This window comes from Equus caballus, chromosome 21 (assembly GCF_041296265.1).
Source record: "Equus caballus isolate H_3958 breed thoroughbred chromosome 21, TB-T2T, whole genome shotgun sequence".
In the NCBI taxonomy this organism is placed as follows: domain Eukaryota; kingdom Metazoa; phylum Chordata; class Mammalia; order Perissodactyla; family Equidae; genus Equus; species Equus caballus.
The window spans coordinates 7,853,349-8,126,299 of record NC_091704.1 but is presented as its reverse complement, the minus strand read 5'-3'; positions in this window follow the sequence as shown (position 1 = coordinate 8,126,299).

The following is a 272,951-nucleotide window of genomic DNA, read 5'->3' as shown; positions in this document are numbered from 1 at the left end:
CTGGCACGTCTGAGATTTGGTTCCGGCATGCCCGACAGGTGATTCCGGAGTGTCCACCAAGTGGTTCTTGTATACCTGGCAGGTGATTTTGGCGTGTCAGGAAGTTGGTTCCGGCTAGTTGAGCAGGTGGATCAGGCGTGCTCGCCAGTGGGTTCAGGCGGGTCTGGCAGGTGGTTTCGTTCTGTTCGGGGTGTGGTTCCGGCATCTCAGGCTCATGGTTCTGGCACGTCTGAGAGGTGGTTCCGGCCGGCCCGACAGGTGTTTCCATGGTGTCCGCCAAGTGGTTCTGGCATAGCTGGCAGGTGATGTTGGCGTGACCAGCAGGTGGTTCCAGCAAGCCCGGCAGGTGATTCCGAAGAGTTCACCAAATGGTTGTGGCGTAGCCGGCAGGTGATTTTGGCATGTCCAGCAGGTGGTTTTGGCGAGTCGAGCAGGTGGTTCTGGCGTGCTCGGCAGGTGCTTCCTGTGTCATTGGCATGTGGTTCCGGCATGTCTGAGAGGTGGTTCCGCCATGCCCGGCAGGTGATTCCGGAGTGTTCCCCAAGTGGTTCTGGCATAGCCGGCAGGTGATTTTGCATGTCCGGCAATGGTTCCGGCGAGTCGAGCCGGTGGTTCCGGCATGACCGGCAGGTGGTTCCTGCATGCCCGGCAGGTGATTCCGAAGAGTTCACCAAATGGTTGTGGCGTAGCCGGCAGGTGATTTTGGCGTGTCCAGCAGGTGGTTTTGGCGAGTCGAGCAGGTGGTTCTGGCGTCCTTGGCAGGTGCTTCCGGTGTCATTGGCATGTGGTACCGGCATGTCTGAGAGGTGGTTCCGGCATGCCCGGCCGGTGGTTCCGGAGTGTCTCCCGAGTGGTTCTGGCGTAGTCGGCAGGTGATTCTGGCGTGTCCAGCAGGTGGTTCTGGGGAGTGGATCAGGTGGTTCCGGCATACTCGGCAGGTGGTACCGGCGTGTCCGGAACTTGGTTCTGGCAACTCTGAGATGCGGTTCCGGCATGCCCCACAGGTGATTCCGGAGTGTTCGCCAAGTGGTTCTGGCGTAGCCGGCAGGTCATTTTGCATGTCCGGCTGTGGTTCCGGCGAGTCAAGCCGGTGGTTCCGGCGTGTCCGGCAGGTGCTTCTGGCGTGACCGGCACGTCTGAGAGTTGGTTCCGGCATGCCCGACAGGTGATTCTGGAGTGTCCGGCATGTGGTTCTGGCACCTCTGAGAGTTGGTTGCGGCATGCCCGGCAGGTGGTTCCGGAGTGTCTGCCGAGTGGTTCTGGCGTAGCCGGCAGGTGATTCTGGCGTGTCCAGCAGGTGGTTCTGGGCAGTGGATCAGGTGGTTCCGGCATACTCGGCAGGTGGTACCGGCGTGTCCGGAACATGGTTCTGGCAAGTCTGAGAGGTGGTTCTGGCATGCCCGACAGGTGATTCCGGAGTGTTCGCCAAGTTGTTCTGGCGTAGCTGGCAGGTCATTTTGCATGTCCGGCGGTGGTTCCGGCGAGTCGTCCCGGTGGTTCCGGCGTGTCCAGCAGGTGTTTCCGGTCTGTCCGGCAGGTGGTTCTGGCGTGTCCGGCACGAGGTTCTGGCACGTCTGAGAGTTGGTTCCGGCATGCCCGAAAGGTGATTCCGGAGTGTCCGCCACGTGGTTCTGGCGTACCCGGCAGGTGATTTTGGCATGTCTGGCAGGTGTTTCTGGCAAGTCGAGCATTTGGCTCAGGCACGATCAGCAGGTGCTTCCGGCGTGTCTGGCACGTGGTTCTGGTGTGTCTGAGAGCTGGTTCTGGCATGTCCGGCAGATGATTCCGGAGTGTCCACCAAGTGGTTGTGGCATACCCGGCAGGTGATTTTAGCGTGTCAGGTAGGTGGTTCCGGCGAGTCGAGTAGGTGGTTCCGGCGTGCTCGGCAGGTGGTTCTGGCGTGCTCGGCAGGTGCTTCCGGAGTCATTGGCATGTGTTTCCGGCATGTCTGAGAGGTGGTTCCGCCATGCCCGGCAGGTGATTCCGGAGTGTTCGCCAAGTGATTCTGGCGTAGCCGGCAGGTGATTTTGCATGTCCGGCAATGGTTCCGGCGAGTCGAGCCGGTGGTTCCGGCATGTCCGGCATGTGGTTCCGGCACGCCCGACAAGTGATTCCGGAGCGTCCGCCAAGTGTTTCTGGCGTACGCGGCAGGTGATTTTCGCCTGTCCGACAGGTGTATCTTGCGAGTCGAGCAGGTGGCTGAGGCATGCTCAGCTGGTGCTTCCGGCGTCTCTGGCACGTGGTTCTGGTGTGTCTGAGAGCTGGTTCTGGCATCTCCGGCACATGATTCCGGAATGTCCACCAAGTGGTTCTTGTATACCTGGCAGGTGATTTTGGCGTGTCAGGAAGTTGGTTCCGGCTAGTTGAGCAGGTGGATCAGGCGTGCTCGCCAGGGGGTTCAGGCGGGTCTGGCAGGTGGTTTCGTTCTGTTCGGGGAGTGGTTCCGGGATCTCAGGCTCATGGTTCTGGCACGTCTGAGAGGTGGTTCCGGCCGGCCCGACAGGTGTTTCCATGGTGTCCGCCAAGTGGTTCTGGCATAGCTGGCAGGTGATGTTGGCGTGACCGGCAGGTGGTTCCAGCAAGCCCGGCAGGTGATTCCGAAGAGTTCACCAAATGGTTGTGGCGTAGCCGGCAGGTGATTTTGGCGTGTCCAGCAGGTGGTTTTGGCGAGTCGAGCAGGTGGTTCTGGCGTGCTCTGCAGGTGCTTCCTGTGTCATTGGCATGTGGTTCCGGCATGTCTGAGAGGTGGTTCCGCCATGCCCGGTAGGTGATTCCGGAGTGTTCCCCAAGTGGTTCTGGCATAGCCGGCAGGTGATTTTGCATGTCCGGCAATGGTTCCGGCGAGTCGAGCCGGTGGTTCCGGCATGGCCGGCAGGTGGTTCCGGCATGCCCGGCAGGTGATTCTGGAGTGTCCGGCATGTGGTTCTGGCACCTCTGAGAGGTGGTTCCGGCATGCCCGGCAGGTGATACCGGAGTGTTCGCCAAGTGGTTCTGGCGTAGCCGGCAGGTGATTTTGCATGTCCGGCAATGGTTCCGGCGAGTCGAACCGGTGGTTCCGGAATGTCCGGCAGGTGGTTCCGGCTTGTCCGGCAGGTGGTTCCGGCATGTCCAGCACGTGGTTCCCGCATGCCCGGCAGGTGATTCCGGAGTGTCCGGCATGTGGTTGTGGCACCTCTGAGAGGTGGTTCCGGCATGCCCGGCAGGTGATACCGGAGTGCCCGGCATTTGGTTCCGGCACCTCTGAGAGGTGGTTCCGGAATGACTGGCATGTGATTACGGAGTGTCTGCCGAGTGCTTCTGGCGTAGCCGGCAGTTGATTTTGGCGTGTCCACTAGGTGGTTCTGGGGAGTGGATCAGCTGGTTCCAGCATACTCGGCAGGTGGTACCGGCGTGTCCAGAACATGGTTCTGGCAAGTCTGAGAGGTGGTTCCGCCATGCCTGGCAGGTGATTCCGGAATGTCCGGCATGTGGTTCTGGCAGCTCTGAGAGGTGGTTCCGGAATGCCTGGCCTGTGATTCCGGAGTGTCTGCCGAGTGGTTCTGGCGTAGCCGGCAGTTGATTTTGGCGTGTCCACTAGGTGGTTCTGGGGAGTGGATCAGCTGGTTCCGGCATACTCGGCAGGTGGTAACGGCGTGTCCAGAACATGGTTCTGGCAAGTCTGAGAGGAGGTTCCGGCACGCCCGACAGGTGATTCCGGAGCGTCCGCCAAGTGTTTCTGGCGTACCCGGCAGGTGATTTTGGCATGTCCGACAGGTGTATCTTGCGAGTCGAGTACGTGGCTCAGGCATCCTCAGCTGGTGCTTCCGGCGTCTCTGGCACGTGGTTCTGGTGTTTCTGAGAGCTGGTTCTGGCATGTCCGGCAGATGATTCCGGAGTGCCCACCAAGTGGTTCTGGTATACCGGGCAGGTGATTTTGGCGTGTCAGGAAGTTGGTTCTGGCTAGGTGAGCAGGTGGATCAGGCGTGCTCGCCAGGGGGTTCAGGCGGGTCTGGCAGGTGGTTTCGGTCTGTTCGGGGTGTGGTTCCGGCATCTCAGGCACATGGTTCTGGCACGTCTGATAGGTGGTTCCGGCCGGCCCGACAGGTGTTTCCATGGTGTCCGCCAAATGGTTCTGGCATAGCTGGCAGGTGATGTTGGCGTGACCGGCAGGTGGTTCCAGCCAGCCCAGCAGGTGATTCCGAAGTGTTCACCAAATGGTTGTGGCGTAGCCGGAAGGTGATTTAGGCGTGTCCATCAGGTGGTTTTGGCGAGTCGAGCAGGTGGTTCTGGCGTGCGCGGCAGGTGCTTCCGGTGTCATTGGCATTTGGTTCCGGCATGTCTGAGAGGTGGTTCCGCCATGCCCGGCAGGTGATTCCGGAGTGTTCCCGAAGTGGTTCTGGCATAGCCGGCAGGTGATTTTGCATGTCCTGCATTGGTTCCGGCGAGTCGAGCCGGTGGTTCCGGCATGTCCAGCAGGTGGTTCCGGCATGCCCGGCAGGTGATTCCGGAGTGTCCGGCATGTGGTTCTGGCACCTCTGAGAGGTGGTTCCGGCATGCCCGGCAGGTGATACCGGAGTGTTCACCAAGTGGTTCTGGCGTAGCCGGCAGGTGATTTTGCATGTCCGGCAATGGTTCCGGCGAGTCGAGCCGGTGGTTCCGGCATGTCTGGCAGGTGGTTCCGGCATGTCCAGCAGGTGGTTCCGGCATGTCCAGCACGTGGTTCCAGCATGCCCGGCTGGTGATTCCGGAGTGTCTGGCATGTGGTTCTGGCACCTCTGAGAGGTGGTTCCGGCATGCCCGGCAGGTGATACTGGAGTGTCCGGCATTTGGTTCTGGCACCTCTGAGAGGTCGTTCCGGAATGCCTGGCCTGTGATTCCGGAGTGTCTGCCGAGTGGTTCTGGTGTAGCCGGCAGTTGATTTTGGCGTGTCCACTAGGTGGTTCTGGGGAGTGGATCAGCTGGTTCCGGCATACTCGGCAGGTGGTACCGGCGTGTCCAGAACATGGTTCTGGCAAGTCTGAGAGGAGGTTCCGGCACGCCCGACAGGTGATTCCGGAGCGTCCGCCAAGTGTTTCTGGCGTACCCGACAGGTGATTTTGGCATGTCCGACAGGTGCATCTTGCGAGTCGAGCAGGTGGCTCAGGCATGCTCAGCTGGTGCTTCCGGCGTCTCTGGCACGTGGTTCTGGTGTGTCTGAGAGCTGGTTCTGGCATGTCCGGCAGATGATTCCGGAGTGTCCACCAAGTGGTTCTGGTATACCTGGCAGGTGATTTTGGCGTGTCAGGAAGTTGGTTCTGGCTAGTTGAGCAGGTGGATCAGGCGTGCTCGCCAGTGGGTTCAGGCGGGTCTGGCAGGCGGTTTCGGTCTGTTCGGGGAGTGGCTCCGGCATCTCAGGCACATGGTTCTGGCACGTCTGAGAGGTGGTTCCGGCCGGCCCCACAGGTGTTTCCATGGTGTCCGCCAAGTGTTTCTGGCATAGCTGGCAGGTGATGTTGGCGTGACCGGCAGGTGGTTCCATCAAGCCCGGCAGGTGATACCGAAGAGTTCACCAACTGGTTGTGGCGTAGCCGGCAGGTGATTTTGGCGTGTCCAGCAGGTGGTTTTGGCGAGTCGAGCAGGTGGTTCTGGCGTGCTCGGCAGGTGCTTCCGGTGTCATTGGCATGTGGTTCCGGCATGTCTGAGAGGTGGTTCCGGCATGCCCGGCAGGTGGTTCCGGAGTGTCTGCCGAGTGGTTCTGGAGCCAGCCCGGCAGGTGATTCCGAAGAGTTCACCAAATGGTTGTGGCGTAGCCGGAAGGTGATTTTGGCGTGTACAGCAGGTGGTTTTGGCGAGTCGAGCAGGTGGTTCTGGCGTGCGCGGCAGGTGCTTCCGGTGTCATTGGCATGTGGTTCCGGCATGTCTGAGAGGTGGTTCCGCCATGCCCGGCAGGTGATTCCGGAGTGTTCCCGAAGTGGTTCTGGCATAGCCGGCAGGTGATTTTGCATGTCCCGCAATGGTTCCGGCGAGTCGAGCCGGTGGTTCCGGCATGTCCGGCAGGTGGTTCCGGCATGCCCAACAGGTGATTCCGGAGTGTCCGGCATGTGGTTCTGGCACCTCTGAGAGGTGGTCCCGGCATGCCCGGCAGGTGATACCGGAGTGTTCGCCAAGTGGTTCTGGCGTAGCCGGCAGGTGATTTTGCATGTCCGGCAATGGTTCCGGCGAGTCGAGCCGGTGGTTCCGGAATGTCCGGCAGGTGGTTCCGGCATGTCCGGCAGGTGGTTCCGGCATGTCCAGCACGTGGTTCCAGCATGCACGGCAGGTGATTCCGCAGTGTCCGGCATGTGGTTCTGGCAGCTCTGAGAGGTGGTTCCGGCATGCCCGGCAGGTGATACTGGAGTGTCCGGCATTTGGTTCTGGCACCTCTGAGAGGTCGTTCCGGAATGCCTGGCCTGTGATTCCGGAGTGTCTGCCGAGTGGTTCTGGCGTAGCCGGCAGTTGATTTTGGCGTGTCCACTAGGTGGTTCTGGGGAGTGGATCAGCTGGTTCCGGCATACTCGGCAGGTGGTACCGGCGTGTCCAGAACATGGTTCTGGCAAGTCTGAGAGGAGGTTCCGGCACGCCCGACAGGTGATTCCGGAGCGTCCGCCAAGTGTTTCTGGCGTACCCGACAGGTGATTTTGGCATGTCTGACAGGTGTATCTTGCGAGTCGAGCAGGTGGCTCAGGCATGCTCAGCTGGTGCTTCCGGCGTCTCTGGCACGTGGTTCTGGTGTGTCTGAGAGCTGGTTCTGGCATGTCCGGCAGATGATTCCGGAGTGTCCACCAAGTGTTTCTGGTATACCTGGCAGGTGATTTTGGCGTGTCAGGAAGTTCGTTCTGGCTAGTTGAGCAGGTGGATCAGGCGTGCTCGCCAGGGGGTTCAGGCGGGTCTGGCAGGTGGTTTCAGTCTGTTAGGGGAGTGGTTCCAGCATCTCAGGCACATGGTTCTGGCACGTCTGAGAGGTGGTTCCGGCCGGCCCGACAGGTGTTTCCATGGTGTCCGCCAAGTGTTTCTGGCATAGCTGGCAGTTGATGTTGGCGTGACCGGCAGGTGGTTCCATCAAGACCGGCAGGTGATTCCGAAGAGTTCACCAAATGGTTGTGGCGTAGCCGGCAGGTGATTTTGGCGTGTCCAGCAGGTGGTTTTGGCGAGTCGAGCAGGTGGTTCTGGCGTGCTCGGCAGGTGCTTCCGGTGTCATTGGCATGTGGTTCCGGCATGTCTGAGAGGTGGTTCCGGCATGCCCGGCAGGTGGTTCCGGAGTGTCTGCCGAGTGGTTCTGGAGCAAGCCCGGCAGGTGATTCCGAAGAGTTCACCAAATGGTTGTGGCGTAGCCGGCAGGTGATTTTGGCGTGTACAGCAGGTGGTTTTGGGGAGTCGAGCAGGTGGTTCTGGCGTGCTCGGCAGGTGCTTCCGGTGTCATTGGCATGTGGTTCCGGCATGTCTGAGAGGTGGTTCCAGCCAGCACGGCAGGTGATTCCGAAGAGTTCACCAAATGGTTGTGGTGTAGCCGGCAGGTGATTTTGGCGTGTACAGCAGGTGGTTTTGGCGAGTCGAGCAGGTGGTTCTGGCGTGCTCGGCAGGTGCTTCCGGTGTCATTGGCATGTGGTTCCGGCATGTCTGAGAGGTGGTTCCGGCATGCCCGGCAGGTGGTTCCGGAGTGTCTGCCGAGTGGTTCTGGAGCCAGCCCGGCAGGTGATTCCGAAGAGTTCACCAAATGTTTGTGGCGTAGCCGGCAGGTGATTTTGGCTTGTCAGGAAGGGGGTTCCATCTAGTTGAGCAGGTGGATCAGGCGTGCTCGCCAGGGGATTCAGGCGGGTCTGTCAGGTGGTTTCGGTCTGTTAGGGGAGTGGTTCCAGCATCTCAGGCACATGGTTCTGGCACGTCTGAGAGGTGGTTCCAGCCGGCCGGAGAGGTGTTTCGGGAGTGTCCGCCAAGTGGTTCTGGCGTAGCTGAAAGGCGATGTTGGCGTGACTGTCAGGTGGTTCCAGCCAGCCCGGCAGGTGATTCCGGAGTGTCTGCCGTGTGCTTCTGGCGTAGCTGGCAGGTGATTTTGGCGTGTCCTGCAAGTGGTTCCGGCGAGCTCGGCAGGTGGTAGCAGCGTGTCCGGAACATGGTTCTGGCACGTCTGAGAGATGGTTCCGGCATGCCCGGCAGGTGATTCCGGAGTGTCCGGCATGTGGTTCTGGCACCTCTGAGAGGTGGTTCCGGCATGCCCGGCAGGTGATACCGGAGTGTCCGGCATTTGGTTCTGGCACCTCTGAGAGGTCGTTCCGGAATGCCTGGCATGTGATTACGGAGTGTCTGCCGAGTGCTTCTGGCGTAGCCGGCAGTTGATTTTGGCGTGTCCACTAGGTGGTTCTGGGGAGTGGATCAGCTGGTTCCGGCATACTCGGCAGGTGGTACCGGCGTGTCCAGAACATGGTTCTGGCAAGTCTGAGAGGAGGTTCCGGCACGCCCGACAGGTGATTCCGGAGCGTCCGCCAAGTGTTTCTGGCGTACCCGACAGGTGATTTTGGCATGTCCGACAGGTGTATCTTGCGAGTCGAGCAGGTGGCTCAGGCATGCTCAGCTGGTGCTTCCGGCGTCTCTGGCACGTGGTTCTGGTGTGTCTGAGAGCTGGTTCTGGCATGTCCGGCAGATGATTCCGGAGTGTCCACCAAGTGGTTGTGGCATACCCGGCAGGTGATTTTAGCGTGTCAGGTAGGTGGTTCCAGCGAGTCGAGTAGGTGGTTCCGGCGTGCTCGGCAGGTGGTTCAGGCGGGTCTGGCAGGGGGTTTCGGTCTGATCGGGGTGTGGTTCCGGCATCTCAGGCACATGGTTCTGGCACGTCTGATAGGTGGTTCCGGCCGGCCCGACAGGTGTTTACATGGTGTCCGCCAAGTGGTTCTGGCATAGCTGGCAGGTGATGTTGGCGTAACCGGCAGATGGTTCCAGCCAGCCCGGCAGGTGATTCCGAAGTGTTCACCAAATGGTTGTGGCCTAGCCGGCAAGAGATTTCGGCGTGTCCAGCAGGTGGTTTTGGCGAGTCGAGCAGGTGGTTCTGGCGTGCTCGGCAGGTGCTTCCGGTGTCATTGGCATGTGGTTCCGGCATGTCTGAGAGGTGGTTCCGCCATGCCCGGCAGGTGATTCCGGAGTGTCCGGCATGTGGTTCTGGCACCTCTGAGAGGTGGTTCCGGCATGCCCGGCAGGTGATACCGGAGTGTCCGGCATTTGGTTCTGGCACCTGTGAGAGGTGGTTCCGGAATGCCTGGCATGTGATTCCGGAGTGTCTGCCGAGTGGTTCTGGCGTAGCCGGCAGTTGATTTTGGCGTGTCCACTACGTGGTTCAGGGGAGTGGATCAGCTGGTTCCGGCATACTCGGCAGGTGGTACCGGCGTGTCCAGAACATGGTTCTGGCAAGTCGGAGAGGTGGTTCCGGCATGCCCGACAGGTGATTCCGGAGCGTCCGCCAAGTGTTTCTAGCGTACCCGGCAGGTGATTTTCGCCTGTCCGACAGGTGTATCTTGCGAGTCGAGCAGGTGTCTGAGGCATGCTCAGCTGGTGCTTCCAGCGTCTCTGGCACGTGGTTCTGGTGTGTCTGAGAGCTGGTTCTGGCGTCTCCGGCAGATGATTCCGGAGTGTCCACCAAGTGGTTCTTGTATACCTGGCAGGTGATTTTGGCGTGTCAGGAAGTTGGTTCCGGCTAGTTGAGCAGGTGGATCAGGCGTGCTAGCCAGGGGGTTCAGGCGGGTCTGGCAGGTGGTTTTGTTCTGTTCGGGGTGTGGTTCCGGCATCTCAGGCACATGGTTCTGGCACGTCTGAGAGGTGGTTCCGGCCGGCCCGACAGGTGTTTCCATGGTGTCCGCCAAGTGGTTCTGGCATAGCTGGCAGGTGATGTTGGCGTGACCAGCAGGTGGTTCCAGCAAGCCCGGCAGGTGATTCTGAAGAGTTCACCAAATGGTTGTGGCGTAGCCGGCAGGTGATTTTGGCATGTCCAGCAGGTGGTTTTGGCGAGTCGAGCAGGTGGTTCTGGCGTGCTCGGCAGGTGCTTCCTGTGTCATTGGCATGTGGTTCCGGCATGTCTGAGAGGTGGTTCCACCATGCCCGGCAGGTGATTCCGGAGTGTTCTCCAAGTGGTTCTGGCATAGCCGGCAGGTGATTTTGCATGTCCGGCAATGGTTCCGGCGAGTCGAGCCGGTGGTTCCGGCATGACCGGCAGGTGGTTCCTGCATGCCCGGCAGGTGATTCCGAAGAGATCACCAAATGGTTGTGGCGTAGCCGGCAGATGATTTTGGCGTGTCCAGAAGGTGGTTTTGGCGAGTCGAGCAGGTGGTTCTGGCGTCCTTGGCAGGTGCTTCCGGTGTCATTGGCATGTGGTACCGGCATGTCTGAGAGGTGGTTCCGGCATGCCCGGCCGGTGGTTCCGGAGTGTCTCCCGAGTGGTTCTGCCGTAGTCGGCAGGTGATTCTGGCGTGTCCAGCAGGTGGTTCTGGGGAGTGGATCAGGTGGTTCCGGCATACTCGGCAGGTGGTACCGGCGTGTCCGGAACATGGTTCTGGCAAGTCTGAGATGCGGTTCCGGCATGCCCGACAGGTGATTCCGGAGTGTTCGCCAAGTGGTTCTGGCGTAGCCGGCAGGTCATTTTGCATGTCCGGCGGTGGTTCCGGCGAGTCGAGCCGGTGGTTCCGGCGTGTCCGGCAGGTGCTTCTGGTGTGACCGGCACGTCTGAGAGTTGGTTCCGGCATGCCCGACAGGTGATTGTGGAGTGTCCGGCATGTGGTTCTGGCACCTCTGAGAGGTGGTTGCGGCATGCCCGGCAGGTGGTTCCGGAGTGTCTGCCGAGTTGTTCTGGCGTAGCCGGCAGGTGATTCTGGCGTGTCCAGCAGGTGGTTCTGGGGAGTGGATCATGTGGTTCCGGCATACTCGGCAGGTGGTACCGGCGTGTCCGGAACATGGTTCTGGCAAGTCTGAGAGGTGGTTCTGGCATGCCCGACAGGTGATTCCGGAGTGTTCGCCAAGTGGTTCTGGCGTAGCCGGCAGGTCATTTTGCATGTCCGGCGGTGGTTCCGGCGAGTCGAGCCGGTGGTTCCGGCGTGTCCGGCAGGTGCTTCTGGCGTGACCGGCACGTCTGAGAGTTGGTTCCGGCATGCCCGACAGGTGATTCTGGAGTGTCCGGCATGTGGTTCTGGCACCTCTGAGATGTGGTTGCGGCATGCCCGGCAGGTGGTTCCGGAGTGTCTGCCGAGTGGTTCTGGAGCCAGCCCGGCAGGTGATTCCAAAGAGTTCACCAAATGGTTGTGGCGTAGCCGGCAGGTGATTTTGGCGTGTACAGCAGGTGGTTTTGGCGAGTCGAGCAGGTGGTTCTGGCGTGCTCGGCAGGTGCTTCCCGTGTCATTGGCATGTGGTTCCGGCATGTCTGAGAGGTGGTTCCGGCATGCCCGGCAGGTGGTTCCGGAGAGTCTGCCGAGTCGTTCTGGAGCCAGCCCGGCAGGTGATTCCGAAGAATTCACCAAATGTTTGCGGCGTAGCCGGCAGGTGATTTTGGCTTGTCAGGAAGGTGGTTCCGGCTAGTTGAGCAGGTGGATCAGGCGTGCTCGCCAGGGGGTTCAGGCGGGTCTGGCAGGTGGTTTCGGTCTGTTCGGGGAGTGGTTCCGGCATCTCAGGCACATGGTTCTGGCACGTCTGAGATGTGGTTCCTGCCGGCCGGAGAGGTGTTTCGGGAGTGTCCGCCAAGTGGTTCTGTCGTAGCTGAAAGGTGATGTTGGTGTGACTGGCAGGTGGTTCCAGCCAGCCCGGCAGGTGATTCCGGAGTGTCTGCCGTGTGGTTCTGGCGTAGCTGGCAGGTGATTTTGGCGTGTCCTGCAGGTGGTTCCGGCGAGCTCGGCAGGTGGTAGCAGCGTGTCCGGAACATGGTTCTGGCACGTCTGAGAGATGGTTCCGGCATGCCCGGCAGGTGATTCCGGAGTGTCCGGCATGTGGTTCTGGCACCTCTGAGAGGTGGTTCCGGCATGCCCGGCAGGTGGTTCCTGAGTGTCTGCCGAGTGGTTCTGGCGTAGCTGGAAGGTGATTCTGGCGTGTCCAGCAGGTGGTTCTGGGGAGTGGATCATGTGGTTCCGGCATACTCGGCAGGTGGTACCGGCGTGTCCGGAACATGGTTCTGGCAAGTCTGAGAGGTGGTTCTGGCATGCCCGACAGGTGATTCCGGAGTGTTCGCCAAGTGGTTCTGGCGTAGCTGGCAGGTCATTTTGCATGTCCGGCGGTGGTTCCGGCGAGTCGAGCCGGTGGTTCCGGCGTGTCCAGCAGGTGTTTCCGGTCTGTCCGGCAGGTGGTTCTGGCGTGTCCGGCACGAGGTTCTGGCACGTCTGAGAGTTGGTTCCGGCATTCCCGAAAGGTGATTCCGGAGTGTCCGCCACGTGGTTCTGGCGTAGCCGGCAGGTGATTTTGGCGTGTCTGGCAGGTGTTTCTGGCAAGTCGAGCATTTGGCTCAGGCACGATCAGCAGGTGCTTCCGGCGTGTCTGGCACGTGGTTCTGGTGTGTCTGAGAGCTGGTTCTGGCATGTCCGGAAGATGATTCCGGAGTGTCCACCAAGTGGTTGTGGCATACCCGGCAGGTGATTTTAGCGTGTCAGGTAGGTGGTTCCGGCGAGTCGAGTAGATGGTTCCGGCGTGCTCGGCAGGTGGTTCTGGCGTGCTTGGCAGGTGCTTCCGGAGTCATTGGCATGTGTTTCCGGCATGTCTGAGAGGTGGTTCCGCCATGCCCGGCAGGTGATTCCGGAGTGTTCGCCAAGTGATTCTGGCGTAGCCGGCAGGTGATTTTGCATGTCCGGCAATGGTTCCGGCGAGTCGAGCCGGTGGTTCCGGCATGTCCGGCATGTGGTTCCGGCACGCCCGACAAGTGATTCCGGAGCGTCCGCCAAGTGTTTCTGGCGTACGCGGCAGGTGATTTTCGCCTGTCCGACAGGTGTATCTTGCGAGTCGAGCAGGTGGCTGAGGCATGCTCAGCTGGTGCTTCTGGCGTCTCTGGCACGTGGTTCTGGTGTGTCTGAGAGCTGGTTCTGGCATCTCCGGCACATGATTCCGGAATGTCCACCAAGTGGTTCTTGTATACCTGGCAGGTGATTTTGGCGTGTCAGGAAGTTGGTTCCGGCTAGTTGAGCAGGCGGATCAGGCGTGCTCGCCAGGGTGTTCAGGCGGGTCTGGCAGGTGGTTTCGTTCTGTTCGGGGAGTGGTTCCGGCATCTCAGGCTCATGGTTCTGGCACGTCTGAGAGGTGGTTCAGGCCGGCCCGACAGGTGTTTCCATGGTGTCCGGCAAGTGGTTCTGTCATAGCTGGCAGTTGATGTTGGCATGACCGGCAGGTGGTTCCAGCAAGCCCGGCAGGTGATTCCGAAGAGTTCACCAAATGGTTGTGGCGTAGCCGGCAGGTGATTTTGGCGTGTCCAGCAGGTGGTTTTGGCGAGTCGAGCAGGTGGTTCTGGCGTGCTCGGCAGGTGCTTCCTGTGTCATTGGCATGTGGTTCCGGCATGTCTGAGAGGTGGTTCCGCCATGCCCGGTAGGTGATTCCGGAGTGTTCCCCAAGTGGTTCTGGCATAGCCGGCAGGTGATTTTGCATGTCCCGCAATGGTTCCGGCGAGTCGAGCCGGTGGTTCCGGCATGGCCGGCAGGTGGTTCCGGCATGCCCGGCAGGTGATTCTGGAGTGTCCGGCATGTGGTTCTGGCACCTCTGAGAGGTGGTTCCGGCATGCCCGGCAGGTGATACCAGAGTGTTCGCCAAGTGGTTCTGGCGTAGCCGGCAGGTGATTTTGCATGTCCGGCAATGGTTCCGGCGAGTCGAACCGGTGGTTCCGGAATGTCCGGCAGGTGGTTCCGGCATGTCCGGCAGGTGGTTCCAGCATGCCCGGCAGGTGATTCCGGAGTGACCGGCATGTGGTTGTGGCACCTCTGAGAGGTGGTTCCGGCATGCCCGGCAGGTGATACCGGAGTGTCCGGCATTTGGTTCTGGCACCTCTGAGAGGTGGTTCCGGAATGCCTGGCATGTGATTACGGAGTGTCTGCCGAGTGCTTCTGGCGTAGCCGGCAGTTGATTTTGGCGTGTCCACTAGGTGGTTCTGGGGAGTGGATCAGCTGGTTCCGGCATACTCGGCAGGTGGTACCGGCGTGTCCAGAACATGGTTCTGGCAAGTCTGAGAGGTGGTTCCGCCATGCCTGGCAGGTGATTCCGGAGTGCTCGCCAAGTGGTTCTGGCGTAGCCGGCAGGTGACTTTGCATGTCCGGCAATGCTTCCGGCGAGTCGAGCCGGTGGTTCCGGCATGTCCGGCAGGTGGTTCCGGCATGCCCGACAGGTGATTCCGGAGTGTCCGGCATGTGGTTCTGGCACCTCTGAGAGGTGGTCCCGGCATGCCCGGCAGGTAATACCGGAGTGTTCGCCAAGTGGTTCTGGCGTAGCCGGCAGGTGATTTTGCATGTCCGGCAATGGTTCCGGCGAGTCGAGCCGGTGGTTCCTGAATGTCCGGCAGGTGGTTCCGGCATGTCCGGCAGGTGGTTCCGGCATGTCCAGCACGTGGTTCCAGCATGCCCGGCAGGTGATTCCGGAGTGTCCGGCATGTGGTTCTGGCAGCTCTGAGAGGTGGTTCCGGCATGCCTGGCCTGTGATTCCGGAGTGTCTGCCGAGTGGTTCTGGCGTAGCCGGCAGTTGATTTTGGCGTGTCCACTAGGTGGTTCTGGGTAGTTGATCAGCTGGTTCCGGCATACTCGGCAGGTGGTACCGGCGTGTCCAGAACATGGTTCTGGCAAGTCTGAGAGGAGGTTCCGGCACGCCCGACAGGTGATTCCGGAGCGTCCGCCAAGTGTTTCTGGCGTACCCGGCAGGTGATTTTGGCATGTCCGACAGGTGTATCTTGCGAGTCGAGTACGTGGCTCAGGCATCCTCAGCTGGTGCTTCCGGCGTCTCTGGCACGTGGTTCTGGTGTGTCTGAGAGCTGGTTCTGGCATGTCCGGCAGATGATTCCGGAGTGCCCACCAAGTGGTTCTGGTATACCGGGCAGGTGATTTTGGCGTGTCAGGAAGTTGGTTCTGGCTAGGTGAGCAGGTGGATCAGGCGTGCTCGCCAGGGGGTTCAGGCGGGTCTGGCAGGTGGTTTCGGTCTGTTCGGGGTGTGGTTCCGGCATCTCAGGCACATGGTTCTGGCACGTCTGATAGGTGGTTCCGGCCGGCCCGACAGGTGTTTCCATGGTGTCCGCCAAATGGTTCTGGCATAGCTGGCAGGTGATGTTGGCGTGACCGGCAGGTGGTTCCAGCCAGCCCAGCAGGTGATTCCGAAGTGTTCACCAAATGGTTGTGGCGTAGCCGGAAGGTGATTTAGGCGTGTCCATCAGGTGGTTTTGGCGAGTCGAGCAGGTGGTTCTGGCGTGCGCGGCAGGTGCTTCCGGTGTCATTGGCATGTGGTTCCGGCATGTCTGAGAGGTGGTTCCGCCATGCCCGGCAGGTGATTCCAGAGTGTTCCCGAAGTGGTTCTGGCATAGCCGGCAGGTGATTTTGCATGTCCCGCAATGGTTCCGGCGAGTCGAGCCGGTGGTTCCGGCATGTCCAGCAGGTGGTTCCGGCATGCCCGGCAGGTGATTCCGGAGTGTCCGGCATGTGGTTCTGGCACCTCTGAGAGGTGGTTCCGGCATGCCCGGCAGGTGATACCGGAGTGTTCGCCAAGTGGTTCTGGCGTAGCCGGCAGGTGATTTTGCATGTCCGGCAATGGTTCCGGCGAGTCGAGCCGGTGGTTCCGGCATGTCCGGCAGGTGGTTCCGGCATGTCCAGCAAGTGGTTCCGGCATGTCCAGCACGTGGTTCCAGCATGCCCGGCAGGTGATTCCGGAGTGTCTGGCATGTGGTTCTGGCAAGTCTGAGAGGAGGTTCCGGCACGCCCGACAGGTGATTCCGGAGTTTCCGGCATGTGGTTCTGGCACCTCTGAGAGGTGGTTCCGGCATGCCCGGCGGGTGATTCCGCAGTGTCCGGCATGTGGTTCTGGCACCTATGAGAGGTGGTTCCGGCATGCCCGGCCGGTGGTTCCGGAGTGTCTGCCGAGTGGTTCTGGCGTAGTCGGCAGGTGATTCTGGCGTGTCCAGCAGGTGGTTCTGGGGAGTGGATCAGGTGGTTCCGGCATTCTCGGCAGGTGGTACCGGCGTGTCCGGAACATGGTTCTGGCAAGTCTGAGATGCGGTTCCGGCATGCCCGACAGGTGATTCCGGAGTGTTCGCCAAGTGGTTCTGGCGTAGCCGGCAGGTCATTTTGCATGTCCGGCGGTGGTTCCGGCGAGTCGAGCCGGTGGTTCCGGCGTGTCCGGCAGGTGCTTCTGGCGTGACCGGCACATCTGTGAGTTGGTTCCGGCATGCCCGACAGGTGATTCTGGAGTGTCCGGCATGTGGTTCTGGCACCTCTGAGAGTTGGTTGCGGCATGCCCGGCAGGTGGTTCCGGAGTGTCTGCCGAGTGGTTCTGGCGTAGTCGGCAGGTGATTCTGGCGTGTCCAGCAGGTGGTTCTGGGGAGTGGATCATGTGGTTCCGGCATACTCGGCAGGTGGTACCGGCGTGTCCGGAACATGGTTCTGGCAGGTCTGAGAGGTGGTTCTGGCATGCCCGACAGGTGATTCCGGAGTGTTCGCCAAGTGGTTCTGGCGTAGCCGGCAGGTCATTTTGCATGTCCGGCGGTGGTTCCGGCGAGTCGAGCCGGTGGTTCCGGCGTGTCCAGCAGGTGTTTCCGGTCTGTCCGGCAGGTGGTTCTGGCGTGTCCAGCACGAGGTTCTGGCACGTCTGAGAGTTGGTTCCGGCATGCCCGAAAGGTGATTCCGGAGTGTCCGCCACGTGGTTCTGGCGTACCCGGCAGGTGATTTTGGCGTGTCTGGCAGGTGTTTCTGGCAAGTCGAGCATTTGGCTCAGGCACGATCAGCAGGTGCTTCCGGCGTGTCTGGCACGTGGTTCTGGTGTGTCTGAGAGCTGGTTCTGGCATGTCCGGCAGATGATTCCGGAGTGTCCACCAAGTGGTTGTGGCATACCCGGCAGGTGATTTTAGCGTGTCAGGTAGGTGGTTCCGGCGAGTCGAGTAGGTGGTTCCGGCGTGCTCGGCAGGTGGTTCTGGCGTGCTCGGCAGGTGCTTCCGGAGTCATTGGCATGTGTTTCCGTCATGTCTGAGAGGTGGTTCCGCCATGCCCGGCAGGTGATTCCGGAGTGTTCGCCAAGTGATTCTGGCGTAGCCGGCAGGTGATTTTGCATGTCCGGCAATGGTTCCGGCGAGTCGAGCCGGTGGTTCCGGCATGTCCGGCATGTGGTTCCGGCACGCCCGACAAGTGATTCCGGAGCGTCCGCCAAGTGTTTCTGGCGTACGCGGCAGGTGATTTTCGCCTGTCCGACAGGTGTATCTTGCGAGTCGAGCAGGTGGCTGAGGCATGCTCAGCTGGTGCTTCCGGCGTCTCTGGCACGTGGTTCTGGTGTGTCTGAGAGCTGGTTCTGGCATCTCCGGCAGATGATTCCGGAGTGTCCACCAAGTGGTTCTTGTATACCTGGCAGGTGATTTTGGCGTGTCAGGAAGTTGGTTCCGGCTAGTTGAGCAGGTGGATCAGGCGTGCTCGCCAGGGGGTCCAGGCGGGTCTGGCAGGTGGTTTCGTTCTGTTCGGGGAGTGGTTCCGGCATCTCAGGCTCATGGTTCTGGCACGTCTGAGAGGTGGTTCCGGCCGGCCCGACAGGTGTTTCCATGGTGTCCGCCAAGTGGTTCTGGCATAGCTGGCAGGTGATGTTGGCGTGACCGGCAGGTGGTTCCAGCAAGCCCGGCAGGTGATTCCGAAGAGTTCACCAAATGGTTGTGGCGTAGCCGGCAGGTGATTTTGGCGTGTCCAGCAGGTGGTTTTGGCGAGTCGAGCAGGTGGTTCTGGCGTGCGCGGCAGGTGCTTCTGGTGTCATTGGCATGTGGTTCCGGCATGTCTGAGAGGTGGTTCCGGCATGCCCGGCAGGTGGTTCCGGAGTGTCTGCCAAGTGGTTCTGGAGCCAGCCCGGCAGGTGATTCCGAAGAGTTCACCAAATGTTTGTGGCGTAGCCGGCAGGTGATTTTGGCTTGTCAGGAAGGGGGTTCCATCTAGTTGAGCAGGTGGATCAGGCGTGCTCGCCAGGTGGTTCAGGCGGGTCTGGCAGGTGGTTTCGGTCTGTTCGGGGAGTGGTTCCGGCATCTCAGGCACATGGTTCTGGCACGTCTGAGATGTGGTTCCTGCCGGCCGGAGAGGTGTTTCGGGAGTGTCCGCCAAGTGGTTCTGTCGTAGCTGAAAGGTGATGTTGGTGTGACTGGCAGGTGGTTCCAGCCAGCCCGGCAGGTGATTCCGGAGTGTCTGCCGTGTGGTTCTGGCGTAGCTGGCAGGTGATTTTGGCGTGTCCTGCAGGTGGTTCCGGCGAGCTCGGCAGGTGGTAGCAGCGTGTCCGGAACATGGTTCTGGCACGTCTGAGAGATGGTTCCGGCATGCCCGGCAGGTGATTCCGGAGTGTCCGGCATGTGGTTCTGGCACCTCTGAGAGGTGGTTCCGGCATGCCCGGCGGGTGATTCCGGAGTGTCCGGCATGTGGTTCTGGCACCTCTGAGAGGTGGTTCCGGCATGCCCGGCAGGTGGTTCCGGAGTGTCTGCCGAGTGGTTCTGGCGTAGCTGGAAGGTGATTCTGGCGTGTCCAGCAGGTGGTTCTGGGGAGTGGATCATGTGGTTCCGGCATACTCGGCAGGTGGTACCGGCGTGTCCGGAACATGGTTCTGGCAAGTCTGAGAGGTGGTTCTGGCATGCCCGACAGGTGATTCTGGAGTGTTCGCCAAGTGGTTCTGGCGTAGCCGGCAGGTCATTTTGCATGTCCGGTGGTGGTTCCGGCGAGTCGAGCCGGTGGTTCCGGCGTGTCCGGCAGGTGGTTCTGGCGTGACCGGCATGAGGTTCTGGCACGTCTGAGAGTTGGTTCCGGCATGCCCGACAGGTGATTCCGGAGTGTCCACCAAGTGGTTCTTGTATACCTGGCAGGTGATTTTGGCGTGTCAGGAAGTTGGTTCCGGCTAGTTGAGCAGGTGGATCAGGCGTGCTCGCCAGTGGGTTCAGGCGGGTCTGGCAGGTGGTTTCGTTCTGTTCGGGGTGTGGTTCCGGCATCTCATGCTCATGGTTCTGGCACGTCTGAGAGGTGGTTCCGGCCGGCCCGACAGGTGTTTCCATGGTGTCCGCCAAGTGGTTCTGGCATAGCTGGCAGGTGATGTTGGCGTGACCAGCAGGTGGTTCCAGCAAGCCCGGCAGGTGATTCCGAAGAGTTCACCAAATGGTTGTGGCGTAGCCGGCAGGTGATTTTGGCATGTCCAGCAGGTGGTTTTGGCGAGTCGAGCAGGTGGTTCTGGCGTGCTCGGCAGGTGCTTCCTGTGTCATTGGCATGTGGTTCCGGCATGTCTGAGAGGTGGTTCCGCCATGCCCGGCAGGTGATTCCGGAGTGTTCCCCAAGTGGTTCTGGCATAGCCGGCAGGTGATTTTGCATGTCCGGCAATGGTTCCGGCGAGTCGAGCCGGTGGTTCCGGCATGACCGGCAGGTGGTTCCTGCATGCCCGGCAGTTGATTCCGAAGAGTTCACCAAATGGTTGTGGCGTAGCCGGCAGGTGATTTTGGCGTGTCCAGCAGGTGGTTTTGGCGAGTCGAGCAGGTGGTTCTGGCGTCCTTGGCAGGTGCTTCCGGTGTCATTGGCATGTGGTACCGGCATGTCTGAGAGGTGGTTCCGGCATGCCCGGCCGGTGGTTCCGGAGTGTCTCCCGAGTGGTTCTGGCGTAGTCGGCAGGTGATTCTGGCGTGTCCAGCAGGTGGTTCTGGGGAGTGGATCAGGTGGTTCCGGCATACTCGGCAGGTGGTACCGGCGTGTCCGGAACATGGTTCTGGCAAGTTTGAGATGCGGTTCCGGCATGCCCGACAGGTGATTCCGGAGTGTTCGCCAAGTGGTTCTGGCGTAGCCGGCAGGTCATTTTGCATGTCCGGCTGTGGTTCCGGCGAGTCGAGCCGGTGGTTCCGGCGTGTCCGGCAGGTGCTTCTGGCGTGACCGGCACGTCTGAGAGTTGGTTCCGGCATGCCCGACAGGTGATTCTGGAGTGTCCGGCATGTGGTTCTGGCACCTCTGAGAGTTGGTTGCGGCATGCCCGGCGGGTGGTTCCGGAGTGTCTGCCGAGTGGTTCTGGCGTAGCCGGCAGGTGATTCTGGCGTGTCCAGCAGGTGGTTCTGGGGAGTGGATCATGTGGTTCCGGCATACTCGGCATGTGGTACCGGCGTGTCCGGAACATGGTTCTGGCAAGTCTGAGAGGTGGTTCTGGCATGCCCGGCAGGTGATACCGGAGTGTTCACCAAGTGGTTCTGGCGTAGCCGGCAGGTGATTTTGCATGTCCGGCAATGGTTCCGGCGAGTCGAGCCGGTGGTTCCGGCATGTCCGGCAGGTGGTTCCGGCATGTCCAGCAGGTGGTTCCGGCATGTCCAGCACGTGGTTCCAGCATGCCCGGCTGGTGATTCCGGAGTGTCTGGCATGTGGTTCTGGCACCTCTGAGAGGTGGTTCCGGCATGCCCGGCAGGTGATACTGGAGTGTCCGGCATTTGGTTCTGGCACCTCTGAGAGGTCGTTCCGGAATGCCTGGCCTGTGATTCCGGAGTGTCTGCCGAGTGGTTCTGGCGTAGCCGGCAGTTGATTTTGGCGTGTCCACTAGGTGGTTCTGGGGAGTGGATCCGCTGGTTCCGGCATACTCGGCAGGTGGTACCGGCGTGTCCAGAACATGGTTCTGGCAAGTCTGAGAGGAGGTTCTGGCACGCCCGACAGGTGATTCCGGAGTTTCCGGCATGTGGTTCTGGCACCTCTGAGAGGTGGTTCCGGCATGCCCGGCGGGTGATTCCGGAGTGTCCGGCATGTGGTTCTGGCACCTATGAGAGGTGGTTCCGGCATGCCCGGCCGGTGGTTCCGGAGTGTCTGCCGAGTGGTTCTGGCGTAGTCGGCAGGTGATTCTGGCGTGTCCAGCAGGTGGTTCTGGGGAGTGGATCAGGTGGTTCCGGCATACTCGGCAGGTGGTACCGGCGTGTCCGGAACATGGTTCTGGCAAGTCTGAGATGCGGTTCCGGCATGCCCGACAGGTGATTCCGGAGTGTTCGCCAAGTGGTTCTGGCGTAGCCGGCAGGTCATTTTGCATGTCCGGTGGTGGTTCCGGCGAGTCGAGCCGGTGGTTCCGGCGTGTCCGGCAGGTGCTTCTGGCGTGACCGGCACATCTGAGAGTTGGTTCCGGCATGCCCGACAGGTGATTCTGGAGTGTCCGGCATGTGGTTCTGGCACCTCTGAGAGTTGGTTGCGGCATGCCCGGCAGGTGGTTCCGGAGTGTCTGCCGAGTGGTTCTGGCGTAGCCGGCAGGTGATTCTGGCGTGTCCAGCAGGTGGTTCTGGGGAGTGGATCATGTGGTTCCGGCATACTCGGCAGGTGGTACCGGCGTGTCCGGAACATGGTTCTGGCAGGTCTGAGAGGTGGTTCTGGCATGCCCGACAGGTGATTCCGGAGTGTTCGCCAAGTGGTTCTGGCGTAGCCGGCAGGTCATTTTGCATGTCCGGCGGTGGTTCCGGCGAGTCGAGCCGGTGGTTCCGGCGTGTCCAGCAGGTGTTTCCGGTCTGTCCGGCAGGTGGTTCTGGCGTGTCCGGCACGAGGTTCTGGCACGTCTGAGAGTTGGTTCCGGCATGCCCGAAAGGTGATTCCGGAGTGTCCGCCACGTGGTTCTGGCGTACCCGGCAGGTGATTTTGGCGTGTCTGGCAGGTGTTTCTGGCAAGTCGAGCATTTGGCTCAGGCACGATCAGCAGGTGCTTCCGGCGTGTCTGGCACGTGGTTCTGGTGTGTCTGAGAGCTGGTTCTGGCATGTCCGGCAGATGATTCCGGAGTGTCCTCCAAGTGGTTGTGGCATACCCGGCAGGTGATTTTAGCGTGTCAGGTAGGTGGTTCCGGCGAGTCGAGTAGGTGGTTCCGGCGTGCTCGGCAGGTGGTTCTGGCGTGCTCGGCAGGTGCTTCCGGAGTCATTGGCATGTGTTTCCGTCATGTCTGAGAGGTGGTTCCGCCATGCCCGGCAGGTGATTCCGGAGTGTTCGCCAAGTGATTCTGGCGTAGCCGGCAGGTGATTTTGCATGTCCGGCAATGGTTCCGGCGAGTCGAGCCGGTGGTTCCGGCATGTCCGGCATGTGGTTCCGGCACGCCCGACAAGTGATTCCGGAGCGTCCGCCAAGTGTTTCTGGCGTACGCGGCAGGTGATTTTCGCCTGTCCGACAGGTGTATCTTGCGAGTCGAGCAGGTGGCTGAGGCATGCTCAGCTGGTGCTTCCGGCGTCTCTGGCACATGGTTCTGATGTGTCTGAGAGCTGGTTCTGGCATCTCCGGCAGATGATTCCGGAGTGTCCACCAAGTGGTTCTTGTATACCTGGCAGGTGATTTTGGCGTGTCAGGAAGTTGGTTCCGGCTAGTTGAGCAGGTGGATCAGGCGTGCTCGCCAGGGGGTCCAGGCGGGTCTGGCAGGTGGTTTCGTTCTGTTCGGGGAGTGGTTCCGGCATCTCAGGCTCATGGTTCTGGCACGTCTGAGAGGTGGTTCCGGCCGGCCCGACAGGTGTTTCCATGGTGTCCGCCAAGTGGTTCTGGCATAGCTGGCAGGTGATGTTGGCGTGACCGGCAGGTCGTTCCAGCAAGCCCGGCAGGTGATACCGAAGAGTTCACCAAATGGTTGTGGCGTAGCCGGCAGGTGATTTTGGCGTGTCCAGCAGGTGGTTTTGGCGAGTCGAGCAGGTGGTTCTGGCGTGCTCGGCAGGTGCTTCCGGTGTCATTGGCATGTGGTTCCGGCATGTCTGAGAGGTGGTTCCGGCATGCCCGGCAGGTGGTTCCGGAGTGTCTGCCGAGTGGTTCTGGAGCCAGCCCGGCAGGTGATTCCGAAGAGTTCACCAAATGGTTGTGGCGTAGCCGGAAGGTGATTTTGGCGTGTACAGCAGGTGGTTTTGGCGAGTCGAGCAGGTGGTTCTGGCGTGCGCGGCAGGTGCTTCCGGTGTCATTGGCATGTGGTTCCGGCATGTCTGAGAGGTGGTTCCGCCATGCCCGGCAGGTGATTCCGGAGTGTTCCCGAAGTGGTTCTGGCATAGCCGGCAGGTGATTTTGCATGTCCCGCAATGGTTCCGGCGAGTCGAGCCGGTGGTTCCGGCATGTCCAGCAGGTGGTTCCGGCATGCCCGGCAGGTGATTCCGGAGTGTCCGGCATGTGGTTCTGGCACCTCTGAGAGGTGGTTCCGGCATGCCCGGCAGGTGATACCGGAGTGTTCGCCAAGTGGTTCTGGCGTAGCCGGCAGGTGATTTTGCATGTCCGGCAATGGTTCCGGCGATTCGAGCCGGTGGTTCCGGCATGTCCGGCAGGTGATTCCGACCTGTCCGGCAGGTGGTTCCGGCATGTCCAGCACGTGGTTCCAGCATGCCCGGCAGGTGATTCCGGAGTGTCCGGCATGTGGTTCTGGCACCTCTGAGAGGTGGTTCCGGCATGCCCGGCAGGTGATACCGGAGTGTCCGGCATTTGGTTCTGGCACCTCTGAGAGGTCGTTCCGGAATGCCTGGCCTGTGATTCCGGAGTGTCTGCCGAGTGGTTCTGGCGTAGCCGGCAGTTGATTTTGGCGTGTCCACTAGGTGGTTCTGGGGAGTGGATCAGCTGGTTCCGGCATACTCGGCAGGTGGTACCGGCGTGTCCAGAACATGGTTCTGGCAAGTCTGAGAGGAGGTTCCGGCACGCCCGACAGGTGATTCCGGAGCGTCCGCCAAGTGTTTCTGGCGTACCCGACAGGTGATTTTGGCATGTCCGACAGGTGTATCTTGCGAGTCGAGCAGGTGGCTCAGGCATGCTCAGCTGGTGCTTCCGGCGTCTCTGGCAGGTGGTTCTGGTGTGTCTGAGAGCTGGTTCTGGCATGTCCGGCAGATGATTCCGGAGTGGCCACCAAGTGGTTCTTGTATACCTGGCAGGTGATTTTGGCGTGTCAGGAAGTTGGTTCTGGCTAGTTGAGCAGGTGGATCAGGCGTGCTCGCCAGGGGGTTCAGGCGGGTCTGGCAGGAGGTTTCGGTCTGTTCGGGGAGTGGCTCCGGCATCTCAGGCACATGGTTCTGGCACGTCTGAGAGGTGGTTCCGGCCGGCCCGTCAGGTGTTTCCATGGTGTCCGCCAAGTGTTTCTGGCATTGCTGGCAGGTGATGTTGGCATGACCGGCAGGTGGTTCCATCAAGCCCGGCAGGTGATACCGAAGAGTTCACCAAATGGTTGTGGCGTAGCCGGCAGGTGATTTTGGCGTGTCCAGCAGGTGGTTTTGGCGAGTCGAGCAGGTGGTTCTGGCGTGCTCGGCAGGTGCTTCCTGTGTCATTGGCATGTGGTTCCGGCATGTCTGAGAGGTGGTTCCGCCATGCCCGGCAGGTGATTCCGGAGTGTTCCCCAAGTGGTTCTGGCATAGCCGGCAGGTGATTTTGCATGTCCGGCAATGGTTCCGGCGAGTCGAGCCGGTGGTTCCGGCATGACCGGCAGGTGGTTCATGCATGCCCGGCAGGTGATTCCGAAGAGTTCACCAAATGGTTGTGGCGTAGCCGGCAGGTGATTTTGGCGTGTCCAGCAGGTGGTTTTGGCGAGTCGAGCAGGTGGTTCTGGCGTCCTTGGCAGGTGCTTCCGGTGTCATTGGCATGTGGTACCGGCATGTCTGAGAGGTGGTTCCGGCAGGCCTGGCCGGTGGTTCCGGAGTGTCTCCCGAGTGGTTCTGGCGTAGTCGGCAGGTGATTCTGGCGTGTCCAGCAGGTGGTTCTGGGGAGTGGATCAGGTGGTTCCGGCATACTCGGCAGGTGGTACCAGCGTGTCCGGAACATGGTTCTGGCAAGTCTGAGATGCGGTTCCGGCATGCCCGACAGGTGATTCCGGAGTGTTCGCCAAGTGGTTCTGGTGTAGCCGGCACGTCATTTTGCATGTCCGGTGGTGGTTCCGGCGAGTCGAGCCGGTGGTTCCGGCGTGTCCGGCAGGTGCTTCTGGCGTGACCGGCACGTCTGAGAGTTGGTTCCGGCATGCCCGACAGGTCATTGTGGAGTGTCGGGCATGTGGTTCTGGCACCTCTGAGAGGTGGTTGTGGCATGCCCGGCAGGTGGTTCCGGAGTGTCTGCCGAGTTGTTCTGGCGTAGCCAGCAAGTGATTCTGGCGTGTCCAGCAGGTGGTTCTGGGGAGTGGATCATGTGGTTCCGGCATACTCGGCAGGTGGTACCGGCGTGTCCGGAACATGGTTCTGGCAAGTCTGAGAGGTGGTTCTGCCATGCCCGACAGGTGATTCCGGAGTGTTCGCCAAGTTGTTCTGGCGTAGCCGGCAGGTCGTTTTGCACGTCCGGCGGTGGTTCCGGCGAGTCAAGCCGGTGCTTCCGGCGTGTCCAGCAGGTGTTTCCGGTCTGTCCGGCAGGTGGTTCAGGCGTGTCCGGCACGAGGTTCTGGCACGTCTGAGAGTTGGTTCCGGCATGCCCGAAAGGTGATTCCGGAGTGTCCGCCACGTGGTTCTGGCGTACCCGGCAGGTGATTTTGGCGTGTCTGGCAGGTGTTTCTTGCAAGTCGAGCATTTGGCTCAGGCACGATCAGCAGGTGCTTCCGGCGTGTCTGGCACGTGGTTCTGGTGTGTCTGAGAGCTGGTTCTGGCATGTCCGGAAGATGATTCCGGAGTGTCCACCAAGTGGTTGTGGCTTACCCGGCAGGTGATTTTAGCGTGTCAGGTAGGTGGTTCTGGCGAGTCGAGTAGGTGGTTCCGGCGTGCTCGGCAGGTGGTTCTGGCGTGCTCGGCAGGTACTTCCGGAGTCATTGGCATGTGTTTCCGGCATGTCTGAGAGGTGGTTCCGCCATGCCCGGCAGGTGATTCCGGAGTGTTCGCCAAGTGATTCTGGCGTAGCCGGCAGGTGATTTCGCATGTCCGGCAATGGTTCCGGCGAGTCGAGCCGGTGGTTCCGGCATGTCCGGCATGTGGTTCCGGCACGCCCGACAAGTGATTCCGGAGCGTCCGCCAAGTGTTTCTGGCGTACGCGGCAGGTGATTTTCGCCTGTCCGACAGGTGTATCTTGCGAGTCGAGCAGGTGGCTGAGGCATGCTCAGCTGGTGCTTCCGGCGTCTCTGGCACGTGGTTCTGGTGTGTCTGAGAGCTGGTTCTGGCATCTCCGGCAGATGATTCCGGAGTGTCCACCAAGTGGTTCTTGTATACCTGGCAGGTGATTTTGGCGTGTCAGGAAGTTGGTTCCGGCTAGTTGAGCAGGTGGATCAGGCATGCTCGCCAGGGGGTCCAGGCGGGTCTGGCAGGTGGTTTCGTTCTGTTCGGGGAGTGGTTCCGGCATCTCAGGCTCATGGTTCTGGCACGTATGAGAGGTGGTTCCGGCCGGCCCGACAGGTGTTTCCATGGTGTCCGCCAAGTGGTTCTGGCATAGCTGGCAGGTGATGTTGGCGTGACCGGCAGGTGGTTCCAGCAAGCCCGGCAGGTGATTCCGAAGAGTTCACCAAATGGTTGTGGCGTAGCCGGCAGGTGATTTTGGCGTGTCCAGCAGGTGGTTTTGGCGAGTCGAGCAGGTGGTTCTGGCGTGCGCGGCAGGTGCTTCCGGTGTCATTGGCATGTGGTTCCGGCATGTCTGATAGGTGGTTCCGCCATGTCCGGCAGATGATTCCGGAGTGTTCCCGAAGTGGTTCTGGCATAGCCGGCAGGTGATTTTGCATGTCCGGCAATGGTTCCGGCGAGTCGAGCCGGTGCTTCCGGCATGTCAAGCAGGTGGTTCCGGCATGCCCGGCAGGTGATTCCGGAGTGTCCGGCATGTGGTTCTGGCACCTCTGAGAGGTGGTTCCGGCATGCCCGGCAGGTGATACCGGAGTGTTCGCCAAGTGGTTCTGGCGTAGCCGGCAGGTGATTTTGCATGTCCGGCAATGGTTCCGGCGAGTCAAGCCGGTGGTTCCGGCATGTAAGGCAGGTGGTTCCGGCATGTCCAGAACGTGGTTCCAGCATGCACGGCAGGTGATTCCGCAGTGTCCGGCATGTGGTTGTGGCAGCTCTGAGAGGTGGTTCCGGCATGCCCGGCAGGTGATACTGGAGTGTCCGGCATTTGGTTCTGGCACCTCTGAGAGGTCGTTCCGGAATGCCTGGCCTGTGATTCTGGAGTGTCTGCCGAGTGGTTCTGGCGTAGCCGGCAGTTGATTTTGGCGTGTCCACTAGGTGGTTCTGGGGAGTGGATCAGCTGGTTCCGGCATACTCGGCAGGTGGTACCGGCGTGTCCAGAACATGGTTCTGGCAAGTCTGAGAGGAGGTTCCGGCACGCCCGACAGGTGATTCCGGAGCGTCCGCCAAGTGTTTCTGGCGTACCCGACAGGTGATTTTGGCATGTCTGACAGGTGTATCTTGCGAGTCGAGCAGGTGGCTCAGGCATGCTCAGCTGGTGCTTCCGGCGTCTCTGGCACGTGGTTCTGGTGTGTCTGAGAGCTGGTTCTGGCATGTCCGGCAGATGATTCCGGAGTGTCCACCAAGTGTTTCTGGTATACCTGGCAGGTGATTTTGGCGTGTCAGGAAGTTCGTTCTGGCTAGTTGAGCAGGTGGATCAGGCGTGCTCGCCAGGGGGTTCAGGCGGGTCTGGCAGGCGGTTTCGGTCTGTTCGGGGAGTGGCTCCGGCATCTCAGGCACATGGTTCTGGCACGTCTGAGAGGTGGTTCCGGCCGGCCCGACAGGTGTTTCCATGGTGTCCGCCAAGTGTTTCTGGCATAGCTGGCAGGTGATGTTGGCGTGACCGGCAGGTGGTTCCATCAAGACCGGCAGGTGATTCCGAAGAGTTCACCAAATGGTTGTGGCGTAGCCGGCAGGTGATTTTGGCGTGTACAGCAGGTGGTTTTGGCGAGTCGAGCAGGTGGTTCTGGCGTGCTCGGCAGGTGCTTCCGGTGTCATTGGCATGTGGTTCCGGCATGTCTGAGAGGTGGTTCCAGCCAGCACGGCAGGTGATTCCGAAGAGTTCACCAAATGGTTGTGGTGTAGCCGGCAGGTGATTTTGGCGTGTACAGCAGGTGGTTTTGGCGAGTCGAGCAGGTGGTTCTGGCGTGCTCGGCAGGTGCTTCCGGTGTCATTGGCATGTGGTTCTGGCATGTCTGAGAGGTGGTTCCGGCATGCCCGGCAGGTGGTTCCGGAGTGTCTGCCGAGTGGTTCTGGAGCCAGCCCGGCAGGTGATTCCGAAGAGTTCACCAAATGTTTGTGGCGTAGCCGGCAGGTGATTTTGGCTTGTCAGGAAGGGGGTTCCATCTAGTTGAGCAGGTGGATCAGGCGTGCTCGCCAGGGGATTCAGGCGGGTCTGTCAGGTGGTTTCGGTCTGTTAGGGGAGTGATTCCAGCATCTCAGGCACATGGTTCTGGCACGTCTGAGAGGTGGTTCCAGCCGGCCGGAGAGGTGTTTCGGGAGTGTCCGCCAAGTGGTTCTGGCGTAGCTGAAAGGCGATGTTGGCGTGACTGTCAGGTGGTTCCAGCCAGCCCGGCAGGTGATTCCGGAGTGTCTGCCGTGTGGTTCTGGCGTAGCTGGCAGGTGATTTTGGCGTGTCCTGCAAGTGGTTCCGGCGAGCTCGGCAGGTGGTAGCAGCGTGTCCGGAACATGGTTCTGGCACGTCTGAGAGATGGTTCCGGCATGCCCGGCAGGTGATTCCGGAGTGTCCGGCATGTGGTTCTGGCACCTCTGAGAGGTGGTTCCGGCATGCCCGGCAGGTGATACCGGAGTGTCCGGCATTTGGTTCTGGCACCTCTGAGAGGTCGTTCCGGAATGCCTGGCATGTGATTACGGAGTGTCTGCCGAGTGCTTCTGGCGTAGCCGGCAGTTGATTTTGGCATGTCCACTAGGTGGTTCTGGGGAGTGGATCAGCTGGTTCCGGCATACTCGGCAGGTGGTACCGGCGTGTCCAGAACATGGTTCTGGCAAGTCTGAGAGGAGGTTCCGGCACGCCCGACAGGTGATTCCGGAGCGTCCGCCAAGTGTTTCTGGCGTACCCGACAGGTGATTTTGGCATGTCCGACAGGTGTATCTTGCGAGTCGAGCAGGTGGCTCAGGCATGCTCAGCTGGTGCTTCCGGCGTCTCTGGCAGGTGGTTCTGGTGTGTCTGAGAGCTGGTTCTGGCATGTCCGGCAGATGATTCCGGAGTGTCCACCAAGTGGTTCTTGTATACCTGGCAGGTGATTTTGGCGTGTCAGGAAGTTGGTTCTGGCTAGTTGAGCAGGTGGATCAGGCGTGCTCGCCAGGGGGTTCAGGCGGGTCTGGCAGGAGGTTTCGGTCTGTTCGGGGAGTGGCTCCGGCATCTCAGGCACATGGTTCTGGCACGTCTGAGAGGTGGTTCCGGCCGGCCCGTCAGGTGTTTCCATGGTGTCCGCCAAATGTTTCTGGCATTGCTGGCAGGTGATGTTGGCATGACCGGCAGGTGGTTCCATCAAGCCCGGCAGGTGATACCGAAGAGTTCACCAAATGGTTGTGGCGTAGCCGGCAGGTGATTTTGGCGTGTCCAGCAGGTGGTTTTGGCGAGTCGAGCAGGTGGTTCTGGGGTGCTCGGCAGGTGCTTCCTGTGTCATTGGCATGTGGTTCCGGCATGTCTGAGAGGTGGTTCCGGCATGCCCGGCAGGTGGTTCCGGAGTGTCTGCCGAGTGGTTCTGGAGCCAGCCCGGCAGGTGATTCCGAAGAGTTCACCAAATGGTTGTGGCGTAGCCGGCAGGTGATTTTGGCGTGTACAGCAGGTGGTTTTGGCGAGTCGAGCAGGTGGTTCTGGCGTGCGCGGCAGGTGCTTCCGGTGTCATTGGCATGTGGTTCTGGCATGTCTGAGAGGTGGTTCCGGCATGCCCGGCAGGTGGTTCCGGAGTGTCTGCCGAGTGGTTCTGGCGTAGTCGGCAGGTGATTCTGGCATGTCCAGCAGGTGGTTCTGGGGAGTGGATCAGGTGGTTCCGGCATACTCGGCAGGTGGTACCGGCGTGTCCGGAACATGGTTCTGGCAAGTCTGAGAGGCGGTTCCGGCATGCCCGACAGGTGATTCCGGAGTGTTCGCCAAGTGGTTCTGGCGTAGCCGGCAGGTCATTTTGCATGTCCGGCGGTGGTTCCGGCGAGTCGAGCCGGTGGTTCCGGCGTGTCCGGCAGGTGGTTCTGACGTGACCGGCACGAGGTTCTGGCACGTCTGAGAGTTGGTTCCGGCATGCCCGAAAGGTGATTCCGGAGTGTCCGCCACGTGGTTCTGGCGTACCCGGCAGGTGATTTTGGCGTGTCTGGCAGGTGTTTCTTGCAAGTCGAGCATTTGGCTCAGGAATGCTCAGCAGGTGCTCCGGCGTGTCTGGCACGTGGTTCTGGTGTGTCTGAGAGCTGGTTCTGGCATGTCCGGCAGATGATTCCGCACTGTCCCCCAAGTGGTTGTGGCATACCCGTAGGTGATTTTAGCGTGTCAGGTAGGTGGTTCCAGCGAGTCGAGTTGGTGGTTCCGGCGTGCTCAGCAGGTGGTTCAGGCGGGTCTGGCAGGTGGTTTCGGTCTTTTCGGGGTGTGGTTCCGGCATCTCAGGCACATGGTTCTGGCACGTCTGATAGGTGGTTCCGGCCGGCCCGACAGGTGTTTCCATGGTGTCCGCCAAGTGGTTCTGGCATAGCTGGCAGGTGATGTTGGCGTGACCGGCAGGTGGTTCCAGCCAGCCCGGCAGGTGATTCCGAAGTGTTCACCAAATGGTTGTGGCGTAGCCGGAAGGTGATTTAGGCGTGTCCATCAGGTGGTTTTGGCGAGTCGAGCAGGTGGTTCTGGCGTGCGCGGCAGGTGCTTCCGGTGTCATTGGCATGTGGTTCCGGCATGCCTGAGAGGTGGTTCCGCCATGCCCGGCAGGTGATTCCGGAGTGTTCCCGAAGTGGTTCTGGCATAGCCGGCAGGTGATTTTGCATGTCCGGCAATGGTTCCGGCGAGTCGAGCCGGTGGTTCCGGCATGTCCAGCAGGTGGTTCCGGCATGCCCGGCAGGTGATTCCGGAGTGTCCGGCATGTGGTTCTGGCACCTCTGAGAGGTGGTTCCGGCATGCCCGGCAGGTGATACCGGAGTGTTCGCCAAGTGGTTCTGGCGTAGCCGGCAGGTGATTTTGCATGTCCGGCAATGGTTCCGGCGAGTCGAGCCGGTGGTTCCGGCATGTCCGGCAGGTGGTTCCGGCATGTCCAGCAGGTGGTTCCGGCATGCCAGGCAGGTGATTCCGGAGTGTCTGCCGAGTGGTTCTGGCGTACCCGGCAGGTGATTTTGGCGTGTCCAGCAGGTGGTTCCGGCGAGCTCGGCAGGTGGTACCGGCGTGTCCGGAACATGGTTCTGGCACGTCTGAGAGATGGTTCCGGCATGCCCGGCAGGTGATTCCGGAGTATCCACCAAGTGGTTCTGGTACACCCGACAGGTGATTTTGGCGTGTCAGGAAGGTGGTTCCGGCTAGTTGAGCAGGTGGATCAGGTGTGCTCGCCAGGGGGTTCAGGCGGGTCTGGCAGGTGGTTTCGGTCTGTTCGGGGAGTGGTTCCGGCATCTCAGGCACATGGTTCTTGCACGTTTGAGAGGTGGTTCCGGCCGGCCCGACAGGTGTTTCCGGAGTGTCCGCCAAGTGGTTCTGGCGTAGCTGAAAGGTGATGTTGGCGTGACCGGCAGGTGGTTCCAGCCAGCCCTGCAGGTGATTCCGGAGTGTCTGCCGAGTGGTTCTGGCGTAGCCGGCAGGTGATTTTGGCGTGTCCAGAAGTTGGTTCCGGCGAGCACGGCAGGTGGTACCGGCGTGTCCGGAACATGGTTCTGGCACGTCTGAGAGATGGTTCCGGCATGCCCGGCAGGTGATTCCGGAGTGTCTGGCATGTGGTTCTGGCACCTCTGAGAGGTGGTTCAGGCATGCCCGGCAGGTGGTTCCGGAGTGTCTGACGAGTGGTTCTGGCGTTGTCGGCAGGTGATTCTGGCGTGTCCAGCAGGTGGTTCTGGGCAGTGGATCAGGTGGTTCCGGCATACTCTGCAGGTGGTACCGGCGTGTCCGGAACATGGTTCTGGCAAGTCTGAGAGGGGGTTCCGGCATGCCCGACAGGTGATTCCGGAGTGTTCGCCAAGTGGTTCTGGCGTAGCCGGCAGGTCATTTTGCATGTCCGGCGGTGGTTCCGGCGAGTCGAGCCGGTGGTTCCGGCGTGTCCGGCAGGTGGTTCTGGCGTGACCGGCACGAGGTTCTGGCACGTCTGAGAGTTGGTTCCGGCATGCCCGACAGGTCATTCCGGAGTGTCCGCCACGTGGTTCTGGCGTACCCGGCAGGTGATTTTGGCGTGTCTGACCGGTGTTTCTTGCAAGTCGAGCATTTGACTCAGGCATGCTCAGCAGGTGCTTCCGGCGTGTCTGGCACGTGGTTCTGGTGTGTCTGAGAGCTGGTTCTGGCATGTCTGGCAGATGATTCCGGAGTGTCCACCAAGTGGTTGTGGCATACCCGGCAGGTGATTGTGGCGTGTCAGGTAGGTGGTTCCAGCGAGTCGAGTAGGTGGTTCCGGCATGCTCGGCAGGTGGTTCATGCGGGTCTGGCAGGTGGTTTCGGTCTGTTCGGGTGTGGTTCCGGCATCTCAGGCACATGGTTCTGGCACGTCTGATAGGTGGTTCCGGCCGGCCCGACAGGTGTTTCCATGGTGTCCGCCAAGTGTTTCTGGCATAGCTGGCAGGTGATGTTGGCGTGACCGGCAGTTGATTCCAGCCAGCCCGGCAGGTGATTCTGAAGTGTTCACCATATGGTTGTGGCGTAGCCTGAAGGTGATTTTGGCGTGTCCAGCAGGTGGTTTTGGCGAGTCGAGCAGGTGGTTCTGGCGTGCTCGGCAGGTGCTCCGGTGTCATTGGCATGTGGTTCCGGCATGTCTGAGAGGTGGTTCCGCCATGCCCGGCAGGTGATTCTGGATTGTGCGCCAAGTGGTTCTGGCGTAGCCGGCAGGTGATTTTGCATGTCCGGCACTGGTTCCGGCGAGTCGAGCCGGTGGTTCCGGCATGACCGGCAGGTGGTTCCTGCATGCCCGGCAGGTGATTCCGAAGAGTTCACCAAATGGTTGTGGCGTAGCCGGCAGGTGATTTTGGCGTGTACAGCAGGTGGTTTTGGCGAGTCGAGCAGGTGGTTCTGGCGTCCTTGGCAGGTGCTTCCGGTGTCATTGGCATGTGGTACCGGCATGTCTGAGAGGTGGTTCCGGCATGCCCGGCCGGTGGTTCCGGAGTGTCTCCCGAGTGGTTCTGGCGTAGTCGGCAGGTGATTCTGGCGTGTCCAGCAGGTGGTTCTGGGGAGTGGATCAGGTGGTTCCGGCATACTCGGCAGGTGGTACCAGCGTGTCCGGAACATGGTTCTGGCAAGTCTGAGATGCGGTTCCGTCATGCCCGACAGGTGATTCCGGAGTGTTCGCCAAGTGGTTCTGGCGTAGCCGGCAGGTCATTTTGCATGTCCGGCGGTGGTTCCGGCGAGTCGAGCCGGTGGTTCCGGCGTGTCCGGCAGGTGCTTCTGGCGTGACCGGCACGTCTGAGAGTTGGTTCCGGCATGCCCGACAGGTGATTGTGGAGTGTCCGGCATGTGGTTCTGGCACCTCTGAGAGGTGGTTGCGGCATGCCCGGCAGGTGGTTCCGGAGTGTCTGCCGAGTTGTTCTGGCGTAGCCGGCAGGTGATTCTGGCGTGTCCAGCAGGTGGTTCTGGGGAGTGGATCATGTGGTTCCGGCATACTCGGCAGGTGGTACCGGCGTGTCCGGAACATGGTTCTGGCAAGTCTGAGAGGTGGTTCTGGCATGCCCGACAGGTGATTCCGGAGTGTTCGCCAAGTTGTTCTGGCGTAGCCGGGAGGTCGTTTTTCATGTCCGGCGGTGGTTCCGGCGAGTCGAGCCGGTGGTTCCGGCGTGTCCAGCAGGTGTTTCCGGTCTGTCCGGCAGGTGGTTCTGGCGTGTCCGGCACGAGGTTCTGGCACGTCTGAGAGTTGGTTCCGGCATGCCCGAAAGGTGATTCCGGAGTGTCCGCCACGTGGTTCTGGCGTACCCGGCAGGTGATTTTGGCGTGTCTTGCAGGTGTTTCTGGCAAGTCGAGCATTTGTCTCAGGCACGATCAGCAGGTGCTTCCGGCGTGTCTGGCACGTGGTTCTGGTGTGTCTGAGAGCTGGTTCTGGCATGTCCGGAAGATGATTCCGGAGTGTCCACCAAGTGGTTGTGGCTTACCCGGCAGGTGATTTTAGCGTGTCAGGTAGGTGGTTCCGGCGAGTCGAGTAGGTGGTTCCGGCGTGCTCGGCAGGTGGTTCTGGCGTGCTCGGCAGGTGCTTCCGGAGTCATTGGCATGTGTTTCCGGCATGTCTGAGAGGTGGTTCCGCCATGCCCGGCAGGTGATTCCGGAGTGTTCGCCAAGTGATTCTGGCATAGCCGGCAGGTGATTTCGCATGTCCGGCAATGGTTCCGGCGAGTCGAGCCGGTGGTTCCGGCATGTCCGGCATGTGGTTCCGGCACGCCCGACAAGTGATTCCGGAGCGTCCGCCAAGTGTTTCTGGCGTACGCGGCAGGTGATTTTCGCCTGTCCGACAGGTGTATCTTGCGAGTCGAGCAGGTGGCTGAGGCATGCTCAGCTGGTGCTGCCGGCGTCTCTGGCACGTGGTTCTGGTGTGTCTGAGAGCTGGTTCTGGCATCTCCGGAACATGATTCCGGAGTGTCCACCAAGTGGTTCTTGTATACCTGGCAGGTGATTTTGGCGTGTCAGGAAGTTGGTTCCGGCTAGTTGAGCAGGTGGATCAGGCATGCTCGCCAGGGGTTCCAGGCGGGTCTGGCAGGTGGTTTCGTTCTGTTCGGGGAGTGGTTCCGGCATCTCAGGCTCATGGTTCTGCCACGTCTGAGAGGTGGTTCCGGCCGGCCCGACAGGTGTTTCCATGGTGTCCGCCAAGTGGTTCTGGCATAGCTGGCAGGTGATGTTGGCGTGACCGGCAGGTGGTTCCAGCAAGCCCGGCAGGTGATTCCGAAGAGTTCACCAAATGGTTGTGGTGTAGCCGGCAGGTGATTTTGGCGTGTCCAGCAGGTGGTTTTGGCGAGTCGAGCAGGTGGTTCTGGCGTGCTCGGCAGGTGCTTCCTGTGTCATTGGCATGTGGTCCCGGCATGTCTGAGAGGTGGTTCCGCCATGCCGGTAGTTGATTCCGGAGTGTTCCCCAAGTGGTTCTGACATAGCCGGCAGGTGATTTTGCATGTCCGGCAATGGTTCCGGCGAGTCGAGCCGGTGGTTCCGGCATGGCCGGCAGGTGGTTCCGGCATGTCCAGCACGTGGTTCCAGCATGCCCGGCAGGTGATTCCGGAGTGTCCGGCATGTGGTTCTGGCACCTCTGAGAGGTGGTTCCGGCATGCCGGGCAGGTGATACCGGAGTGTCCGGCATTTGGTTCTGGCACCTCTGAGAGGTCGTTCCGGAATGCCTGGCATGTGATTCCGGAGTGTCTGCCGAGTGCTTCTGGCGTAGCCGGCAGTTGATTTTGGCGTGTCCACTAGGTGGTTCTGGGGAGTGGATCAGCTGGTTCCGGCATACTCGGCAGGTGGTACCGGCGTGTCCAGAACATGGTTCTGGCAAGTCTGAGAGGTGGTTCCGCCATGCCCGGCAGGTGATTCCGGAGTGTTCCCGAAGTGGTTCTGGCATAGCCGGCAGGTGATTTTGCATGTCCCGCAATGGTTCCGGCGAGTCGAGCCGGTGGTTCCGGCATGTCCAGCAGGTGGTTCCGGCATGCCCGGCAGGTGATACCGAAGAGTTCACCAAATGGTTGTGGCGTAGCCGGCAGGTGATTTTGGCCTGTCCAGCAGGTGGTTTTGGCGAGTCGAGCAGGTGGTTCTGGCGTGCTCGGCAGGTGCTTCCGGTGTCATTGGCATGTGGTTCCGGCATGTCTGAGAGGTGGTTCCGGCATGCCCGGCAGGTGGTTCCGGAGTGTCTGCCGAGTGGTTCTGGAGCCAGCCCGGCAGGTGATTCCGAAGAGTTCACCAAATGGTTGTGGCGTAGCTGGCAGGTGATTTTGGCGTGTACAGCAGGTGGTTTTGGCGAGTCGAGCAGGTGGTTCTGGCGTGCGCGTCAGGTGCTTCAGGTGTCATTGGCATGTGGTTCCGGCATGCCTGAGAGGTGGTTCCGCCATGCCCGGCAGGTGATTCCGGAGTGTTCCCGAAGTGGTTCTGGCATAGCCGGCAGGTGATTTTGCATGTCCCGCAATGGTTCCGGCGAGTCGAGCCGGTGGTTCCGGCATGTCCAGCAGGTGGTTCCGGCATGCCCGGCAGGTGATTCCGGAGTGTCCGGCATGTGGTTCTGGCACCTCTGAGAGGTGGTTCCGGCATGCCCGGCAGGTGATACCGGAGTGTTCGCCAAGTGGTTCTAGCGTAGCCGGCAGGTGATTTTGCATGTCCGGCAATGGTTCCGCCGAGTCGAGCCGGTGGTTCCGGAATGTCCGGCAGGTGGTTCCGGCATGTCCGGCAGGTGGTTCCGGCATGTCCAGCACGTGGTTCCAGCATGCCCGGCAGGTGATTCCGGAGTGACCGGCATGTGGTTCTGGCACCTCTGAGAGGTGGTTCTGGCATGCCCGGCAGGTGATACCGGAGTGTCCGGCATTTGGTTCTGGCACCTCTGAGAGGTGGTTCCGGAATGCCTGGCCTGTGATTCCGGAGTGTCTGCCGAGTGGTTCTGGCGTAGCCGGCAGTTGATTTTGGCGTGTCCACTAGGTGGTTCTGGGGAGTGGATCAGCTGGTTCCGGCATACTCGGCAGGTGGTACCGGCGTGTCCAGAACATGGTTCTGGCAAGTCTGAGAGGAGGTTCCGGCACGCCCGACAGGTGATTCCGGAGCGTCCGCCAAGTGTTTCTGGCGTACCCGACAGGTGATTTTGGCATGTCCGACAGGTGTATCTTGCGAGTCGAGCAGGTGGCTCAGGCATGCTCAGCTGGTGCTTCCGGCGTCTCTGGCACGTGGTTCTGGTGTGTCTGAGAGCTGGTTCTGGCATGTCCGGCAGATGATTCCGGAGTGTCCACCAAGTGGTTCTGGTATACCTGGCAGGTGATTTTGGCGTGTCAGGAAGTTGGTTCTGGCTAGTTGAGCAGGTGGATCAGGCGTGCTCGCCAGGGGGTTCAGGCGGGTCTGGCAGGTGGTTTCGGTCTGTTCGGGGAGTGGCTCCGGCATCTCAGGCACATGGTTCTGGCACGTCTGAGAGGTGGTTCCGGCCGGCCCGACAGGTGTTTCCATGGTGTCCGCCAAGTGTTTCTGGCATAGCTGGCAGGTGATGTTGGCGTGACCGGCAGGTGGTTCCATCAAGCCCGGCAGGTGATACCGAAGAGTTCACCAAATGGTTGTGGCGTAGCCGGCAGGTGATTTTGGCGTGTCCAGCAGGTGGTTTTGGCGAGTCGAGCAGGTGGTTCTGGCGTGCTCGGCAGGTGCTTCCGGTGTCATTGGCATGTGGTTCCGGCATGTCTGAGAGGTGGTTCCGGCATGCCCGGCAGGTGGTTCCGGAGTGTCTGCCGAGTGGTTCTGGAGCCAGCCCGGCAGGTGATTCCGAAGAGTTCACCAAATGGTTGTGGCGTAGCCGGCAGGTGATTTTGGCGTGTACAGCAGGTGGTTTTGGCGAGTCGAGCAGGTGGTTCTGGCGTGCGCGGCAGGTGCTTCCGGTGTCATTGGCATGTGGTTCCGGCATGTCTGAGAGGTGGTTCCGCCATGCCCGGCAGGTGATTCCGGAGTGTTCCCGAAGTGGTTCTGGCATAGCCGGCAGGTGATTTTGCATGTCCCGCAATGGTTCCGGCGAGTCGAGCCGGTGGTTCCGGCATGTCCAGCAGGTGGTTCCGGCATGCCCGGCAGGTGATTCCGGAGTGTCCGGCATGTGGTTCTGGCACCTCTGAGAGGTGGTTCCGGCATGCCCGGCAGGTGATACCGGAGTGTTCGCCAAGTGGTTCTGGCGTAGCCGGCAGGTGATTTTGCATGTCCGGCAATGGTTCCGGCGATTCGAGCCGGTGGTTCCGGCATGTCCGGCAGGTGATTCCGACCTGTCCGGCAGGTGGTTCCGGCATGTCCAGCACGTGGTTCCAGCATGCCCGGCAGGTGATTCCGGAGTGTCCGGCATGTGGTTCTGGCACCTCTGAGAGGTGGTTCCGGCATGCCCGGCATGTGATACCGGAGTGTCCGACATTTGGTTCTGGCACCTCTGAGAGGTGGTTCCGGAATGCCTGGCCTGTGATTCCGGAGTGTCTTCCGAGTGGTTCTGGCGTGGCCGGCAGTTGATTTTGGCGTGTCCACTAGGTGGTTCTGGGGAGTGGAACAGCTGGTTCCGGCATACTCGGCAGGTGGTACCGGCGTGTCCAGAACATGGTTCTGGCCAGTCTGAGAGGAGGTTCCGTCACGCCCGACAGGTGATTCCGGAGCGTCCGCCAAGTGTTTCTGGCGTACCCGGCAGGTGATTTTGGCATGTCCGACATGTGTATCTTGCGAGTCTAGCAGGTGGCTCAGGCATGCTCAGCTGGTGCTTCCGGCGTCTCTGGCACGTGGTTCTGGTGTGTCTGAGAGCTGGTCCTGGCATGTCCGGCAGATGATTCCGGAGTGTCCACCATGTGGTTCTGGTATACCTGGCAGGTGATTTTGGCGTGTCAGGAAGTTGGTTCTGGCTAGTTGAGCAGGTGGATCAGGCGTGCTCGCCAGGGGGTTCAGGCGGGTCTGGCAGGAGGTTTCGGTCTGTTCGGGGAGTGGCTCCGGCATCTCAGGCACATGGTTCTGGCACGTCTGAGAGGTGGTTCCGGCCGGCCCGACAGGTGTTTCCATGGTGTCCGCCAAGTGTTTCTGGCATAGCTGGCAGGTGATGTTGGCGTGACCGGCAGGTGGTTCCATCAAGCCCGGCAGGTGATACCGAAGAGTTCACCAAATGGTTGTGGCGTAGCCGGCAGGTGATTTTGGCGTGTCCAGAAGGTGGTTTTGGCGAGTCGAGCAGGTGGTTCTGGCGTGCTCGGCAGGTGCTTCCGGTGTCATTGGCATGTGGTTCCGGCATGTCTGAGAGGTGGTTCCAGCCAGCACGGCAGGTGATTCCGAAGAGTTCACCAAATGGTTGTGGCGTAGCCGGCAGGTGATTTTGGCGTGTCCAGCAGGTGGTTTTGGCGAGTCGAGCAGGTGGTTCTGGCGTGCTCGGCAGGTGCTTCCGGTGTCATTGGCATGTGGTTCCGGCATGTTTGAGAGGTGGTTCCGGCATGCCCGGCAGGTGGTTCCGGAGAGTCTGCCGAGTGGTTCTGGAGCCAGCCCGGCAGGTGATTCCGAAGAGTTCACCAAATGTTTGTGGCGTAGCCGGCAGGTGATTTTGGCTTGTCAGGAAGGTGGTTCCGGCTAGTTGAGCAGGTGGATCAGGCGTGCTTGCCAGGGGGTTCAGGCGGGTCTGGCAGGTGGTTTCGGTCTGTTCGGGGAGTGGTTCCGGCATCTCAGGCACATGGTTCTGGCACGTCTGAGAGGTGGTTCCGGCCGGCCGGAGAGGTGTTTCGGGAGTGTCCGCCAAGTGGTTCTGGCGTAGCTGAAAGGTGATGTTGGCGTGACTGGCAGGTGGTTCCAGCCAGCCCAGCAGGTGATTCCGGAGTGTCTCCCGTGTGGTTCTGGCGTAGCTGGCAGGTGATTTTGGCTTGTCCTGCAGGTGGTTCCGGCGAGCTCGGCAGGTGGTAGCAGCGTGTCCGGAACATGGTTCTGGCACGTCTGAGAGATGGTTCCGGCATGCCCGGCAGGTGATTCCAGAGTGTCCGGCATGTGGTTCTGGCACCTCTGAGAGGTGGTTCCGGCATGCCCGGCGGGTGATTCCGGAGTGTCCGGCATGTGGTTCTTGGACCTCTGAGAGGTGGTTCCGGCATGCCCGGCAGGTGGTTCCGGAGTGTCTGCCGAGTGGTTCTGGCGTAGTCGGCAGGTGATTCTGGCGTGTCCAGCAGGTGGTTCTGGGGAGTGGATCAGGTGGTTCCGGCATACTCGGCAGGTGGTACCGGCCTGTCCGGAACATGGTTCTGGCAAGTCTGAGATGCGGTTCCGGCATGCCCGACAGGTGATTCCGGAGTGTTCGCCAAGTGGTTCTGGCGTAGCCGGCAGGTCATTTTGCATGTCCGGCGGTGGTTCCGGCGAGTCGAGCCGGTGGTTCCGGCGTGTCCGGCAGGTGCTTCTGGCGTGACCGGCACGTCTGAGAGTTGGTTCCGGCATGCCCGACAGGTGATTCTGGAGTGTCCGGCATGTGGTTCTGGCACCTCTGAGAGGTGGTTGCGGCATGCCCGGCAGGTGGTTCCGGAGTGTCTGCCGAGTGGTTCTGGCGTAGCCGGCAGGTGATTCTGGCATGTCCAGCAGGTGGTTCTGGGGAGTGGATCATGTGGTTCCGGCATACTCGGCAGGTGGTACCGGCGTGTCCGGAACATGGTTCTGGCAAGTCTGAGAGGTGGTTCTGGCATGCCCGACAGGTGATTCCGGAGTGTTCGCCAAGTGGTTCTGGCGTAGCCAGCAGGTCATTTTGCATGTCCGGCGGTGGTTCCGGCGAGTCCAGCAGGTGTTTCCGGTCTGTCCGGCAGGTGGTTCTGGCGTGTCCGGCACGAGGTTCTGGCACGTCTGAGAGTTGGTTCCGGCATGCCCGAAAGGTGATTCCGGAGTGTCCGCCACGTGGTTCTGGCGTACCCGGAAGGTGATTTTGGCGTGTCTGGCAGGTGTTTCTGGCAAGTCGAGCATTTGTCTCAGGCACGATCAGCAGGTGCTTCCGGCGTGTCTGGCACGTGGTTCTGGTGTGTCTGAGAGCTGGTTCTGGCATGTCCGGAAGATGATTCCGGAGTGTCCACCAAGTGGTTGTGGCATACCCGGCAGGTGATTTTAGCGTGTCAGGTAGGGGGTTCCGGCGAGTCGAGTAGGTGGTTCCGGCGTGCTCGGCAGGTGCTTCCGGAGTCATTGGCATGTGTTTCCGGCATGTCTGAGAGGTGGTTCCGCCATGCCCGGCAGGTGATTCCGGAGTGTTCGCCAAGTGATTCTGGCGTAGCCGGCAGGTGATTTTGCATGTCCGGCAATGGTTCCGGCGAGTCGAACCGGTGGTTCCGGAATGTCCGGCAGGTGGTTCCGGCATGTCCGGCAGGTGGTTCCGGCATGTCCAGCACGTGGTTCCAGCATGCCCCTCAGGTGATTCCGGAGTGTCCGGCATGTGGTTCTGGCACCTCTGAGAGGTGGTTCCGACATGCCCGGAAGGTGATACTGGAGTGTCCGGCATTTGGTTCTGGCACCTCTGAGAGGTGGTTCCGGAATACCTGGCATGTGATTACGGAGTGTCTGCCGAGTGCTTCTGGCGTAGCCGGCAGTTGATTTTGGCGTGTCCACTATGTGGTTCTGGGGAGTGGATCAGCTGGTTCCGGCCTACTCGGCAGGTGGTACCGGCGTGTCCAGAACATGGTTCTGGCAAGTCTGAGAGGTGGTTCCGCCATGCCTGGCAGGTGATTCCGGAGTGTTCGCCAAGTGGTTCTGGCGTAGCCGGCAGGTGATTTTGCATGTCCGGCAATGGTTCCGGCGAGTCGAGCCGGTGGTTCCGGCATGTCCGGCAGGTGGTTCCGGCATGCCCGGCAGGTGATTCCGGAGTGTCCGGCATGTGGTTCTGGCACCTCTGATAGGTGGTCCCGGCATGCCCGGCAGGTGATACCGGAGTGTTCGCCAAGTGGTTCTGGCGTAGCCGGCAGGTGATTTTGCATGTCCGGCAATGGTTCCGGCGAGTCGAGCCGGTGTTTTCGGAATGTCCGGCAGGTGGTTCCGGCATGTCCGGCAGGTGGTTCCGGCATGTCCAGCACGTGGTTACAGCATGCCCGGCAGGTGATTCCGGAGTGTCCGGCATGTGGTTCTGGCACCTCTGAGAGGTGGTTCCGACATGCCCGGAAGGTGATACTGGAGTGTCCGGCATTTGCTTCTGGCACCTCTGAGAGGTGGTTCCGGAATACCTGGCATGTGATTACGGAGTGTCTGCCGAGTGCTTCTGGCGTAGCCGGCAGTTGATTTTGGCGTGTCCACTATGTGGTTCTGGGGAGTGGATCAGCTGGTTCCGGCATACTCGGCAGGTGGTACCGGCGTGTCCAGAACATGGTTCTGGCAAGTCTGAGAGGTGGTTCCGCCATGCCTGGCAGGTGATTCCGGAGTGTTCGCCAAGTGGTTCTGGCGTAGCCGGCAGGTGATTTTGCATGTCCGGCAATGGTTCCGGCGAGTCGAGCCGGTGGTTCCGGCATGTCCGGCAGGTGGTTCCGGCATGCCCGGCAGGTGATTCCGGAGTGTCCGGCATGTGGTTCTGGCACCTCTGATAGGTGGTCCCGGCATGCCCGGCAGGTGATACCGGAGTGTTCGCCAAGTGGTTCTGGCGTAGCCGGCAGGTGATTTTGCATGTCCGGCAATGGTTCCGGCGAGTCGAGCCGGTGTTTTCGGAATGTCCGGCAGGTGGTTCCGGCATGTCCGGCAGGTGGTTCCGGCATGTCCAGCACGTGGTTACAGCATGCCCGGCAGGTGATTCCGGAGTGTCCGGCATGTGGTTCTGGCACCTCTGAGAGGTGGTTCCGGCATGCCCGGCAGGTGATACCGGAGTGTCCGGCATTTGGTTCTGGCACCTCTGAGAGGTCGTTCCGGAATGCCTGGCCTGTGATTCCGGAGTGTCTGCCGAGTGGTTCTGGCGTAGCCGGCAGTTGATTTTGGCGTGTCCACTAGGTGGTTCTGGGGAGTGGATCAGCTGGTTCCGGCATACTCGGCAGGTGGTACCGGCGTGTCCAGAACATGGTTCTGGCAAGTCTGAGAGGAGGTTCCGGCACGCCCGACAGGTGATTCCGGAGCGTCCGCCAAGTGTTTCTGGCGTACCCGACAGGTGATTTTGGCATGTCCGACAGGTGTATCTTGCGAGTCGAGCAGGTGGCTCAGGCATGCTCAGCTGGTGCTTCCGGCGTCTCTGGCACGTGGTTCTGGTGTGTCTGAGAGCTGGTTCTGGCATGTCCGGCAGATGATTCCGGAGTGTCCACCAAGTGGTTCTGGTATACCTGGCAGGTGATTTTGGCGTGTCAGGAAGTTGGTTCTGGCTAGTTGAGCAGGTGGATCAGGCGTGCTCGCCAGGGGGTTCAGGCGGGTCTGGCAGGTGGTTTCGGTCTGTTCGGGGAGTGGCTCCGGCATCTCAGGCACATGGTTCTGGCACGTCTGAGAGGTGGTTCCGGCCGGCCCGACAGGTGTTTCCATGGTGTCCGCCAAGTGTTTCTGGCATAGCTGGCAGGTGATGTTGGCGTGACCGGCAGGTGGTTCCATCAAGCCCGGCAGGTGATACCGAAGAGTTCACCAAATGGTTGTGGCGTAGCCGGCAGGTGATTTTGGCGTGTCCAGCAGGTGGTTTTGGCGAGTCGATCAGGTGGTTCTGGCGTGCTCGGCAGGTGCTTCCGGTGTCATTGGCATGTGGTTCCGGCATGTCTGAGAGGTGGTTCCAGCCAGCACGGCAGGTGATTCCGAAGAGTTCACCAAATGGTTGTGGCGTAGCCGGCAGGTGATTTTGGCGTGTCCAGCAGGTGGTTTTGGCGAGTCGAGCTGGTGGTTCTGGCGTGCTCGGCAGGTGCTTCCGGTGTCATTGGCATGTGGTTCCAGCATGTCTGAGAGGTGGTTCCAGCCAGCACGGCAGGTGGGTCCGGAGTGTCTGCCGAGTGGTTCTGGAGCCAGCCCGGCAGGTGATTCCGAAGAGTTCACCAAATGGTTGTGGCGTAGCCGGCAGGTGATTTTGGCGTGTACAGCAGGTGGTTTTGGCGTGTCGAGCAGGTGGTTCTGGCGTGCGCGGCAGGTGCTTCCGGTGTCATTGGCATGTGGTTCCGGCATGTCTGAGAGGTGGTTCCGCCATGCCCGGCAGGTGATTCCGGAGTGTTCCCGAAGTGGTTCTGGCATAGCCGGCAGGTGATTTTGCATGTCCCGCAATGGTTCCGGCGAGTCGAGCCGGTGGTTCCGGCATGTCCAGCAGGTGGTTCCGGCATGCCCGGCAGGTGATTCCGGAGTGTCCGGCATGTGGTTCTGGCACCTCTGAGAGGTGGTTCCGGCATGCCCGGCAGGTGATACCGGAGTGTTCGCCAAGTGGTTCTGGCGTAGCCGGCAGGTGATTTTGCATGTCCGGCAATGGTTCCGGCGATTCGAGCCGGTGGTTCCGGCATGTCCGGCAGGTGATTCCGGCCTGTCCGGCAGGTGGTTCCGGCATGTCCAGCACGTGGTTCCAGCATGCCCGGCAGGTGATTCCGGAGTGTCCGGCATGTGGTTCTGGCACCTCTGAGAGGTGGTTCCGGCATGCCCGGCAGGTGATACCGGAGTGTCCGGCATTTGGTTCTGGCACCTCTGAGAGGTCGTTCCGGAATGCCTGGCCTGTGATTCCGGAGTGTCTGCCGAGTGGTTCTGGCGTAGCCGGCAGTTGATTTTGGCGTGTCCACTAGGTGGTTCTGGGGAGTGGATCAGCTGGTTCCGGCATACTCGGCAGGTGGTACCGGCGTGTCCAGAACATGGTTCTGGCAAGTCTGAGAGGAGGTTCCGGCACGCCCGACAGGTGATTCCGGAGCGTCCGCCAAGTGTTTCTGGCGTACCCGACAGGTGATTTTGGCATGTCCGACAGGTGTATCTTGCGAGTCGAGCAGGTGGCTCAGGCATGCTCAGCTGGTGCTTCCGGCGTCTCTGGCACGTGGTTCTGGTGTGTCTGAGAGCTGGTTCTGGCATGTCCGGCAGATGATTCCGGAGTGTCCACCAAGTGGTTCTGGTATACCTGGCAGGTGATTTTGGCGTGTCAGGAAGTTGGTTCTGGCTAGTTGAGCAGGTGGATCAGGCGTGCTCGCCAGGGGGTTCAGGCGGGTCTGGCAGGTGGTTTCGGTCTGTTCGGGGAGTGGCTCCGGCATCTCAGGCACATGGTTCTGGCACGTCTGAGAGGTGGTTCCGGCCGGCCCGACAGGTGTTTCCATGGTGTCCGCCAAGTGTTTCTGGCATAGCTGGCAGGTGATGTTGGCGTGACCGGCAGGTGGTTCCATCAAGCCCGGCAGGTGATACCGAAGAGTTCACCAAATGGTTGTGGCGTAGCCGGCAGGTGATTTTGGCGTGTCCAGAAGGTGGTTTTGGCGAGTCGAGCAGGTGGTTCTGGCGTGCTCGGCAGGTGCTTCCGGTGTCATTGGCATGTGGTTCCGGCATGTCTGAGAGGTGGTTCCAGCCAGCACGGCAGGTGATTCCGAAGAGTTCACTAAATGGTTGTGGCGTAGCCGGCAGGTGATTTTGGCGTGTCCAGCAGGTGGTTTTGGCGAGTTGAGCAGGTGGTTCTGGCGTGCTCGGCAGGTGCTTCCGGTGTCATTGGCATGTGGTTCCGGCATGTCTGAGAGGTGGTTCCGGCATGCCCGGCAGGTGGTTCCGGAGAGTCTGCCGAGTGGTTCTGGAGCCAGCCCGGCAGGTGATTCCGAAGAGTTCACCAAATGTTTGTGGCGTAGCCGGCAGGTGATTTTGGCTTGTCAGGAAGGTGGTTCCGGCTAGTTGAGCAGGTGGATCAGGCGTGCTTGCCAGGGGGTTCAGGCGGGTCTGGCAGGTGGTTTCGGTCTGTTCGGGGAGTGGTTCCGGCATCTCAGGCACATGGTTCTGGCACGTCTGAGAGGTGGTTCCGGCCGGCCGGAGAGGTGTTTCGGGAGTGTCCGCCAAGTGGTTCTGGCGTAGCTGAAAGGTGATGTTGGCGTGACTGGCAGGTGGTTCCAGCCAGCCCAGCAGGTGATTCCGGAGTGTCTGCCGTGTGGTTCTGGCGTAGCTGGCAGGTGATTTTGGCGTGTCCTGCAGGTGGTTCCGGCGAGCTCGGCAGGTGGTAGCAGCGTTTCCGGAACATGGTTCTGGCACGTCTGAGAGATGGTTCCGGCATGCCCGGCAGGTGATTCCGGAGTGTCCGGCATGTGGTTCTGGCACCTCTGAGAGGTGGTTCCGGCATGTCCGGCGGGTGATTCCGGAGTGTCCGGCATGTGGTTCTTGGACCTCTGAGAGGTGGTTCCGGCATGCCCGGCAGGTGGTTCCGGAGTGTCTGCCGAGTGGTTCTGGCGTAGTCGGCAGGTGATTCTGGCGTGTCCAGCAGGTGGTTCTGGGGAGTGGATCAGGTGGTTCCGGCATACTCGGCAGGTGGTACCGGCCTGTCCGGAACATGGTTCTGGCAAGTCTGAGATGCGGTTCCGGCATGCCCGACAGGTGATTCCGGAGTGTTCGCCAAGTGGTTCTGGCGTAGCCGGCAGGTCATTTTGCATGTCCGGCGGTGGTTCCGGCGAGTCGAGCCGGTGGTTCCGGCGTGTCCGGCAGGTGCTTCTGGCGTGACCGGCACGTCTGAGAGTTGGTTCCGGCATGCCCGACAGGTGATTCTGGAGTGTCCGGCATGTGGTTCTGGCACCTCTGAGAGGTGGTTGCGGCATGCCCGGCAGGTGGTTCCGGAGTGTCTGCCGAGTGGTTCTGGCGTAGCCGGCAGGTGATTCTGGCATGTCCAGCAGGTGGTTCTGGGGAGTGGATCATGTGGTTCCGGCATACTCGGCAGGTGGTACCGGCGTGTCCGAAACATGGTTCTGGCAAGTCTGAGAGGTGGTTCTGGCATGCCCGACAGGTGATTCCGGAGTGTTCGCCAAGTGGTTCTGGCGTAGCCGGCAGGTCATTTTGCATGTCCGGCGGTGGTTCCGGCGAGTCGAGCCGGTGGTTCCGGCGTGTCCAGCAGGTGTTTCCGGTCTGTCCGGCAGGTGGTTCTGGCGTGTCCGGCACGAGGTTCTGGCACGTCTGAGAGTTGGTTCCGGCATGCCCGAAAGGTGATTCCGGAGTGTCCACCACGTGGTTCTGGCGTACCCGGAAGGTGATTTTGGCGTGTCTGGCAGGTGTTTCTGGCAAGTCGAGCATTTGTCTCAGGCACGATCAGCAGGTGCTTCCGGCGTGTCTGGCACGTGGTTCTGGTGTGTCTGAGAGGTGGTTCTGGCATGTCCGGAAGATGATTCCGGAGTGTCCACCAAGTGGTTGTGGCATACCCGGCAGGTGATTTTAGCGTGTCAGGTAGGGGGTTCCGGCGAGTCGAGTAGGTGGTTCCGGCGTGCTCGGCAGGTGCTTCCGGAGTCATTGGCATGTGTTTCCGGCATGTCTGAGAGGAGGTTCCGGCACGCCCGACAGGTGATTCCGGAGCGTCCGCCAAGTGTTTCTGGCGTACCCGGCAGGTGATTTTGGCATGTCCGACAGGTGTATCTTGCGAGTCGAGTACGTGGCTCAGGCATCCTCAGCTGGTGCTTCCGGCGTCTCTGGCACGTGGTTCTGGTGTGTCTGAGAGCTGGTTCTGGCATGTCCGGCAGATGATTCCGGAGTGCCCACCAAGTGGTTCTGGTATACCGGGCAGGTGATTTTGGCGTGTCAGGAAGTTGGTTCTGGCTAGGTGAGCAGGTGGATCAGGCGTGCTCGCCAGGGGGTTCAGGCGGGTCTGGCAGGTGGTTTCGGTCTGTTCGGGGTGTGGTTCCGGCATCTCAGGCACATGGTTCTGGCACGTCTGATAGGTGGTTCCGGCCGGCCCGACAGGTGTTTCCATGGTGTCCGCCAAATGGTTCTGGCATAGCTGGCAGGTGATGTTGGCGTGACCGGCAGGTGGTTCCAGCCAGCCCAGCAGGTGATTCCGAAGTGTTCACCAAATGGTTGTGGCGTAGCCGGAATGTGATTTAGGCGTGTCCATCAGGTGGTTTTGGCGAGTCGAGCAGGTGGTTCTGGCGTGCGCGGCAGGTGCTTCCGGTGTCATTGGCATGTGGTTCCGGCATGTCTGAGAGGTGGTTCCGCCATGCCCGGCAGGTGATTCCGGAGTGTTCCCGAAGTGGTTCTGGCATAGCCGGCAGGTGATTTTGCATGTCCCGCAATGGTTCCGGCGAGTCGAGCCGGTGGTTCCGGCATGTCCAGCAGGTGGTTCCGGCATGCCCGGCAGGTGATTCCGGAGTGTCCGGCATGTGGTTCTGGCACCTCTGAGAGGTGGTTCCGGCATGCCCGGCAGGTGATACCGGAGTGTTCGCCAAGTGGTTCTGGCGTAGCCGGCAGGTGGTTTTGCATGTCCGGCAATGGTTCCGGCGAGTCGAGCCGGTGGTTCCGGCATGTCCGGCAGGTGGTTCCGGCATGTCCAGCAGGTGGTTCCGGCATGTCCAGCACGTGGTTCCAGCATGCCCGGCAGGTGATTCCGGAGTGTCTGGCATGTGGTTCTGGCACCTCTGAGAGGTGGTTCGGGCATGCCCGGCAGGTGATACTGGAGTGTCCGGCATTTGGTTCTGGCACCTCTGAGAGGTCGTTCCGGAATGCCTGGCCTGTGATTCCGGAGTGTCTGCCGAGTGGTTCTGGCGTAGCCGGCAGTTGATTTTGGCGTGTCCACTAGGTGGTTCTGGGGAGTGGATCAGCTGGTTCCGGCATACTCGGCAGGTGGTACCGGCGTGTCCAGAACATGGTTCTGGCAAGTCTGAGAGGAGGTTCCGGCACGCCCGACAGGTGATTCCGGAGTTTCCGGCATGTGGTTCTGGCACCTCTGAGAGGTGGTTCCGGCATGCCCGGCGGGTGATTCCGCAGTGTCCGGCATGTGGTTCTGGCACCTATGAGAGGTGGTTCCGGCATGCCCGGCCGGTGGTTCCGGAGTGTCTGCCGAGTGGTTCTGGCGTAGTCGGCAGGTGATTCTGGCGTGTCCAGCAGGTGGTTCTGGGGAGTGGATCAGGTGGTTCCGGCATTCTCGGCAGGTGGTACCGGCGTGTCCGGAACATGGTTCTGGCAAGTCTGAGATGCGGTTCCGGCATGCCCGACAGGTGATTCCGGAGTGTTCGCCAAGTGGTTCTGGCGTAGCCGGCAGGTCATTTTGCATGTCTGGCGGTGGTTCCGGCGAGTCGAGCCGGTGGTTCCGGCGTGTCCGGCAGGTGCTTCTGGCGTGACCGGCACATCTGAGAGTTGGTTCCGGCATGCCCGACAGGTGATTCTGGAGTGTCCGGCATGTGGTTCTGGCACCTCTGAGAGTTGGTTGCGGCATGCCCGGCAGGTGGTTCCGGAGTGTCTGCCGAGTGGTTCTGGCGTAGCCGGCAGGTGATTCTGGCGTGTCCAGCAGGTGGTTCTGGGGAGTGGATCATGTGGTTCCGGCATACTCGGCAGGTGGTACCGGCGTGTCCGGAACATGGTTCTGGCAGGTCTGAGAGGTGGTTCTGGCATGCCCGACAGGTGATTCCGGAGTGTTCGCCAAGTGGTTCTGGCGTAGCCGGCAGGTCATTTTGCATGTCCGGCGGTGGTTCCGGCGAGTCGAGCCGGTGGTTCCGGCGTGTCCAGCAGGTGTTTCCGGTCTGTCCGGCAGGTGGTTCTGGCGTGTCCGGCACGAGGTTCTGGCACGTCTGAGAGTTGGTTCCGGCATGCCCGAAAGGTGATTCCGGAGTGTCCGCCACGTGGTTCTGGCGTACCCGGCAGGTGATTTTGGCGTGTCTGGCAGGTGTTTCTGGCAAGTCGAGCATTTGGCTCAGGCACGATCAGCAGGTGCTTCCGGCGTGTCTGGCACGTGGTTCTGGTGTGTCTGAGAGCTGGTTCTGGCATGTCCGGCAGATGATTCCGGAGTGTCCACCAAGTGGTTGTGGCATACCCGGCAGGTGATTTTAGCGTGTCAGGTAGGTGGTTCCGGCGAGTCGAGTAGGTGGTTCCGGCGTGCTCGGCAGGTGGTTCTGGCGTGCTCGGCAGGTGCTTCCGGAGTCATTGGCATGTGTTTCCGGCATGTCTGAGAGGTGGTTCCGCCATGCCCGGCAGGTGATTCCGGAGTGTTCGCCAAGTGATTCTGGCATAGCCGGCAGGTGATTTCGCATGTCCGGCAATGGTTCCGGCGAGTCGAGCCGGTGGTTCCGGCATGTCCGGCATGTGGTTCCGGCACGCCCGACAAGTGATTCCGGAGCGTCCGCCAAGTGTTTCTGGCGTACGCGGCAGGTGATTTTCGCCTGTCCGACAGGTGTATCTTGCGAGTCGAGCAGGTGGCTGAGGCATGCTCAGCTGGTGCTGCCGGCGTCTCTGGCACGTGGTTCTGGTGTGTCTGAGAGCTGGTTCTGGCATCTCCGGAACATGATTCCGGAGTGTCCACCAAGTGGTTCTTGTATACCTGGCAGGTGATTTTGGCGTGTCAGGAAGTTGGTTCCGGCTAGTTGAGCAGGTGGATCAGGCATGCTCGCCAGGGGTTCCAGGCGGGTCTGGCAGGTGGTTTCGTTCTGTTCGGGGAGTGGTTCCGGCATCTCAGGCTCATGGTTCTGGCACGTCTGAGAGGTGGTTCCGGCCGGCCCGACAGGTGTTTCCATGGTGTCCGCCAAGTGGTTCTGGCATAGCTGGCAGGTGATGTTGGCGTGACCGGCAGGTGGTTCCAGCAAGCCCGGCAGGTGATTCCGAAGAGTTCACCAAATGGTTGTGGTGTAGCCGGCAGGTGATTTTGGCGTGTCCAGCAGGTGGTTTTGGCGAGTCGAGCAGGTGGTTCTGGCGTGCTCGGCAGGTGCTTCCTGTGTCATTGGCATGTGGTACCGGCATGTCTGAGAGGTGGTTCCGCCATGCCCGGTAGTTGATTCCGGAGTGTTCCCCAAGTGGTTCTGGCATAGCCGGCAGGTGATTTTGCATGTCCGGCAATGGTTCCGGCGAGTCGAGCCGGTGGTTCCGGCATGGCCGGCAGGTGGTTCCGGCATGTCCAGCACGTGGTTCCAGCATGCCCGGCAGGTGATTCCGGAGTGTCCGGCATGTGGTTCTGGCACCTCTGAGAGGTGGTTCCGGCATGCCGGGCAGGTGATACCGGAGTGTCCGGCATTTGGTTCTGGCACCTCTGAGAGGTCGTTCCGGAATGCCTGGCATGTGATTCCGGAGTGTCTGCCGAGTGCTTCTGGCGTAGCCGGCAGTTGATTTTGGCGTGTCCACTAGGTGGTTCTGGGGAGTGGATCAGCTGGTTCCGGCATACTCGGCAGGTGGTACCGGCGTGTCCAGAACATGGTTCTGGCAAGTCTGAGAGGTGGTTCCGCCATGCCCGGCAGGTGATTCCGGAGTGTTCCCGAAGTGGTTCTGGCATAGCCGGCAGGTGATTTTGCATGTCCCGCAATGGTTCCGGCGAGTCGAGCCGGTGGTTCCGGCATGTCCAGCAGGTGGTTCCGGCATGCCCGGCAGGTGATACCGAAGAGTTCACCAAATGGTTGTGGCGTAGCCGGCAGGTGATTTTGGCCTGTCCAGCAGGTGGTTTTGGCGAGTCGAGCAGGTGGTTCTGGCGTGCTCGGCAGGTGCTTCCGGTGTCATTGGCATGTGGTTCCGGCATGTCTGAGAGGTGGTTCCGGCATGCCCGGCAGGTGGTTCCGGAGTGTCTGCCGAGTGGTTCTGGAGCCAGCCCGGCAGGTGATTCCGAAGAGTTCACCAAATGGTTGTGGCGTAGCTGGCAGGTGATTTTGGCGTGTACAGCAGGTGGTTTTGGCGAGTCGAGCAGGTGGTTCAGGCGTGCGCGTCAGGTGCTTCAGGTGTCATTGGCATGTGGTTCCGGCATGCCTGAGAGGTGGTTCCGCCATGCCCGGCAGGTGATTCCGGAGTGTTCCCGAAGTGGTTCTGGCATAGCCGGCAGGTGATTTTGCATGTCCCGCAATGGTTCCGGCGAGTCGAGCCGGTGGTTCCGGCATGTCCAGCAGGTGGTTCCGGCATGCCCGGCAGGTGATTCCGGAGTGTCCGGCATGTGGTTCTGGCACCTCTGAGAGGTGGTTCCGGCATGCCCGGCAGGTAATACCGGAGTGTTCGCCAAGTGGTTCTGGCGTAGCCGGCAGGTGATTTTGCATGTCCGGCAATGGTTCCGCCGAATCGATCCGGTGGTTCCGGAATGTCCGGCAGGTGGTTCCGGCATGTCCGGCAGGTGGTTCCGGCATGTCCAGCACGTGGTTCCAGCATGCCCGGCAGGTGATTCCGGAGTGACCGGCATGTGGTTCTGGCACCTCTGAGAGGTGGTTCTGGCATGCCCGGCAGGTGATACCGGAGTGTCCGGCATTTGGTTCTGGCACCTCTGAGAGGTGGTTCCGGAATGCCTGGCCTGTGATTCCGGAGTGTCTGCCGAGTGGTTCTGGCGTAGCCGGCAGTTGATTTTGGCGTGTCCACTAGGTGGTTCTGGGGAGTGGATCAGCTGGTTCCGGCATACTCGGCAGGTGGTACCGGCGTGTCCAGAACATGGTTCTGGCAAGTCTGAGAGGAGGTTCCGGCACGCCCGACAGGTGATTCCGGAGCGTCCGCCAAGTGTTTCTGGCGTACCCGACAGGTGATTTTGGCATGTCCGACAGGTGTATCTTGCGAGTCGAGCAGGTGGCTCAGGCATGCTCAGCTGGTGCTTCCAGCGTCTCTGGCACGTGGTTCTGGTGTGTCTGAGAGCTGGTTCTGGCATGTCCGGCAGATGATTCCGGAGTGTCCACCAAGTGGTTCTGGTATACCTGGCAGGTGATTTTGGCGTGTCAGGAAGTTGGTTCTGGCTAGTTGAGCAGGTGGATCAGGCGTGCTCGCCAGGGGGTTCAGGCGGGTCTGGCAGGTGGTTTCGGTCTGTTCGGGGAGTGGCTCCGGCATATCAGGCACATGGTTCTGGCACGTCTGAGAGGTGGTTCCGGCCGGCCCGACAGGTGTTTCCATGGTGTCCGCCAAGTGTTTCTGGCATAGCTGGCAGGTGATGTTGGCGTGACCGGCAGGTGGTTCCATCAAGCCCGGCAGGTGATACCGAAGAGTTCACCAAATGGTTGTGGCGTAGCCGGCAGGTGATTTTGGCGTGTCCAGCAGGTGGTTTTGGCGAGTCGAGCAGGTGGTTCTGGCGTGCTCGGCAGGTGCTTCCGGTGTCATTGGCATGTGGTTCCGGCATGTCTGAGAGGTGGTTCCGGCATGCCCGGCAGGTGGTTCCGGAGTGTCTGCCGAGTGGTTCTGGAGCCAGCCCGGCAGGTGATTCCGAAGAGTTCACCAAATGGTTGTGGCGTAGCCGGCAGGTGATTTTGGCGTGTACAGCAGGTGGTTTTGGCGAGTCGAGCAGGTGGTTCTGGCGTGCGCGGCAGGTGCTTCCGGTGTCATTGGCATGTGGTTCCGGCATGTCTGAGAGGTGGTTCCGCCATGCCCGGCAGGTGATTCCGGAGTGTTCCCGAAGTGGTTCTGGCATAGCCGGCAGGTGATTTTGCATGTCCCGCAATGGTTCCGGCGAGTCGAGCCGGTGGTTCCGGCATGTCCAGCAGGTGGTTCCGGCATGCCCGGCAGGTGATTCCGGAGTGTCCGGCATGTGGTTCTGGCACCTCTGAGAGGTGGTTCCGGCATGCCCGGCAGGTGATACCGGAGTGTTCGCCAAGTGGTTCTGGCGTAGCCGGCAGGTGATTTTGCATGTCCGGCAATGGTTCCGGCGATTCGAGCCGGTGGTTCCGGCATGTCCGGCAGGTGATTCCGGCCTCTCCGGCAGGTGGTTCCGGCATGTCCAGCACGTGGTTCCAGCATGCCCGGCAGGTGATTCCGGAGTGTCCGGCATGTGGTTCTGGCACCTCTGAGAGGTGGTTCCGGCATGCCCGGCGGGTGATTCCGGAGTGTCCGGCATGTGGTTCTTGGACCTCTGAGAGGTGGTTCCGGCATGCCCGGCAGGTGGTTCCGGAGTGTCTGCCGAGTGGTTCTGGCGTAGTCGGCAGGTGATTCTGGCGTGTCCAGCAGGTGGTTCTGGGGAGTGGATCAGGTGGTTCCGGCATACTCGGCAGGTGGTACCGGCCTGTCCGGAACATGGTTCTGGCAAGTCTGAGATGCGGTTCCGGCATGCCCGACAGGTGATTCCGGAGTGTTCGCCAAGTGGTTCTGGCGTAGCCGGCAGGTCATTTTGCATGTCCGGCGGTGGTTCCGGCGAGTCGAGCTGGTGGTTCCGGCGTGTCCGGCAGGTGCTTCTGGCGTGACCGGCACGTCTGAGAGTTGGTTCCGGCATGCCCGACAGGTGATTCTGGAGTGTCCGGCATGTGGTTCTGGCACCTCTGAGAGGTGGTTGCGGCATGCCCGGCAGGTGGTTCCGGAGTGTCTGCCGAGTGGTTCTGGCGTAGCCGGCAGGTGATTCTGGCATGTCCAGCAGGTGGTTCTGGGGAGTGGATCATGTGGTTCCGGCATACTCGGCAGGTGGTACCGGCGTGTCCGGAACATGGTTCTGGCAAGTCTGAGAGGTGGTTCTGGCATGCCCGACAGGTGATTCCGGAGTGTTCGCCAAGTGGTTCTGGCGTAGCCGGCAGGTCATTTTGCATGTCCGGCGGTGGTTCCGGCGAGTCGAGCCGGTGGTTCCGGCGTGTCCAGCAGGTGTTTCCGGTCTGTCCGGCAGGTGGTTCTGGCGTGTCCGGCACGAGGTTCTGGCACGTCTGAGAGTTGGTTCCGGCATGCCCGAAAGGTGATTCCGGAGTGTCCACCACGTGGTTCTGGCGTACCCGGAAGGTGATTTTGGCGTGTCTGGCAGGTGTTTCTGGCAAGTCGAGCATTTGTCTCAGGCACGATCAGCAGGTGCTTCCGGCGTGTCTGGCACTTGGTTCTGGTGTGTCTGAGAGCTGGTTCTGGCATGTCCGGAAGATGATTCCGGAGTGTCCACCAAGTGGTTGTGGCATACCCGGCAGGTGATTTTAGCGTGTCAGGTAGGGGGTTCCGGCGAGTCGAGTAGGTGGTTCCGGCGTGCTCGGCAGGTGCTTCCGGAGTCATTGGCATGTGTTTCCGGCATGTCTGAGAGGAGGTTCCGGCACGCCCGACAGGTGATTCCGGAGCGTCCGCCAAGTGTTTCTGGCGTACCCGGCAGGTGATTTTGGCATGTCCGACAGGTGTATCTTGCGAGTCGAGTACGTGGCTCAGGCATCCTCAGCTGGTGCTTCCGGCGTCTCTGGCACGTGGTTCTGGTGTGTCTGAGAGCTGGTTCTGGCATGTCCGGCAGATGATTCCGGAGTGCCCACCAAGTGGTTCTGGTATACCGGGCAGGTGATTTTGGCGTGTCAGTAAGTTGGTTCTGGCTAGGTGAGCAGGTGGATCAGGCGTGCTCGCCAGGGGGTTCAGGCGGGTCTGGCAGGTGGTTTCGGTCTGTTCGGGGTGTGGTTCCGGCATCTCAGGCACATGGTTCTGGCACGTCTGATAGGTGGTTCCGGCCGGCCCGACAGGTGTTTCCATGGTGTCCGCCAAATGGTTCTGGCATAGCTGGCAGGTGATGTTGGCGTGACCGGCAGGTGGTTCCAGCCAGCCCAGCAGGTGATTCCGAAGTGTTCACCAAATGGTTGTGGCGTAGCCGGAATGTGATTTAGGCGTGTCCATCAGGTGGTTTTGGCGAGTCGAGCAGGTGGTTCTGGCGTGCGCGGCAGGTGCTTCCGGTGTCATTGGCATGTGGTTCCGGCATGTCTGAGAGGTGGTTCCGCCATGCCCGGCAGGTGATTCCGGAGTGTTCCCGAAGTGGTTCTGGCATAGCCGGCAGGTGATTTTGCATGTCCCGCAATGGTTCCGGCGAGTCGAGCCGGTGGTTCCGGCATGTCCAGCAGTTGGTTCCGGCATGCCCGGCAGGTGATTCCGGAGTGTCCGGCATGTGGTTCTGGCACCTCTGAGAGGTGGTTCCGGCATGCCCGGCAGGTGATACCGGAGTGTTCGCCAAGTGGTTCTGGCGTAGCCGGCAGGTGATTTTGCATGTCCGGCAATGGTTCCGCCGAATCGAGCCGGTGGTTCCGGAATGTCCGGCAGGTGGTTCCGGCATGTCCGGCAGGTGGTTCCGGCATGTCCAGCACGTGGTTCCAGCATGCCCGGCAGGTGATTCCGGAGTGACCGGCATGTGGTTCTGGCACCTCTGAGAGGTGGTTCTGGCATGCCCGGCAGGTGATACCGGAGTGTCCGGCATTTGGTTCTGGCACCTCTGAGAGGTGGTTCCGGAATGCCTGGCCTGTGATTCCGGAGTGTCTGCCGAGTGGTTCTGGCGTAGCCGGCAGTTGATTTTGGCGTGTCCACTAGGTGGTTCTGGGGAGTGGATCAGCTGGTTCCAGCATACTCGGCAGGTGGTACCGGCGTGTCCAGAACATGGTTCTGGCAAGTCTGAGAGGAGGTTCCGGCACGCCCGACAGGTGATTCCGGAGCGTCCGCCAAGTGTTTCTGGCGTACCCGACAGGTGATTTTGGCATGTCCGACAGGTGTATCTTGCGAGTCGAGCAGGTGGCTCAGGCATGCTCAGCTGGTGCTTCCGGCGTCTCTGGCACGTGGTTCTGGTGTGTCTGAGAGCTGGTTCTGGCATGTCCGGCAGATGATTCCGGAGTGTCCACCAAGTGGTTCTGGTATACCTGGCAGGTGATTTTGGCGTGTCAGGAAGTTGGTTCTGGCTAGTTGAGCAGGTGGATCAGGCGTGCTCGCCAGGGGGTTCAGGCGGGTCTGGCAGGTGGTTTCGGTCTGTTCGGGGAGTGGCTCCGGCATCTCAGGCACATGGTTCTGGCACGTCTGAGAGGTGGTTCCGGCCGGCCCGACAGGTGTTTCCATGGTGTCCGCCAAGTGTTTCTGGCATAGCTGGCAGGTGATGTTGGCGTGACCGGCAGGTGGTTCCATCAAGCCCGGCAGGTGATACCGAAGAGTTCACCAAATGGTTGTGGCGTAGCCGGCAGGTGATTTTGGCGTGTCCAGCAGGTGGTTTTGGCGAGTCGAGCAGGTGGTTCTGGCGTGCTCGGCAGGTGCTTCCGGTGTCATTGGCATGTGGTTCCGGCATGTCTGAGAGGTGGTTCCGGCATGCCCGGCAGGTGGTTCCGGAGTGTCTGCCGAGTGGTTCTGGAGCCAGCCCGGCAGGTGATTCCGAAGAGTTCACCAAATGGTTGTGGCGTAGCCGGCAGGTGATTTTGGCGTGTACAGCAGGTGGTTTTGGCGAGTCGAGCAGGTGGTTCTGGCGTGCGCGGCAGGTGCTTCCGGTGTCATTGGCATGTGGTTCCGGCATGTCTGAGAGGTGGTTCCGCCATGCCCGGCAGGTGATTCCGGAGTGTTCCCGAAGTGGTTCTGGCATAGCCGGCAGGTGATTTTGCATGTCCCGCAATGGTTCCGGCGAGTCGAGCCGGTGGTTCCGGCATGTCCAGCAGGTGGTTCCGGCATGCCCGGCAGGTGATTCCGGAGTGTCCGGCATGTGGTTCTGGCACCTCTGAGAGGTGGTTCCGGCATGCCCGGCAGGTGATACCGGAGTGTTCGCCAAGTGGTTCTGGCGTAGCCGGCAGGTGATTTTGCATGTCCGGCAATGGTTCCGGCGATTCGAGCCGGTGGTTCCGGCATGTCCGGCAGGTGATTCCGGCCTCTCCGGCAGGTGGTTCCGGCATGTCCAGCACGTGGTTCCAGCATGCCCGGCAGGTGATTCCGGAGTGTCCGGCATGTGGTTCTGGCACCTCTGAGAGGTGGTTCCGGCATGCCCGGCATGTGATACCGGAGTGTCCGACATTTGGTTCTGGCACCTCTGAGAGGTCGTTCCGGAATGCCTGGCCTGTGATTCCGGAGTGTCTTCCGAGTGGTTCTGGCGTAGCCGGCAGTTGATTTTGGCGTGTCCACTAGGTGGTTCTGGGGAGTGGATCAGCTGGTTCCGGCATACTCGGCAGGTGGTACCGGCGTGTCCAGAACATGGTTCTGGCAAGTCTGAGAGGAGGTTCCGGCACGCCCGACAGGTGATTCCGGAGCGTCCGCCAAGTGTTTCTGGCGTACCCGACAGGTGATTTTGGCATGTCCGACAGGTGTATCTTGCGAGTCGAGCAGGTGGCTCAGGCATGCTCAGCTGGTGCTTCCGGCGTCTCTGGCACGTGGTTCTGGTGTGTCTGAGAGCTGGTTCTGGCATGTCCGGCAGATGATTCCGGAGTGTCCACCAAGTGGTTCTTGTATACCTGGCAGGTGATTTTGGCGTGTCAGGAAGTTGGTTCTGGCTAGTTGAGCAGGTGGATCAGGCGTGCTCGCCAGGGGGTTCAGGCGGGTCTGGCAGGAGGTTTCGGTCTGTTCGGGGAGTGGCTCCGGCATCTCAGGCACATGGTTCTGGCACGTCTGAGAGGTGGTTCCGGCCGGCCCGACAGGTGTTTCCATGGTGTCCGCCAAGTGTTTCTGGCATAGCTGGCAGGTGATGTTGGCGTGACCGGCAGGTGGTTCCATCAAGCCCGGCAGGTGATACCGAAGAGTTCACCAAATGGTTGTGGCGTAGCCGGCAGGTGATTTTGGCGTGTCCAGAAGGTGGTTTTGGCGAGTCGAGCAGGTGGTTCTGGCGTGCTCGGCAGGTGCTTCCGGTGTCATTGGCATGTGGTTCCGGCATGTCTGAGAGGTGGTTCCAGCCAGCACGGCAGGTGATTCCGAAGAGTTCACCAAATGGTTGTGGCGTAGCCGGCAGGTGATTTTGGCGTGTCCAGCAGGTGGTTTTGGCGAGTCGAGCAGGTGGTTCTGGCGTGCTCGGCAGGTGCTTCCGGTGTCATTGGCATGTGGTTCCGGCATGTTTGAGAGGTGGTTCCGGCATGCCCGGCAGGTGGTTCCGGAGAGTCTGCCGAGTGGTTCTGGAGCCAGCCCGGCAGGTGATTCCGAAGAGTTCACCAAATGTTTGTGGCGTAGCCGGCAGGTGATTTTGGCTTGTCAGGAAGGTGGTTCCGGCTAGTTGAGCAGGTGGATCAGGCGTGCTTGCCAGGGGGTTCAGGCGGGTCTGGCAGGTGGTTTCGGTCTGTTCGGGGAGTGGTTCCGGCATCTCAGGCACATGGTTCTGGCATGTCTGAGAGGTGGTTCCGGCCGGCCGGAGAGGTGTTTCGGGAGTGTCCGCCAAGTGGTTCTGGCGTAGCTGAAAGGTGATGTTGGCGTGACTGGCAGGTGGTTCCAGCCAGCCCAGCAGGTGATTCCGGAGTGTCTGCCGTGTGGTTCTGGCGTAGCTGGCAGGTGATTTTGGCGTGTCCTGCAGGTGGTTCCGGCGAGCTCGGCAGGTGGTAGCAGCGTGTCCGGAACATGGTTCTGGCACGTCTGAGAGATGGTTCCGGCATGCCCGGCAGGTGATTCCGGAGTGTCCGGCATGTGGTTCTGGCACCTCTGAGAGGTGGTTCCGGCATGCCCGGCGGGTGATTCCGGAGTGTCCGGCATGTGGTTCTTGGACCTCTGAGAGGTGGTTCCGGCATGCCCGGCAGGTGGTTCCGGAGTGTCTGCCGAGTGGTTCTGGCGTAGTCGGCAGGTGATTCTGGCGTGTCCAGCAGGTGGTTCTGGGGAGTGGATCAGGTGGTTCCGGCATACTCGGCAGGTGGTACCGGCCTGTCCGGAACATGGTTCTGGCAAGTCTGAGATGCGGTTCCGGCATGCCCGACAGGTGATTCCGGAGTGTTCGCCAAGTGGTTCTGGCGTAGCCGGCAGGTCATTTTGCATGTCCGGCGGTGGTTCCGGCGAGTCGAGCCGGTGGTTCCGGCGTGTCCGGCAGGTGCTTCTGGCGTGACCGGCACGTCTGAGAGTTGGTTCCGGCATGCCCAACAGGTGATTCTGGAGTGTCCGGCATGTGGTTCTGGCACCTCTGAGAGGTGGTTGCGGCATGCCCGGCAGGTGGTTCCGGAGTGTCTGCCGAGTGGTTCTGGCGTAGCCGGCAGGTGATTCTGGCATGTCCAGCAGGTGGTTCTGGGGAGTGGATCATGTGGTTCCGGCATACTCGGCAGGTGGTACCGGCGTGTCCGGAACATGGTTCTGGCAAGTCTGAGAGGTGGTTCTGGCATGCCCGACAGGTGATTCCGGAGTGTTCGCCAAGTGGTTCTGGCGTAGCCAGCAGGTCATTTTGCATGTCCGGCGGTGGTTCCGGCGAGTCGAGCCGGTGGTTCCGGCGTGTCCAGCAGGTGTTTCCGGTCTGTCCGGCAGGTGGTTCTGGCGTGTCCGGCACGAGGTTCTGGCACGTCTGAGAGTTGGTTCCGGCATGCCCGAAAGGTGATTCCGGAGTGTCCGCCACGTGGTTCTGGCGTACCCGGAAGGTGATTTTGGCGTGTCTGGCAGGTGTTTCTGGCAAGTCGAGCATTTGTCTCAGGCACGATCAGCAGGTGCTTCCGGCGTGTCTGGCACGTGGTTCTGGTGTGTCTGAGAGCTGGTTCTGGCATGTCCGGAAGATGATTCCGGAGTGTCCACCAAGTGGTTGTGGCATACCCGGCAGGTGATTTTAGCGTGTCAGGTAGGGGGTTCCGGCGAGTCGAGTAGGTGGTTCCGGCGTGCTCGGCAGGTGCTTCCGGAGTCATTGGCATGTGTTTCCGGCATGTCTGAGAGGTGGTTCCGCCATGCCCGGCAGGTGATTCCGGAGTGTTCGCCAAGTGATTCTGGCGTAGCCGGCAGGTGATTTTGCATGTCCGGCAATGGTTCCGGCGAGTCAAACCGGTGGTTCCGGAATGTCCGGCAGGTGGTTCCGGCATGTCCGGCAGGTGGTTCCGGCATGTCCAGCACGTGGTTCCAGCATGCCCCTCAGGTGATTCCGGAGTGTCCGGCATGTGGTTCTGGCACCTCTGAGAGGTGGTTCCGACATGCCCGGAAGGTGATACTGGAGTGTCCGGCATTTGCTTCTGGCACCTCTGAGAGGTGGTTCCGGAATACCTGGCATGTGATTACGGAGTGTCTGCCGAGTGCTTCTGGCGTAGCCGGCAGTTGATTTTGGCGTGTCCACTATGTGGTTCTGGGGAGTGGATCAGCTGGTTCCGGCATACTCGGCAGGTGGTACCGGCGTGTCCAGAACATGGTTCTGGCAAGTCTGAGAGGTGGTTCCGCCATGCCTGGCAGGTGATTCCGGAGTGTTCGCCAAGTGGTTCTGGCGTAGCCGGCAGGTGATTTTGCATGTCCGGCAATGGTTCCGGCGAGTCGAGCCGGTGGTTCCGGCATGTCCGGCAGGTGGTTCCGGCATGCCCGGCAGGTGATTCCGGAGTGTCCGGCATGTGGTTCTGGCACCTCTGATAGGTGGTCCCGGCATGCCCGGCAGGTGATACCGGAGTGTTCGCCAAGTGGTTCTGGCGTAGCCGGCAGGTGATTTTGCATGTCCGGCAATGGTTCCGGCGAGTCGAGCCGGTGTTTTCGGAATGTCCGGCAGGTGGTTCCGGCATGTCCGGCAGGTGGTTCCGGCATGTCCAGCACGTGGTTACAGCATGCCCGGCAGGTGATTCCGGAGTGTCCGGCATGTGGTTCTGGCACCTCTGAGAGGTGGTTCCGGCATGCCCGGCAGGTGATACCGGAGTGTCCGGCATTTGGTTCTGGCACCTCTGAGAGGTCGTTCCGGAATGCCTGGCCTGTGATTCCGGAGTGTCTGCCGAGTGGTTCTGGCGTAGCCGGCAGTTGATTTTGGCGTGTCCACTAGGTGGTTCTGGGGAGTGGATCAGCTGGTTCCGGCATACTCGGCAGGTGGTACCGGCGTGTCCAGAACATGGTTCTGGCAAGTCTGAGAGGAGGTTCCGGCACGCCCGACAGGTGATTCCGGAGCGTCCGCCAAGTGTTTCTGGCGTACCCGACAGGTGATTTTGGCATGTCCGACAGGTGTATCTTGCGAGTCGAGCAGGTGGCTCAGGCATGCTCAGCTGGTGCTTCCGGCGTCTCTGGCACGTGGTTCTGGTGTGTCTGAGAGCTGGTTCTGGCATGTCCGGCAGATGATTCCGGAGTGTCCACCAAGTGGTTCTTGTATACCTGGCAGGTGATTTTGGCGTGTCAGGAAGTTGGTTCTGGCTAGTTGAGCAGGTGGATCAGGCGTGCTCGCCAGGGGGTTCAGGCGGGTCTGGCAGGTGGTTTCGGTCTGTTCGGGGAGTGGCTCCGGCATCTCATGCACATGGTTCTGGCACGTCTGAGAGGTGGTTCCGGCCGGCCCGACAGGTGTTTCCATGGTGTCCGCCAAGTGTTTCTGGCATAGCTGGCAGGTGATGTTGGCGTGACCGGCAGGTGGTTCCATCAAGCCCGGCAGGTGATACCGAAGAGTTCACCAAATGGTTGTGGCGTAGCCGGCAGGTGATTTTGGCGTGTCCAGCAGGTGGTTTTGGCGAGTCGATCAGGTGGTTCTGGCGTGCTCGGCAGGTGCTTCCGGTGTCATTGGCATGTGGTTCCGGCATGTCTGAGAGGTGGTTCCAGCCAGCACGGCAGGTGATTCCGAAGAGTTCACCAAATGGTTGTGGCGTAGCCGGCAGGTGATTTTGGCGTGTCCAGCAGGTGGTTTTGGCGAGTCGAGCAGGTGGTTCTGGCGTGCTCGGCAGGTGCTTCCGGTGTCATTGGCATGTGGTTCCAGCATGTCTGAGAGGTGGTTCCAGCCAGCACGGCAGGTGGGTCCGGAGTGTCTGCCGAGTGGTTCTGGAGCCAGCCCGGCAGGTGATTCCGAAGAGTTCACCAAATGGTTGTGGCGTAGCCGGCAGGTGATTTTGGCGTGTACAGCAGGTGGTTTTGGCGAGTCGAGCAGGTGGTTCTGGCGTGCGCGGCAGGTGCTTCCGGTGTCATTGGCATGTGGTTCCGGCATGTCTGAGAGGTGGTTCCGCCATGCCCGGCAGGTGATTCCGGAGTGTTCCCGAAGTGGTTCTGGCATAGCCGGCAGGTGATTTTGCATGTCCCGCAATGGTTCCGGCGAGTCGAGCCGGTGGTTCCGGCATGTCCAGCAGGTGGTTCCGGCATGCCCGGCAGGTGATTCCGGAGTGTCCGGCATGTGGTTCTGGCACCTCTGAGAGGTGGTTCCGGCATGCCCGGCAGGTGATACCGGAGTGTTCGCCAAGTGGTTCTGGCGTAGCCGGCAGGTGATTTTGCATGTCCGGCAATGGTTCCGGCGATTCGAGCCGGTGGTTCCGGCATGTCCGGCAGGTGATTCCGGCCTGTCCGGCAGGTGGTTCCGGCATGTCCAGCACGTGGTTCCAGCATGCCCGGCAGGTGATTCCGGAGTGTCCGGCATGTGGTTCTGGCACCTCTGAGAGGTGGTTCCGGCATGCCCGGCAGGTGATACCGGAGTGTCCGGCATTTGGTTCTGGCACCTCTGAGAGGTCGTTCCGGAATGCCTGGCCTGTGATTCCGGAGTGTCTGCCGAGTGGTTCTGGCGTAGCCGGCAGTTGATTTTGGCGTGTCCACTAGGTGGTTCTGGGGAGTGGATCAGCTGGTTCCGGCATACTCGGCAGGTGGTACCGGCGTGTCCAGAACATGGTTCTGGCAAGTCTGAGAGGAGGTTCCGGCACGCCCGACAGGTGATTCCGGAGCGTCCGCCAAGTGTTTCTGGCGTACCCGACAGGTGATTTTGGCATGTCCGACAGGTGTATCTTGCGAGTCGAGCAGGTGGCTCAGGCATGCTCAGCTGGTGCTTCCGGCGTCTCTGGCACGTGGTTCTGGTGTGTCTGAGAGCTGGTTCTGGCATGTCCGGCAGATGATTCCGGAGTGTCCACCAAGTGGTTCTGGTATACCTGGCAGGTGATTTTGGCGTGTCAGGAAGTTGGTTCTGGCTAGTTGAGCAGGTGGATCAGGCGTGCTCGCCAGGGGGTTCAGGCGGGTCTGGCAGGTGGTTTCGGTCTGTTCGGGGAGTGGCTCCGGCATCTCAGGCACATGGTTCTGGCACGTCTGAGAGGTGGTTCCGGCCGGCCCGACAGGTGTTTCCATGGTGTCCGCCAAGTGTTTCTGGCATAGCTGGCAGGTGATGTTGGCGTGACCGGCAGGTGGTTCCATCAAGCCCGGCAGGTGATACCGAAGAGTTCACCAAATGGTTGTGGCGTAGCCGGCAGGTGATTTTGGCGTGTCCAGAAGGTGGTTTTGGCGAGTCGAGCAGGTGTTTCTGGCGTGCTCGGCAGGTGCTTCCGGTGTCATTGGCATGTGGTTCCGGCATGTCTGAGAGGTGGTTCCAGCCAGCACGGCAGGTGATTCCGAAGAGTTCACTAAATGGTTGTGGCGTAGCCGGCAGGTGATTTTGGCGTGTCCAGCAGGTGGTTTTGGCGAGTTGAGCAGGTGGTTCTGGCGTGCTCGGCAGGTGCTTCCGGTGTCATTGGCATGTGGTTCCGGCATGTCTGAGAGGTGGTTCCGGCATGCCCGGCAGGTGGTTCCGGAGAGTCTGCCGAGTGGTTCTGGAGCCAGCCCGGCAGGTGATTCCGAAGAGTTCACCAAATGTTTGTGGCGTAGCCGGCAGGTGATTTTGGCTTGTCAGGAAGGTGGTTCCGGCTAGTTGAGCAGGTGGATCAGGCGTGCTTGCCAGGGGGTTCAGGCGGGTCTGGCAGGTGGTTTCGGTCTGTTCGGGGAGTGGTTCCGGCATCTCAGGCACATGGTTCTGGCACGTCTGAGAGGTGGTTCCGGCCGGCCGGAGAGGTGTTTCGGGAGTGTCCGCCAAGTGGTTCTGGCGTAGCTGAAAGGTGATGTTGGCGTGACTGGCAGGTGGTTCCAGCCAGCCCAGCAGGTGATTCCGGAGTGTCTGCCGTGTGGTTCTGGCGTAGCTGGCAGGTGATTTTGGCGTGTCCTGCAGGTGGTTCCGGCGAGCTCGGCAGGTGGTAGCAGCGTTTCCGGAACATGGTTCTGGCACGTCTGAGAGATGGTTCCGGCATGCCCGGCAGGTGATTCCGGAGTGCCAAGCATGTGGTTCTGGCACCTCTGAGAGGTGGTTCCGGCATGCCCGGCGGGTGATTCCGGAGTGTCCGGCATGTGGTTCTTGGACCTCTGAGAGGTGGTTCCGGCATGCCCGGCAGGTGGTTCCGGAGTGTCTGCCGAGTGGTTCTGGCGTAGTCGGCAGGTGATTCTGGCGTGTCCAGCAGGTGGTTCTGGGGAGTGGATCAGGTGGTTCCGGCATACTCGGCAGGTGGTACCGGCCTGTCCGGAACATGGTTCTGGCAAGTCTGAGATGCGGTTCCGGCATGCCCGACAGGTGATTCCGGAGTGTTCGCCAAGTGGTTCTGGCGTAGCCGGCAGGTCATTTTGCATGTCCGGCGGTGGTTCCGGCGAGTCGAGCCGGTGGTTCCGGCGTGTCCGGCAGGTGCTTCTGGCGTGACCGGCACGTCTGAGAGTTGGTTCCGGCATGCCCGACAGGTGATTCTGGAGTGTCCGGCATGTGGTTCTGGCACCTCTGAGAGGTGGTTGCGGCATGCCCGGCAGGTGGTTCCGGAGTGTCTGCCGAGTGGTTCTGGCGTAGCCGGCAGGTGATTCTGGCATGTCCAGCAGGTGGTTCTGGGGAGTGGATCATGTGGTTCCGGCATACTCGGCAGGTGGTACCGGCGTGTCCGGAACATGGTTCTGGCAAGTCTGAGAGGTGGTTCTGGCATGCCCGACAGGTGATTCCGGAGTGTTCGCCAAGTGGTTCTGGCGTAGCCGGCAGGTCATTTTGCATGTCCGGCGGTGGTTCCGGCGAGTCGAGCCGGTGGTTCCGGCGTGTCCAGCAGGTGTTTCCGGTCTGTCCGGCAGGTGGTTCTGGCGTGTCCGGCACGAGGTTCTGGCACGTCTGAGAGTTGGTTCCGGCATGCCCGAAAGGTGATTCCGGAGTGTCCACCACGTGGTTCTGGCGTACCCGGAAGGTGATTTTGGCGTGTCTGGCAGGTGTTTCTGGCAAGTCGAGCATTTGTCTCAGGCACGATCAGCAGGTGCTTCCGGCGTGTCTGGCACGTGGTTCTGGTGTGTCTGAGAGCTGGTTCTGGCATGTCCGGAAGATGATTCCGGAGTGTCCACCAAGTGGTTGTGGCATACCCGGCAGGTGATTTTAGCGTGTCAGGTAGGGGGTTCCGGCGAGTCGAGTAGGTGGTTCCGGCGTGCTCGGCAGGTGCTTCCGGAGTCATTGGCATGTGTTTCCGGCATGTCTGAGAGGAGGTTCCGGCACGCCCGACAGGTGATTCCGGAGCGTCCGCCAAGTGTTTCTGGCGTACCCGGCAGGTGATTTTGGCATGTCCGACAGGTGTATCTTGCGAGTCGAGTACGTGGCTCAGGCATCCTCAGCTGGTGCTTCCGGCGTCTCTGGCACGTGGTTCTGGTGTGTCTGAGAGCTGGTTCTGGCATGTCCGGCAGATGATTCCGGAGTGCCCACCAAGTGGTTCTGGTATACCGGGCAGGTGATTTTGGCGTGTCAGTAAGTTGGTTCTGGCTAGGTGAGCAGGTGGATCAGGCGTGCTCGCCAGGGGGTTCAGGCGGGTCTGGCAGGTGGTTTCGGTCTGTTCGGGGTGTGGTTCCGGCATCTCAGGCACATGGTTCTGGCACGTCTGATAGGTGGTTCCGGCCGGCCCGACAGGTGTTTCCATGGTGTCCGCCAAATGGTTCTGGCATAGCTGGCAGGTGATGTTGGCGTGACCGGCAGGTGGTTCCAGCCAGCCCAGCAGGTGATTCCGAAGTGTTCACCAAATGGTTGTGGCGTAGCCGGAATGTGATTTAGGCGTGTCCATCAGGTGGTTTTGGCGAGTCGAGCAGGTGGTTCTGGCGTGCGCGGCAGGTGCTTCCGGTGTCATTGGCATGTGGTTCCGGCATGTCTGAGAGGTGGTTCCGCCATGCCCGGCAGGTGATTCCGGAGTGTTCCCGAAGTGGTTCTGGCATAGCCGGCAGGTGATTTTGCATGTCCCGCAATGGTTCCGGCGAGTCGAGCCGGTGGTTCCGGCATGTCCAGCAGGTGGTTCCGGCATGACCGGCAGGTGATTCCGGAGTGTCCGGCATGTGGTTCTGGCACCTCTGAGAGGTGGTTCCGGCATGCCCGGCAGGTGATACCGGAGTGTTCGCCAAGTGGTTCTGGCGTAGCCGGCAGGTGGTTTTGCATGTCCGGCAATGGTTCCGGCGAGTCGAGCCGGTGGTTCCGGCATGTCCGGCAGGTGGTTCCGGCATGTCCAGCAGGTGGTTCCGGCATGTCCAGCACGTGGTTCCAGCATGCCCGGTAGGTGATTCCGGAGTGTCTGGCACGTGGTTCTGGCACCTCTGAGAGGTGGTTCGGGCATGCCCGGCAGGTGATACTGGAGTGTCCGGCATTTGGTTCTGGCACCTCTGAGAGGTCGTTCCGGAATGCCTGGCCTGTGATTCCGGAGTGTCTGCCGAGTGGTTCTGGCGTAGCCGGCAGTTGATTTTGGCGTGTCCACTAGGTGGTTCTGGGGAGTGGATCAGCTGGTTCCGGCATACTCGGCAGGTGGTACCGGCGTGTCCAGAACATGGTTCTGGCAAGTCTGAGAGGAGGTTCCGGCACGCCCGACAGGTGATTCCGGAGTTTCCGGCATGTGGTTCTGGCACCTCTGAGAGGTGGTTCCGGCATGCCCGGCGGGTGATTCCGCAGTGTCCGGCATGTGGTTCTGGCACCTATGAGAGGTGGTTCCGGCATGCCCGGCCGGTGGTTCCGGAGTGTCTGCCGAGTGGTTCTGGCGTAGTCGGCAGGTGATTCTGGCGTGTCCAGCAGGTGGTTCTGGGGAGTGGATCAGGTGGTTCCGGCATTCTCGGCAGGTGGTACCGGCGTGTCCGGAACATGGTTCTGGCAAGTCTGAGATGCGGTTCCGGCATGCCCGACAGGTTATTCCGGAGTGTTTGCCAAGTGGTTCTGGCGTAGCCGGCAGGTCATTTTGCATGTCTGGCGGTGGTTCCGGCGAGTCGAGCCGGTGGTTCCGGCGTGTCCGGCAGGTGCTTCTGGCGTGACCGGCACATCTGAGAGTTGGTTCCGGCATGCCCGACAGGTGATTCTGGAGTGTCCGGCATGTGGTTCTGGCACCTCTGAGAGTTGGTTGCGGCATGCCCGGCAGGTGGTTCCGGAGTGTCTGCCGAGTGGTTCTGGCGTAGCCGGCAGGTGATTCTGGCGTGTCCAGCAGGTGGTTCTGGGGAGTGGATCATGTGGTTCCGGCATACTCGGCAGGTGGTACCGGCGTGTCCGGAACATGGTTCTGGCAGGTCTGAGAGGTGGTTCTGGCATGCCCGACAGGTGATTCCGGAGTGTTCGCCAAGTGGTTCTGGCGTAGCCGGCAGGTCATTTTGCATGTCCGGCGGTGGTTCCGGCGAGTCGAGCCGGTGGTTCCGGCGTGTCCAGCAGGTGTTTCCGGTCTGTCCGGCAGGTGGTTCTGGCGTGTCCGGCACGAGGTTCTGGCACGTCTGAGAGTTGGTTCCGGCATGCCCGAAAGGTGATTCCGGAGTGTCCGCCACGTGGTTCTGGCGTACCCGGCAGGTGATTTTGGCGTGTCTGGCAGGTGTTTCTGGCAAGTCGAGCATTTGGCTCAGGCACGATCAGCAGGTGCTTCCGGCGTGTCTGGCACGTGGTTCTGGTGTGTCTGAGAGCTGGTTCTGGCATGTCCGGCAGATGATTCCGGAGTGTCCACCAAGTGGTTGTGGCATACCCGGCAGGTGATTTTAGCGTGTCAGGTAGGTGGTTCCGGCGAGTCGAGTAGGTGGTTCCGGCGTGCTCGGCAGGTGGTTCTGGCGTGCTCGGCAGGTGCTTCCGGAGTCATTGGCATGTGTTTCCGTCATGTCTGAGAGGTGGTTCCGCCATGCCCGGCAGGTGATTCCGGAGTGTTCGCCAAGTGATTCTGGCGTAGCCGGCAGGTGATTTTGCATGTCCGGCAATGGTTCCGGCGAGTCGAGCCGGTGGTTCCGGCATGTCCGGCATGTGGTTCCGGCACGCCCGACAAGTGATTCCGGAGCGTCCGCCAAGTGTTTCTGGCGTACGCGGCAGGTGATTTTCGCCTGTCCGACAGGTGTTTCTTGCGAGTCGAGCAGGTGGCTGAGGCATGCTCAGCTGGTGCTTCCGGCGTCTCTGGCACGTGGTTCTGGTGTGTCTGAGAGCTGGTTCTGGCATCTCCGGCAGATGATTCCGGAGTGTCCACCAAGTGGTTCTTGTATACCTGGCAGGTGATTTTGGCGTGTCAGGAAGTTGGTTCCGGCTAGTTGAGCAGGTGGATCAGGCGTGCTCGCCAGGGGGTCCAGGCGGGTCTGGCAGGTGGTTTCGTTCTGTTCGGGGAGTGGTTCCGGCATCTCAGGCTCATGGTTCTGGCACGTCTGAGAGGTGGTTCCGGCCGGCCCGACAGGTGTTTCCATGGTGTCCGCCAAGTGGTTCTGGCATAGCTGGCAGGTGATGTTGGCGTGACCGGCAGGTGGTTCCAGCAAGCCCGGCAGGTGATTCCGAAGAGTTCACCAAATGGTTGTGGCGTAGCCGGCAGGTGATTTTGGCATGTCCAGCAGGTGGTTTTGGCGAGTCGAGCAGGTGGTTCTGGCGTGCTCGGCAGGTGCTTCCTGTGTCATTGGCATGTGGTTCCGGCATGTCTGAGAGGTGGTTCCGCCATGCCCGGCAGGTGATTCCGGAGTGTTCCCCAAGTGGTTCTGGCATAGCCGGCAGGTGATTTTGCATGTCCGGCAATGGTTCCGGCGAGTCGAGCCGGTGGTTCCGGCATGACCGGCAGGTGGTTCATGCATGCCCGGCAGGTGATTCCGAAGAGTTCACCAAATGGTTGTGGCGTAGCCGGCAGGTGATTTTGGCGTGTCCAGCAGGTGGTTTTGGCGAGTCGAGCAGGTGGTTCTGGCGTCCTTGGCAGGTGCTTCCGGTGTCATTGGCATGTGGTACCGGCATGTCTGAGAGGTGGTTCCGGCATGCCCGGCCGGTGGTTCCGGAGTGTCTCCCGAGTGGTTCTGGCGTAGTCGGCAGGTGATTCTGGCGTGTCCAGCAGGTGGTTCTGGGGAGTGGATCAGGTGGTTCCGGCATACTCGGCAGGTGGTACCGGCGTGTCCGGAACATGGTTCTGGCAAGTCTGAGATGCGGTTCCGGCATGCCCGACAGGTGATTCCGGAGTGTTCGCCAAGTGGTTCTGGCGTAGCCGGCAGGTCATTTTGCATGTCCGGCTGTGGTTCCGGCGAGTCGAGCCGGTGGTTCCGGCGTGTCCGGCAGGTGCTTCTGGCGTGACCGGCACGTCTGAGAGTTGGTTCCGGCATGCCCGACAGGTGATTCTGGAGTGTCCGGCATGTGGTTCTGGCACCTCTGAGAGTTGGTTGCGGCATGCCCAGCAGGTGGTTCCGGAGTGTCTGCCGAGTGGTTCTGGCGTAGCCGGCAGGTGATTCTGGCATGTCCAGCAGGTGGTTCTGGGGAGTGGATCATGTGGTTCCGGCATACTCGGCAGGTGGTACCGGCGTGTCCGGAACATGGTTCTGGCAAGTCTGAGAGGTGGTTCTGGCATGCCCGACAGGTGATTCCGGAGTGTTCGCCAAGTGGTTCTGGCGTAGCTGGCAGGTCATTTTGCATGTCCGGCGGTGGTTCCGGCGAGTCGTCCCGGTGGTTCCGGCGTGTCCAGCAGGTGTTTCCGGTCTGTCCGGCAGGTGGTTCTGGCGTGTCCGGCACGAGGTTCTGGCACGTCTGAGAGTTGGTTCCGGCATGCCCGAAAGGTGATTCCGGAGTGTCCGCCACGTGGTTCTGGCGTACCCGGCAGGTGATTTTGGCGTGTCTGGCAGGTGTTTCTGGCAAGTCGAGCATTTGGCTCAGGCACGATCAGCAGGTGCTTCCGGCGTGTCTGGCACGTGGTTCTGGTGTGTCTGAGAGCTGGTTCTGGCATGTCCGGCAGATGATTCCGGAGTGTCCACCAAGTGGTTGTGGCATACCCGGCAGGTGATTTTAGCGTGTCAGGTAGGTGGTTCCGGCGAGTCGAGTAGGTGGTTCCGGCGTGCTCAGCAGGTGGTTCTGGCGTGCTCGGCAGGTGCTTCCGGAGTCATTGGCATGTGTTTCCGGCATGTCTGAGAGGTGGTTCCGCCATGCCCGGCAGGTGATTCCGGAGTGTTCGCCAAGTGATTCTGGCGTAGCCGGCAGGTGATTTTGCATGTCCGGCAATGGTTCCGGCGAGTCGAGCCGGTGGTTCCGGCATGTCCGGCATGTGGTTCCGGCACGCCCGACAAGTGATTCCGGAGCGTCCGCCAAGTGTTTCTGGCGTACGCGGCAGGTGATTTTCGCCTGTCCGACAGGTGTATCTTGCGAGTCGAGCAGGTGGCTGAGGCATGCTCAGCTGGTGCTTCCGGCGTCTCTGGCACGTGGTTCTGGTGTGTCTGAGAGCTGGTTCTGGCATCTCCGGCACATGATTCTGGAATGTCCACCAAGTGGTTCTTGTATACCTGGCAGGTGATTTTGGCGTGTCAGGAAGTTGGTTCCGGCTAGTTGAGCAGGTGGATCAGGCGTGCTCGCCAGGGGGTTCAGGCGGGTCTGGCAGGTGGTTTCGTTCTGTTCGGGGAGTGGTTCCAGCATCTCAGGCTCATGGTTCTGGCACGTCTGAGAGGTGGTTCCGGCCGGCCCGACAGGTGTTTCCATGGTGTCCGCCAAGTGGTTCTGGCATAGCTGGCAGGTGATGTTGGCGTGACCGGCAGGTGGTTCCAACAAGCCCGGCAGGTGATTCCGAAGAGTTCACCAAATGGTTGTGGCGTAGCCGGCAGGTGATTTTGGCGTGTCCAGCAGGTGGTTTTGGCGAGTCGAGCAGGTGGTTCTGGCGTGCTCTGCAGGTGCTTCCTGTGTCATTGGCATGTGGTTCCGGCATGTCTGAGAGGTGGTTCCGCCATGCCCGGTAGGTGATTCCGGAGTGTTCCCCAAGTGGTTCTGGCATAGCCGGCAGGTGATTTTGCATGTCCGGCAATGGTTCCGGCGAGTCGAGCCGGTGGTTCCGGCATGGCCGGCAGGTGGTTCCGGCATGCCCGGCAGGTGATTCTGGAGTGTCCGGCATGTGGTTCTGGCACCTCTGAGAGGTGGTTCCGGCATGCCCGGCAGGTGATACCGGAGTGTTCGCCAAGTGGTTCTGGCGTAGCCGGCAGGTGATTTTGCATGTCCGGCAATGGTTCCGGCGAGTCGAACCGGTGGTTCCGGAATGTCCGGCAGGTGGTTCCGGCATGTCCAGCACGTGGTTCCCGCATGCCCGGCAGGTGATTCCGGAGTGTCCGGCATGTGGTTGTGGCACCTCTGAGAGGTGGTTCCGGCATGCCCGGCAGGTGATAACGGAGTGTCCGGCATTTGGTTCCGGCACCTCTGAGAGGTGGTTCCGGAATGCCTGGCATGTGATTACGGAGTGTCTGCCGAGTGCTTCTGGCGTAGCCGGCAGTTGATTTTGGCGTGTCCACTAGGTGGTTCTGGGGAGTGGATCAGCTGGTTCCGGCATACTCGGCAGGTGGTACCGGCGTGTCCAGAACATGGTTCTGGCAAGTCTGAGAGGTGGTTCCGCCATGCCTGGCAGGTGATTCCGGAATGTCCGGCATGTGGTTCTGGCAGCTCTGAGAGGTGGTTCCGGAATGCCTGGCCTGTGATTCCGGAGTGTCTGCAGAGTGGTTCTGGCGTAGCCGGCAGTTGATTTTGGCGTGTCCACTAGGTGGTTCTGGGGAGTGGATCAGCTGGTTCCGGCATACTCGGCAGGTGGTAACGGCGTGTCCAGAACATGGTTCTGGCAAGTCTGAGAGGAGGTTCCGGCACGCCCGACAGGTGATTCCGGAGCGTCCGCCAAGTGTTTCTGGCGTACCCGGCAGGTGATTTTGGCATGTCCGACAGGTGTATCTTGCGAGTCGAGTACGTGGCTCAGGCATCCTCAGCTGGTGCTTCCGGCGTCTCTGGCACGTGGTTCTGGTGTGTCTGAGAGCTGGTTCTGGCATGTCCGGCAGATGATTCCGGAGTGCCCACCAAGTGGTTCTGGTATACCTGGCAGGTGATTTTGGCGTGTCAGGAAGTTGGTTCTGGCTAGGTGAGCAGGTGGATCAGGCGTGCTCGCCAGGGGGTTCAGGCGGGTCTGGCAGGTGGTTTCGGTCTGTTAGGGGTGTGGTTCCGGCATCTCAGGCACATGGTTCTGGCACGTCTGATAGGTGGTTCCGGCCGGCCCGACAGGTGTTTCCATGGTGTCCGCCAAATGGTTCTGGCATAGCTGGCAGGTGATGTTGGCGTGACCGGCAGGTGGTTCCAGCCAGCCCAGCATGTGATTCCGAAGTGTTCACCAAATGGTTGTGGCGTAGCCGGAAGGTGATTTAGGCGTGTCCATCAGGTGGTTTTGGCGAGTCGAGCAGGTGGTTCTGGCGTGCTCGGCAGGTGCTTCCGGTGTCATTGGCATGTGGTTCCGGCATGTCTGAGAGGTGGTTCCGGCATGCCCGGCAGGTGATTCCGGAGTGTCCGGCATGTGGTTCTGGCACCTCTGAGAGGTGGTTCCGGCATGCCCGGCAGGTAATACCGGAGTGTTCGCCAAGTGGTTCTGGCGTAGCCGGCAGGTGATTTTGCATGTCCGGCAATGGTTCCGCCGAATCGATCCGGTGGTTCCGGAATGTCCGGCAGGTGGTTCCGGCATGTCCGGCAGGTGGTTCCGGCATGTCCAGCACGTGGTTCCAGCATGCCCGGCAGGTGATTCCGGAGTGACCGGCATGTGGTTCTGGCACCTCTGAGAGGTGGTTCTGGCATGCCCGGCAGGTGATACCGGAGTGTCCGGCATTTGGTTCTGGCACCTCTGAGAGGTGGTTCCGGAATGCCTGGCCTGTGATTCCGGAGTGTCTGCCGAGTGGTTCTGGCGTAGCCGGCAGTTGATTTTGGCGTGTCCACTAGGTGGTTCTGGGGAGTGGATCAGCTGGTTCCGGCATACTCGGCAGGTGGTACCGGCGTGTCCAGAACATGGTTCTGGCAAGTCTGAGAGGAGGTTCCGGCACGCCCGACAGGTGATTCCGGAGTTTCCGGCATGTGGTTCTGGCACCTCTGAGAGGTGGTTCCGGCATGCCCGGCGGGTGATTCCGGAGTGTCCGGCATGTGGTTCTGGCACCTATGAGAGGTGGTTCCGGCATGCCCGGCCGGTGGTTCCGGATTGTCTGCCGAGTGGTTCTGGCGTAGTTGGCAGGTGATTCTGGCGTGTCCAGCAGGTGGTTCTGGGGAGTGGATCAGGTGGTTCCGGCATACTCGGCAGGTGGTACCGGCGTGTCCGGAACATGGTTCTGGCAAGTCTGAGATGCGGTTCCGGCATGCCCGACAGGTGATTCCGGAGTGTTCGCCAAGTGGTTCTGGCGTAGCCGGCAGGTCATTTTGCATGTCCGGTGGTGGTTCCGGCGAGTCGAGCCGGTGGTTCCGGCGTGTCCGGCAGGTGCTTCTGGCGTGACCGGCACATCTGAGAGTTGGTTCCGGCATGCCCGACAGGTGATTCTGGAGTGTCCGGCATGTGGTTCTGGCACCTCTGAGAGTTGGTTGCGGCATGCCCGGCAGGTGGTTCCGGAGTGTCTGCCGAGTGGTTCTGGCGTAGCCGGCAGGTGATTCTGGCGTGTCCAGCAGGTGGTTCTGGGGAGTGGATCATGTGGTTCCGGCATACTCGGCAGGTGGTACCGGCGTGTCCGGAACATGGTTCTGGCAGGTCTGAGAGGTGGTTCTGGCATGCCCGACAGGTGATTCCGGAGTGTTCGCCAAGTGGTTCTGGCGTAGCCGGCAGGTCATTTTGCATGTCCGGCGGTGGTTCCGGCGAGTCGAGCCGGTGGTTCCGGCGTGTCCAGCAGGTGTTTCCGGTCTGTCCGGCAGGTGGTTCTGGCGTGTCCGGCACGAGGTTCTGGCACGTCTGAGAGTTGGTTCCGGCATGCCCGAAAGGTGATTCCGGAGTGTCCGCCACGTGGTTCTGGCGTACCCAGCAGGTGATTTTGGCGTGTCTGGCAGGTGTTTCTGGCAAGTCGAGCATTTGGCTCAGGCACGATCAGCAGGTGCTTCCGGCGTGTCTGGCACGTGGTTCTGGTGTGTCTGAGAGCTGGTTCTGGCATGTCCGGCAGATGATTCCGGAGTGTCCACCAAGTGGTTGTGGCATACCCGGCAGGTGATTTTAGCGTGTCACGTAGGTGGTTCCGGCGAGTCGAGTAGGTGGTTCCGGCGTGCTCGGCAGGTGGTTCTGGCGTGCTCGGCAGGTGCTTCCGGAGTCATTGGCATGTGTTTCCGTCATGTCTGAGAGGTGGTTCCGCCATGCCCGGCAGGTGATTCCGGAGTGTTCGCCAAGTGATTCTGGCGTAGCCGGCAGGTGATTTTGCATGTCCGGCAATGGTTCCGGCGAGTCGAGCCGGTGGTTCCGGCATGTCCGGCATGTGGTTCCGGCACGCCCGACAAGTGATTCCGGAGCGTCCGCCAAGTGTTTCTGGCGTACGCGGCAGGTGATTTTCGCCTGTCCGACAGGTGTATCTTGCGAGTCGAGCAGGTGGCTGAGGCATGCTCAGCTGGTGCTTCCGGCGTCTCTGGCACGTGGTTCTGGTGTGTCTGAGAGCTGGTTCTGGCATCTCCGGCAGATGATTCCGGAGTGTCCACCAAGTGGTTCTTGTATACCTGGCAGGTGATTTTGGCGTGTCAGGAAGTTGGTTCCGGCTAGTTGAGCAGGTGGATCAGGCGTGCTCGCCAGGGGGTCCAGGCGGGTCTGGCAGGTGGTTTCGTTCTGTTCGGGGAGTGGTTCCGGCATCTCAGGCTCATGGTTCTGGCACGTCTGAGAGGTGGTTCCGGCCGGCCCGACAGGTGTTTCCATGGTGTCCGCCAAGTGGTTCTGGCATAGCTGGCAGGTGATGTTGGCGTGACCGGCAGGTGGTTCCAGCAAGCCCGGCAGGTGATTCCGAAGAGTTCACCAAATGGTTGTGGCGTAGCCGGCAGGTGATTTTGGCATGTCCAGCAGGTGGTTTTGGCGAGTCGAGCAGGTGGTTCTGGCGTGCTCGGCAGGTGCTTCCTGTGTCATTGGCATGTGGTTCCGGCATGTCTGAGAGGTGGTTCCGCCATGCCCGGCAGGTGATTCCGGAGTGTTCCCCAAGTGGTTCTGGCATAGCCGGCAGGTGATTTTGCATGTCCGGCAATGGTTCCGGCGAGTCGAGCCGGTGGTTCCGGCATGACCGGCAGGTGGTTCCTGCATGCCCGGCAGGTGATTCCGAAGAGTTCACCAAATGGTTGTGGCGTAGCCGGCAGGTGATTTTGGCGTGTCCAGCAGGTGGTTTTGGCGAGTCGAGCAGGTGGTTCTGGCGTCCTTGGCAGGTGCTTCCGGTGTCATTGGCATGTGGTACCGGCATGTCTGAGAGGTGGTTCCGGCATGCCCGGCCGGTGGTTCCGGAGTGTCTCCCGAGTGGTTCTGGCGTAGTCGGCAGGTGATTCTGGCGTGTCCAGCAGGTGGTTCTGGGGAGTGGATCAGGTGGTTCCGGCATACTCGGCAGGTGGTACCGGCGTGTCCGGAACATGGTTCTGGCAAGTCTGAGATGCGGTTCCGGCATGCCCGACAGGTGATTCCGGAGTGTTCGCCAAGTGGTTCTGGCGTAGCCGGCAGGTCATTTTGCATGTCCGGCTGTGGTTCCGGCGAGTCGAGCCGGTGGTTCCGGCGTGTCCGGCAGGTGCTTCTGGCGTGACCGGCACGTCTGAGAGTTGGTTCCGGCATGCCCGACAGGTGATTCTGGAGTGTCCGGCATGTGGTTCTGGCACCTCTGAGAGTTGGTTGCGGCATGCCCGGCAGGTGGTTCCGGAGTGTCTGCCGAGTGGTTCTGGCGTAGCCGGCAGGTGATTCTGGCATGTCCAGCAGGTGGTTCTGGGGAGTGGATCATGTGGTTCCGGCATACTCGGCAGGTGGTACCGGCGTGTCCGGAACATGGTTCTGGCAAGTCTGAGAGGTGGTTCTGGCATGCCCGACAGGTGATTCCGGAGTGTTCGCCAAGTTGTTCTGGCGTAGCTGGCAGGTCATTTTGCATGTCCGGCGGTGGTTCCGGCGAGTCGTCCCGGTGGTTCCGGCGTGTCCAGCAGGTGTTTCCGGTCTGTCCGGCAGGTGGTTCTGGCGTGTCCGGCACGAGGTTCTGGCACGTCTGAGAGTTGGTTCCGGCATGCCCGAAAGGTGATTCCGGAGTGTCCGCCACGTGGTTCTGGCGTACCCGGCAGGTGATTTTGGCGTGTCTGGCAGGTGTTTCTGGCAAGTCGAGCATTTGGCTCAGGCACGATCAGCAGGTGCTTCCGGCGTGTCTGGCACGTGGTTCTGGTGTGTCTGAGAGCTGGTTCTGGCATGTCCGGCAGATGATTCCGGAGTGTCCACCAAGTGGTTGTGGCATACCCGGCAGGTGATTTTAGCGTGTCAGGTAGGTGGTTCCGGCGAGTCGAGTAGGTGGTTCCGGCGTGCTCAGCAGGTGGTTCTGGCGTGCTCGGCAGGTGCTTCCGGAGTCATTGGCATGTGTTTCCGGCATGTCTGAGAGGTGGTTCCGCCATGCCCGGCAGGTGATTCCGGAGTGTTCGCCAAGTGATTCTGGCGTAGCCGGCAGGTGATTTTGCATGTCCGGCAATGGTTCCGGCGAGTCGAGCCGGTGGTTCCGGCATGTCCGGCATGTGGTTCCGGCACGCCCGACAAGTGATTCCGGAGCGTCCGCCAAGTGTTTCTGGCGTACGCGGCAGGTGATTTTCGCCTGTCCGACAGGTGTATCTTGCGAGTCGAGCAGGTGGCTGAGGCATGCTCAGCTGGTGCTTCCGGCGTCTCTGGCACGTGGTTCTGGTGTGTCTGAGAGCTGGTTCTGGCATCTCCGGCACATGATTCTGGAATGTCCACCAAGTGGTTCTTGTATACCTGGCAGGTGATTTTGGCGTGTCAGGAAGTTGGTTCCGGCTAGTTGAGCAGGTGGATCAGGCGTGCTCGCCAGGGGGTTCAGGCGGGTCTGGCAGGTGGTTTCGTTCTGTTCGGGGAGTGGTTCCAGCATCTCAGGCTCATGGTTCTGGCACGTCTGAGAGGTGGTTCCGGCCGGCCCGACAGGTGTTTCCATGGTGTCCGCCAAGTGGTTCTGGCATAGCTGGCAGGTGATGTTGGCGTGACCGGCAGGTGGTTCCAACAAGCCCGGCAGGTGATTCCGAAGAGTTCACCAAATGGTTGTGGCGTAGCCGGCAGGTGATTTTGGCGTGTCCAGCAGGTGGTTTTGGCGAGTCGAGCAGGTGGTTCTGGCGTGCTCTGCAGGTGCTTCCTGTGTCATTGGCATGTGGTTCCGGCATGTCTGAGAGGTGGTTCCGCCATGCCCGGTAGGTGATTCCGGAGTGTTCCCCAAGTGGTTCTGGCATAGCCGGCAGGTGATTTTGCATGTCCGGCAATGGTTCCGGCGAGTCGAGCCGGTGGTTCCGGCATGGCCGGCAGGTGGTTCCGGCATGCCCGGCAGGTGATTCTGGAGTGTCCGGCATGTGGTTCTGGCACCTCTGAGAGGTGGTTCCGGCATGCCCGGCAGGTGATACCGGAGTGTTCGCCAAGTGGTTCTGGCGTAGCCGGCAGGTGATTTTGCATGTCCGGCAATGGTTCCGGCGAGTCGAGCCGGTGGTTCCGGCATGTCCGGCAGGTGGTTCCGGCATGTCCAGCAGGTGGTTCCGGCATGTCCAGCACGTGGTTCCAGCATGCCCGGCTGGTGATTCCGGAGTGTCTGGCATGTGGTTCTGGCACCTCTGAGAGGTGGTTCGGGCATGCCCGGCAGGTGATACTGGAGTGTCCGGCATTTGGTTCTGGCACCTCTGAGAGGTCGTTCCGGAATGCCTGGCCTGTGATTCCGGAGTGTCTGCCGAGTGGTTCTGGCGTAGCCGGCAGTTGATTTTGGCGTGTCCACTAGGTGGTTCTGGGGAGTGGATCAGCTGGTTCCGGCATACTCGGCAGGTGGTACCGGCGTGTCCAGAACATGGTTCTGGCAAGTCTGAGAGGAGGTTCCGGCACGCCCGACAGGTGATTCCGGAGTTTCCGGCATGTGGTTCTGGCACCTCTGAGAGGTGGTTCCGGCATGCCCGGCGGGTGATTCCGGAGTGTCCGGCATGTGGTTCTGGCACCTATGAGAGGTGGTTCCGGCATGCCCGGCCGGTGGTTCCGGATTGTCTGCCGAGTGGTTCTGGCGTAGTTGGCAGGTGATTCTGGCGTGTCCAGCAGGTGGTTCTGGGGAGTGGATCAGGTGGTTCCGGCATACTCGGCAGGTGGTACCGGCGTGTCCGGAACATGGTTCTGGCAAGTCTGAGATGCGGTTCCGGCATGCCCGACAGGTGATTCCGGAGTGTTCGCCAAGTGGTTCTGGCGTAGCCGGCAGGTCATTTTGCATGTCCGGTGGTGGTTCCGGCGAGTCGAGCCGGTGGTTCCGGCGTGTCCGGCAGGTGCTTCTGGCGTGACCGGCACATCTGAGAGTTGGTTCCGGCATGCCCGACAGGTGATTCTGGAGTGTCCGGCATGTGGTTCTGGCACCTCTGAGAGTTGGTTGCGGCATGCCCGGCAGGTGGTTCCGGAGTGTCTGCCGAGTGCTTCTGGCGTAGCCGGCAGGTGATTCTGGCGTGTCCAGCAGGTGGTTCTGGGGAGTGGATCATGTGGTTCCGGCATACTCGGCAGGTGGTACCGGCGTGTCCGGAACATGGTTCTGGCAGGTCTGAGAGGTGGTTCTGGCATGCCCGACAGGTGATTCCGGAGTGTTCGCCAAGTGGTTCTGGCGTAGCCGGCAGGTCATTTTGCATGTCCGGCGGTGGTTCCGGCGAGTCGAGCCGGTGGTTCCGGCGTGTCCAGCAGGTGTTTCCGGTCTGTCCGGCAGGTGGTTCTGGCGTGTCCGGCACGAGGTTCTGGCACGTCTGAGAGTTGGTTCCGGCATGCCCGAAAGGTGATTCCGGAGTGTCCGCCACGTGGTTCTGGCGTACCCGGCAGGTGATTTTGGCGTGTCTGGCAGGTGTTTCTGGCAAGTCGAGCATTTGGCTCAGGCACGATCAGCAGGTGCTTCCGGCGTGTCTGGCACGTGGTTCTGGTGTGTCTGAGAGCTGGTTCTGGCATGTCCGGCAGATGATTCCGGAGTGTCCACCAAGTGGTTGTGGCATACCCGGCAGGTGATTTTAGCGTGTCAGGTAGGTGGTTCCGGCGAGTCGAGTAGGTGGTTCCGGCGTGTTCGGCAGGTGGTTCTGGCGTGCTCGGCAGGTGCTTCCGGAGTCATTGGCATGTGTTTCCGGCATGTCTGAGAGGTGGTTCCGCCATGCCCGGCAGGTGATTCCGGAGTGTTCGCCAAGTGATTCTGGCGTAGCCGGCAGGTGATTTTGCATGTCCGGCAATGGTTCCGGCTAGTCGAGCCGGTGGTTCCGGCATGTCCGGCATGTGGTTCCGGCACGCCCGACAAGTGATTCCGGAGCGTCCGCCAAGTGTTTCTGGCGTACGCGGCAGGTGATTTTCGCCTATCCGACAGGTGTATCTTGCGAGTCGAGCAGGTGGCTGAGGCATGCTCAGCTGGTGCTTCCGGCGTCTCTGGCACATGGTTCTGGTGTGTCTGAGAGCTGGTTCTGGCATCTCCGGCAGATGATTCCGGAGTGTCCACCAAGTGGTTCTTGTATACCTGGCAGGTGATTTTGGCGTGTCAGGAAGTTGGTTCCGGCTAGTTGAGCAGGTGGATCAGGCGTGCTCGCCAGGGGGTCCAGGCGGGTCTGGCAGGTGGTTTCGTTCTGTTCGGGGAGTGGTTCCGGCATCTCAGGCTCATGGTTCTGGCACGTCTGAGAGGTGGTTCCGGCCGGCCCGACAGGTGTTTCCATGGTGTCCGCCAAGTGGTTCTGGCATAGCTGGCAGGTGATGTTGGCGTGACCGGCAGGTGGTTCCAGCAAGCCCGGCAGGTGATTCCGAAGAGTTCACCAAATGGTTGTGGCGTAGCCGGCAGGTGATTTTGGCGTGTCCAGCAGGTGGTTTTGGCGAGTCGAGCAGGTGGTTCTGGCGTGCGCGGCATGTGCTTCCGGTGTCATTGGCATGTGGTCCCGGCATGTCTGAGAGGTGGTTCCGCCATGTCCGGCAGGTGATTCCGGAGTGTTCCCGAAGTGGTTCTGGCATAGCCGGCAGGTGATTTTGCATGTCCGGCAATGGTTCCGGCGAGTCGAGCCGGTGCTTCCGGCATGTCAAGCAGGTGGTTCCGGCATGCCCGGCAGGTGATTCCGGAGTGTCCGGCATGTGGTTCTGGCACCTCTGAGAGGTGGTTCCGGCATGCCCGGCAGGTGATACCGGAGTGTTCGCCAAGTGGTTCTGGCGTAGCCGGCAGGTGATTTTGCATGTCCGGCAATGGTTCCGGCGAGTCAAGCCGGTGGTTCCGGCATGTAAGGCAGGTGGTTCCGGCATGTCCAGCACGTGGTTCCAGCATGCCCGGCAGGTGATTCCGGAGTGACCGGCATGTGGTTCTGGCACCTCTGAGAGGTGGTTCTGGCATGCCCGGCAGGTGATACCGGAGTGTCCGTCATTTGGTTCTGGCACCTCTGAGAGGTCGTTCCGGAATGCCTGGCCTGTGATTCCGGAGTGTCTGCCGAGTGGTTCTGGTGTAGCCGGCAGTTGATTTTGGCGTGTCCACTAGGTGGTTCTGGGGAGTGGATCAGCTGGTTCCGGCATACTCGGCAGGTGGTACCGGCGTGTCCAGAACATGGTTCTGGCAAGTCTGAGAGGAGGTTCCGGCACGCCCGACAGGTGATTCCGGAGCGTCCGCCAAGTGTTTCTGGCGTACCCAACAGGTGATTTTGGCATGTCCGACAGGTGCATCTTGCGAGTCGAGCAGGTGGCTCAGGCATGCTCAGCTGGTGCTTCCGGCGTCTCTGGCACGTGGTTCTGGTGTGTCTGAGAGCTGGTTCTGGCATGTCCGGCAGATGATTCCGGAGTGTCCACCAAGTGGTTCTGGTATACCTGGCAGGTGATTTTGGCGTGTCAGGAAGTTGGTTCTGGCTAGTTGAGCAGGTGGATCAGGCGTGCTCGCCAGGGGGTTCAGGCGGGTCTGGCAGGTGGTTTCGGTCTGTTCGGGGAGTGGCTCCGGCATCTCAGGCACATGGTTCTGGCACGTCTGAGAGGTGGTTCCGGCCGGCCCGACAGGTGTTTCCATGGTGTCCGCCAAGTGTTTCTGGCATAGCTGGCAGGTGATGTTGGCGTGACCGGCAGGTGGTTCCATCAAGCCCGGCAGGTGATACCGAAGAGTTCACCAACTGGTTGTGGCGTAGCCGGCAGGTGATTTTGGCGTGTCCAGCAGGTGGTTTTGGCGAGTCGAGCAGGTGGTTCTGGCGTGCTCGGCAGGTGCTTCTGGTGTCATTGGCATGTGGTTCCGGCATGTCTGAGAGGTGGTTCCGGCATGCCCGGCAGGTGGTTCCGGAGTGTCTGCCGAGTGGTTCTGGAGCCAGCCCGGCAGGTGATTCCAAAGAGTTCACCAAATGGTTGTGGCGTAGCCGGAAGGTGATTTTGGCGTGTACAGCAGGTGGTTTTGGCGAGTCGAGCAGGTGGTTCTGGCGTGCGCGGCAGGTGCTTCCGGTGTCATTGGCATGTGGTTCCGGCATGTCTGAGAGGTGGTTCCGCCATGCCCGGCAGGTGATTCCGGAGTGTTCCCGAAGTGGTTCTGGCATAGCCGGCAGGTGATTTTGCATGTCCCGCAATGGTTCCGGCGAGTCGAGCCGGTGGTTCCGGCATGTCCGGCAGGTGGTTCCGGCATGCCCGACAGGTGATTCCGGAGTGTCCGGCATGTGGTTCTGGCACCTCTGAGAGGTGGTCCCGGCATGCCCGGCAGGTGATACCGGAGTGTTCGCCAAGTGGTTCTGGCGTAGCCGGCAGGTGATTTTGCATGTCCGGCAATGGTTCCGGCGAGTCGAGCCGGTGGTTCCGGAATGTCCGGCAGGTGGTTCCGGCATGTCCGGCAGGTGGTTCCGGCATGTCCAGCACGTGGTTCCAGCATGCACGGCAGGTGATTCCGCAGTGTCCGGCATGTGGTTCTGGCAGCTCTGAGAGGTGGTTCCGGCATGCCCGGCAGGTGATACTGGAGTGTCCGGCATTTGGTTCTGGCACCTCTGAGAGGTCGTTCCGGAATGCCTGGCCTGTGATTCCGGAGTGTCTGCCGAGTGGTTCTGGCGTAGCCGGCAGTTGATTTTGGCGTGTCCACTAGGTGGTTCTGGGGAGTGGATCAGCTGGTTCCGGCAGACTCGGCAGATGGTACCGGCGTGTCCAGAACATGGTTCTGGCAAGTCTGAGAGGAGGTTCCGGCACGCCCGACAGGTGATTCCGGAGCGTCCGCCAAGTCTTTCTGGCGTACCCGACAGGTGATTTTGGCATGTCTGACAGGTGTATCTTGCGAGTCGAGCAGGTGGCTCAGGCATGCTCAGCTGGTGCTTCCGGCGTCTCTGGCACGTGGTTCTGGTGTGTCTGAGAGCTGGTTCTGGCATGTCCGGCAGATGATTCCGGAGTGTCCACCAAGTGGTTCTGGTATACCTGGCAGGTGATTTTGGCGTGTCAGGAAGTTGGTTCTGGCTAGTTGAGCAGGTGGATCAGGCGTGCTCGCCAGTGGGTTCAGGCGGGTCTGGCAGGCGGTTTCGGTCTGTTCGGGGAGTGGCTCCGGCATCTCAGGCACATGGTTCTGGCACGTCTGAGAGGTGGTTCCGGCCGGCCCCACAGGTGTTTCCATGGTGTCCGCCAAGTGTTTCTGGCATAGCTGGCAGGTGATGTTGGCGTGACCGGCAGGTGGTTCCATCAAGCCCGGCAGGTGATACCGAAGAGTTCACCAACTGGTTGTGGCGTAGCCGGCAGGTGATTTTGGCGTGTCCAGCAGGTGGTTTTGGCGAGTCGAGCAGGTGGTTCTGGCGTGCTCGGCAGGTGCTTCCGGTGTCATTGGCATGTGGTTCCGGCATGTCTGAGAGGTGGTTCCGGCATGCCCGGCAGGTGGTTCCGGAGTGTCTGCCGAGTGGTTCTGGAGCCAGCCCGGCAGGTGATTCCAAAGAGTTCACCAAATGGTTGTGGCGTAGCCGGAAGGTGATTTTGGCGTGTACAGCAGGTGGTTTTGGCGAGTCGAGCAGGTGGTTCTGGCGTGCGCGGCAGGTGCTTCCGGTGTCATTGGCATGTGGTTCCGGCATGTCTGAGAGGTGGTTCCGCCATGCCCGGCAGGTGATTCCGGAGTGTTCCCGAAGTGGTTCTGGCATAGCCGGCAGGTGATTTTGCATGTCCCGCAATGGTTCCGGCGAGTCGAGCCGGTGGTTCCGGCATGTCCGGCAGGTGGTTCCGGCATGCCCGACAGGTGATTCCGGAGTGTCCGGCATGTGGTTCTGGCACCTCTGAGAGGTGGTCCCGGCATGCCCGGCAGGTGATACCGGAGTGTTCGCCAAGTGGTTCTGGCGTAGCCGGCAGGTGATTTTGCATGTCCGGCAATGGTTCCGGCGAGTCGAGCCGGTGGTTCCGGAATGTCCGGCAGGTGGTTCCGGCATGTCCGGCAGGTGGTTCCGGCATGTCCAGCACGTGGTTCCAGCATGCACGGCAGGTGATTCCGCAGTGTCCGGCATGTGGTTCTGGCAGCTCTGAGAGGTGGTTCCGGCATGCCCGGCAGGTGATACTGGAGTGTCCGGCATTTGGTTCTGGCACCTCTGAGAGGTCGTTCCGGAATGCCTGGCCTGTGATTCCGGAGTGTCTGCCGAGTGGTTCTGGCGTAGCCGGCAGTTGATTTTGGCGTGTCCACTAGGTGGTTCTGGGGAGTGGATCAGCTGGTTCCGGCATACTCGGCAGATGGTACCGGCGTGTCCAGAACATGGTTCTGGCAAGTCTGAGAGGAGGTTCCGGCACGCCGGACAGGTGATTCCGGAGCGTCCGCCAAGTCTTTCTGGCGTACCCGACAGGTGATTTTGGCATGTCTGACAGGTGTATCTTGCGAGTCGAGCAGGTGGCTCAGGCATGCTCAGCTGGTGCTTCCGGCGTCTCTGGCACGTGGTTCTGGTGTGTCTGAGAGCTGGTTCTGGCATGTCCGGCAGATGATTCCGGAGTGTCCACCAAGTGGTTCTGGTATACCTGGCAGGTGATTTTGGCGTGTCAGGAAGTTGGTTCTGGCTAGTTGAGCAGGTGGATCAGGCGTGCTCGCCAGTGGGTTCAGGCGGGTCTGGCAGGCGGTTTCGGTCTGTTCGGGGAGTGGCTCCGGCATCTCAGGCACATGGTTCTGGCACGTCTGAGAGGTGGTTCCGGCCGGCCCCACAGGTGTTTCCATGGTGTCCGCCAAGTGTTTCTGGCATAGCTGGCAGGTGATGTTGGCGTGACCGGCAGGTGGTTCCATCAAGCCCGGCAGGTGATACCAAAGAGTTCACCAACTGGTTGTGGCGTAGCCGGCAGGTGATTTTGGCGTGTCCAGCAGGTGGTTTTGGCGAGTCGAGCAGGTGGTTCTGGCGTGCTCGGCAGGTGCTTCCGGTGTCATTGGCATGTGGTTCCGGCATGTCTGAGAGGTGGTTCCGGCATGCCCGGCAGGTGGTTCCGGAGTGTTCCCGAAGTGGTTCTGGCATAGCCGGCACGTGATTTTGCATGTCCCGCAATGGTTCCGGCGAGTCGAGCCGGTGGTTCCGGCATGTCCGGCAGGTGGTTCCGGCATGCCCGACAGGTGATTCCGGAGTGTCCGGCATGTGGTTCTGGCACCTCTGAGAGGTGGTCCCGGCATGCCCGGCAGGTGATACCGGAGTGTTCGCCAAGTGGTTCTGGCGTAGCCGGCAGGTGATTTTGCATGTCCGGCAATGGTTCCGGCGAGTCGAGCCGGTGGTTCCGGAATGTCCGGCAGGTGGTTCCGGCATGTCCGGCAGGTGGTTCCGGCATGTCCAGCACGTGGTTCCAGCATGCACGGCAGGTGATTCCGCAGTGTCCGGCATGTGGTTCTGGCAGCTCTGAGAGGTGGTTCCGGCATGCCCGGCAGGTGATACTGGAGTGTCCGGCATTTGGTTCTGGCACCTCTGAGAGGTCGTTCCGGAATGCCTGGCCTGTGATTCCGGAGTGTCTGCCGAGTGGTTCTGGCGTAGCCGGCAGTTGATTTTGGCGTGTCCACTAGGTGGTTCTGGGGAGTGGATCAGCTGGTTCCGGCATACTCGGCAGATGGTACCGGCGTGTCCAGAACATGGTTCTGGCAAGTCTGAGAGGAGGTTCCGGCACGCCCGACAGGTGATTCCGGAGCGTCCGCCAAGTGTTTCTGGCGTACCCGACAGGTGATTTTGGCATGTCTGACAGGTGTATCTTGCGAGTCGAGCAGGTGGCTCAGGCATGCTCAGCTGGTGCTTCCGGCGTCTCTGGCACGTGGTTCTGGTGTGTCTGAGAGCTGGTTCTGGCATGTCCGGCAGATGATTCCGGAGTGTCCACCAAGTGTTTCTGGTATACCTGGCAGGTGATTTTGGCGTGTCAGGAAGTTCGTTCTGGCTAGTTGAGCAGGTGGATCAGGCGTGCTCGCCAGGGGGTTCAGGCGGGTCTGGCATGTGGTTTCAGTCTGTTAGGGGAGTGGTTCCAGCATCTCAGGCACATGGTTCTGGCACGTCTGAGAGGTGGTTCCGGCCGGCCCGACAGGTGTTTCCATGGTGTCCGCCAAGTGTTTCTGGCATAGCTGGCAGTTGATGTTGGCGTGACCGGCAGGTGGTTCCATCAAGACCGGCAGGTGATTCCGAAGAGTTCACCAAATGGTTGTGGCGTAGCCGGCAGGTGATTTTGGCGTGTCCAGCAGGTGGTTTTTGCGAGTCGAGCAGGTGGTTCTGGCGTGCTCGGCAGGTGCTTCCGGTGTCATTGGCATGTGGTTCCGGCATGTCTGAGAGGTGGTTCCGGCATGCCCGGCAGGTGGTTCCGGAGTGTCTGCCGAGTGGTTCTGGAGCAAGCCCGGCAGGTGATTCCGAAGAGTTCACCAAATGGTTGTGGCGTAGCCGGCAGGTGATTTTGGCGTGTACAGCAGGTGGTTTTGGCGAGTCGAGCAGGTGGTTCTGGCGTGCTCGGCAGGTGCTTCCGGTGTCATTGGCATGTGGTTCCGGCATGTCTGAGAGGTGGTTCCAGCCAGCACGGCAGGTGATTCCGAAGAGTTCACCAAATGGTTGTGGTGTAGCCGGCAGGTGATTTTGGCGTGTACAGCAGGTGGTTTTGGCGAGTCGAGCAGGTGGTTCTGGCGTGCTCGGCAGGTGCTTCCGGTGTCATTGGCATGTGGTTCCGGCATGTCTGAGAGGTGGTTCCGGCATGCCCGGCAGGTGGTTCCGGAGTGTCTGCCGAGTGGTTCTGGAGCCAGCCCGGAAGGTGATTCCGAAGAGTTCACCAAATGTTTGTGGCGTAGCCGGCAGGTGATTTTGGCTTGTCAGGAAGGGGGTTCCATCTAGTTGAGCAGGTGGATCAGGCGTGCTCGCCAGGGGATTCAGGCGGGTCTGTCAGGTGGTTTCGGTCTGTTAGGGGAGTGGTTCCAGCATCTCAGGCACATGGTTCTGGCACGTCTGAGAGGTGGTTCCAGCCGGCCGGAGAGGTGTTTCGGGAGTGTCCGCCAAGTGGTTCTGGCGTAGCTGAAATGCGATGTTGGCGTGACTGTCAGGTGGTTCCAGCCAGCCCGGCAGGTGATTCCGGAGTGTCTGCCGTGTGGTTCTGGCGTAGCTGGCAGGTGATTTTGTCGTGTCCTGCAAGTGGTTCCGGCGAGCTCGGCAGGTGGTAGCAGCGTGTCCGGAACATGGTTCTGGCACGTCTGAGAGATGGTTCCGGCATGCCCGGCAGGTGATTCCGGAGTGTCCGGCATGTGGTTCTGGCACCTCTGAGAGGTGGTTCCGGCATGCCCGGCAGGTGATACCGGAGTGTCCGGCATTTGGTTCTGGCACCTCTGAGAGGTCGTTCCGGAATGCCTGGCATGTGATTACGGAGTGTCTGCCGAGTGCTTCTGGCGTAGCCGGCAGTTGATTTTGGCGTGTCCACTAGGTGCTTCTGGGGAGTGGATCAGCTGGTTCCGGCATACTCGGCAGGTGGTACCGGCGTGTCCAGAACATGGTTCTGGCAAGTCTGAGAGGAGGTTCCGGCACGCCCGACAGGTGATTCCGGAGCGTCCGCCAAGTGTTTCTGGCGTACCCGACAGGTGATTTTGGCATGTCCGACAGGTGTATCTTGCGAGTCGAGCAGGTGGCTCAGGCATGCTCAGCTGGTGCTTCCGGCGTCTCTGGCAGGTGGTTCTGGTGTGTCTGAGAGCTGGTTCTGGCATGTCCGGCAGATGATTCCGGAGTGTCCACCAAGTGGTTCTTGTATACCTGGCAGGTGATTTTGGCGTGTCAGGAAGTTGGTTCTGGCTAGTTGAGCAGGTGGATCAGGCGTGCTCGCCAGGGGGTTCAGGCGGGTCTGGCAGGAGGTTTCGGTCTGTTCGGGGAGTGGCTCCGGCATCTCAGGCACATGGTTCTGGCACGTCTGAGACGTGGTTCCGGCCGGCCCGTCAGGTGTTTCCATGGTGTCCGCCAAGTGTTTCTGGCATTGCTGGCAGGTGATGTTGGCATGACCGGCAGGTGGTTCCATCAAGCCCGGCAGGTGATACCGAAGAGTTCACCAAATGGTTGTGGCGTAGCCGGCAGGTGATTTTGGCGTGTCCAGCAGGTGGTTTTGGTGAGTCGAGCAGGTGGTTCTGGCGTGCTCGGCAGGTGCTTCCGGTGTCATTGGCATGTGGTTCCGGCATGTCTGAGAGGTGTTTCCGGCATGCCCGGCAGGTGGTTCCGGAGTGTCTGCCGAGTGGTTCTGGAGCCAGCCCGGCAGGTGATTCCGAAAGTTCACCAAATGGTTGTGGCGTAGCCGGCAGGTGATTTTGGCGTGTACAGCAGGTGGTTTTGGCGAGTCGAGCAGGTGGTTCTGGCGTGCGCGGCAGGTGCTTCCGGTGTCATTGGCATGTGGTTCCGGCATGTCTGAGAGGTGTTTCCGCCATGCCCGGCAGGTGATTCCGGAGTGTTCCCGAAGTGGTTCTGGCATAGCCGGAAGGTGATTTTGCATGTCCCGCAATGGTTCCGGCGAGTCGAGCCGGTGGTTCCGGCATGTCCAGCAGGTGGTTCTGGGGAGTGGATCAGGTGGTTCCGGCATACTCGGCAGGTGGTACCGGCGTGTCCGGAACATGGTTCTGGCAAGTCTGAGAGGCGGTTCCGGCATGCCCGACAGGTGATTCCGGAGTGTTCGCCAAGTGGTTCTGGCGTAGCCGGCAGGTCATTTAGCATGTCCGGCGGTGGTTCCGGCGAGTCGAGCCGGTGGTTCCGGCGTGTCCGGCAGGTGGTTCTGACGTGACCGGCACGAGGTTCTGGCACGTCTGAGAGTTGGTTCCGGCATGCCCGAAAGGTGATTCCGGAGTGTCCGCCACGTGGTTCTGGCGTACCCGGCAGGTGATTTTGGCGTGTCTGGCAGGTGTTTCTTGCAAGTCGAGCTTTTGGCTCAGAAATGCTCAGCAGGTGCTCCGGCGTGTCTGGCACGTGGTTCTGGTGTGTCTGAGAGCTGGTTCTGGCATGTCCGGAAGATGATTCCGGAGTGTCCCCCAAGTGGTTGTGGCATACCCAGCAGGTGATTTTAGCGTGTCAGGTAGGTGGTTCCAGCGAGTCGAGTTGGTGGTTCCGGCGTGCCCAGCAGGTGGTTCAGGCGGGTCTGGCAGGTGGTTTCGGTCTTTTCGGGGTGTGGTTCCGGCATCTCAGGCACATGGTTCTGGCACGTCTGATAGGTGGTTCCGGCCGGCCCGACAGGTGTTTCCATGGTGTCCACCAAGTGGTTCTGGCATAGCTGGCAGGTGATGTTGGCGTGACCGGCAGGTGGTTCCAGCCAGCCCGGCAGGTGATTCCGAAGTGTTCACCAAATGGTTGTGGCGTAGCCGGAAGGTGATTTAGGCGTGTCCATCAGGTGGTTTTGGCGAGTCGAGCAGGTGGTTCTGGCGTGCGCGGCAGGTGCTTCCGGTGTCATTGGCATGTGGTTCCGGCATATCTGAGAGGTGGTTCCGCCATGCCCGGCAGGTGATTCCGGAGTGTTCCCGAAGTGGTTCTGGCATAGCCGGCAGGTGATTTTGCATGTCCCGCAATGGTTCCGGCGAGTCGAGCCGGTGGTTCCGGCATGTCCAGCAGGTGGTTCCGGCATGCCCGGCAGGTGATTCCGGAGTGTCCGGCATGTGGTTCTGGCACCTCTGAGAGGTGGTTCCGGCATGCCCGGCAGGTGATACCGGAGTGTTCGCCAAGTGGTTCTGGCGTAGCCGGCAGGTGATTTTGCATGTCCGGCAATGGTTCCGGCGAGTCGAGCCGGTGGTTCCGGCATGTCCGGCAGGTGGTTCCGGCATGTCCAGCAGGTGGTTCCGGCATGCCAGGCAGGTGATTCCGGAGTGTCTGCCGAGTGGTTCTGGCATACCCGGCAGGTGATTTTGGCGTGTCCAGCAGGTGGTTCCGGCGAGCTCGGCAGGTGGTACCGGCGTGTCCGGAACATGGTTCTGGCACGTCTGAGAGATGGTTCCGGCATGCCCGGCAGGTGATTCCGGAGTATCCACCAAGTGGTTCTGGTACACCCGACAGTTGATTTTGGCGTGTCAGGAAGGTGGTTCCGGCTAGTTGAGCAGGTGGATCAGGTGTGCTCGCCAGGGGGTTCAGGCGGGTCTGGCAGGTGGTTTCGGTCTGTTCGGGGAGTGGTTCCGGCATCTCAGGCACATGGTTCTTGCACGTTTGAGAGGTGGTTCCGGCCGGCCCGACAGGTGTTTCCGGAGTGTCCGCCAAGTGGTTCTGGCGTAGCTGAAAGGTGATGTTGGCGTGACCGGCAGGTGGTTCCAGCCAGCCCTGCAGGTGATTCCGGAGTGTCTGCCGAGTGGTTCTGGCGTAGCCGGCAGGTGATTTTGGCGTGTCCAGAAGTTGGTTCCGGCGAGCACGGCAGGTGGTACCGGCGTGTCCGGAACATGGTTCTGGCACGTCTGAGAGATGGTTCCGGCATGCCCGGCAGGTGATTCCGGAGTGTCTGGCATGTGGTTCTGGCACCTCTGAGAGGTGGTTCAGACATGCCCGGCAGGTGGTTCCGGAGTGTCTGACGAGTGGTTCTGGCGTTGTCGGCAGGTGATTCTGGCGTGTCCAGCAGGTGGTTCTGGGCAGTGGATCAGGTGGTTCCGGCATACTCTGCAGGTGGTACCGGCGTGTCCGGAACATGGTTCTGGCAAGTCTGAGAGGGGGTTCCGGCATGCCCGACAGGTGATTCCGGAGTGTTCGCCAAGTGGTTCTGGCGTAGCCGGCAGGTCATTTTGCATGTCCGGCGGTGGTTCCGGCGAGTCGAGCCGGTGGTTCCGGCGTGTCCGGCAGGTGGTTCTGGCGTGACCGGCACGAGGTTCTGGCACGTCTGAGAGTTGGTTCCGGCATGCCCGACAGGTCATTCCGGAGTGTCCGCCACGTGGTTCTGGCGTACCCGTCAGGTGATTTTGGCGTGTCTGACCGGTGTTTCTTGCAAGTCGAGCATTTGACTCAGGCATGCTCAGCAGGTGCTTCCGGCGTGTCTGGCACGTGGTTCTGGTGTGTCTGAGAGCTGGTTCTGGCATGTCTGGCAGATGATTCCGGAGTGTCCACCAAGTGGTTGTGGCATACCCGGCAGGTGATTGTGGCGTGTCAGGTAGGTGGTTCCAGCGAGTCGAGTAGGTGGTTCCGGCATGCTCGGCAGGTGGTTCATGCGGGTCTGGCAGGTGGTTTCGGTCTGTTCGGGTGTGGTTCCGGCATCTCAGGCACATGGTTCTGGCACGTCTGATAGGTGGTTCCGGCCGGCCCGACAGGTGTTTCCATGGTGTCCGCCAAGTGTTTCTGGCATAGCTGGCAGGTGATGTTGGCGTGACCGGCAGTTGATTCCAGCCAGCCCGGCAGGTGATTCTGAAGTGTTCACCATATGGTTGTGGCGTAGCCTGAAGGTGATTTTGGCGTGTCCAGCAGGTGGTTTTGGCGAGCCGAGCAGGTGGTTCTGGCGTGCTCGGCAGGTGCTCCGGTGTCATTGGCATGTGGTTCCGGCATGTCTGAGAGGTGGTTCCGCCATGCCCGGCAGGTGATTCCGGATTGTGCGCCAAGTGGTTCTGGCGTAGCCGGCAGGTGATTTTGCATGTCCGGCACTGGTTCCGGAGAGTCGAGCAGGTGGGTACGGAATGTCCGGCAGGTGGTTCCGGCATGTCCGGCAGGTGGTTCCGGCATGTCCAGCACGTGGTTCCAGCATGCCCGACAGGTGATTCTGGAGTGTCCGGCATGTGGTTCTGGCAGCTCTGAGAGGTGGTTCCGGAATGCCTGGCATGTGATTCCGGAGTGTCTGCTGAGTGGTTCTGGCGTAGCCGGCAGTTGATTTTGGCGTATCCACTAGGTGGTTCTAGGGAGTGGATCAGCTGGTTCCGGCATACTCTGCACGTGGTACCGGCGTGTCCAGAACATGGTTCTGGCAAGTCTGAGAGGTGGTTCCGGCACGCCCGAGAGGTGATTCCGGAGTGTCCGCCACGTGATTCTGGCGTACCCGGCAGGTGATTTTGGCGTGTCTGCAGGTGTTTCTGGCAAGTCGAGCATTTGGCTCAGGCATGCTCAGCAGGTGCTTCCGGCGTGTCTGGCACGTGGTTCTGGTGTGTCTGAGAGCTGGTTCTGGCATGTCCGGCAGATGATTCCGGAGTGTCCACCAAGTGGTTGTGGCATACCCGGCAGGTGATTTTAGCGTGTCAGGTAGGTGGTTCCAGCGAGTCGAGTAGGTGGTTCCGGCGTGCTCGGCAGGTGGTTCAGGCGGGTCTGGCAGGGGGTTTCGGTCTGTTCGGGGTGTGGTTCCGGCATCACAGGCACATGGTTCTGGCACGTCTGATAGGTGGTTCCGGCCAGCCCGACAGGTGTTTCCATGGTGTCCGCCAAGTGGTTCTGGCATAGCTGGCAGGTGATGTTGGCGTAACCGGCAGATGGTTCCAGCCAGCCCGGCAGGTGATTCCGAAGTGTTCACCAAATGGTTGTGGCCTAGCCGGGAAGAGATTTCGGCGTGTCCAGCAGGTGGTTTTGGCGAGTCGAGCAGGTGGTTCTGGCGTGCTCGGCAGGTGCTTCCTGTGTCATTGGCATGTGGTTCCGGCATGTCTGAGAGGTGGTTCCGCCATGCCCGGCAGGTGATTCCGGAGTGTTCCCCAAGTGGTTCTGGCATAGCCGGCAGGTGATTTTGCATGTCCGGCAATGGTTCCGGCGAGTCGAGCCGGTGGTTCCGGAATGACCGGCAGGTGGTTCCTGCATGCCCGGCAGGTGATTCCGAAGAGTTCACCAAATGGTTGTGGTGTAGCCGGCAGGTGATTTTGGCGTGTCCAGCAGGTGGTTTTGGCGAGTGGAGCAGGTGGTTCTGGAGTCCTTGGCAGGTGCTTCCGGTGTCATTGGCATGTGGTACCGGCATGTCTGAGAGGTGGTTCCGGCATGCCCGGCCGGTGGTTCCGGAGTGTCTCCCGAGTGGTTCTGGCGTAGTCGGCAGGTGATTCTGGCGTGTCCAGCAGGTGGTTCTGGGGAGTGGATCAGGTGGTTCCGGCATACTCGGCAGGTGGTACCAGCGTGTCCGGAACATGGTTCTGGCAAGTCTGAGATGCGGTTCCGGCATGCCCGACAGGTGATTCCGGAGTGTTCGCCAAGTGGTTCTGGCGTAGCCGGCAGGTCATTTTGCATGTCCGGCGGTGGTTCCGGCGAGTCGAGCCGGTGGTTCCGGCGTGTCCGGCAGGTGCTTCTGGCGTGACCGGCACGTCTGAGAGTTGGTTCCGGCATGCCCGACAGGTGATTGTGGAGTGTCCGGCATGTGGTTCTGGCACCTCTGAGAGGTGGTTGCGGCATGCCCGGCAGGTGGTTCCGGAGTGTCTGCCGAGTTGTTCTGGCGTAGCCGGCAGGTGATTCTGGCGTGTCCAGCAGGTGGTTCTGGGGAGTGGATCATGTGGTTCCGGCATACTCGGCAGGTGGTACCGGCGTGTCCGGAACATGGTTCTGGCAAGTCTGAGAGGTGGTTCTGGCATGCCCGACAGGTGATTCCGGAGTGTTCGCCAAGTTGTTCTGGCGTAGCCGGGAGGTCGTTTTTCATGTCCGGCGGTGGTTCCGGCGAGTCGAGCCGGTGGTTCCGGCGTGTCCAGCAGGTGTTTCCGGTCTCTCCGGCAGGTGGTTCTGGCGTGTCCGGCACGAGGTTCTGGCACGTCTGAGAGTTGGTTCCGGCATGCCCGAAAGGTGATTCCGGAGTGTCCGCCACGTGGTTCTGGCGTACCCGGCAGGTGATTTTGGCGTGTCTGGCAGGTGTTTCTGGCAAGTCGAGCATTTGGCTCAGGCACGATCAGCAGGTGCTTCCGGCGTGTCTGGCACTTGGTTCTGGTGTGTCTGAGAGCTGGTTCTGGCATGTCCGGAAGATGATTCCGGAGTGTCCACCAAGTGGTTGTGGCTTACCCGGCAGGTGATTTTAGCGTGTCAGGTAGGTGGTTCCGGCGAGTCGAGTAGGTGGTTCCGGCGTGCTCGGCAGGTGGTTCTGGCGTGCTCGGCAGGTGCTTCCGGAGTCATTGGCATGTGTTTCCGGCATGTCTGAGAGGTGGTTCCGCCATGATCGGCAGGTGATTCCGGATTGTTCGCCAAGTTATTCTGGCGTAGCCGGCAGGTGATTTCGCATGTCCGGCAATGGTTCCGGCGAGTCGAGCCGGTGGTTCAGGCATGTCCGGCATGTGGTTCCGGCACGCCCGACAAGTGATTCCGGAGCGTCCGCCAAGTGTTTCTGGCGTACGCGGCAGGTGATTTTCGCCTGTCCGACAGGTGTATCTTGCGAGTCGAGCAGGTGGCTGAGGCATGCTCAGCTGGTGCTTCCGGCGTCTCTGGCACGTGGTTCTGGTGTGTCTGAGAGCTGGTTCTGGCCTCTCCGGCACATGATTCCAGAGTGTCCACCAAGTGGTTCTTGTATACCTGGCAGGTGATTTTGGCGTGTCAGGAAGTTGGTTCCGGCTAGTTGAGCAGGTGGATCAGGCCTGCTCGCCAGGGGTTCCAGGCGGGTCTGGCAGGTGGTTTCGTTCTGTTCGGGGAGTGGTTCCGGCATCTCAGGCTCATGGTTCTGGCACGTCTGAGAGGTGGTTCCGGCCGGCCCGACAGGTGTTTCCATGGTGTCCGCCAAGTGGTTCTGGCATAGCTGGCAGGTGATGTTGGCGTGACCGGCAGGTGGTTCCAGCAAGCCCGGCAGGTGATTCCGAAGAGTTCACCAAATGGTTGTGGTGTAGCCGGCAGGTGATTTTGGCGTGTCCAGCAGGTGGTTTTGGCGAGTCGAGCAGGTGGTTCTGGCGTGCTCGGCAGGTGCTTCCTGTGTCATTGGCATGTGGTCCCGGCATGTCTGAGAGGTGGTTCCGCCATGCCCGGTAGGTGATTCCGGAGTGTTCCCCAAGTGGTTCTGGCATAGCCGGCAGGTGATTTTGCATGTCCGGCAATGGTTCCGGCGATTCGAGCCGGTGGTTCCGGCATGGCCGGCAGGTGGTTCCGGCATGTCCAGCACGTGGTTCCAGCATGCCCGGCAGGTGATTCCGGAGTGTCCGGCATGTGGTTCTGGCACCTCTGAGAGGTGGTTCCGGCATGCCGGGCAGGTGATACCGGAGTGTCCGGCATTTGGTTCTGGCACCTCTGAGAGGTCGTTCCGGAATGCCTGGCATGTGATTCCGGAGTGTCTGCCGAGTGGTTCTGGCGTAGCCGGCAGTTGATTTTGGCGTGTCCACTAGGTGGTTCTGGGGAGTGGATCAGCTGGTTCCGGCATACTCGGCAGGTGGTACCGGCGTGTCCAGAACATGGTTCTGGCAAGTCTGAGAGGTGGTTCCGCCATGCCTGGCAGGTGATTCCGGAGTGTTCCCGAAGTGGTTCTGGCATAGCCGGCAGGTGATTTTGCATGTCCCGCAATGGTTCCGGCGAGTCGAGCCGGTGGTTCCGGCATGTCCAGCAGGTGGTTCCGGCATGCCCGGCAGGTGATACCGAAGAGTTCACCAAATGGTTGTGGCGTAGCCGGCAGGTGATTTTGGCGTGTCCAGCAGGTGGTTTTGGCGAGTCGAGCAGGTGGTTCTGGCGTGCTCGGCAGGTGCTTCCGGTGTCATTGGCATGTGGTTCCGGCATGTCTGAGAGGTGGTTCCGGCATGCCCGGCAGGTGGTTCCGGAGTGTCTGCCGAGTGGTTCTGGAGCCAGCCCGGCAGGTGATTCCGAAGAGTTCACCAAATGGTTGTGGCGTAGCCGGAAGGTGATTTTGGCGTGTACAGCAGGTGGTTTTGGCGAGTCGAGCAGGTGGTTCTGGCGTGCGCGGCAGGTGCTTCCGGTGTCATTGGCATGTGGTTCCGGCATGTCTGAGAGGTGGTTCCGCCATGCCCGGCAGGTGATTCCGGAGTGTTCCCGAAGTGGTTCTGGCATAGCCGGCAGGTGATTTTGCATGTCCCGCAATGGTTCCGGCGAGTCGAGCCGGTGGTTCCGGCATGTCCAGCAGGTGGTTCCGGCATGCCCGGCAGGTGATTCCGGAGTGTCCGGCATGTGGTTCTGGCACCTCTGAGAGGTGGTTCCGGCATGCCCGGCAGGTGATACCGGAGTGTTCGCCAAGTGGTTCTGGCGTAGCCGGCAGGTGATTTTGCATGTCCGGCAATGGTTCCGGCGATTCGAGCCGGTGGTTCCGGCATGACCGGCAGGTGATTCCGACCTGTCCGGCAGGTGGTTCCGGCATGTCCAGCACGTGGTTCCAGCATGCCCGGCAGGTGATTCCGGAGTGTCCGGCATGTGGTTCTGGCACCTCTGAGAGGTGGTTCCGGCATGCCCGGCAGGTGATACCGGAGTGTCCGGCATTTGGTTCTGGCACCTCTGAGAGGTCGTTCCGGAATGCCTGGCCTGTGATTCCGGAGTGTCTGCCGAGTGGTTCTGGCGTAGCCGGCAGTTGATTTTGGCGTGTCCACTAGGTGGTTCTGGGGAGTGGATCAGCTGGTTCCGGCATACTCGGCAGGTGGTACCGGCGTGTCCAGAACATGGTTCTGGCAAGTCTGAGAGGAGGTTCCGGCACGCCCGACAGGTGATTCCGGAGCGTCCGCCAAGTGTTTCTGGCGTACCCGACAGGTGATTTTGGCATGTCCGACAGGTGTATCTTGCGAGTCGAGCAGGTGGCTCAGGCATGCTCAGCTGGTGCTTCCGGCGTCTCTGGCAGGTGGTTCTGGTGTGTCTGAGAGCTGGTTCTGGCATGTCCGGCAGATGATTCCGGAGTGTCCACCAAGTGGTTCTTGTATACCTGGCAGGTGATTTTGGCGTGTCAGGAAGTTGGTTCTGGCTAGTTGAGCAGGTGGATCAGGCGTGCTCGCCAGGGGGTTCAGGCGGGTCTGGCAGGAGGTTTCGGTCTGTTCGGGGAGTGGCTCCGGCATCTCAGGCACATGGTTCTGGCACGTCTGAGACGTGGTTCCGGCCGGCCCGTCAGGTGTTTCCATGGTGTCCGCCAAGTGTTTCTGGCATTGCTGGCAGGTGATGTTGGCATGACCGGCAGGTGGTTCCATCAAGCCCGGCAGGTGATACCGAAGAGTTCACCAAATGGTTGTGGCGTAGCCGGCAGGTGATTTTGGCGTGTCCAGCAGGTGGTTTTGGCGAGTCGAGCAGGTGGTTCTGGCGTGCTCGGCAGGTGCTTCCTGTGTCATTGGCATGTGGTTCCGGCATGTCTGAGAGGTGGTTCCGCCATGCCCGGCAGGTGATTCCGGAGTGTTCCCCAAGTGGTTCTGGCATAGCCGGCAGGTGATTTTGCATGTCCGGCAATGGTTCCGGCGAGTCGAGCCGGTGGTTCCGGCATGACCGGCAGGTGGTTCATGCATGCCCGGCAGGTGATTCCGAAGAGTTCACCAAATGGTTGTGGCGTAGCCGGCAGGTGATTTTGGCGTGTACAGCAGGTGGTTTTGGCGAGTCGAGCAGGTGGTTCTGGCGTGCTCGGCAGGTGCTTCCGGTGTCATTGGCATGTGGTTCCGGCATGTCTGAGAGGTGGTTCCAGCCAGCACGGCAGGTGATTCCGAAGAGTTCACCAAATGGTTGTGGTGTAGCCGGCAGGTGATTTTGGCGTGTACAGCAGGTGGTTTTGGCGAGTCGAGCAGGTGGTTCTGGCGTGCTCGGCAGGTGCTTCCGGTGTCTTTGGCATGTGGTTCCGGCATGTCTGAGAGGTGATTCCGGCATGCCCGGCAGGTGGTTCCGGAGTGTCTGCCGAGTGGTTCTGGAGCCAGCCCGGAAGGTGATTCCGAAGAGTTCACCAAATGTTTGTGGCGTAGCCGGCAGGTGATTTTGGCTTGTCAGGAAGGGGGTTCCATCTAGTTGAGCAGGTGGATCAGGCGTGCTCGCCAGGGGATTCAGGCGGGTCTGTCAGGTGGTTTCGGTCTGTTAGGGGAGTGATTCCAGCATCTCAGGCACATGGTTCTGGCACGTCTGAGAGGTGGTTCCAGCCGGCCGGAGAGGTGTTTCGGGAGTGTCCGCCAAGTGGTTCTGGCGTAGCTGAAAGGCGATGTTGGCGTGACTGTCAGGTGGTTCCAGCCAGCCCGGCAGGTGATTCCGGAGTGTCTGCCGTGTGGTTCTGGCGTAGCTGGCAGGTGATTTTGGCGTGTCCTGCAAGTGGTTCCGGCGAGCTCGGCAGGTGGTAGCAGCGTGTCCGGAACATGGTTCTGGCACGTCTGAGAGATGGTTCCGGCATGCCCGGCAGGTGATTCCGGAGTGTCCGGCATGTGGTTCTGGCACCTCTGAGAGGTGGTTCCGGCATGCCCGGCAGGTGATACCGGAGTGTCCGGCATTTGGTTCTGGCACCTCTGAGAGGTCGTTCCGGAATGCCTGGCATGTGATTACGGAGTGTCTGCCGAGTGCTTCTGGCGTAGCCGGCAGTTGATTTTGGCATGTCCACTAGGTGGTTCTGGGGAGTGGATCAGCTGGTTCCGGCATACTCGGCAGGTGGTACCGGCGTGTCCAGAACATGGTTCTGGCAAGTCTGAGAGGAGGTTCCGGCACGCCCGACAGGTGATTCCGGAGCGTCCGCCAAGTGTTTCTGGCGTACCCGACAGGTGATTTTGGCATGTCCGACAGGTGTATCTTGCGAGTCGAGCAGGTGGCTCAGGCATGCTCAGCTGGTGCTTCCGGCGTCTCTGGCAGGTGGTTCTGGTGTGTCTGAGAGCTGGTTCTGGCATGTCCGGCAGATGATTCCGGAGTGTCCACCAAGTGGTTCTTGTATACCTGGCAGGTGATTTTGGCGTGTCAGGAAGTTGGTTCTGGCTAGTTGAGCAGGTGGATCAGGCGTGCTCGCCAGGGGGTTCAGGCGGGTCTGGCAGGAGGTTTCGGTCTGTTCGGGGAGTGGCTCCGGCATCTCAGGCACATGGTTCTGGCACGTCTGAGAGGTGGTTCCGGCCGGCCCGTCAGGTGTTTCCATGGTGTCCGCCAAATGTTTCTGGCATTGCTGGCAGGTGATGTTGGCATGACCGGCAGGTGGTTCCATCAAGCCCGGCAGGTGATACCGAAGAGTTCACCAAATGGTTGTGGCGTAGCCGGCAGGTGATTTTGGCGTGTCCAGCAGGTGGTTTTGGCGAGTCGAGCAGGTGGTTCTGGAGGGCTCGGCAGGTGCTTCCGGTGTCATTGGCATGTGGTTCCGGCATATCTGAGAGGTGGTTCCGGCATGCCCGGCAGGTGGTTCCGGAGTGTCTGCCGAGTGGTTCTGGAGCCAGCCCGGCAGGTGATTCCGAAGAGTTCACCAAATGGTTGTGGCGTAGCCGGCAGGTGATTTTGGCGTGTACAGCAGGTGGTTTTGGCGAGTCGAGCAGGTGGTTCTGGCGTGCGCGGCAGGTGCTTCCGGTGTCATTGTCATGTGGTTCCGGCATGTCTGAGAGGTGGTTCCGCCATGCCCGGCAGGTGATTCCGGAGTGTTCCCGAAGCGGTTCTGGCATAGCCGGCAGGTGATTTTGCATGTCCCGCAATGGTTCCGGCGAGTCGAGCCGGTGGTTCCGGCATGTCCAGCAGGTGGTTCCGGCATGCCCGGCTGGTGATTCCGGAGTGTCTGCCGTGTGGTTCTGGCGTAGCTGGCAGGTGATTTTGGGGTGTCCTGCAGGTGGTTCCGGCGAGCTCGGCAGGTGGTAGCAGCGTGTCCGGAACATGGTTCTGGCACGTCTGAGAGATGCTTCCGGCATGCCCGGCAGGTGATTCCGGAGTGTCCGGCATGTGGTTCTGGCACCTCAGAGAGGTGGTTCCGGCATGCCCGGCGGGTGATTCCGGAGTGTCCGGCATGTAGTTCTGGCACCTCTGAGAGGTGGTTCCGGCATGCCCGGCAGGTGGTTCCGGAGTGTCTGCCGAGTGGTTCTGGCGTAGTCGGCAGGTGATTCTGGCATGTCCAGCAGGTGGTTCTGGGGAGTGGATCAGGTGGTTCCGGCATACTCGGCAGGTGGTACCGGCGTGTCCGGAACATGGTTCTGGCAAGTCTGAGAGGCGGTTCCGGCATGCCCGACAGGTGATTCCGGAGTGTTCGCCAAGTGGTTCTGGCGTAGCCGGCAGGTCATTTTGCATGTCCGGCGGTGGTTCCGGCGAGTCGAGCCGGTGGTTCCGGCGTGTCCGGCAGGTGGTTCTGACGTGACCGGCACGAGGTTCTGGCACGTCTGAGAGTTGGTTCCGGCATGCCCGAAAGGTGATTCCGGAGTGTCCGCCACGTGGTTCTGGCGTACCCGGCAGGTGATTTTGGCGTGTCTGGCAGGTGTTTCTTGCAAGTCGAGCATTTGGCTCAGGAATGCTCAGCAGGTGCTCCGGCGTGTCTGGCACGTGGTTCTGGTGTGTCTGAGAGCTGGTTCTGGCATGTCCGGCAGATGATTCCGGAGTGTCCCCCAAGTGGTTGTGGCATACCCAGCAGGTGATTTTAGCGTGTCATGTAGGTGGTTCCAGCGAGTCGAGTTGGTGGTTCCGGCGTGCTCAGCAGGTGGTTCAGGCGGGTCTGGCATGTGGTTTCGGACTTTTCGGGGTGTGGTTCCGGCATCTCAGGCACATGGTTCTGGCACGTCTGATAGGTGGTTCCGGCAGGCCCGACAGGTGTTTCCATGGTGTCCACCAAGTGGTTCTGGCATAGCTGGCAGGTGATGTTGGCGTGACCGGCAGGTGGTTCCAGCAAGCCCGGCAGGTGATTCCGAAGTGTTCACCAAATGGTTGTGGCGTAGCCGGAAGGTGATTTAGGCGTGCCCATCAGGTGGTTTTGGCGAGTCGAGCAGGTGGTTCTGGCGTGCGCGGCAGGTGCTTCCGGTGTCATTGGCATGTGGTTCCGGCATGCCTGAGAGGTGGTTCCGCCATGCCCGGCAGGTGATTCCGGAGTGTTCCCGAAGTGGTTCTGGCATAGCCGGCAGGTGATTTTGCATGTCCGGCAATGGTTCCGGCGAGTCGAGCCGGTGGTTCCGGCATGTCCAGCAGGTGGTTCCGGCATGCCCGGCAGGTGATTCCGGAGTGTCCGGCATGTGGTTCTGGCACCTCTGAGAGGTGGTTCCGGCATGCCCGGCAGGTGATACCGGAGGGTTCGCCAAGTGGTTCTGGCGTAGCCGGCAGGTGATTTTGCATGTCCGGCAATGGTTCCGGCGAGTCGAGCCGGTGGTTCCGGCATGTCCGGCAGGTGGTTCCGGCATGTCCAGCAGGTGGTTCCGGCATGCCAGGCAGGTGATTCCGGAGTGTCTGCCGAGTGGTTCTGGCGTACCCGGCAGGTGATTTTGGCGTGTCCAGCAGGTGGTTCCGGCGAGCTCGGCAGGTGGTACCGGCGTGTCCGGAACATGGTTCTGGCACGTCTGAGAGATGGTTCCGGCATGCCCGGCAGGTGATTCCGGAGTATCCACCAAGTGGTTCTGGTACACCCGACAGGTGATTTTGGCGTGTCAGGAAGGTGGTTCCGGCTAGTTGAGCAGGTGGATCAGGTGTGCTCGCCAGGGGGTTCAGGCGGGTCTGGCAGGTGGTTTCGGTCTGTTCGGGGAGTGGTTCCGGCATCTCAGGCACATGGTTCTTGCACGTTTGAGAGGTGGTTCCGGCCGGCCCGACAGGTGTTTCCGCAGTGTCCGCCAAGTGGCTCTGGCGTAGCTGAAAGGTGATGTTGGCGTGACCGGCAGGTGGTTCCAGCCAGCCCTGCAGGTGATTCCGGAGTGTCTGCCGAGTGGTTCTGGCGTAGCCGGCAGGTGATTTTGGCGTGTCCAGAAGTTGGTTCCGGCGAGCACGGCAGGTGGTACCGGCGTGTCCGGAACATGGTTCTGGCACGTCTGAGAGATGGTTCCGGCATGCCCGGCAGGTGATTCCGGAGTGTCTGGCATGTGGTTCTGGCACCTCTGAGAGGTGGTTCAGGCATGCCCGGCAGGTGGTTCCGGAGTGTCTGACGAGTGGTTCTGGCGTTGTCGGCAGGTGATTCTGGCGTGTCCAGCAGGTGGTTCTGGGCAGTGGATCAGGTGGTTCCGGCATACTCTGCAGGTGGTACCGGCGTGTCCGGAACATGGTTCTGGCAAGTCTGAGAGGGGGTTCCGGCATGCCCGACAGGTGATTCCGGAGTGTTCGCCAAGTGGTTCTGGCGTAGCCGGCAGGTCATTTTGCATGTCCGGCGGTGGTTCCGGCGAGTCGAGCCGGTGGTTCCGGCGTGTCCGGCAGGTGGTTCTGGCGTGACCGGCACGAGGTTCTGGCACGTCTGAGAGTTGGTTCCGGCATGCCCGACAGGTCATTCCGGAGTGTCCGCCACGTGGTTCTGGCGTACCCGGCAGGTGATTTTGGCGTGTCTGACCGGTGTTTCTTGCAAGTCGAGCATTTGACTCAGGCATGCTCAGCAGGTGCTTCCGGCGTGTCTGGCACGTGGTTCTGGTGTGTCTGAGAGCTGGTTCTGGCATGTCTGGCAGATGATTCCGGAGTGTCCACCAAGTGGTTGTGGCATACCCGGCAGGTGATTGTGGCGTGTCAGGTAGGTGGTTCCAGCGAGTCGAGTAGGTGGTTCCGGCATGCTCGGCAGGTGGTTCATGCGGGTCTGGCAGGTGGTTTCGGTCTGTTCGGGTGTGGTTCCGGCATCTCAGGCACATGGTTCTGGCACGTCTGATAGGTGGTTCCGGCCGGCCCGACAGGTGTTTCCATGGTGTCCGCCAAGTGTTTCTGGCATAGCTGGCAGGTGATGTTGGCGTGACCGGCAGTTGATTCCAGCCAGCCCGGCAGGTGATTCTGAAGTGTTCACCATATGGTTGTGGCGTAGCCTGAAGGTGATTTTGGCGTGTCCAGCAGGTGGTTTTGGCGAGTCGAGCAGGTGGTTCTGGCGTGCTCGGCAGGTGCTCCGGTGTCATTGGCATGTGGTTCCGGCATGTCTGAGAGGTGGTTCCGCCATGCCCGGCAGGTGATTCTGGTTTGTGCGCCAAGTGGTTCTGGCGTAGCCGGCAGGTGATTTTGCATGTCCGGCACTGGTTCCGGCGAGTCGAGCCGGTGGTTCCGGCATGACCGGCAGGTGGTTCCTGCATGCCCGGCAGGTGATTCCGAAGAGTTCACCAAATGGTTGTGGCGTAGCCGGCAGGTGATTTTGGCGTGTACAGCAGGTGGTTTTGGCGAGTCGAGCAGGTGGTTCTGGCGTCCTTGGCAGGTGCTTCCGGTGTCATTGGCATGTGGTACCGGCATGTCTGAGAGGTGGTTCCGGCATGCCCGGCCGGTGGTTCCGGAGTGTCTCCCGAGTGGTTCTGGCGTAGTCGGCAGGTGATTCTGGCGTGTCCAGCAGGTGGTTCTGGGGAGTGGATCAGGTGGTTCCGGCATACTCGGCAGGTGGTACCAGCGTGTCCGGAACATGGTTCTGGCAAGTCTGAGATGCGGTTCCGGCATGCCCGACAGGTGATTCCGGAGTGTTCGCCAAGTGGTTCTGGCGTAGCCGGCAGGTCATTTTGCATGTCCGGCGGTGGTTCCGGCGAGCCGAGCCGGTGGTTCCGGCGTGTCCGGCAGGTGCTTCTGGCGTGACCGGCACGTCTGAGAGTTGGTTCCGGCATGCCCGACAGGTGATTGTGGAGTGTCCGGCATGTGGTTCTGGCACCTCTGAGAGGTGGTTGCGGCATGCCCGGCAGGTGGTTCCGGAGTGTCTGCCGAGTTGTTCTGGCGTAGCCGGCAGGTGATTCTGGCGTGTCCAGCAGGTGGTTCTGGGGAGTGGATCATGTGGTTCCGGCATACTCGGCAGGTGGTACCGGCGTGTCCGGAACATGGTTCTGGCAAGTCTGAGAGGTGGTTCTGGCATGCCCGACAGGTGATTCCGGAGTGTTCGCCAAGTTGTTCTGGCGTAGCCGGCAGGTCGTTTTTCATGTCCGGCGGTGGTTCCGGCGAGTCGAGCCGGTGGTTCCGGCGTGTCCAGCAGGTGTTTCCGGTCTGTCCGGCAGGTGGTTCTGGCGTGTCCGGCACGAGGTTCTGGCACGTCTGAGAGTTGGTTCCGGCATGCCCGAAAGGTTATTCCGGAGTGTCCGCCACGTGGTTCTGGCGTACCCGGCAGGTGATTTTGGCGTGTCTGGCAGGTGTTTCTGGCAAGTCGAGCATTTGGCTCAGGCACGATCAGCAGGTGCTTCCGGCGTGTCTGGCACGTGGTTCTGGTGTGTCTGAGAGCTGGTTCTGGCATGTCCGGAAGATGATTCCGGAGTGTCCACCAAGTGGTTGTGGCTTACCCGGCAGGTGATTTTAGCGTGTCAGGTAGGTGGTTCCGGCGAGTCGAGTAGGTGGTTCCGGCGTGCTCGGCAGGTGGTTCTGGCGTGCTCGGCAGGTGCTTCCGGAGTCATTGGCATGTGTTTCCGGCATGTCTGAGAGGTGGTTCCGCCATGCCCGGCAGGTGATTCCGGAGTGTTCGCCAAGTGATTCTGGCGTAGCCGGCAGGTGATTTCGCATGTCCAGCAATGGTTCCGGCGAGTCGAGCCGGTGGTTCCGGCATGTCCGGCATGTGGTTCCGGCACGCCCGACAAGTGATTCCGGAGCGTCCGCCAAGTGTTTCTGGCGTACGCGGCAGGTGATTTTCTCCTGTCCGACAGGTGTATCTTGCGAGTCGAGCAGGTGGCTGAGGCATGCTCAGCTGGTGCTGCCGGCGTCTCTGGCACGTGGTTCTGGTGTGTCTGAGAGCTGGTTCTGGCATCTCCGGCACATGATTCCGGAGTGTCCACCAAGTGGTTCTTGTATACCTGGCAGGTGATTTTGGCGTGTCAGGAAGTTGGTTCCGGCTAGTTGAGCAGGTGGATCAGGCATGCTCGCCAGGGGTTCCAGGCGGGTCTGGCAGGTGGTTTCGTTCTGTTCGGGGAGTGGTTCCGGCATCTCAGGCTCATGGTTCTGGCACGTCTGAGAGGTGGTTCCGGCCGGCCCGACAGGTGTTTCCATGGTGTCCGCCAAGTGTTTCTGGCATAGCTGGCAGGTGATGTTGGCGTGACCGGCAGGTGGTTCCATCAAGCCCGGCAGGTGATACCGAAGAGTTCACCAAATGGTTGTGGCGTAGCCGGCAGGTGATTTTGGCGTGTCCAGCAGGTGGTTTTGGCGAGTCGAGCAGGTGGTTCTGGCATGCTCGGCAGGTGCTTCCGGTGTCATTGGCATGTGGTTCCGGCATGTCTGAGAGGTGGTTCCGGCATGCCCGGCAGGTGGTTCCGGAGTGTCTGCCGAGTGGTTCTGGAGCCAGCCCGGCAGGTGATTCCGAAGAGTTCACCAAATGGTTGTGGCGTAGCCGGCAGGTGATTTTGGCGTGTACAGCAGGTGGTTTTGGCGAGTCGAGCAGGTGGTTCTGGCGTGCGCGGCAGGTGCTTCCGGTGTCATTGGCATGTGGTTCCGGCATGTCTGAGAGGTGGTTCCGCCATGCCCAGCAGGTGATTCCGGAGTGTTCCCGAAGTGGTTCTGGCATAGCCGGCAGGTGATTTTGCATGTCCCGCAATGGTTCCGGCGAGTCGAGCCGGTGGTTCCGGCATGTCCAGCAGGTGGTTCCGGCATGCCCGGCAGGTGATTCCGGAGTGTCCGGCATGTGGTTCTGGCACCTCTGAGAGGTGGTTCCGGCATGCCCGGCAGGTGATACCGGAGTGTTCGCCAAGTGGTTCTGGCGTAGCCGGCAGGTGATTTTGCATGTCCGGCAATGGTTCCGGAGAGTCGAGCAGGTGGTTCCGGCATGTCCGGCAGGTGGTTCCGGCATGTCCGGCAGGTGGTTCCGGCATGTCCAGCACGTGGTTCCAGCATGCCCGGCAGGTGATTCCGGAGTGTCCGGCATGTGGTTCTGGCACCTCTGAGAGGTGGTTCCGGCATGCCCGGCAGGTGATACCGGAGTGTCCGGCATTTGGTTCTGGCACCTCTGAGAGGTCGTTCCGGAATGCCTGGCCTGTGATTCCAGAGTGTCTGCCGAGTGGTTCTGGCGTAGCCGGCAGTTGATTTTGGCGTGTCCACTAGGTGGTTCTGGGGAGTGGATCAGCTGGTTCCGGCATACTCGGCAGGTGGTACCGGCGTGTCCAGAACATGGTTCTGGCAAGTCTGAGAGGAGGTTCCGGCACGCCCGACAGGTGATTCCAGAGCGTCCGCCAAGTGTTTCTGGCGTACCCGACAGGTGATTTTGGCATGTCCGACAGGTGTATCTTGCGAGTCGAGCAGGTGGCTCAGGCATGCTCAGCTGGTGCTTCCGGCGTCTCTGGCACGTGGTTCTGGTGTGTCTGAGAGCTGGTTCTGGCATGTCCGGCAGATGATTCCGGAGTGTCCACCAAGTGGTTCTGGTATACCTGGCAGGTGATTTTGGCGTGTCAGGAAGTTGGTTCTGGCTAGTTGAGCAGGTGGATCAGGCGTGCTCGCCAGGGGGTTCAGGCGGGTCTGGCAGGAGGTTTCGGTCTGTTCGGGGAGTGGCTCCGGCATCTCAGGCACATGGTTCTGGCACGTCTGAGAGGTGGTTCCGGCCGGCCCGTCAGGTGTTTCCATGGTGTCCGCCAAGTGTTTCTGGCATTGCTGGCAGGTGATGTTGGCATGACCGGCAGGTGGTTCCATCAAGCCCGGCAGGTGATACCGAAGAGTTCACCAAATGGTTGTGGCGTAGCCGGCAGGTGATTTTGGCGTGTCCAGCAGGTGGTTTTGGCGAGTCGAGCAGGTGGTTCTGGCGTGCTCGGCAGGTGCTTCCGGTGTCATTGGCATGTGGTTCCGGCATGTCTGAGAGGTGGTTCCGGCATGCCCGGCAGGTGGTTCCGGAGTGTCTGCCGAGTGGTTCTGGAGCCAGCCCGGCAGGAGAGTCCGAAGAGTTCACCAAATGGTTGTGGCGTAGCCAGCAGGTGATTTTGGCGTGTACAGCAGGTGGTTTTGGCGAGTCGAGCAGGTGGTTCTGGCGTGCGCGGCAGGTGCTTCCGGTGTCATTGGCATGTGGTTCCGGCATGTCTGAGAGGTGGTTCCGCCATGCCCGGCAGGTGATTCCGGAGTGTTCCCGAAGTGGTTCTGGCATAGCCGGCAGGTGATTTTGCATGTCCCGCAATGGTTCCGGCGAGTCGAGCCGGTGGTTCCGGCATGTCCAGCAGGTGGTTCCGGCATGCCCGGCAGGTGATTCCGGAGTGTCCGGCATGTGGTTCTGGCACCTCTGAGAGGTGGTTCCGGCATGCCCGGCAGGTGATACCGGAGTGTTCGCCAAGTGGCTCTGGCGTAGCCGGCAGGTGATTTTGCATGTCCGGCAATGGTTCCGGCGATTCGAGCCGGTGGTTCCGGCATGTCCGGCAGGTGATTCCGGCCTCTCCGGCAGGTGGTTCCGGCATGTCCAGCACGTGGTTCCAGCATGCCCGGCAGGTGATTCCGGAGTGTCCGGCATGTGGTTCTGGCACCTCTGAGAGGTGGTTCCGGCATGCCCGGCAGGTGGTACCGGAGTGTCCGACATTTGGTTCTGGCACCTCTGAGAGGTCGTTCCGGAATGCCTGGCCTGTGATTCCAGAGTGTCTGCCGAGTGGTTCTGGCGTAGCCGGCAGTTGATTTTGGCGTGTCCACTAGGTGGTTCTGGGGAGTGGATCAGCTGGTTCCGGCATACTCGGCAGGTGGTACCGGCGTGTCCAGAACATGGTTCTGGCAAGTCTGAGAGGAGGTTCCGGCACGCCCGACAGGTGATTCCGGAGCGTCCGCCAAGTGTTTCTGGCGTACCCGACAGGTGATTTTGGCATGTCCGACAGGTGTATCTTGCGAGTTGAGCAGGTGGCTCAGGCATGCTCAGCTGGTGCTTCCGGCGTCTCTGGCACGTGGTTCTGGTGTGTCTGAGAGCTGGTTCTGGCATGTCCGGCAGATGATTCCGGAGTGTCCACCAAGTGGTTCTTGTATACCTGGCAGGTGATTTTGGCGTGTCAGGAAGTTGGTTCTGGCTAGTTGAGCAGGTGGATCAGGCGTGCTCGCCAGGGGGTTCAGGCGGGTCTGGCAGGAGGTTTCGGTCTGTTCGGGGAGTGGCTCCGGCATCTCAGGCACATGGTTCTGGCACGTCTGAGAGGTGGTTCCGGCCGGCCCGACAGGTGTTTCCATGGTGTCCGCCAAGTGTTTCTGGCATAGCTGGCAGGTGATGTTGGCGTGACCGGCAGGTGGTTCCATCAAGCCCGGCAGGTGATACCGAAGAGTTCACCAAATGGTTGTGGCGTAGCCGGCAGGTGATTTTGGCGTGTCCAGAAGGTGGTTTTGGCGAGTCGAGCAGGTGGTTCTGGCGTGCTCGGCAGGTGCTTCCGGTGTCATTGGCATGTGGTTCCAGCATGTCTGAGAGGTGGTTCCAGCCAGCACGGCAGGTGGGTCCGGAGTGTCTGCCGAGTGGTTCTGCAGCCAGCCCGGCAGGTGATTCCGAAGAGTTCACCAAATGGTTGTGGCGTAGCCGGCAGGTGATTTTGGCGTGTACAGCAGGTGGTTTTGGCGAGTCGAGCAGGTGGTTCTGGCGTGCGCGGCAGGTGCTTCCGGTGTCATTGGCATGTGGTTCCGGCATGTCTGAGAGGTGGTTCCGCCATGCCCGGCAGGTGATTCCGGAGTGTTCCCGAAGTGGTTCTGGCATAGCCGGCAGGTGATTTTGCATGTCCCGCAATGGTTCCGGCGAGTCGAGCCGGTGGTTCCGGCATGTCCAGCAGGTGGTTCCGGCATGCCCGGCAGGTGATTCCGGAGTGTCCGGCATGTGGTTCTGGCACCTCTGAGAGGTGGTTCCGGCATGCCCGGCAGGTGATACCGGAGTGTTCGCCAAGTGGTTCTGGCGTAGCCGGCAGGTGATTTTGCATGTCCGGCAATGGTTCCGGCGATTCGAGCCGGTGGTTCCGGCATGTCCGGCAGGTGATTCCGGCCTGTCCGGCAGGTGGTTCCGGCATGTCCAGCACGTGGTTCCAGCATGCCCGGCAGGTGATTCCGGAGTGTCCGGCATGTGGTTCTGGCACCTCTGAGAGGTGGTTCCGGCATGCCCGGCAGGTGATACCGGAGTGTCCGGCATTTGGTTCTGGCACCTCTGAGAGGTCGTTCCGGAATGCCTGGCCTGTGATTCCGGAGTGTCTGCCGAGTGGTTCTGGCGTAGCCGGCAGTTGATTTTGGCGTGTCCACTAGGTGGTTCTGGGGAGTGGATCAGCTGGTTCCGGCATACTCGGCAGGTGGTACCGGCGTGTCCAGAACATGGTTCTGGCAAGTCTGAGAGGAGGTTCCGGCACGCCCGACAGGTGATTCCGGAGCGTCCGCCAAGTGTTTCTGGCGTACCCGACAGGTGATTTTGGCATGTCCGACAGGTGTATCTTGCGAGTCGAGCAGGTGGCTCAGGCATGCTCAGCTGGTGCTTCCGGCGTCTCTGGCACGTGGTTCTGGTGTGTCTGAGAGCTGGTTCTGGCATGTCCGGCAGATGATTCCGGAGTGTCCACCAAGTGGTTCTGGTATACCTGGCAGGTGATTTTGGCGTGTCAGGAAGTTGGTTCTGGCTAGTTGAGCAGGTGGATCAGGCGTGCTCGCCAGGGGGTTCAGGCGGGTCTGGCAGGTGGTTTCGGTCTGTTCGGGGAGTGGCTCCGGCATCTCAGGCACATGGTTCTGGCATGTCTGAGAGGTGGTTCCGGCCGGCCCGACAGGTGTTTCCATGGTGTCCGCCAAGTGTTTCTGGCATAGCTGGCAGGTGATGTTGGCGTGACCGGCAGGTGGTTCCATCAAGCCCGGCAGGTGATACCGAAGAGTTCACCAAATGGTTGTGGCGTAGCCGGCAGGTGATTTTGGCGTGTCCAGAAGGTGGTTTTGGCGAGTCGAGCAGGTGGTTCTGGCGTGCTCGGCAGGTGCTTCCGGTGTCATTGGCATGTGGTTCCGGCATGTCTGAGAGGTGGTTCCAGCCAGCACGGCAGGTGATTCCGAAGAGTTCACCAAATGGTTGTGGCGTAGCCGGCAGGTGATTTTGGCGTGTCCAGCAGGTGGTTTTGGCGAGTCGAGCAGGTGGTTCTGGCGTGCTCGGCAGGTGCTTCCGGTGTCATTGGCATGTGGTTCCGGCATGTTTGAGAGGTGGTTCCGGCATGCCCGGCAGGTGGTTCCGGAGAGTCTGCCGAGTGGTTCTGGAGCCAGCCCGGCAGGTGATTCCGAAGAGTTCACCAAATGTTTGTGGCGTAGCCGGCAGGTGATTTTGGCTTGTCAGGAAGGTGGTTCCGGCTAGTTGAGAAGGTGGATCAGGCGTGCTTGCCAGGGGGTTCAGGCGGGTCTGGCAGGTGGTTTCGGTCTGTTCGGGGAGTGGTTCCGGCATCTCAGGCACATGGTTCTGGCACGTCTGAGAGGTGGTTCCGGCCGGCCGGAGAGGTGTTTCGGGAGTGTCCGCCAAGTGGTTCTGGCGTAGCTGAAAGGTGATGTTGGCGTGACTGCCAGGTGGTTCCAGCCAGCCCAGCAGGTGATTCCGGAGTGTCTGCCGTGTGGTTCTGGCGTAGCTGGCAGGTGATTTTGGCGTGTCCTGCAGGTGGTTCCGGCGACCTCGGCAGGTGGTAGCAGCGTGTCCGGAACATGGTTCTGGCACGTCTGAGAGATGGTTCCGGCATGCCCGGCAGGTGATTCCGGAGTGTCCGGCATGTGGTTCTGGCACCTCTGAGAGGTGGTTCCGGCATGCCCGGCGGGTGATTCCGGAGTGTCCGGCATGTGGTTCTTGGACCTCTGAGAGGTGGTTCCGGCATGCCCGGCAGGTGGTTCCGGAGTGTCTGCCGAGTGGTTCTGGCGTAGTCGGCAGGTGATTCTGGCGTGTCCAGCAGGTGGTTCTGGGGAGTGGATCAGGTGGTTCCGGCATACTCGGCAGGTGGTACCGGCCTGTCCGGAACATGGTTCTGGCAAGTCTGAGATGCGGTTCCGGCATGCCCGACAGGTGATTCCGGAGTGTTCGCCAAGTGGTTCTGGCGTAGCCGGCAGGTCATTTTGCATGTCCGGCGGTGGTTCCGGCGAGTCGAGCCGGTGGTTCCGGCGTGTCCGGCAGGTGCTTCTGGCGTGACCGGCACGTCTGAGAGTTGGTTCCGGCATGCCCAACAGGTGATTCTGGAGTGTCCGGCATGTGGTTCTGGCACCTCTGAGAGGTGGTTGCGGCATGCCCGGCAGGTGGTTCCGGAGTGTCTGCCGAGTGGTTCTGGCGTAGCCGGCAGGTGATTCTGGCATGTCCAGCAGGTGGTTCTGGGGAGTGGATCATGTGGTTCCGGCATACTCGGCAGGTGGTACCGGCGTGTCCGGAACATGGTTCTGGCAAGTCTGAGAGGTGGTTCTGGCATGCCCGACAGGTGATTCCGGAGTGTTCGCCAAGTGGTTCTGGCGTAGCCAGCAGGTCATTTTGCATGTCCGGCGGTGGTTCCGGCGAGTCGAGCCGGTGGTTCCGGCGTGTCCAGCAGGTGTTTCCGGTCTGTCCGGCAGGTGGTTCTGGCGTGTCCGGCACGAGGTTCTGGCACGTCTGAGAGTTGGTTCCGGCATGCCCGAAAGGTGATTCCGGAGTGTCCGCCACGTGGTTCTGGCGTACCCGGAAGGTGATTTTGGCGTGTCTGGCAGGTGTTTCTGGCAAGTCGAGCATTTGGCTCAGGCACGATCAGCAGGTGCTTCCGGCGTGTCTGGCACGTGGTTCTGGTGTGTCTGAGAGCTGGTTCTGGCATGTCCGGAAGATGATTCCGGAGTGTCCACCAAGTGGTTGTGGCATACCCGGCAGGTGATTTTAGCGTGTCAGGTAGGGGGTTCCGGCGAGTCGAGTAGGTGGTTCCGGCGTGCTCGGCAGGTGCTTCCGGAGTCATTGGCATGTGTTTCCGGCATGTCTGAGAGGTGGTTCCGCCATGCCCGGCAGGTGATTCCGGAGTGTTCGCCAAGTGATTCTGGCGTAGCCGGCAGGTGATTTTGCATGTCCGGCAATGGTTCCGGCGAGTCGAACCGGTGGTTCCGGAATGTCCGGCAGGTGGTTCCGGCATGTCCGGCAGGTGGTTCCGGCATGTCCAGCACGTGGTTCCAGCATGCCCCTCAGGTGATTCCGGAGTGTCCGGCATGTGGTTCTGGCACCTCTGAGAGGTGGTTCCGACATGCCCGGAAGGTGATACTGGAGTGTCCGGCATTTGGTTCTGGCACCTCTGAGAGGTGGTTCCGGAATACCTGGCATGTGATTCCGGAGTGTCTGCCGAGTGCTTCTGGCGTAGCCGGCAGTTGATTTTGGCGTGTCCACTATGTGGTTCTGGGGAGTGGATCAGCTGGTTCCGGCATACTCGGCAGGTGGTACCGGCGTGTCCAGAACATGGTTCTGGCAAGTCTGAGAGGTGGTTCCGCCATGCCTGGCAGGTGATTCCGGAGTGTTCGCCAAGTGGTTCTGGCGTAGCCGGCAGGTGATTTTGCATGTCCGGCAATGGTTCCGGCGAGTCGAGCCGGTGGTTCCGGCATGTCCGGCAGGTGGTTCCGGCATGCCCGGCAGGTGATTCCGGAGTGTCCGGCATGTGGTTCTGGCACCTCTGATAGGTGGTCCCGGCATGCCCGGCAGGTGATACCGGAGTGTTCGCCAAGTGGTTCTGGCGTAGCCGGCAGGTGATTTTGCATGTCCGGCAATGGTTCCGGCGAGTCGAGCCGGTGTTTTCGGAATGTCCGGCAGGTGGTTCCGGCATGTCCGGCAGGTGGTTCCGGCATGTCCAGCACGTGGTTCCAGCATGCCCGGCAGGTGATTCCGGAGTGTCCGGCATGTGGTTCTGGCACCTCTGAGAGGTGGTTCCGGCATGCCCGGCAGGTGATACCGGAGTGTCCGGCATTTGGTTCTGGCACCTCTGAGAGGTCGTTCCGGAATGCCTGGCCTGTGATTCCGGAGTGTCTGCCGAGTGGTTCTGGCGTAGCCGGCAGTTGATTTTGGCGTGTCCACTAGGTGGTTCTGGGGAGTGGATCAGCTGGTTCCGGCATACTCGGCAGGTGGTACCGGCGTGTCCAGAACATGGTTCTGGCAAGTCTGAGAGGAGGTTCCGGCACGCCCGACAGGTGATTCCGGAGCGTCCGCCAAGTGTTTCTGGCGTACCCGACAGGTGATTTTGGCATGTCCGACAGGTGTATCTTGCGAGTCGAGCAGGTGGCTCAGGCATGCTCAGCTGGTGCTTCCGGCGTCTCTGGCACGTGGTTCTGGTGTGTCTGAGAGCTGGTTCTGGCATGTCCGGCAGATGATTCCGGAGTGTCCACCAAGTGGTTCTGGTATACCTGGCAGGTGATTTTGGCGTGTCAGGAAGTTGGTTCTGGCTAGTTGAGCAGGTGGATCAGGCGTGCTCGCCAGGGGGTTCAGGCGGGTCTGGCAGGTGGTTTCGGTCTGTTCGGGGAGTGGCTCCGGCATCTCAGGCACATGGTTCTGGCACGTCTGAGAGGTGGTTCCGGCCGGCCCGACAGGTGTTTCCATGGTGTCCGCCAAGTGTTTCTGGCATAGCTGGCAGGTGATGTTGGCGTGACCGGCAGGTGGTTCCATCAAGCCCGGCAGGTGATACCGAAGAGTTCACCAAATGGTTGTGGCGTAGCCGGCAGGTGATTTTGGCGTGTCCAGCAGGTGGTTTTGGTGAGTCGATCAGGTGGTTCTGGAGTGCTCGGCAGGTGCTTCCGGTGTCATTGGCATGTGGTTCCGGCATGTCTGAGAGGTGGTTCCAGCCAGCACGGCAGGTGATTCCGAAGAGTTCACCAAATGGTTGTGGCGTAGCCGGCAGGTGATTTTGGCGTGTACAGCAGGTGGTTTTGGCGAGTCGAGCAGGTGGTTCTGGCGTGCTCGGCAGGTGCTTCCGGTGTCATTGGCATGTGGTTCCAGCATGTCTGAGAGGTGGTTCCAGCCAGCACGGCAGTTGGGTCCGGAGTGTCTGCCGAGTGGTTCTGCAGGCAGCCCGGCAGGTGATTCCTAAGAGTTCACCAAATGGTTGTGGCGTAGCCGGCAGGTGATTTTGGCGTGTACAGCAGGTGGTTTTGGCGAGTCGAGCAGGTGGTTCTGGCGTGCGCGGCAGGTGCTTCCGGTGTCATTGGCATGTGGTTCCGGCATGTCTGAGAGGTGGTTCCGCCATGCCCGGCAGGTGATTCCGGAGTGTTCCCGAAGTGGTTCTGGCATAGCCGGCAGGTGATTTTGCATGTCCCGCAATGGTTCCGGCGAGTCGAGCCGGTGATTCCGGCATGTCCAGCAGGTGGTTCCGGCATGCCCGGCAGGTGATTCCGGAGTGTCCGGCATGTGGTTCTGGCACCTCTGAGAGGTGGTTCCGGCATGCCCGGCAGGTGATACCGGAGTGTCCGACATTTGGTTCTGGCACCTCTGAGAGGTCGTTCCGGAATGCCTGGCCTGTGATTCCGGAGTGTCTTCCGAGTGGTTCTGGCGTAGCCGGCAGTTGATTTTGGCGTGTCCACTAGGTGGTTCTGGGGAGTGGATCAGCTGGTTCCGGCATACTCGGCAGGTGGTACCGGCGTGTCCAGAACATGGTTCTGGCAAGTCTGAGAGGAGGTTCCGGCACGCCCGACAGGTGATTCCGGAGCGTCCGCCAAGTGTTTCTGGCGTACCCGACAGGTGATTTTGGCATGTCCGACAGGTGTATCTTGCGAGTCGAGCAGGTGGCTCAGGCATGCTCAGCTGGTGCTTCCGGCGTCTCTGGCACGTGGTTCTGGTGTGTCTGAGAGCTGGTTCTGGCATGTCCGGCAGATGATTCCGGAGTGTCCACCAAGTGGTTCTGGTATACCTGGCAGGTGATTTTGGCGTGTCAGGAAGTTGGTTCTGGCTAGTTGAGCAGGTGGATCAGGCGTGCTCGCCAGGGGGTTCAGGCGGGTCTGGCAGGTGGTTTCGGTCTGTTCGGGGAGTGGCTCCGGCATCTCAGGCACATGGTTCTGGCATGTCTGAGAGGTGGTTCCGGCCGGCCCGACAGGTGTTTCCATGGTGTCCGCCAAGTGTTTCTGGCATAGCTGGCAGGTGATGTTGGCGTGACCGGCAGGTGGTTCCATCAAGCCCGGCAGGTGATACCGAAGAGTTCACCAAATGGTTGTGGCGTAGCCGGCAGGTGATTTTGGCGTGTCCAGAAGGTGGTTTTGGCGAGTCGAGCAGGTGGTTCTGGCGTGCTCGGCAGGTGCTTCCGGTGTCATTGGCATGTGGTTCCGGCATGTCTGAGAGGTGGTTCCAGCCAGCACGGCAGGTGATTCCGAAGAGTTCACCAAATGGTTGTGGCGTAGCCGGCAGGTGATTTTGGCGTGTCCAGCAGGTGGTTTTGGCGAGTCGAGCAGGTGGTTCTGGCGTGCTCGGCAGGTGCTTCCGGTGTCATTGGCATGTGGTTCCGGCATGTTTGAGAGGTGGTTCCGGCATGCCCGGCAGGTGGTTCCGGAGAGTCTGCCGAGTGGTTCTGGAGCCAGCCCGGCAGGTGATTCCGAAGAGTTCACCAAATGTTTGTGGCGTAGCCGGCAGGTGATTTTGGCTTGTCAGGAAGGTGGTTCCGGCTAGTTGAGAAGGTGGATCAGGCGTGCTTGCCAGGGGGTTCAGGCGGGTCTGGCAGGTGGTTTCGGTCTGTTCGGGGAGTGGTTCCGGCATCTCAGGCACATGGTTCTGGCACGTCTGAGAGGTGGTTCCGGCCGGCCGGAGAGGTGTTTCGGGAGTGTCCGCCAAGTGGTTCTGGCGTAGCTGAAAGGTGATGTTGGCGTGACTGGCAGGTGGTTCCAGCCAGCCCAGCAGGTGATTCCGGAGTGTCTGCCGTGTGGTTCTGGCGTAGCTGGCAGGTGATTTTGGCGTGTCCTGCAGGTGGTTCCGGCGAGCTCGGCAGGTGGTAGCAGCGTGTCCGGAACATGGTTCTGGCACGTCTGAGAGATGGTTCCGGCATGCCCGGCAGGTGATTCCGGAGTGTCCGGCATGTGGTTCTGGCACCTCTGAGAGGTGGTTCCGGCATGCCCGGCGGGTGATTCCGGAGTGTCCGGCATGTGGTTCTTGGACCTCTGAGAGGGGGTTCCGGCATGCCCAGCAGGTGGTTCCGGAGTGTCTGCCGAGTGGTTCTGGCGTAGTTGGCAGGTGATTCTGGCGTGTCCAGCAGGTGGTTCTGGGGAGTGGATCAGGTGGTTCCGGCATACTCGGCAGGTGGTACCGGCCTTTCCGGAACATGGTTCTGGCAAGTCTGAGATGCGGTTCCGGCATGCCCGACAGGTGATTCCGGAGTGTTCGCCAAGTGGTTCTGGCGTAGCCGGCAGGTCATTTTGCATGTCCGGCGGTGGTTCCGGCGAGTCGAGCCGGTGGTTCCGGCGTGTCCGGCAGGTGCTTCTGGCGTGACCGGCACGTCTGAGAGTTGGTTCCGGCATGCCCAACAGGTGATTCTGGAGTGTCCGGCATGTGGTTCTGTCACCTCTGAGAGGTGGTTGCGGCATGCCCGGCAGGTGGTTCCGGAGTGTCTGCCGAGTGGTTCTGGCGTAGCCGGCAGGTGATTCTGGCATGTCCAGCAGGTGGTTCTGGGGAGTGGATCATGTGGTTCCGGCATACTCGGCAGGTGGTACCGGCGTGTCCGGAACATGGTTCTGGCAAGTCTGAGAGGTGGTTCTGGCATGCCCGACAGGTGATTCCGGAGTGTTCGCCAAGTGGTTCTGGCGTAGCCAGCAGGTCATTTTGCATGTCCGGCGGTGGTTCCGGCGAGTCGAGCCGGTGGTTCCGGCGTGTCCAGCAGGTGTTTCCGGTCTGTCCGGCAGGTGGTTCTGGCGTGTCCGGCACGAGGTTCTGGCACGTCTGAGAGTTGGTTCCGGCATGCCCGAAAGGTGATTCCGGAGTGTCCGCCACGTGGTTCTGGCGTACCCGGCAGGTGATTTTGGCGTGTCTGGCAGGTGTTTCTGGCAAGTCAAGCATTTGTCTCAGGCACGATCAGCAGGTGCTTCCGGCGTGTCTGGCACGTGGTTCTGGTGTGTCTGAGAGCTGGTTCTGGCGTCTCCGGCACATGATTCCGGAGTGTCCACCAAGTGGTTCTTGTATACCTGGCAGGTGATTTTGGCGTGTCAGGAAGTTGGTTCCGGCTAGTTGAGCAGGTGGATCAGGCATGCTCGCCAGGGGTTCCAGGCGGGTCTGGCAGGTGGTTTCGTTCTGTTCGGGGAGTGGTTCCGGCATCTCAGGCTCATGGTTCTGGCACGTCTGAGAAGTGGTTCCGGCCGGCCCGACAGGTGTTTCCATGGTGTCCGCCAAGTGGTTCTGGCATAGCTGGCAGGTGATGTTGGCGTGACCGGCAGGTGGTTCCAGCAAGCCCGGCAGGTGATTCCGAAGAGTTCACCAAATGGTTGTGGTGTAGCCGGCAGGTGATTTTGGCGTGTCCAGCAGGTGGTTTTGGCGAGTCGAGCAGGTGGTTCTGGCGTGCTCGGCAGGTGATTCCTGTGTCATTGGCATGTGGTCCCGGCATTTCTGAGAGGTGGTTCCGCCATGCCCGGTAGTTGATTCCGGAGTGTTCCCCAAGTGGTTCTGGCATAGCCGGCAGGTGATTTTGCATGTCCGGCAATGGTTCCGGCGAGTCGAGCCGGTGGTTCCGGCATGGCCGGCAGGTGGTTCCGGCATGTCCAGCACGTGGTTCCAGCATGCCCGGCAGGTGATTCCGGAGTGTCCGGCATGTGGTTCTGGCACCTCTGAGAGGTGGTTCCGGCATGCCGGGCAGGTGATACCGGAGTGTCCGGCATTTGGTTCTGGCACCTCTGAGAGGTCGTTCCGGAATGCCTGGCATGTGATTCCGGATTGTCTGCCGAGTGCTTCTGGCGTAGCCGGCAGTTGATTTTGGCGTGTCCACTAGGTGGTTCTGGGGAGTGGATCAGCTGGTTCCGGCATACTCGGCAGGTGGTACCGGCGTGTCCAGAACATGGTTCTGGCAAGTCTGAGAGGTGGTTCCGCCATGCCTGGCAGGTGATTCCGGAGTGTTCCCGAAGTGGTTCTGGCATAGCCGGCAGGTGATTTTGCATGTCCCGCAATGGTTCCGGCGAGTCGAGCCGGTGGTTCCGGCATGTCCAGCAGGTGGTTCCGGCATGCCCGGCAGGTGATACCGAAGAGTTCACCAAATGGTTGTGGCGTAGCCGGCAGGTGATTTTGGCGTGTCCAGCAGGTGGTTTTGGCGAGTCGAGCAGGTGGTTCTGGCGTGCTCGGCAGGTGCTTCCGGTGTCATTGGCATGTGGTTCCGGCATGTCTGAGAGGTGGTTCCGGCATGCCCGGCAGGTGGTTCCGGAGTGTCTGCCGAGTGGTTCTGGAGCCAGCCCGGCAGGTGATTCCGAAGAGTTCACCAAATGTTTGTGGCGTAGCCGGCAGGTGATTTTGGCGTGTACAGCAGGTGGTTTTGGCGAGTCGAGCAGGTGGTTCTGGCGTGCACGGCAGGTGCTTCCGGTGTCATTGGCATGTGGTTCCGGCATGTCTGAGAGGTGGTTCCGCCATGCCCGGCAGGTGATTCCGGAGTGTTCCCGAAGTGGTTCTGGCATAGCCGGCAGGTGATTTTGCATGTCCCGCAATGGTTCCGGCGAGTCGAGCCGGTGGTTCCGGCATGTCCAGCAGGTGGTTCCGGCATGCCCGGCAGGTGATTCCGGAGTGTCCGGCATGTGGTTCTGGCACCTCTGAGAGGTGGTTCCGGCATGCCCGGCAGGTGATACCGGAGTGTTCGCCAAGTGGTTCTGGCGTAGCCGGCAGGTGATTTTGCATGTCCGGCAATGGTTCCGGCGATTCGAGCCGGTGGTTCCGGCATGTCCGGCAGGTGATTCCGACCTGTCCGGCAGGTGGTTCCGGCATGTCCAGCACGTGGTTCCAGCATGCCCAGCAGGTGATTCCGGAGTGTCCGGCATGTGGTTCTGGCACCTCTGAGAGGTGGTTCCGGCATGCCCGGCAGGTGATACCGGAGTGTCCGACATTTGGTTCTGGCACCTCTGAGAGGTCGTTCCGGAATGCCTGGCCTGTGATTCCGGAGTGTCTGCCGAGTGGTTCTGGCGTAGCCGGCAGTTGATTTTGGCGTGTCCACTAGGTGGTTCCGGGGAGTGGATCAGCTGGTTCCGGCATACTCGGCAGGTGGTACCGGCGTGTCCAGAACATGGTTCTGGCAAGTCTGAGAGGAGGTTCCGGCACGCCCGACAGGTGATTCCGGAGCGTCCGCCAAGTGTTTCTGGCGTACCCGACAGGTGATTTTGGCATGTCCGACAGGTGTATCTTGCGAGTCGAGCAGGTGGCTCAGGCATGCTCAGCTGGTGCTTCCGGCGTCTCTGGCAGGTGGTTCTGGTGTGTCTGAGAGCTGGTTCTGGCATGTCCGGCAGATGATTCCGGAGTGTCCACCAAGTGGTTCTTGTATACCTGGCAGGTGATTTTGGCGTGTCAGGAAGTTGGTTCTGGCTAGTTGAGCAGGTGGATCAGGCGTGCTCGCCAGGGGGTTCAGGCGGGTCTGGCAGGAGGTTTCGGTCTGTTCGGGGAGTGGCTCCGGCATCTCAGGCACATGGTTCTGGCACGTCTGAGAGGTGGTTCCGGCCGGCCCGTCAGGTGTTTCCATGGTGTCCGCCAAGTGTTTCTGGCATTGCTGGCAGGTGATGTTGGCATGACCGGCAGGTGGTTCCATCAAGCCCGGCAGGTGATACCGAAGAGTTCACCAAATGGTTGTGGCGTAGCCGGCAGGTGATTTTGGCGTGTCCAGCAGGTGGTTTTGGCGAGTCGAGCAGGTGGTTCTGGCGTGCTCGGCAGGTGCTTCCTGTGTCATTGGCATGTGGTTCCGGCATGTCTGAGAGGTGGTTCCGCCATGCCCGGCAGGTGATTCCGGAGTGTTCCCCAAGTGGTTCTGGCATAGCCGGCAGGTGATTTTGCATGTCCGGCAATGGTTCCGGCGAGTCGAGCCGGTGGTTCCGGCATGACCGGCAGGTGGTTCCTGCATGCCCGGCAGGTGATTCCGAAGAGTTCACCAAATGGTTGTGGCGTAGCCGGCAGGTGATTTTGGCGTGTCCAGCAGGTGGTTTTGGCGAGTCGAGCAGGTGGTTCTGGCGTCCTGGGCAGGTGCTTCCGGTGTCATTGGCATGTGGTACCGGCATGTCTGAGAGGTGGTTCCGGCAGGCCCGGCCGGTGGTTCCGGAGTGTCTCCCGAGTGGTTCTGGCGTAGTCGGCAGGTGATTCTGGCGTGTCCAGCAGGTGGTTCTGGGGAGTGGATCAGGTGGTTCCGGCATACTCGGCAGGTGGTACCAGCGTGTCCGGAACATGGTTCTGGCAAGTCTGAGATGTGGTTCCGGCATGCCCGACAGGTGATTCCGGAGTGTTCGCCAAGTGGTTCTGGTGTAGCCGGCACGTCATTTTGCATGTCCGGTGGTGGTTCCGGCGAGTCGAGCCGGTGGTTCCGGCGTGTCCGGCAGGTGCTTCTGGCGTGACCGGCACGTCTGAGAGTGGGTTCCGGCATGCCCGACAGGTCATTGTGGAGTGTCGGGCATGTGGTTCTGGCACCTCTGAGAGGTGGTTGTGGCATGCCCGGCAGGTGGTTCCGGAGTGTCTGCCGAGTTGTTCTGGCGTAGCCAGCAGGTGATTCTGGCGTGTCCAGCAGGTGGTTCTGGGGAGTGGATCATGTGGTTCCGGCATACTCGGCAGGTGGTACCGGCGTGTCCGGAACATGGTTCTGGCAAGTCTGAGAGGTGGTTCTGCCATGCCCGACAGGTGATTCCGGAGTGTTCGCCAAGTGGTTCTGGCGTAGCCGGCAGGTCGTTTTGCACGTCCGGCGGTGGTTCCGGCGAGTCAAGCCGGTGCTTCCGGCGTGTCCAGCAGGTGTTTCCGGTCTGTCCGGCAGGTGGTTCAGGCGTGTCCGGCACGAGGTTCTGGCACGTCTGAGAGTTGGTTCCGGCATGCCCGAAAGGTGATTCCGGAGTGTCCGCCACGTGGTTCTGGCGTACCCGGCAGGTGATTTTGGCGTGTCTGGCAGGTGTTTCTTGCAAGTCGAGCATTTGGCTCAGGCACGATCAGCAGGTGCTTCCGGCGTGTCTGGCACGTGGTTCTGGTGTGTCTGAGAGCTGGTTCTGGCATGTCCGGAAGATGATTCCGGAGTGTCCACCAAGTGGTTGTGGCTTACCCGGCAGGTGATTTTAGCGTGTCAGGTAGGTGGTTCCGGCGAGTCGAGTAGGTGGTTCCGGCGTGCTCGGCAGGTGGTTCTGGCGTGCTCGGCAGGTGCTTCCGGAGTCATTGGCATGTGTTTCCGGCATGTCTGAGAGGTGGTTCCGCCATGCCCGGCAGGTGATTCCGGAGTGTTCGCCAAGTGATTCTGGCGTAGCCGGCAGGTGATTTCGCATGTCCGGCAATGGTTCCGGCGAGTCGAGCCGGTGGTTCCGGCATGTCCGGCATGTGGTTCCGGCACGCCCGACAAGTGATTCCGGAGCGTCCGCCAAGTGTTTCTGGCGTACGCGGCAGGTGATTTTCGCCTGTCCGACAGGTGTATCTTGCGAGTCGAGCAGGTGGCTGAGGCATGCTCAGCTGGTGCTTCCGGCGTCTCTGGCACGTGGTTCTGGTGTGTCTGAGAGCTGGTTCTGGCATCTCCGGCAGATGATTCCGGAGTGTCCACCAAGTGGTTCTTGTATACCTGGCAGGTGATTTTGGCGTGTCAGGAAGTTGGTTCCGGCTAGTTGAGCAGGTGGATCAGGCGTGCTCGCCAGGGGGTCCAGGCGGGTCTGGCAGGTGGTTTCCTTCTGTTCGGGGAGTGGTTCCGGCATCTCAGGCTCATGGTTCTGGCACGTCTAAGAGGTGGTTCCGGCCGGCCCGACAGGTGTTTCCATGGTGTCCGCCAAGTGGTTCTGGCATAGCTGGCAGGTGATGTTGGCGTGACCGGCAGGTGGTTCCAGCAAGCCCGGCAGGTGATTCCGAAGAGTTCACCAAATGGTTGTGGCGTAGCCGGCAGGTGATTTTGGCGTGTCCAGCAGGTGGTTTTGGCGAGTCGAGCAGGTGGTTCTGGCGTGCGCGGCATGTGCTTCCGGTGTCATTGGCATGTGGTTCCGGCATGTCTGAGAGGTGGTTCCGCCATGTCTGGCAGGTGATTCCGGAGTGTTCCCGAAGTGGTTCTGGCATAGCCGGCAGGTGATTTTGCATGTCCGGCAATGGTTCCGGCGAGTCGAGCCGGTGCTTCCGGCATGTCAAGCAGGTGGATCCGGCATGCCCGGCAGGTGATTCCGGAGTGTCCGGCATGTGGTTCTGGCACCTCTGAGAGGTGGTTCCGGCATGCCCGGCAGGTGATACCGGAGTGTTCGCCAAGTGGTTCTGGCGTAGCCGGCAGGTGATTTTGCATGTCTGGCAATGGTTCCGGCGAGTCAAGCCGGTGGTTCCGGCATGTAAGGCAGGTGGTTCCGGCATGTCCAGAACGTGGTTCCAGCATGCACGGCAGGTGATTCCGCAGTGTCCGGCATGTGGTTCTGGCAGCTCTGAGAGGTGGTTCCGGCATGCCCGGCAGGTGATACTGGAGTGTCCGGCATTTGGTTCTGGCACCTCTGAGAGGTCGTTCCGGAATGCCTGGCCTGTGATTCCGGAGTGTCTGCCGAGTGGTTCTGGCGTAGCCGGCAGTTGATTTTGGTGTGTCCACTAGGTGGTTCTGGGGAGTGGATCAGCTGGTTCCGGCATACTCGGCAGGTGGTACCGGCGTGTCCAGAACATGGTTCTGGCAAGTCTGAGAGGAGGATCCGGCACGCCCGACAGGTGATTCCGGAGCGTCCGCCAAGTGTTTCTGGCGTACCCGACAGGTGATTTTGGCATGTCTGACAGGTGTATCTTGCGAGTCGAGCAGGTGGCTCAGGCATGCTCAGCTGGTGCTTCCGGCGTCTCTGGCACGTGGTTCTGGTGTGTCTGAGAGCTGGTTCTGGCATGTCCGGCAGATGATTCCGGAGTGTCCAACAAGTGTTTCTGGTATACCTGGCAGGTGATTTTGGCGTGTCAGGAAGTTCGTTCTGGCTAGTTGAGCAGGTGGATCAGGCGTGCTCGCCAGGGGGTTCAGGCGGGTCTGGCAGGCGGTTTCGGTCTGTTCGGGGAGTGGCTCCGGCATCTCAGGCACATGGTTCTGGCACGTCTGAGAGGTGGTTCCGGCCGGCCCGACAGGTGTTTCCATGGTGTCCGCCAAGTGTTTCTGGCATAGCTGGCAGGTGATGTTGGCGTGACCGGCAGGTGGTTCCATCAAGACCGGCAGGTGATTCCGAAGAGTTCACCAAATGGTTGTGGCGTAGCCGGCAGGTGATTTTGGCGTGTCCAGCAGGTGGTTTTGGCGAGTCGAGCAGGTGGTTCTGGCGTGCTCGGCAGGTGCTTCCGGTGTCATTGGCATGTGGTTCCGGCATGTCTGAGAGGTGGTTCCGGCATGCCCGGCAGGTGGTTCCGGAGTGTCTGCCGAGTGGTTCTGGAGCCAGCCCGGCAGGTGATTCCGAAGAGTTCACCAAATGGTTGTGGCGTAGCCGGCAGGTGATTTTGGCGTGTACAGCAGGTGGTTTTGGCGAGTCGAGCAGGTGGTTCTGGCGTGCTCGGCAGGTGCTTCCGGTGTCATTGGCATGTGGTTCCGGCATGTCTGAGAGGTGGTTCCAGCCAGCACGGCAGGTGATTCCGAAGAGTTCACCAAATGGTTGTGGTGTAGCCGGCAGGTGATTTTGGCGTGTACAGCAGGTGGTTTTGGCGAGTCGAGCAGGTGGTTCTGGCGTGCTCGGCAGGTGCTTCCGGTGTCATTGGCATGTGGTTCCGGCATGTCTGAGAGGTGGTTCCGGCATGCCCGGCAGGTGGTTCCGGAGTGTCTGCCGAGTGGTTCTGGAGCCAGCCCGGCAGGTGATTCCGAAGAGTTCACCAAATGTTTGTGGCGTAGCCGGCAGGTGATTTTGGCTTGTCAGGAAGGGGGCTCCATCTAGTTGAGCAGGTGGATCAGGCGTGCTCGCCAGGGGATTCAGGCGGGTCTGTCAGGTGGTTTCGGTCTGTTAGGGGAGTGATTCCAGCATCTCAGGCACATGGTTCTGGCACGTCTGAGAGGTGGTTCCAGCCGGCCGGAGAGGTGTTTCGGGAGTGTCCGCCAAGTGGTTCTGGCGTAGCTGAAAGGCGATGTTGGCGTGACTGTAAGGTGGTTCCAGCCAGCCCGGCAGGTGATTCCGGAGTGTCTGCCGTGTGGTTCTGGCGTAGCTGGCAGGTGATTTTGGCGTGTCCTGCAAGTGGTTCCGGCGAGCTCGGCAGGTGGTAGCAGCGTGTCCGGAACATGGTTCTGGCACGTCTGAGAGATGGTTCCGGCATGCCCGGCAGGTGATTCCGGAGTGTCCGGCATGTGGTTCTGGCACCTCTGAGAGGTGGTTCCGGCATGCCCGGCAGGTGATACCGGAGTGTCCGGCATTTGGTTCTGGCACCTCTGAGAGGTCGTTCCGGAATGCCTGGCATGTGATTACGGAGTGTCTGCCGAGTGGTTCTGGCGTAGCCGGCAGTTGATTTTGGCATGTCCACTAGGTGGTTCTGGGGAGTGGATCAGCTGGTTCCGGCATACTCGGCAGGTGGTACCGGCGTGTCCAGAACATGGTTCTGGCAAGTCTGAGAGGAGGTTCCGGCACGCCCGACAGGTGATTCCGGAGCGTCCGCCAAGTGTTTCTGGCGTACCCGACAGGTGATTTTGGCATGTCCGACAGGTGTATCTTGCGAGTCGAGCAGGTGGCTCAGGCATGCTCAGCTGGTGCTTCCGGCGTCTCTGGCAGGTGGTTCTGGTGTGTCTGAGAGCTGGTTCTGGCATGTCCGGCAGATGATTCCGGAGTGTCCACCAAGTGGTTCTTGTATACCTGGCAGGTGATTTTGGCGTGTCAGGAAGTTGGTTCTGGCTAGTTGAGCAGGTGGATCAGGCGTGCTCGCCAGGGGGTTCAGGCGGGTCTGGCAGGAGGTTTCGGTCTGTTCGGGGAGTGGCTCCGGCATCTCAGGCACATGGTTCTGGCAAGTCTGAGAGGTGGTTGCGGCCTGCCCGACAGGTGTTTCCATGGTGTCCGCCTAGTGGTTCTGGCATAGCTGGCAGGTGATGTTGGCATGACCGGCATGTGGTTCCAGCAAGCCTGGCAGGTGATTCCGAAGAGTTCACCAAATGGTTGTGGCGTAGCCGGCAGGTGATTTTGGCGTGTCCAGCAGGTGGTTTTGGTGAGTCGAGCAGGTGGTTCTGGCGTGCTCGGCAGGTGCTTCCGGTGTCATTGGCATGTGGTTCCGGCATGTCTGAGAGGTGGTTCCGGCATGCCCGGCAGGTGGTTCCGGAGTGTCTGCCGAGTGGTTCTGGAGCCAGCCCGGCAGGTGATTCCGAAGAGTTCACCAAATGGTTGTGGCGTAGCCGGCAGGTGATTTTGGCGTGTACAGCAGGTGGTTTTGGCGAGTCGAGCAGGTGGTTCTGGCGTGCGCGGCAGGTGCTTCCGGTGTCATTGGCATGTGGTTCCGGCATGTCTGAGAGGTGGTTCCGCCATGCCCGGCAGGTGATTCCGGAGTGTTCCCGAAGCGGTTCTGGCATAGCCGGCAGGTGATTTTGCATGTCCCGCAATGGTTCCGGCGAGTCGAGCCGGTGGTTCCGGCATGTCCAGCAGGTGGTTCCGGCATGCCCGGCTGGTGATTCCGGAGTGTCTGCCGTGTGGTTCTGGCGTAGCTGGCAGGTGATTTTGGGGTGTCCTGCAGGTGGTTCCGGCGAGCTCGGCAGGTGGTAGCAGCGTGTCCGGAACATGGTTCTGGCACGTCTGAGAGATGGTTCCGGCATGCCCGGCAGGTGATTCCGGAGTGTCCGGCATGTGGTTCTGGCACCTCAGAGAGGTGGTTCCGGCATGCCCGGCGGGTGATTCCGGAGTGTCCGGCATGTAGTTCTGGCACCTCTGAGAGGTGGTTCCAGCATGCCCGGCAGGTGGTTCCGGAGTGTCTGCCGAGTGGTTCTGGCGTAGTCGGCAGGTGATTCTGGCATGTCCAGCAGGTGGTTCTGGGGAGTGGATCAGGTGGTTCCGGCATACTCGGCAGGTGGTACCGGCGTGTCCGGAACATGGTTCTGGCAAGTCTGAGAGGCGGTTCCGGCATGCCCGACAGGTGATTCCGGAGTGTTCGCCAAGTGGTTCTGGCGTAGCAGGCAGGTCATTTTGCATGTCCGGCGGTGGTTCCGGCGAGTCGAGCCGGTGGTTCCGGCGTGTCCGGCAGGTGGTTCTGACGTGACCGGCACGAGGTTCTGGCACGTCTGAGAGTTGGTTCCGGCATGCCCGAAAGGTGATTCCGGAGTGTCCGCCACGTGGTTCTGGCGTACCCGGCAGGTGATTTTGGCGTGTCTGGCAGGTGTTTCTTGCAAGTCGAGCATTTGGCTCAGGAATGCTCAGCAGGTGCTCCGGCGTGTCTGGCACGTGGTTCTGGTGTGTCTGAGAGCTGGTTCTGGCATGTCCGGCAGATGATTCCGGAGTGTCCCCCAAGTGGTTGTGGCATACCCAGCAGGTGATTTTAGCGTTTCAGGTAGGTGGTTCCAGCGAGTCGAGTTGGTGGTTCCGGCGTGCTCAGCAGGTGGTTCAGGCGGGTCTGGCATGTGGTTTCGGTCTTTTCGGGGTGTGGTTCCGGCATCTCAGGCACATGGTTCTGGCACGTCTGATAGGTGGTTCCGGCCGGCCCGACAGGTGTTTCCATGGTTTCCGCCAAGTGGTTCTGGCATAGCTGGCAGGTGATGTTGGCGTGACCGGCAGGTGGTTCCAGCCAGCCCGGCAGGTGATTCCGAAGTGTTCACCAAATGGTTGTGGCGTAGCCGGAAGGTGATTTAGGCGTGTCCATCAGGTGGTTTTGGCGAGTCGAGCAGGTGGTTCTGGCGTGCGCGGCAGGTGCTTCCGGTGTCATTGGCATGTGGTTCCGGCATGCCTGAGAGGTGGTTCCGCCATGCCCGGCAGGTGATTCCGGAGTGTTCCCGAAGTGGTTCTGGCATAGCCGGCAGGTGATTTTGCATGTCCGGCAATGGTTCCGGCGAGTCGAGCCGGTGGTTCCGGCATGTCCAGCAGGTGGTTCCGGCATGCCCGGCAGGTGATTCCGGAGTGTCCGGCATGTGGTTCTGGCACCTCTGAGAGGTGGTTCCGGCATGCCCGGCAGGTGATACCGGAGTGTTCGCCAAGTGGTTCTGGCGTAGCCGGCAGGTGATTTTGCATGTCCGGCAATGGTTCCGGCGAGTCGAGCCGGTGGTTCCGGCATGTCCGGCAGGTGGTTCCGGCATGTCCAGCAGGTGGTTCCGGCATGCCAGGCAGGTGATTCCGGAGTGTCTGCCGAGTGGTTCTGGCATACCCGGCAGGTGATTTTGGCGTGTCCAGCAGGTGGTTCCGGCGAGCTCGGCAGGTGGTACCGGCGTGTCCGGAACATGGTTCTGGCACGTCTGAGAGATGGTTCCGGCATGCCCGGCAGGTGATTCCGGAGTATCCACCAAGTGGTTCTGGTACACCCGACAGGTGATTTTGGCGTGTCAGGAAGGTGGTTCCGGCTAGTTGAGCAGGTGGATCAGGTGTGCTCGCCAGGGGGTTCAGGCGGGTCTGGCAGGTGGTTTCGGTCTGTTCGGGGAGTGGTTCCGGCATCTCAGGCACATGGTTCTTGCACGTTTGAGAGGTGGTTCCGGCCGGCCCGACAGGTGTTTCCGGAGTGTCCGCCAAGTGGTTCTGGCGTAGCTGAAAGGTGATGTTGGCGTGACCGGCAGGTGGTTCCAGCCAGCCCTGCAGGTGATTCCGGAGTGTCTGCCGAGTGGTTCTGGCGTAGCCGGCAGGTGATTTTGGCGTGTCCAGAAGTTGGTTCCGGCGAGCACGGCAGGTGGTACCGGCGTGTCCGGAACATGGTTCTGGCACGTCTGAGAGATGGTTCCGGCATGCCCGGCAGGTGATTCCGGAGTGTCTGGCATGTGGTTCTGGCACCTCTGAGAGGTGGTTCCGGCATGCCCGGCAGGTGGTTCCGGAGTGTCTGACGAGTGGTTCTGGCGTTGTCGGCAGGTGATTCTGGCGTGTCCAGCAGGTGGTTCTGGGCAGTGGATCAGGTGGTTCCGGCATACTCTGCAGGTGGTACCGGCGTGTCCGGAACATGGTTCTGGCAAGTCTGAGAGGGGGTTCCGGCATGCCCGACAGGTGATTCCGGAGTGTTCGCCAAGTGGTTCTGGCGTAGCCGGCAGGTCATTTTGCATGTCCGGCGGTGGTTCCGGCGAGTCGAGCCGGTGGTTCCGGCGTGTCCGGCAGGTGGTTCTGGCGTGACCGGCACGAGGTTCTGGCACGTCTGAGAGTTGGTTCCGGCATGCCCGACAGGTCATTCCGGAGTGTCCGCCACGTGGTTCTGGCGTACCCGGCAGGTGATTTTGGCGTGTCTGACCGGTGTTTCTTGCAAGTCGAGCATTTGACTCAGGCATGCTCAGCAGGTGCTTCCGGCGTGTCTGGCACGTGGTTCTGGTGTGTCTGAGAGCTGGTTCTGGCATGTCTGGCAGATGATTCCGGAGTGTCCACCAAGTGGTTGTGGCATACCCGGCAGGTGATTGTGGCGTGTCAGGTAGGTGGTTCCAGCCAGTCGAGTAGGTGGTTCCGGCATGCTCGGCAGGTGGTTCATGCGGGTCTGGCAGGTGGTTTCGGTCTGTTCGGGTGTGGTTCCGGCATCTCAGGCACATGGTTCTGGCACGTCTGATAGGTGGTTCCGGCAGGCCCGACAGGTGTTTCCATGGTGTCCGCCAAGTGTTTCTGGCATAGCTGGCATGTGATGTTGGCGTGACCGGCAGTTGATTCCAGCCAGCCCGGCAGGTGATTCTGAAGTGTTCACCATATGGTTGTGGCGTAGCCTGAAGGTGATTTTGGCGTGTCCAGCAGGTGGTTTTGGCGAGTCGAGCAGGTGGTTCTGGCGTGCTCGGCAGGTGCTCCGGTGTCATTGGCATGTGGTTCCGGCATGTCTGAGAGGTGGTTCCGCCATGCCCGGCAGGTGATTCCGGATTGTGCGCCAAGTGGTTCTGGCGTAGCCGGCAGGTGATTTTGCATGTCCGGCACTGGTTCCGGAGAGTCGAGCAGGTGGGTACGGAATGTCCGGCAGGTGGTTCCGGCATGTCCGGCAGGTGGTTCCGGAGTGTCTCCCGAGTGGTTCTGGCGTAGTCGGCAGGTGATTCTGGCGTGTCCAGCAGGTGGTTCTGGGGAGTGGATCAGGTGGTTCCGGCATACTCGGCAGGTGGTACCAGCGTGTCCGGAACATGGTTCTGGCAAGTCTGAGATGCGGTTCCGGCATGCCCGACAGGTGATTCCGGAGTGTTCGCCAAGTGGTTCTGGCGTAGCCGGCAGGTCATTTTGCATGTCCGGCGGTGGTTCCGGCGAGTCGAGCCGGTGGTTCCGGCGTGTCCGGCAGGTGCTTCTGGCGTGACCGGCACGTCTGAGAGTTGGTTCCGGCATGCCCGACAGGTGATTGTGGAGTGTCCGGCATGTGGTTCTGGCACCTCTGAGAGGTGGTTGCGGCATGCCCGGCAGGTGGTTCCGGAGTGTCTGCCGAGTTGTTCTGGCGTAGCCGGCAGGTGATTCTGGCGTGTCCAGCAGGTGGTTCTGGGGAGTGGATCATGTGGTTCCGGCATACTCGGCAGGTGGTACCGGCGTGTCCGGAACATGGTTCTGGCAAGTCTGAGAGGTGGTTCTGGCATGCCCGACAGGTGTTTCCGGAGTGTTCGCCAAGTTGTTCTGGCGTAGCCGGCAGGTCGTTTTTCATGTCCAGCGGTGGTTCCGGCGAGTCGAGCCGGTGGTTCCGGCGTGTCCAGCAGGTGTTTCCGGTCTGTCCGGCAGGTGGTTCTGGCGTGTCCGGCACGAGGTTCTGGCACGTCTGAGAGTTGGTTCCGGCATGCCCGGAAGGTGATTCCGGAGTGTCCGCCACGTGGTTCTGGCGTACCCGGCAGGTGATTTTGGCGTGTCTGGCAGGTGTTTCTGGCAAGTCGAGCATTTGGCTCAGGCACGATCAGCAGGTGCTTCCGGCGTGTCTGGCACGTGGTTCTGGTGTGTCTGAGAGCTGGTTCTGGCATGTCCGGAAGATGATTCCGGAGTGTCCACCAAGTGGTTGTGGCTTACCCGGCAGGTGATTTTAGCGTGTCAGGTAGGTGGTTCCGGCGAGTCGAGTAGGTGGTTCCGGCGTGCTCGGCAGGTGGTTCTGGCGTGCTCGGCAGGTGCTTCCGGAGTCATTGGCATGTGTTTCCGGCATGTCTGAGAGGTGGTTCCGCCATGCCCGGCAGGTGATTCCGGAGTGTTCGCCAAGTGATTCTGGCGTAGCCGGCAGGTGATTTCGCATGTCCGGCAATGGTTCCGGCGAGTCGAGCCGGTGGTTCCGGCATGTCCGGCATGTGGTTCCGGCACGCCCGACAAGTGATTCCGGAGCGTCCGCCAAGTGTTTCTGGCGTACGCGGCAGGTGATTTTCGCCTGTCCGACAGGTGTATCTTGCGAGTCGAGCAGGTGGCTGAGGCATGCTCAGCTGGTGCTGCCGGTGTCTCTGGCACGTGGTTCTGGTGTGTCTGAGAGCTGGTTCTGGCATCTCCGGCACATGATTCCGGAGTGTCCACCAAGTGGTTCTTGTATACCTGGCAGGTGATTTTGGCGTGTCAGGAAGTTGGTTCCGGCTAGTTGAGCAGGCGGATCAGGCGTGCTCGCCAGGGGGTTCAGGCGGGTCTGGCAGGTGGTTTCGTTCTGTTCGGGGAGTGGTTCCGGCATCTCAGGCTCATGGTTCTGGCACGTCTGAGAGGTGGTTCCGGCCGGCCCGACAGGTGTTTCCATGGTGTCCGCCAAGTGGTTCTGGCATAGCTGGCAGGTGATGTTGGCGTGACCGGAAGGTGGTTCCAGCAAGCCCGGCAGGTGATTCCGAAGAGTTCACCAAATGGTTGTGGTGTAGCCGGCAGGTGATTTTGGCGTGTCCAGCAGGTGGTTTTGGCGAGTCGAGCAGGTGGTTCTGGCGTGCTCGGCAGGTGCTTCCTGTGTCATTGGCATGTGGTCCCGGCATGTCTGAGAGGTGGTTCCGCCATGCCCGGTAGTTGATTCCGGAGTGTTCCCCAAGTGGTTCTGGCATAGCCGGCAGGTGATTTTGCATGTCCGGCAATGGTTCCGGCGAATCGAGCCGGTGGTTCCGGCATGGCCAGCAGGTGGTTCCGGCATGTCCAGCACGTGGTTCCAGCATGCCCGGCGGGTGATTCCGGAGTGTCCGGCATGTGGTTCTGGCACCTCTGAGAGGTGGTTCCGGCATGCCGGGCAGGTGATACCGGAGTGTCCGGCATTTGGTTCTGGCACCTCTGAGAGGTCGTTCCGGAATGCCTGGCATGTGATTCCGGAGTGTCTGCCGAGTGCTTCTGGCGTAGCCGGCAGTTGATTTTGGCGTGTCCACTAGGTGGTTCTGGGGAGTGGATCAGCTGGTTCCGGCATACTCGGCAGGTGGTACCGGCGTGTCCAGAACATGGTTCTGGCAAGTCTGAGAGGTGGTTCCGCCATGCCCGGCAGGTGATTCCGGAGTGTTCCCGAAGTGGTTCTCGCATAGCCGGCAGGTGATTTTGCATGTCCCGCAATGGTTCCGGCGAGTCGAGCCGGTGGTTCCGGCATGTCCAGCAGGTGGTTCCGGCATGCCCGGCAGGTGATACCGAAGAGTTCACCAAATGGTTGTGGCGTAGCCGGCAGGTGATTTTGGCGTGTCCAGCAGGTGGTTTTGGCGAGTCGAGCAGGTGGTTCTGGCGTGCTCGGCAGGTGCTTCCGGTGTCATTGGCATGTGGTTCCGGCATGTCTGAGAGGTGGTTCCGGCATGCCCGGCAGGTGGTTCCGGAGTGTCTGCCGAGTGGTTCTGGAGCCAGCCCGGCAGGTGATTCCGAAGAGTTCACCAAATGGTTGTGGCGTAGCTGGCAGGTGATTTTGGCGTGTACAGCAGGTGGTTTTGGCGAGTCGAGCAGGTGGTTCTGGCGTGCGCGGCAGGTGCTTCAGGTGTCATTGGCATGTGGTTCCGGCATGCCTGAGAGGTGGTTCCGCCATGCCCGGCAGGTGATTCCGGAGTGTTCCCGAAGTGGTTCTGGCATAGCCGGCAGGTGATTTTGCATGTCCCGCAATGGTTCCGGCGAGTCGAGCCGGTGGTTCCGGCATGTCCAGCAGGTGGTTCCGGCATGCCCGGCAGGTGATTCCGGAGTGTCCGGCATGTGGTTCTGGCACCTCTGAGAGGTGGTTCCGGCATGCCCGGCAGGTGATACCGGAGTGTTCGCCAAGTGGTTCTGGCGTAGCCGGCAGGTGATTTTGCATGTCCGGCAATGGTTCGGGCGAGTCGAGCCGGTGGTTCCGGAATGTCCGGCAGGTGGTTCCGGCATGTCCGGCAGGTGGTTCCGGCATGTCCAGCACGTGGTTCCAGCATGCCCGGCAGGTGATTCCGGAGTGACCGGCATGTGGTTCTGGCACCTCTGAGAGGTGGTTCCGGCATGCCCGGCAGGTGATACCGGAGTGTCCGGCATTTGGTTCTGGCACCTCTGAGAGGTCGTTCCGGAATGCCTGGCCTGTGATTCCGGAGTGTCTGCCGAGTGGTTCTGGCGTAGCCGGCAGTTGATTTTGGCGTGTCCACTAGGTGGTTCTGGGGAGTGGATCAGCTGGTTCCGGCATACTCGGCAGGTGGTACCGGCGTGTCCAGAACATGGTTCTGGCAAGTCTGAGAGGAGGTTCCGGCACGCCCGACAGGTGATTCCGGAGCGTCCGCCAAGTGTTTCTGGCGTACCCGACAGGTGATTTTGGCATGTCCGACAGGTGTATCTTGCGAGTCGAGCAGGTGGCTCAGGCATGCTCAGCTGGTGCTTCCGGCGTCTCTGGCACGTGGTTCTGGTGTGTCTGAGAGCTGGTTCTGGCATGTCCGGCAGATGATTCCGGAGTGTCCACCAAGTGGTTCTGGCATACCTGGCAGGTGATTTTGGCGTGTCAGGAAGTTGGTTCTGGCTAGGTGAGCAGGTGGATCAGGCGTGCTCGCCAGGGGGTTCAGGCGGGTCTGGCAGGTGGTTTCGGTCTGTTCGGGGAGTGGCTCCGGCATCTCAGGCACATGGTTCTGGCACGTCTGAGAGGTGGTTCCGGCCGGCCCGACAGGTGTTTCCATGGTGTCCGCCAAGTGTTTCTGGCATAGCTGGCAGGTGATGTTGGCGTGACCGGCAGGTGGTTCCATCAAGCCCGGCAGGTGATACCGAAGAGTTCACCAAATGGTTGTGGCGTAGCCGGCAGGTGATTTTGGCGTGTCCAGCAGGTGGTTTTGGCGAGTCGAGCAGGTGGTTCTGGCGTGCTCGGCAGGTGCTTCCGGTGTCATTGGCATGTGGTTCCGGCATGTCTGAGAGGTGGTTCCGGCATGCCCGGCAGGTGGTTCCGGAGTGTCTGCCGAGTGGTTCTGGAGCCAGCCCGGCAGGAGATTCCGAAGAGTTCACCAAATGGTTGTGGCGTAGCCGGCAGGTGATTTTGGCGTGTACAGCAGGTGGTTTTGGCGAGTCGAGCAGGTGGTTGTGGCGTGCGCGGCAGGTGCTTCCGGTGTCATTGGCATGTGGTTCCGGCATGTCTGAGAGGTGGTTCCGCCATGCCCGGCAGGTGATTCCGGAGTGTTCCCGAAGTGGTTCTGGCATAGCCGGCAGGTGATTTTGCATGTCCCGCAATGGTTCCGGCGAGTCGAGCCGGTGGTTCCGGCATGTCCAGCAGGTGGTTCCGGCATGCCCGGCAGGTGATTCCGGAGTGTCCGGCATGTGGTTCTGGCACCTCTGAGAGGTGGTTCCGGCATGCCCGGCAGGTGATACCGGAGTGTTCGCCAAGTGGTTCTGGCGTAGCCGGCAGGTGATTTTGCATGTCCGGCAATGGTTCCGGCGATTCGAGCCGGTGGTTCCGGCATGTCCGGCAGGTGATTCCGGCCTGTCCGGCAGGTGGTTCCGGCATGTCCAGCACGTGGTTCCAGCATGCCCGGCAGGTGATTCCGGAGTGTCCGGCATGTGGTTCTGGCACCTCTGAGAGGTGGTTCCGGCATGCCCGGCAGGTGATACCGGAGTGTCCGGCATTTGGTTCTGGCACCTCTGAGAGGTCGTTCCGGAATGCCTGGCCTGTGATTCCGGAGTGTCTGCCGAGTGGTTCTGGCGTAGCCGGCAGTTGATTTTGGCGTGTCCACTAGGTGGTTCTGGGGAGTGGATCAGCTGGTTCCGGCATACTCGGCAGGTGGTACCGGCGTGTCCAGAACATGGTTCTGGCAAGTCTGAGAGGAGGTTCCGGCACGCCCGACAGGTGATTCCGGAGCGTCCGCCAAGTGTTTCTGGCGTACCCGACAGGTGATTTTGGCATGTCCGACAGGTGTATCTTGCGAGTCGAGCAGGTGGCTCAGGCATGCTCAGCTGGTGCTTCCGGCGTCTCTGGCACGTGGTTCTGGTGTGTCTGAGAGCTGGTTCTGGCATGTCCGGCAGATGATTCCGGAGTGTCCACCAAGTGGTTCTGGTATACCTGGCAGGTGATTTTGGCGTGTCAGGAAGTTGGTTCTGGCTAGTTGAGCAGGTGGATCAGGCGTGCTCGCCAGGGGGTTCAGGCGGGTCTGGCAGGTGGTTTCGGTCTGTTCGGGGAGTGGCTCCGGCATCTCAGGCACATGGTTCTGGCATGTCTGAGAGGTGGTTCCGGCCGGCCCGACAGGTGTTTCCATGGTGTCCGCCAAGTGTTTCTGGCATAGCTGGCAGGTGATGTTGGCGTGACCGGCAGGTGGTTCCATCAAGCCCGGCAGGTGATACCGAAGAGTTCACCAAATGGTTGTGGCGTAGCCGGCAGGTGATTTTGGCGTGTCCAGAAGGTGGTTTTGGCGAGTCGAGCAGGTGGTTCTGGCGTGCTCGGCAGGTGCTTCCGGTGTCATTGGCATGTGGTTCCGGCATGTCTGAGAGGTGGTTCCAGCCAGCACGGCAGGTGATCCCGAAGAGTTCACCAAATGGTTGTGGCGTAGCCGGCAGGTGATTTTGGCGTGTCCAGCAGGTGGTTTTGGCGAGTCGAGCAGGTGGTTCTGGCGTGCTCGGCAGGTGCTTCCGGTGTCATTGGCATGTGGTTCCGGCATGTTTGAGAGGTGGTTCCGGCATGCCCGGCAGGTGGTTCCGGAGAGTCTGCCGAGTGGTTCTGGAGCCAGCCCGGCAGGTGATTCCGAAGAGTTCACCAAATGTTTGTGGCGTAGCCGGCAGGTGATTTTGGCTTGTCAGGAAGGTGGTTCCGGCTAGTTGAGAAGGTGGATCAGGCGTGCTTGCCAGGGGGTTCAGGCGGGTCTGGCAGGTGGTTTCGGTCTGTTCGGGGAGTGGTTCCGGCATCTCAGGCACATGGTTCTGGCACGTCTGAGAGGTGGTTCCGGCCGGCCGGAGAGGTGTTTCGGGAGTGTCCGCCAAGTGGTTCTGGCGTAGCTGAAAGGTGATGTTGGCGTGACTGGCAGGTGGTTCCAGCCAGCCCAGCAGGTGATTCCGGAGTGTCTGCCGTGTGGTTCTGGCGTAGCTGGCAGGTGATTTTGGCGTGTCCTGCAGGTGGTTCCGGCGAGCTCGGCAGGTGGTAGCAGCGTGTCCGGAACATGGTTCTGGCACGTCTGAGAGATGGTTCCGGCATGCCCGGCAGGTGATTCTGGAGTGTCCGGCATGTGGTTCTGGCACCTCTGAGAGGTGGTTGCGGCATGCCCGGCAGGTGGTTCCGGAGTGTCTGCCGAGTGGTTCTGGCGTAGCCGGCAGGTGATTCTGGCATGTCCAGCAGGTGGTTCTGGGGAGTGGATCATGTGGTTCCGGCATACTCGGCAGGTGGTACCGGCGTGTCCGGAACATGGTTCTGGCAAGTCTGAGAGGTGGTTCTGGCATGCCCGACAGGTGATTCCGGAGTGTTCGCCAAGTGGTTCTGGCGTAGCCAGCAGGTCATTTTGCATGTCCGGCGGTGGTTCCGGCGAGTCGAGCCGGTGGTTCCGGCGTGTCCAGCAGGTGTTTCCGGTCTGTCCGGCAGGTGGTTCTGGCGTGTCCGGCACGAGGTTCTGGCACGTCTGAGAGTTGGTTCCGGCATGCCCGAAAGGTGATTCCGGAGTGTCCGCCACGTGGTTCTGGCGTACCCGGAAGGTGATTTTGGCGTGTCTGGCAGGTGTTTCTGGCAAGTCGAGCATTTGTCTCAGGCACGATCAGCAGGTGCTTCCGGCGTGTCTGGCACGTGGTTCTGGTGTGTCTGAGAGCTGGTTCTGGCATGTCCGGAAGATGATTCCGGAGTGTCCACCAAGTGGTTGTGGCATACCCGGCAGGTGATTTTAGCGTGTCAGGTAGGGGGTTCCGGCGAGTCGAGTAGGTGGTTCCGGCGTGCTCGGCAGGTGCTTCCGGAGTCATTGGCATGTGTTTCCGGCATGTCTGAGAGGTGGTTCCGCCATGCCCGGCAGGTGATTCCGGAGTGTTCGCCAAGTGATTCTGGCGTAGCCGGCAGGTGATTTTGCATGTCCGGCAATGGTTCCGGCGAGTCGAACCGGTGGTTCCGGAATGTCCGGCAGGTGGTTCCGGCATGTCCGGCAGGTGGTTCCGGCATGTCCAGCACGTGGTTCCAGCATGCCCCTCAGGTGATTCCGGAGTGTCCGGCATGTGGTTCTGGCACCTCTGAGAGGTGGTTCCGACATGCCCGGAAGGTGATACTGGAGTGTCCGGCATTTGGTTCTGGCACCTCTGAGAGGTGGTTCCGGAATACCTGGCATGTGATTACGGAGTGTCTGCCGAGTGCTTCTCGCGTAGCCGGCAGTTGATTTTGGCGTGTCCACTAGGTGGTTCTGGGGAGTGGATCAGCTGGTTCCGGCATACTCGGCAGGTGGTACCGGCGTGTCCAGAACATGGTTCTGGCAAGTCTGAGAGGTGGTTCCGCCATGCCCGGCAGGTGATTCCGGAGTGTTCGCCAAGTGGTTCTGGCGTAGCCGGCAGGTGATTTTGCATGTCCGGCAATGGTTCCGGCGAGTCGAGCCGGTGGTTCCGGCATGTCCGGCAGGTGGTTCCGGCATGCCCGGCAGGTGATTCCGGAGTGTCCGGCATGTGGTTCTGGCACCTCTGATAGGTGGTCCCGGCATGCCCGGCAGGTGATACCGGAGTGTTCGCCAAGTGGTTCTGGCGTAGCCGGCAGGTGATTTTGCATGTCCGGCAATGGTTCCGGCGAGTCGAGCCGGTGTTTTCGGAATGTCCGGCAGGTGGTTCCGGCATGTCCGGCAGGTGGTTCCGGCATGTCCAGCACGTGGTTCCAGCATGCCCGGCAGGTGATTCCGGAGTGTCCGGCATGTGGTTCTGGCACCTCTGAGAGGTGGTTCCGGCATGCCCGGCAGGTGATACCGGAGTGTCCGGCATTTGGTTCTGGCACCTCTGAGAGGTCGTTCCGGAATGCCTGGCCTGTGATTCCGGAGTGTCTGCCGAGTGGTTCTGGCGTAGCCGGCAGTTGATTTTGGCGTGTCCACTAGGTGGTTCTGGGGAGTGGATCAGCTGGTTCCGGCATACTCGGCAGGTGGTACCGGCGTGTCCAGAACATGGTTCTGGCAAGTCTGAGAGGAGGTTCCGGCACGCCCGACAGGTGATTCCGGAGCGTCCGCCAAGTGTTTCTGGCGTACCCGACAGGTGATTTTGGCATGTCCGACAGGTGTATCTTGCGAGTCGAGCAGGTGGCTCAGGCATGCTCAGCTGGTGCTTCCGGCGTCTCTGGCACGTGGTTCTGGTGTGTCTGAGAGCTGGTTCTGGCATGTCCGGCAGATGATTCCGGAGTGTCCACCAAGTGGTTCTGGTATACCTGGCAGGTGATTTTGGCGTGTCAGGAAGTTGGTTCTGGCTAGTTGAGCAGGTGGATCAGGCGTGCTCGCCAGGGGGTTCAGGCGGGTCTGGCAGGTGGTTTCGGTCTGTTCGGGGAGTGGCTCCGGCATCTCAGGCACATGGTTCTGGCACGTCTGAGAGGTGGTTCCGGCCGGCCCGACAGGTGTTTCCATGGTGTCCGCCAAGTGTTTCTGGCATAGCTGGCAGGTGATGTTGGCGTGACCGGCAGGTGGTTCCATCAAGCCCGGCAGGTGATACCGAAGAGTTCACCAAATGGTTGTGGCGTAGCCGGCAGGTGATTTTGGCGTGTCCAGCAGGTGGTTTTGGCGAGTCGATCAGGTGGTTCTGGCGTGCTCGGCAGGTGCTTCCGGTGTCATTGGCATGTGGTTCCGGCATGTCTGAGAGGTGGTTCCAGCCAGCACGGCAGGTGATTCCGAAGAGTTCACCAAATGGTTGTGGCGTAGCCGGCAGGTGATTTTGGCGTGTCCAGCAGGTGGTTTTGGCGAGTCGAGCAGGTGGTTCTGGCGTGCTCGGCAGGTGCTTCCGGTGTCATTGGCATGTGGTTCCAGCATGTCTGAGAGGTGGTTCCAGCCAGCACGGCAGGTGGGTCCGGAGTGTCTGCCGAGTGGTTCTGCAGCCAGCCCGGCAGGTGATTCCGAAGAGTTCACCAAATGGTTGTGGCGTAGCCGGCAGGTGATTTTGGCGTGTACAGCAGGTGGTTTTGGCGAGTCGAGCAGGTGGTTCTGGCGTGCGCGGCAGGTGCTTCCGGTGTCATTGGCATGTGGTTCCGGCATGTCTGAGAGGTGGTTCCGCCATGCCCGGCAGGTGATTCCGGAGTGTTCCCGAAGTGGTTCTGGCATAGCCGGCAGGTGATTTTGCATGTCCCGCAATGGTTCCGGCGAGTCGAGCCGGTGGTTCCGGCATGTCCAGCAGGTGGTTCCGGCATGCCCGGCAGGTGATTCCGGAGTGTCCGGCATGTGGTTCTGGCACCTCTGAGAGGTGGTTCCGGCATGCCCGGCAGGTGATACCGGAGTGTTCGCCAAGTGGTTCTGGCGTAGCCGGCAGGTGATTTTGCATGTCCGGCAATGGTTCCGGCGATTCGAGCCGGTGGTTCCGGCATGTCCGGCAGGTGATTCCGGCCTGTCCGGCAGGTGGTTCCGGCATGTCCAGCACGTGGTTGCAGCATGCCCGGCAGGTGATTCCGGAGTGTGCGGCATGTGGTTCTGGCACCTCTGAGAGGTGGTTCCGGCATGCCCGGCAGGTGATACCGGAGTGTCCGGCATTTGGTTCTGGCACCTCTGAGAGGTCGTTCCGGAATGCCTGGCCTGTGATTCCGGAGTGTCTGCCGAGTGGTTCTGGCGTAGCCGGCAGTTGATTTTGGCGTGTCCACTAGGTGGTTCTGGGGAGTGGATCAGCTGGTTCCGGCATACTCGGCAGGTGGTACCGGCGTGTCCAGAACATGGTTCTGGCAAGTCTGAGAGGAGGTTCCGGCACGCCCGACAGGTGATTCCGGAGCGTCCGCCAAGTGTTTCTGGCGTACCCGACAGGTGATTTTGGCATGTCCGACAGGTGTATCTTGCGAGTCGAGCAGGTGGCTCAGGCATGCTCAGCTGGTGCTTCCGGCGTCTCTGGCACGTGGTTCTGGTGTGTCTGAGAGCTGGTTCTGGCATGTCCGGCAGATGATTCCGGAGTGTCCACCAAGTGGTTCTGGTATACCTGGCAGGTGATTTTGGCGTGTCAGGAAGTTGGTTCTGGCTAGTTGAGCAGGTGGATCAGGCGTGCTCGCCAGGGGGTTCAGGCGGGTCTGGCAGGTGGTTTCGGTCTGTTCGGGGAGTGGCTCCGGCATCTCAGGCACATGGTTCTGGCACGTCTGAGAGGTGGTTCCGGCATGCCCGGCAGGTGGTTCCGGAGTGTCTGCCGAGTGGTTCTGGCGTAGTCGGCAGGTGATTCTGGCGTGTCCAGCAGGTGGTTCTGGGGAGTGGATCAGGTGGTTCCGGCATACTCGGCAGGTGGTACCGGCCTGTCCGGAACATGGTTCTGGCAAGTCTGAGATGCGGTTCCGGCATGCCCGACAGGTGATTCCGGAGTGTTCGCCAAGTGGTTCTGGCGTAGCCGGCAGGTCATTTTGCATGTCCGGCGGTGGTTCCGGCGAGTCGAGCCGGTGGTTCCGGCGTGTCCGGCAGGTGCTTCTGGCGTGACCGGCACGTCTGAGAGTTGGTTCCGGCATGCCCAACAGGTGATTCTGGAGTGTCCGGCATGTGGTTCTGGCACCTCTGAGAGGTGGTTGCGGCATGCCCGGCAGGTGGTTCCGGAGTGTCTGCCGAGTGGTTCTGGCGTAGCCGGCAGGTGATTCTGGCATGTCCAGCAGGTGGTTCTGGGGAGTGGATCATGTGGTTCCGGCATACTCGGCAGGTGGTACCGGCGTGTCCGGAACATGGTTCTGGCAAGTCTGAGAGGTGGTTCTGGCATGCCCGACAGGTGATTCCGGAGTGTTCGCCAAGTGGTTCTGGCGTAGCCGGCAGGTCATTTTTCATGTCCGGCGGTGGTTCCGGCGAGTCGAGCCGGTGGTTCCGGCGTGTCCAGCAGGTGTTTCCGGTCTGTCCGGCAGGTGGTTCTGGCGTGTCCGGCACGAGGTTCTGGCACGTCTGAGAGTTGGTTCCGGCATGCCCGAAAGGTGATTCCGGAGTGTCCGCCACGTGGTTCTGGCGTACCCGGAAGGTGATTTTGGCGTGTCCAGCAGGTGGTTTTGGCGAGTCGAGCAGGTGGTTCTGGCGTGCGCGGCATGTGCTTCCGGTGTCATTGGCATGTGGTTCCGGCATGTCTGAGAGGTGGTTCCGCCATGTCCGGCAGGTGATTCCGGAGTGTTCCCGAAGTGGTTCTGGCATAGCCGGCAGGTGATTTTGCATGTCCGGCAATGGTTCCGGCGAGTCGAGCCGGTGCTTCCGGCATGTCAAGCAGGTGGTTCCGGCATGCCCGGCAGGTGATTCCGGAGTGTCCGGCATGTGGTTCTGGCACCTCTGAGAGGTGGTTCCGGCATGCCCGGCAGGTGATACCGGAGTGTTCGCCAAGTGGTTCTGGCGTAGCCGGCAGGTGATTTTGCATGTCCGGCAATGGTTCCGGCGAGTCAAGCCGGTGGTTCCGGCATGTAAGGCAGGTGGTTCCGGCATGTCCAGAACGTGGTTCCAGCATGCACGGCAGGTGATTCCGCAGTGTCCGGCATGTGGTTCTGGCAGCTCTGAGAGGTGGTTCCGGCATGCCCGGCAGGTGATACTGGAGTGTCCGGCATTTGGTTCTGGCACCTCTGAGAGGTCGTTCCGGAATGCCTGGCCTGTGATTCCGGAGTGTCTGCCGAGTGGTTCTGGCGTAGCCGGCAGTTGATTTTGGCGTGTCCACTAGGTGGTTCTGGGGAGTGGATCAGCTGGTTCCGGCATACTCGGCAGGTGGTACCGGCGTGTCCAGAACATGGTTCTGGCAAGTCTGAGAGGAGGTTCCGGCACGCCCGACAGGTGATTCCGGAGCGTCCGCCAAGTGTTTCTGGCGTACCCGACAGGTGATTTTGGCATGTCCGACAGGTGTATCTTGCGAGTCGAGCAGGTGGCTCAGGCATGCTCAGCTGGTGCTTCCGGCGTCTCTGGCACGTGGTTCTGGTGTGTCTGAGAGCTGGTTCTGGCATGTCCGGCAGATGATTCCGGAGTGTCCACCAAGTGGTTCTGGTATACCTGGCAGGTGATTTTGGCGTGTCAGGAAGTTGGTTCTGGCTAGTTGAGCAGGTGGATCAGGCGTGCTCGCCAGGGGGTTCAGGCGGGTCTGGCAGGTGGTTTCGGTCTGTTCGGGGAGTGGTTCCGGCATCTCAGGCACATGGTTCTGGCACGTCTGAGAGGTGGTTCCGGCATGCCCGGCAGGTGGTTCCGGAGTGTCTGCCGAGTGGTTCTGGCGTAGTCGGCAGGTGATTCTGGCGTGTCCAGCAGGTGGTTCTGGGGAGTGGATCAGGTGGTTCCGGCATACTCGGCAGGTGGTACCGGCCTGTCCGGAACATGGTTCTGGCAAGTCTGAGATGCGGTTCCGGCATGCCCGACAGGTGATTCCGGAGTGTTCGCCAAGTGGTTCTGGCGTAGCCGGCAGGTCATTTTGCATGTCCGGCGGTGGTTCCGGCGAGTCGAGCCGGTGGTTCCGGCGTGTCCGGCAGGTGCTTCTGGCGTGACCGGCACGTCTGAGAGTTGGTTCCGGCATGCCCAACAGGTGATTCTGGAGTGTCCGGCATGTGGTTCTGGCACCTCTGAGAGGTGGTTGCGGCATGCCCGGCAGGTGGTTCCGGAGTGTCTGCCGAGTGGTTCTGGCGTAGCCGGCAGGTGATTCTGGCATGTCCAGCAGGTGGTTCTGGGGAGTGGATCATGTGGTTCCGGCATACTCGGCAGGTGGTACCGGCGTGTCCGGAACATGGTTCTGGCAAGTCTGAGAGGTGGTTCTGGCATGCCCGACAGGTGATTCCGGAGTGTTCGCCAAGTGGTTCTGGCGTAGCCGGCAGGTCATTTTTCATGTCCGGCGGTGGTTCCGGCGAGTCGAGCCGGTGGTTCCGGCGTGTCCAGCAGGTGTTTCCGGTCTGTCCGGCAGGTGGTTCTGGCGTGTCCGGCACGAGGTTCTGGCACGTCTGAGAGTTGGTTCCGGCATGCCCGAAAGGTGATTCCGGAGTGTCCGCCACGTGGTTCTGGCGTACCCGGAAGGTGATTTTGGCGTGTCCAGCAGGTGGTTTTGGCGAGTCGAGCAGGTGGTTCTGGCGTGCGCGGCATGTGCTTCCGGTGTCATTGGCATGTGGTTCCGGCATGTCTGAGAGGTGGTTCCGCCATGTCCGGCAGGTGATTCCGGAGTGTTCCCGAAGTGGTTCTGGCATAGCCGGCAGGTGATTTTGCATGTCCGGCAATGGTTCCGGCGAGTCGAGCCGGTGCTTCCGGCATGTCAAGCAGGTGGTTCCGGCATGCCCGGCAGGTGATTCCGGAGTGTCCGGCATGTGGTTCTGGCACCTCTGAGAGGTGGTTCCGGCATGCCCGGCAGGTGATACCGGAGTGTTCGCCAAGTGGTTCTGGCGTAGCCGGTAGGTGATTTTGCATGTCCGGCAATGGTTCCGGCGAGTCAAGCCGGTGGTTCCGGCATGTAAGGCAGGTGGTTCCGGCATGTCCAGAACATGGTTCCAGCATGCACGGCAGGTGATTCCGCAGTGTCCGGCATGTGGTTCTGGCAGCTCTGAGAGGTGGTTCCGGCATGCCCGGCAGGTGATACTGGAGTGTCCGGCATTTGGTTCTGGCACCTCTGAGAGGTCGTTCCGGAATGCCTGGCCTGTGATTCCGGAGTGTCTGCCGAGTGGTTCTGGCGTAGCCGGCAGTTGATTTTGGCGTGTCCACTAGGTGGTTCTGGGGAGTGGATCAGCTGGTTCCGGCATACTCGGCAGGTGGTACCGGCGTGTCCAGAACATGGTTCTGGCAAGTCTGAGAGGAGGTTCCGGCACGCCCGACAGGTGATTCCGGAGCGTCCGCCAAGTGTTTCTGGCGTACCCGACAGGTGATTTTGGCATGTCCGACAGGTGTATCTTGCGAGTCGAGCAGGTGGCTCAGGCATGCTCAGCTGGTGCTTCCGGCGTCTCTGGCACGTGGTTCTGGTGTGTCTGAGAGCTGGTTCTGGCATGTCCGGCAGATGATTCCGGAGTGTCCACCAAGTGGTTCTGGTATACCTGGCAGGTGATTTTGGCGTGTCAGGAAGTTGGTTCTGGCTAGTTGAGCAGGTGGATCAGGCGTGCTCGCCAGGGGGTTCAGGCGGGTCTGGCAGGTGGTTTCGGTCTGTTCGGGGAGTGGCTCCGGCATCTCAGGCACATGGTTCTGGCACGTCTGAGAGGTGGTTCCGGCCGGCCCGACAGGTGTTTCCATGGTGTCCGCCAAGTGTTTCTGGCATAGCTGGCAGGTGATGTTGGCGTGACCGGCAGGTGGTTCCATCAAGCCCGGCAGGTGATACCGAAGAGTTCACCAAATGGTTGTGGCGTAGCCGGCAGGTGATTTTGGCGTGTACAGCAGGTGGTTTTGGTGAGTCGAACAGGTGGTTCTGGCGTGCTCGGCAGGTGCTTCCGGTGTCATTGGCATGTGGTTCCGGCATGTCTGAGAGGTGGTTCCAGCCAGCACGGCAGGTGATTCCGAAGAGTTCACCAAATGGTTGTGGCGTAGCCGGCAGGTGATTTTGGCGTGTCCAGCAGGTGGTTTTGGCGAGTCGAGCAGGTGGTTCTGGCGTGCTCGGCAGGTGCTTCCGGTGTCATTGGCATGTGGTTCCAGCATGTCTGAGAGGTGGTTCCAGCCAGCACGGCAGGTGGGTCCGGAGTGTCTGCCGAGTGGTTCTGCAGCCAGCCCGGCAGGTGATTCCGAAGAGTTCACCAAATGGTTGTGGCGTAGCCGGCAGGTGATTTTGGCGTGTACAGCAGGTGGTTTTGGCGAGTCGAGCAGGTGGTTCTGGCGTGCGCGGCAGGTGCTTCCGGTGTCATTGGCATGTGGTTCCGGCATGTCTGAGAGGTGGTTCCGCCATGCCCGGCAGGTGATTCCGGAGTGTTCCCGAAGTGGTTCTGGCATAGCCGGCAGGTGATTTTGCATGTCCCGCAATGGTTCCGGCGAGTCGAGCCGGTGGTTCCGGCATGTCCAGCAGGTGGTTCCGGCATGCCCGGCAGGTGATTCCGGAGTGTCCGGCATGTGGTTCTGGCACCTCTGAGAGGTGGTTCCGGCATGCCCGGCAGGTGATACCGGAGTGTTCGCCAAGTGGTTCTGGCGTAGCCGGCAGGTGATTTTGCATGTCCGGCAATGGTTCCGGCGATTCGAGCCGGTGGTTCCGGCATGTCCGGCAGGTGATTCCGGCCTGTCCGGCAGGTGGTTCCGGCATGTCCAGCACGTGGTTGCAGCATGCCCGGCAGGTGATTCCGGAGTGTGCGGCATGTGGTTCTGGCACCTCTGAGAGGTGGTTCCGGCATGCCCGGCAGGTGATACCGGAGTGTCCGGCATTTGGTTCTGGCACCTCTGAGAGGTCGTTCCGGAATGCCTGGCCTGTGATTCCGGAGTGTCTGCCGAGTGGTTCTGGCGTAGCCGGCAGTTGATTTTGGCGTGTCCACTAGGTGGTTCTGGGGAGTGGATCAGCTGGTTCCGGCATACTCGGCAGGTGGTACCGGCGTGTCCAGAACATGGTTCTGGCAAGTCTGAGAGGAGGTTCCGGCACGCCCGACAGGTGATTCCGGAGCGTCCGCCAAGTGTTTCTGGCGTACCCGACAGGTGATTTTGGCATGTCCGACAGGTGTATCTTGCGAGTCGAGCAGGTGGCTCAGGCATGCTCAGCTGGTGCTTCCGGCGTCTCTGGCACGTGGTTCTGGTGTGTCTGAGAGCTGGTTCTGGCATGTCCGGCAGATGATTCCGGAGTGTCCACCAAGTGGTTCTGGTATACCTGGCAGGTGATTTTGGCGTGTCAGGAAGTTGGTTCTGGCTAGTTGAGCAGGTGGATCAGGCGTGCTCGCCAGGGGGTTCAGGCGGGTCTGGCAGGTGGTTTCGGTCTGTTCGGGGAGTGGTTCCGGCATCTCAGGCACATGGTTCTGGCACGTCTGAGAGGTGGTTCCGGCATGCCCGGCAGGTGGTTCCGGAGTGTCTGCCGAGTGGTTCTGGCGTAGTCGGCAGGTGATTCTGGCGTGTCCAGCAGGTGGTTCTGGGGAGTGGATCAGGTGGTTCCGGCATACTCGGCAGGTGGTACCGGCCTGTCCGGAACATGGTTCTGGCAAGTCTGAGATGCGGTTCCGGCATGCCCGACAGGTGATTCCGGAGTGTTCGCCAAGTGGTTCTGGCGTAGCCGGCAGGTCATTTTGCATGTCCGGCGGTGGTTCCGGCGAGTCGAGCCGGTGGTTCCGGCGTGTCCGGCAGGTGCTTCTGGCGTGACCGGCACGTCTGAGAGTTGGTTCCGGCATGCCCAACAGGTGATTCTGGAGTGTCCGGCATGTGGTTCTGGCACCTCTGAGAGGTGGTTGCGGCATGCCCGGCAGGTGGTTCCGGAGTGTCTGCCGAGTGGTTCTGGCGTAGCCGGCAGGTGATTCTGGCATGTCCAGCAGGTGGTTCTGGGGAGTGGATCATGTGGTTCCGGCATACTCGGCAGGTGGTACCGGCGTGTCCGGAACATGGTTCTGGCAAGTCTGAGAGGTGGTTCTGGCATGCCCGACAGGTGATTCCGGAGTGTTCGCCAAGTGGTTCTGGCGTAGCCGGCAGGTCATTTTTCATGTCCGGCGGTGGTTCCGGCGAGTCGAGCCGGTGGTTCCGGCGTGTCCAGCAGGTGTTTCCGGTCTGTCCGGCAGGTGGTTCTGGCGTGTCCGGCACGAGGTTCTGGCACGTCTGAGAGTTGGTTCCGGCATGCCCGAAAGGTGATTCCGGAGTGTCCGCCACGTGGTTCTGGCGTACCCGGAAGGTGATTTTGGCGTGTCCAGCAGGTGGTTTTGGCGAGTCGAGCAGGTGGTTCTGGCGTGCGCGGCATGTGCTTCCGGTGTCATTGGCATGTGGTTCCGGCATGTCTGAGAGGTGGTTCCGCCATGTCCGGCAGGTGATTCCGGAGTGTTCCCGAAGTGGTTCTGGCATAGCCGGCAGGTGATTTTGCATGTCCGGCAATGGTTCCGGCGAGTCGAGCCGGTGCTTCCGGCATGTCAAGCAGGTGGTTCCGGCATGCCCGGCAGGTGATTCCGGAGTGTCCGGCATGTGGTTCTGGCACCTCTGAGAGGTGGTTCCGGCATGCCCGGCAGGTGATACCGGAGTGTTCGCCAAGTGGTTCTGGCGTAGCCGGCAGGTGATTTTGCATGTCCGGCAATGGTTCCGGCGAGTCAAGCCGGTGGTTCCGGCATGTAAGGCAGGTGGTTCCGGCATGTCCAGAACGTGGTTCCAGCATGCACGGCAGGTGATTCCGCAGTGTCCGGCATGTGGTTGTGGCAGCTCTGAGAGGTGGTTCCGGCATGCCCGGCAGGTGATACTGGAGTGTCCGGCATTTGGTTCTGGCACCTCTGAGAGGTCGTTCCGGAATGCCTGGCCTGTGATTCCGGAGTGTCTGCCGAGTGGTTCTGGCGTAGCCGGCAGTTGATTTTGGCGTGTCCACTAGGTGGTTCTGGGGAGTGGATCAGCTGGTTCCGGCATACTCGGCAGGTGGTACCGGCGTGTCCAGAACATGGTTCTGGCAAGTCTGAGAGGAGGTTCCGGCACGCCCGACAGGTGATTCCGGAGCGTCCGCCAAGTGTTTCTGGCGTACCCGACAGGTGATTTTGGCATGTCCGACAGGTGTATCTTGCGAGTCGAGCAGGTGGCTCAGGCATGCTCAGCTGGTGCTTCCGGCGTCTCTGGCACGTGGTTCTGGTGTGTCTGAGAGCTGGTTCTGGCATGTCCGGCAGATGATTCCGGAGTGTCCACCAAGTGGTTCTGGTATACCTGGCAGGTGATTTTGGCGTGTCAGGAAGTTGGTTCTGGCTAGTTGAGCAGGTGGATCAGGCGTGCTCGCCAGGGGGTTCAGGCGGGTCTGGCAGGTGGTTTCGGTCTGTTCGGGGAGTGGCTCCGGCATCTCAGGCACATGGTTCTGGCACGTCTGAGAGGTGGTTCCGGCATGCCCGGCAGGTGGTTCCGGAGTGTCTGCCGAGTGGTTCTGGCGTAGTCGGCAGGTGATTCTGGCGTGTCCAGCAGGTGGTTCTGGGGAGTGGATCAGGTGGTTCCGGCATACTCGGCAGGTGGTACCGGCCTGTCCGGAACATGGTTCTGGCAAGTCTGAGATGCGGTTCCGGCATGCCCGACAGGTGATTCCGGAGTGTTCGCCAAGTGGTTCTGGCGTAGCCGGCAGGTCATTTTGCATGTCCGGCGGTGGTTCCGGCGAGTCGAGCCGGTGGTTCCGGCGTGTCCGGCAGGTGCTTCTGGCGTGACCGGCACGTCTGAGAGTTGGTTCCGGCATGCCCAACAGGTGATTCTGGAGTGTCCGGCATGTGGTTCTGGCACCTCTGAGAGGTGGTTGCGGCATGCCCGGCAGGTGGTTCCGGAGTGTCTGCCGAGTGGTTCTGGCGTAGCCGGCAGGTGATTCTGGCATGTCCAGCAGGTGGTTCTGGGGAGTGGATCATGTGGTTCCGGCATACTCGGCAGGTGGTACCGGCGTGTCCGGAACATGGTTCTGGCAAGTCTGAGAGGTGGTTCTGGCATGCCCGACAGGTGATTCCGGAGTGTTCGCCAAGTGGTTCTGGCGTAGCCGGCAGGTCATTTTTCATGTCCGGCGGTGGTTCCGGCGAGTCGAGCCGGTGGTTCCGGCGTGTCCAGCAGGTGTTTCCGGTCTGTCCGGCAGGTGGTTCTGGCGTGTCCGGCACGAGGTTCTGGCACGTCTGAGAGTTGGTTCCGGCATGCCCGAAAGGTGATTCCGGAGTGTCCGCCACGTGGTTCTGGCGTACCCGGAAGGTGATTTTGGCGTGTCCAGCAGGTGGTTTTGGCGAGTCGAGCAGGTGGTTCTGGCGTGCGCGGCATGTGCTTCCGGTGTCATTGGCATGTGGTTCCGGCATGTCTGAGAGGTGGTTCCGCCATGTCCGGCAGGTGATTCCGGAGTGTTCCCGAAGTGGTTCTGGCATAGCCGGCAGGTGATTTTGCATGTCCGGCAATGGTTCCGGCGAGTCGAGCCGGTGCTTCCGGCATGTCAAGCAGGTGGTTCCGGCATGCCCGGCAGGTGATTCCGGAGTGTCCGGCATGTGGTTCTGGCACCTCTGAGAGGTGGTTCCGGCATGCCCGGCAGGTGATACCGGAGTGTTCGCCAAGTGGTTCTGGCGTAGCCGGTAGGTGATTTTGCATGTCCGGCAATGGTTCCGGCGAGTCAAGCCGGTGGTTCCGGCATGTAAGGCAGGTGGTTCCGGCATGTCCAGAACATGGTTCCAGCATGCACGGCAGGTGATTCCGCAGTGTCCGGCATGTGGTTCTGGCAGCTCTGAGAGGTGGTTCCGGCATGCCCGGCAGGTGATACTGGAGTGTCCGGCATTTGGTTCTGGCACCTCTGAGAGGTCGTTCCGGAATGCCTGGCCTGTGATTCCGGAGTGTCTGCCGAGTGGTTCTGGCGTAGCCGGCAGTTGATTTTGGCGTGTCCACTAGGTGGTTCTGGGGAGTGGATCAGCTGGTTCCGGCATACTCGGCAGGTGGTACCGGCGTGTCCAGAACATGGTTCTGGCAAGTCTGAGAGGAGGTTCCGGCACGCCCGACAGGTGATTCCGGAGCGTCCGCCAAGTGTTTCTGGCGTACCCGACAGGTGATTTTGGCATGTCCGACAGGTGTATCTTGCGAGTCGAGCAGGTGGCTCAGGCATGCTCAGCTGGTGCTTCCGGCGTCTCTGGCACGTGGTTCTGGTGTGTCTGAGAGCTGGTTCTGGCATGTCCGGCAGATGATTCCGGAGTGTCCACCAAGTGGTTCTGGTATACCTGGCAGGTGATTTTGGCGTGTCAGGAAGTTGGTTCTGGCTAGTTGAGCAGGTGGATCAGGCGTGCTCGCCAGGGGGTTCAGGCGGGTCTGGCAGGTGGTTTCGGTCTGTTCGGGGAGTGGCTCCGGCATCTCAGGCACATGGTTCTGGCACGTCTGAGAGGTGGTTCCGGCCGGCCCGACAGGTGTTTCCATGGTGTCCGCCAAGTGTTTCTGGCATAGCTGGCAGGTGATGTTGGCGTGACCGGCAGGTGGTTCCATCAAGCCCGGCAGGTGATACCGAAGAGTTCACCAAATGGTTGTGGCGTAGCCGGCAGGTGATTTTGGCGTGTACAGCAGGTGGTTTTGGTGAGTCGAACAGGTGGTTCTGGCGTGCTCGGCAGGTGCTTCCGGTGTCATTGGCATGTGGTTCCGGCATGTCTGAGAGGTGGTTCCAGCCAGCACGGCAGGTGATTCCGAAGAGTTCACCAAATGGTTGTGGCGTAGCCGGCAGGTGATTTTGGCGTGTCCAGCAGGTGGTTTTGGCGAGTCGAGCAGGTGGTTCTGGCGTGCTCGGCAGGTGCTTCCGGTGTCATTGGCATGTGGTTCCAGCATGTCTGAGAGGTGGTTCCAGCCAGCACGGCAGGTGGGTCCGGAGTGTCTGCCGAGTGGTTCTGCAGCCAGCCCGGCAGGTGATTCCGAAGAGTTCACCAAATGGTTGTGGCGTAGCCGGCAGGTGATTTTGGCGTGTACAGCAGGTGGTTTTGGCGAGTCGAGCAGGTGGTTCTGGCGTGCGCGGCAGGTGCTTCCGGTGTCATTGGCATGTGGTTCCGGCATGTCTGAGAGGTGGTTCCGCCATGCCCGGCAGGTGATTCCGGAGTGTTCCCGAAGTGGTTCTGGCATAGCCGGCAGGTGATTTTGCATGTCCCGCAATGGTTCCGGCGAGTCGAGCCGGTGGTTCCGGCATGTCCAGCAGGTGGTTCCGGCATGCCCGGCAGGTGATTCCGGAGTGTCCGGCATGTGGTTCTGGCACCTCTGAGAGGTGGTTCCGGCATGCCCGGCAGGTGATACCGGAGTGTTCGCCAAGTGGTTCTGGCGTAGCCGGCAGGTGATTTTGCATGTCCGGCAATGGTTCCGGCGATTCGAGCCGGTGGTTCCGGCATGTCCGGCAGGTGATTCCGGCCTGTCCGGCAGGTGGTTCCGGCATGTCCAGCACGTGGTTGCAGCATGCCCGGCAGGTGATTCCGGAGTGTGCGGCATGTGGTTCTGGCACCTCTGAGAGGTGGTTCCGGCATGCCCGGCAGGTGATACCGGAGTGTCCGGCATTTGGTTCTGGCACCTCTGAGAGGTCGTTCCGGAATGCCTGGCCTGTGATTCCGGAGTGTCTGCCGAGTGGTTCTGGCGTAGCCGGCAGTTGATTTTGGCGTGTCCACTAGGTGGTTCTGGGGAGTGGATCAGCTGGTTCCGGCATACTCGGCAGGTGGTACCGGCGTGTCCAGAACATGGTTCTGGCAAGTCTGAGAGGAGGTTCCGGCACGCCCGACAGGTGATTCCGGAGCGTCCGCCAAGTGTTTCTGGCGTACCCGACAGGTGATTTTGGCATGTCCGACAGGTGTATCTTGCGAGTCGAGCAGGTGGCTCAGGCATGCTCAGCTGGTGCTTCCGGCGTCTCTGGCACGTGGTTCTGGTGTGTCTGAGAGCTGGTTCTGGCATGTCCGGCAGATGATTCCGGAGTGTCCACCAAGTGGTTCTGGTATACCTGGCAGGTGATTTTGGCGTGTCAGGAAGTTGGTTCTGGCTAGTTGAGCAGGTGGATCAGGCGTGCTCGCCAGGGGGTTCAGGCGGGTCTGGCAGGTGGTTTCGGTCTGTTCGGGGAGTGGCTCCGGCATCTCAGGCACATGGTTCTGGCACGTCTGAGAGGTGGTTCCGGCCGGCCCGACAGGTGTTTCCATGGTGTCCGCCAAGTGTTTCTGGCATAGCTGGCAGGTGATGTTGGCGTGACCGGCAGGTGGTTCCATCAAGCCCGGCAGGTGATACCGAAGAGTTCACCAAATGGTTGTGGCGTAGCCGGCAGGTGATTTTGGCGTGTCCAGCAGGTGGTTTTGGCGAGTCGAGCAGGTGGTTCTGGCGTGCTCGGCAGGTGCTTCCGGTGTCATTGGCATGTGGTTCCGGCATGTCTGAGATGTGGTTCCAGCCAGCACGGCAGGTGATTCCGAAGAGTTCACCAAATGGTTGTGGCGTAGCCGGCAGGTGATTTTGGCGTGTCCAGCAGGTGGTTTTGGCGAGTCGAGCAGGTGGTTCTGGCGTGCTCGGCAGGTGCTTCCGGTGTCATTGGCATGTGGTTCCGGCATGACTGAGAGGTGGTTCCGGCATGCCCGGCAGGTGGTTCCGGAGTGTCTTCCGAGTGGTTCTGGAGCCAGCCCGGCAGGTGATTCCGAAGAGTTCACCAAATGGTTGTGGCGTAGCCGGCAGGTGATTTTGGCGTGTCCAGAAGGTGGTTTTGGCGAGTCGAGCAGGTGGTTCTGGCGTGCTCGGCAGGTGCTTCCGGTGTCATTGGCATGTGGTTCCAGCATGTCTGAGAGGTGGTTCCAGCCAGCACGGCAGGTGGGTCCGGAGTGTCTGCCGAGTGGTTCTGCAGCCAGCCCGGCAGGTGATTCCGAAGAGTTCACCAAATGGTTGTGGCGTAGCCGGCAGGTGATTTTGGCGTGTACAGCAGGTGGTTTTGGCGAGTCGAGCAGGTGGTTCTGGCGTGCGCGGCAGGTGCTTCCGGTGTCATTGGCATGTGGTTCCGGCATGTCTGAGAGGTGGTTCCGCCATGTCCGGCAGGTGATTCCGGAGTGTTCCCGAAGTGGTTCTGGCATAGCCGGCAGGTGATTTTGCATGTCCGGCAATGGTTCCGGCGAGTCGAGCCGGTGCTTCCGGCATGTCAAGCAGGTGGTTCCGGCATGCCCGGCAGGTGATTCCGGAGTGTCCGGCATGTGGTTCTGGCACCTCTGAGAGGTGGTTCCGGCATGCCCGGCAGGTGATACCGGAGTGTTCGCCAAGTGGTTCTGGCGTAGCCGGCAGGTGATTTTGCATGTCCGGCAATGGTTCCGGCGAGTCAAGCCGGTGGTTCCGGCATGTAAGGCAGGTGGTTCCGGCATGTCCAGAACGTGGTTCCAGCATGCACGGCAGGTGATTCCGCAGTGTCCGGCATGTGGTTCTGGCAGCTCTGAGAGGTGGTTCCGGCATGCCCGGCAGGTGATACTGGAGTGTCCGGCATTTGGTTCTGGCACCTCTGAGAGGTCGTTCCGGAATGCCTGGCCTGTGATTCCGGAGTGTCTGCCGAGTGGTTCTGGCGTAGCCGGCAGTTGATTTTGGCGTGTCCACTAGGTGGTTCTGGGGAGTGGATCAGCTGGTTCCGGCATACTCGGCAGGTGGTACCGGCGTGTCCAGAACATGGTTCTGGCAAGTCTGAGAGGAGGTTCCGGCACGCCCGACAGGTGATTCCGGAGCGTCCGCCAAGTGTTTCTGGCGTACCCGACAGGTGATTTTGGCATGTCCGACAGGTGTATCTTGCGAGTCGAGCAGGTGGCTCAGGCATGCTCAGCTGGTGCTTCCGGCGTCTCTGGCACGTGGTTCTGGTGTGTCTGAGAGCTGGTTCTGGCATGTCCGGCAGATGATTCCGGAGTGTCCACCAAGTGGTTCTGGTATACCTGGCAGGTGATTTTGGCGTGTCAGGAAGTTGGTTCTGGCTAGTTGAGCAGGTGGATCAGGCGTGCTCGCCAGGGGGTTCAGGCGGGTCTGGCAGGTGGTTTCGGTCTGTTCGGGGAGTGGCTCCGGCATCTCAGGCACATGGTTCTGGCACGTCTGAGAGGTGGTTCCGGCATGCCCGGCAGGTGGTTCCGGAGTGTCTGCCGAGTGGTTCTGGCGTAGTCGGCAGGTGATTCTGGCGTGTCCAGCAGGTGGTTCTGGGGAGTGGATCAGGTGGTTCCGGCATACTCGGCAGGTGGTACCGGCCTGTCCGGAACATGGTTCTGGCAAGTCTGAGATGCGGTTCCGGCATGCCCGACAGGTGATTCCGGAGTGTTCGCCAAGTGGTTCTGGCGTAGCCGGCAGGTCATTTTGCATGTCCGGCGGTGGTTCCGGCGAGTCGAGCCGGTGGTTCCGGCGTGTCCGGCAGGTGCTTCTGGCGTGACCGGCACGTCTGAGAGTTGGTTCCGGCATGCCCAACAGGTGATTCTGGAGTGTCCGGCATGTGGTTCTGGCACCTCTGAGAGGTGGTTGCGGCATGCCCGGCAGGTGGTTCCGGAGTGTCTGCCGAGTGGTTCTGGCGTAGCCGGCAGGTGATTCTGGCATGTCCAGCAGGTGGTTCTGGGGAGTGGATCATGTGGTTCCGGCATACTCGGCAGGTGGTACCGGCGTGTCCGGAACATGGTTCTGGCAAGTCTGAGAGGTGGTTCTGGCATGCACGACAGGTGATTCCGGAGTGTTCGCCAAGTGGTTCTGGCGTAGCCGGCAGGTCATTTTTCATGTCCGGCGGTGGTTCCGGCGAGTCGATCCGGTGGTTCCGGCGTGTCCAGCAGGTGTTTCCGGTCTGTCCGGCAGGTGGTTCTGGCGTGTCCGGCACGAGGTTCTGGCACGTCTGAGAGTTGGTTCCGGCATGCCCGAAAGGTGATTCCGGAGTGTCCGCCACGTGGTTCTGGCGTACCCGGAAGGTGATTTTGGCGTGTCCAGCAGGTGGTTTTGGCGAGTCGAGCAGGTGGTTCTGGCGTGCGCGGCATGTGCTTCCGGTGTCATTGGCATGTGGTTCCGGCATGTCTGAGAGGTGGTTCCGCCATGTCCGGCAGGTGATTCCGGAGTGTTCCCGAAGTGGTTCTGGCATAGCCGGCAGGTGATTTTGCATGTCCGGCAATGGTTCCGGCGAGTCGAGCCGGTGCTTCCGGCATGTCCGGCAGGTGGTTCCGGCATGCCCGGCAGGTGATTCCGGAGTGTCCGGCATGTGGTTCTGGCACCTCTGAGAGGTGGTTCCGGCATGCCCGGCAGGTGATACCGGAGTGTTCGCCAAGTGGTTCTGGCGTAGCCGGTAGGTGATTTTGCATGTCCGGCAATGGTTCCGGCGAGTCAAGCCGGTGGTTCCGGCATGTAAGGCAGGTGGTTCCGGCATGTCCAGAACATGGTTCCAGCATGCACGGCAGGTGATTCCGCAGTGTCCGGCATGTGGTTCTGGCAGCTCTGAGAGGTGGTTCCGGCATGCCCGGCAGGTGATACTGGAGTGTCCGGCATTTGGTTCTGGCACCTCTGAGAGGTCGTTCCGGAATGCCTGGCCTGTGATTCCGGAGTGTCTGCCGAGTGGTTCTGGCGTAGCCGGCAGTTGATTTTGGCGTGTCCACTAGGTGGTTCTGGGGAGTGGATCAGCTGGTTCCGGCATACTCGGCAGGTGGTACCGGCGTGTCCAGAACATGGTTCTGGCAAGTCTGAGAGGAGGTTCCGGCACGCCCGACAGGTGATTCCGGAGCGTCCGCCAAGTGTTTCTGGCGTACCCGACAGGTGATTTTGGCATGTCCGACAGGTGTATCTTGCGAGTCGAGCAGGTGGCTCAGGCATGCTCAGCTGGTGCTTCCGGCGTCTCTGGCACGTGGTTCTGGTGTGTCTGAGAGCTGGTTCTGGCATGTCCGGCAGATGATTCCGGAGTGTCCACCAAGTGGTTCTGGTATACCTGGCAGGTGATTTTGGCGTGTCAGGAAGTTGGTTCTGGCTAGTTGAGCAGGTGGATCAGGCGTGCTCGCCAGGGGGTTCAGGCGGGTCTGGCAGGTGGTTTCGGTCTGTTCGGGGAGTGGCTCCGGCATCTCAGGCACATGGTTCTGGCACGTCTGAGAGGTGGTTCCGGCCGGCCCGACAGGTGTTTCCATGGTGTCCGCCAAGTGTTTCTGGCATAGCTGGCAGGTGATGTTGGCGTGACCGGCAGGTGGTTCCATCAAGCCCGGCAGGTGATACCGAAGAGTTCACCAAATGGTTGTGGCGTAGCCGGCAGGTGATTTTGGCGTGTCCAGCAGGTGGTTTTGGCGAGTCGAGCAGGTGGTTCTGGCGTGCTCGGCAGGTGCTTCCGGTGTCATTGGCATGTGGTTCCGGCATGTCTGAGAGGTGGTTCCAGCCAGCACGGCAGGTGATTCCGAAGAGTTCACCAAATGGTTGTGGCGTAGCCGGCAGGTGATTTTGGCGTGTCCAGCAGGTGGTTTTGGCGAGTCGAGCAGGTGGTTCTGGCGTGCTCGGCAGGTGCTTCCGGTGTCATTGGCATGTGGTTCCAGCATGTCTGAGAGGTGGTTCCAGCCAGCACGGCAGGTGGGTCCGGAGTGTCTGCCGAGTGGTTCTGCAGCCAGCCCGGCAGGTGATTCCGAAGAGTTCACCAAATGGTTGTGGCGTAGCCGGCAGGTGATTTTGGCGTGTACAGCAGGTGGTTTTGGCGAGTCGAGCAGGTGGTTCTGGCGTGCGCGGCAGGTGCTTCCGGTGTCATTGGCATGTGGTTCCGGCATGTCTGAGAGGTGGTTCCGCCATGCCCGGCAGGTGATTCCGGAGTGTTCCCGAAGTGGTTCTGGCATAGCCGGCAGGTGATTTTGCATGTCCCGCAATGGTTCCGGCGAGTCGAGCCGGTGGTTCCGGCATGTCCAGCAGGTGGTTCCGGCATGCCCGGCAGGTGATTCCGGAGTGTCCGGCATGTGGTTCTGGCACCTCTGAGAGGTGGTTCCGGCATGCCCGGCAGGTGATACCGGAGTGTTCGCCAAGTGGTTCTGGCGTAGCCGGCAGGTGATTTTGCATGTCCGGCAATGGTTCCGGCGATTCGAGCCGGTGGTTCCGGCATGTCCGGCAGGTGATTCCGGCCTGTCCGGCAGGTGGTTCCGGCATGTCCAGCACGTGGTTGCAGCATGCCCGGCAGGTGATTCCGGAGTGTGCGGCATGTGGTTCTGGCACCTCTGAGAGGTGGTTCCGGCATGCCCGGCAGGTGATACCGGAGTGTCCGGCATTTGGTTCTGGCACCTCTGAGAGGTCGTTCCGGAATGCCTGGCCTGTGATTCCGGAGTGTCTGCCGAGTGGTTCTGGCGTAGCCGGCAGTTGATTTTGGCGTGTCCACTAGGTGGTTCTGGGGAGTGGATCAGCTGGTTCCGGCATACTCGGCAGGTGGTACCGGCGTGTCCAGAACATGGTTCTGGCAAGTCTGAGAGGAGGTTCCGGCACGCCCGACAGGTGATTCCGGAGCGTCCGCCAAGTGTTTCTGGCGTACCCGACAGGTGATTTTGGCATGTCCGACAGGTGTATCTTGCGAGTCGAGCAGGTGGCTCAGGCATGCTCAGCTGGTGCTTCCGGCGTCTCTGGCACGTGGTTCTGGTGTGTCTGAGAGCTGGTTCTGGCATGTCCGGCAGATGATTCCGGAGTGTCCACCAAGTGGTTCTGGTATACCTGGCAGGTGATTTTGGCGTGTCAGGAAGTTGGTTCTGGCTAGTTGAGCAGGTGGATCAGGCGTGCTCGCCAGGGGGTTCAGGCGGGTCTGGCAGGTGGTTTCGGTCTGTTCGGGGAGTGGCTCCGGCATCTCAGGCACATGGTTCTGGCACGTCTGAGAGGTGGTTCCGGCCGGCCCGACAGGTGTTTCCATGGTGTCCGCCAAGTGTTTCTGGCATAGCTGGCAGGTGATGTTGGCGTGACCGGCAGGTGGTTCCATCAAGCCCGGCAGGTGATACCGAAGAGTTCACCAAATGGTTGTGGCGTAGCCGGCAGGTGATTTTGGCGTGTCCAGAAGGTGGTTTTGGCGAGTCGAGCAGGTGGTTCTGGCGTGCTCGGCAGGTGCTTCCGGTGTCATTGGCATGTGGTTCCGGCATGTCTGAGATGTGGTTCCAGCCAGCACGGCAGGTGATTCCGAAGAGTTCACCAAATGGTTGTGGCGTAGCCGGCAGGTGATTTTGGCGTGTCCAGCAGGTGGTTTTGGCGAGTCGAGCAGGTGGTTCTGGCGTGCTCGGCAGGTGCTTCCGGTGTCATTGGCATGTGGTTCCGGCATGACTGAGAGGTGGTTCCGGCATGCCCGGCAGGTGGTTCCGGAGTGTCTTCCGAGTGGTTCTGGAGCCAGCCCGGCAGGTGATTCCGAAGAGTTCACCAAATGGTTGTGGCGTAGCCGGCAGGTGATTTTGGCGTGTCCAGAAGGTGGTTTTGGCGAGTCGAGCAGGTGGTTCTGGCGTGCTCGGCAGGTGCTTCCGGTGTCATTGGCATGTGGTTCCAGCATGTCTGAGAGGTGGTTCCAGCCAGCACGGCAGGTGGGTCCGGAGTGTCTGCCGAGTGGTTCTGCAGCCAGCCCGGCAGGTGATTCCGAAGAGTTCACCAAATGGTTGTGGCGTAGCCGGCAGGTGATTTTGGCGTGTACAGCAGGTGGTTTTGGCGAGTCGAGCAGGTGGTTCTGGCGTGCGCGGCAGGTGCTTCCGGTGTCATTGGCATGTGGTTCCGGCATGTCTGAGAGGTGGTTCCGCCATGCCCGGCAGGTGATTCCGGAGTGTTTCCGAAGTGGTTCTGGCATAGCCGGCAGGTGATTTTGCATGTCCCGCAATGGTTCCGGCGAGTCGAGCCGGTGGTTCCGGCATGTCCAGCAGGTGGTTCCGGCATGCCCGGCAGGTGATTCCGGAGTGTCCGGCATGTGGTTCTGGCACCTCTGAGAGGTGGTTCCGGCATGCCCGGCAGGTGATACCGGAGTGTTCGCCAAGTGGTTCTGGCGTAGCCGGCAGGTGATTTTGCATGTCCGGCAATGGTTCCGGCGATTCGAGCCGGTGGTTCCGGCATGTCCGGCAGGTGATTCTGGCCTGTCCGGCAGGTGGTTCCGGCATGTCCAGCACGTGGTTGCAGCATGCCCGGCAGGTGATTCCGGAGTGTGCGGCATGTGGTTCTGGCACCTCTGAGAGGTGGTTCCGGCATGCCCGGCAGGTGATACCGGAGTGTCCGGCATTTGGTTCTGGCACCTCTGAGAGGTCGTTCCGGAATGCCTGGCCTGTGATTCCGGAGTGTCTGCCGAGCGGTTCTGGCGTAGCCGGCAGTTGATTTTGGCGTGTCCACTAGGTGGTTCTGGGGAGTGGATCAGCTGGTTCCGGCATACTCGGCAGGTGGTACCGGCGTGTCCAGAACATGGTTCTGGCAAGTCTGAGAGGAGGTTCCGGCACGCCCGACAGGTGATTCCGGAGCGTCCGCCAAGTGTTTCTGGCGTACCCGACAGGTGATTTTGGCATGTCCGACAGGTGTATCTTGCGAGTCGAGCAGGTGGCTCAGGCATGCTCAGCTGGTGCTTCCGGCGTCTCTGGCACGTGGTTCTGGTGTGTCTGAGAGCTGGTTCTGGCATGTCCGGCAGATGATTCCGGAGTGTCCACCAAGTGGTTCTGGTATACCTGGCAGGTGATTTTGGCGTGTCAGGAAGTTGGTTCTGGCTAGTTGAGCAGGTGGATCAGGCGTGCTCGCCGGGGGGTTCAGGCGGGTCTGGCAGGTGGTTTCGGTCTGTTCGGGGAGTGGCTCCGGCATCTCAGGCACATGGTTCTGGCACGTCTGAGAGGTGGTTCCGGCCGGCCCGACAGGTGTTTCCATGGTGTCCGCCAAGTGTTTCTGGCATAGCTGGCAGGTGATGTTGGCGTGACCGGCAGGTGGTTCCATCAAGCCCGGCAGGTGATACCGAAGAGTTCACCAAATGGTTGTGGCGTAGCCGGCAGGTGATTTTGGCGTGTCCAGAAGGTGGTTTTGGCGAGTCGAGCAGGTGGTTCTGGCGTGCTCGGCAGGTGCTTCCGGTGTCATTGGCATGTGGTTCCGGCATGTCTGAGAGGTGGTTCCGGCATGCCCGGCAGGTGGTTCCGGAGTGTCTGCCGAGTGGTTCTGGAGCCAGCCCGGCAGGTGATTCCGAAGAGTTCACCAAATGGTTGTGGCGTAGCCGGCAGGTGATTTTGGCGTGTCCAGCAGGTGGTTTTGGCGAGTCGAGCAGGTGGTTCTGGCGTGCTCGGCAGGTGCTTCCGGTGTCATTGGCATGTGGTTCCGGCATGTCTGAGAGGTGGTTCCGGCATGCCCGGCAGGTGGTTCCGGAGAGTCTGCCGAGTGGTTCTGGAGCCAGCCCGGCAGGTGATTCCGAAGAGTTCACCAAATGTTTGTGGCGTAGCCGGCAGGTGATTTTGGCTTGTCAGGAAGGTGGTTCCGGCTAGTTGAGCAGGTGGATCAGGCGTGCTTGCCAGGGGGTTCAGGCGGGTCTGGCAGGTGGTTTCGGTCTGTTCGGGGAGTGGTTCCGGCATCTCAGGCACATGGTTCTGGCACGTCTGAGAGGTGGTTCCGGCCGGCCGGAGAGGTGTTTCGGGAGTGTCCGCCAAGTGGTTCTGGCGTAGCTGAAAGGTGATGTTGGCGTGACTGGCAGGTGGTTCCAGCCAGCCCAGCAGGTGATTCCGGAGTGTCTGCCGTGTGGTTCTGGCGTAGCTGGCAGGTGATTTTGGCGTGTCCTGCAGGTGGTTCCGGCGAGCTCGGCAGGTGGTAGCAGCGTTTCCGGAACATGGTTCTGGCACGTCTGAGAGATGGTTCCGGCATGCCCGGCAGGTGATTCCGGAGTGTCCGGCATGTGGTTCTGGCACCTCTGAGAGGTGGTTCCGGCATGTCCGGCGGGTGATTCCGGAGTGTCCGGCATGTGGTTCTTGGACCTCTGAGAGGTGGTTCCGGCATGCCCGGCAGGTGGTTCCGGAGTGTCTGCCGAGTGGTTCTGGCGTAGTCGGCAGGTGATTCTGGCGTGTCCAGCAGGTGGTTCTGGGGAGTGGATCAGGTGGTTCCGGCATACTCGGCAGGTGGTACCGGCCTGTCCGGAACATGGTTCTGGCAAGTCTGAGATGCGGTTCCGGCATGCCCGACAGGTGATTCCGGAGTGTTCGCCAAGTGGTTCTGGCGTAGCCGGCAGGTCATTTTGCATGTCCGGCGGTGGTTCCGGCGAGTCGAGCCGGTGGTTCCGGCGTGTCCGGCAGGTGCTTCTGGCGTGACCGGCACGTCTGAGAGTTGGTTCCGGCATGCCCGACAGGTGATTCTGGAGTGTCCGGCATGTGGTTCTGGCACCTCTGAGAGGTGGTTGCGGCATGCCCGGCAGGTGGTTCCGGAGTGTCTGCCGAGTGGTTCTGGCGTAGCCGGCAGTTGATTCTGGCATGTCCAGCAGGTGGTTCTGGGGAGTGGATCATGTGGTTCCGGCATACTCGGCAGGTGGTACCGGCGTGTCCGGAACATGGTTCTGGCAAGTCTGAGAGGTGGTTCTGGCATGCCCGACAGGTGATTCCGGAGTTTTCGCCAAGTGGTTCTGGCGTAGCCGGCAGGTCATTTTGCATGTCCGGCGGTGGTTCCGGCGAGTCGAGCCGGTGGTTCCGGCGTGTCCAGCAGGTGTTTCCGGTCTGTCCGGCAGGTGGTTCTGGCGTGTCCGGCACGAGGTTCTGGCACGTCTGAGAGTTGGTTCCGGCATGCCCGAAAGGTGATTCCGGAGTGTCCACCACGTGGTTCTGGCGTACCCGGAAGGTGATTTTGGCGTGTCTGGCAGGTGTTTCTGGCAAGTCGAGCATTTGTCTCAGGCACGATCAGCAGGTGCTTCCGGCGTGTCTGGCACGTGGTTCTGGTGTGTCTGAGAGCTGGTTCTGGCATGTCCGGAAGATGATTCCGGAGTGTCCACCAAGTGGTTGTGGCTTACCCGGCAGGTGATTTTAGCGTGTCAGGTAGGTGGTTCCGGCGAGTCGAGTAGGTGGTTCCGGCGTGCTCGGCAGGTGGTTCTGGCGTGCTCGGCAGGTGCTTCCGGAGTCATTGGCATGTGTTTCCGGCATGTCTGAGAGGTGGTTCCGCCATGCCCGGCAGGTGATTCCGGAGTGTTCGCCAAGTGATTCTGGCGTAGCCGGCAGGTGATTTCGCATGTCCGGCAATGGTTCCGGCGAGTCGAGCCGGTGGTTCCGGCATGTCCGGCATGTGGTTCCGGCACGCCCGACAAGTGATTCCGGAGCGTCCGCCAAGTGTTTCTGGCGTACGCGGCAGGTGATTTTCGCCTGTCCGACAGGTGTATCTTGCGAGTCGAGCAGGTGGCTGAGGCATGCTCAGCTGGTGCTTCCGGCGTCTCTGGCACGTGGTTCTGGTGTGTCTGAGAGCTGGTTCTGGCATCTCCGGCAGATGATTCCGGAGTGTCCACCAAGTGGTTCTTGTATACCTGGCAGGTGATTTTGGCGTGTCAGGAAGTTGGTTCCGGCTAGTTGAGCAGGTGGATCAGGCGTGCTCGCCAGGGGTTCCAGGCGGGTCTGGCAGGTGGTTTCGTTCTGTTCGGGGAGTGGTTCCGGCATCTCAGGCTCATGGTTCTGGCACGTCTGAGAGGTGGTTCCGGCCGGCCCGACAGGTGTTTCCATGGTGTCCGCCAAGTGGTTCTGGCATAGCTGGCAGGTGATGTTGGCGTGACCGGCAGGTGGTTCCAGCAAGCCCGGCAGGTGATTCCGAAGAGTTCACCAAATGGTTGTGGTGTAGCCGGCAGGTGATTTTGGCGTGTCCAGCAGGTGGTTTTGGCGAGTCGAGCAGGTGGTTCTGGCGTGCTCGGCAGGTGCTTCCTGTGTCATTGGTATGTGGTTCCGGCATGTCTGAGAGGTGGTTCCGGCATGCCCGGTAGGTGATTCCGGAGTGTTCCCCAAGTGGTTCTGGCATAGCCGGTAGGTGATTTTGCATGTCCGGCAATGGTTCCGGCGAGTCGAGCCGGTGGTTCCGGCATGGCCGGCAGGTGGTTCCGGCATGTCCAGCACGTGGTTCCAGCATGCCCGGCAGGTGATTCCGGAGTGTCCGGCATGTGGTTCTGGCACCTCTGAGAGGTGGTTCCGGCATGCCCGGCAGGTGATACCGGAGTGTCCGGCATTTGGTTCTGGCACCTCTGAGAGGTCGTTCCGGAATGCCTGGCATGTGATTCCGGACTGTCTGCCGAGTGGTTCTGGCGTAGCCGGCAGTTGATTTTGGCGTGTCCACTAGGTGGTTCTGGGGAGTGGATCAGCTGGTTCCGGCATACTCGGCAGGTGGTACCGGCGTGTCCAGAACATGGTTCTGGCAAGTCTGAGAGGTGGTTCCGCCATGCCTGGCAGGTGATTCCGGAGTGTTCGCCAAGTGGTTCTGGCGTAGCCGGCAGGTGACTTTGCATGTCCGGCAATGGTTCCGGCGAGTCGAGCCGGTGGTTCCGGCATGTCCGGCAGGTGGTTCCGGCATGCCCGGCAGGTGATTCCGGAGTGTCCGGCATGTGGTTCTGGCACCTCTGAGAGGTGGTCTCGGCATGCCCGGCAGGTGATACCGGAGTGTTCGCCAAGTGGTTCTGGCGTAGCCGGCAGGTGATTTTGCATGTCCGGCAATGGTTCCGGCGAGTCGAGCCGGTGGTTCCGGAATGTCCGGCAGGTGGTTCCGGCATGTCCGGCAGGTGGTTCCGGCATGTCCAGCACGTGGTTCCAGCATGCCCGGCAGGTGATTCCGGAGTGACCGGCATGTGGTTCTGGCACCTCTGAGAGGTGGTTCCGGCATGCCCGGCAGGTGATACCGGAGTGTCCGGCATTTGGTTCTGGCACCTCTGAGAGGTCGTTCCGGAATGCCTGGCCTGTGATTCCGGAGTGTCTGCCGAGTGGTTCTGGCGTAGCCGGCAGTTGATTTTGGCGTGTCCACTAGGTGGTTCTGGGGAGTGGATCAGCTGGTTCCGGCATACTCGGCAGGTGGTACCGGCGTGTCCAGAACATGGTTCTGGCAAGTCTGAGAGGAGGTTCCGGCACGCCCGACAGGTGATTCCGGAGCGTCCGCCAAGTGTTTCTGGCGTACCCGACAGGTGATTTTGGCATGTCCGACAGGTGTATCTTGCGAGTCGAGCAGGTGGCTCAGGCATGCTCAGCTGGTGCTTCCGGCGTCTCTGGCACGTGGTTCTGGTGTGTCTGAGAGCTGGTTCTGGCATGTCCGGCAGATGATTCCGGAGTGTCCACCAAGTGGTTCTGGTATACCTGGCAGGTGATTTTGGCGTGTCAGGAAGTTGGTTCTGGCTAGTTGAGCAGGTGGATCAGGCGTGCTCGCCAGGGGGTTCAGGCGGATCTGGCAGGTGGTTTCGGTCTGTTCGGGGAGTGGCTCCGGCATCTCAGGCACATGGTTCTGGCACGTCTGAGAGGTGGTTCCGGCCGGCCCGACAGGTGTTTCCATGGTGTCCGCCAAGTGTTTCTGGCATAGCTGGCAGGTGATGTTGGCGTGACCGGCAGGTGGTTCCATCAAGCCCGGCAGGTGATACCGAAGAGTTCACCAAATGGTTGTGGCGTAGCCGGCAGTGATTTTGGCGTGTCCAGCAGGTGGTTTTGGCGAGTCGAGCAGGTGGTTCTGGCGTGCTCGGCAGGTGCTTCCGGTGTCATTGGCATGTGGTTCCGGCATGTCTGAGAGGTGGTTCCGGCATGCCCGGCAGGTGGTTCCGGAGTGTCTGCCGAGTGGTTCTGGAGCCAGCCCGGCAGGTGATTCCGAAGAGTTCACCAAATGGTTGTGGCGTAGCTGGCAGGTGATTTTGGCGTGTACAGCAGGTGGTTTTGGCGAGTCGAGCAGGTGGTTCTGGCGTGCGCGGCATGTGCTTCCGGTGTCATTGGCATGTGGTTCCGGCATGTCTGATAGGTGGTTCCGCCATGCCCGGCAGGTGATTCCGGAGTGTTCCCGAAGTGGTTCTGGCATAGCCGGCAGGTGATTTTGCATGTCCCGCAATGGTTCCGGCGAGTCGAGCCGGTGGTTCCGGCATGTCCAGCAGGTGGTTCCGGCATGCCCGGCAGGTGATTCCGGAGTGTCCGGCATGTGGTTCCGGCACCTCTGAGAGGTGGTTCCGGCATGCCCGGCAGGTGATACCGGAGTGTTCGCCAAGTGGTTCTGGCGTAGCCGGCAGGTGATTTTGCATGTCCGGCAATGGTTCCGGAGAGTCGAGCAGGTGGTTCCGGCATGTCCGGCAGGTGGTTCCGGCATGTCCGGCAGGTGGTTCCGGCATGTCCAGCACGTGGTTCCAGCATGCCCGGCAGGTGATTCCGGAGTGTCCGGCATGTGGTTCTGGCACCTCTGAGAGGTGGTTCCGGCATGCCCGGCAGGTGATACCGGAGTGTCCGGCATTTGGTTCTGGCACCTCTGAGAGGTCGTTCCGGAATGCCTGGCCTGTGATTCCAGAGTGTCTGCCGAGTGGTTCTGGCGTAGCCGGCAGTTGATTTTGGCGTGTCCACTAGGTGGTTCTGGGGAGTGGATCAGCTGGTTCCGGCATACTCGGCAGGTGGTACCGGCGTGTCCAGAACATGGTTCTGGCAAGTCTGAGAGGAGGTTCCGGCACGCCCGACAGGTGATTCCAGAGCGTCCGCCAAGTGTTTCTGGCGTACCCGACAGGTGATTTTGGCATGTCCGACAGGTGTATCTTGCGAGTCGAGCAGGTGGCTCAGGCATGCTCAGCTGGTGCTTCCGGCGTCTCTGGCACGTGGTTCTGGTGTGTCTGAGAGCTGGTTCTGGCATGTCCGGCAGATGATTCCGGAGTGTCCACCAAGTGGTTCTGGTATACCTGGCAGGTGATTTTGGCGTGTCAGGAAGTTGGTTCTGGCTAGTTGAGCAGGTGGATCAGGCGTGCTCGCCAGGGGGTTCAGGCGGGTCTGGCAGGTGGTTTCGGTCTGTTCGGGGAGTGGCTCCGGCATCTCAGGCACATGGTTCTGGCACGTCTGAGAGGTGGTTCCGGCCGGCCCGACAGGTGTTTCCATGGTGTCCGCCAAGTGTTTCTGGCATAGCTGGCAGGTGATGTTGGCGTGACCGGCAGGTGGTTCCATCAAGCCCGGCAGGTGATACCGAAGAGTTCACCAAATGGTTGTGGCGTAGCCGGCAGGTGATTTTGGCGTGTCCAGAAGGTGGTTTTGGCGAGTCGAGCACGTGGTTCTGGCGTGCTCGGCAGGTGCTTCCGGTGTCATTGGCATGTGGTTCCGGCATGTCTGAGAGGTGGTTCCAGCCAGCACGGCAGGTGGTTCCGGAGTGTCTGCCGAGTGGTTCTGGAGCCAACCCGGCAGGTGATTCCGAAGAGTTCACCAAATGGTTGTGGCGTAGCCGGCAGGTGATTTTGGCGTGTACAGCAGGTGGTTTTGGCGAGTCGAGCAGGTGGTTCTGGCGTGCGCGGCAGGTGCTTCCGGTGTCATTGGCATGTGGTTCCGGCATGTCTGAGAGGTGGTTCCGCCATGCCCGGCAGGTGATTCCGGAGTGTTCCCGAAGTGGTTCTGGCATAGCCGGCAGGTGATTTTGCATGTCCCGCAATGGTTCCGGCGAGTCGAGCCGGTGGTTCCGGCATGTCCAGCAGGTGGTTCCGGCATGCCCGGCAGGTGATTCCGGAGTGTGCGGCATGTGGTTCTGGCACCTCTGAGAGGTGGTTCCGGCATGCCCGGCAGGTGATACCGGAGTGTCCGGCATTTGGTTCTGGCACCTCTGAGAGGTCGTTCCGGAATGCCTGGCCTGTGATTCCGGAGTGTCTGCCGAGTGGTTCTGGCGTAGCCGGCAGTTGATTTTGGCGTGTCCACTAGGTGGTTCTGGGGAGTGGATCAGCTGGTTCCGGCATACTCGGCAGGTGGTACCGGCGTGTCCAGAACATGGTTCTGGCAAGTCTGAGAGGAGGTTCCGGCACGCCCGACAGGTGATTCCGGAGCGTCCGCCAAGTGTTTCTGGCGTACCCGACAGGTGATTTTGGCATGTCCGACAGGTGTATCTTGCGAGTCGAGCAGGTGGCTCAGGCATGCTCAGCTGGTGCTTCCGGCGTCTCTGGCACGTGGTTCTGGTGTGTCTGAGAGCTGGTTCTGGCATGTCCGGCAGATGATTCCGGAGTGTCCACCAAGTGGTTCTGGTATACCTGGCAGGTGATTTTGGCGTGTCAGGAAGTTGGTTCTGGCTAGTTGAGCAGGTGGATCAGGCGTGCTCGCCAGGGGGTTCAGGCGGGTCTGGCAGGTGGTTTCGGTCTGTTCGGGGAGTGGCTCCGGCATCTCAGGCACATGGTTCTGGCACGTCTGAGAGGTGGTTCCGGCCGGCCCGACAGGTGTTTCCATGGTGTCCGCCAAGTGTTTCTGGCATAGCTGGCAGGTGATGTTGGCGTGACCGGCAGGTGGTTCCATCAAGCCCGGCAGGTGATACCGAAGAGTTCACCAAATGGTTGTGGCGTAGCCGGCAGGTGATTTTGGCGTGTCCAGAAGGTGGTTTTGGCGAGTCGAGCAGGTGGTTCTGGCGTGCTCGGCAGGTGCTTCCGGTGTCATTGGCATGTGGTTCCGGCATGTCTGAGAGGTGGTTCCAGCCAGCACGGCAGGTGATTCCGAAGAGTTCACCAAATGGTTGTGGCGTAGCCGGCAGGTGATTTTGGCGTGTCCAGCAGGTGGTTTTGGCGAGTCGAGCAGGTGGTTCTGGCGTGCTCGGCAGGTGCTTCCGGTGTCATTGGCATGTGGTTCCGGCATGTCTGAGAGGTGGTTCCGGCATGCCCGGCAGGTGGTTCCGGAGAGTCTGCCGAGTGGTTCTGGAGCCAGCCCGGCAGGTGATTCCGAAGAGTTCACCAAATGTTTGTGGCGTAGCCGGCAGGTGATTTTGGCTTGTCAGGAAGGTGGTTCCGGCTAGTTGAGCAGGTGGATCAGGCGTGCTTGCCAGGGGGTTCAGGCGGGTCTGGCAGGTGGTTTCGGTCTGTTCGGGGAGTGGTTCCGGCATCTCAGGCACATGGTTCTGGCACGTCTGAGAGGTGGTTCCGGCCGGCCGGAGAGGTGTTTCGGGAGTGTCCGCCAAGTGGTTCAGGCGTAGCTGAAAGGTGATGTTGGCGTGACTGGCAGGTGGTTCCAGCCAGCCCGGCAGGTGATTCTGGAGTGTCTGCCGTGTGGTTCTGGCGTAGCTGGCAGGTGATTTTGGCGTGTCCTGCAGGTGGTTCCGGCGAGCTCGGCAGGTGGTAGCAGCGTGTCCGGAACATGGTTCTGGCACGTCTGAGAGATGGTTCCGGCATGCCCGGCAGGTGATTCCGGAGTGTCCGGCATGTGGTTCTGGCACCTCTGAGAGGTGGTTCCGGCATGCCCGGCGGGTGATTCCGGAGTGTCCGGCATGTGGTTCTTGGACCTCTGAGAGGTGGTTCCGGCATGCCCGGCAGGTGGTTCCGGAGTGTCTGCCGAGTGGTTCTGGCGTAGTCGGCAGGTGATTCTGGCGTGTCCAGCAGGTGGTTCTGGGGAGTGGATCAGGTGGTTCCGGCATACTCGGCAGGTGGTACCGGCCTGTCCGGAACATGGTTCTGGCAAGTCTGAGATGCGGTTCCGGCATGCCCGACAGGTGATTCCGGAGTGTTCGCCAAGTGGTTCTGGTGTAGCCGGCAGGTCATTTTGCATGTCCGGCGGTGGTTCCGGCGAGTCGAGCCGGTGGTTCCGGCGTGTCCGGCAGGTGCTTCTGGCGTGACCGGCACGTCTGAGAGTTGGTTCCGGCATGCCCGACAGGTGATTCTGGAGTGTCCGGCATGTGGTTCTGGCACCTCTGAGAGGTGGTTGCGGCATGCCCGGCAGGTGGTTCCGGAGTCTCTAGAGTGGTTCTGGCGTAGCCGGCAGGTGATTCTGGCATGTCCAGCAGGTGGTTCTGGGGAGTGGATCATGTGCTTCCGGCATACTCGGCAGGTGGTACCGGCGTGTCCGGAACATGGTTCTGGCAAGTCTGAGAGGTGGTTCTGGCATGCCCGACAGGTGATTCCGGATTGTTCGCCAAGTGGTTCTGGCATAGCCGGCAGGTCATTTTGCATGTCCGGCGGTGGTTCCGGCGAGTCGAGCCGGTGGTTCCGGCGTGTCCAGCAGGTGTTTCCGGTCTGTCCGGCAGGTGGTTCTGGCGTGTCCGGCACGAGGTTCTGGCACGTCTGAGAGTTGGTTCCGGCATGCCCGAAAGGTGATTCCGGAGTGTCCGCCACGTGGTTCTGCCGTACCCGGAAGGTGATTTTGGCGTGTCTGGCAGGTGTTTCTGGCAAGTCGAGCATTTGTCTCAGGCACGATCAGCAGGTGCTTCCGGCGTGTCTGGCACGTGGTTCTGGTGTGTCTGAGAGCTGGTTCTGGCATGTCCGGAAGATGATTCCGGAGTGTCCACCAAGTGGTTGTGGCATACCCGGCAGGTGATTTTAGCGTGTCAGGTAGGGGGTTCCGGCGAGTCGAGTAGGTGGTTCCGGCGTGCTCGGCAGGTGCTTCCGGAGTCATTGGCATGTGTTTCCGGCATGTCTGAGAGGTGGTTCCGCCATGCCCGGCAGGTGATTCCGGAGTGTTCGCCAAGTGATTCTGGCGTAGCCGGCAGGTGATTTTGCATGTCCGGCAATGGTTCCGGCGAGTCGAACCGGTGGTTCCGGAATGTCCGGCAGGTGGTTCCGGCATGTCCGGCAGGTGGTTCCGGCATGTCCAGCACGTGGTTCCAGCATGCCCGGCAGGTGATTCCGGAGTGTCCGGCATGTGGTTCTGGCACCTCTGAGAGGTGGTTCCGACATGCCCGGAAGGTGATACTGGAGTGTCCGGCATTTGGTTCTGGCACCTCTGAGAGGTGGTTCCGGAATACCTGGCATGTGATTACGGAGTGTCTGCCGAGTGCTTCTGGCGTAGCCGGCAGTTGATTTTGGCGTGTCCACTAGGTGGTTCTGGGGAGTGGATCAGCTGGTTCCGGCATACTCGGCAGGTGGTACCGGCGTGTCCAGAACATGGTTCTGGCAAGTCTGAGAGGTGGTTCCGCCATGCCTGGCAGGTGATTCCGGAGTGTTCGCCAAGTGGTTCTGGCGTAGCCGGCAGGTGATTTTAAATGTCCGGCAATGGTTCCGGCGAGTCGAGCCGGTGGTTCCGGCATGTCCGGCAGGTGGTTCCGGCATGCCCGGCAGGTGATTCCAGAGTGTCCGGCATGTGGTTCTGGCACCTCTGAGAGGTGGTCCCGGCATGCCCAGCAGGTGATACCGGAGTGTGCGCCAAGTGGTTCTGGCGTAGCCGGCAGGTGATTTTGCATGTCCGGCAATTGTTCCGGCGAGTCGAGCCGGTGTTTTCGGAATGTCCGGCAGGTGGTTCCGGCATGTCCGGCAGGTGGTTCCGGCATGTCCAGCACGTGGTTCCAGCATGCCCGGCAGGTGATTCCGGAGTGTCCGGCATGTGGTTCTGGCAGCTCTGAGAGGTGGTTCCGGAATGCCTGACCTGTGATTCCGGAGTGTCTGCCGAGTGGTTCTGGCGTAGCCGGCAGTTGATTTTGGCGTGTCCACTAGGTGGTTCTGGGGAGTGGATCAGCTGGTTCCGGCATACTCGGCAGGTGGTACCGGCGTGTCCAGAACATGGTTCTGGCAAGTCTGAGAGGAGGTTCCGGCCCGCCCGACAGGTGATTCCGCAGCGTCCGCCAAGTGTTTCTGGCGTACCCGGCAGGTGATTTTGGCATGTCCGACAGGTGTATCTTGCGAGTCGAGTATGTGGCTCAGGCATCCTCAGCTGGTGCTTCCGGCGTCTCTGGCACGTGGTTCTGGTGTGTCTGAGACCTGGTTCTGGCATGTCCGGCAGATGATTCCGGAGTGCCCACCAAGTGGTTCTGGTATACCGGGCAGGTGATTTTGGCGTGTCAGGAAGTTGGTTCTGGCTAGGTGAGCAGGTGGATCAGGCGTGCTCGCCAGGGGGTTCAGGCGGGTCTGGCAGGTGGTTTCGGTCTTTTCGGGGTGTGGTTCCGGCATCTCTGGCACATGGTTCTGGCACGTCTGATAGGTGGTTCCGGCCGGCCCGACAGGTGTTTCCATGGTGTCCGCCAAGTGGTTCTGGCATAGCTGGCAGGTGATGTTGGCGTGACCGACAGGTTGTTCCAGCCAGCCCGGCAGGTGATTCCGAAGTGTTCACCAAATGGTTGTGGCGTAGCCGGAAGGTGATTTAGGCGTGTCCATCAGGTGGTTTTGCCGAGTCGAGCAGGTGGTTCTGGCGTGCGCGGCAGGTGCTTCCGGTGTCATTGGCATGTGGTTCCGGCATGTCTGAGAGGTGGTTCCGCCATGCCCGGCAGGTGATTCCGGAGTGTTCCCCAATTGGTTCTGGCATAGCCGGCAGGTGATTTTGCATGTCCGGCAATGGTTCCGGCGAGTCGAGCCGGTGGTTCCGGCATGACCGGCAGGTGGTTCATGCATGCCCGGCAGGTGATTCCGAAGAGTTCACCAAATGGTTGTGGCGTAGCCGGCAGGTGATTTTGGCGTGTCCAGCAGGTGGTTTTGGCGAGTCGAGCAGGTGGTTCTGGCGTCCTTGGCAGGTGCTTCCGGTGTCATTGGCATGTGGTACCCCCATGTCTGAGAGGTGGTTCCGGCATGCCCGGCCGGTGGTTCCGGAGTGTCTCCCGAGTGGTTCTGGCGTAGTCGGCAGGTGATTCTGGCGTGTCCAGCAGGTGGTTCTGGGGAGTGGATCAGGTGGTTCCGGCATACTTGGCAGGTGGTACCAGCGTGTCCGGAACATGGTTCTGGCAAGTCTGAGATGCGGTTCCGGCATGCCCGACAGGTGATTCCGGAGTGTTCGCCAAGTGGTTCTGGCGTAGCCGGCAGGTCATTTTGCATGTCCGGTGGTGGTTCCGGCGAGTCGAGCCGGTGGTTCCGGCGTGTCCGGCAGGTGCTTCTGGCGTGACCGGCACGTCTGAGAGTTGGTTCCGGCATGCCCGACAGGTGATTGTGGAGTGTCCGGCATGTGGTTCTGGCACCTCTGAGAGGTGGTTGCGGCATGCCCGGCAGGTGGTTCCGGAGTGTCTGCCGAGTTGTTCTGGCGTAGCCAGCAGGTGATTCTGGCGTGTCCAGCAGGTGGTTCTGGGGAGTGGATCATGTGGTTCCGGCATACTCGGCAGGTGGTACCGGCGTGTCCGGAACATGGTTCTGGCAAGTCTGAGAGGTGGTTCTGGCATGCCCGACAGGTGATTCCGGAGTGTTCGCCAAGTGGTTCTGGCGTAGCCGGCAGGTCGTTTTGCATGTCCGGCGGTGGTTCCTGCGAGTCAAGCCGGTGCTTCCGGCGTGTCCAGCAGGTGTTTCCGGTCTGTCCGGCAGGTGGTTCAGGCGTGTCCGGCACGAGGTTCTGGCACGTCTGAGAGTTGGTTCCGGCATGCCCGAAAGGTGATTCCGGAGTGTCCGCCACGTGGTTCTGGCGTACCCGGCAGGTGATTTTGGCGTGTCTGGCAGGTGTTTCTGGCAAGTCGAGCATTTGGCTCAGGCACGATCAGCAGGTGCTTCCGGCGTGTCTGGCACGTGGTTCTGGTGTGTCTGAGAGCTGGTTCTGGCATGTCCGGAAGATGATTCCGGAGTGTCCACCAAGTGGTTGTGGCTTACCCGGCAGGTGATTTTAGCGTGTCAGGTAGGTGGTTCCGGCGAGTCGAGTAGGTGGTTCCGGCGTGCTCGGCAGGTGGTTCTGGCGTGCTCGGCAGGTGCTTCCGGAGTCATTGGCATGTGTTTCCGGCATGTCTGAGAGGTGGTTCCGCCATGCCCGGCAGGTGATTCCGGAGTGTTCGCCAAGTGATTCTGGCGTAGCCGGCAGGTGATTTCGCATGTCCGGCAATGGTTCCGGCGAGTCGAGCCGGTGGTTCCGGCATGTCCGGCATGTGGTTCCGGCACGCCCGACAAGTGATTCCGGAGCGTCCGCCAAGTGTTTCTGGCGTACGCGGCAGGTGATTTTCGCCTGTCCGACAGGTGTATCTTGCGAGTCGAGCAGGTGGCTGAGGCATGCTCAGCTGGTGCTTCCGGCGTCTCTGGCACGTGGTTCTGGTGTGTCTGAGAGCTGGTTCTGGCATCTCCGGCAGATGATTCCGGAGTGTCCACCAAGTGGTTCTTGTATACCTGGCAGGTGATTTTGGCGTGTCAGGAAGTTGGTTCCGGCTAGTTGAGCAGGTGGATCAGGCGTGCTCGCCAGGGGTTCCAGGCGGGTCTGGCAGGTGGTTTCGTTCTGTTCGGGGAGTGGTTCCGGCATCTCAGGCTCATGGTTCTGGCACGTCTGAGAGGTGGTTCCGGCCGGCCCGACAGGTGTTTCCATGGTGTCCGCCAAGTGGTTCTGGCATAGCTGGCAGGTGATGTTGGCGTGACCGGCAGGTGGTTCCAGCAAGCCCGGCACGTGATTCCGAAGAGTTCACCAAATGGTTGTGGTGTAGCCGGCAGGTGATTTTGGCGTGTCCAGCAGGTGGTTTTGGCGAGTCGAGCAGGTGGTTCTGGCGTGCTCGGCAGGTGCTTCCTGTGTCATTGGTATGTGGTTCCGGCATGTCTGAGAGGTGGTTCCGGCATGCCCGGTAGGTGATTCCGGAGTGTTCCCCAAGTGGTTCTGGCATAGCCGGTAGGTGATTTTGCATGTCCGGCAATGGTTCCGGCGAGTCGAGCCGGTGGTTCCGGCATGGCCGGCAGGGGGTTCCGGCATGTCCAGCACGTGGTTCCAGCATGCCCGGCAGGTGATTCCGGAGTGTCCGGCATGTGGTTCTGGCACCTCTGAGAGGTGGTTCCGGCATGCCCGGCAGGTGATACCGGAGTGTCCGGCATTTGGTTCTGGCACCTCTGAGAGGTCGTTCCGGAATGCCTGGCATGTGATTCCGGAGTGTCTGCCGAGTGGTTCTGGCGTAGCCGGCAGTTGATTTTGGCGTGTCCACTAGGTGGTTCTGGGGAGTGGATCAGCTGGTTCCGGCATACTCGGCAGGTGGTACCGGCGTGTCCAGAACATGGTTCTGGCAAGTCTGAGAGGTGGTTCCGCCATGCCTGGCAGGTGATTCCGGAGTGTTCGCCAAGTGGTTCTGGCGTAGCCGGCAGGTGACTTTGCATGTCCGGCAATGGTTCCGGCGAGTCGAGCCGGTGGTTCCGGCATGTCCGGCAGGTGGTTCCGGCATGCCCGACAGGTGATTCCGGAGTGTCCGGCATGTGGTTCTGGCACCTCTGAGAGGTGGTCTCGGCATGCCCGGCAGGTGATACCGGAGTGTTCGCCAAGTGGTTCTGGCGTAGCCGGCAGGTGATTTTGCATGTCCGGCAATGGTTCCGGCGAGTCGAGCCGGTGGTTCCGGAATGTCCGGCAGGTGGTTCCGGCATGTCCGGCAGGTGGTTCCGGCATGTCCAGCACGTGGTTCCAGCATGCCCGGCAGGTGATTCCGGAGTGACCGGCATGTGGTTCTGGCACCTCTGAGAGGTGGTTCCGGCATGCCCGGCAGGTGATACCGGAGTGTCCGGCATTTGGTTCTGGCACCTCTGAGAGGTCGTTCCGGAATGCCTGGCCTGTGATTCCGGAGTGTCTGCCGAGTGGTTCTGGCGTAGCCGGCAGTTGATTTTGGCGTGTCCACTAGGTGGTTCTGGGGAGTGGATCAGCTGGTTCCGGCATACTCGGCAGGTGGTACCGGCGTGTCCAGAACATGGTTCTGGCAAGTCTGAGAGGAGGTTCCGGCACGCCCGACAGGTGATTCCGGAGCGTCCGCCAAGTGTTTCTGGCGTACCCGACAGGTGATTTTGGCATGTCCGACAGGTGTATCTTGCGAGTCGAGCAGGTGGCTCAGGCATGCTCAGCTGGTGCTTCCGGCGTCTCTGGCACGTGGTTCTGGTGTGTCTGAGAGCTGGTTCTGGCATGTCCGGCAGATGATTCCGGAGTGTCCACCAAGTGGTTCTGGTATACCTGGCAGGTGATTTTGGCGTGTCAGGAAGTTGGTTCTGGCTAGTTGAGCAGGTGGATCAGGCGTGCTCGCCAGGGGGTTCAGGCGGGTCTGGCAGGTGGTTTCGGTCTGTTCGGGGAGTGGCTCCGGCATCTCAGGCACATGGTTCTGGCACGTCTGAGAGGTGGTTCCGGCCGGCCCGACAGGTGTTTCCATGGTGTCCGCCAAGTGTTTCTGGCATAGCTGGCAGGTGATGTTGGCGTGACCGGCAGGTGGTTCCATCAAGCCCGGCAGGTGATACCGAAGAGTTCACCAAATGGTTGTGGCGTAGCCGGCAGTGATTTTGGCGTGTCCAGCAGGTGGTTTTGGCGAGTCGAGCAGGTGGTTCTGGCGTGCTCGGCAGGTGCTTCCGGTGTCATTGGCATGTGGTTCCGGCATGTCTGAGAGGTGGTTCCGGCATGCCCGGCAGGTGGTTCCGGAGTGTCTGCCGAGTGGTTCTGGAGCCAGCCCGGCAGGTGATTCCGAAGAGTTCACCAAATGGTTGTGGCGTAGCTGGCAGGTGATTTTGGCGTGTACAGCAGGTGGTTTTGGCGAGTCGAGCAGGTGGTTCTGGCGTGCGCGGCATGTGCTTCCGGTGTCATTGGCATGTGGTTCCGGCATGTCTGATAGGTGGTTCCGCCATGCCCGGCAGGTGATTCCGGAGTGTTCCCGAAGTGGTTCTGGCATAGCCGGCAGGTGATTTTGCATGTCCCGCAATGGTTCCGGCGAGTCGAGCCGGTGGTTCCGGCATGTCCAGCAGGTGGTTCCGGCATGCCCGGCAGGTGATTCCGGAGTGTCCGGCATGTGGTTCCGGCACCTCTGAGAGGTGGTTCCGGCATGCCCGGCAGGTGATACCGGAGTGTTCGCCAAGTGGTTCTGGCGTAGCCGGCAGGTGATTTTGCATGTCCGGCAATGGTTCCGGAGAGTCGAGCAGGTGGTTCCGGCATGTCCGGCAGGTGGTTCCGGCATGTCCGGCAGGTGGTTCCGGCATGTCCAGCACGTGGTTCCAGCATGCCCGGCAGGTGATTCCGGAGTGTCCGGCATGTGGTTCTGGCACCTCTGAGAGGTGGTTCCGGCATGCCCGGCAGGTGATACCGGAGTGTCCGGCATTTGGTTCTGGCACCTCTGAGAGGTCGTTCCGGAATGCCTGGCCTGTGATTCCAGAGTGTCTGCCGAGTGGTTCTGGCGTAGCCGGCAGTTGATTTTGGCGTGTCCACTAGGTGGTTCTGGGGAGTGGATCAGCTGGTTCCGGCATACTCGGCAGGTGGTACCGGCGTGTCCAGAACATGGTTCTGGCAAGTCTGAGAGGAGGTTCCGGCACGCCCGACAGGTGATTCCAGAGCGTCCGCCAAGTGTTTCTGGCGTACCCGACAGGTGATTTTGGCATGTCCGACAGGTGTATCTTGCGAGTCGAGCAGGTGGCTCAGGCATGCTCAGCTGGTGCTTCCGGCGTCTCTGGCACGTGGTTCTGGTGTGTCTGAGAGCTGGTTCTGGCATGTCCGGCAGATGATTCCGGAGTGTCCACCAAGTGGTTCTGGTATACCTGGCAGGTGATTTTGGCGTGTCAGGAAGTTGGTTCTGGCTAGTTGAGCAGGTGGATCAGGCGTGCTCGCCAGGGGGTTCAGGCGGGTCTGGCAGGTGGTTTCGGTCTGTTCGGGGAGTGGCTCCGGCATCTCAGGCACATGGTTCTGGCACGTCTGAGAGGTGGTTCCGGCCGGCCCGACAGGTGTTTCCATGGTGTCCGCCAAGTGTTTCTGGCATAGCTGGCAGGTGATGTTGGCGTGACCGGCAGGTGGTTCCATCAAGCCCGGCAGGTGATACCGAAGAGTTCACCAAATGGTTGTGGCGTAGCCGGCAGGTGATTTTGGCGTGTCCAGAAGGTGGTTTTGGCGAGTCGAGCACGTGGTTCTGGCGTGCTCGGCAGGTGCTTCCGGTGTCATTGGCATGTGGTTCCGGCATGTCTGAGAGGTGGTTCCAGCCAGCACGGCAGGTGGTTCCGGAGTGTCTGCCGAGTGGTTCTGGAGCCAACCCGGCAGGTGATTCCGAAGAGTTCACCAAATGGTTGTGGCGTAGCCGGCAGGTGATTTTGGCGTGTACAGCAGGTGGTTTTGGCGAGTCGAGCAGGTGGTTCTGGCGTGCGCGGCAGGTGCTTCCGGTGTCATTGGCATGTGGTTCCGGCATGTCTGAGAGGTGGTTCCGCCATGCCCGGCAGGTGATTCCGGAGTGTTCCCGAAGTGGTTCTGGCATAGCCGGCAGGTGATTTTGCATGTCCCGCAATGGTTCCGGCGAGTCGAGCCGGTGGTTCCGGCATGTCCAGCAGGTGGTTCCGGCATGCCCGGCAGGTGATTCCGGAGTGTGCGGCATGTGGTTCTGGCACCTCTGAGAGGTGGTTCCGGCATGCCCGGCAGGTGATACCGGAGTGTCCGGCATTTGGTTCTGGCACCTCTGAGAGGTCGTTCCGGAATGCCTGGCCTGTGATTCCGGAGTGTCTGCCGAGTGGTTCTGGCGTAGCCGGCAGTTGATTTTGGCGTGTCCACTAGGTGGTTCTGGGGAGTGGATCAGCTGGTTCCGGCATACTCGGCAGGTGGTACCGGCGTGTCCAGAACATGGTTCTGGCAAGTCTGAGAGGAGGTTCCGGCACGCCCGACAGGTGATTCCGGAGCGTCCGCCAAGTGTTTCTGGCGTACCCGACAGGTGATTTTGGCATGTCCGACAGGTGTATCTTGCGAGTCGAGCAGGTGGCTCAGGCATGCTCAGCTGGTGCTTCCGGCGTCTCTGGCACGTGGTTCTGGTGTGTCTGAGAGCTGGTTCTGGCATGTCCGGCAGATGATTCCGGAGTGTCCACCAAGTGGTTCTGGTATACCTGGCAGGTGATTTTGGCGTGTCAGGAAGTTGGTTCTGGCTAGTTGAGCAGGTGGATCAGGCGTGCTCGCCAGGGGGTTCAGGCGGGTCTGGCAGGTGGTTTCGGTCTGTTCGGGGAGTGGCTCCGGCATCTCAGGCACATGGTTCTGGCACGTCTGAGAGGTGGTTCCGGCCGGCCCGACAGGTGTTTCCATGGTGTCCGCCAAGTGTTTCTGGCATAGCTGGCAGGTGATGTTGGCGTGACCGGCAGGTGGTTCCATCAAGCCCGGCAGGTGATACCGAAGAGTTCACCAAATGGTTGTGGCGTAGCCGGCAGGTGATTTTGGCGTGTCCAGAAGGTGGTTTTGGCGAGTCGAGCAGGTGGTTCTGGCGTGCTCGGCAGGTGCTTCCGGTGTCATTGGCATGTGGTTCCGGCATGTCTGAGAGGTGGTTCCAGCCAGCACGGCAGGTGATTCCGAAGAGTTCACCAAATGGTTGTGGCGTAGCCGGCAGGTGATTTTGGCGTGTCCAGCAGGTGGTTTTGGCGAGTCGAGCAGGTGGTTCTGGCGTGCTCGGCAGGTGCTTCCGGTGTCATTGGCATGTGGTTCCGGCATGTCTGAGAGGTGGTTCCGGCATGCCCGGCAGGTGGTTCCGGAGAGTCTGCCGAGTGGTTCTGGAGCCAGCCCGGCAGGTGATTCCGAAGAGTTCACCAAATGTTTGTGGCGTAGCCGGCAGGTGATTTTGGCTTGTCAGGAAGGTGGTTCCGGCTAGTTGAGCAGGTGGATCAGGCGTGCTTGCCAGGGGGTTCAGGCGGGTCTGGCAGGTGGTTTCGGTCTGTTCGGGGAGTGGTTCCGGCATCTCAGGCACATGGTTCTGGCACGTCTGAGAGGTGGTTCCGGCCGGCCGGAGAGGTGTTTCGGGAGTGTCCGCCAAGTGGTTCAGGCGTAGCTGAAAGGTGATGTTGGCGTGACTGGCAGGTGGTTCCAGCCAGCCCGGCAGGTGATTCTGGAGTGTCTGCCGTGTGGTTCTGGCGTAGCTGGCAGGTGATTTTGGCGTGTCCTGCAGGTGGTTCCGGCGAGCTCGGCAGGTGGTAGCAGCGTGTCCGGAACATGGTTCTGGCACGTCTGAGAGATGGTTCCGGCATGCCCGGCAGGTGATTCCGGAGTGTCCGGCATGTGGTTCTGGCACCTCTGAGAGGTGGTTCCGGCATGCCCGGCGGGTGATTCCGGAGTGTCCGGCATGTGGTTCTTGGACCTCTGAGAGGTGGTTCCGGCATGCCCGGCAGGTGGTTCCGGAGTGTCTGCCGAGTGGTTCTGGCGTAGTCGGCAGGTGATTCTGGCGTGTCCAGCAGGTGGTTCTGGGGAGTGGATCAGGTGGTTCCGGCATACTCGGCAGGTGGTACCGGCCTGTCCGGAACATGGTTCTGGCAAGTCTGAGATGCGGTTCCGGCATGCCCGACAGGTGATTCCGGAGTGTTCGCCAAGTGGTTCTGGTGTAGCCGGCAGGTCATTTTGCATGTCCGGCGGTGGTTCCGGCGAGTCGAGCCGGTGGTTCCGGCGTGTCCGGCAGGTGCTTCTGGCGTGACCGGCACGTCTGAGAGTTGGTTCCGGCATGCCCGACAGGTGATTCTGGAGTGTCCGGCATGTGGTTCTGGCACCTCTGAGAGGTGGTTGCGGCATGCCCGGCAGGTGGTTCCGGAGTCTCTAGAGTGGTTCTGGCGTAGACGGCAGGTGATTCTGGCATGTCCAGCAGGTGGTTCTGGGGAGTGGATCATGTGCTTCCGGCATACTCGGCAGGTGGTACCGGCGTGTCCGGAACATGGTTCTGGCAAGTCTGAGAGGTGGTTCTGGCATGCCCGACAGGTGATTCCGGATTGTTCGCCAAGTGGTTCTGGCATAGCCGGCAGGTCATTTTGCATGTCCGGCGGTGGTTCCGGCGAGTCGAGCCGGTGGTTCCGGCGTGTCCAGCAGGTGTTTCCGGTCTGTCCGGCAGGTGGTTCTGGCGTGTCCGGCACGAGGTTCTGGCACGTCTGAGAGTTGGTTCCGGCATGCCCGAAAGGTGATTCCGGAGTGTCCGCCACGTGGTTCTGCCGTACCCGGAAGGTGATTTTGGCGTGTCTGGCAGGTGTTTCTGGCAAGTCGAGCATTTGTCTCAGGCACGATCAGCAGGTGCTTCCGGCGTGTCTGGCACGTGGTTCTGGTGTGTCTGAGAGCTGGTTCTGGCATGTCCGGAAGATGATTCCGGAGTGTCCACCAAGTGGTTGTGGCATACCCGGCAGGTGATTTTAGCGTGTCAGGTAGGGGGTTCCGGCGAGTCGAGTAGGTGGTTCCGGCGTGCTCGGCAGGTGCTTCCGGAGTCATTGGCATGTGTTTCCGGCATGTCTGAGAGGTGGTTCCGCCATGCCCGGCAGGTGATTCCGGAGTGTTCGCCAAGTGATTCTGGCGTAGCCGGCAGGTGATTTTGCATGTCCGGCAATGGTTCCGGCGAGTCGAACCGGTGGTTCCGGAATGTCCGGCAGGTGGTTCCGGCATGTCCGGCAGGTGGTTCCGGCATGTCCAGCACGTGGTTCCAGCATGCCCGGCAGGTGATTCCGGAGTGTCCGGCATGTGGTTCTGGCACCTCTGAGAGGTGGTTCCGACATGCCCGGAAGGTGATACTGGAGTGTCCGGCATTTGGTTCTGGCACCTCTGAGAGGTGGTTCCGGAATACCTGGCATGTGATTACGGAGTGTCTGCCGAGTGCTTCTGGCGTAGCCGGCAGTTGATTTTGGCGTGTCCACTAGGTGGTTCTGGGGAGTGGATCAGCTGGTTCCGGCATACTCGGCAGGTGGTACCGGCGTGTCCAGAACATGGTTCTGGCAAGTCTGAGAGGTGGTTCCGCCATGCCTGGCAGGTGATTCCGGAGTGTTCGCCAAGTGGTTCTGGCGTAGCCGGCAGGTGATTTTAAATGTCCGGCAATGGTTCCGGCGAGTCGAGCCGGTGGTTCCGGCATGTCCGGCAGGTGGTTCCGGCATGCCCGGCAGGTGATTCCAGAGTGTCCGGCATGTGGTTCTGGCACCTCTGAGAGGTGGTCCCGGCATGCCCAGCAGGTGATACCGGAGTGTGCGCCAAGTGGTTCTGGCGTAGCCGGCAGGTGATTTTGCATGTCCGGCAATTGTTCCGGCGAGTCGAGCCGGTGTTTTCGGAATGTCCGGCAGGTGGTTCCGGCATGTCCGGCAGGTGGTTCCGGCATGTCCAGCACGTGGTTCCAGCATGCCCGGCAGGTGATTCCGGAGTGTCCGGCATGTGGTTCTGGCAGCTCTGAGAGGTGGTTCCGGAATGCCTGACCTGTGATTCCGGAGTGTCTGCCGAGTGGTTCTGGCGTAGCCGGCAGTTGATTTTGGCGTGTCCACTAGGTGGTTCTGGGGAGTGGATCAGCTGGTTCCGGCATACTCGGCAGGTGGTACCGGCGTGTCCAGAACATGGTTCTGGCAAGTCTGAGAGGAGGTTCCGGCCCGCCCGACAGGTGATTCCGCAGCGTCCGCCAAGTGTTTCTGGCGTACCCGGCAGGTGATTTTGGCATGTCCGACAGGTGTATCTTGCGAGTCGAGTATGTGGCTCAGGCATCCTCAGCTGGTGCTTCCGGCGTCTCTGGCACGTGGTTCTGGTGTGTCTGAGACCTGGTTCTGGCATGTCCGGCAGATGATTCCGGAGTGCCCACCAAGTGGTTCTGGTATACCGGGCAGGTGATTTTGGCGTGTCAGGAAGTTGGTTCTGGCTAGGTGAGCAGGTGGATCAGGCGTGCTCGCCAGGGGGTTCAGGCGGGTCTGGCAGGTGGTTTCGGTCTTTTCGGGGTGTGGTTCCGGCATCTCTGGCACATGGTTCTGGCACGTCTGATAGGTGGTTCCGGCCGGCCCGACAGGTGTTTCCATGGTGTCCGCCAAGTGGTTCTGGCATAGCTGGCAGGTGATGTTGGCGTGACCGACAGGTTGTTCCAGCCAGCCCGGCAGGTGATTCCGAAGTGTTCACCAAATGGTTGTGGCGTAGCCGGAAGGTGATTTAGGCGTGTCCATCAGGTGGTTTTGCCGAGTCGAGCAGGTGGTTCTGGCGTGCGCGGCAGGTGCTTCCGGTGTCATTGGCATGTGGTTCCGGCATGTCTGAGAGGTGGTTCCGCCATGCCCGGCAGGTGATTCCGGAGTGTTCCCCAATTGGTTCTGGCATAGCCGGCAGGTGATTTTGCATGTCCGGCAATGGTTCCGGCGAGTCGAGCCGGTGGTTCCGGCATGACCGGCAGGTGGTTCATGCATGCCCGGCAGGTGATTCCGAAGAGTTCACCAAATGGTTGTGGCGTAGCCGGCAGGTGATTTTGGCGTGTCCAGCAGGTGGTTTTGGCGAGTCGAGCAGGTGGTTCTGGCGTCCTTGGCAGGTGCTTCCGGTGTCATTGGCATGTGGTACCCCCATGTCTGAGAGGTGGTTCCGGCATGCCCGGCCGGTGGTTCCGGAGTGTCTCCCGAGTGGTTCTGGCGTAGTCGGCAGGTGATTCTGGCGTGTCCAGCAGGTGGTTCTGGGGAGTGGATCAGGTGGTTCCGGCATACTTGGCAGGTGGTACCAGCGTGTCCGGAACATGGTTCTGGCAAGTCTGAGATGCGGTTCCGGCATGCCCGACAGGTGATTCCGGAGTGTTCGCCAAGTGGTTCTGGCGTAGCCGGCAGGTCATTTTGCATGTCCGGTGGTGGTTCCGGCGAGTCGAGCCGGTGGTTCCGGCGTGTCCGGCAGGTGCTTCTGGCGTGACCGGCACGTCTGAGAGTTGGTTCCGGCATGCCCGACAGGTGATTGTGGAGTGTCCGGCATGTGGTTCTGGCACCTCTGAGAGGTGGTTGCGGCATGCCCGGCAGGTGGTTCCGGAGTGTCTGCCGAGTTGTTCTGGCGTAGCCAGCAGGTGATTCTGGCGTGTCCAGCAGGTGGTTCTGGGGAGTGGATCATGTGGTTCCGGCATACTCGGCAGGTGGTACCGGCGTGTCCGGAACATGGTTCTGGCAAGTCTGAGAGGTGGTTCTGGCATGCCCGACAGGTGATTCCGGAGTGTTCGCCAAGTGGTTCTGGCGTAGCCGGCAGGTCGTTTTGCATGTCCGGCGGTGGTTCCTGCGAGTCAAGCCGGTGCTTCCGGCGTGTCCAGCAGGTGTTTCCGGTCTGTCCGGCAGGTGGTTCAGGCGTGTCCGGCACGAGGTTCTGGCACGTCTGAGAGTTGGTTCCGGCATGCCCGAAAGGTGATTCCGGAGTGTCCGCCACGTGGTTCTGGCGTACCCGGCAGGTGATTTTGGCGTGTCTGGCAGGTGTTTCTGGCAAGTCGAGCATTTGGCTCAGGCACGATCAGCAGGTGCTTCCGGCGTGTCTGGCACGTGGTTCTGGTGTGTCTGAGAGCTGGTTCTGGCATGTCCGGAAGATGATTCCGGAGTGTCCACCAAGTGGTTGTGGCTTACCCGGCAGGTGATTTTAGCGTGTCAGGTAGGTGGTTCCGGCGAGTCGAGTAGGTGGTTCCGGCGTGCTCGGCAGGTGGTTCTGGCGTGCTCGGCAGGTGCTTCCGGAGTCATTGGCATGTGTTTCCGGCATGTCTGAGAGGTGGTTCCGCCATGCCCGGCAGGTGATTCCGGAGTGTTCGCCAAGTGATTCTGGCGTAGCCGGCAGGTGATTTCGCATGTCCGGCAATGGTTCCGGCGAGTCGAGCCGGTGGTTCCGGCATGTCCGGCATGTGGTTCCGGCACGCCCGACAAGTGATTCCGGAGCGTCCGCCAAGTGTTTCTGGCGTACGCGGCAGGTGATTTTCGCCTGTCCGACAGGTGTATCTTGCGAGTCGAGCAGGTGGCTGAGGCATGCTCAGCTGGTGCTTCCGGCGTCTCTGGCACGTGGTTCTGGTGTGTCTGAGAGCTGGTTCTGGCATCTCCGGCAGATGATTCCGGAGTGTCCACCAAGTGGTTCTTGTATACCTGGCAGGTGATTTTGGCGTGTCAGGAAGTTGGTTCCGGCTAGTTGAGCAGGTGGATCAGGCGTGCTCGCCAGGGGTTCCAGGCGGGTCTGGCAGGTGGTTTCGTTCTGTTCGGGGAGTGGTTCCGGCATCTCAGGCTCATGGTTCTGGCACGTCTGAGAGGTGGTTCCGGCCGGCCCGACAGGTGTTTCCATGGTGTCCGCCAAGTGGTTCTGGCATAGCTGGCAGGTGATGTTGGCGTGACCGGCAGGTGGTTCCAGCAAGCCCGGCACGTGATTCCGAAGAGTTCACCAAATGGTTGTGGTGTAGCCGGCAGGTGATTTTGGCGTGTCCAGCAGGTGGTTTTGGCGAGTCGAGCAGGTGGTTCTGGCGTGCTCGGCAGGTGCTTCCTGTGTCATTGGTATGTGGTTCCGGCATGTCTGAGAGGTGGTTCCGGCATGCCCGGTAGGTGATTCCGGAGTGTTCCCCAAGTGGTTCTGGCATAGCCGGTAGGTGATTTTGCATGTCCGGCAATGGTTCCGGCGAGTCGAGCCGGTGGTTCCGGCATGGCCGGCAGGGGGTTCCGGCATGTCCAGCACGTGGTTCCAGCATGCCCGGCAGGTGATTCCGGAGTGTCCGGCATGTGGTTCTGGCACCTCTGAGAGGTGGTTCCGGCATGCCCGGCAGGTGATACCGGAGTGTCCGGCATTTGGTTCTGGCACCTCTGAGAGGTCGTTCCGGAATGCCTGGCATGTGATTCCGGAGTGTCTGCCGAGTGGTTCTGGCGTAGCCGGCAGTTGATTTTGGCGTGTCCACTAGGTGGTTCTGGGGAGTGGATCAGCTGGTTCCGGCATACTCGGCAGGTGGTACCGGCGTGTCCAGAACATGGTTCTGGCAAGTCTGAGAGGTGGTTCCGCCATGCCTGGCAGGTGATTCCGGAGTGTTCGCCAAGTGGTTCTGGCGTAGCCGGCAGGTGACTTTGCATGTCCGGCAATGGTTCCGGCGAGTCGAGCCGGTGGTTCCGGCATGTCCGGCAGGTGGTTCCGGCATGCCCGACAGGTGATTCCGGAGTGTCCGGCATGTGGTTCTGGCACCTCTGAGAGGTGGTCTCGGCATGCCCGGCAGGTGATACCGGAGTGTTCGCCAAGTGGTTCTGGCGTAGCCGGCAGGTGATTTTGCATGTCCGGCAATGGTTCCGGCGAGTCGAGCCGGTGGTTCCGGAATGTCCGGCAGGTGGTTCCGGCATGTCCGGCAGGTGGTTCCGGCATGTCCAGCACGTGGTTCCAGCATGCCCGGCAGGTGATTCCGGAGTGACCGGCATGTGGTTCTGGCACCTCTGAGAGGTGGTTCCGGCATGCCCGGCAGGTGATACCGGAGTGTCCGGCATTTGGTTCTGGCACCTCTGAGAGGTCGTTCCGGAATGCCTGGCCTGTGATTCCGGAGTGTCTGCCGAGTGGTTCTGGCGTAGCCGGCAGTTGATTTTGGCGTGTCCACTAGGTGGTTCTGGGGAGTGGATCAGCTGGTTCCGGCATACTCGGCAGGTGGTACCGGCGTGTCCAGAACATGGTTCTGGCAAGTCTGAGAGGAGGTTCCGGCACGCCCGACAGGTGATTCCGGAGCGTCCGCCAAGTGTTTCTGGCGTACCCGACAGGTGATTTTGGCATGTCCGACAGGTGTATCTTGCGAGTCGAGCAGGTGGCTCAGGCATGCTCAGCTGGTGCTTCCGGCGTCTCTGGCACGTGGTTCTGGTGTGTCTGAGAGCTGGTTCTGGCATGTCCGGCAGATGATTCCGGAGTGTCCACCAAGTGGTTCTGGTATACCTGGCAGGTGATTTTGGCGTGTCAGGAAGTTGGTTCTGGCTAGTTGAGCAGGTGGATCAGGCGTGCTCGCCAGGGGGTTCAGGCGGGTCTGGCAGGTGGTTTCGGTCTGTTCGGGGAGTGGCTCCGGCATCTCAGGCACATGGTTCTGGCACGTCTGAGAGGTGGTTCCGGCCGGCCCGACAGGTGTTTCCATGGTGTCCGCCAAGTGTTTCTGGCATAGCTGGCAGGTGATGTTGGCGTGACCGGCAGGTGGTTCCATCAAGCCCGGCAGGTGATACCGAAGAGTTCACCAAATGGTTGTGGCGTAGCCGGCAGGTGATTTTGGCGTGTCCAGAAGGTGGTTTTGGCGAGTCGAGCAGGTGGTTCTGGCGTGCTCGGCAGGTGCTTCCGGTGTCATTGGCATGTGGTTCCGGCATGTCTGAGAGGTGGTTCCGGCATGCCCGGCAGGTGGTTCCGGAGTGTCTGCCGAGTGGTTCTGGAGCCAGCCCGGCAGGTGATTCCGAAGAGTTCACCAAATGGTTGTGGCGTAGCCGGCAGGTGATTTTGGCGTGTCCAGCAGGTGGTTTTGGCGAGTCGAGCAGGTGGTTCTGGCGTGCTCGGCAGGTGCTTCCGGTGTCATTGGCATGTGGTTCCGGCATGTCTGAGAGGTGGTTCCGGCATGCCCGGCAGGTGGTTCCGGAGAGTCTGCCGAGTGGTTCTGGAGCCAGCCCGGCAGGTGATTCCGAAGAGTTCACCAAATGTTTGTGGCGTAGCCGGCAGGTGATTTTGGCTTGTCAGGAAGGTGGTTCCGGCTAGTTGAGCAGGTGGATCAGGCGTGCTTGCCAGGGGGTTCAGGCGGGTCTGGCAGGTGGTTTGGGTCTGTTCGGGGAGTGGTTCCGGCATCTCAGGCACATGGTTCTGGCACGTCTGAGAGGTGGTTCCGGCCGGCCGGAGAGGTGTTTCGGGAGTGTCCGCCAAGTGGTTCAGGCGTAGCTGAAAGGTGATGTTGGCGTGACTGGCAGGTGGTTCCAGCCAGCCCGGCAGGTGATTCTGGAGTGTCTGCCGTGTGGTTCTGGCGTAGCTGGCAGGTGATTTTGGCGTGTCCTGCAGGTGGTTCCGGCGAGCTCGGCAGGTGGTAGCAGCGTGTCCGGAACATGGTTCTGGCACGTCTGAGAGATGGTTCCGGCATGCCCGGCAGGTGATTCCGGAGTGTCCGGCATGTGGTTCTGGCACCTCTGAGAGGTGGTTCCGGCATGCCCGGCGGGTGATTCCGGAGTGTCCGGCATGTGGTTCTTGGACCTCTGAGAGGTGGTTCCGGCATGCCCGGCAGGTGGTTCCGGAGTGTCTGCCGAGTGGTTCTGGCGTAGTCGGCAGGTGATTCTGGCGTGTCCAGCAGGTGGTTCTGGGGAGTGGATCAGGTGGTTCCGGCATACTCGGCAGGTGGTACCGGCCTGTCCGGAACATGGTTCTGGCAAGTCTGAGATGCGGTTCCGGCATGCCCGACAGGTGATTCCGGAGTGTTCGCCAAGTGGTTCTGGCGTAGCCGGCAGGTCATTTTGCATGTCCGGCGGTGGTTCCGGCGAGTCGAGCCGGTGGTTCCGGCGTGTCCGGCAGGTGCTTCTGGCGTGACCGGCACGTCTGAGAGTTGGTTCCGGCATGCCCGACAGGTGATTCTGGAGTGTCCGGCATGTGGTTCTGGCACCTCTGAGAGGTGGTTGCGGCATGCCCGGCAGGTGGTTCCGGAGTCTCTAGAGTGGTTCTGGCGTAGCCGGCAGGTGATTTTGCATGTCCGGCAATGGTTCCGGCGAGTCGAACCGGTGGTTCCGGAATGTCCGGGAGGTGGTTCCGGCATGTCCGGCAGGTGGTTCCGGCATGTCCAGCACGTGGTTCCAGCATGCCCGGCAGGTGATTCCGGAGTGTCCGGCATGTGGTTCTGGCACCTCTGAGAGGTGGTTCCGACATGCCCGGAAGGTGATACTGGAGTGTCCGGCATTTGGTTCTGGCACCTCTGAGAGGTGGTTCCGGAATGCCTGGCATGTGATTACGGAGTGTCTGCCGAGTGCTTCTGGCGTAGCCGGCAGTTGATTTTGGCGTGTCCACGAGGTGGTTCTGGGGAGTGGATCAGCTGGTTCCGGCATACTCGGCAGGTGGTACCGGCGTGTCCAGAACATGGTTCTGGCAAGTCTGAGAGGTGGTTCCGCCATGCCTGGCAGGTGATTCCGGAGTGTTCGCCAAGTGGTTCTGGCGTAGCCGGCAGGTGATTTTAAATGTCCGGCAATGGTTCCGGCGAGTCGAGCCGGTGGTTCCGGCATGTCCGGCAGGTGGTTCCGGCATGCCCGGCAGGTGATTCCAGAGTGTCCGGCATGTGGTTCTGGCACCTCTGAGAGGTGGTCCCGGCATGCCCGGCAGGTGATACTGGAGTGTGCGCCAAGTGGTTCTGGCGTAGCCGGCAGGTGATTTTGCATGTCCGGCAATGGTTCCGGCGAGTCGAGCCGGTGTTTTCGGAATGTCCGGCAGGTGGTTCCGGCATGTCCGGCAGGTGGTTCCGGCATGTCCAGCACGTGGTTCCAGCATGCCCGGCTGGTGATTCCGGAGTGTCCGGCATGTGGTTCTGGCAGCTCTGAGAGGTGGTTCCGGAATGCCTGGCCTGTGATTCCGGAATGTCTGCCGAGTGGTTCTGGCGTAGCCGGCAGTTGATTTTGGCGTGTCCACTAAGTGGTTCTGGGGAGTGGATCAGCTGGTTCCGGCATACTCGGCAGGTGGTACCGGCGTGTCCAGAACATGGTTCTGGCAAGTCTGAGAGGAGGTTCCGGCCCGCCCGACAGGTGATTCCGCAGCGTCCGCCAAGTGTTTCTGGCGTACCCGGCAGGTGATTTTGGCATGTCCGACAGGTGTATCTTGCGAGTCGAGTATGTGGCTCAGGCATCCTCAGCTGGTGCTTCCGGCGTCTCTGGCACGTGGTTCTGGTGTGTCTGAGACCTGGTTCTGGCATGTCCGGCAGATGATTCCGGAGTGCCCACGAAGTGGTTCTGGTATACCGGGCAGGTGATTTTGGCGTGTCAGGAAGTTGGTTCTGGCTAGGTGAGCAGGTGGATCAGGCGTGCTAGCCAGGGGGTTCAGGCGGGTCTGGCAGGTGGTTTCGGTCTTTTCGGGGTGTGGTTCCGGCATCTCTGGCACATGGTTCTGGCACGTCTGATAGGTGGTTCCGGCCGGCCCGACAGGTGTTTCCATGGTGTCCACCAAGTGGTTCTGGCATAGCTGGCAGGTGATGTTGGCGTGACCGACAGGTTGTTCCAGCCAGCCCGGCAGGTGATTCCGAAGTGTTCACCAAATGGTTGTGGCGTAGCCGGAAGGTGATTTAGGCGTGTCCATCAGGTGGTTTTGCCGAGTCGAGCAGGTGGTTCTGGCGTGCGCGGCAGGTGCTTCCGGTGTCATTGGCATGTGGTTCCGGCATGTCTGAGAGGTGGTTCCGCCATGCCCGGCAGGTGATTCCGGAGTGTTCCCGAAGTGGTTCTGGCATAGCCGGCAGGTGATTTTGCATGTCCCGCAATGGTTCCGGCGAGTCGAGCCGGTGGTTCCGGCATGTCCAGCAGGTGATTCCGGAGTGTCCGGCATGTGGTTCTGGCACCTCTGAGAGGTGGTTCCGGCATGCCCGGCAGGTGATACCGGAGTGTTCGCCAAGTGGTTCTGGCGTAGCCGGCAGGTAATTTTGCATGTCCGGCAATGGTTCCGGCGAGTCGAGCCGGTGGTTCCGGCATGTCCGGCAGGTGGTTCCGGCATGTCCAGCAGGTGGTTCCGCCATGCCAGGCAGGTGATTCCGGAGTGTCTGCCGAGTGGTTCTGGCGTACCCGGCAGGTGATTTTGGCGTGTCCAGAAGGTGGTTCCGGCGAGCTCGGCAGGTGGTACCGGCGTGTCCGGAACATGGTTCTGGCACGTCTGAGAGATGGTTCCGGCATGCCCGGCAGGTGATTCCGGAGTATCCACCAAGTGGTTCTGGTACACCCGACAGGTGATTTTGGCGTGTCAGGAAGGTGGTTCCGGCTAGTTGAGCAGGTGGATCAGGTGTGCTCGCCAGGGTATTCAGGCGGGTCTGGCAGGTGGTTTCGGTCTGTTCGGAGAGTGGTTCCGGCATCTCAGGCACATGGTTCTTGCACGTTTGAGAGGTGGTTCCGGCCGGCCCGACAGGTTTTTCCGGAGTGTCCGCCAAGTGGTTCTGGCGTAGCTGAAAGGTGATGTTGGCGTGACCGGCAGGTGGTTCCAGCCAGCCCCGCAGGTGATTCCGGAGTGTCTGCCGAGTGGTTCTGGCGTAGCCGGCATGTGATTTTGGCGTGTCCAGAAGTTGGTTCCGGCGAGCACGGCAGGTGGTACCGGCGTGTCCGGAACATGGTTCTGGCACGTCTGAGAGATGGTTCCGGCATGCCCGGCAGGTGATTCCGGAGTATCCACCAAGTGGTTCTGGTACACCCGACAGGTGATTTTGGCGTGTCAGGAAGGTGGTTCCGGCTAGTTGAGCAGGTGGATCAGGTGTGCTCGCCAGGGTATTCAGGCGGGTCTGGCAGGTGGTTTCGGTCTGTTCGGAGAGTGGTTCCGGCATCTCAGGCACATGGTTCTTGCACGTTTGAGAGGTGGTTCCGGCCGGCCCGACAGGTTTTTCCGGAGTGTCCGCCAAGTGGTTCTGGCGTAGCTGAAAGGTGATGTTGGCGTGACCGGCAGGTGGTTCCAGCCAGCCCCGCAGGTGATTCCGGAGTGTCTGCCGAGTGGTTCTGGCGTAGCCGGCAGGTGATTTTGGCGTGTCCAGAAGTTGGTTCCGGCGAGCACGGCAGGTGGTACCGGCGTGTCCGGAACATGGTTCTGGCACGTCTGAGAGATGGTTCCGGCATGCCCGGCAGGTGATTCCGGAGTGTCTGGCATGTGGTTCTGGCACCTCTGAGAGGTGGTTCAGGCATGCCCAGCAGGTGGTTCCGGAGTGTCTGACGAGTGGTTCTGGCGTTGTCGGCAGGTGATTCTGGCGTGTCCAGCAGGTGGTTGTGGGGAGTGGATCAGGTGGTTCCGGCATACTCTGCAGGTGGTACCGGCGTGTCCGGAACATGGTTCTGGCAAGTCTGAGAGGGGGTTCGGGCATGCCCGACAGGTGATTCCGGAGTGTTCGCCAAGTGGTTCTGGCGTAGCCGGCAGGTCATTTTGCATGTCCGGCGGTGGTTCCGGCGAGTCGAGCCGGTGGTTCCGGCGTGTCCGGCAGGTGGTTCTGGCGTGACCGGCACGAGGATCTGGCACGTCTGAGAGTTGGTTCCGGCATGCCCGACAGGTCATTCCGGAGTGTCCGCCACGTGGTTCTGCCGTACCCGACAGGTGATTTTGGCGTGTCTGACCGGTGTTTCTTGCAAGTCGAGCATTTGACTCAGGCATGCTCAGCAGGTGCTTCCGGCGTGTCTGGCACGTGGTTCTGGTGTGTCTGAGAGCTGGTTCTGGCATGTCTGGCAGATGATTCCGGAGTGTCCACCAAGTGGTTGTGGCATACCCGGCAGGTGATTGTGGTGTGTCAGGTAGGTGGTTCCAGCGAGTCGAGTAGGTGGTTCCGGCATGCTCGGCAGGTGGTTCATGCGGGTCTGGCAGGTGGTTTCGGTCTGTTCGGGTGTGGTTCCGGCATCTCAGGCACATGGTTCTGGCACGTCTGATAGGTGGTTCCGGCCGGCCCGACAGGTGTTTCCATGGTGTCCGCCAAGTGGTTCTGGCATAGCTGGCAGGTGATGTTGGGGTGACCGGCAGTTGATTCCAGCCAGCCCGGCAGGTGATTCCGAAGTGTTCACCATATGGTTGTGGACTAGCCAGCAGGTGATTTCGGCGTGTCCAGCAAGTGGTTTTGGCGAGTCAAGCAGGTTGTTCTGGCGTGCTCGGCAGGTGCTCCGGTGTCATTGGCATGTGGTTCCGGCATGTCTGAGAGGTGGTTCCGCCATGCCCGGCAGGTGATTCCGGATTGTGCGCCAAGTAGTTCTGGCGTAGCCGGCAGGTGATTTTGCATGTCCGGCACTGGTTCCGGAGAGTCGAGCAGGTGGGTACGGAATGTCCGGCAGGTGGTTCCGGCATGTCCGGCAGGTGGTTCCGGCATGTCCAGCACGTGGTTCCAGCATGCCCGGCAGGTGATTCTGGAGTGTCCGGCATGTGGTTCTGGCAGCTCTGAGAGGTGGTTCCGGAATGCCTGGCATGTGATTCCGGAGTGTCTGCTGAGTGGTTCTGGCGTAGCCGGCAGTTGATTTTGGCGTATCCACTAGGTGGTTCTGGGGAGTGGATCAGCTGGTTCCGGCATACTCTGCACTTGTACCGGCGTGTCCAGAACATGGTTCTGGCAAGTCTGAGAGGTGGTTCCGGCACGCCCGAGAGGTGATTCCGGAGTGTCCGCCACGTGATTCTGGCGTACCCGGCAGGTGATTTTGGCGTGTCTAGCAGGTGTTTCTGGCAAGTCGAGCATTTGGCTCAGGAATGCTCAGCAGGTGCTCCGGCGTGTCTGGCACGTGGTTCTGGTGTGTCTGAGAGCTGGTTCTGGCATGTCCGGCAGATGATTCCGGAGTGTCCCCCAAGTGGTTGTGGCATACCCAGCAGGTGATTTTAGCGTGTCAGGTAGGTGGTTCCAGCGAGTCGAGTTGGTGGTTCCGGCGTGCTCAGCAGGTGGTTCAGGCGGGTCTGGCAGGTGGTTTCGGTCTTTTCGGGGTGTGGTTCCGGCATCTCAGGCACATGGTTCTGGCACGTCTGATAGGTGGTTCCGGCCGGCCCGACAGGTGTTTCCATGGTGTCCACCAAGTGGTTCTGGCATAGCTGGCAGGTGATGTTGGCGTGACCGGCAGGTGGTTCCAGCCAGCCCGGCAGGTGATTCCGAAGTGTTCACCAAATGGTTGTGGCGTAGCCGGAAGGTGATTTAGGCGTGTCCATCAGGTGGTTTTGGCGAGTCGAGCAGGTGGTTCTGGCGTGCGCGGCAGGTGCTTCCGGTGTCATTGGCATGTGGTTCCGGCATGTCTGAGAGGTGGTTCCGCCATGCCCGGCAGGTGATTCCGGAGTGTTCCCGAAGTGGTTCTGGCATAGCCGGCAGGTGATTTTGCATGTCCGGCAAAGGTTCCGGCGAGTCGAGCCGGTGGTTCCGGCATGTCCAGCAGGTGGTTCCGGCATGCCCGGCAGGTGATTCCGGAGTGTCCGGCATGTGGTTCTGGCACCTCTGAGAGGTGGTTCCGGCATGCCCGGCAGGTGATACCGGAGTGTTTGCCAAGTGGTTCTGGCGTAGCCGGCAGGTGATTTTGCATGTCCGGCAATGGTTCCGGCGAGTCGAGCCGGTGGTTCCGGCATGTCCGGCAGGTGGTTCCGGCATGTCTGAGAGGTGGTTCCGCCATGCCCGGCAGGTGATTCCGGATTGTGCGCCAAGTAGTTCTGGCGTAGCCGGCAGGTGATTTTGCATGTCCGGCACTGGTTCCGGAGAGTCGAGCAGGTGGTTACGGAATGTCCGACAGGTGGTTCCGGCATGTCCGGCAGGTGGTTCCGGCATGTCCAGCACGTGGTTCCAGCATGCCCGGCAGGTGATTCTGGAGTGTCCGGCATGTGGTTCTGGCAGCTCTGAGAGGTGGTTCCGGAATGCCTGGCATGTGATTCCGGAGTGTCTGGTGAGTGGTTCTGGCGTAGCCGGCAGTTGATTTTGGCGTATCCACTAGGTGGTTCTGGGGAGTGGATCAGCTGGTTCCGGCATACTCTGCACGTGGTACCGGCGTGTCCAGAACATGGTTCTGGCAAGTCTGAGAGGTGGTTCCGGCACGCCCGAGAGGTGATTCCGGAGTGTCTGCCACGTGATTCTGGCGTACCCGGCAGGTGATTTTGTCGTGTCTAGCAGGTGTTTCTGGCAAGTCGAGCATTTGGCTCAGGCATGCTCAGCAGGTGCTTCCGGCGTGTCTGGCACGTGGTTCTGGTGTGTCTGAGAGCTGGTTCTGGCATGTCCGGCAGATGATTCCGGAGTGTCCACCAAGTGGTTGTGGCATACACGGCAGGTGATTTTAGCGTGTCAGGTAGGTGGTTCCAGCGAGTCGAGTAGGTGGTTCCGGCGTGCTCGGCAGGTGGTTCAGGCGGGTCTGGCAGGTGGTTTCGGTCTGTTCGGGGTGTGGTTCCGGCATCTCAGGCACATGGTTCTGGCACGTCTGATAGGTGGTTCCGGCCGGCCCGACAGGTGTTTACATGGTGTCCGCCAAGTGGTTCTGGCATAGCTGGCAGGTGATGTTGGCGTAACCGGCAGATGGTTCCAGCCAGCCCGGCAGGTGATTCCGAAGTGTTCACCAAATGGTTGTGGCCTAGCCGGCAAGAGATTTCGGCGTGTCCAGCAGGTGGTTTTGGCGAGTCGAGCAGGTGGTTCTGGCGTGCTCGGCAGGTGCTTCCGGTGTCATTGGCATGTGGTTCCGGCATGTCTGAGAGGTGGTTCCGCCATGCCCGGCAGGTGATTCCGGAGTGTCCGGCATGTGGTTCTGGCACCTCTGAGAGGTGGTTCCGGCATGCCCGGCAGGTGATACCGGAGTGTCCGGCATTTGGTTCTGGCACCTGTGAGAGGTGGTTCCGGAATGCCTGGCATGTGATTCCGGAGTGTCTGCCGAGTGGTTCTGGCGTAGCCGTCAGTTGATTTTGGCGTGTCCACTACGTGGTTCAGGGGAGTGGATCAGCTGGTTCCGGCATACTCGGCAGGTGGTACCGGCGTGTCCAGAACATGGTTCTGGCAAGTCGGAGAGGTGGTTCCGGCATGCCCGGCAGGTGGTTCCGGAGTGTCTGCCGAGTGGTTCTGGAGCCAGCCCGGCAGGTGATTCCAAAGAGTTCACCAAATGGTTGTGGCGTAGCCGGCAGGTGATTTTGGCGTGTACAGCAGGTGGTTTTGGCGAGTCGAGCAGGTGGTTCTGGCGTGCTCGGCAGGTGCTTCCGGTGTCATTGGCATGTGGTTCCGGCATGTCTGAGAGGTGGTTCCAGCCAGCACGGCAGGTGATTCCGAAGAGTTCACCAAATGGTTGTGGCGTAGCCGGCAGGTGATTTTGGCGTGTCCAGCAGGTGGTTTTGGCGAGTCGAGCAGGTGGTTCTGGCTTGCTCGGCAGGTGCTTCCGGTGTCATTGGCATGTGGTTCCGGCATGTCTGAGAGGTGATTCCGGCATGCCCGGCAGGTGGTTCCGGAGAGTCTGCCGAGTCGTTCTGGAGCCAGCCCGGCAGGTGATTCAGAAGAGTTCACCAAATGTTTGTGGCGTAGCCGGCAGGTGATTTTGGCTTGTCAGGAAGGTGGTTCCGGCTAGTTGAGCAGGTGGATCAGGCGTGCTCGCCAGGGGGTTCAGGCGGGTCTGGCAGGTGGTTTCGGTCTGTTCGGGGAGTGGTTCCGGCATCTCAGGCACATGGTTCTGGCACGTCTGAGATGTGGTTCCTGCCGGCCGGAGAGGTGTTTCGGGAGTGTCCGCCAAGTGGTTCTGGCGTAGCTGAAAGGTGATGTTGGTGTGACTGGCAGGTGGTTCCAGCCGGCCCGGCAGGTGATTCCGGAGTGTCTGCCGTGTGGTTCTGGCGTAGCTGGCAGGTGATTTTGGCGTGTCCTGCAGGTGGTTCCGGCGAGCTCGGCAGGTGGTAGCAGCGTGTCCGGAACATGGTTCTGGCACGTCTGAGAGATGGTTCCGGCATGCCCGGCAGGTTATTCCGGAGTGTCCGGCATGTGGTTCTGGCACCTCTGAGAGGTGGTTCCGGCATGCCCGGCGGGTGATTCCGGAGTGTCCGGCATGTGGTTCTGGCACCTCTGAGAGGTGGTTCCGGCATGCCCGGCAGGTGGTTCCGGAGTGTCTGCCGAGTGGTTCTGGCGTAGTCGGCAGGTGATTCTGGCATGTCCAGCAGGTGGTTCTGGGGAGTGGATCAGGTGGTTCCGGCATGCCCGGCTGGTGATTCCGGGGTGTTCACCAAGTGGTTCTGGCGTAGCCCGCAGGTGATTTTGCTTGTCCGTCGGTGGGTCCGGCGGCTCGAGCAGGTGGTTCCGGCGTGCTCGACAGTTGGTTCAGGCAGGTCCGGCAGGTGGTTCCGGTCTGTCCGGCATGTGGCTCTGGGGTGCCCTCCACGAGGTTCTGTCACGTCTGAGAGGCTGTGCCGGCATGCCCCTCACGTGATTCCGGCTTGTCCCCCAAGTGGTTCTGTTGTAGCGGGCAGGTGATTTTGGCGTGTCCGGCAGGTGGGATCGGTGATTCAAGCAGGTGGTTCCGGCGAGTGTTTCCTGTGTCTCCGGTCTGTGCGGGAGATGGTTCCGGCCTTTCCAGCACGTGCTTCTGGCACTTCGGAGAGGTTGTGCTGTCATGCCCTGCAGGGGATTCCTGAGTGTCCGCCAAGTGGTTCTGGCGTAGCCGGCAGGTGATTTTGCCATGTCCTGCATGTGGTTCCAGCAAGTCGAGCATGTGGTTCCGGCGTGCTCTACAGTTGGTTCAGGGAGGTCCAGCAGGTGGTTCCGGTCTGTCCGGTAGGTGGTTCCGGCGTGTCCGGCACGTGGTTCCGCCACGTGTGAGAGGTGGTTCTATCATGCCCGGCAGGTGATTCCAGAGAGTCCACCAAGTGGTTTTGGCATAGCTGGCAGGTGATTTTGGCGTGTCTGGCAGGTTGTTCAGGCGAGTTGAGCAGGTGGTTCCGACGTGCTCGGCAGGTGCTTCTGGCGTCTCCGGCACGTGTTTCTGGCACATCTGACAGGTGGTTCCGGCATGCCCGAAACGTGATTCCGGTCTGTCCTTTAGGTGGTTCCAGCCTGTACGGTACGTGGTTCTGGTACATCTCAGAGGTGGTTGCGATGCCCAACAGGTGATTCCGGACTGTCCGCCACGTGGTTCTTGGACATCTGAGAGATGGTTCCATCATGCCTGGCAGGTCATTCCAGAGAGTCCTCCAAGTGGTTCTGGTGTAGCCCGCAGGTGATTTTGGCGTGTCCGGTAGGTGGTTCCGTCGTGCTCGGCAGGTGGTTCAGGCATGGCCGGTAGGTGGTTCCAGTCTGTCCAGTACGTGTTTCCAGCTTGTCCGGCACGTGGTTCTGGTACATCTGAGAGGTGGTTCCGCCTTGGCTGGCAGATGATTCCGGACTGTCCCCCAGGTGGTTCTGGCCTAGCCAGCAGTTGATATTGGCCTCTCTGGCAGGTGGTTCTGGCGAGTCGAGCAGGTGGCTGTGGCGTTTTCGGCAGGTGGTTCCGGCATGTCTGGCAGGTGGTTCCGTTGTGTCCAATAGGTCGTTCCGGCATGTCCAGCACGTGCTTCTGGCACGTCGGAGAGGTAATTCTGGCATGCCGGGCAGGTGATTCTGGAGTATCGGGTATGTGGTTCTGGCGTAGCCAGCAGTTCATTTTGGCGTGTCCGGCACGTGGGTCCTGCGAGTAGAGCAGGTGGTTCCGACATGCTCGGCGGGTGCTTCCGGCATCTCCGGCACGTGTTTCTGGCACATCTGACAGGTGGTTGCGGCATGCCCGAAAGGTGATTCCGGTCTGTCCGGTAGGTGGTTCTGGCGTGCATGGCACGTGGTTCTGGTAGGTCTCAGAGGGGATTGCGCATGACCAACATGTGATTCCGGACTGTCCGCCACGTGGTCCTGGCACGCCCGAGAGGTGGTTCCAGCATGCCTGGCAGGTCATCGCAGAGTGTCCTCCAAGTGGTTCTGGCGTATCCCGCCGGTGATTTTGGCGTGTCCGGCAGGTGGTTCTGGGGAGTCAAGCAGGTGGTCCCGGCGTGTCTGGCAGGTCGTTCCAGTCTGTCCTGGAGGTGGTTCCGGAGTGTCTCCCGAGTGGTTCTGGCGTAGCTGGCAGGTGATTTTGTCGTGTCCAGCAGGTGGTTCTGGGGAGTGGATCAGGTGGTTCTGGCATCCTCGGCAGGTGGTTCCAGCGTGTCCGGCACATGGTTCTGGCACGTCTCAGAGCTGGTTCCGTCATGCTCGGCAGGTGATTCCAAAGTGTCCGCCAAGTCGTTCTGGCGTAGCTGGCAGGTGATGTTGGCGTTACCGGCAGGTGGTTCTGGGTAGTCAAGCAGGTGGTCCCGGCGTGTCCGTCGGTTGTTCCGGTCTGTCCTGAAGGTGGTTCCAGAGTGTCTGCCGAGTGGTTCTGGCGCAGCCGGCAGGTGATTTTGGCGTGTCCGGCAGGTGGTTCTGGCGAGTCAAGCAGGTGGTCCCGGCGAGTCCGTCGGTGTTTCCGGTCTGTCCTGGAGGTGGTTCCGGAGTGTCTGCCGCATGGTTCTGGCGTAGCCGGCAGGTGATTTTGGCGTGTCCAGCAGGTGGTTCTGAGGAGTGGATCAGGTGGTTCTGGCATATACGACAGGTGGTACTGGCGTGTCCGGAACATGGTTCTGGCAAGTCTGAGAAGTGTTTCCGGCATGCCCGACAGGTGATTCCGGAGTGTCCGCCAAGTGGTTCTGGCGTAGCCGGCAGGTGATTTTGGCGTGACCGGCAGGTGTTTCTTGCGAGTCGAGCATGTGGCTCAGGCATGCTCAGCAGGTGCTTCCGGCGTCTGCAGCACGTGGTTCTGGTGTGTTTGAGAGCTGGTTATGGCATGTCCGGCAGATGATTCTGGAGTGTCCAAGTGTTTCTGTCGTACCCAGCAGGTGATTTTGGTGTGTCCGGCAGGGGTTTCTTGTGAGTAAAGCAGGAGGTTCTGGCGTGCTCGGCAGGTGGTTCCGGAGTGTCCGACATGTGGTTGTGGCGTAGCCAGCTGGTGATTTTGGCGTGTCCGACAGGTGGTTCTGGCGAGTCAAGCAGGTGGTCCCGGCGTGTCTGGCAGGTCGTTCCGGTCTGTCCTGGAGGTGGTTTCGGAGTGTCTCCCGAGTGGTTCTGGCGTATCCGGCAGGTGATGTTGGCGTGTCTGGCATGTGGTTCTGGGTAGTGGATCAGGTGGTTCTGGCATACTCGGCAGGTGGTACCGGTGTGTCCAGAACATGGTCCTGGCAAGTCTGAGAGGTGGTTCCGGCATGCCCGACATGTGATTCCGGAGTTTCCGCCAAGTGGTTCTGGCGTACACGGCAGGAGATTTTGGCATGTCCGGCAGGTGGTTCTGGCGAGTCAATCAGGTGGTCCCGGCGTGTCCGTCGGTTGTTCCGGTCTGTCCGGGAGATGGTTCTGGCCTGTCCGGCATGTGCTTCTGTCACTTCTGACAGGGTGTGCTGGCATTCCCGGCAGGTGATATCAGAGTTTCCGCCAAGTGGTTCTGGCGTAGCCAGCAGGTGATTTTGCCATGTCCGGCAAGTGGTTCCAGCGAGTCGAGCATGTGGTTCCAGCATGATCGACAGTTGGTTCAGGCATGTCAGGCATGTGGTTCCGGTCTGTCCGGGATGTGGTTCCAGCGTGTCCGGCACGTGGTTCCTTCACGTCTGAGAGGTGGTTCTATCATGCCCGGCAGGTGATTCCTGAGGGTCCAACAAGTGGTTTTGGCGTAGCCGGCAGGTGATTTTGGCGTGTCCGGAAGGTAGTTCAGGCAAGTTGAGCAGGTGGTTTCGACGTGCTCGGCAGGTGGTTCCGGCGTCTCCGGCACGTGTTTCTGGCACATCTGACAGGTGGTTCCGGCATGCCCGAAACGTGATTCCGGTCTGTCCAGTAGGTGGTTCCGGCGTGTACGGCACGTGGTTCTGGTACGTCTAAGAGGTGGTTGCGCACGCCCAACAGCTGATTCCGGACGGTCTGCTACGTGGTTCTGGCACGTCTGAGAGGTGGTTCCAGCATGCCCGGCAGGTCATCCCAGAGAGTCCTCCAAGTGGTTCTGGCGTAGCCCGCAGGTGATTTTGGCAAGTCCGGCATGTGGTTTCGTCGTGCTCGGCAGGTGGTTCAGGCGTGGCCGGCAGGTGGTTCCAGTCTGTCCAGTACGTGTTTCCAGCTTGTCCGGCACGTGGTTCTGGCACGTCTGAGAGGTGGTTCCAGCATGCCCGTCAGGTCATCCCGGAGAGTCCTCCAAGTGGTTCTGGCGTAGCTGGCAGCTGATGTTGGCGTGAGCAGCAGGTAGTTCCAGCAAGCCCAGCAGGTGATTCCGAAGTGTTCACCAACTAGTTGTGGCATAGCCGGCAGGTGATTTTGGCTTGTCCGGCAGGTGGTTCTGGCGAGTCAAGCAGGTGGGTCCGGCGTGCTCGGCAGGTGCTTCCGATGTCACTGGCATGTGGTTCTGACATGTCTGAGAGGTGGTTCCGGCATGCCCGGCAGGTGATTCCGGAGTGTTCGCCAAGTGGTTCTGGCGTAGCCGGAAGGTGATTTTGCATGTCCGGCGGTGGTTCCGGCGAGTCGAGCCGCTGGTTCCGGCATGTCCAGTACGTGGTTCCAGCATGCCCGGCAGGTGATTCCGGAGTGTCCGGCATGTGGTTCTGGCACCTCTGAGAGGTGGTTCCGGCATGCCCGGCAGGTGATACCGGAGTGTCCGGCATTTGGTTCTGGCACCTCTGAGAGGTGGTTCCGGAATGCCTGGCATGTGATTCCCGAGTGTCTGCCGAGTGGTTCTGGCGTAGCCGGCAGGTGATTTTGGCGTGTCCAGCAGGTGGTTCCGGCGAGCTCGACAGGTGGTTCCGGCATGTCCGGAACATGGTTCTGGCAAGTCTGAGAGATGGTTCCGGCATGCCCGGCAGGTGATTCCGGAGTGTCCGGCATGTGGTTCTGGCACCTCTGAGAGGTGGTTCCGGCATGCCCGGCAGTTGGTTACGGAGTGTCTGCCGAGTGGTTCTGGCGTAGCCGGCAGGTGATTTTGCATGTCCGGCAATGGTTCCGGCGAGTCGAGCCGGTGGTTCCGGCATGTCCGGCAGGTGGTTCCGGCATGCCCGGCAGGTGATTCCGGAATGTCCGGCAGGTGATTCCGAAGAGTTCACCAAATGGTTGTGGCGTAGCCGGCAGGTGATTTTGGCGTGTCCAGCAGGTGGTTTTGGCGAGTCGAGCAGGTGGTTCTGGCGTCCCTGGCAGGTGCTTCCGGTGTCATTGGCATGTGGTACTGGCATGTCTGAGAGGTGGTTCTGGCATGCCCGGCCGGTGGTTCCGGAGTGTCTCCCGAGTGGTTCTGGCGTAGTCGGCAGGTGATTCTGGCGTGTCCAGCAGGTGGTTCTGGGGAGTGGATCAGGTGGTTCCGGCATACTCGGCAGGTGGTACCGGCGTGTCCGTAACATGGTTCTGGCAAGTCTGAGAGGCGGTTCCGGCATGCCCGACAGGTGATTCCGGAGTGTTCGCCAAGTGGTTCTGGCGTAGCCGGCAGGTCATTTTGCATGTCCGGCGGTGGTTCCGCGAGTCGAGCCGGTGGTTCCGGTCTTTCCGGCAGGTGGTTCTGGCGTGTCCGGCACGAGGTTCTGGCACGTCTGAGAGTTGGTTCCGGCATGCCCGACAGGTGATTCCGGAGTGTCCGCCACGTGGTTCTGGCGTACCCGGCAGGTGATTTTGGCGTGTCTGGCAGGTGTTTCTGGCAAGTCGAGCATTTGGCTCAGGCACGATCAGCAGGTGCTTCCGGCGTGTCTGGCACGTGGTTCTGGTGTGTCTGAGAGCTGGTTCTGGCATGTCCGGAAGATGATTCCGGAGTGTCCACCAAGTGGTTGTGGCATACCCGGCAGGTGATTTTAGCGTGTCAGGTAGGTGGTTCCGGCAAGTCGAGTAGGTGGTTCCGGCGTGCTCGGCAGGTGGTTCTGGCGTGCTCGGCAGGTGCTTCCGGTGTCATTGGCATGTGTTTCCGGCATGTCTGAGAGGTCTTTCCGCCATGCCCGGCAGGTGATTCCGGATTGTGCGCCAAGTGGTTCTGGCGTAGCCGGCAGGTGATTTTGCATGTCCGGCACTGGTTCCGGAGAGTCGAGCAGGTGGGTACGGAATGTCCGGCAGGTGGTTCCGGCATGTCCGGCAGGTGGTTCCGGCATGTCCAGCACGTGGTTCCAGCATGCCCGGCAGGTGATTCTGGAGTGTCCGGCATGTGGTTCTGGCAGCTCTGAGAGGTGGTTCCGGAATGCCTGGCATGTGATTCCGGAGTGTCTGCTGAGTGGTTCTGGCGTAGCCGGCAGTTGATTTTGGCGTATCCACTAGGTGGTTCTGGGGAGTGGATCAGCTGGTTCCGGCATACTCTGCACTTGTACCGGCGTGTCCAGAACATGGTTCTGGCAAGTCTGAGAGGTGGTTCCGGCACGCCCGAGAGGTGATTCCGGAGTGTCCGCCACGTGATTCTGGCGTACCCGGCAGGTGATTTTGGCGTGTCTGGCAGGTGTTTCTGGCAAGTCGAGCATTTGGCTCAGGCATGCTCAGCAGGTGCTTCCGGAGTGTCTGGCACGTGGTTCTGGTGTGTCTGAGAGCTGGTTCTGGCATGTCCGGCAGATGATTCCGGAGTGTCCACCAAGTGGTTGTGGCATACCCGGCAGGTGATTTTAGCGTGTCAGGTAGGTGGTTCCAGCGAGTCGAGTAGGTGGTTCCGGCGTGCTCGGCAGGTGGTTCAGGCGGGTCTGGCAGGGGGTTTCGGTCTGTTCGGGGTGTGGTTCCGGCATCTCAGGCACATGGTTCTGGCACGTCTGATAGGTGGTTCCGGCCGGCCCGACAGGTGTTTCCATGGTGTCCGCCAAGTGGTTCTGGCATAGCTGGCAGGTGATGTTGGCGTAACCGGCAGATGGTTCCAGCCAGCCCGGCAGGTGATTCCGAGGTGTTCACCAAATGGTTGTGGCCTAGCCGGCAAGAGATTTCGGCGTGTCCAGAAGGTGGTTTTGGCGAGTCGAGCAGGTGGTTCTGGCGTGCTCGGCAGGTGCTTCTGGTGTCATTGGCATGTGGTTCCGGCATGTCTGAGAGGTGGTTCCGCCATGCCCGGCAGGTGATTCCGGAGTGTCCGGCATGTGGTTCTGGCACCTCTGAGAGGTGGTTCCGGCATGCCCGGCAGGTGATACCGGAGTGTCCGGCATTTGGTTTTGGCACCTGTGAGAGGTGGTTCCGGAATGCCTGGCATGTGATTCCGGAGTGTCTGCCGAGTGGTTCTGGCGTAGCCGGCAGTTGATTTTGGCGTGTCCACTACGTGGTTCAGGGGAGTGGATCAGCTGGTTCCGGCATACTCGGCAGGTGGTACCGGCGTGTCCAGAACATGGTTCTGGCAAGTCTGAGAGGTGGTTCCGGCATGCCCGACAGGTGATTCCGGAGCGTCCGCCAAGTGTTTCTGGCGTACCCGGCAGGTGATTTTCGCCTGTCCGACAGGTGTATCTTGCGAGTCGAGCAGTTGTCTGAGGCATGCTCAGCTGGTGCTTCCAGCGTCTCTGGCACGTGGTTCTGGTGTGTCTGAGAGCTGGTTCTGGCGTCTCCGGCAGATGATTCCGGAGTGACCACCAAGTGGTTCTTGTATACCTGGCAGGTGATTTTGGCGTGTCAGGAAGTTGGTTCCGGCTAGTTGAGCAGGCGGATCAGGCGTGCTCGCCAGGGGGTTCAGGCGGGTCTGGCAGGTGGTTTCGTTCTGTTCGGGGTGTGGTTCCGGCATCTCAGGCTCATGGTTCTGGCACGTCTGAGAGGTGGTTCCGGCCGGCCCGACAGGTGTTTCCATGGTGTCCTCCAAGTGGTTCTGGCATAGCTGGCAGGTGATGTTGGCGTGACCAGCAGGTGGTTCCAGCAAGCCCGGCAGGTGATTCCGAAGTGTTCACCAAAAGGTTGTGGCGTAGCCGGCAGGTGATTTTGGCATGTCCAGCAGGTGGTTTTGGCGAGTCGAGCAGGTGGTTCTGGCGTGCTCGGCAGGTGCTCCGGTGTCATTGGCATGTGGTTCCGGCATGTCTGAGAGGTGGTTCCGCCATGCCCGGCAGGTGATTCCGGATTGTGCGCCAAGTAGTTCTGGCGTAGCCGGCAGGTGATTTTGCATGTCCGGCACTGGTTCCGGAGAGTCGAGCAGGTGGTTATGGAATGTCCGGCAGGTGGTTCCGGCATGTCCGGCAGGTGGTTCCGGCATGTCCAGCACGTGGTTCCAGCATGCCCAGCAGGTGATTCTGGAGTGTTCCCCAAGTGGTTCTGGCATAGCCGGCAGGTGATTTTGCATGTCCGGCAATGGTTCCGGCAAGTCGAACCGGTGGTTCCGGCATGACCGGCAGGTGGTTCCTGCATGCCCGGCAGGTGATTCCGAAGAGTTCACCAAATGGTTGTGGCGTAGCCGGCAGGTGATTTTGGCGTGTCCAGCAGGTGGTTTTGGCGAGTCGAGCAGGTGGTTCTGGCGTCCTTGGCAGGTGCCTCCGGTGTCATTGGCATGTGGTACCGGCATGTCTGAGAGGTGGTTCCGGCATTCCCGGCCGGTGGTTCCGGAGTGTCTCCCGAGTGGTTCTGGCGTAGTCGGCAGGTGATTCTGGCGTGTCCAGCAGGTGGTTCTGGGGAGTGGATCAGGTGGTTCCGGCATACTCGGCAGGTGGTACCGGCGTGTCCGGAACATGGTTCTGGCAAGTCTGAGATGCGGTTCCGGCATGCCTGACAGGTGATTCCGGAGTGTTCGCCAAGTGGTTCTGGCGTAGCCGGCAGGTCATTTTGCATGTCCGGCGGTGGTTCCGGCGAGTCGAGCCGGTGGTTCGGGCGTGTCCGGCAGGTGCTTCTGGCGTGACCGGCACGTCTGAGAGTTGGTTCCGGCATGCCCGACAGGTGATTCTGGAGTGTCCGGCATGTGGTTCTGGCACCTCTGAGAGGTGGTTGCGGCATGCCCGGCAGGTGGTTCCGGAGTGTCTGCCGTGTGGTTCTGGCGTAGCTGGCAGGTGATTTTGGCGTGTCCTGCAGGTGGTTCCGGCGAGCTCGGCAGGTGGTAGCAGCGTGTCCGGAACATGGTTCTGGCACGTCTGAGAGATGGTTCCGGCATGCCCGGCAGGTGATTCCGGAGTGTCCGGCATGTGGTTCTGGCACCTCTGAGAGGTGGTTCCGGCATGACCGGCGGGTGATTCCGGAGTGTCCGGCATGTGGTTCTCGCACCTCTGAGAGGTGGTTCCGGCATGCCCGGCAGGTGGTTCCGGAGTTTCTGCCGAGTGGTTCTGGCGTAGTCGGCAGGTGATTCTGGCGTGTCCAGCAGGTGGTTCTGGGGAGTGGATCAGGTGGTTCCGGCATACTCGGCAGGTGGTACCGGCGTGTCCGGAACATGGTTCTGGCAAGTCTGAGAGGCGGTTCCAGCATGCCCGACAGGTGATTCCGGAGTGTTCGCCAAGTGGTTCTGGCCTAGCCGGCAGGTCATTTTGCATGTCCGGCGGTGGTTCCGGCGAGTCGAGCCGGTGGTTCCGGCGTGTCCGGCAGGTGGTTCTGGCGTGACCGGCACGAGGTTGTGGCACGTCTGACAGTTGGTTCCGGCATGCCCGACAGGTGATTCCGGAGTGTCCGCCACGTGGTTCTGGCGTACCCGGCAGGTGATTTTGGCGTGTCTGGCAGGTGTTTCTTGCAAGTCGAGCATTTGGCTCAGGAATGCTCAGCAGGTGCTCCGGCGTGTCTGGCACGTGGTTCTGGTGTGTCTGAGAGCTGGTTCTGGCATGTCCGGCAGATGATTCCGGAGTGTCCCCCAAGTGATTGTGGCATACCCAGCAGGTGATTTTAGCGTGTCAGGTAGGTGGTTCCAGCGAGTCGAGTTGGTGGTTCCGGCGTGCTCAGCAGGTGGTTCAGGCGGGTCTGGCAGGTGGTTTCGGTCTTTTCGGGGTGTGGTTCCGGCATCTCAGGCACATGGTTCTGGCACGTCTGATAGGTGGTTCCGGCCGGCCCGACAGGTGTTTCCATGGTGTCCACCAAGTGGTTCTGGCATAGCTGGCAGGTGATGTTGGCGTGACCGGCAGGTGGTTCCAGCCAGCCCGGCAGGTGATTCCGAAGTGTTCACCAAATGGTTGTGGCGTAGCCGGAAGGTGATTTAGGCGTGTCCATCAGGTGGTTTTGGCGAGTCGAGCAGGTGGTTCTGGCGTGCGCGGCAGGTGCTTCCGGTGTCATTGGCATGTGGTTCCGGCATGTCTGAGAGGTGGTTCCGCCATGCCCGGCAGGTGATTCCGGAGTGTTCCCGAAGTGGTTCTGGCATAGCCGGCAGGTGATTTTGCATGTCCGGCAAAGGTTCCGGCGAGTCGAGCCGGTGGTTCCGGCATGTCCAGCAGGTGGTTCCGGCATGCCCGGCAGGTGATTCCGGAGTGTCCGGCATGTGGTTCTGGCACCTCTGAGAGGTGGTTCCGGCATGCCCGGCAGGTGATACCGGAGTGTTTGCCAAGTGGTTCTGGCGTAGCCGGCAGGTGATTTTGCATGTCCGGCAATGGTTCCGGCGAGTCGAGCCGGTGGTTCCGGCATGTCCGGCAGGTGGTTCCGGCATGTCTGAGAGGTGGTTCCGCCATGCCCGGCAGGTGATTCCGGATTGTGCGCCAAGTAGTTCTGGCGTAGCCGGCAGGTGATTTTGCATGTCCGGCACTGGTTCCGGAGAGTCGAGCAGGTGGTTACGGAATGTCCGACAGGTGGTTCCGGCATGTCCGGCAGGTGGTTCCGGCATGTCCAGCACGTGGTTCCAGCATGCCCGGCAGGTGATTCTGGAGTGTCCGGCATGTGGTTCTGGCAGCTCTGAGAGGTGGTTCCGGAATGCCTGGCATGTGATTCCGGAGTGTCTGGTGAGTGGTTCTGGCGTAGCCGGCAGTTGATTTTGGCGTATCCACTAGGTGGTTCTGGGGAGTGGATCAGCTGGTTCCGGCATACTCTGCACGTGGTACCGGCGTGTCCAGAACATGGTTCTGGCAAGTCTGAGAGGTGGTTCCGGCACGCCCGAGAGGTGATTCCGGAGTGTCCGCCACGTGATTCTGGCGTACCCGGCAGGTGATTTTGGCGTGTCTAGCAGGTGTTTCTGGCAAGTCGAGCATTTGGCTCAGGCATGCTCAGCAGGTGCTTCCGGCGTGTCTGGCACGTGGTTCTGGTGTGTCTGAGAGCTGGTTCTGGCATGTCCGGCAGATGATTCCGGAGTGTCCACCAAGTGGTTGTGGCATACCCGGCAGGTGATTTTAGCGTGTCAGGTAGGTGGTTCCAGCGAGTCGAGTAGGTGGTTCCGGCGTGCTCGGCAGGTGGTTCAGGCGGGTCTGGCAGGTGGTTTCAGTCTGTTCGGGGTGTGGTTCCGGCATCTCAGGCACATGGTTCTGGCACGTCTGATAGGTGGTTCCGGCCGGCCCGACAGGTGTTTCCATGGTGTCCGCCAAATGGTTCTGGCATAGCTGGCAGGTGATGTTGGCGTGACCGGCAGGTGGTTCCATCCAGCCCAGAAGGTGATTCCGAAGTGTTCACCAAATGGTTGTGGCGTAGCCGGAAGGTGATTTAGGCGTGTCCATCAGGTGGTTTTGGCGAGTCGAGCAGGTGGTTCTGGCGTGCGCGGCAGGTGCTTCCGGTGTCATTGGCATGTGGTTCCGGCATGTCTGAGAGGTGGTTCCGCCATGCCCGGCAGGTGATTCCAGAGTGTTCCCGAAGTGGTTCTGGCATAGGCGGCAGGTGATTTTGCATGTCCCGCAATGGTTCCGGCGAGTCGAGCCGGTGGTTCCGGCATGTCCAGCAGGTGGTTCCGGCATGCCCGGCAGGTGATTCCGGAGTGTCCGGCATGTGGTTCTGGCACCTCTGAGAGGTGGTTCCGGCATGCCCGGCAGGTGATACCGGAGTGTTCGCCAAGTGGTTCTGGCGTAGCCGGCAGGTGATTTTGCATGTCCGGCAATGGTTCCGGCGAGTCGAGCCGGTGGTTCCGGCATGTCCGGCAGGTGGTTCCGGCATGTCCAGCAGGTGGTTCCGGCATGTCCAGCACGTGGTTCCAGCATGCCCGGCAGGTGATTCCGGAGTGTCCGGCATGTGGTTCTGGCACCTCTGAGAGGTGGTTCCGGCATGCCCGGCAGGTGATACCGGAGTGTTCGCCAAGTGGTTCTGGCGTAGCCGGCAGGTGATTTTGCATGTCCGGCAATGGTTCCGGCGAGTCGAACCGGTGGTTCCGGAATGTCCGGCAGGTGGTTCCGGCATGTCCGGCAGGTGGTTCCGGCATGTCCAGCACGTGGTTCCAGCATGCCCGGCAGGTGATTCCGGAGTGTCCGGCATGTGGTTGTGGCACCTCTGAGAGGTGGTTCCGGCATGCCCGGCAGGTGATACCGGAGTGTCCGGCATTTGGTTCCGGCACCTCTGAGAGGTGGTTCGGGAATGCCTGGCATGTGATTACGGAGTGTCTGCCGAGTGCTTCTGGCGTAGCCGGCAGTTGATTTTGGCGTGTCCACTACGTGGTTCTGGGGAGTGGATCAGCTGGTTCCGGCATACTCGGCAGGTGGTACCGGCGTGTCCAGAACATGGTTCTGGCAAGTCTGAGAGGAGGTTCCGGCACGCCCGACAGGTGATTCCGGAGCGTCCGCCAAGTGTTTCTGGCGTACCCGGCAGGTGATTTTGGCATGTCCGACAGGTGTATCTTGCGAGTCGAGTACGTGGCTCAGGCATCCTCAGCTGGTGCTTCCGGCGTCTCTGGCACGTGGTTCTGGTGTGTCTGAGAGCTGGTTCTGGCATGTCCGGCAGATGATTCCGGAGTGCCCACCAAGTGGTTCTGGTATACCGGGCAGGTGATTTTGGCGTGTCAGGAAGTTGGTTCTGGCTAGGTGAGCAGGTGGATCAGGCGTGCTCGCCAGGGGGTTCAGGCGGGTCTGGCAGGTGGTTTCGGTCTGTTCGGGGTGTGGTTCCGGCATCTCAGGCACATGGTTCTGGCACGTCTGATAGGTGGTTCCGGCCGGCCCGACAGGTGTTTCCATGGTGTCCGCCAAATGGTTCTGGCATAGCTGGCAGGTGATGTTGGCGTGACCGGCAGGTGGTTCCAGCCAGCCCAGCAGGTGATTCCGAAGTGTTCACCAAATGGTTGTGGCGTAGCCGGAAGGTGATTTAGGCGTGTCCATCAGGTGGTTTTGGCGAGTCGAGCAGGTGGTTCTGGCGTGCGCGTCAGGTGCTTCCGGTGTCATTGGCATGTGGTTCCGGCATGTCTGAGAGGTGGTTCCGCCATGCCCGGCAGGTGATTCCGGAGTGTTCCCGAAGTGGTTCTGGCATAGCCGGCAGGTGATTTTGCATGTCCCGCAATGGTTCCGGCGAGTCGAGCCGGTGGTTCCGGCATGTCCAGCAGGTGGTTCCGGCATGCCCGGCAGGTGATTCCGGAGTGTCCGGCATGTGGTTCTGGCACCTCTGAGAGGTGGTTCCGGCATGCCCGGCAGGTGATACCGGAGTGTTCGCCAAGTGGTTCTGGCGTAGCCGGCAGGTGATTTTGCATGTCCGGCAATGGTTCCGGCGAGTCGAGCCGGTGGTTCCGGCATGTCCGGCAGGTGGTTCCGGCATGTCCAGCAGGTGGTTCCGGCATGTCCAGCACGTGGTTCCAGCATGCCCGGCTGGTGATTCCGGAGTGTCTGGCATGTGGTTCTGGCACCTCTGAGAGGTGGTTCCGGCATGCCCGGCAGGTGATACTGGAGTGTCCGGCATTTGGTTCTGGCACCTCTGAGAGGTCGTTCCGGAATGCCTGGCCTGTGATTCCGGAGTGTCTGCCGAGTGGTTCTGGCGTAGCCGGCAGTTGATTTTGGCGTGTCCACTAGGTGGTTCTGGGGAGTGGATCAGCTGGTTCCGGCATACTCGGCAGGTGGTACCGGCGTGTCCAGAACATGGTTCTGGCAAGTCTGAGAGGAGGTTCCGGCACGCCCGACAGGTGATTCCGGAGCGTCCGCCAAGTGTTTCTGGCGTACCCGACAGGTGATTTTGGCATGTCCGACAGGTGTATCTTGCGAGTCGAGCAGGTGGCTCAGGCATGCTCAGCTGGTGCTTCCGGCGTCTCTGGCACGTGGTTCTGGTGTGTCTGAGAGCTGGTTCTGGCATCTCCGGCAGATGATTCCGGAGTTTCCGGCATGTGGTTCTGGCACCTCTGAGAGGTGGTTCCGGCATGCCCGGCGGGTGATTCCGCAGTGTCTGGCATGTGGTTCTGGCACCTATGAGAGGTGGTTCCGGCATGCCCGGCAGGTGGTTCCGGAGTGTCTGCCGAGTGGTTCTGGCGTAGCCGGCAGGTGCTTCTGGCGTGACCGGCACATCTGAGAGTTGGTTCCGGCATGCCCGACAGGTGATTCTGGAGTGTCCGGCATGTGGCTCTGGCACCTCTGAGAGTTGGTTGCGGCATGCCCGGCAGGTGGTTCCGGAGTGTCTGCCGAGTGGTTCTGGCGTAGCCGGCAGGTGATTCTGGCGTGTCCAGCAGGTGGTTCTGGGGAGTGGATCATGTGGTTCCGGCATACTCGGCAGGTGGTACCGGCGTGTCCGGAACATGGTTCTGGCAGGTCTGAGAGGTGGTTCTGGCATGCCCGACAGGTGATTCCGGAGTGTTCGCCAAGTGGTTCTGGCGTAGCCGGCAGGTCATTTTGCATGTCCGGCGGTGGTTCCGGCGAGTCGAGCCGGTGGTTCCGGCGTGTCCAGCAGGTGTTTCCGGTCTGTCCGGCAGGTGGTTCTGGCGTGTCCGGCACGAGGTTCTGGCACGTCTGAGAGTTGGTTCCGGCATGCCCGAAAGGTGATTCCGGAGTGTCCGCCACGTGGTTCTGGCGTACCCGGCAGGTGATTTTGGCGTGTCTGGCAGGTGTTTCTGGCAAGTCGAGCATTTGGCTCAGGCACGATCAGCACGTGCTTCCGGCGTGTCTGGCACGTGGTTCTGGTGTGTCTGAGAGCTGGTTCTGGCATGTCCGGCAGATGATTCCGGAGTGTCCACCAAGTGGTTGTGGCATACCCGGCAGGTGATTTTAGCGTGTCAGGTAGGTGGTTCCGGCGAGTCGAGTAGGTGGTTCCGGCGTGCTCGGCAGGTGGTTCTGGCGTGCTCGGCAGGTGCTTCCGGAGTCATTGGCATGTGTTTCCGTCATGTCTGAGAGGTGGTTCCGCCATGCCCGGCAGGTGATTCCGGAGTGTTCGCCAAGTGATTCTGGCGTAGCCGGCAGGTGATTTTGCATGTCCGGCAATGATTCCGGCGAGTCGAGCCGGTGGTTCCGGCATGTCCGGCATGTGGTTCCGGCACGCCCGACAAGTGATTCCGGAGCGTCCGCCAAGTGTTTCTGGCGTACGCGGCAGGTGATTTTCGCCTGTCCGACAGGTGTATCTTGCGAGTCGAGCAGGTGGCTGAGGCATGCTCAGCTGGTGCTTCCGGCGTCTCTGGCACGTGGTTCTGGTGTGTCTGAGAGCTGGTTCTGGCATCTCCGGCAGATGATTCCGGAGTGTCCACCAAGTGGTTCTTGTATACCTGGCAGGTGATTTTGGCGTGTCAGGAAGTTGGTTCCGGCTAGTTGAGCAGGTGGATCAGGCGTGCTCGCCAGGGGGTCCAGGGGGGTCTGGCAGGTGGTTTCGTTCTGTTCGGGGAGTGGTTCCGGCATCTCAGGCTCATGGTTCTGGCACGTCTGAGAGGTGGTTCCGGCCGGCCCGACAGGTGTTTCCATGGTGTCCGCCAAGTGGTTCTGGCATAGCTGGCAGGTGATGTTGGCGTGACCGGCAGGTGGTTCCAGCAAGCCCGGCAGGTGATTCCGAAGAGTTCAACAAATGGTTGTGGCGTAGCCGGCAGGTGATTTTGGCGTGTACAGCAGGTGGTTTTGGCGAGTCGAGCAGGTGGTTCTGGCGTGCGCGGCAGGTGCTTCTGGTGTCATTGGCATGTGGTTCCGGCATGTCTGAGAGGTGGTTCCGGCATGCCCGGCAGGTGGTTCCGGAGTGTCTGCCGAGTGGTTCTGGAGCCAGCCCGGCAGGTGATTCCGAAGAGTTCACCAAATGTTTGTGGCGTAGCCGGCAGGTGATTTTGGCTTGTCAGGAAGGGGGTTCCATCTAGTTGAGCAGGTGGATCAGGCGTGCTCGCCAGGGGATTCAGGCGGGTCTGTCAGGTGGTTTCGGTCTGTTAGGGGAGTGGTTCCAGCATCTCAGGCACATGGTTCTGGCACGTCTGAGAGGTGGTTCCAGCCGGCCGGAGAGGTGTTTCGGGAGTGTCCGCCAAGTGGTTCTGACGTAGCTGAAAGGCGATGTTGGCGTGACTGGCAGGTGGTTCCAGCCAGCCCGGCAGGTGATTCCGGAGTGTCTGCCGTGTGGTTCTGGCGTAGCTGGCAGGTGATTTTGGCGTGTCCTGCAAGTGGTTCCGGCGAGCTCGGCAGGTGGTAGCAGCGTGTCCGGAACATGGTTCTGGCACGTCTGAGAGATGGTTCCGGCATGCCCGGCAGGTGATTCCGGAGTGTCCGGCATGTGGTTCTGGCACCTCTGAGAGGTGGTTCCGGCATGCCCGGCGGGTGATTCCGGAGTGTCCGGCATGTGGTTCTGGCACCTCTGAGATGTGGTTCGGGCATGCCCGGCAGGTGGTACCGGAGTGTCTGCCGAGTGGTTCTGGCGTAGTCGGCAGGTGATTCTGGCGTGTCCAGCAGGTGGTTCTGGGGAGTGGATCAGGTGGTTCCGGCATACTCAGCAGGTGGTACCGGCGTGTCCGAAACATGGTTCTGGCAAGTCTGAGAGGCGGTTCCGGCATGCCCGACAGGTGATTCCGGAGTGTTCGCCAAGTGGTTCTGGCGTAGCCGGCAGGTCATTTTGCATGTCCGGCGGTGGTTTCGGCGAGTCGAGCCGGTGGTTCCGGCGTGTCCGGCAGGTGGTTCTGGCGTGACCGGCATGAGGTTCTGGCACGTCTGAGATTTGGTTCCGGCATGCCCGACAGGTGATTCCGGAGTGTCCACCAAGTGGTTCTTGTATACCTGGCAGGTGATTTTGGCGTGTCAGGAAGTTGGTTCCGGCTAGTTGAGCAGGTGGATCAGGCGTGCTCGCCAGTGGGTTCAGGCGGGTCTGGCAGGTGGTTTCGTTCTGTTCGGGGTGTGGTTCCGGCATCTCAGGCTCATGGTTCTGGCACGTCTGAGAGGTGGTTCCGGCCGGCCCGACAGGTGTTTCCATGGTGTCCGCCAAGTGGTTCTGGCATAGCTGGCAGGTGATGTTGGCGTGACCAGCAGGTGGTTCCAGCAAGCCCGGCAGGTGATTCCGAAGAGTTCACCAAATGGTTGTGGCGTAGCCGGCAGGTGATTTTGGCATGTCCAGCAGGTGGTTTTGGCGAGTCGAGCAGGTGGTTCTGGCGTGCTCGGCAGGTGCTTCCTGTGTCATTGGCATGTGGTTCCGGCATGTCTGAGAGGTGGTTCCGCCATGCCCGGCAGGTGATTCCGGAGTGTTCCCCAAGTGGTTCTGGCATAGCCGGCAGGTGATTTTGCATGTCCGGCAATGGTTCCGGCGAGTCGAGCCGGTGGTTCCGGCATGACCGGCAGGTGGTTCCTGCATGCCCGGCAGGTGATTCCGAAGAGTTCACCAAATGGTTGTGGCGTAGCCGGCAGGTGATTTTGGCGTGTCCAGCAGGTGGTTTTGGCGAGTCGAGCAGGTGGTTCTGGCGTCCTTGGCAGGTGCTTCCGGTGTCATTGGCATGTGGTACCGGCATGTCTGAGAGGTGGTTCCGGCATGCCCGGCCGGTGGTTCCGGAGTGTCTCCCGAGTGGTTCTGGCGTAGTCGGCAGGTGATTCTGGCGTGTCCAGCAGGTGGTTCTGGGGAGTGGATCAGGTGGTTCCGGCATACTCGGCAGGTGGTACCGGCGTGTCCGGAACTTGGTTCTGGCAACTCTGAGATGCGGTTCCGGCATGCCCGACAGGTGATTCCGGAGTGTTCGCCAAGTGGTTCTGGCGTAGCCGGCAGGTCATTTTGCATGTCCGGCTGTGGTTCCGGCGAGTCGAGCCGGTGGTTCCGGCGTGTCCGGCAGGTGCTTCTGGCGTGACCGGCACGTCTGAGAGTTGGTTCCGGCATGCCCGACAGGTGATTCTGGAGTGTCCGGCATGTGGTTCTGGCACCTCTGAGAGTTGGTTGCGGCATGCCCGGCAGGTGGTTCCGGAGTGTCTGCCGAGTGGTTCTGGCGTAGCCGGCAGGTGATTCTGGCGTGTCCAGCAGGTGGTTCTGGGGAGTGGATCATGTGGTTCCGGCATACTCGGCAGGTGGTACCGGCGTGTCCGGAACATGGTTCTGGCAAGTCTGAGAGGTGGTTCTGGCATGCCCGACAGGTGATTCCGGAGTGTTCGCCAAGTTGTTCTGGCGTAGCTGGCAGGTCATTTTGCATGTCCGGCGGTGGTTCCGGCGAGTCGTCCCGGTGGTTCCGGCGTGTCCAGCAGGTGTTTCCGGTCTGTCCGGCAGGTGGTTCTGGCGTGTCCGGCACGAGGTTCTGGCACGTCTGAGAGTTGGTTCCGGCATGCCCGAAAGGTGATTCCGGAGTGTCCGCCACGTGGTTCTGGCGTACCCGGCAGGTGATTTTGGCGTGTCTGGCAGGTGTTTCTGGCAAGTCGAGCATTTGGCTCAGGCACGATCAGCAGGTGCTTCCGGCGTGTCTGGCACGTGGTTCTGGTGTGTCTGAGAGCTGGTTCTGGCATGTCCGGCAGATGATTCCGGAGTGTCCACCAAGTGGTTGTGGCATACCCGGCAGGTGATTTTAGCGTGTCAGGTAGGTGGTTCCGGCGAGTCGAGTAGGTGGTTCCGGCGTGCTCGGCAGGTGGTTCTGGCGTGCTCGGCAGGTGCTTCCGGAGTCATTGGCATGTGTTTCCGGCATGTCTGAGAGGTGGTTCCGCCATGCCCGGCAGGTGATTCCGGAGTGTTCGCCAAGTGATTCTGGCGTAGCCGGCAGGTGATTTTGCATGTCCGGCAATGGTTCCGGCGAGTCGAGCCGGTGGTTCCGGCATGTCCGGCATGTGGTTCCGGCACGCCCGACAAGTGATTCCGGAGCGTCCGCCAAGTGTTTCTGGCGTACGCGGCAGGTGATTTTCGCCTGTCCGACAGGTGTATCTTGCGAGTCGAGCAGGTGGCTGAGGCATGCTCAGCTGGTGCTTCCGGCGTCTCTGGCACGTGGTTCTGGTGTGTCTGAGAGCTGGTTCTGGCATCTCCGGCACATGATTCCGGAATGTCCACCAAGTGGTTCTTGTATACCTGGCAGGTGATTTTGGCGTGTCAGGAAGTTGGTTCCGGCTAGTTGAGCAGGTGGATCAGGCGTGCTCGCCAGGGGGTTCAGGCGGGTCTGGCAGGTGGTTTCGTTCTGTTCGGGGAGTGGTTCCGGGATCTCAGGCTCATGGTTCTGGCACGTCTGAGAGGTGGTTCCGGCCGGCCCGACAGGTGTTTCCATGGTGTCCGCCAAGTGGTTCTGGCATAGCTGGCAGGTGATGTTGGCGTGACCGGCAGGTGGTTCCAGCAAGCCCGGCAGGTGATTCCGAAGAGTTCACCAAATGGTTGTGGCGTAGCCGGCAGGTGATTTTGGCGTGTCCAGCAGGTGGTTTTGGCGAGTCGAGCAGGTGGTTCTGGCGTGCTCTGCAGGTGCTTCCTGTGTCATTGGCATGTGGTTCCGGCATGTCTGAGAGGTGGTTCCGCCATGCCCGGTAGGTGATTCCGGAGTGTTCCCCAAGTGGTTCTGGCATAGCCGGCACGTGATTTTGCATGTCCGGCAATGGTTCCGGCGAGTCGAGCCGGTGGTTCCGGCATGGCCGGCAGGTGGTTCCGGCATGCCCGGCAGGTGATTCTGGAGTGTCCGGCATGTGGTTCTGGCACCTCTGAGAGGTGGTTCCGGCATGCCCGGCAGGTGATACCGGAGTGTTCGCCAAGTGGTTCTGGCATAGCCGGCAGGTGATTTTGCATGTCCGGCAATGGTTCCGGCGAGTCGAACCGGTGGTTCCGGAATGTCCGGCAGGTGGTTCCGGCATGTCCGGCAGGTGGTTCCGGCATGTCCAGCACGTGGTTCCCGCATGCCCGGCAGGTGATTCCGGAGTGTCCGGCATGTGGTTCTGGCACCTCTGAGAGGTGGTTCCGGCATGCACGGCAGGTGATACCGGAGTGTCCGGCATTTGGTTCCGGCACCTCTGAGAGGTGGTTCCGGAATGACTGGCATGTGATTACGGAGTGTCTGCCGAGTGCTTCTGGCGTAGCCGGCAGTTGATTTTGGCGTGTCCACTAGGTGGTTCTGGGGAGTGGATCAGCTGGTTCCAGCATACTCGGCAGGTGGTACCGGCGTGTCCAGAACATGGTTCTGGCAAGTCTGAGAGGAGGTTCCGGCACGCCCGACAGGTGATTCCGGAGCGTCCGCCAAGTGTTTCTGGCGTACCCGACAGGTGATTTTGGCATGTCCGACAGGTGCATCTTGCGAGTCGAGCAGGTGGCTCAAGCATGCTCAGCTGGTGCTTCCGGCGTCTCTGGCACGTGGTTCTGGTGTGTCTGAGAGCTGGTTCTGGCATGTCCGGCAGATGATTCCGGAGTGTCCACCAAGTGGTTCTGGTATACCTGGCAGGTGATTTTGGCGTGTCAGGAAGTTGGTTCTGGCTAGTTGAGCAGGTGGATCAGGCGTGCTCGCCAGTGGGTTCAGGCGGGTCTGGCAGGCGGTTTCGGTCTGTTCGGGGAGTGGCTCCGGCATCTCAGGCACATGGTTCTGGCACGTCTGAGAGGTGGTTCCGGCCGGCCCCACAGGTGTTTCCATGGTGTCCGCCAAGTGTTTCTGGCATAGCTGGCAGGTGATGTTGGCGTGACCGGCAGGTGGTTCCATCAAGCCCGGCAGGTGATACCGAAGAGTTCACCAACTGGTTGTGGCGTAGCCGGCAGGTGATTTTGGCGTGTCCAGCAGGTGGTTTTGGCGAGTCGAGCAGGTGGTTCTGGCGTGCTCGGCAGGTGCTTCCGGTGTCATTGGCATGTGGTTCCGGCATGTCTGAGAGGTGGTTCCGGCATGCCCGGCAGGTGGTTCCGGAGTGTCTGCCGAGTGGTTCTGGAGCCAGCCCGGCAGGTGATTCCGAAGAGTTCACCAAATGGTTGTGGCGTAGCCGGAAGGTGATTTTGGCGTGTACAGCAGGTGGTTTTGGCGAGTCGAGCAGGTGGTTCTGGCGTGCGCGGCAGGTGCTTCCGGTGTCATTGGCATGTGGTTCCGGCATGTCTGAGAGGTGGTTCCGCCATGCCCGGCAGGTGATTCCGGAGTGTTCCCGAAGTGGTTCTGGCATAGCCGGCAGGTGATTTTGCATGTCCCGCAATGGTTCCGGCGAGTCGAGCCGGTGGTTCCGGCATATCCGGCAGGTGGTTCCGGCATGCCCAACAGGTGATTCCGGAGTGTCCGGCATGTGGTTCTGGCACCTCTGAGAGGTGGTCCCGGCATGCCCGGCAGGTGATACCGGAGTGTTCGCCAAGTGGTTCTGGCGTAGCCGGCAGGTGATTTTGCATGTCCGGCAATGGTTCCGGCGAGTCGAGCCGGTGGTTCCGGAATGTCCGGCAGGTGGTTCCGGCATGTCCGGCAGGTGGTTCCGGCATGTCCAGCACGTGGTTCCAGCATGCACGGCAGGTGATTCCGCAGTGTCCGGCATGTGGTTCTGGCAGCTCTGAGAGGTGGTTCCGGCATGCCCGGCAGGTGATACTGGAGTGTCCGGCATTTGGTTCTGGCACCTCTGAGAGGTCGTTCCGGAATGCCTGGCCTGTGATTCCGGAGTGTCTGCCGAGTGGTTCTGGCGTAGCCGGCAGTTGATTTTGGCGTGTCCACTAGGTGGTTCTGGGGAGTGGATCAGCTGGTTCCGGCATACTCGGCAGGTGGTACCGGCGTGTCCAGAACATGGTTCTGGCAAGTCTGAGAGGGGGTTCCGGCACGCCCGACAGGTGATTCCGGAGCGTCCGCCAAGTGTTTCTGGCGTACCCGACAGGTGATTTTGGCATGTCTGACAGGTGTATCTTGCGAGTCGAGCAGGTGGCTCAGGCATGCTCAGCTGGTGCTTCCGGCGTCTCTGGCACGTGGTTCTGGTGTGTCTGAGAGCTGGTTCTGGCATGTCCGGCAGATGATTCCGGAGTGTCCACCAAGTGTTTCTGGTATACCTGGCAGGTGATTTTGGCGTGTCAGGAAGTTCGTTCTGGCTAGTTGAGCAGGTGGATCAGGCGTGCTCGCCAGGGGGTTCAGGCGGGTCTGGCAGGTGGTTTCAGTCTGTTAGGGGAGTGGTTCCAGCATCTCAGGCACATGGTTCTGGCACGTCTGAGAGGTGGTTCCGGCCGGCCCGACAGGTGTTTCCATGGTGTCCGCCAAGTGTTTCTGGCATAGCTGGCAGTTGATGTTGGCGTGACCGGCAGGTGGTTCCATCAAGACCGGCAGGTGATTCCGAAGAGTTCACCAAATGGTTGTGGCGTAGCCGGCAGGTGATTTTGGCGTGTCCAGCAGGTGGTTTTGGCGAGTCGAGCAGGTGGTTCTGGCGTGCTCGGCAGGTGCTTCCGGTGTCATTGGCATGTGGTTCCGGCATGTCTGAGAGGTGGTTCCGGCATGCCCGGCAGGTGGTTCCGGAGTGTCTGCCGAGTGGTTCTGGAGCAAGCCCGGCAGGTGATTCCGAAGAGTTCACCAAATGGTTGTGGCGTAGCCGGCAGGTGATTTTGGCGTGTACAGCAGGTGGTTTTGGCGAGTCGAGCAGGTGGTTCTGGCGTGCTCGGCAGGTGCTTCCGGTGTCATTGGCATGTGGTTCCGGCATGTCTGAGAGGTGGTTCCAGCCAGCACGGCAGGTGATTCCGAAGAGTTCACCAAATGGTTGTGGTGTAGCCGGCAGGTGATTTTGGCGTGTACAGCAGGTGGTTTTGGCGAGTCGAGCAGGTGGTTCTGGCGTGCTCGGCAGGTGCTTCCGGTGTCATTGGCATGTGGTTCCGGCATGTCTGAGAGGTGGTTCCGGCATGCCCGGCAGGTGGTTCCGGAGTGTCTGCCGAGTGGTTCTGGAGCCAGCCCGGCAGGTGATTCCGAAGAGTTCACCAAATGTTTGTGGCGTAGCCGGCAGGTGATTTTGGCTTGTCAGGAAGGGGGTTCCATCTAGTTGAGCAGGTGGATCAGGCGTGCTCGCCAGGGGATTCAGGCGGGTCTGTCAGGTGGTTTCGGTCTGTTAGGGGAGTGGTTCCAGCATCTCAGGCACATGGTTCTGGCACGTCTGAGAGGTGGTTCCAGCCGGCCGGAGAGGTGTTTCGGGAGTGTCCGCCAAGTGGTTCTGGCGTAGCTGAAAGGCGATGTTGGCGTGACTGTCAGGTGGTTCCAGCCAGCCCGGCAGGTGATTCCGGAGTGTCTGCCGTGTGGTTCTGGCGTAGCTGGCAGGTGATTTTGGCGTGTCCTGCAAGTGGTTCCGGCGAGCTCGGCAGGTGGTAGCAGCGTGTCCGGAACATGGTTCTGGCACGTCTGAGAGATGGTTCCGGCATGCCCGGCAGGTGATTCCGGAGTGTCCGGCATGTGGTTCTGGCACCTCTGAGAGGTGGTTCCGGCATGCCCGGCAGGTGATACCGGAGTGTCCGGCATTTGGTTCTGGCACCTCTGAGAGGTCGTTCCGGAATGCCTGGCATGTGATTACGGAGTGTCTGCCGAGTGCTTCTGGCGTAGCCGGCAGTTGATTTTGGCGTGTCCACTAGGTGGTTCTGGGGAGTGGATCAGCTGGTTCCGGCATACTCGGCAGGTGGTACCGGCGTGTCCAGAACATGGTTCTGGCAAGTCTGAGAGGAGGTTCCGGCACGCCCGACAGGTGATTCCGGAGCGTCCGCCAAGTGTTTCTGGCGTACCCGACAGGTGATTTTGGCATGTCCGACAGGTGTATCTTGCGAGTCGAGCAGGTGGCTCAGGCATGCTCAGCTGGTGCTTCCGGCGTCTCTGGCACGTGGTTCTGGTGTGTCTGAGAGCTGGTTCTGGCATGTCCGGCAGATGATTCCGGAGTGTCCACCAAGTGGTTGTGGCATACCCGGCAGGTGATTTTAGCGTGTCAGGTAGGTGGTTCCAGCGAGTCGAGTAGGTGGTTCCGGCGTGCTCGGCAGGTGGTTCAGGCGGGTCTGGCAGGGGGTTTCGGTCTGTTCGGGGTGTGGTTCCGGCATCTCAGGCACATGGTTCTGGCACGTCTGATAGGTGGTTCCGGCCGGCCCGACAGGTGTTTACATGGTGTCCGCCAAGTGGTTCTGGCATAGCTGGCAGGTGATGTTGGCGTAACCGGCAGATGGTTCCAGCCAGCCCGGCAGGTGATTCCGAAGTGTTCACCAAATGGTTGTGGCCTAGCCGGCAAGAGATTTCGGCGTGTCCAGCAGGTGGTTTTGGCGAGTCGAGCAGGTGGTTCTGGCGTGCTCGGCAGGTGCTTCCGGTGTCATTGGCATGTGGTTCCGGCATGTCTGAGAGGTGGTTCCGCCATGCCCGGCAGGTGATTCCGGAGTGTCCGGCATGTGGTTCTGGCACCTCTGAGAGGTGGTTCCGGCATGCCCGGCAGGTGATACCGGAGTGTCCGGCATTTGGTTCTGGCACCTGTGAGAGGTGGTTCCGGAATGCCTGGCATGTGATTCCGGAGTGTCTGCCGAGTGGTTCTGGCGTAGCCGGCAGTTGATTTTGGCGTGTCCACTACGTGGTTCAGGGGAGTGGATCAGCTGGTTCCGGCATACTCGGCAGGTGGTACCGGCGTGTCCAGAACATGGTTCTGGCAAGTCGGAGAGGTGGTTCCGGCATGCCCGACAGGTGATTCCGGAGCGTCCGCCAAGTGTTTCTGGCGTACCCGGCAGGTGATTTTCGCCTGTCCGACAGGTGTATCTTGCGAGTCGAGCAGGTGTCTGAGGCATGCTCAGCTGGTGCTTCCAGCGTCTCTGGCACGTGGTTCTGGTGTGTCTGAGAGCTGGTTCTGGCGTCTCCGCCAGATGACTCCGGAGTGTCCACCAAGTGGTTCTTGTATACCTGGCAGGTGATTTTGGCGTGTCAGGAAGTTGGTTCCGGCTAGTTGAGCAGGTGGATCAGGCGTGCTAGCCAGGGGGTTCAGGCGGGTCTGGCAGGTGGTTTTGTTCTGTTCGGGGTGTGGTTCCGGCATCTCAGGCACATGGTTCTGGCACGTCTGAGAGGTGGTTCCGGCCGGCCCGACAGGTGTTTCCATGGTGTCCGCCAAGTGGTTCTGGCATAGCTGGCAGGTGATGTTGGCGTGACCAGCAGGTGGTTCCAGCAAGCCCGGCAGGTGATTCCGAAGAGTTCACCAAATGGTTGTGGCGTAGCCGGCAGGTGATTTTGGCATGTCCAGCAGGTGGTTTTGGCGAGTCGAGCAGGTGGTTCTGGCGTGCTCGGCAGGTGCTTCCTGTGTCATTGGCATGTGGTTCCGGCATGTCTGAGAGGTGGTTCCACCATGCCCGGCAGGTGATTCCGGAGTGTTCCCCAAGTGGTTCTGGCATAGCCGGCAGGTGATTTTGCATGTCCGGCAATGGTTCCGGCGAGTCGAGCCGGTGGTTCCGGCATGACCGGCAGGTGGTTCCTGCATGCCCGGCAGGTGATTCCGAAGAGATCACCAAATGGTTGTGGCGTAGCCGGCAGATGATTTTGGCGTGTCCAGAAGGTGGTTTTGGCGAGTCGAGCAGGTGGTTCTGGCGTCCTTGGCAGGTGCTTCCGGTGTCATTGGCATGTGGTACCGGCATGTCTGAGAGGTGGTTCCGGCATGCCCGGCCGGTGGTTCCGGAGTGTCTCCCGAGTGGTTCTGCCGTAGTCGGCAGGTGATTCTGGCGTGTCCAGCAGGTGGTTCTGGGGAGTGGATCAGGTGGTTCCGGCATACTCGGCAGGTGGTACCGGCGTGTCCGGAACATGGTTCTGGCAAGTCTGAGATGCGGTTCCGGCATGCCCGACAGGTGATTCCGGAGTGTTCGCCAAGTGGTTCTGGCGTAGCCGGCAGGTCATTTTGCATGTCCGGCGGTGGTTTCGGCGAGTCGAGCCGGTGGTTCCGGCGTGTCCGGCAGGTGCTTCTGGTGTGACCGGCACGTCTGAGAGTTGGTTCCGGCATGCCCGACAGGTGATTGTGGAGTGTCCGGCATGTGGTTCTGGCACCTCTGAGAGGTGGTTGCGGCATGCCCGGCAGGTGGTTCCGGAGTGTCTGCCGAGTTGTCCTGGCGTAGCCGGCAGGTGATTCTGGCGTGTCCAGCAGGTGGTTCTGGGGAGTGGATCATGTGGTTCCGGCATACTCGGCAGGTGGTACCGGCGTGTCCGGAACATGGTTCTGGCAAGTCTGAGAGGTGGTTCTGGCATGCCCGACAGGTGATTCCGGAGTGTTCGCCAAGTGGTTCTGGCGTAGCCGGCAGGTCATTTTGCATGTCCGGCGGTGGTTCCGGCGAGTCGAGCCGGTGGTTCCGGCGTGTCCGGCAGGTGCTTCTGGCGTGACCGGCACGTCTGAGAGTTGGTTCCGGCATGCCCGACAGGTGATTCTGGAGTGTCCGGCATGTGGTTCTGGCACCTCTGAGATGTGGTTGCGGCATGCCCGGCAGGTGGTTCCGGAGTGTCTGCCGAGTGGTTCTGGAGCCAGCCCGGCAGGTGATTCCAAAGAGTTCACCAAATGGTTGTGGCGTAGCCGGCAGGTGATTTTGGCGTGTACAGCAGGTGGTTTTGGCGAGTCGAGCAGGTGGTTCTGGCGTGCTCGGCAGGTGCTTCCGGTGTCATTGGCATGTGGTTCCGGCATGTCTGAGAGGTGGTTCCGGCATGCCCGGCAGGTGGTTCCGGAGAGTCTGCCGAGTCGTTCTGGAGCCAGCCCGGCAGGTGATTCCGAAGAATTCACCAAATGTTTGCGGCGTAGCCGGCAGGTGATTTTGGCTTGTCAGGAAGGTGGTTCCGGCTAGTTGAGCAGGTGGATCAGGCGTGCTCGCCAGGGGGTTCAGGCGGGTCTGGCAGGTGGTTTCGGTCTGTTCGGGGAGTGGTTCCGGCATCTCAGGCACATGGTTCTGGCACGTCTGAGATGTGGTTCCTGCCGGCCGGAGAGGTGTTTCGGGAGTGTCCGCCAAGTGGTTCTGTCGTAGCTGAAAGGTGATGTTGGTGTGACTGGCAGGTGGTTCCAGCCAGCCCGGCAGGTGATTCCGGAGTGTCTGCCGTGTGGTTCTGGCGTAGCTGGCAGGTGATTTTGGCGTGTCCTGCAGGTGGTTCCGGCGAGCTCGGCAGGTGGTAGCAGCGTGTCCGGAACATGGTTCTGGCACGTCTGAGAGATGGTTCCGGCATGCCCGGCAGGTGATTCCGGAGTGTCCGGCATGTGGTTCTGGCACCTCTGAGAGGTGGTTCCGGCATGCCCGGCAGGTGGTTCCGGAGTGTCTGCCGAGTGGTTCTGGCGTAGCTGGAAGGTGATTCTGGCGTGTCCAGCAGGTGGTTCTGGGGAGTGGATCATGTGGTTCCGGCATACTCGGCAGGTGGTACCGGCGTGTCCGGAACATGGTTCTGGCAAGTCTGAGAGGTGGTTCTGGCATGCCCGACAGGTGATTCCGGAGTGTTCGCCAAGTGGTTCTGGCGTAGCTGGCAGGTCATTTTGCATGTCCGGCGGTGGTTCCGGCGAGTCGAGCCGGTGGTTCCGGCGTGTCCAGCAGGTGTTTCCGGTCTGTCCGGCAGGTGGTTCTGGCGTGTCCGGCACGAGGTTCTGGCACGTCTGAGAGTTGGTTCCGGCATTCCCGAAAGGTGATTCCGGAGTGTCCGCCACGTGGTTCTGGCGTAGCCGGCAGGTGATTTTGGCATGTCTGGCAGGTGTTTCTGGCAAGTCGAGCATTTGGCTCAGGCACGATCAGCAGGTGCTTCCGGCGTGTCTGGCACGTGGTTCTGGTGTGTCTGAGAGCTGGTTCTGGCATGTCCGGAAGATGATTCCGGAGTGTCCACCAAGTGGTTGTGGCATACCCGGCAGGTGATTTTAGCGTGTCAGGTAGGTGGTTCCGGCGAGTCGAGTAGATGGTTCCGGCGTGCTCGGCAGGTGGTTCTGGCGTGCTTGGCAGGTGCTTCCGGAGTCATTGGCATGTGTTTCCGGCATGTCTGAGAGGTGGTTCCGCCATGCCCGGCAGGTGATTCCGGAGTGTTCGCCAAGTGATTCTGGCGTAGCCGGCAGGTGATTTTGCATGTCCGGCAATGGTTCCGGCGAGTCGAGCCGGTGGTTCCGGCATGTCCGGCATGTGGTTCCGGCACGCCCGACAAGTGATTCCGGAGCGTCCGCCAAGTGTTTCTGGCGTACGCGGCAGGTGATTTTCGCCTGTCCGACAGGTGTATCTTGCGAGTCGAGCAGGTGGCTGAGGCATGCTCAGCTGGTGCTTCTGGCGTCTCTGGCACGTGGTTCTGGTGTGTCTGAGAGCTGGTTCTGGCATCTCCGGCACATGATTCCGGAATGTCCACCAAGTGGTTCTTGTATACCTGGCAGGTGATTTTGGCGTGTCAGGAAGTTGGTTCCGGCTAGTTGAGCAGGCGGATCAGGCGTGCTCGCCAGGGGGTTCAGGCGGGTCTGGCAGGTGGTTTCGTTCTGTTCGGGGAGTGGTTCCGGCATCTCAGGCTCATGGTTCTGGCACGTCTGAGAGGTGGTTCAGGCCGGCCCGACAGGTGTTTCCATGGTGTCCGGCAAGTGGTTCTGTCATAGCTGGCAGTTGATGTTGGCATGACCGGCAGGTGGTTCCAGCAAGCCCGGCAGGTGATTCCGAAGAGTTCACCAAATGGTTGTGGCGTAGCCGGCAGGTGATTTTGGCGTGTCCAGCAGGTGGTTTTGGCGAGTCGAGCAGGTGGTTCTGGCGTGCTCGGCAGGTGCTTCCTGTGTCATTGGCATGTGGTTCCGGCATGTCTGAGAGGTGGTTCCGCCATGCCCGGTAGGTGATTCCGGAGTGTTCCCCAAGTGGTTCTGGCATAGCCGGCAGGTGATTTTGCATGTCCCGCAATGGTTCCGGCGAGTCGAGCCGGTGGTTCCGGCATGGCCGGCAGGTGGTTCCGGCATGCCCGGCAGGTGATTCTGGAGTGTCCGGCATGTGGTTCTGGCACCTCTGAGAGGTGGTTCCGGCATGCCCGGCAGGTGATACCAGAGTGTTCGCCAAGTGGTTCTGGCATAGCCGGCAGGTGATTTTGCATGTCCGGCAATGGTTCCGGCGAGTCGAACCGGTGGTTCCGGAATGTCCGGCAGGTGGTTCCGGCATGTCCGGCAGGTGGTTCCGGCATGTCCAGCACGTGGTTCCAGCATGCCCGGCAGGTGATTCCGGAGTGTCCGGCATGTGGTTGTGGCACCTCTGAGAGGTGGTTCCGGCATGCCCGGCAGGTGATACCGGAGTGTCCGGCATTTGGTTCTGGCACCTCTGAGAGGTGGTTCCGGAATGCCTGGCATGTGATTACGGAGTGTCTGCCGAGTGCTTCTGGCGTAGCCGGCAGTTGATTTTGGCGTGTCCACTAGGTGGTTCTGGGGAGTGGATCAGCTGGTTCCGGCATACTCGGCAGGTGGTACCGGCGTGTCCAGAACATGGTTCTGGCAAGTCTGAGAGGTGGTTCCGCCATGCCTGGCAGGTGATTCCGGAGTGCTCGCCAAGTGGTTCTGGCGTAGCCGGCAGGTGACTTTGCATGTCCGGCAATGCTTCCGGCGAGTCGAGCCGGTGGTTCCGGCATGTCCGGCAGGTGGTTCCGGCATGCCCGACAGGTGATTCCGGAGTGTCCGGCATGTGGTTCTGGCACCTCTGAGAGGTGGTCCCGGCATGCCCGGCAGGTAATACCGGAGTGTTCGCCAAGTGGTTCTGGCGTAGCCGGCAGGTGATTTTGCATGTCCGGCAATGGTTCCGGCGAGTCGAGCCGGTGGTTCCTGAATGTCCGGCAGGTGGTTCCGGCATGTCCGGCAGGTGGTTCCGGCATGTCCAGCACGTGGTTCCAGCATGCCCGGCAGGTGATTCCGGAGTGTCCGGCATGTGGTTCTGGCAGCTCTGAGAGGTGGTTCCGGCATGCCTGGCCTGTGATTCCGGAGTGTCTGCCGAGTGGTTCTGGCGTAGCCGGCAGTTGATTTTGGCGTGTCCACTAGGTGGTTCTGGGTAGTTGATCAGCTGGTTCCGGCATACTCGGCAGGTGGTACCGGCGTGTCCAGAACATGGTTCTGGCAAGTCTGAGAGGAGGTTCCGGCACGCCCGACAGGTGATTCCGGAGCGTCCGCCAAGTGTTTCTGGCGTACCCGGCAGGTGATTTTGGCATGTCCGACAGGTGTATCTTGCGAGTCGAGTACGTGGCTCAGGCATCCTCAGCTGGTGCTTCCGGCGTCTCTGGCACGTGGTTCTGGTGTGTCTGAGAGCTGGTTCTGGCATGTCCGGCAGATGATTCCGGAGTGCCCACCAAGTGGTTCTGGTATACCGGGCAGGTGATTTTGGCGTGTCAGGAAGTTGGTTCTGGCTAGGTGAGCAGGTGGATCAGGCGTGCTCGCCAGGGGGTTCAGGCGGGTCTGGCAGGTGGTTTCGGTCTGTTCGGGGTGTGGTTCCGGCGTCTCAGGCACATGGTTCTGGCACGTCTGATAGGTGGTTCCGGCCGGCCCGACAGGTGTTTCCATGGTGTCCGCCAAATGGTTCTGGCATAGCTGGCAGGTGATGTTGGCGTGACCGGCAGGTGGTTCCAGCCAGCCCAGCAGGTGATTCCGAAGTGTTCACCAAATGGTTGTGGCGTAGCCGGAAGGTGATTTAGGCGTGTCCATCAGGTGGTTTTGGCGAGTCGAGCAGGTGGTTCTGGCGTGCGCGGCAGGTGCTTCCGGTGTCATTGGCATGTGGTTCCGGCATGTCTGAGAGGTGGTTCCGCCATGCCCGGCAGGTGATTCCAGAGTGTTCCCGAAGTGGTTCTGGCATAGCCGGCAGGTGATTTTGCATGTCCCGCAATGGTTCCGGCGAGTCGAGCCGGTGGTTCCGGCATGTCCAGCAGGTGGTTCCGGCATGCCCGGCAGGTGATTCCGGAGTGTCCGGCATGTGGTTCTGGCACCTCTGAGAGGTGGTTCCGGCATGCCCGGCAGGTGATACCGGAGTGTTCGCCAAGTGGTTCTGGCGTAGCCGGCAGGTGATTTTGCATGTCCGGCAATGGTTCCGGCGAGTCGAGCCGGTGGTTCCGGCATGTCCGGCAGGTGGTTCCGGCATGTCCAGCAGGTGGTTCCGGCATGTCCAGCACGTGGTTCCAGAATGCCCGGCAGGTGATTCCGGAGTGTCTGGCATGTGGTTCTGGCAAGTCTGAGAGGAGGTTCCGGCACGCCCGACAGGTGATTCCGGAGTTTCCGGCATGTGGTTCTGGCACCTCTGAGAGGTGGTTCCGGCATGCCCGGCGGGTGATTCCGCAGTGTCCGGCATGTGGTTCTGGCACCTATGAGAGGTGGTTCCGGCATGCCCGGCCGGTGGTTCCGGAGTGTCTGCCGAGTGGTTCTGGCGTAGTCGGCAGGTGATTCTGGCGTGTCCAGCAGGTGGTTCTGGGGAGTGGATCAGGTGGTTCCGGCATTCTCGGCAGGTGGTACCGGCGTGTCCGGAACATGGTTCTGGCAAGTCTGAGATGCGGTTCCGGCATGCCCGACAGGTGATTCCGGAGTGTTCGCCAAGTGGTTCTGGCGTAGCCGGCAGGTCATTTTGCATGTCCGGCGGTGGTTCCGGCGAGTCGAGCCGGTGGTTCCGGCGTGTCCGGCAGGTGCTTCTGGCGTGACCGGCACATCTGTGAGTTGGTTCCGGCATGCCCGACAGGTGATTCTGGAGTGTCCGGCATGTGGTTCTGGCACCTCTGAGAGTTGGTTGCGGCATGCCCGGCAGGTGGTTCCGGAGTGTCTGCCGAGTGGTTCTGGCGTAGCCGGCAGGTGATTCTGGCGTGTCCAGCAGGTGGTTCTGGGGAGTGGATCATGTGGTTCCGGCATACTCGGCAGGTGGTACCGGCGTGTCCGGAACATGGTTCTGGCAGGTCTGAGAGGTGGTTCTGGCATGCCCGACAGGTGATTCCGGAGTGTTCGCCAAGTGGTTCTGGCGTAGCCGGCAGGTCATTTTGCATGTCCGGCGGTGGTTCCGGCGAGTCGAGCCGGTGGTTCCGGCGTGTCCAGCAGGTGTTTCCGGTCTGTCCGGCAGGTGGTTCTGGCGTGTCCAGCACGAGGTTCTGGCACGTCTGAGAGTTGGTTCCGGCATGCCCGAAAGGTGATTCCGGAGTGTCCGCCACGTGGTTCTGGCGTACCCGGCAGGTGATTTTGGCGTGTCTGGCAGGTGTTTCTGGCAAGTCGAGCATTTGGCTCAGGCACGATCAGCAGGTGCTTCCGGCGTGTCTGGCACGTGGTTCTGGTGTGTCTGAGAGCTGGTTCTGGCATGTCCGGCAGATGATTCCGGAGTGTCCACCAAGTGGTTGTGGCATACCCGGCAGGTGATTTTAGCGTGTCAGGTAGGTGGTTCCGGCGAGTCGAGTAGGTGGTTCCGGCGTGCTCGGCAGGTGGTTCTGGCGTGCTCGGCAGGTGCTTCCGGAGTCATTGGCATGTGTTTCCGTCATGTCTGAGAGGTGGTTCCGCCATGCCCGGCAGGTGATTCCGGAGTGTTCGCCAAGTGATTCTGGCGTAGCCGGCAGGTGATTTTGCATGTCCGGCAATGGTTCCGGCGAGTCGAGCCGGTGGTTCCGGCATGTCCGGCATGTGGTTCCGGCACGCCCGACAAGTGATTCCGGAGCGTCCGCCAAGTGTTTCTGGCGTACGCGGCAGGTGATTTTCGCCTGTCCGACAGGTGTATCTTGCGAGTCGAGCAGGTGGCTGAGGCATGCTCAGCTGGTGCTTCCGGCGTCTCTGGCACGTGGTTCTGGTGTGTCTGAGAGCTGCTTCTGGCATCTCCGGCAGATGATTCCGGAGTGTCCACCAAGTGGTTCTTGTATACCTGGCAGGTGATTTTGGCGTGTCAGGAAGTTGGTTCCGGCTAGTTGAGCAGGTGGATCAGGCGTGCTCGCCAGGGGGTCCAGGCGGGTCTGGCAGGTGGTTTCGTTCTGTTCGGGGAGTGGTTCCGGCATCTCAGGCTCATGGTTCTGGCACGTCTGAGAGGTGGTTCCGGCCGGCCCGACAGGTGTTTCCATGGTGTCCGCCAAGTGGTTCTGGCATAGCTGGCAGGTGATGTTGGCGTGACCGGCAGGTGGTTCCAGCAAGCCCGGCAGGTGATTCCGAAGAGTTCACCAAATGGTTGTGGCGTAGCCGGCAGGTGATTTTGGCGTGTCCAGCAGGTGGTTTTGGCGAGTCGAGCAGGTGGTTCTGGCGTGCGCGGCAGGTGCTTCTGGTGTCATTGGCATGTGGTTCCGGCATGTCTGAGAGGTGGTTCCGGCATGCCCGGCAGGTGGTTCCGGAGTGTCTGCCAAGTGGTTCTGGAGCCAGCCCGGCAGGTGATTCCGAAGAGTTCACCAAATGTTTGTGGCGTAGCCGGCAGGTGATTTTGGCTTGTCAGGAAGGGGGTTCCATCTAGTTGAGCAGGTGGATCAGGCGTGCTCGCCAGGGGGTTCAGGCGGGTCTGGCAGGTGGTTTCGGTCTGTTCGGGGAGTGGTTCCGGCATCTCAGGCACATGGTTCTGGCACGTCTGAGATGTGGTTCCTGCCGGCCGGAGAGGTGTTTCGGGAGTGTCCGCCAAGTGGTTCTGTCGTAGCTGAAAGGTGATGTTGGTGTGACTGGCAGGTGGTTCCAGCCAGCCCGGCAGGTGATTCCGGAGTGTCTGCCGTGTGGTTCTGGCGTAGCTGGCAGGTGATTTTGGCGTGTCCTGCAGGTGGTTCCGGCGAGCTCGGCAGGTGGTAGCAGCGTGTCCGGAACATGGTTCTGGCACGTCTGAGAGATGGTTCCGGCATGCCCGGCAGGTGATTCCGGAGTGTCCGGCATGTGGTTCTGGCACCTCTGAGAGGTGGTTCCGGCATGCCCGGCGGGTGATTCCGGAGTGTCCGGCATGTGGTTCTGGCACCTCTGAGAGGTGGTTCCGGCATGCCCGGCAGGTGGTTCCGGAGTGTCTGCCGAGTGGTTCTGGCGTAGCTGGAAGGTGATTCTGGCGTGTCCAGCAGGTGGTTCTGGGGAGTGGATCATGTGGTTCCGGCATACTCGGCAGGTGGTACCGGCGTGTCCGGAACATGGTTCTGGCAAGTCTGAGAGGTGGTTCTGGCATGCCCGACAGGTGATTCCGGAGTGTTCGCCAAGTGGTTCTGGCGTAGCTGGCAGGTCATTTTGCATGTCCGGCGGTGGTTCCGGCGAGTCGAGCCGGTGGTTCCGGCGTGTCCAGCAGGTGTTTCCGGTCTGTCCGGCAGGTGGTTCTGGCGTGTCCGGCACGAGGTTCTGGCACGTCTGAGAGTTGGTTCCGGCATTCCCGAAAGGTGATTCCGGAGTGTCCGCCACGTGGTTCTGGCGTAGCCGGCAGGTGATTTTGGCGTGTCTGGCAGGTGTTTCTGGCAAGTCGAGCATTTGGCTCAGGCACGATCAGCAGGTGCTTCCGGCGTGTCTGGCACGTGGTTCTGGTGTGTCTGAGAGCTGGTTCTAGCATGTCTGGAAGATGATTCCGGAGTGTCCACCAAGTGGTTGTGGCATACCCGGCAGGTGATTTTAGCGTGTCAGGTAGGTGGTTCCGGCGAGTCGAGTAGATGGTTCCGGCGTGCTCGGCAGGTGGTTCTGGCGTGCTTGGCAGGTGCTTCCGGAGTCATTGGCATGTGTTTCCGGCATGTCTGAGAGGTGGTTCCGCCATGCCCGGCAGGTGATTCCGGATTGTTCGCCAAGTGATTCTGGCGTAGCCGGCAGGTGATTTTGCATGTCCGGCAATGGTTCCGGCGAGTCGAGCCGGTGGTTCCGGCATGTCCGGCATGTGGTTCCGGCACGCCCGACAAGTGATTCCGGAGCGTCCGCCAAGTGTTTCTGGCGTACGCGGCAGGTGATTTTCGCCTGTCCGACAGGTGTATCTTGCGAGTCGAGCAGGTGGCTGAGGCATGCTCAGCTGGTGCTTCCGGCGTCTCTGGCACGTGGTTCTGGTGTGTCTGAGAGCTGGTTCTGGCATCTCCGGCACATGATTCCGGAATGTCCACCAAGTGGTTCTTGTATACCTGGCAGGTGATTTTGGCGTGTCAGGAAGTTGGTTCCGGCTAGTTGAGCAGGCGGATCAGGCGTGCTCGCCAGGGGGTTCAGGCGGGTCTGGCAGGTGGTTTCGTTCTGTTCGGGGAGTGGTTCCGGCATCTCAGGCTCATGGTTCTGGCACGTCTGAGAGGTGGTTCCGGCCGGCCCGACAGGTGTTTCCATGGTGTCCGGCAAGTGGTTCTGTCATAGCTGGCAGTTGATGTTGGCATGACCGGCAGGTGGTTCCAGCAAGCCCGGCAGGTGATTCCGAAGAGTTCACCAAATGGTTGTGGCGTAGCCGGCAGGTGATTTTGGCGTGTCCAGCAGGTGGTTTTGGCGAGTCGAGCAGGTGGTTCTGGCGTGCTCTGCAGGTGCTTCCTGTGTCATTGGCATGTGGTTCCGGCATGTCTGAGAGGTGGTTCCGCCATGCCCGGTAGGTGATTCCGGAGTGTTCCCCAAGTGGTTCTGGCATAGCCGGCAGGTGATTTTGCATGTCCCGCAATGGTTCCGGCGAGTCGAGCCGGTGGTTCCGGCATGGCCGGCAGGTGGTTCCGGCATGCCCGGCAGGTGATTCTGGAGTGTCCGGCATGTGGTTCTGGCACCTCTGAGAGGTGGTTCCGGCATGCCCGGCAGGTGATACCAGAGTGTTCGCCAAGTGGTTCTGGCATAGCCGGCAGGTGATTTTGCATGTCCGGCAATGGTTCCGGCGAGTCGAACCGGTGGTTCCGGAATGTCCGGCAGGTGGTTCCGGCATACCCGGCAGGTGGTTCCGGCATGTCCAGCACGTGGTTCCAGCATGCCCGGCAGGTGATTCCGGAGTGTCCGGCATGTGGTTGTGGCACCTCTGAGAGGTGGTTCCGGCATGCCCGGCAGGTGATACCGGAGTGTCCGGCATTTGGTTCTGGCACCTCTGAGAGGTGGTTCCGGAATGCCTGGCATGTGATTACGTAGTGTCTGCCGAGTGCTTCTGGCGTAGCCGGCAGTTGATTTTGGCGTGTCCACTAGGTGGTTCTGGGGAGTGGATCAGCTGGTTCCGGCATACTCGGCAGGTGGTACCGGCGTGTCCAGAACATGGTTCTGGCAAGTCTGAGAGGTGGTTCCGCCATGCCTGGCAGGTGATTCCGGAGTGCTCGCCAAGTGGTTCTGGCGTAGCCGGCAGGTGACTTTGCATGTCCGGCAATGCTTCCGGCGAGTCGAGCCGGTGGTTCCGGCGTGTCCGGCAGGTGGTTCCGGCATGCCCGACAGGTGATTCCGGAGTGTCCGGCATGTGGTTCTGGCACCTCTGAGAGGTGGTCCCGGCATGCCCGGCAGGTAATACCGGAGTGTTCGCCAAGTGGTTCTGGCGTAGCCGGCAGGTGATTTTGCATGTCCGGCAATGGTTCCGGCGAGTCGAGCCGGTGGTTCCTGAATGTCCGGCAGGTGGTTCCGGCATGTCCGGCAGGTGGTTCCGGCATGTCCAGCACGTGGTTCCAGCATGCCCGGCAGGTGATTCCGGAGTGTCCGGCATGTGGTTCTGGCAGCTCTGAGAGGTGGTTCCGGCATGCCTGGCCTGTGATTCCGGAGTGTCTGCCGAGTGGTTCTGGCGTAGCCGGCAGTTGATTTTGGCGTGTCCACTAGGTGGTTCTGGGTAGTTGATCAGCTGGTTCCGGCATACTCGGCAGGTGGTACCGGCGTGTCCAGAACATGGTTCTGGCAAGTCTGAGAGGAGGTTCCGGCACGCCCGACAGGTGATTCCGGAGCGTCCGCCAAGTGTTTCTGGCGTACCCGGCAGGTGATTTTGGCATGTCCGACAGGTGTATCTTGCGAGTCGAGTACGTGGCTCAGGCATCCTCAGCTGGTGCTTCCGGCGTCTCTGGCACGTGGTTCTGGTGTGTCTGAGAGCTGGTTCTGGCATGTCCGGCAGATGATTCCGGAGTGCCCACCAAGTGGTTCTGGTATACCGGGCAGGTGATTTTGGCGTGTCAGGAAGTTGGTTCTGGCTAGGTGAGCAGGTGGATCAGGCGTGCTCGCCAGGGGGTTCAGGCGGGTCTGGCAGGTGGTTTCGGTCTGTTCGGGGTGTGGTTCCGGCATCTCAGGCACATGGTTCTGGCACGTCTGATAGGTGGTTCCGGCCGGCCCGACAGGTGTTTCCATGGTGTCCGCCAAATGGTTCTGGCATAGCTGGCAGGTGATGTTGGCGTGACCGGCAGGTGGTTCCAGCCAGCCCAGCAGGTGATTCCGAAGTGTTCACCAAATGGTTGTGGCGTAGCCGGAAGGTGATTTAGGCGTGTCCATCAGGTGGTTTTGGCGAGTCGAGCAGGTGGTTCTGGCGTGCGCGGCAGGTGCTTCCGGTGTCATTGGCATGTGGTTCCGGCATGTCTGAGAGGTGGTTCCGCCATGCCCGGCAGGTGATTCCAGAGTGTTCCCGAAGTGGTTCTGGCATAGCCGGCAGGTGATTTTGGCGTGTCCAGCAGGTGGTTTTGGCGAGTCGAGCAGGTGGTTCTGGCGTGCGCGGCAGGTGCTTCTGGTGTCATTGGCATGTGGTTCCGGCATGTCTGAGAGGTGGTTCCGGCATGCCCGGCAGGTGGTTCCGGAGTGTCTGCCAAGTGGTTCTGGAGCCAGCCCGGCAGGTGATTCCGAAGAGTTCACCAAATGTTTGTGGCGTAGCCGGCAGGTGATTTTGGCTTGTCAGGAAGGGGGTTCCATCTAGTTGAGCAGGTGGATCAGGCGTGCTCGCCAGGGGATTCAGGCGGGTCTGTCAGGTGGTTTCGGTCTGTTAGGGGAGTGGTTCCAGCATCTCAGGCACATGGTTCTGGCACGTCTGAGAGGTGGTTCCAGCCGGCCGGAGAGGTGTTTCGGGAGTGTCCGCCAAGTGGTTCTGACGTAGCTGAAAGGCGATGTTGGCGTGACTGGCAGGTGGTTCCAGCCAGCCCGGCAGGTGATTCCGGAGTGTCTGCCGTGTGGTTCTGGCGTAGCTGGCAGGTGATTTTGGCGTGTCCTGCAAGTGGTTCCGGCGAGCTCGGCAGGTGGTAGCAGCGTGTCCGGAACATGGTTCTGGCACGTCTGAGAGATGGTTCCGGCATGCCCGGCAGGTGATTCCGGAGTGTCCGGCATGTGGTTCTGGCACCTCTGAGAGGTGGTTCCGGCATGCCCGGCGGGTGATTCCGGAGTGTCCGGCATGTGGTTCTGGCACCTCTGAGAGGTGGTTCGGGCATGCCCGGCAGGTGGTACCGGAGTGTCTGCCGAGTGGTTCTGGCATAGTCGGCAGGTGATTCTGGCGTGTCCAGCAGGTGGTTCTGGGGAGTGGATCAGGTGGTTCCGGCATACTCAGCAGGTGGTACCGGCGTGTCCGAAACATGGTTCTGGCAAGTCTGAGAGGCGGTTCCGGCATGCCCGACAGGTGATTCCGGAGTGTTCGCCAAGTGGTTCTGGCGTAGCCGGCAGGTCATTTTGCATGTCCGGCGGTGGTTTCGGCGAGTCGAGCCGGTGGTTCCGGCGTGTCCGGCAGGTGGTTCTGGCGTGACCGGCATGAGGTTCTGGCACGTCTGAGAGTTGGTTCCGGCATGCCCGACAGGTGATTCCGGAGTGTCCACCAAGTGGTTCTTGCATACCTGGCAGGTGATTTTGGCGTGTCAGGAAGTTGGTTCCGGCTAGTTGAGCAGGTGGATCAGGCGTGCTCGCCAGTGGGTTCAGGCGGGTCTGGCAGGTGGTTTCGTTCTGTTCGGGGTGTGGTTCCGGCATCTCATGCTCATGGTTCTGGCACGTCTGAGAGGTGGTTCCGGCCGGCCCGACAGGTGTTTCCATGGTGTCCGCCAAGTGGTTCTGGCATAGCTGGCAGGTGATGTTGGCGTGACCAGCAGGTGGTTCCAGCAAGCCCGGCAGGTGATTCCGAAGAGTTCACCAAATGGTTGTGGCGTAGCCGGCAGGTGATTTTGGCATGTCCAGCAGGTGGTTTTGGCGAGTCGAGCAGGTGGTTCTGGCGTGCGCGGCAGGTGCTTCCTGTGTCATTGGCATGTGGTTCCGGCATGTCTGAGAGGTGGTTCCGCCATGCCCGGCAGGTGATTCCGGAGTGTTCCCCAAGTGGTTCTGGCATAGCCGGCAGGTGATTTTGCATGTCCGGCAATGGTTCCGGCGAGTCGAGCCGGTGGTTCCGGCATGACCGGCAGGTGGTTCCTGCATGCCCGGCAGGTGATTCCGAAGAGTTCACCAAATGGTTGTGGCGTAGCCGGCAGGTGATTTTGGCGTGTCCAGCAGGTGGTTTTGGCGAGTCGAGCAGGTGGTTCTGGCGTCCTTGGCAGGTGCTTCCGGTGTCATTGGCATGTGGTACCGGCATGTCTGAGAGGTGGTTCCGGCATGCCCGGCCGGTGGTTCCGGAGTGTCTCCCGAGTGGTTCTGGCGTAGTCGGCAGGTGATTCTGGCGTGTCCAGCAGGTGGTTCTGGGGAGTGGATCAGGTGGTTCCGGCATACTCGGCAGGTGGTACCGGCGTGTCCGGAACATGGTTCTGGCAAGTCTGAGATGCGGTTCCGGCATGCCCGACAGGTGATTCCAGAGTGTTCGCCAAGTGGTTCTGGCGTAGCCGGCAGGTCATTTTGCATGTCCGGCTGTGGTTCCGGCGAGTCGAGCCGGTGGTTCCGGCGTGTCCGGCAGGTGCTTCTGGCGTGACCGGCACGTCTGAGAGTTGGTTCCGGCATGCCCGACAGGTGATTCTGGAGTGTCCGGCATGTGGTTCTGGCACCTCTGAGAGTTGGTTGCGGCATGCCCGGCAGGTGGTTCCGGAGTGTCTGCCGAGTGGTTCTGGCGTAGCCGGCAGGTGATTCTGGCGTGTCCAGCAGGTGGTTCTGGGGAGTGGATCATGTGGTTCCGGCATACTCGGCATGTGGTACCGGCGTGTCCGGAACATGGTTCTGGCAAGTCTGAGAGGTGGTTCTGGCATGCCCGACAGGTGATTCCGGAGTGTTCGCCAAGTTGTTCTGGCGTAGCTGGCAGGTCATTCTGCATGTCCGGCGGTGGTTCCGGCGAGTCGTCCCGGTGGTTCCGGCGTGTCCAGCAGGTGTTTCCGGTCTGTCCGGCAGGTGGTTCTGGCGTGTCCGGCACGAGGTTCTGGCACGTCTGAGAGTTGGTTCCGGCATGCCCGAAAGGTGATTCCGGAGTGTCCGCCACGTGGTTCTGGCGTACCCGGCAGGTGATTTTGGCGTGTCTGGCAGGTGTTTCTGGCAAGTCGAGCATTTGGCTCAGGCACGATCAGCAGGTGCTTCCGGCGTGTCTGGCACGTGGTTCTGGTGTGTCTGAGAGCTGGTTCTGGCATGTCCGGCAGATGATTCCGGAGTGTCCACCAAGTGGTTGTGGCATACCCGGCAGGTGATTTTAGCGTGTCAGGTAGGTGGTTCCGGCGAGTCGAGTAGGTGGTTCCGGCGTGCTCGGCAGGTGGTTCTGGCGTGCTCGGCAGGTGCTTCCGGAGTCATTGGCATGTGTTTCCGGCATGTCTGAGAGGTGGTTCCGCCATGCCCGGCAGGTGATTCCGGAGTGTTCGCCAAGTGATTCTGGCGTAGCCGGCAGGTGATTTTGCATGTCCGGCAATGGTTCCGGCGAGTCGAGCCGGTGGTTCCGGCATGTCCGGCATGTGGTACCGGCACGCCCGACAAGTGATTCCGGAGCGTCCGCCAAGTGTTTCTGGCGTACGCTGCAGGTGATTTTCGCCTGTCCGACAGGTGTATCTTGCGAGTCGAGCAGGTGGCTGAGGCATGCTCAGCTGGTGCTTCCGGCGTCTCTGGCACGTGGTTCTGGTGTGTCTGAGAGCTGGTTCTGGCATCTCCGGCACATGATTCCGGAATGTCCACCAAGTGGTTCTTGTATACCTGGCAGGTGATTTTGGCGTGTCAGGAAGTTGGTTCCGGCTAGTTGAGCAGGTGGATCAGGCGTGCTCGCCAGGGGGTTCAGGCGGGTCTGGCAGGTGGTTTCGTTCTGTTCGGGGAGTGGTTCCGGCATCTCAGGCTCATGGTTCTGGCACGTCTGAGAGGTGGTTCCGGCCGGCCCGACAGGTGTTTCCATGGTGTCCGCCAAGTGGTTCTGGCATAGCTGGCAGGTGATGTTGGCGTGACCGGCAGGTGGTTCCAGCAAGCCCGGCAGGTGATTCCGAAGAGTTCACCAAATGGTTGTGGCGTAGCCGGCAGGTGATTTTGGCGTGTCCAGCAGGTGGTTTTGGCGAGTCGAGCAGGTGGTTCTGGCGTGCTCTGCAGGTGCTTCCTGTGTCATTGGCATGTGGTTCCGGCATGTCTGAGAGGTGGTTCCGCCATGCCCGGTAGGTGATTCCGGAGTGTTCCCCAAGTGGTTCTGGCATAGCCGGCACGTGATTTTGCATGTCCGGCAATGGTTCCGGCGAGTCGAGCCGGTGGTTCCGGCATGGCCGGCAGGTGGTTCCGGCATGCCCGGCAGGTGATTCTGGAGTGTCCGGCATGTGGTTCTGGCACCTCTGAGAGGTGGTTCCGGCATGCCCGGCAGGTGATACCGGAGTGTTCGCCAAGTGGTTCTGGCGTAGCCGGCAGGTGATTTTGCATGTCCGGCAATGGTTCCGGCGAGTCGAACCGGTGGTTCCGGAATGTCCGGCAGGTGGTTCCGGCATGTCCGGCAGGTGGTTCCGGCATGTCCAGCACGTGGTTCCAGCATGCCCGGCAGGTGATTCCGGAGTGTCCGGCATGTGGTTGTGGCACCTCTGAGAGGTGGTTCCGGCATGCCCGGCAGGTGATAACGGAGTGTCCGGCATTTGGTTCCGGCACCTCTGAGAGGTGGTTCCGGAATGCCTGGCATGTGATTACGGAGTGTCTGCCGAGTGCTTCTGGCGTAGCCGGCAGTTGATTTTGGCGTGTCCACTAGGTGGTTCTGGGGAGTGGATCAGCTGGTTCCAGCATCCTCGGCAGGTGGTACCGGCGTGTCCAGAACATGGTTCTGGCAAGTCTGAGAGGTGGTTCCGCCATGCCTGGCAGGTGATTCCGGAATGTCCGGCATGTGGTTCTGGCAGATCTGAGAGGTGGTTCCGGAATGCCTGGCCTGTGATTCCGGAGTGTCTGCCGAGTGGTTCTGGCGTAGCCGGCAGTTGATTTTGGCGTGTCCACTAGGTGGTTCTGGGGAGTGGATCAGCTGGTTCCGGCATACTCGGCAGGTGGTAACGGCGTGTCCAGAACATGGTTCTGGCAAGTCTGAGAGGAGGTTCCGGCACGCCCGACAGGTGATTCCGGAGCGTCCGCCAAGTGTTTCTGGCGTACCCGGCAGGTGATTTTGGCATGTCCGACAGGTGTATCTTGCGAGTCGAGTACGTGGCTCAGGCATCCTCAGCTGGTGCTTCCGGCGTCTCTGGCACGTGGTTCTGGTGTGTCTGAGAGCTGGTTCTGGCATGTCCGGCAGATGATTCCGGAGTGCCCACCAAGTGGTTCTGGTATACCGGGCAGGTGATTTTGGCGTGTCAGAAAGTTGGTTCTGGCTAGGTGAGCAGGTGGATCAGGCGTGCTCGCCAGGGGGTTCAGGCGGGTCTGGCAGGTGGTTTCGGTCTGTTCGGGGTGTGGTTCCGGCATCTCAGGCACATGGTTCTGGCACGTCTGATAGGTGGTTCCGGCCGGCCCGACAGGTGTTTCCATGGTGTCCGCCAAATGGTTCTGGCATAGCTGGCAGGAGATGTTGGCGTGACCGGCAGGTGGTTCCAGCCAGCCCAGCAGGTGATTCCGAAGTGTTCACCAAATGGTTGTGGCGTAGCCGGAAGGTGATTTAGGCGTGTCCATCAGGTGGTTTTGGCGAGTCGAGCAGGTGGTTCTGGCGTGCGCGGCAGGTGCTTCCGGTGTCATTGGCATGTGGTTCCGGCATGTCTGAGAGGTGGTTCCGCCATGCCCGGCAGGTGAAACCGGAGTGTTCCCGAAGTGGTTCTGGCATAGCCGGCAGGTGATTTTGCATGTCCGGCAATGGTTCCGGCGAGTCGAGCCGGTGGTTCCGGCATGTCCGGCAGGTGGTTCCGGCATGTCCAGCAGGTGGTTCCGGCATGTCCAGCAGGTGGTTCCGGCATGCCCGGCAGGTGATTCCGGAGTATCCGGCATGTGGTTCTGGCACCTCTGAGAGGTGGTTCCGGCATGCCCGGCAGGTGATACCGGAGTGTTCACCAAGTGGTTCTGGCGTAGCCGGCAGGTGATTTTGCATGTCCGGCAATGGTTCCGGCGAGTCGAGCCGGTGGTTCCGGCATGTCCGGCAGGTGGTTCCGGCATGTCCAGCAGGTGGTTCCGGCATGTCCAGCACGTGGTTCCAGCATGCCCGGCTGGTGATTCCGGAGTGTCTGGCATGTGGTTCTGGCACCTCTGAGAGGTGGTTCCGGCATGCCCGGCAGGTGATACTGGAGTGTCCGGCATTTGGTTCTGGCACCTCTGAGAGGTCGTTCCGGAATGCCTGGCCTGTGATTCCGGAGTGTCTGCCGAGTGGTTCTGGCGTAGCCGGCAGTTGATTTTGGCGTGTCCACTAGGTGGTTCTGGGGAGTGGATCAGCTGGTTCCGGCATACTCGGCAGGTGGTACCGGCGTGTCCAGAACATGGTTCTGGCAAGTCTGAGAGGAGGTTCCGGCACGCCCGACAGGTGATTCCGGAGTTTCCGGCATGTGGTTCTGGCACCTCTGAGAGGTGGTTCCGGCATGCCCGGCGGGTGATTCCGGAGTGTCCGGCATGTGGTTCTGGCACCTATGAGAGGTGGTTCCGGCATGCCCGGCCGGTGGTTCCGGAGTGTCTGCCGAGTGGTTCTGGCGTAGTCGGCAGGTGATTCTGGCGTGTCCAGCAGGTGGTTCTGGGGAGTGGATCAGGTGGTTCCGGCATACTCGGCAGGTGGTACCGGCGTGTCCGGAACATGGTTCTGGCAAGTCTGAGATGCGGTTCCGGCATGCCCGACAGGTGATTCCGGAGTGTTCGCCAAGTGGTTCTGGCGTAGCCGGCAGGTCATTTTGCATGTCCGGTGGTGGTTCCGGCGAGTCGAGCCGGTGGTTCCGGCGTGTCCGGCAGGTGCTTCTGGCGTGACCGGCACATCTGAGAGTTGGTTCCGGCATGCCCGACAGGTGATTCTGGAGTGTCCGGCATGTGGTTCTGGCACCTCTGAGAGTTGGTTGCGGCATGCCCGGCAGGTGGTTCCGGAGTGTCTGCCGAGTGGTTCTGGCGTAGCCGGAAGGTGATTCTGGCGTGTCCAGCAGGTGGTTCTGGGGAGTGGATCATGTGGTTCCGGCATACTCGGCAGGTGGTACCGGCGTGTCCGGAACATGGTTCTGGCAGGTCTGAGAGGTGGTTCTGGCATGCCCGACAGGTGATTCCGGAGTGTTCGCCAAGTGGTTCTGGCGTAGCCGGCAGGTCATTTTGCATGTCCGGCGGTGGTTCCGGCGAGTCGAGCCGGTGGTTCCGGCGTGTCCAGCAGGTGTTTCCGGTCTGTCCGGCAGGTGGTTCTGGCGTGTCCGGCACGAGGTTCTGGCACGTCTGAGAGTTGGTTCCGGCATGCCCGAAAGGTGATTCCGGAGTGTCCGCCACGTGGTTCTGGCGTACCCGGCAGGTGATTTTGGCGTGTCTGGCAGGTGTTTCTGGCAAGTCGAGCATTTGGCTCAGGCATGATCAGCAGGTGCTTCCGGCGTGTCTGGCACGTGGTTCTGGTGTGTCTGAGAGCTGGTTCTGGCATGTCCGGCAGATGATTCCGGAGTGTCCACCAAGTGGTTGTGGCATACCCGGCAGGTGATTTTAGCGTGTCAGGTAGGTGGTTCCGGCGAGTCGAGTAGGTGGTTCCGGCGTGCTCAGCAGGTGGTTCTGGCGTGCTCGGCAGGTGCTTCCGGAGTCATTGGCATGTGTTTCCGTCATGTCTGAGAGGTGGTTCCGCCATGCCCGGCAGGTGATTCCGGAGTGTTCGCCAAGTGATTCTGGCGTAGCCGGCAGGTGATTTTGCATGTCCGGCAATGGTTCCGGCGAGTCGAGCCGGTGGTTCCGGCATGTCCGGCATGTGGTTCCGGCACACCCGACAAGTGATTCCGGAGCGTCCGCCAAGTGTTTCTGGCGTACGCGGCAGGTGATTTTCGCCTATCCGACAGGTGTATCTTGCGAGTCGAGCAGGTGGCTGAGGCATGCTCAGCTGGTGCTTCCGGCGTCTCTGGCACATGGTTCTGATGTGTCTGAGAGCTGGTTCTGGCATCTCCGGCAGATGATTCCGGAGTGTCCACCAAGTGGTTCTTGTATACCTGGCAGGTGATTTTGGCGTGTCAGGAAGTTGGTTCCGGCTAGTTGAGCAGGTGGATCAGGCGTGCTCGCCAGGGGGTCCAGGCGGGTCTGGCAGGTGGTTTCGTTCTGTTCGGGGAGTGGTTCCGGCATCTCAGGCTCATGGTTCTGGCACGTCTGAGAGGTGGTTCCGGCCGGCCCGACAGGTGTTTCCATGGTGTCCGCCAAGTGGTTCTGGCATAGCTGGCAGGTGATGTTGGCGTGACCGGCAGGTGGTTCCAGCAAGCCCGGCAGGTGATTCCGAAGAGTTCACCAAATGGTTGTGGCGTAGCCGGCAGGTGATTTTGGCGTGTCCAGCAGGTGGTTTTGGCGAGTCGAGCAGGTGGTTCTGGCGTGCGCGGCATGTGCTTCCGGTGTCATTGGCATGTGGTTCCGGCATGTCTGAGAGGTGGTTCCGCCATGTCCGGCAGGTGATTCCGGAGTGTTCCCGAAGTGGTTCTGGCATAGCCGGCAGGTGATTTTGCATGTCCGGCAATGGTTCCGGCGAGTCGAGCCTGTGCTTCCGGCATGTCAAGCAGGTGGTTCCGGCATGCCCGGCAGGTGATTCCGGAGTGTCCGGCATGTGGTTCTGGCACCTCTGAGATGTGGTTCCGGCATGCCCGGCAGGTGATACCGGAGTGTTCGCCAAGTGGTTCTGGCGTAGCCGGCAGGTGATTTTGCATGTCCGGCAATGGTTCCGGCGAGTCAAGCCGGTGGTTCCGGCATGTAAGGCAGGTGGTTCCGGCATGTCCAGCACGTGGTTCCAGCATGCCCGGCAGGTGATTCCGGAGTGACCGGCATGTGGTTCTGGCACCTCTGAGAGGTGGTTCTGGCATGCCCGGCAGGTGATACCGGAGTGTCCGTCATTTGGTTCTGGCACCTCTGAGAGGTCGTTCCGGAATGCCTGGCCTGTGATTCCGGAGTGTCTGCCGAGTGGTTCTGGTGTAGCCGGCAGTTGATTTTGGCGTGTCCACTAGGTGGTTCTGGGGAGTGGATCAGCTGGTTCCGGCATACTCGGCAGGTGGTACCGGCGTGTCCAGAACATGGTTCTGGCAAGTCTGAGAGGAGGTTCCGGCACGCCCGACAGGTGATTCCGGAGCGTCCGCCAAGTGTTTCTGGCGTACCCGACAGGTGATTTTGGCATGTCCGACAGGTGCATCTTGCGAGTCGAGCAGGTGGCTCAGGCATGCTCAGCTGGTGCTTCCGGCGTCTCTGGCACGTGGTTCTGGTGTGTCTGAGAGCTGGTTCTGGCATGTCCGGCAGATGATTCCAGAGTGTCCACCAAGTGGTTCTGGTATACCTGGCAGGTGATTTTGGCGTGTCAGGAAGTTGGTTCTGGCTAGTTGAGCAGGTGGATCAGGCGTGCTCGCCAGTGGGTTCAGGCGGGTCTGGCAGGCGGTTTCGGTCTGTTCGGGGAGTGGCTCCGGCATCTCAGGCACATGGTTCTGGCACGTCTGAGAGGTGGTTCCGGCCGGCCCCACAGGTGTTTCCGTGGTGTCCGCCAAGTGTTTCTGGCATAGCTGGCATGTGATGTTGGCGTGACCGGCAGGTGGTTCCATCAAGCCCGGCAGGTGATACCGAAGAGTTCACCAACTGGTTGTGGCGTAGCCGGCAGGTGATTTTGGCGTGTCCAGCAGGTGGTTTTGGCGAGTCGAGCAGGTGGTTCTGGCGTGCTCGGCAGGTGCTTCCGGTGTCATTGGCATGTGGTTCCGGCATGTCTGAGAGGTGGTTCCGGCATGCCCGGCAGGTGGTTCCGGAGTGTCGGCCGAGTGGTTCTGGAGCCAGCCCGGCAGGTGATTCCGAAGAGTTCACCAAATGGTTGTGGCGTAGCCGGCAGGTGATTTTGGCGTGTACAGCAGGTGGTTTTGGCGAGTCGAGCAGGTGGTTCTGGCATGCGCGGCAGGTGCTTCCGGTGTCATTGGCATGTGGTTCCGGCATGTCTGAGAGGTGGTTCCGCCATGCCCGGCAGGTGATTCCGGAGTGTTCCCGAAGTGGTTCTGGCATAGCCGGCAGGTGATTTTGCATGTCCCGCAATGGTTCCGGCGAGTCGAGCCGGTGGTTCCGGCATGTCCGGCAGGTGGTTCCGGCATGCCCAACAGGTGATTCCGGAGTGTCCGGCATGTGGTTCTGGCACCTCTGAGAGGTGGTCCCGGCATGCCCGGCAGGTGATACCGGAGTGTTCGCCAAGTGGTTCTGGCGTAGCCGGCAGGTGATTTTGCATGTCCGGCAATGGTTCCGGCGAGTCGAGCCGGTGGTTCCGGAATGTCCGGCAGGTGGTTCCGGCATGTCCGGCAGGTGGTTCCGGCATGTCCAGCACGTGGTTCCAGCATGCACGGCAGGTGATTCCGCAGTGTCCGGCATGTGGTTCTGGCAGCTCTGAGAGGTGGTTCCGGCATGCCCGGCAGGTGATACTGGAGTGTCCGGCATTTGGTTCTGGCACCTCTGAGAGGTCGTTCCGGAATGCCTGGCCTGTGATTCCGGAGTGTCTGCCGAGTGGTTCTGGCGTAGCCGGCAGTTGATTTTGGCGTGTCCACTAGGTGGTTCTGGGGAGTGGATCAGCTGGTTCCGGCATACTCGGCAGGTGGTACCGGCGTGTCCAGAACATGGTTCTGGCAAGTCTGAGAGGAGGTTCCGGCACGCCCGACAGGTGATTCCGGAGCGTCCGCCAAGTGTTTCTGGCGTACCCGACAAGTGATTTTGGCATGTCTGACAGGTGTATCTTGCGAGTAGAGCAGGTGGCTCAGGCATGCTCAGCTGGTGCTTCCGGCGTCTCTGGCACGTGGTTCTGGTGTGTCTGAGAGCTGGTTCTGGCATGTCCGGCAGATGATTCCGGAGTGTCCACCAAGTGTTTCTGGTATACCTGGCAGGTGATTTTGGCGTGTCAGGAAGTTCGTTCTGGCTAGTTGAGCAGGTGGATCAGGCGTGCTCGCCAGGGGGTTCAGGCGGGTCTGGCAGGTGGTTTCAGTCTGTTAGGGGAGTGGTTCCAGCATCTCAGGCACATGGTTCTGGCACGTCTGAGAGGTGGTTCCGGCCGGCCCGACAGGTGTTTCCATGGTGTCCGCCAAGTGTTTCTGGCATAGCTGGCAGTTGATGTTGGCGTGACCGGCAGGTGGTTCCATCAAGACCGGCAGGTGATTCCGAAGAGTTCACCAAATGGTTGTGGCGTAGCCGGCAGGTGATTTTGGCGTGTCCAGCAGGTGGTTTTGGCGAGTCGAGCAGGTGGTTCTGGCGTGCTCGGCAGGTGCTTCCGGTGTCATTGGCATGTGGTTCCGGCATGTCTGAGAGGTGGTTCCGGCATGCCCGGCAGGTGGTTCCGGAGTGTCTGCCGAGTGGTTCTGGAGCAAGCCCGGCAGGTGATTCCGAAGAGTTCACCAAATGGTTGTGGCGTAGCCGGCAGGTGATTTTGGCGTGTACAGCAGGTGGTTTTGGCGAGTCGAGCAGGTGGTTCTGGCGTGCTCGGCAGGTGCTTCCAGTGTCATTGGCATGTGGTTCCGGCATGTCTGAGAGGTGGTTCCAGCCAGCACGGCAGGTGATTCCGAAGAGTTCACCAAATGGTTGTGGTGTAGCCGGCAGGTGATTTTGGCGTGTACAGCAGGTGGTTTTGGCGAGTCGAGCAGGTGGTTCTGGCGTGCTCGGCAGGTGCTTCCGGTGTCATTGGCATGTGGTTCCGGCATGTCTGAGAGGTGGTTCCGGCATGCCCGGCAGGTGGTTCCGGAGTGTCTGCCGAGTGGTTCTGGAGCCAGCCCGGCAGGTGATTCCGAAGAGTTCACCAAATGTTTGTGGCGTAGCCGGCAGGTGATTTTGGCTTGTCAGGAAGGGGGTTCCATCTAGTTGAGCAGGTGGATCAGGCGTGCTCGCCAGGGGATTCAGGCGGGTCTGTCAGGTGGTTTCGGTCTGTTAGGGGAGTGGTTCCAGCATCTCAGGCACATGGTTCTGGCACGTCTGAGAGGTGGTTCCAGCCGGCCGGAGAGGTGTTTCGGGAGTGTCCGCCAAGTGGTTCTGGCGGAGCTGAAAGGCGATGTTGGCGTGACTGTCAGGTGGTTCCAGCCAGCCCGGCAGGTGATTCCGGAGTGTCTGCCGTGTGGTTCTGGCGTAGCTGGCAGGTGATTTTGGCGTGTCCTGCAAGTGGTTCCGGCGAGCTCGGCAGGTGGTAGCAGCGTGTCCGGAACATGGTTCTGGCACGTCTGAGAGATGGTTCCGGCATGCCCGGCAGGTGATTCCGGAGTGTCCGGCATGTGGTTCTGGCACCTCTGAGAGGTGGTTCCGGCATGCCCGGCAGGTGATACCGGAGTGTCCGGCATTTGGTTCTGGCACCTCTGAGAGGTCGTTCCGGAATGCCTGGCATGTGATTACGGAGTGTCTGCCGAGTGCTTCTGGCGTAGCCGGCAGTTGATTTTGGCGTGTCCACTAGGTGGTTCTGGGGAGTGGATCAGCTGGTTCCGGCATACTCGGCAGGTGGTACCGGCGTGTCCAGAACATGGTTCTGGCAAGTCTGAGAGGAGGTTCCGGCACGCCTGACAGGTGATTCCGGAGCGTCCGCCAAGTGTTTCTGGCGTACCCGACAGGTGATTTTGGCATGTCCGACAGGTGTATCTTGCGAGTCGAGCAGGTGGCTCAGGCATGCTCAGCTGGTGCTTCCGGCTTCTCTGGCAGGTGGTTCTGGTGTGTCTGAGAGCTGGTTCTGGCATGTCCGGCAGATGATTCCGGAGTGTCCACCAAGTGGTTCTTGTATACCTGGCAGGTGATTTTGGCGTGTCAGGAAGTTGGTTCTGGCTAGTTGAGCAGGTGGATCAGGCGTGCTCGCCAGGGGGTTCAGGCGGGTCTGGCAGGAGGTTTCGGTCTGTTCGGGGAGTGGCTCCGGCATCTCAGGCACATGGTTCTGGCACGTCTGAGAGGTGGTTCCGGCCGGCCCGTCAGGTGTTTCCATGGTGTCCGCCAAGTGTTTCTGGCATTGCTGGCAGGTGATGTTGGCATGACCGGCAGGTGGTTCCATCAAGCCCGGCAGGTGATACCGAAGAGTTCACCAAATGGTTGTGGCGTAGCCGGCAGGTGATTTTGGCGTGTCCAGCAGGTGGTTTTGGTGAGTCGAGCAGGTGGTTCTGGCGTGCTCGGCAGGTGCTTCCGGTGTCATTGGCATGTGGTTCCGGCATGTCTGAGAGGTGTTTCCGGCATGCCCGGCAGGTGGTTCCGGAGTGTCTGCCGAGTGGTTCTGGAGCCAGCCCGGCAGGTGATTCCGAAGAGTTCACCAAATGGTTGTGGCGTAGCCGGCAGGTGATTTTGGTGTGTACAGCAGGTGGTTTTGGCGAGTCGAGCAGGTGGTTCTGGCGTGCTCGGCAGGTGCTTCCGGTGTCATTGGCATGTGGTTCCGGCATGTCTGAGAGGTGTTTCCGCCATGCCCGGCAGGTGATTCCGGAGTGTTCCCGAAGTGGTTCTGGCATAGCCGGCAGGTGATTTTGCATGTCCCGCAATGGTTCCGGCGATTCGAGCCGGTGGTTCCGGCATGTCCAGCAGGTGGTTCTGGGGAGTGGATCAGGTGGTTCCGGCATACTCGGCAGGTGGTACCGGCGTGTCCGGAACATGGTTCTGGCAAGTCTGAGAGGCGGTTCCGGCATGCCCGACAGGTGATTCCGGAGTGTTCGCCAAGTGGTTCTGGCGTAGCCGGCAGGTCATTTTGCATGTCCGGCGGTGGTTCCGGCGAGTCGAGCCGGTGGTTCCGGCGTGTCCGGCAGGTGGTTCTGACGTGACCGGCACGAGGTTCTGGCACGTCTGAGAGTTGGTTCCGGCATGCCCGACAGGTGATTCCGGAGTGTCCGCCACGTGGTTCTGGCGTACCCGGCAGGTGATTTTGGCGTGTCTGGCAGGTGTTTCTTGCAAGTCGAGCATTTGGCTCAGGAATGCTCAGCAGGTGCTCCGGCGTGTCTGGCACGTGGTTCTGGTGTGTCTGAGAGCTGGTTCTGGCATGTCCGGCAGATGATTCCGCAGTGTCCCCCAAGTGGTTGTGGCATACCCAGCAGGTGATTTTAGCGTGTCAGGTAGGTGGTTCCAGCGAGTTGAGTTGGTGGTTCCGGCGTGCTCAGCAGGTGGTTCAGGCGGGTCTGGCAGGTGGTTTCGGTCTTTTCGGGGTGTGGTTCCGGCATCTCAGGCACATGGTTCTGGCACGTCTGATAGGTGGTTCCGGCCGGCCCGACAGGTGTTTCCATGGTGTCCACCAAGTGGTTCTGGCATAGCTGGCAGGTGATGTTGGCGTGACCGGCAGGTGGTTCCAGCCAGCCCGGCAGGTGATTCCGGAGTGTCTGCCGAGTGGTTCTGGCGTACCCGGCAGGTGATTTTGGCGTGTCCAGCAGGTGGTTCCGGCGAGCTCGGCAGGTGGTACCGGCGTGTCCGGAACATGGTTCTGGCACGTCTGAGAGATGGTTCCGGCATGCCCGGTAGGTGATTCCGGAGTATCCACCAAGTGGTTCTGGTACACCCGACAGGTGATTTTGGCGTGTCAGGAAGTTGGTTCCGGCTAGTTGAGCAGGTGGATCAGGTGTGCTCGCCAGGGGGTTCAGGCGGGTCTGGCAGGTGGTTTCGGTCTGTTCGGGGAGTGGTTCCGGCATCTCAGGCACATGGTTCTTGCACGTTTGAGAGGTGGTTCCGGCCGGCCCGACAGGTGTTTCCGGAGTGTCCGCCAAGTGGTTCTGGCGTAGCTGAAAGGTGATGTTGGCGTGACCGGCAGGTGGTTCCAGCCAGCCCTGCAGGTGATTCCGGAGTGTCTGCCGAGTGGTTCTGGCGTAGCCGGCAGGTGATTTTGGCGTGTCCAGAAGTTGGTTCCGGCGAGCACGGCAGGTGGTACCGGCGTGTCCGGAACATGGTTCTGGCACGTCTGAGAGATGGTTCCGGCATGCCCGGCAGGTGATTCCGGAGTGTCTGGCATGTGGTTCTGGCACCTCTGAGAGGTGGTTCAGGCATGCCCGGCAGGTGGTTCCGGAGTGTCTGACGAGTGGTTCTGGCGTTGTCGGCAGGTGATTCTGGCGTGTCCAGCAGGTGGTTCTGGGCAGTGGATCAGGTGGTTCCGGCATACTCTGCAGGTGGTACCGGCGTGTCCGGAACATGGTTCTGGCAAGTCTGAGAGGGGGTTCCGGCATGCCCGACAGGTGATTCCGGAGTGTTCGCCAAGTGGTTCTGGCGTAGCCGGCAGGTCATTTTGCATGTCCGGCGGTGGTTCCGGCGAGTCGAGCCGGTGGTTCCGGCGTGTCCGGCAGGTGGTTCTGGCGTGACCGGCACGAGGTTCTGGCACGTCTGAGAGTTGGTTCCGGCATGCCCGACAGGTCATTCCGGAGTGTCCGCCACGTGGTTCTGGCGTACCCGGCAGGTGATTTTGGCGTGTCTGACCGGTGTTTCTTGCAAGTCGAGCATTTGACTCAGGCATGCTCAGCAGGTGCTTCCGGCGTGTCTGGCACGTGGTTCTGGTGTGTCTGAGAGCTGGTTCTGGCATGTCTGGCAGATGATTCCGGAGTGTCCACCAAGTGGTTGTGGCATACCCGGCAGGTGATTGTGGCGTGTCAGGTAGGTGGTTCCAGCGAGTCGAGTAGGTGGTTCCGGCATGCTCGGCAGGTGGTTCATGCGGGTCTGGCAGGTGGTTTCGGTCTGTTCGGGTGTGGTTCCGGCATCTCAGGAACATGGTTCTGGCACGTCTGATAGGTGGTTCCGGCTGGCCCGACAGGTGTTTCCATGGTGTCCGCCAAGTGTTTCTGGCATAGCTGGCAGGTGATGTTGGCGTGACCGGCAGTTGATTCCAGCCAGCCCGGCAGGTGATTCTGAAGTGTTCACCATATGGTTGTGGCGTAGCCTGAAGGTGATTTTGGCGTGTCCAGCAGGTGGTTTTGGCGAGTCGAGCAGGTGGTTCTGGCGTGCTCGGCAGGTGCTCCGGTGTCATTGGCATGTGGTTCCGGCATGTCTGAGAGGTGGTTCCGCCATGCCCGGCAGGTGATTCCGGATTGTGCGCCAAGTGGTTCTGGCGTAGCCGGCAGGTGATTTTGCATGTCCGGCACTGGTTCCGGAGAGTCGAGCAGGTGGGTACGGAATGTCCGGCAGGTGGTTCCGGCATGTCCGGCAGGTGGTTCCGGCATGTCCAGCACGTGGTTCCAGCATGCCCGGCAGGTGATTCTGGAGTGTCCGGCATGTGGTTCTGGCAGCTCTGAGAGGTGGTTCCGGAATGCCTGGCATGTGATTCCGGAGTGTCTGCTGAGTGGTTCTGGCGTAGCCGGCAGTTGATTTTGGCGTATCCACTAGGTGGTTCTGGGGAGTGGATCAGCTGGTTCCGGCATACTCTGCACGTGGTACCGGCGTGTCCAGAACATGGTTCTGGCAAGTCTGAGAGGTGGTTCCGCCATGCCTGGCAGGTGATTCCGGAGTGTTCCCGAAGTGGTTCTGGCATAGCCGGCAGGTGATTTTGCATGTCCCGCAATGGTTCCGGCGAGTCGAGCCGGTGGTTCCGGCATGTCCAGCAGGTGGTTCCGGCATGCCCGGCAGGTGATACCGAAGAGTTCACCAAATGGTTGTGGCGTAGCCGGCAGGTGATTTTGGCGTGTCCAGCAGGTGGTTTTGGCGAGTCGAGCAGGTGGTTCTGGCGTGCTCGGCAGGTGCTTCCGGTGTCATTGGCATGTGGTTCCGGCATGTCTGAGAGGTGGTTCCGGCATGCCCGGCAGGTGGTTCCGGAGTGTCTGCCGAGTGGTTCTGGAGCCAGCCCGGCAGGTGATTCCGAAGAGTTCACCAAATGGTTGTGGCGTAGCTGGCAGGTGATTTTGGCGTGTACAGCAGGTGGTTTTGGCGAGTCGAGCAGGTGGTTCTGGCGTGCGCGGCAGGTGCTTCCGGTGTCATTGGCATGTGGTTCCGGCATGTCTGAGAGGTGGTTCCGCCATGCCCGGCAGGTGATTCCGGAGTGTTCCCGAAGTGGTTCTGGCATAGCCGGCAGGTGATTTTGCATGTCCCGCAATGGTTCCGGCGAGTCGAGCCGGTGGTTCCGGCATGTCCAGCAGGTGGTTCCGGCATGCCCGGCAGGTGATTCCGGAGTGTCCGGCATGTGGTTCTGGCACCTCTGAGAGGTGGTTCCGGCATGCCCGGCAGGTGATACCGGAGTGTTCGCCAAGTGGTTCTGGCGTAGCCGGCAGGTGATTTTGCATGTCCGGCAATGGTTCCGGCGATTCGAGCCGGTGGTTCCGGCATGTCCGGCAGGTGATTCCGACCTGTCCGGCAGGTGGTTCCGGCATGTCCAGCACGTGGTTCCAGCATGCCCGGCAGGTGATTCCGGAGTGTCCGGCATGTGGTTCTGGCACCTCTGAGAGGTGGTTCCGGCATACCCGGCAGGTGATACCGGAGTGTCCGGCATTTGGTTCTGGCACCTGTGAGAGGTCGTTCCGGAATGCCTGGCCTGTGATTCCGGAGTGTCTGCCGAGTGGTTCTGGCGTAGCCGGCAGTTGATTTTGGCGTGTCCACTAGGTGGTTCTGGGGAGTGGATCAGCTGGTTCCGGCATACTCGGCAGGTGGTACCGGCGTGTCCAGAACATGGTTCTGGCAAGTCTGAGAGGAGGTTCCGGCACGCCCGACAGGTGATTCCGGAGCGTCCGCCAAGTGTTTCTGGCGTACCCGACAGGTGATTTTGGCATGTCCGACAGGTGTATCTTGCGAGTCGAGCAGGTGGCTCAGGCATGCTCAGCTGGTGCTTCCGGCGTCTCTGGCAGGTGGTTCTGGTGTGTCTGAGAGCTGGTTCTGGCATGTCCGGCAGATGATTCCGGAGTGTCCACCAAGTGGTTCTTGTATACCTGGCAGGTGATTTTGGCGTGTCAGGAAGTTGGTTCTGGCTAGTTGAGCAGGTGGATCAGGCGTGCTCGCCAGGGGGTTCAGGCGGGTCTGGCAGGAGGTTTCGGTCTGTTCGGGGAGTGGCTCCGGCATCTCAGGCACATGGTTCTGGCACGTCTGAGAGGTGGTTCCGGCCGGCCCGTCAGGTGTTTCCATGGTGTCCGCCAAGTGTTTCTGGCATTGCTGGCAGGTGATGTTGGCATGACCGGCAGGTGGTTCCATCAAGCCCGGCAGGTGATACCGAAGAGTTCACCAAATGGTTGTGGCGTAGCCGGCAGGTGATTTTGGCGTGTCCAGCAGGTGGTTTTGGCGAGTCGAGCCGGTGGTTCCGGCATGTCCAGCAGGTGGTTCCGGCATGCCCGGCTGGTGATTCGGGAGTGTCTGCCGTGTGGTTCCGGCGTAGCTGGCAGGTGATTTTGGGGTGTCCTGCAGGTGGTTCCGGCGAGCTCGGCAGGTGGTAGCAGCGTGTCCGGAACATGGTTCTGGCACGTCTGAGAGATGGTTCCGGCATGCCCGGCAGGTGATTCCGGAGTGTCCGGCATGTGGTTCTGGCACCTCAGAGAGGTGGTTCCGGCATGCCCGGCGGGTGATTCCGGAGTGTCCGGCATGTGGTTCTGGCACCTCTGAGAGGTGGTTCCGGCATGCCCGGCAGGTGGTTCCGGAGTGTCTGCCGAGTGGTTCTGGCGTAGTCGGCAGGTGATTCTGGCATGTCCAGCAGGTGGTTCTGGGGAGTGGATCAGGTGGTTCCGGCATACTCGGCAGGTGGTACCGGCGTGTCCGGAACATGGTTCTGGCAAGTCTGAGAGGCGGTTCCGGCATGCCCGACAGGTGATTCCGGAGTGTTCGCCAAGTGGTTCTGGCGTAGCCGGCAGGTCATTTTGCATGTCCGGCGGTGGTTCCGGCGAGTCGAGCCGGTGGTTCCGGCGTGTCTGGCAGGTGGTTCTGACGTGACCGGCACGAGGTTCTGGCACGTCTGAGAGTTGGTTCCGGCATGCCCGAAAGGTGATTCCGGAGTGTCCGCCACGTGGTTCTGGCGTACCCGGCAGGTGATTTTGGCGTGTCTGGCAGGTGTTTCTTGCAAGTCGAGCATTTGGCTCAGGAATGCTCAGCAGGTGCTCCGGCGTGTCTGGCACGTGGTTCTGGTGTGTCTGAGAGCTGGTTCTGGCATGTCCGGCAGATGATTCCGCAGTGTCCCCCAAGTGGTTGTGGCATACCCAGCAGGTGATTTTAGCGTGTCAGGTAGGTGGTTCCAGCGAGTCGAGTTGGTGGTTCCGGCGTGCTCAGCAGGTGGTTCAGGCGGGTCTGGCAGGTGGTTTCGGTCTTTTCGGGGTGTGGTTCCGGCATCTCAGGCACATGGTTCTGGCACGTCTGATAGATGGTTCCGGCCGGCCCGACAGGTGTTTCCATGGTGTCCACCAAGTGGTTCTGGCATAGCTGGCAGGTGATGTTGGCGTGACCGGCAGGTGGTTCCAGCCAGCCCGGCAGGTGATTCCGAAGTGTTCACCAAATGGTTGTGGCGTAGCCGGAAGGTGATTTAGGCGTGTCCATCAGGTGGTTTTGGCGAGTCGAGCAGGTGGTTCTGGCGTGCGCGGCAGGTGCTTCCGGTGTCATTGGCATGTGGTTCCGGCATATCTGAGAGGTGGTTCCGCCATGCCCGGCAGGTGATTCCGGAGTGATCCCGAAGTGGTTCTGGCATAGCCGGCAGGTGATTTTGCATGTCCGGCAATGGTTCCGGCGAGTCGAGCCGGTGGTTCCGGCATGTCCAGCAGGTGGTTCCGGCATGCCCGGCAGGTGATTCCGGAGTGTCCGGCATGTGGTTCTGGCACCTCTGAGAGGTGGTTCCGGCATGCCCGGCAGGTGATACCGGAGTGTTCGCCAAGTGGTTCTGGCGTAGCCGGCAGGTGATTTTGCATGTCCGGCAATGGTTCCGGCGAGTCGAGCCGGTGGTTCCGGCATGTCCGGCATGTGGTTCCGGCATGTCCAGCAGGTGGTTCCGGCATGCCAGGCAGGTGATTCCGGAGTGTCTGCCGAGTGGTTCTGGCGTAGCCGGCAGGTGATTTTGGCGTGTCCGGAAGTTGGTTCCGGCGAGCACGGCAGGTGGTACCGGCGTGTCCGGAACATGGTTCTGGCACGTCTGAGAGATGGTTCCGGCATGCCCGGCAGGTGATTCCGGAGTGTCTGGCATGTGGTTCTGGCACCTCTGAGAGGTGGTTCAGGCATGCCCGGCAGGTGGTTCCGGAGTGTCTGACGAGTGGTTCTGGCGTTGTCGGCAGGTGATTCTGGCGTGTCCAGCAGGTGGTTCTGGGCAGTGGATCAGGTGGTTCCGGCATACTCTGCAGGTGGTACCGGCGTGTCCGGAACATGGTTCTGGCAAGTCTGAGAGGGGGTTCCGGCATGCCCGACAGGTGATGCCGGAGTGTTCGCCAAGTGGTTCTGGCGTAGCCGGCAGGTCATTTTGCATGTCCGGCGGTGGTTCCGGCGAGTCGAGCCGGTGGTTCCGGCGTGTCCGGCAGGTGGTTCTGGCGTGACCGGCACGAGGTTCTGGCACGTCTGAGAGTTGGTTCCGGCATGCCCGACAGGTCATTCCGGAGTGTCCGCCACGTGGTTCTGGCGTACCCGTCAGGTGATTTTGGCGTGTCTGACCGGTGTTTCTTGCAAGTCGAGCATTTGACTCAGGCATGCTCAGCAGGTGCTTCCGGCGTGTCTGGCACGTGGTTCTGGTGTGTCTGAGAGCTGGTTCTGGCATGTCTGGCAGATGATTCCGGAGTGTCCACCAAGTGGTTGTGGCATACCCGGCAGGTGATTGTGGCGTGTCAGGTAGGTGGTTCCAGCGAGTCGAGTAGGTGGTTCCGGCATGCTCGGCAGGTGGTTCATGCGGGTCTGGCAGGTGGTTTCGGTCTGTTCGGGTGTGGTTCCGGCATCTCAGGCACATGGTTCTGGCACGTCTGATAGGTGGTTCCGGCCGGCCCGACAGGTGTTTCCATGGTGTCCGCCAAGTGTTTCTGGCATAGCTGGCAGGTGATGTTGGCGTGACCGGCAGTTGATTCCAGCCAGCCCGGCAGGTGATTCTGAAGTGTTCACCATATGGTTGTGGCGTAGCCTGAAGGTGATTTTGGCGTGTCCAGCAGGTGGTTTTGGCGAGTCGAGCAGGTGGTTCTGGCGTGCTCGGCAGGTGCTCCGGTGTCATTGGCATGTGGTTCCGGCATGTCTGAGAGGTGGTTCCGCCATGCCCGGCAGGTGATTCCGGATTGTGCGCCAAGTGGTTCTGGCGTAGCCGGCAGGTGATTTTGCATGTCCGGCACTGGTTCCGGAGAGTCGAGCAGGTGGGTACGGAATGTCCGGCAGGTGGTTCCGGCATGTCCGGCAGGTGGTTCCGGCATGTCCAGCACGTGGTTCCAGCATGCCCGACAGGTGATTCTGGAGTGTCCGGCATGTGGTTCTGGCAGCTCTGAGAGGTGGTTCCGGAATGCCTGGCATGTGATTCCGGAGTGTCTGCTGAGTGGTTCTGGCGTAGCCGGCAGTTGATTTTGGCGTATCCACTAGGTGGTTCTAGGGAGTGGATCAGCTGGTTCCGGCATACTCTGCACGTGGTACCGGCGTGTCCAGAACATGGTTTTGGCAAGTCTGAGAGGTGGTTCCGGCACGCCCGAGAGGTGATTCCGGAGTGTCCGCCACGTGATTCTGGCGTACCCGGCAGGTGATTTTGGCGTGTCTGCAGGTGTTTCTGGCATGTCGAGCATTTGGCTCAGGCATGCTCAGCAGGTGCTTCCGGCGTGTCTGGCACGTGGTTCTGGTGTGTCTGAGAGCTGGTTCTGGCATGTCCGGCAGATGATTCCGGAGTGTCCACCAAGTGGTTGTGGCATACCCGGCAGGTGATTTTAGCGTGTCAGGTAGGTGGTTCCAGCGAGTCGAGTAGGTGGTTCCGGCGTGCTCGGCAGGTGGTTCAGGCGGGTCTGGCAGGGGGTTTCGGTCTGTTCGGGGTGTGGTTCCGGCATCTCAGGCACATGGTTCTGGCACGTCTGATAGGTGGTTCCGGCCAGCCCGACAGGTGTTTCCATGGTGTCCGCCAAGTGGTTCTGGCATAGCTGGCAGGTGATGTTGGCGTAACCGGCAGATGGTTCCAGCCAGCCCGGCAGGTGATTCCGAAGTGTTCACCAAATGGTTGTGGCCTAGCCGGCAAGAGATTTCGGCGTGTCCAGCAGGTGGTTTTGGCGAGTCGAGCAGGTGGTTCTGGCGTGCTCGGCAGGTGCTTCCGGTGTCATTGGCAGGTGGTTCCGGCATGTCTGAGAGGTGGTTCCGCCATGCCCGGCAGGTGATTCCGGAGTGTCCGGCATGTGGTTCTGGCACCTCTGAGAGGTGGTTCCGGCATGCCCGGCAGGTGATACCGGAGTGTCCGGCATTTGGTTCTGGCACCTGTGAGAGGTCGTTTCGGAATGCCTGGCATGTGATTCCGGAGTGTCTGCCGAGTGGTTCTGGCGTAGCCGGCAGTTGATTTTGGCGTGTCCACTACGTGGTTCAGGGGAGTGGATCAGCTGGTTCCGGCATACTCGGCAGGTGGTACCGGCGTGTCCAGAACATGGTTCTGGCAAGTCGGAGAGGTGGTTCCGGCATGCCCGACAGGTGATTCCGGAGCGTCCGCCAAGTGCTTCTGGCGTACCCGGCAGGTGATTTTCGCCTGTCCGACAGGTGTATCTTGCGAGTCGAGCAGGTGTCTGAGGCATGCTCAGCTGGTGCTTCCAGCGTCTCTGGCATGTGGTTCTGGTGTGTCTGAGAGCTGGTTCTGGCGTCTTCGGCAGATGATTCCGGAGTGTCCACCAAGTGGTTCTTGTATACCTGGCAGGTGATTTTGGCGTGTCAGGAAGTTGGTTCCGGCTAGTTGAGCAGGTGGATCAGGCGTGCTCGCCAGTGGGTTCAGGCGGGTCTGGCAGGTGGTTTCGGTCTGTTCGGGGAGTGGCTCCGGCATCTCAGGCACATGGTTCTGGCACGTCTGAGAGGTGGTTCCGGCCGGCCCGACAGGTGTTTCCATGGTGTCCGCCAAGTGGTTCTGGCATAGCTGGCAGGTGATGTTGGCGTGACCAGCAGGTGGTTCCAGCAAGCCCGGCAGGTGATTCCGAAGAGTTCACCAAATGGTTGTGGCATAGCCGGCAGGTGATTTTGGCATGTCCAGCAGGTGGTTTTGGCGAGTCGAGCAGGTGGTTCTGGCGTGCTCGGCAGGTGCTTCCTGTGTCATTGGCATGTGGTTCCGGCATGTCTGAGAGGTGGTTCCGCCATGCCCGGCAGGTGATTCCGGAGTGTTCCCCAAGTGGTTCTGGCATAGCCGGCAGGTGATTTTGCATGTCCGGCAATGGTTCCGGCGAGTCGAGCCGGTGGTTCCGGCATGACCGGCAGGTGGTTCCTGCATGCCCGGCAGGTGATTCCGAAGAGTTCACCAAATGGTTGTGGTGTAGCCGGCAGGTGATTTTGGCGTGTCCAGCAGGTGGTTTTGGCGAGTGGAGCAGGTGGTTCTGGCGTCCTTGGCAGGTGCTTCCGGTGTCATTGGCATGTGGTACCGGCATGTCTGAGAGGTGGTTCCGGCATGCCCGGCCGGTGGTTCCGGGGTGTCTCCCGAGTGGTTCTGGCGTAGTCGGCAGGTGATTCTGGCGTGTCCAGCAGGTGGTTCTGGGGTGTGGATCAGGTGGTTCCGGCATACTCGGCAGGTGGTACCAGCGTGTCCGGAACATGGTTCTGGCAAGTCTGAGATGCGGTTCCGGCATGCCCGACAGGTGATTCCGGAGTGTTCGCCAAGTGGTTCTGGCGTAGCCGGCAGGTCATTTTGCATGTCCGGCGGTGGTTCCGGCGAGTCGAGCCGGTGGTTCCGGCGTGTCCGGCAGGTGCTTCTGGCGTGACCGGCACGTCTGAGAGTTGGTTCCGGCATGCCTGACAGGTGATTGTGGAGTGTCCGGCATGTGGTTCTGGCACCTCTGAGAGGTGGTTCAGGCATGCCCGGCAGGTGGTTCCGGAGTGTCTGCCGAGTTGTTCTGGCGTAGCCGGCAGGTGATTCTGGCGTGTCCAGCAGGTGGTTCTGGGGAGTGGATCATGTGGTTCCGGCATACTCGGCAGGTGGTACCGGCGTGTCCGGAACATGGTTCTGGCAAGTCTGAGAGGTGGTTCTGGCATGCCCGACAGGTGATTCCGGAGTGTTCGCCAAGTTGTTCTGGCGTAGCCGGCAGGTCGTTTTGCATGTCCGGCGGTGGTTCCGGCGAGTCGAGCCGGTGGTTCCGGCGTGTCCAGCAGGTGTTTCCGGTCTGTCCGGCAGGTGGTTCTGGCGTGTCCGGCACGAGGTTCTGGCACGTCTGAGAGTTGGTTCCGGCATGCCCGAAAGGTGATTCCGGAGTGTCCGCCACGTGGTTCTGGCGTACCCGGCAGGTGATTTTGGCGTGTCTGGCAGGTGTTTCTGGCAAGTCGAGCATTTGGCTCAGGCACGATCAGCAGGTGCTTCCGGCGTGTCTGGCACGTGGTTCTGGTGTGTCTGAGAGCTGGTTCTGGCATGTCCGGAAGATGATTCCGGAGTGTCCACCAAGTGGTTGTGGCTTACCCGGCAGGTGATTTTAGCGTGTCAGGTAGGTGGTTCCGGCGAGTCGAGTAGGTGGTTCCGGCGTGCTCGGCAGGTGGTTCTGGCGTGCTCGGCAGGTGCTTCCGGAGTCATTGGCATGTGTTTCCGGCATGTCTGAGAGGTGGTTCCGCCATGCCCGGCAGGTGATTCCGGAGTGTTCGCCAAGTGATTCTGGCGTAGCCGGCAGGTGATTTCGCATGTCCGGCAATGGTTCCGGCGAGTCGAGCCGGTGGTTCCGGCATGTCCGGCATGTGGTTCCGGCACGCCCGACAAGTGATTCCGGAGCGTCCGCCAAGTGTTTCTGGCGTACGCGGCAGGTGATTTTCGCCTGTCCGACAGGTGTATCTTGCGAGTCGAGCAGGTGGCTGAGGCATGCTCAGCTGGTGCTTCCGGCGTCTCTGGCACGTGGTTCTGGTGTGTCTGAGAGCTGGTTCTGGCCTCTCCGGCACATGATTCCGGAGTGTCCACCAAGTGGTTCTTGTATACCTGGCAGGTGATTTTGGCGTGTCAGGAAGTTGGTTCCGGCTAGTTGAGCAGGTGGATCAGGCATGCTCGCGAGGGGTTCCAGGCGGGTCTGGCAGGTGGTTTCGTTCTGTTCGGGGAGTGGTTCCGGCATCTCAGGCTCATGGTTCTGACACGTCTGAGAGGTGGTTCCGGCCGGCAGGACAGGTGTTTCCATGGTGTCCGCCAAGTGGTTCTGGCATAGCTGGCAGGTGATGTTGGCGTGACCGGCAGGTGGTTCCAGCAAGCCCGGCAGGTGATTCCGAAGAGTTCACCAAATGGTTGTGGTGTAGCCAGCAGGTGATTTTGGCGTGTCCAGCAGGTGGTTTTGGCGAGTCGAGCAGGTGGTTCTGGCGTGCTCGGCAGGTGCTTCCTGTGTCATTGGCATGTGGTCCCGGCATGTCTGAGAGGTGGTTCCGCCATGCCCGGTAGGTGATTCCGGAGTGTTCCCCAAGTGGTTCTGGCATAGCCGGCAGGTGATTTTGCATGTCCGGCAATGGTTCCGGCGAGTCGAGCCGGTGGTTCCGGCATGGCCGGCAGGTGGTTCCGGCATGTCCAGCACGTGGTTCCAGCATGCCCGGCAGGTGATTCCGGAGTGTCCCGCATGTGGTTCTGGCACCTCTGAGAGGTGGTTCCGGCATGCCGGGCAGGTGATACCGGAGTCTCCGGCATTTGGTTCTGGCACCTCTGAGAGGTCGTTCCGGAATGCCTGGCATGTGATTCCGGAGTGTCTGCCGAGTGCTTCTGGCGTAGCCGGCAGTTGATTTTGGCGTGTCCACTAGGTGGTTCTGGGGAGTGGATCAGCTGGTTCCGGCATACTCGGCAGGTGGTACCGGCGTGTCCAGAACATGGTTCTGGCAAGTCTGAGAGGTGGTTCCGCCATGCCTGGCAGGTGATTCCGGAGTGTTCCCGAAGTGGTTCTGGCATAGCCGGCAGGTGATTTTGCATGTCCCGCAATGGTTCCGGCGAGTCGAGCCGGTGGTTCCGGCATGTCCAGCAGGTGGTTCCGGCATGCCCGGCAGGTGATACCGAAGAGTTCACCAAATGGTTGTGGCGTAGCCGGCAGGTGATTTTGGCGTGTCCAGCAGGTGGTTTTGGCGAGTCGAGCAGGTGGTTCTGGCGTGCTCGGCAGGTGCTTCCGGTGTCATTGGCATGTGGTTCCGGCATGTCTGAGAGGTGGTTCCGGCATGCCCGGCAGGTGGTTCCGGAGTGTCTGCCGAGTGGTTCTGGAGCCAGCCCGGCAGGTGATTCCGAAGAGTTCACCAAATGGTTGTGGCGTAGCCGGCAGGTGATTTTGGCGTGTACAGCAGGTGGTTTTGGCGAGTCGAGCAGGTGGTTCTGGCGTGCGCGGCAGGTGCTTCCGGTGTCATTGGCATGTGGTTCCGGCATGTCTGAGAGGTGGTTCCGCCATGCCCGGCAGGTGATTCCGGAGTGTTCCCGAAGTGGTTCTGGCATAGCCGGCAGGTGATTTTGCATGTCCCGCAATGGTTCCGGCGAGTCGAGCCGGTGGTTCCGGCATGTCCAGCAGGTGGTTCCGGCATGCCCGGCAGGTGATTCCGGAGTGTCCGGCATGTGGTTCTGGCACCTCTGAGAGGTGGTTCCGGCATGCCCGGCAGGTGATACCGGAGTGTTCGCCAAGTGGTTCTGGCGTAGCCGGCAGGTGATTTTGCATGTCCGGCAATGGTTCCGGCGATTCGAGCCGGTGGTTCCGGCATGTCCGGCAGGTGATTCCGACCTGTCCGGCAGGTGGTTCTGGCATGTCCAGCACGTGGTTCCAGCATGCCCGGCAGGTGATTCCGGAGTGTCCGGCATGTGGTTCTGGCACCTCTGAGAGGTGGTTCCGGCATGCCCGGCAGGTGATACCGGAGTGTCCGGCATTTGGTTCTGGCACCTCTGAGAGGTCGTTCCGGAATGCCTGGCCTGTGATTCCGGAGTGTCTGCCGAGTGGTTCTGGCGTAGCCGGCAGTTGATTTTGGCGTGTCCACTAGGTGGTTCTGGGGAGTGGATCAGCTGGTTCCGGCATACTCGGCAGGTGGTACCGGCGTGTCCAGAACATGGTTCTGGCAAGTCTGAGAGGAGGTTCCGGCACGCCCGACAGGTGATTCCGGAGCGTCCGCCAAGTGTTTCTGGCGTACCCGACAGGTGATTTTGGCATGTCCGACAGGTGTATCTTGCGAGTCGAGCAGGTGGCTCAGGCATGCTCAGCTGGTGCTTCCGGCGTCTCTGGCAGGTGGTTCTGGTGTGTCTGAGAGCTGGTTCTGGCATGTCCGGCAGATGATTCCGGAGTGTCCACCAAGTGGTTCTTGTATACCTGGCAGGTGATTTTGGCGTGTCAGGAAGTTGGTTCTGGCTAGTTGAGCAGGTGGATCAGGCGTGCTCGCCAGGGGGTTCAGGCGGGTCTGGCAGGAGGTTTCGGTCTGTTCGGGGAGTGGCTCCGGCATCTCAGGCACATGGTTCTGGCACGTCTGAGAGGTGGTTCCGGCCGGCCCGTCAGGTGTTTCCATGGTGTCCGCCAAGTGTTTCTGGCATTGCTGGCAGGTGATGTTGGCATGACCGGCAGGTGGTTCCATCAAGCCCGGCAGGTGATACCGAAGAGTTCACCAAATGGTTGTGGCGTAGCCGGCAGGTGATTTTGGCGTGTCCAGCAGGTGGTTTTGGCGAGTCGAGCAGGTGGTTCTGGCGTGCTCGGCAGGTGCTTCCTGTGTCATTGGCATGTGGTTCCGGCATGTCTGAGAGGTGGTTCCGCCATGCCCGGCAGGTGATTCCGGAGTGTTCCCCAAGTGGTTCTGGCATAGCCGGCAGGTGATTTTGCATGTCCGGCAATGGTTCCGGCGAGTCGAGCCGGTGGTTCCGGCATGACCGGCAGGTGGTTCATGCATGCCCGGCAGGTGATTCCGAAGAGTTCACCAAATGGTTGTGGCGTAGCCGGCAGGTGATTTTGGCGTGTCCAGCAGGTGGTTTTGGCGAGTCGAGCAGGTGGTTCTGGCGTCCTTGGCAGGTGCTTCCGGTGTCATTGGCATGTGGTACCGGCATGTCTGAGAGGTGGTTCCGGCAGGCCTGGCCGGTGGTTCCGGAGTGTCTCCCGAGTGGTTCTGGCGTAGTCGGCAGGTGATTCTGGCGTGTCCAGCAGGTGGTTCTGGGGAGTGGATCAGGTGGTTCCGGCATACTCGGCAGGTGGTACCGGCGTGTCCGGAACATGGTTCTGGCAAGTCTGAGATGCGGTTCCGGCATGCCCGACAGGTGATTCCGGAGTGTTCGCCAAGTGGTTCTGGTGTAGCCGGCACGTCATTTTGCATGTCCGGTGGTGGTTCCGGCGAGTCGAGCCGGTGGTTCCGGCGTGTCCGGCAGGTGCTTCTGGCGTGAACGGCACGTCTGAGAGTTGGTTCCGGCATGCCCGACAGGTCATTGTGGAGTGTCGGGCATGTGGTTCTGGCACCTCTGAGAGGTGGATGTGGCATTCCCGGCAGGTGGTTCCGGAGTGTCTGCCGAGTTGTTCTGGCATAGCCAGCAGGTGATTCTGGCGTGTCCAGCAGGTGGTTCTGGGGAGTGGATCATGTGGTTCCGGCATACTCGGCAGGTGGTACCGGCGTGTCCGGAACATGGTTCTGGCAAGTCTGAGAGGTGGTTCTGCCATGCCCGACAGGTGATTCCGGAGTGTTCGCCAAGTTGTTCTGGCGTAGCCGGCAGGTCGTTTTGCACGTCCGGCGGTGGTTCCGGCGAGTCAAGCCGGTGCTTCCGGCGTGTCCAGCAGGTGTTTCCGGTCTGTCCGGCAGGTGGTTCAGGCGTGTCCGGCACGAGGTTCTGGCACGTCTGAGAGTTGGTTCCGGCATGCCCGAAAGGTGATTCCGGAGTGTCCGCCACGTGGTTCTGGCGTACCCGGCAGGTGATTTTGGCGTGTCTGGCAGGTGTTTCTTGCAAGTCGAGCATTTGGCTCAGGCACGATCAGCAGGTGCTTCCGGCGTGTCTGGCACGTGGTTCTGGTGTGTCTGAGAGCTGGTTCTGGCATGTCCGGAAGATGATTCCGGAGTGTCCACCAAGTGGTTGTGGCTTACCCGGCAGGTGATTTTAGCGTGTCAGGTAGGTGGTTCTGGCGAGTCGAGTAGGTGGTTCCGGCGTGCTCGGCAGGTGGTTCTGGCGTGCTCGGCAGGTACTTCCGGAGTCATTGGCATGTGTTTCCGGCATGTCTGAGAGGTGGTTCCGCCATGCCCGGCAGGTGATTCCGGAGTGTTCGCCAAGTGATTCTGGCGTAGCCGGCAGGTGATTTCGCATGTCCGGCAATGGTTCCGGCGAGTCGAGCCGGTGGTTCCGGCATGTCCGGCATGTGGTTCCGGCACGCCCGACAAGTGATTCCGGAGCGTCCGCCAAGTGTTTCTGGCGTACGCGGCAGGTGATTTTCGCCTGTCCGACAGGTGTATCTTGCGAGTCGAGCAGGTGGCTGAGGCATGCTCAGCTGGTGCTTCCGGCGTCTCTGGCACGTGGTTCTGGTGTGTCTGAGAGCTGGTTCTGGCATCTCCGGCAGATGATTCCGGAGTGTCCACCAAGTGGTTCTTGTATACCTGGCAGGTGATTTTGGCGTGTCAGGAAGTTGGTTCCGGCTAGTTGAGCAGGTGGATCAGGCGTGCTCGCCAGGGGGTCCAGGCGGGTCTGGCAGGTGGTTTCGTTCTGTTCGGGGAGTGGTTCCGGCATCTCAGGCTCATGGTTCTGGCACGTATGAGAGGTGGTTCCGGCCGGCCCGACAGGTGTTTCCATGGTGTCCGCCAAGTGGTTCTGGCATAGCTGGCAGGTGATGTTGGCGTGACCGGCAGGTGGTTCCAGCAAGCCCGGCAGGTGATTCCGAAGAGTTCACCAAATGGTTGTGGCGTAGCCGGCAGGTGATTTTGGCGTGTCCAGCAGGTGGTTTTGGCGAGTCGAGCAGGTGGTTCTGGCGTGCGCGGCATGTGCTTCCGGTGTCATTGGCATGTGGTTCCGGCATGTCTGATAGGTGGTTCCGCCATGTCCGGCAGATGATTCCGGAGTGTTCCCGAAGTGGTTCTGGCATAGCCGGCAGGTGATTTTGCATGTCCGGCAATGGTTCCGGCGAGTCGAGCCGGTGCTTCCGGCATGTCAAGCAGGTGGTTCCGGCATGCCCGGCAGGTGATTCCGGAGTGTCCGGCATGTGGTTCTGGCACCTCTGAGAGGTGGTTCCGGCATGCCCGGCAGGTGATACCGGAGTGTTCGCCAAGTGGTTCTGGCGTAGCCGGCAGGTGATTTTGCATGTCCGGCAATGGTTCCGGCGAGTCAAGCCGGTGGTTCCGGCATGTAAGGCAGGTGGTTCCGGCATGTCCAGAACGTGGTTCCAGCATGCACGGCAGGTGATTCCGCAGTGTCCGGCATGTGGTTGTGGCAGCTCTGAGAGGTGGTTCCGGCATGCCCGGCAGGTGATACTGGAGTGTCCGGCATTTGGTTCTGGCACCTCTGAGAGGTCGTTCCGGAATGCCTGGCCTGTGATTCTGGAGTGTCTGCCGAGTGGTTCTGGCGTAGCCGGCAGTTGATTTTGGCGTGTCCACTAGGTGGTTCTGGGGAGTGGATCAGCTGGTTCCGGCATACTCGGCAGGTGGTACCGGCGTGTCCAGAACATGGTTCTGGCAAGTCTGAGAGGAGGTTCCGGCACGCCCGACAGGTGATTCCGGAGCGTCCGCCAAGTGTTTCTGGCGTACCCGACAGGTGATTTTGGCATGTCTGACAGGTGTATCTTGCGAGTCGAGCAGGTGGCTCAGGCATGCTCAGCTGGTGCTTCCGGCGTCTCTGGCACGTGGTTCTGGTGTGTCTGAGAGCTGGTTCTGGCATGTCCGGCAGATGATTCCGGAGTGTCCACCAAGTGTTTCTGGTATACCTGGCAGGTGATTTTGGCGTGTCAGGAAGTTCGTTCTGGCTAGTTGAGCAGGTGGATCAGGCGTGCTCGCCAGGGGGTTCAGGCGGGTCTGGCAGGCGGTTTCGGTCTGTTCGGGGAGTGGCTCCGGCATCTCAGGCACATGGTTCTGGCACGTCTGAGAGGTGGTTCCGGCCGGCCCGACAGGTGTTTCCATGGTGTCCGCCAAGTGTTTCTGGCATAGCTGGCAGGTGATGTTGGCGTGACCGGCAGGTGGTTCCATCAAGACCGGCAGGTGATTCCGAAGAGTTCACCAAATGGTTGTGGCGTAGCCGGCAGGTGATTTTGGCGTGTCCAGCAGGTGGTTTTGGCGAGTCGAGCAGGTGGTTCTGGCGTGCTCGGCAGGTGCTTCCGGTGTCATTGGCATGTGGTTCCGGCATGTCTGAGAGGTGGTTCCGGCATGCCCGGCAGGTGGTTCCGGAGTGTCTGCCGAGTGGTTCTGGAGCCAGCCCGGCAGGTGATTCCGAAGAGTTCACCAAATGGTTGTGGCGTAGCCGGCAGGTGATTTTGGCGTGTACAGCAGGTGGTTTTGGCGAGTCGAGCAGGTGGTTCTGGCGTGCTCGGCAGGTGCTTCCGGTGTCATTGGCATGTGGTTCCGGCATGTCTGAGAGGTGGTTCCAGCCAGCACGGCAGGTGATTCCGAAGAGTTCACCAAATGGTTGTGGTGTAGCCGGCAGGTGATTTTGGCGTGTACAGCAGGTGGTTTTGGCGAGTCGAGCAGGTGGTTCTGGCGTGCTCGGCAGGTGCTTCCGGTGTCATTGGCATGTGGTTCTGGCATGTCTGAGAGGTGGTTCCGGCATGCCCGGCAGGTGGTTCCGGAGTGTCTGCCGAGTGGTTCTGGAGCCAGCCCGGCAGGTGATTCCGAAGAGTTCACCAAATGTTTGTGGCGTAGCCGGCAGGTGATTTTGGCTTGTCAGGAAGGGGGTTCCATCTAGTTGAGCAGGTGGATCATGCGTGCTCGCCAGGGGATTCAGGCGGGTCTGTCAGGTGGTTTCGGTCTGTTAGGGGAGTGATTCCAGCATCTCAGGCACATGGTTCTGGCACGTCTGAGAGGTGGTTCCAGCCGGCCGGAGAGGTGTTTCGGGAGTGTCCGCCAAGTGGTTCTGGCGTAGCTGAAAGGCGATGTTGGCGTGACTGTCAGGTGGTTCCAGCCAGCCCGGCAGGTGATTCCGGAGTGTCTGCCGTGTGGTTCTGGCGTAGCTGGCAGGTGATTTTGGCGTGTCCTGCAGGTGGTTCCGGGGAGCTCGGCAGGTGGTAGCAGCGTGTCCGGAACATGGTTCTGGCACGTCTGAGAGATGGTTCCGGCATGCCCGGCAGGTGATTCCGGAGTGTCCGGCATGTGGTTCTGGCACCTCTGAGAGGTGGTTCCGGCATGCCCGGCAGGTGATACCGGAGTGTTCGCCAAGTGGTTCTGGCGTAGCCGGCAGGTGATTTTGCATGTCCGGCAATGGTTCCGGCGATTCGAGCCGGTGGTTCCGGCATGTCCGGCAGGTGATTCCGACCTGTCCGGCAGGTGGTTCCGGCATGTCCAGCACGTGGTTCCAGCATGCCCGGCAGGTGATTCCGGAGTGTCCGGCATGTGGTTCTGGCACCTCTGAGAGGTGGTTCCGGCATGCCCGGCAGGTGATACCGGAGTGTCCGGCATTTGGTTCTGGCACCTCTGAGAGGTGGTTCCGGAATGCCTGGCCTGTGATTCCGGAGTGTCTGCCGAGTGGTTCTGGCGTAGCCGGCAGTTGATTTTGGCGTGTCCACTAGGTGGTTCTGGGGAGTGGATCAGCTGGTTCCGGCATACTCGGCAGGTGGTACCGGCGTGTCCAGAACATGGTTCTGGCAAGTCTGAGAGGAGGTTCCGGCACGCCCGACAGGTGATTCCGGAGCGTCCGCCAAGTGTTTCTGGCGTACCCGACAGGTGATTTTGGCATGTCCGACAGGTGTATCTTGCGAGTCGAGCAGGTGGCTCAGGCATGCTCAGCTGGTGCTTCCGGCGTCTCTGGCAGGTGGTTCTGGTGTGTCTGAGAGCTGGTTCTGGCATGTCCGGCAGATGATTCCGGAGTGTCCACCAAGTGGTTCTTGTATACCTGGCAGGTGATTTTGGCGTGTCAGGAAGTTGGTTCTGGCTAGTTGAGCAGGTGGATCAGGCGTGCTCGCCAGGGGGTTCAGGCGGGTCTGGCAGGAGGTTTCGGTCTGTTCGGGGAGTGGCTCCAGCATCTCAGGCACATGGTTCTGGCACGTCTGAGAGGTGGTTCCGGCCGGCCCGTCAGGTGTTTCCATGGTGTCCGCCAAGTGTTTCTGGCATTGCTGGCAGGTGATGTTGGCATGACCGGCAGGTGGTTCCATCAAGCCCGGCAGGTGATACCGAAGAGTTCACCAAATGGTTGTGGCGTAGCCGGCAGGTGATTTTGGCGTGTCCAGCAGGTGGTTTTGGCGAGTCGAGCAGGTGGTTCTGGCGTGCTCGGCAGGTGCTTCCTGTGTCATTGGCATGTGGTTCCGGCATGTCTGAGAGGTGGTTCCGCCATGCCCGGCAGGTGATTCCGGAGTGCTCCCCAAGTGGTTCTGGCATAGCCGGCAGGTGATTTTGCATGTCCGGCAATGGTTCCGGCGAGTCGAGCCGGTGGTTCCGGCATGACCGGCAGGTGGTTCATGCATGCCCGGCAGGTGATTCCGAAGAGTTCACCAAATGGTTGTGGCGTAGCCGGCAGGTGATTTTGGCGTGTCCAGCAGGTGGTTTTGGCGAGTCGAGCAGGTGGTTCTGGCGTCCTTGGCAGGTGCTTCCGGTGTCATTGGCATGTGGTACCGGCATGTCTGAGAGGTGGTTCCGGCAGGCCTGGCCGGTGGTTCCGGAGTGTCTCCCGAGTGGTTCTGGCGTAGTCGGCAGGTGATTCTGGCGTGTCCAGCAGGTGGTTCTGGGGAGTGGATCAGGTGGTTCCGGCATACTCGGCAGGTGGTACCAGCGTGTCCGGAACATGGTTCTGGCAAGTCTGAGATGCGGTTCCGGCATGCCCGACAGGTGATTCCGGAGTGTTCGCCAAGTGGTTCTGGTGTAGCCGGCACGTCATTTTGCATGTCCGGTGGTGGTTCCGGCGAGTCGAGCCGGTGGTTCCGGCGTGTCCGGCAGGTGCTTCTGGCGTGACCGGCACGTCTGAGAGTTGGTTCCGGCATGCCCGACAGGTCATTGTGGAGTGTCGGGCATGTGGTTCTGGCACCTCTGAGAGGTGGATGTGGCATGCCCGGCAGGTGGTTCCGGAGTGTCTGCCGAGTTGTTCTGGCATAGCCAGCAGGTGATTCTGGCGTGTCCAGCAGGTGGTTCTGGGGAGTGGATCATGTGGTTCCGGCATACTCGGCAGGTGGTACCGGCGTGTCCGGAACATGGTTCTGGCAAGTCTGAGAGGTGGTTCTGCCATGCCCGACAGGTGATTCCGGAGTGTTCGCCAAGTTGTTCTGGCGTAGCCGGCAGGTCGTTTTGCACGTCCGGCGGTGGTTCCGGCGAGTCAAGCCGGTGCTTCCGGCGTGTCCAGCAGGTGTTTCCGGTCTGTCCGGCAGGTGGTTCAGGCGTGTCCGGCACGAGGTTCTGGCACGTCTGAGAGTTGGTTCCGGCATGCCCGAAAGGTGATTCCGGAGTGTCCGCCACGTGGTTCTGGCGTACCCGGCAGGTGATTTTGGCGTGTCTGGCAGGTGTTTCTTGCAAGTCGAGCATTTGGCTCAGGCACGATCAGCAGGTGCTTCCGGCGTGTCTGGCACGTGGTTCTGGTGTGTCTGAGAGCTGGTTCTGGCATGTCCGGAAGATGATTCCGGAGTGTCCACCAAGTGGTTGTGGCTTACCCGGCAGGTGATTTTAGCGTGTCAGGTAGGTGGTTCTGGCGAGTCGAGTAGGTGGTTCCGGCGTGCTCGGCAGGTGGTTCTGGCGTGCTCGGCAGGTACTTCCGGAGTCATTGGCATGTGTTTCCGGCATGTCTGAGAGGTGGTTCCGCCATGCCCGGCAGGTGATTCCGGAGTGTTCGCCAAGTGATTCTGGCGTAGCCGGCAGGTGATTTCGCATGTCCGGCAATGGTTCCGGCGAGTCGAGCCGGTGGTTCCGGCATGTCCGGCATGTGGTTCCGGCACGCCCGACAAGTGATTCCGGAGCGTCCGCCAAGTGTTTCTGGCGTACGCGGCAGGTGATTTTCGCCTGTCCGACAGGTGTATCTTGCGAGTCGAGCAGGTGGCTGAGGCATGCTCAGCTGGTGCTTCCGGCGTCTCTGGCACGTGGTTCTGGTGTGTCTGAGAGCTGGTTCTGGCATCTCCGGCAGATGATTCCGGAGTGTCCACCAAGTGGTTCTTGTATACCTGGCAGGTGATTTTGGCGTGTCAGGAAGTTGGTTCCGGCTAGTTGAGCAGGTGGATCAGGCGTGCTCGCCAGGGGGTCCAGGCGGGTCTGGCAGGTGGTTTCGTTCTGTTCGGGGAGTGGTTCCGGCATCTCAGGCTCATGGTTCTGGCACGTATGAGAGGTGGTTCCGGCCGGCCCGACAGGTGTTTCCATGGTGTCCGCCAAGTGGTTCTGGCATAGCTGGCAGGTGATGTTGGCGTGACCGGCAGGTGGTTCCAGCAAGCCCGGCAGGTGATTCCGAAGAGTTCACCAAATGGTTGTGGCGTAGCCGGCAGGTGATTTTGGCGTGTCCAGCAGGTGGTTTTGGCGAGTCGAGCAGGTGGTTCTGGCGTGCGCGGCATGTGCTTCCGGTGTCATTGGCATGTGGTTCCGGCATGTCTGATAGGTGGTTCCGCCATGTCCGGCAGATGATTCCGGAGTGTTCCCGAAGTGGTTCTGGCATAGCCGGCAGGTGATTTTGCATGTCCGGCAATGGTTCCGGCGAGTCGAGCCGGTGCTTCCGGCATGTCAAGCAGGTGGTTCCGGCATGCCCGGCAGGTGATTCCGGAGTGTCCGGCATGTGGTTCTGGCACCTCTGAGAGGTGGTTCCGGCATGCCCGGCAGGTGATACCGGAGTGTTCGCCAAGTGGTTCTGGCGTAGCCGGCAGGTGATTTTGCATGTCCGGCAATGGTTCCGGCGAGTCAAGCCGGTGGTTCCGGCATGTAAGGCAGGTGGTTCCGGCATGTCCAGAACGTGGTTCCAGCATGCACGGCAGGTGATTCCGCAGTGTCCGGCATGTGGTTGTGGCAGCTCTGAGAGGTGGTTCCGGCATGCCCGGCAGGTGATACTGGAGTGTCCGGCATTTGGTTCTGGCACCTCTGAGAGGTCGTTCCGGAATGCCTGGCCTGTGATTCTGGAGTGTCTGCCGAGTGGTTCTGGCGTAGCCGGCAGTTGATTTTGGCGTGTCCACTAGGTGGTTCTGGGGAGTGGATCAGCTGGTTCCGGCATACTCGGCAGGTGGTACCGGCGTGTCCAGAACATGGTTCTGGCAAGTCTGAGAGGAGGTTCCGGCACGCCCGACAGGTGATTCCGGAGCGTCCGCCAAGTGTTTCTGGCGTACCCGACAGGTGATTTTGGCATGTCTGACAGGTGTATCTTGCGAGTCGAGCAGGTGGCTCAGGCATGCTCAGCTGGTGCTTCCGGCGTCTCTGGCACGTGGTTCTGGTGTGTCTGAGAGCTGGTTCTGGCATGTCCGGCAGATGATTCCGGAGTGTCCACCAAGTGTTTCTGGTATACCTGGCAGGTGATTTTGGCGTGTCAGGAAGTTCGTTCTGGCTAGTTGAGCAGGTGGATCAGGCGTGCTCGCCAGGGGGTTCAGGCGGGTCTGGCAGGCGGTTTCGGTCTGTTCGGGGAGTGGCTCCGGCATCTCAGGCACATGGTTCTGGCACGTCTGAGAGGTGGTTCCGGCCGGCCCGACAGGTGTTTCCATGGTGTCCGCCAAGTGTTTCTGGCATAGCTGGCAGGTGATGTTGGCGTGACCGGCAGGTGGTTCCATCAAGACCGGCAGGTGATTCCGAAGAGTTCACCAAATGGTTGTGGCGTAGCCGGCAGGTGATTTTGGCGTGTCCAGCAGGTGGTTTTGGCGAGTCGAGCAGGTGGTTCTGGCGTGCTCGGCAGGTGCTTCCGGTGTCATTGGCATGTGGTTCCGGCATGTCTGAGAGGTGGTTCCGGCATGCCCGGCAGGTGGTTCCGGAGTGTCTGCCGAGTGGTTCTGGAGCCAGCCCGGCAGGTGATTCCGAAGAGTTCACCAAATGGTTGTGGCGTAGCCGGCAGGTGATTTTGGCGTGTACAGCAGGTGGTTTTGGCGAGTCGAGCAGGTGGTTCTGGCGTGCTCGGCAGGTGCTTCCGGTGTCATTGGCATGTGGTTCCGGCATGTCTGAGAGGTGGTTCCAGCCAGCACGGCAGGTGATTCCGAAGAGTTCACCAAATGGTTGTGGTGTAGCCGGCAGGTGATTTTGGCGTGTACAGCAGGTGGTTTTGGCGAGTCGAGCAGGTGGTTCTGGCGTGCTCGGCAGGTGCTTCCGGTGTCATTGGCATGTGGTTCTGGCATGTCTGAGAGGTGGTTCCGGCATGCCCGGCAGGTGGTTCCGGAGTGTCTGCCGAGTGGTTCTGGAGCCAGCCCGGCAGGTGATTCCGAAGAGTTCACCAAATGTTTGTGGCGTAGCCGGCAGGTGATTTTGGCTTGTCAGGAAGGGGGTTCCATCTAGTTGAGCAGGTGGATCATGCGTGCTCGCCAGGGGATTCAGGCGGGTCTGTCAGGTGGTTTCGGTCTGTTAGGGGAGTGATTCCAGCATCTCAGGCACATGGTTCTGGCACGTCTGAGAGGTGGTTCCAGCCGGCCGGAGAGGTGTTTCGGGAGTGTCCGCCAAGTGGTTCTGGCGTAGCTGAAAGGCGATGTTGGCGTGACTGTCAGGTGGTTCCAGCCAGCCCGGCAGGTGATTCCGGAGTGTCTGCCGTGTGGTTCTGGCGTAGCTGGCAGGTGATTTTGGCGTGTCCTGCAAGTGGTTCCGGCGAGCTCGGCAGGTGGTAGCAGCGTGTCCGGAACATGGTTCTGGCACGTCTGAGAGATGGTTCCGGCATGCCCGGCAGGTGATTCCGGAGTGTCCGGCATGTGGTTCTGGCACCTCTGAGAGGTGGTTCCGGCATGCCCGGCAGGTGATACCGGAGTGTCCGGCATTTGGTTCTGGCACCTCTGAGAGGTCGTTCCGGAATGCCTGGCATGTGATTACGGAGTGTCTGCCGAGTGCTTCTGGCGTAGCCGGCAGTTGATTTTGGCGTGTCCACTAGGTGGTTCTGGGGAGTGGATCAGCTGGTTCCGGCATACTCGGCAGGTGGTACCGGCGTGTCCAGAACATGGTTCTGGCAAGTCTGAGAGGAGGTTCCGGCACGCCCGACAGGTGATTCCGGAGCGTCCGCCAAGTGTTTCTGGCGTACCCGACAGGTGATTTTGGCATGTCCGACAGGTGTATCTTGCGAGTCGAGCAGGTGGCTCAGGCATGCTCAGCTGGTGCTTCCGGCGTCTCTGGCACGTGGTTCTGGTGTGTCTGAGAGCTGGTTCTGGCATGTCCGGCAGATGATTCCGGAGTGTCCACCAAGTGGTTGTGGCATACCCGGCAGGTGATTTTAGCGTGTCAGGTAGGTGGTTCCAGCGAGTCGAGTAGGTGGTTCCGGCGTGCTCGGCAGGTGGTTCAGGCGGGTCTGGCAGGCGGTTTCGGTCTGTTCGGGGTGTGGTTCCGGCATCTCAGGCACATGGTTCTGGCACGTCTGATAGGTGGTTCCGGCCGGCCCGACAGGTGTTTACATGGTGTCCGCCAAGTGGTTCTGGCATAGCTGGCAGGTGATGTTGGCGTAACCGGCAGATGGTTCCAGCCAGCCCGGCAGGTGATTCCGAAGTGTTCACCAAATGGTTGTGGCCTAGCCGGCAAGAGATTTCGGCGTGTCCAGCAGGTGGTTTTGGCGAGTCGAGCAGGTGGTTCTGGCGTGCTCGGCAGGTGCTTCCGGTGTCATTGGCATGTGGTTCCGGCATGTCTGAGAGGTGGTTCCGCCATGCCCGGCAGGTGATTCCGGAGTGTTCCCCAAGTGGTTCTGGCATAGCCGGCAGGTGATTTTGCATGTCCGGCAATGGTTCCGGCGAGTCGAGCCGGTGGTTCCGGCATGACCGGCAGGTGGTTCATGCATGCCCGGCAGGTGATTCCGAAGAGTTCACCAAATGGTTGTGGCGTAGCCGGCAGGTGATTTTGGCGTGTCCAGCAGGTGGTTTTGGCGAGTCGAGCAGGTGGTTCTGGCGTCCTTGGCAGGTGCTTCCGGTGTCATTGGCATGTGGTACCGGCATGTCTGAGAGGTGGTTCCGGCAGGCCTGGCCGGTGGTTCCGGAGTGTCTCCCGAGTGGTTCTGGCGTAGTCGGCAGGTGATTCTGGCGTGTCCAGCAGGTGGTTCTGGGGAGTGGATCAGGTGGTTCCGGCATACTCGGCAGGTGGTACCAGCGTGTCCGGAACATGGTTCTGGCAAGTCTGAGATGCGGTTCCGGCATGCCCGACAGGTGATTCCGGAGTGTTCGCCAAGTGGTTCTGGTGTAGCCGGCACGTCATTTTGCATGTCCGGTGGTGGTTCCGGCGAGTCGAGCCGGTGGTTCCGGCGTGTCCGGCAGGTGCTTCTGGCGTGACCGGCACGTCTGAGAGTTGGTTCCGGCATGCCCGACAGGTCATTGTGGAGTGTCGGGCATGTGGTTCTGGCACCTCTGAGAAGTGGATGTGGCATTCCCGGCAGGTGGTTCCGGAGTGTCTGCCGAGTTGTTCTGGCATAGCCAGCAGGTGATTCTGGCGTGTCCAGCAGGTGGTTCTGGGGAGTGGATCATGTGGTTCCGGCATACTCGGCAGGTGGTACCGGCGTGTCCGGAACATGGTTCTGGCAAGTCTGAGAGGTGGTTCTGCCATGCCCGACAGGTGATTCCGGAGTGTTCGCCAAGTTGTTCTGGCGTAGCCGGCAGGTCGTTTTGCACGTCCGGCGGTGGTTCCGGCGAGTCAAGCCGGTGCTTCCGGCGTGTCCAGCAGGTGTTTCCGGTCTGTCCGGCAGGTGGTTCAGGCGTGTCCGGCACGAGGTTCTGGCACGTCTGAGAGTTGGTTCCGGCATGCCCGAAAGGTGATTCCGGAGTGTCCGCCACGTGGTTCTGGCGTACCCGGCAGGTGATTTTGGCGTGTCTGGCAGGTGTTTCTTGCAAGTCGAGCATTTGGCTCAGGCACGATCAGCAGGTGCTTCCGGCGTGTCTGGCACGTGGTTCTGGTGTGTCTGAGAGCTGGTTCTGGCATGTCCGGAAGATGATTCCGGAGTGTCCACCAAGTGGTTGTGGCTTACCCGGCAGGTGATTTTAGCGTGTCAGGTAGGTGGTTCTGGCGAGTCGAGTAGGTGGTTCCGGCGTGCTCGGCAGGTGGTTCTGGCGTGCTCGGCAGGTACTTCCGGAGTCATTGGCATGTGTTTCCGGCATGTCTGAGAGGTGGTTCCGCCATGCCCGGCAGGTGATTCCGGAGTGTTCGCCAAGTGATTCTGGCGTAGCCGGCAGGTGATTTCGCATGTCCGGCAATGGTTCCGGCGAGTCGAGCCGGTGGTTCCGGCATGTCCGGCATGTGGTTCCGGCACGCCCGACAAGTGATTCCGGAGCGTCCGCCAAGTGTTTCTGGCGTACGCGGCAGGTGATTTTCGCCTGTCCGACAGGTGTATCTTGCGAGTCGAGCAGGTGGCTGAGGCATGCTCAGCTGGTGCTTCCGGCGTCTCTGGCACGTGGTTCTGGTGTGTCTGAGAGCTGGTTCTGGCATCTCCGGCAGATGATTCCGGAGTGTCCACCAAGTGGTTCTTGTATACCTGGCAGGTGATTTTGGCGTGTCAGGAAGTTGGTTCCGGCTAGTTGAGCAGGTGGATCAGGCGTGCTCGCCAGGGGGTCCAGGCGGGTCTGGCAGGTGGTTTCGTTCTGTTCGGGGAGTGGTTCCGGCATCTCAGGCTCATGGTTCTGGCACGTATGAGAGGTGGTTCCGGCCGGCCCGACAGGTGTTTCCATGGTGTCCGCCAAGTGGTTCTGGCATAGCTGGCAGGTGATGTTGGCGTGACCGGCAGGTGGTTCCAGCAAGCCCGGCAGGTGATTCCGAAGAGTTCACCAAATGGTTGTGGCGTAGCCGGCAGGTGATTTTGGCGTGTCCAGCAGGTGGTTTTGGCGAGTCGAGCAGGTGGTTCTGGCGTGCGCGGCATGTGCTTCCGGTGTCATTGGCATGTGGTTCCGGCATGTCTGATAGGTGGTTCCGCCATGTCCGGCAGATGATTCCGGAGTGTTCCCGAAGTGGTTCTGGCATAGCCGGCAGGTGATTTTGCATGTCCGGCAATGGTTCCGGCGAGTCGAGCCGGTGCTTCCGGCATGTCAAGCAGGTGGTTCCGGCATGCCCGGCAGGTGATTCCGGAGTGTCCGGCATGTGGTTCTGGCACCTCTGAGAGGTGGTTCCGGCATGCCCGGCAGGTGATACCGGAGTGTTCGCCAAGTGGTTCTGGCGTAGCCGGCAGGTGATTTTGCATGTCCGGCAATGGTTCCGGCGAGTCAAGCCGGTGGTTCCGGCATGTAAGGCAGGTGGTTCCGGCATGTCCAGAACGTGGTTCCAGCATGCACGGCAGGTGATTCCGCAGTGTCCGGCATGTGGTTGTGGCAGCTCTGAGAGGTGGTTCCGGCATGCCCGGCAGGTGATACTGGAGTGTCCGGCATTTGGTTCTGGCACCTCTGAGAGGTCGTTCCGGAATGCCTGGCCTGTGATTCTGGAGTGTCTGCCGAGTGGTTCTGGCGTAGCCGGCAGTTGATTTTGGCGTGTCCACTAGGTGGTTCTGGGGAGTGGATCAGCTGGTTCCGGCATACTCGGCAGGTGGTACCGGCGTGTCCAGAACATGGTTCTGGCAAGTCTGAGAGGAGGTTCCGGCACGCCCGACAGGTGATTCCGGAGCGTCCGCCAAGTGTTTCTGGCGTACCCGACAGGTGATTTTGGCATGTCTGACAGGTGTATCTTGCGAGTCGAGCAGGTGGCTCAGGCATGCTCAGCTGGTGCTTCCGGCGTCTCTGGCACGTGGTTCTGGTGTGTCTGAGAGCTGGTT